The sequence below is a fragment of the Lissotriton helveticus genome, chromosome 6, assembly GCF_964261635.1.
Source record: "Lissotriton helveticus chromosome 6, aLisHel1.1, whole genome shotgun sequence".
Lineage (NCBI taxonomy): Eukaryota > Metazoa > Chordata > Amphibia > Caudata > Salamandridae > Lissotriton > Lissotriton helveticus.
This window is the reverse complement of record NC_136067.1, coordinates 372648727-372937084: the sequence shown is the minus strand read 5'-3', so window position 1 is coordinate 372937084 and position 288358 is coordinate 372648727.

Sequence of the window (288358 nt, the reverse complement as noted above, 5' to 3'; positions counted from 1 at the left end):
TTCAATCCAACTACTCTATGTAAAAAAAGTAATTGGGCCCCCTAATGTTAAAATATATTTTTACAATTACTGTAGACAGTTGGCAATGTTTAAATACACTTAACCATATTTGAATATTGCAGTTATGTTCCATTATCCCTTTTAAAAATGCTGTGACCATGTAGGCACTTTGGTGCACCTGTTGTGGGAGTGTGAACATATCCAGCCTTATTGGACTCAGGTGTTAGACAAAGTAGACAAACACTTCAATATGGAAATTCCACGTTTCCCAGCATATACCCTTTTGGGTCTTCCAAATCCCCTAACTTATCCACTGCGATACCGTATAGGCCGGCAGATGGCAATTGCGCTAGGTTCGGCGATGCAAAATATACTCACACACTGGCATACCCCAATATCTCAACCTTCACAGGCTGGCTACATCGCCTGTGGCATGTTCTCAGAATGGAGAAGCTGACACTGACAATGGCAGGGGAGGGGCCAAAGTATGTTGAATTGTGGCAACCCTTTCTGTCCCTCTTACCTCTGAATTCCAGGAGGTCACCTGTCCCTGATACCTTTGATTACTGCGCCTAGCTGATACACAACAGACGGAGAAATGTTAAGGTCATGTACGGTTTTAGACAGCTTAGGTAGTGGACATGGAACACGGGGGTGGGGGAGGAAGGGTGGGGGTGGGAGGTGTTTGCCACTGTTCCCTTTTCCCCTTTAATTTCTACTCTATGTAGAGTTTTCTTGCTTTGATACGCGCCCACTGTTATGCTTGCGTTCCTGGCCTGACATCGTAAGTCATATACTACGCAATGTTAGTGGTCTGACAGCTCAACCTGCATGGTTAGATTTGTGTGTGTTGAAATTTCAATAAAAGAGTTTTAACCATAAAAATGCAATCAACTACAAGGTTGCCTACATGCTGTGGGCAGTCTGGTCATACTAAAGTGGGAAACTATTCCCAGTGTGATTGCATATCTGAAATGAGAGGTGGGGGGGAGAAGGTTAAGGATTATTTGGAGGCCCTCCCCCTTTGACACCCACTCCCAGCAAGGCTATGAATGACAAAAGATGTTAGTGATGGCACATTGCAGACTGGCTTATTGCAGCTCCGCCATTTTTTAAGAGCAGAGTGATTCTCTTGGCTGGTGTCTGGCGCCATCCCTGGGACCACTTGAGCCCCACACGGTGGGTGCCCCCAATTTGAAGAGCTCTGCGATTAGAGATATGTTAGTAAACACAAGTCGGACTAAAGTACATAGACACCCAGTGAGTACCACACTTTGGGGGTTCCCACCAGTCATAGAATACTTCCCCCGAAACAGATGCAGTGTTTGCCCCTATAGGAGTCCAACAAACAAAATTGTTTTAGGACATGGTAAGACCTGGTAACTTAGATCACACACTAATTACAACACTGCTAACAATGTATATATGATCATCTTCATCGGCATAACAATACATACATTGCATATAAGGATTAGTGAGCACAGGAGTCATATTAGATGTCAGGTCAGCAACACACATATGACTAGTCATTAACCTATGCAATGGCGTAATGGAAATATTTTAACATTGGCAGTGCATGAAAAACATAGCTGAAGTGAGTGCATGACAAAACAACAGCAACTCTTTATAAAGGTGCAGAGATGGGTCTATAAGCTACAGTTTTACTGGGTTGACTGATAATAATACAAGGATCCAGTCTGGACCTCAATGAACTCACTGATTACTCTTTATTCATAACATGTATTTACACATACTGAGATCCATCGGTGGTTGTTTATTGCATGATGAACGTGAGTGTTACACATAACACTACCAGCATAGAAGGAAACGTAGCTCACATTCCATCATCTATAATACCAACCTTAATAAGGTTGAAGGTAATTTCCTCAGTCAGAGGCATGCACTACAATGCATAAGTGTTTTTTTGTAAAACAAAATGCGTTTCTGATCTCCTGAGCTTTTTTATGATGCAATGAAAACAATATTTTTAAACTGCTGATGTGCCATGTGTAAACATGTGTAAACATTGTACAAGGCCTGCAATCACTTTCCTTAACGGATATGAAATTCAATTTCTTCCTCAACTTTCATATCAAAACATGAGGATTGCGATTAAAATTATTGCTCAATTTATTCCATTTGATTTCAAACAAATTAATAGCGCGATTATTTCCAAAAGTTGGTAATAGAAGTTAGCAATGTTAGCGACTGTTTCCAGTCGCTAACATCTTGGCATGCCCACCTTGCATGTCATTAGCGATATATATCGCTGACATGCAAAGTGGGCCCCCAGAAGCTCGCTATCTCCTACTAGCTGTCGCTAACTGGTGTTAATAGGGCGATTAAATTATCGCCGCTTTAGCGGGAAAAATTCCAGCTAAAGCGGCGATAAGGCCCTTGGTAATATGCCCCGTAGTTTTTTCTCAAAGTCCAAAATATTCCTTAGAGTGGTTACGTTCAGAGTAGAAAAAGGTCATGCTTATCCTTAAAGTCCACACACTCCCCCAAACGGGTTAGGTTTGGCGTGCAAATTGTAAATAGGAGCCACCCAAAATCCATGATTTTCCCCAATGTGGTTATGTGTCAAGAAGAAATAGTAAATCCAAAACTACCATAGTCAAACACTTACTCTAATGTGTTTAAGTTTGGAGGGGGAATAGTAAATCCAACACTCCTTAAGTCCGACTCTTTCCCCAATGTTGTTGAGTTTGGAGTGGGAATGGTAAATCTACCACCGTTCCTCCAAAGTCTAACACATTTCTTAATGTGTTTACATTTGGAGTGAGAATAGTTAATCTGTTCCTGCCTCCCTCCCCTGAAGTGCAAAATGTTTCTCAATGTGGTTAGGTTTGCAGTCAAACTACTTTATCTAAATCACATAATTTGTGTTATGTTTGAGTATGGTTCATTTCGGAGCTAATACTGTTTAACATTTCGTCATGATATAAATGATATCATATCTTCACCAGTTTGCTATTTATATTCATCTTTTCACACAAACAAATGATGTAGTTTATTGTACGAATTTTTATTGAAGTTAGCACATATTCTATTTTAAGTACACTTTTGTAATAAAAAATCAACATATACTTTTTGCACATATATGTTGTAAGCCTTTTATAAACATTCACATTTATATTGTGTTTAATATTTTTAACACAGAAAGTGTTAACATGTCTGCATTTATGTTTTAATTTTTAATGTATTCAAATACTGTAACTGAATTAATTTGCAATTTTATGCAGTATTTTTTAAGATATGTGGCCTGCACAAGTATTGGGCCCACATTTGCCCTCCACTGGGGACCAAACCTCCCATTGTAGGGCTTGACTCTCTCAGGCTAGTGAAGCAGAGTAGTCCAAGGCATACTCAAAGGAGGTGGTGTGGGCTTGTAATCACCATCTGCTGGCACTCAATAATGACACTCAATCAATAATTGTCCAGCCGGTGCTTTTCTTTTGAAAAAGGAAAAGTGCATTTATTACCCACACACTACTCAATACCATGCAGTAATTTACAAATGTACACAAGGTTGGTGGAAATACCTTTGGTAACAGTAACTTGTATCGCCAAAGTGTCAATGTTGCCACATTCCAAGATTAGGATCACTTATTAAGGTAACATCTCATGACATCACTGACTCCGGTATTTATTATCCCTCTGCATCTAATATGAATAGTCAAGCTTTGCAAGTATGTGCCCACATTATCAGCAATAAAGAATGACATCCTGGCTTTTCCAACTGTAAATATGATATCCCCTTATGCGTTTATCACTGAATAATCAAGCATTGCAAAAATGTGCTCACATCATCATTTTCTTAACTTGTCTTCTATTCAAGATTGCTTAGGTATCACATTACATGTTGGCCCATCAAGTGGCGAAACAATGAAAAGAGAATCATGTTACCTTACACACCAGGTAGGTAATACAGGATATTAGAGCGGCCTCAATGTTCATTCATGTGCTCAGCTCCCAAGCGACAACTCCCATAGAAAGGAATGATGCACAAAAGAAAAACAAATGTAACAATTAAAAAGCATAATAAGAACTTGGCAGCAATAGGCAGTCTTACCAAAAAAAGGAAAAATAATAGATCCTCGAGCAAAGAACAAGTATGGACGTATGGAAAGCCTCCCAGTCTCCTAGAGGCATATAATCTGAGTTGGGGGCAAGCAAATTTCTGCATGGGGTAGCGATGAAAAGCAGCTTAATCTGCTGAGAGCAATATATAATTCAGCTATTCCATAACAATTTGGGGTGTGTGTAGGGAACCGGCCCACTTCCAATCCCCCAAGCTCAACCTCCGGGTCCTGGCCTATACAGCAGTCTGCTCAATCCCCAGCACTCCTTCCAGCGCAGTGCACACAGTCATAGACTGTAAACCAACTCAGTCAGCCAGGCAAGGATTCATCCTCTGAGGTCAGCGCTGGAGTAGCAAGGTACACTGTCTGTAGAGAGGCCACAGCCCCCTCACCCGGTACCACATCCACCAGTAGGCCCTCCAAAATATCTACTACCTACACTTCTGAATACTCGTATCACACGCAGTACCTCTCGCCAATAAGCCTGAAGTTGTGCACAATCCCAGGTCATATACTGAAATGTGGCAGGACCATACCACACAGGGGGCCCCGGAAGGACGCACCTGATCAAACCTTGACAATATCTGGGAAGTTGGATATGTTCGATGGAAGTAAAAGAACTGCATGATATTAAAATGTGTGTTACTAGCCACCTCCGAGACCTGTGTAAACGCCCATTTCCATTCACCCTCAGTGAGCAGCGATGGTAGGGCAGCCATTCTTCTGTCCTGGATTTTTGACACATCAACCCTGCGATCCGACTTCCGGGTCTTTTATAGCAGGAGCTCAGTCTCCTAGAAGAGTCCAGATTGAGCAGCAGCGCCAAGGTTTGTATCTCAGGTTCGTCAGGGAACATGGTCCATATCTCGTAAGCTGTGTGCGATAATTTCGCATACTGTAGGAAATGACCATCCATCACATAAAAGGACTCCTTTGCCTCCTTAAAATAGAGGAAAGTTCCATTGAGGTACAAGTCCTCAGCATTCGTGCATCTCCATTCATACCACCTCATGAGGTTCATGACAGACTGTATTTGATTGAAACCCTGGATCCATCAGAGGGGGAGCAACTGAATGTAGGGGGCCCTAGGCATGAACAGGGTAACAGCCCCTTCCCAGGCCCCGCGACCTGACAGACGACAAACAGACAATTTGAGGGAGTCAGGGAGCCCATCATGAGGTATCTCAGGGGCTCTGCCTCCACACCCCAGTCCACCAACAGTTTCTTCTCTACATTGGGATCCTCAGGGCACCACCGCACAGCATATTGCTGCAGCCCTGCAAGATAATAGAGACCAAAGTTTGGGAAACACAGGCATCCCCGAAATTATATCCATTTTGAGCACCTCCAGTTTCTCCCTGCCCCACACCAAGGAGATCAGGAAACTATTTCAGGGATCGAAGGCAGATTCCGAGATACAACATAAGGAGTTCTGGAAATCATAAAGGCAACAGGGAAGCATTACAATCCTCACCAAGGACACTCGTCACATGACTGAGAGGTGCAGGGGGTTCCAGAACCAAATAGACGCCTCCAGGCCCGTGATGACTGCTCCCATATTCAAGGTGCGCACATCATCATTAATAAAAACATTGCATCCTTTCAGGAATATGGATCACTGTTTGCATCAATAAAGCATGGTAACTCATGAAGCAGAACACTTTGAAAACTTTCAAGAAGAACATCTCATAATAAAGCATTTTCATTATTAAGCCATATCTCTGGGCCTTCCTTACCACCTTTAGGCCACAAAATTAGCAGCCACAACCTTGACCCCTAAAGGTTGCTGCAATCCCAGCTGTACGGCACATGCTTCAGTCTGAGGAGTGCTTGAAATACATGGAGATGCGACGATCCTACAACTCCCCTACACTCTTTTTGGGTAATTGATGGTGGCTCTGCCATCTTGGGGCCACCACAAGCAGCAGAAACAGTTTGGTCAATTTCAGCCCGCATGGACTTCTGGCACGCTCCTCCGGGAGGCCTTGACTATCCTGTTGGAGTTTTTATTTTTATATAGCACAAACTCGACCCAAAGGTATTGGCGAGCTTTACATGAGCACCAGTTGTGTTACAGATGGACACATTCATTTTGTTAGGCACAGGGAGATTAAGTGATTTGCCAGGATAACAGGATGTTGAGCGTCCCCGCCAAGACTCAAACCTGGTTCCCCAGGTTTGAGGTCAACTGCTCTAGCCGTTAGGCCACATCCTCCTATTAGTGACTCTGGGTGCTTCCTTTGTTGCACCATGCAGTGTTTCCATTTTCCCTGTACAATGTTTGTTTTGAGGGTGCTTGGTCCCACCCAAGCACCTGTGCATGGGAACTCACCACTGGCTGCTACGGGCTGGCTCCTGCCACTGGCAGCACTCCTCTGCACTGCCAAGGGAGCCAGCAGGGAGGAACTCCTTCTGGTGGTTGCTGCCCACTCCCGCCAAACACAGGTACGGTGAGCGAGGCAGGCTGACCATGGATGGAGGAAGTGCAGTCTTCTTCTCCTGATCTGAGCCCTGGAGTTGGGGATCCCTGGCCCGCCTCTTTCTCTCTGTCTCAGTGCTTAATTTGTAAAAAAAGAAGTGCAGGTGCGGTAAATATTGCCAAGGAGGCCACAGCTCACTTCTTCCTCGGGTGAGCCCCACTTTCAACACTCTCACTGCCTCTGTCTCTATATTCTAACCTTGATCTATTGTCTATCCCTTAAATCTTTTCTCTAAGAGACTATCCTCTCACCTCTAATTGTTTTCAATCATCTTTGTCACACCTGGTGGGTTACCCTATTCCCTGTATTTCTTATTTGCCCTCTATTCATTCTAGCCCTGCCCCTTTTCCTCTTCACTTGTATCCATGCTCTGCTCTCTCTCCCCTCGATCTTGGTTCTTTACTATCACTCTCCCAACAGTGATTAGCTGTGTCTCTGTTTTATCATTTGTCTGCTTTTTTCCTCTGTCCAGTCCTCTACATCCTTCCATTCTATCTTCTCTCTTCTTAATGCTTTCTTCTTCACATGATGGGTGCTTTCTCTTAGCATCTGATTTGCTCTCCTTTTCTTCTACTTAGTTCCGTCTTATCTCTCTCTTCTCCTGTTGTTTCTTTCTCCTCTTTACTCCTGCTCTCTCTCTCTCATCTATAACACTGCTGCTGCCTATGACCCCTGTCGTCAGCCTGTACATGTCCCTGCTTTTTTTAACTCTGCGTTTTCCTGTTGCCATTCCTAAAGAAGTGGAAGATGGTGCGTTTTACTTTCTTACCTACACCGAATGCAAAAACAAAATGTACACCTAATAAAAATGCTTTTTTTGCATATATATAAATCAGTGCGGTATGACTGGGTTTGTTGCGGACAGACGGCTGCTCGAGCATAGCAGGTGATGTTAGTGCTAGTGCTGCCTGTAATTAGTAGGTCCAGGGATGGCGATGGCATCAGCATCCACTGCTCAGCTTGCTGTGACCCTGCCTGCTACAGCACAGGCATTGTCCCCAGCCGTAATGCTGCCAGTGCCGGTAAGTATGGCTGTGGTGTCTACTGGACTCACGCACGCTCAGCAATTACCATGCTGGGGTGCAGCACACAGATTATACAGGTGACGCCATGGCACACAAAAGTTGTGTTGGGCCACAACCGCATTGAACACGTTGAGGATAGCAGCAATGCAGGGCTGCATGATATGCTACTCTGGCTAAGCAGCAAGTGGAAAGTCCACGCTTACTTTTGTTAATTCTTCCTCAAGAGCCCTCACTCCCAAGTTCCAAATGCGCTCTTGCAGCTTCCTTGCCTCAACTCCGTCATGAGCCAGCCCCCAGCTACAATTATCCAATGAGAGGCTTAGGCTCAGGCAGTGGCAGGGTGCAGTAGACTCGGGGAATAGAATGCAAGCCATAGTTTGTCGATGACTTCTTGGATTTGTGATCGGCTTGATGGCATCATCACTCACGTGGTGATGGCCTTTCTATGACCATTTACCAGCCAGTCACCATGCAATGTATGTTATTATTTTCATTTTGAATTTGAACAATTAATATTGAGACCACCACCTGCAGGGTCAGAAATTGTAGCCCCAGCCCTGTGAAAGAAGTGCCGGTGCTGAACACCTGAAATCACCTTCTCAAATTAAGCATTGCTCTGTCTCGGGGGGTTGAAACAGCACTACCCATACTTCGCTTCATTGGGGGCCAAAAGCTGAGGGTCCCAGATGCTCGATCCATAAACTGGCGTCAAGGTTGGGGTACCTAGACCTCCTGAGCTTGGGGGTGGGGCGATAGACAACACCCTCCCAGGGCCACACACGCCCCCTCCCAGGACTTGAAAATCTAAAAGTACTACTTGCAGCAACACCCGCACACTGGTCCACCACGGGGGTGCGAATTTCTCCAGCAGCGATGCGCCAAGCACTCCAGCCTTGCAGGTAGGGGACAACGATCTAATCTTTCTTCTGCATATATCACCGGCCCCGGTGAGAAATTTTGCTCCATCTTGGCCTCATTTTGTTCCTGGTGGGGAGCCTTAGCCGCCTTGTGTCTAAGGCAATTAACTGTGCAATGAGCCTGTCCCACTGGCTCCCTGTGCCATACTTTCTCATTTTTCCTCCTGTTGGGCTTCTTACCTCCTTGGTGTAGAAGTCCATTTATTTCCCCCAGCTATTCCTTGGGGGCATAAGGGGACAAGTTTCCCTGGTTCTGGGGCGAGCCCCCCTGGTCCTGGGGGTGACTGTAGTCAGAGTCCTTAGTCCAGATGGATATCAGGAGGTTCCTCCTTCCAGCTGTCCATGGCTTCCACCTCCAGTACCAGTGTCCAACAGAAAATCACTACCAAGAGAGAGATTTGTCCACCTTGCGCAACACCTCTTAAGTGAGGATGGAAGGTTCTAAAAGCAATGGCCCTCTGGCCTATCCTTGGGTGCCACATCATCTCTCTGCCAATGTCCCCACCCTCCTTCACAGGGTTCCGGGACATTCCAAAAGGGCGTCACCCAGAAGTCACTTGTCGTATCTCCTCTGGTAGCCTCAGCTCTGCCCCCGCCAACATCACTACTACGGCCTTTCTCACTAAGACTTCAGAGGTAAACCTCTTAACGGGTTGGCTATAGTTGTCAGAGATTACTCCTTTGTTCAGTGGGCTTGGGCTGGCCCATCCCTGATATAGTTTGATAGCTGATTAATTGATGCATATCATTCATCCCCACCCCTTTCCTCCTCAAGAGCTGAGTCAAGCACTGTTTATGGCTCACTATGCGTGGAGTGGCATTTGTTTCTGCTGCTGGAGAGAAATGTACTTAATTTGGCACAGCAGGGTGGCTAAAGGCCGGGGATCTGATCCTGAGCTGAGTCTGAGAAATATGAAAATGCTTGATGACCCATAAGCTGTCAAATATATTTTTGGAACTCTCATATTTGGGTTTGGCATGCAGATTCTGACCTGGTTCGATATGTCAACTGTCTCTGTAGGCCATAGGAAGGTGGAGCTGCACTCTAAGGCAGTCATCCCCCTAGGTGTACAATGTAGTGTCACAGCAGACAAGACAGTAAACCTCACTGACTTTTCCTGTGAGTGTACACTAACATCATGAGGTCTACCCAGGTCAATATCCAATCCTGCACATTTCCTTTTGCGTCAGTCTACCTGTGTGTAGTTACTAGGCTGGGCACGATAGAAGCCTTTGACGTGCAGCCATCACCCATGTGCACACACATGTGCATATGTGTTCATGTATAACCAGCCAAGTGCTCTTTACCATTGCTGCATCTCAGCAGCCTTATCTTAAAAGGCGGACACTGGTAATAAACGTGTACAGTCCATTTACAATGAGTTGACCCTGGGTGCGTCACCGTTTGTGAGGCTCATCCATAGCAAAAAAAGTAAATAACCACAAAGCAAAAATCCTGATGGATATAATGGACAGAACCCCTTCACATATATTAACATTTTCCAAGTATTTTCTGCAGTTTTTCAAACTGAAACATATTATTTGCATTTATTTAATCCATTGGTTTTCATAGTAACAAAGTATATTTTTCATTAATTTTTTCTGCCATTGTTTTTTACCACTTGCTTTATTTTGCAGTCTGCTTTGTCATTTCTGGACACCAGTAGCTGTGCTAGTTAGCGGCACCTCATTGCTATTCTTCGATAAATGTAAGTATTGATCTTATTCTATACTCTGTACTTAATATGTCTTAGGGAGGTGGTATATTGTACATTAGGTTCGTATTTGTTTAATGATATATTTTTTCAGCTTACATCCAACCTCCATTCATTCAGAAACTGTACCCCCCGATTGCAAGTCCTGCCAGCTGAATTAGGATGCGACCGCTACCACCACGGCAGTCGCAATGTCAATATTTTGTATTGCGGTTGGTGCTGAGGTCTGCAGCACACGCCGCTGTACAAAAAGTGGACATTACACATATCTCTGCACTATGTGGCTGGCACCATGCGGTGCCTGCCACATGGTGCTGGGATATGTAGGGGGTATGGTGTCCCCCTTACCACAAAACTGACGGCGAGGTGGAAGGGGGGTCTGCTACCAGCCCCCAATGTCCCTTTCCACCAGCCTTTTCATGACAGGTAGACCACCATGAAACAGCTAGTAGGGAGGGACATTATAATCCCTACGGCGGTGCACCATTGCAGTGATTGATGGTCCGACAGAATCCTTAAGCCTGTTGGATCAGTAATGGTCAGTGTCTTTGACTGCAACCCATCCATCCGCCATCCTAGCGGACTGTCAGTGGCGGTCTCACCATCATCATAATCAGGCCCTTAGGGCCCGATTCACAGAACTAACTTAAGACAAAATCCTAAACTTACTACTTTTGGTATTCACAGAATGCACTTACTACTTTTGGTATTCACAGAATGGATTTACGACTACTAACTTTACGTCCGCGCTCGGGCCGGAAATTCCAGCCTGGAGGCGGAGCTTGCGGCCCTGAGGTGGAAATTTCAGCCATGGCTAAATCCCCACCTCCGAGCCAGAAGCCCCGCCTCCAAGCCGGAAGCTCCGCCTCTGGGCCGCAAACTCCACCTCTTGGCCGGAAGCTCTGCCTCCGGGCCGGAATTTCCGGCCCAAGTGCGGACGTACAGTTAGTAGTCGTAAGTCCATTCTGTGAATACCAAAAGTAGTAAGTGCATTCTGTGAATACCAAAAGTAGTAAGTGCATTCTGTGAATACCAAAAGTAGTAAGCTTAGGATTTTGTCTTAAATTAGTTCTGTGAATCGGGCCCTTAGTATTTATTTGGGGTATATGGTGGGATTTTCTGTGGTTTGTTTTACAGGTTTTGTATTAGAAGATGAGATTCTCTTTTTGGATGTTAGTTGTATTTTTATTGTTTATTTTTTCAAAAGGAAAAATTGTTTTTTAACCTACTGTCTATTTTATTTTTTATATTTTTTTATTTTTTTCCTTGAACGCTTTTTATACTTAGAATGTTTTTCAGGTTTTAGATGGCTTATCTAGATTATAATTGGGTATAAATGAGACTGAACATTTTTTAAATTGTGTTACTGCACTTTTTGGTCTAAATATTTTGCAAACATTTCGGTGAATTATATTTTGAATGGATGTTTTATTGTAACAGAAGAACTTTTTTTTAAGTTAAAGATAGGTTTATTAGAGAAAATTAATAAAGTAATAATAACAATACTGCGTACAAGTAATTAGTCACCATTGCATAAGTACAAGGGAAAGAAGTAAATAAGAACATTGGTGTGCAATGGACTTGAATAATATAAAGAACAGAATAAGTAATATGATACAGTTGAAATACATAAAATCGGCCACAATAATCTTAAAATAGTAGTACCAGTTAAAAATGTATATTCTAAAACATATTACTAAAGTATTATATTAAAACAGAGTCATAGTCAAACATTAGGAAGTCAAGGAGGCTTAGAAACTTACTGTGGTAAGGCTAAAGGTAATGAAAATTTCTTTGCGTTGTCGTCTAAGAAGTGTTTGACAGGACACCAAACGTGTAAACGTTTTTTTGCGCGAGATATAAGATATACAAGTGCTGTATCCAAGCGATGATTATGACAAACAGCATACCACCATGCTAGATATGACAATTTGGAAGCGTCCTTCCAATTATTTGTTATCTGCTGTAGGGCCACAGCTATTAGCAGATCAATAAGTAGCAACTAGGATTGTCTCCCCCCCGGTCTGGTGCCAAACTTCCTAAGAAAAGATTTATAAAAGAAAGGGGGGCTGTAGTGTTAAAAATTGTATTGATTTGAAGCCAGACCTGTTCCCAAAATTTAAAAACATGTGGACATGTAAATAACATTTGTTTGAGATCGGCATTGTCGTGAGAGCAGGTCCAACAAGTACTGGGTCTTGGGTTATGTATCTTGTGTCGATGAGCAGGGGTGAAAAATAATCTGTTATATGTTAAAAACAAATTGTGTTGTGTTAGGTGCTCTAGATGATTTTTTGATTTAATCCAAATTCTGTTCCATAGGGAAATAGGCCAATCCACTTCCAAATCCGCTTCCCAGGAAAGTTCCTATTTCGTTTTATCTCAATTTTCTGGGGGAGCCATTACATGAGAGTAGATGGTGGAAGCTTTAGGGTTTATGCGTGAGAAGGAACACCACAGAAAAGGAGGTTGGGGAGGTGGAAAAGGTGTACTTGAAAGTTTAGTATATACATCAAATACTGCGTTTCTTAAAACTGAAAATTTATGTTGAAAGGAAGAAGGTAAATGATATAGGGACTGTAGCTGTGTAAATTGAATAGGTGAACCTTTATCAAATAATTGATTAACCAAAAGTAGAGCTTTATTTCTCCAAAATCTCCAGTATATAGATTTCTTGTTGATGAGGACTAGTTTATTGTGCCAGATTGTGGACTTGAGAAAGGTATCCAAGTCACCGACAACTAAATGAGGAGTGGCAACTAATAATTTACAGGAATTACTGGGGTAGATAACTGTTGTGGCTTCCGAGTGAAGAAAAGATATTCTTGAAATGAAAAAGGGGCTATAAATGAAGTCTCTATGTAAAACCATAAAGGTGTATCAGTTGGTTGATCAGTAACCCAATTCGAGAGTTGTTTTAATTGAAAGGCTCTATGATAATTAGAGAAATGAAGAAAGTTGACGCCACCTTCGGATTTTGGCCTTGTTAATTTCTGCAACGCCATTCTTGTTTTTTTAGCATTCCATAAAAAGGATGCCAAAATTGTGTTAATCTCATGACAAAATTTAGCCGGGATGGATTTTGGTATATTGAATATGATGTATAAAATTATAGGAGTAAGCATCATTTTAATTGTGTCTAAGCGACCCCACCAAGAAAGATGAAGGGGGTGCCATTTTGCAATCAATATTTTAAGTTTTATAATATACAAATCGAATGCGAACTTCAAAGCTCAAGCCGCTGGATTCCTGCACCGAGAATGCGGGGCCTATCCTAGCCTGTTGAGAATTCAAATATAACTGTTTCACACAAGATACTCTAAAGGCTACATATACCTCTGAATATCGAACTATGGAATGAGGAGATCTAACAGGGGTAAGCACATTTTGGAACTTGTCCTTTGGGCTTTGGAAAACTTACTATATGCACAAAACTTGACACACAAATATACACAGGATCTACGGTACACATTTTCGGAACTACTTGTTAGGTAGATTTCCGGATTTCTAACTTGTGAGATAGGCAGACATCGCCTTTTACTTGTTAGGTAGATTTCTGGATTTCTAACTTGTGAGATAGGCAGACATTGCCTTTTAACTGGGAAAATACCAGTCGTATCGGGGATATGTCCGCCAAATTAGTTTGAAGAAATAAGATGTTTTTAGTCACAGAAAACAATACTTTTTATAAGCCTTGAGGAAGTCACTTGATGTGACAAAACACGTGTCGGCTGTTGCGCATTTGGAACAAGACTGTAAAGCCACGAACACCCTTTACAAATAGTCTCCTCATTGTCATGCTTGTTTAGGGAAAAGGGGTCTTTCTGGTTTTGTTTGAATATTGTGATGTCTTATACAATGTCTTTTTAAAACTAAAAAGAACATCTTTTGAATGAATCCATCTTTGTTTGTCGCCAGTGATATATTGACACAATTGAATGTAGTTTGCGTATAAAGGGTATATATAGGAAAAGGGTATCACTTTTGAGTGCTGGGTATTTGTATATTATACTGCTTTACATAGTGACTGTTTGCAGGATCTATGTATCTATACACCTAAGGTAGTAAGGTGCATTTTTTACCACGAGTGGCACCACAATCAATTGCTTCTTGCCATTTGTGATCAAGGAAATTAAGAATATTATTTCGACTGCCCAGTCTGATTATACACTGTTTTCTGAGGTGCGATCCGCTATACATTACTGCTGCTCTCTTGTACTTCGAGTATTTTAAGTTTATCAGTACATTTGTCTATATTTAGAGAAATAGATGACTTTATAGAAGTAGAAAACCATAGACCAAGGTATTTGATGTGCTTGGGGTTCCAAATGAAATTAGATATCTTAAAATCGACCTTGAAAGTATATTTGGTTAACGGTAGTATCTCACACTTTCTGTCGTTTAGTTTCCAGACACCAACCCATAAGCTTCAACCTCTCCCATAAATGTTGTGAGTGATGACTGTGGATGAGAGAGAAATACTAAAATCTCACTAGAGTATGCTGCTAATGTAATCTGCTGGGAACCCAAAACAAACCCCATTTTACCATGATTCTGTCAAATTCTAGACAGAAAAGGTTCTAAAGCTAAGTTGAAAAGAAAAGGAGATAAAGGGCAACCCTGGCGTACCCCATGTTGGTGATTAAAGTAAGAGGAAATGAGGCCATTTGTAGATATAGGTGCCTTGGATTCAGAATAAAGTAAAGCAATTAAAGAGGTAATTTTTGGACTGAATCCAAACCAATTGAGGGCATGGAACGTATATGGCCAAAACACCCTGTCAAATTGTGGAAAATGACAATGTATATGTACATAAGCGGCGTTCATTTGTGTTCACCCTCGCCACTGTTGAAGGTAAAGCGAAAGTCACGGCACAGTGGCCCCGCCATCTTGTCCCCTTTTTAGGCCCCATCGCGAACATAGATAGTAGCCATTTTGTGTGTCATGACCTCTCTGCCACTGCCAATAGCCTCTCTCCCTCTCTCTCTCCCCCCAGCCTCGCAAGTATACCCCCCCGCGCCCCGACAGCCCCCGGTCTCTCCTGTTCGGGCCATAAACGCACCACTAAACACGACCCTGTCTCCGTGCTGAACCCCTGCCCCCTCGCTCTTTCATCCTACCCATAGAACAGGCCCCTTTTGGTAACCTCTTCCTCCCTGCCCGAGTGCCCGGCCTGATCCCAGGCCATCACCTAGTCCAACAGATGCAGTTTATTGCTCCCTACAGTAGGACCTCGCCTCACATCAGAGGAGCGGTAATTAATCAAGGCCTTCACACCCCTAGATCTGACCAACACCCCTGCATTCCTCCCAGGAACACCCTTCCTCTCTTCTGATGACCCCCCCCCCGGCTACACCTGGCCTCTCGACCCAGTCCCATATCATAAAACTAGGTCTCGTGGATGTACCCCCTCCGGCCCCGCATAGCGAAACGTGATCTTATCGCCTGCCCAATCTTAGATCTGACCACCCCCTCTTGCCCTCGTGTCCTGTCGGGACGTCCGGCTGCAGATTACAATCACATGTTACATTTGGGAGGGGAAAACAACATCAGAGCGACCGGTATGGGAATAGGCCTGAAGCTGGGATTCCAAACATGCCTTTTCGTACTTCAAAGTGTCTTTATTACAATAAGGAATGTTTGTACATCATAAACCTGTGTATAAAAGACGGAGCCGTAGAGAAACTTGTTAGAGCACCTCGAGAAGATACCCTGTTGTCTGATTTGACGTGTTCTGTTCCGTCGGAAATAAACTCCTGTTTCCTGCCTTCCAGTCTCCAGCGCCTGCCTCTTTATTTGGTAATCGTGAGTTGGGTGAGAAGCGGCTAACGCCGGGCAAACCTAGAAAAGGGGTATAATGACCTGATCTGCCTGAACCCTTTTTCATCAATTGGCGTCCCAAACGTGGGGCCCATCAGCGACACGTGGATCCAGTGAGAGAGGTCCCAACGACAGAGTGAACGACTGCAACGATCGGGAAGAGCTCCTGCCTGATAGACCCTTGTCTGGCAGCCGATCATCCGAACTTCACTGGTTCTGAACAGACCTCTCTCGAGTGATCTACGGTCCTGACTGGGAACCATCAGGAGTGCCACAGCAATTACGGAGAATAGAGGACGATCGGGCGCTGGAAACGGAAGACGAGAAACTGTCCATACGGTCCGGGTAAGGTAGTGTAAACACGACAAATTGCGAATTGATTGTTTGATTGTCATTGGAAAATACTAGTATTACGCATTTGATTGTTTTGTCCTGAGAGATTCTCTGTCTACAAACGGGGAAGGATAGGAGTATTCTCCCTTTGCAGATAGTGAAGGGTGGGTAGCGCAGGCTTTTGCCCCCGTTGTAACCCGTCGCGCCTACTTCCCTCTCCATTTGATTGATTGTTATCCAAGCATTTATTGTTTTGGAATTGGTTCTCTTTGGATCATTCTCTATTTGCAAACAAGCACAGAGTCGCCATACTCTTAGTCTTTGCAGATAGTGAAGGATAGGTAACGCAGGCCTTTGCCCCCGTTGTAATCCGTCGTGCCTATTTTTATCCCCCACTGATTGATTGTTTGACCGAACATTGATCGTTCGGAATTGGTTCTCGGAAAGGATCTTCTCTGCCTACAAACAGAGAGGAACAGGAAGATCTCTCTCTTTACAGATAGTGAAGGGTAGGTAGCGCAGGCTTTTGCCCCCGTTGTAACCCGTCGCGCCTATTTTATTCCTCATTTGATTGATTGATTGTTAGTCCGAACTTGACTGTTTGGAATTGGTTCTCTCTTTGGGTATTCCCTATTTGCGAATACTGTAGAATAGAAATATTCTACCTAGTCTCCGCAAAGTAGTGAAGGATAGGTAGTGCTGACTTTTGTCCCCGTTGTAACCCGTCATGCCTATCTCCCCCCCATTGCTCAGTAGTTGGTTCAGCCCGGACCATTTATTAGAGGTAGACCATCTGGCTCCACCGGAGGACACCCCTAATAAAAAGGACATATATAAAGAAAATGCGGATTAGCCGCTGTATCGTGCTAGCAAATAAAAGAACATAAAAATCGTTAGGGAAAACAAAAGGAATCGAGTAAAATCAGTAGGCCACTGATGAGATCTCTTTTCAACCTCACTGAAATGGAAGCATTAGGAACAACCCCTCAGTAAATATGAAACTAGTGAGGAAAGCCGAACTCAACGCCATGATGAATGCGAGACAGCTCGGCTCCACCGACCACCCCGCCCAATTGACGACAAACCCTAGGCAAATATTAGAAATATACAACACTATAGCAAAGTAACAGGTTAAGCGTTTTTATTTGAATAAAAATATATTAAACAACTATTTACATAGCAAACGGCTGCAACAACAGACCCACAATGCATTTCGCCGTCTGCTTGACGCCGTTCCTGTCCCTCCTTCCCCAAAGTAGCAATGTCGGGCTACCTTGGGCTACTTTCTAGTAGGTTTTTGGGCGTCAGAAAGTGTACAAAAGCCGTCGGCGGCGGCCTGGGGTGGAGAACCATTACGCGAATAGTCCGGAGGCGACACCACGCGCCAAGGCCTGTCCCCAGGATGAACCAAGGGACCCGTTCCTGGGGCCGTGGCAAAGAGCGGCCGGCCGCCATCGGCCGAAGAAGGCATGGGCCCGACCCGGAATGTACTGGTCCTCCCATTCCCTTCTTCTCCCGGCGCCTTGCAGGCCACGGGGGGGGATGTCTTGCATATGCCTCCGACCCCCCCCTCTTCTTCATCGCCTGGTCCGGCCATAACAAATGTCAGCGAGACGCCGTGGGGTGCACTGGGAGGGAGAGGCGGCGCGGACGAGCCTCTCCCGCCTCCCCAGGTGGAGGCCCCTCAGCTGCACCCCCAACGCTCCACGCACCCGGCAAAGGGTTCGTCCACTCTTGCGGTGCAGGAACGCTCCACGCACCCGGCAAAGGGTTCGTCCACTCTTGCGGTATAGCGACGCTCCACTCACCCAGCAGGGTCTCGTCCACTGTGGCGGTGCTACGACACCTCGCCCAGCAGGCTGGAGTCCGTCTGCTCATTTGACCCAGTGACTTCCGGTAGCTGCAGAACTCCTAAAAAGGCCGGTCGACTTTGCAGGAATAGGCCTGGTGTGAAAAGTTGGCCTGGTCGCCTGTCAACCAGGAAATGGGCCCCTGTCCAGAAGGCGTTCTCCTCAGCTTTGAAGAATCTACGAGAACTGCGGAGGGCCCTCGACCTCCGCGGGCCCCCGTCTGCCCCCCGATGGGAAATTACTGCCATGATCGCCCGCAGAACAACCAAGACATAGCCACGAGACGTTGGCGCTCTCATGCTGACGCCAGCCTCAGTTTGAATGACCAAAAATCCTGCAGACTACTGATTTGATCAGTTCCGGTGGAACACCAGTATGACCCGGTAGGAAAGATTGTTGCCCCCTCCCTTTTCTTTGATTAATGGTTCATGTCACCGGTCCCTTCTGTCGCCCCTTAGCGGAACTTCTGGACTGCCGAAAGAGATTCTGGTCCAACCCCGAGTTGGTGGAAACATTTTGACTATACTTGGACCCGCCTGACCCCACCCAAAATGGCGCCGGTACAAACGAAACTCGCATTTCCCCGTTGTGTTCCGGATGCTCAGACTTGATATCATGAGATATGTATGCAGTTTTTGAAGCACATGGCGGGAGGGGATGAGTATTGCTTGAACATTCGGACAATGAATTGATATTAAGTTCTGACGCATCATTGATTACAGTATTATTGAAAGTTCGGATTTTTTTTACACTGATGGTACTTGCCCACAATGAATTTTCGATATGATTTTATTGCACTTATCGTACCTTGATGAAATAAAACGACCACCGACTCAGTTATGTTTTCCTCAGATAAATATGCCCTCATGTACAGTTCCAGTCTGCTCCGTGGCTGGCCCACGTGGTTGTAGGCCTGCATTTGTACGTCAACATTTTTTAAATAAAGATTTTGTGAAAAACAAATATAGTCGTAGCTCTTGGATTGGTAAGTTCGAATACATAGCCATTGTTTCCGATCTACGTAAAATACAGGCGAAATAAAGCAAGTCGATTACTAAAAGGTTAAAAAGCAAAAAGTGCCCAGGAATATTGAAAATGTGAATGGTCCAAGTTTGTTGCGTGTGTGTTTTTTTTTTACTTTTGTGCAACATAAGGCAATCGATAAAGGTCCCGGTGTTCTGTTTTACTTTGTATGCCACAAATCTCAGGGAAATTGTTTCAGATGCCCCTAAACCAGACCCGGTACCACTGTAGACCACCCCGCCTCCTCGAAGGAGACCACGAGTTCACCCCCACTTTACACTGACTGCCCTTTTGTTTTGACCCCCCCCACACAAGATCCGCAATACCACACGTGGGCGATCTATGCAATGTGCAGTTCATCAATGATTATGCCTCCCACACTACCAGTCCCTCTGGGCAAAAACGCCGAGATGGAAGGGCCTGCACCCCGCGGAGATAGGTCAAATACGTGGTAAGTAAAAGCCTTTTGGGTTTATGCGCGCGGATGTGTCTTAAAACACTGCCCCCACCCCTTCTTTTTCCCCTTCTTTCTGCAGGTCACATTGGAACATCGACTAAAGTATGGAGAAGACCTAAGCAACGCGCCATGGTTCCGCGGGGACAAATGATACATTATCCATGGGGACTGCCCCTGAGGACATGACGACTTTGGGTGATATGAATGCACGCGTGTATGACCGGATGTGTATAACTCGACTGGATATACGTTGCACGCGTTGACTTGATAAGAGAGATGTTTTTGTACGACTTGAGTGATGATCGAACGACCGATGGAATGGGGAAAAAGAGGGTCTGAGCATGGTGCCTATACACGACGAGCAAACATAGATATAACACACCCTTACTTAGAAACGACCCTCTCCCTCTCCCTGAACTCAATGACTGGAAGGGGGGGGAGGGGGCCGAAACAGAAACTTGACGGGTTATTGCAGTATGACAAAAATATGACTCCAACCGGCCCCCGAATAATGCAACCAAGAATGACGTGCACCTACGAGTAGGTTCATACGACAACTAAATAGGGGAAGGTTCAGGGCTATTCCAGGGTGAGGTTCACCCAAGTACCCTCCTCCTGGAAGACTAAGAATATTGTCAATGTTTAAGATTCACCACCTCCTTCTTGCACCCTCATGGACATGAAACTCGAAGCTGCCCATTGTTCCCCCGACTGACACCCTCTGTTGCCTCAGCCGGGATACCCATTCGCTAATAACGATTCAAAGATCCCACCGTAAGTACTAGCCCGACCAGGTTAGTTCCCGAACAATTGACGAAAGTGTAAGTATTTGCAACCGAGGCCAACATCAAAAGACAGCCAAGCAAATTAAATAGGATACTAAGGATGCGCAGCATGCAGGAGGAAATATCTTTGGCCAAGTACTGTTCTATGTGTTGTCTTGAGTTCTGTATATAATACATGTACCCCCCCCCGCCTGAATTCATGTTTACGTAGTATATGGATTTATGTTTTTCCTCAGTCTGTGTTTCTATATAACATGACCCCTACTGTTTTGTGTTGTGTGCGCATTAAATGGCCTATTATTGTACACGTTTCCCTCTCACTCTCTCTCTTTTTCTCTCTCTTCATGTTGTACGTGTACCGAATAGTTCATTTAAAATGCGGACGACCCCTGCTCCCTCTTCCTTTGTGTGGTAACGTTGTGCCCCGCCGGCACAAGCCTAATTGGTTTTCGAACACAAAGGTGTTCGGCAAATTGACAGAAACTAAAACAATTGTAATTTGCCATATTACTACCTCTCCTTTCTGTAAAATTATGGAACTTGAATTGGCTATGAAGGAAAGGACAGGTTAGACGACTGAAGTCCCCTAATCTGGCCTTCTTACAGGAGGACTATATGTCAGTGGCTTTCTGTTCTCAGCTCGTTAGAAACAATGCCCAGATTGCCCCACCCCTCTGCACCCAAGTACGGATGTCCAAAACGTCCCCGTTTTCTCCCGATTGGCCCCAGCTCCATAACACGAAGTATAACTGATGACCCCGATTAACTGTTGCCCCCCGAAAAGAATGTTTAGCCACTATCCCTCTCTCTCACGTTGATAGAAGACTGCCGGGGCTAGGGTCAGAAAGCCACATACGTCATGAATGAACGCCAAATAGACTTAGTACAAACTCAGTAGACATGCCTGTATACATGCTCCACAGTGATAACTCCTGACCGTGACCGATGAAACGTACCCCCAACTACCTAGATCTGGGACGGAATTGGAATGTATAAATGCCTTCTCTTGCCAGTTCGCTAAAACCTGTTTTGTACCCATTCAAGGATACACAGTCACCGGAGGAGAGGGGCTGGACGTGACGCACAGCCTGGCCACAGATCATGAGGCGCGTGTGACCTCGACCTAAGATGGAGCCGCAGAGCAACGGGACGCGGGACGATGCACCACTCTCAAACGCAGAAAACAAAGGAATGGAGGGCTGCCTTGAAGCCCTCTACTTGTTGACCCACGCGTGCCTGTAGTCCCTGCCCCTTTGAGCCCGATTGATCGACCTGCCTGCGCATCACCCTTTTGCTCCCTTGGTCCGTCTCAACGATCCGGTCCCACTCCGCCCTCTCCTCCCTCGATTATCCGACAAAACCCCTTCTATCCTTTCCACGTGGATTTTGACCCCGAGAAAGAAATGCAGGTGCCCAGCATGAGGCACCCTTAAAAGAGATTAGTTAGGAAACAGGACTGTGGCCTAACGGCAAAGGACACATCACACCCTGCGACGTGTAAAGAAGGACCCGAGCTGGACCTATAGCTCCACCGCCGGTGCTCAACAGCGCCAACGGAAGAAAACGAACTACCAGAGCCTACCAGTGATGGCTCGCTACAAAAAAGGGGGACACCGTAACGAAGACCCCCTTTTTGGAACTTTCTACACCCCCTTGACTAATTGCTTGTATTGGACTAAATTCCTCCCTCAACCACTTTTTGCCTGTAAAATGTTTCATCGGTCACTTTTTTTAAATACGACAAATGTAAATTTATATGTATTCCACCTCGTATGTCGCATCAACTGCACACGGTTATATGCAAATCCACCAGTATTGACAAACGCTATTCCATTGACAACACACGACTATATGTACACCCCGTCAGCTATGATAAACACGCAAATGACCTAACTTATGTTAAAAAGCGGCGACTGTGGAAAATGACAATGTATATGTACATAAGCGGCGTTCATTTGTGTTCACCCTCGCCACTGTTGAAGGTAAAGCGAAAGTCACGGCACAGTGGCCCCGCCATCTTGTCCCCTTTTTAGGCCCCATCGCGAACATAGATAGTAGCCATTTTGTGTGTCATGACCTCTCTGCCCACTGCCAATAGCCTCTCTCCCTCTCTCTCTCCCCCCAGCCTCGCAAGTATACCCCCCGCGCCCCGACAGCCCCTGGTTTCTCCTGTTCGGGCCATAAACGCACCACTAAACACGACCCTGTCTCCGTGCTGAACCCCTGCCCCCTCGCTCTTTCATCCTACCCATAGAACAGGCCCCTTTTGGTAACCTCTTCCTCCCTGCCCGAGTGCCCGGCCTGATCCCAGGCCATCACCTAGTCCAACAGATGCAGTTTATTGCTCCCTACAGTAGGACCTCGCCTCACATCAGAGGAGCGGTAATTAATCAAGGCCTTCACACCCCTAGATCTGACCAACACCCCTGCATTCCTCCCAGGAACACCCTTCCTCTCTTCTGATGACCCCCCCCCCAGCTACACCTGGCCTCTCGACCCAGTCCCATATCATAAAACTAGGTCTCGTGGATGTACCCCCTCCGGCCCCGCATAGCGAAACGTGATCTTATCGCCTGCCCAACCTTAGATCTGACCACCCCCTCTTGCCCTCGTGTCCTGTCGGGACGTCCGGCTGCAGATTACAATCACATGTTACATTTGGGAGGGGAAAACAACATCAGAGCGACCGGTATGGGAATAGGCCTGAAGCTGGGATTCCAAACATGCCTTTTCGTACTTCAAAGTGTCTTTATTACAATAAGGAATGTTTGTACATCATAAACCTGTGTATAAAAGACGGAGCCGTAGAGAAACTTGTTAGAGCACCTCGAGAAAATACCCTGTTGTCTGATTTGACGTGTTCTGTTCCGTCGGAAATAAACTCCTGTTTCCTGCCTTCCAGTCTCCAGCGCCTGCCTCTTTATTTGGTAATCGTGAGTTGGGTGAGAAGCGGCTAACGCCGGGCAAACCTAGAAAAGGGGTATAATGACCTGATCTGCCTGAACCCTTTTTCATCAATATGCTTTTTCTGCATCCAAAGCAATTGCTGCCGGTGAGTCCGGAAAATGTGTTGATTTAGACAGGATGTCAAAGAATAAGCATGTGTTGTCCGTGATGTTACAGCCTTTGACAAAGCCTGATTGTTCTTTGCCAAGTAGTAGCGGAAGATGGGGTTCTAATCTTAGGGCTAGAGCTTTTGAAAAGAAAAAAATTAATCCACATTTACTAGAGATATAGGTCTATAATTCTTACAGAATCGTGAGTCCTTATCATCTTTTGGTATCAAACATATCAGTGCTTCGGAAAAAGTGCCCATAGAGTTACTGGAGGTAATGAATTAAGAAACAAGAGTGTATAAATGTGGAAGGAGTAAGTGAGCAAAGTGTAAGTAGAATTCTACTGTAAAGCCATCTTGGCCTGTGGCTTTATCTGAATATGGAGAGCATTTAGCAATTCTGTCTGCGTACTATCACTTTCTAAAAGATCAAAATATAGGGGCTGATTAGGATTGCGGTTTTTCCGCATCCTCCGGGCCAGCGGAAGTGTCCGCCGGCCCGGAGGATGCGGAAAAACCGCTGCGGAGCCTTCAAAGACCCCCCGCCAGATTAGGATGGCTGGGGGGTCAGGAACACCGTCCGCCACTTTTCCGCCACGGTCGCCTTCCGACCGCAGCAGAAAAGCACTAACATGGCTGGCGGTGTCTATCAGACACCGCCAGCCATATTACGATAGCTGGGGTCATATGCCTTTCCACGGCGGCATTTCCGCCGTGGAAAGGCATACAGTGTTGTCTTCGGGGGCCCGTTGCGGGCCCCCAGGGGTGAAGAGGGGGTGGGGGGTGCACATGGGGGGTACCTATGGTACCCCCCTGCCTTTGCGTGCACGAAGCGGCAGGCACCACGCGGTAAACATGCATTTTTAACATTGCGGCGTGTGCTGCTTCACGCAGCACCCGCCGCAATGTTAAGAATAGAGGGTGTGACCGCCAGGGTGTCACATTCTAATTGCACTGGAGGGAACGCCACAGCCCCTGCGGACGTTCCCTCCACCTCGGGGGTCGTGGACGGACGCAGGTCCGTCCGCGATCCTAATCGGCCCCTAATTTGGGAATTGGTTTGTTTCTGGATTGTAGGGAAATACTGGGATATATCCTCATTTGAAGGTACATTGTCTGGTGTGTAGAGAGAATTATAGAAGTTTACAAATTCTAGGAGTATCTCGGGGTCCTTGTCATGTGGTTGTTGATTATCATCTATAATCGAATCAATATGAAGTTTATGTTGTTTAATCTTAAGATAATTAGCTAGTAGTTTGCCTGACTTGTTTTGGCCGCCATAGTACTTAGCAGAGGATTTTAATGAGTATAGAGAGGCCTGTTCAGTAGAAGTTTTATTAAAGGCAATCTTAGCATTAATAAGATCCTTAAGACATTCTTTTGACTTGGTGGTATAAAAGAAATGCTCAAGTTTCTTAATCTTAGTGAGAAGCCCTTTATTTTGTGTATGTGATGTTTTGCGTTTATTTAACACAAATCGAATGAGCCGAAGCCTTGAAGGCATCCCAAACTGTCTGAAAGGAAACATCAGCTGTTTGATTTATACGAAAGTAATCATGGAAGAAAGAAGTAAAAGAAGTATTGAAATTAGGATCAATAAGTAACAGAGGGACTTTACTGATAAAATTGTTAGCATTCTGTTATTTATTTATTTCTTTGTTAGATGGGTTGTTTTAATGGCATTGTGTAGGCTAATATTTTGATATTCTGTAATTATGTGTAATGTTACTTTTTACATGTTGTAGTGATTGAGCCATTTTTATGGAAACGGCTCGATTATGACCGTTGCCCACTACCATCTCAGTATATTTTGCTCTAATATAGTGCTGTGTAAGCCTACATAATATGAATTAGCTGCAAAGTAAGGCTTCATAATGTCTTTTCAGTGTCCAACTGTATCTTGCTTGTAGGCAGGGCTTACCTATTGGCTTTGCATGCTAATTCGGGCTTTTTGCGAGAGTAGTGGCCTATGCTTAAGCGACTCCATTTTCTAAGCTGTCGCCATCTTCTGAGCTTTTCTGGGTGAGGAGTCATGTTTTGCTTCTCACTTGTTTTCTGCACTTCGTATGCTGGTAGGAACCGGTTCTTGTCGGAGGAATGTGTCCGCTCTGCCCCGGAGTCTTAACAGACGCCTAGCTAGCTGATGCTGTGGTCTTGGCTTAGAGTGGTACGCAATCTGATGGGAACAGGGGGCGAGGCTTGCTAGAAGCTTCGACCAATGTTTCCACTTGTACTAAAGGGGGTGTTCGGGTCTCGGCCACTGGTAGTTTATCACAGTGCAGACGTGTAGCTGTGACGGTGGAGCAGAGAATCCTGATTCGGCTGGAGAAACGGACTCCCCTCTGGCGAAGTGGAAGCAGAATGTGTAGAAACTTGGTGAGGTGTTCCACTAACTCTTACATTCTAACTGTTCTTATCTAACTATCGTCTCCTATTCTCAGGTTCCATACATTTATTTACATATATGTTTTGTATATGTATGTATTGATTGCATTTAGTAATTGCTTAGGTACTGGTTTGAAGAAGGCCTATCGTGACATAGTAGTGATTTCTTTCTTTTGTCCTTCTATCATTGTGTAATAAAGAAAACCCAGAGTATATAATTATTTGTCTGTGTTCCTTGGGATGGGAGGTCAGGGCCCTTCTGACCCAAATGCTGTAGCATCGGAAGGACGGTAAGTTTCCCTTCCTGCAGGTAATTGTAGAACGAGGGATGTCCCGCTCTCATCCAGGGAAGCCCAAAATACCAAGTATTCCACCCGAGGCATTGTTAGGAGGAGTATGTGTTGATTATACAGTCCCACCGGGGTGGGCTTTGTTGCGTTGTTATACCCAGTGGCCCCTTGTTTGCCTTGTCGTACCCTGTAATGCTTTATTTGCGTTGTTGTCGCCACTGGTACTGTTCTTGTGTTGCTGTTGCTGTTTGGGAGCTCCTCGGCAATAGCCATATATTCCAGGTAATTATTAGTATTATTGCTTTCTTGGGTAAGTATTGTGAAGTGTTGTGTCCTTTTGGGTCCCAAGAGGGGATAGGGTCAGTATTCCCTGGTGATTGGCAGAATTATCAGGTCATTACATCTTGGCATTGTGACTCACAGGATCAAGGAGGTGGATTATAGGGGAAAAAGAAGATTATGTTTTCTAGGAAAACAAAGGTTGACTCTCAATTGTCAATAGAAATTCCTGGATGGGAATTGTTCCTATATGCAGTATTGGCTCATGAATTGGTTAAATCTGCAGGTTTGAGTGAAAACTGGAATGCTTGTATGTTCGAAGCCGAACCGGCTCAGCTGGTTTCATGTTTGCAAAAAGTGCCGGTAACAAGAGGAGAAGAGCTTCCTATATTAGGACGGAGAGGATGGGTTTTATTAAATGCCTACAGAATGATACATGAGAAATATGTGAAGTTGCAGAGTGAGTGTAAGGAATTGGAAGAACAGTATGTTGAAGCAAAGAATGCCACTACGTTGTTTTTTTTTGTTGAAAATTTGTTTATTTGCATATCAAGTAGAACATTGATGTGTTACAGTCTACATAAAAGCAATCTCATAATGGCATGCTCCTTGCGGTACAATAATAACAGTTGCGGTGTAAATTTTCTATTTTGTTGCATCGTAGTTAACTCAACAAAACCCCCATGAACCTTCCACCCACCACCCCTACTGTCCCCACCCTTAGCACTCATACTTTGTAATTGCAGTTATCAAGTGGTATTTGGCTACTACGATACATAGCTCCTTCCTAATACATTGTCCTATACGATCAGCCAGAGATATAAACAACAAAATGCATGGGTTTCCCCGTTGTCACAGTTCAAGGTGCACCAGTCAGTATCGTGGCAAGTTGTGGTGCAAAGAGGGTGGTTCACAGGTCAAGCTGCAGATAACGAGACATTAGATCCCTCCTCCCCTTCCGCCTCAAAGGCTCCTAGTATGGTGAACCAGTCCAGCGATATCAGTGTCTTCCTGTGACCCCTACGCTCTGCCCCATCGTATAACCTCCGCTTTCCACATGTCAGGGTCCGGTGGTTTGGGTGATTTCCATCGCATGGTTATCGCGCGTTTCGCAAGTAGTAAGGCCAAATCAGTGAAGCGTGTCGGCGCATTTCTTTTACGCGCGCCTGGCCCCAGCCCTAGTATTGTGTGTTCTAAGGTGCGGGGTTTTAAGGAAATTCCTGCTCTGGTAAGTGAGTCATGTATGTTTGTCCAATAATAGCCTAATTTCGGGCAGTCCCACAGCATGTGTATTAATGAAGCATCGTCTGCCCTGCATCTGGGGCAGGTGTCAGCAGCGTCAGGGAACATAGCACGTATACGGCGTGGCGTGAGGTAAGCCCGATGCAGGACCATCAGTTGAATGAACTTAAACTTCGGGCTTCTGGCCACTCTTTTGGGAAATTGCAGGATTCGCTCCCATTCTTTCTCCTCAAGTGATCGTCCTATATCGCCTTCCCACTTGACCTTAAGAGGCAGTAAGGAGGTCGCTCTACCGGTTCTGATTCCCGCAGTAAGCCATCTGGTCAGGTGGCTTCCCGTTCCCATGAGGTATTGCATCGACAGTAGTGGGTTTGTGGGCGGCTCTACGCCCTCTCCAGCCCACTTTTCCGTCACGTAGTGACGTATACTAGCATGTAGGAGGAACGAGCCTCCTGGGACGTTATGTGTGGCCCTGAAGTCCTCAAAGGACAACATGCGTCCATCTGCGAATAGGTCTCCAATGTGCACGACCCCTGCGTCATGCCATGGGGCTAGCTTGTGAGTTGTGAGCGGACCCAACTCCAGTGGGATACCAAGTAGTGGGGTCGTAGGAGCGTATGAAGTCGTGGGAGATGTGTATTTCACTGCTTTCCGCCAATATTGAATGGCAAGGCGGAGAAGAGGGGGAGCGTCCCCAGGTAGCTCCGAACGGGGCAGAAGTAAGACATGGAGTTTCCCCTTGGACCGGTCTTCCTCCGTCATGTCAATCTCATGGAGGTTCCTGCCCACCAGCCAGTAAGCCAGCCATTGTAACTGACAGGCGTAGTTATAGGCCCTGAAGTCCGGCGCTCCCATGCCCCCAGAGGTAAGTTGTAATTTAGCCAGGCCGATGCGTCTCCGCCCCGACCCCCATATAAGCTCCGTTAGTAATGTGTCAAGTGCCGTGAAAGTTGAGGCTGGAATCAGGAATGGCAGGTTAGTGAAATAGTAAATAAGTCGGGAAAGCACCACCATCTTGGAGACTGCCACTCTACCTGCGACTGACAACGGCAGTGGCAGCCAGAATTGTACCTGTGATTTGAGTGCTCTCATCGCCCTGCCCAAATTGCCTTCTATCATTTCCTCCGCTCCTCTGTAGATTTGGATCCCGAGGTAGCGGAAAGTGGTGTCCGCCAGTTGGAAAGTGTACGGCGGGAAAGGTAGTGGTGTAGATGGTTCAGTGTCATTAAAGCAGTAACCATACGACTTGGGCTCGCTTATCGTGAGGCCCGATAGCAACCTGTAGTCCTCGAAAAGAGTGGGTATAGGGTGTAGGTCACCCCTCAGATCATGGAGGTACAGGATGATATCATCCGCATAGGCAGACACCACATGTGTCGTCCTACCTCTCTGAATGCCACGGTGAGAAGCCTCCTTCCGGAGCTTACAAAGCAACGGTTCGAGCGCCAGGATAAATAAGAGTGGGGAGAGTGGGCACCCTTGTCTGGTACCCTTTGCAATGGTCAATGGCTAAGAAATGCACCTGGACGTTCGAACTCGCGCCGTGGGGTGGGTATAGAGCAGTCTAACCCATGCAACATACTCCGGGGGCAACCCGAATTTCTCAAACGTAGCAAACATGAAATCCCATCTGAGGGAGTCGAAGGCTTGTTTCAGATCTAGTGTGATACAGCCCTCAGTGCTTCCAGTCGCCCGGTCTCGTAACATCAGCTGGGCTAGCCTACGGAAGTTCAGGGCCGTGCTCCTACCAGGTACAAACCCGCACTGGTCTGGATGGATCAGTTGGGGGATGTATTGCGTCAGTCTAGTTGCCAGTACCTTGCTCATTATTTTGTAATCAGTATTAAGGAGGGACAAGGGTCTGTAGTTAGCTAAGTGCATTCCGTCCCTGCCCGGTTTCAATAGGGAAGTTATCAAGGCCTGCAGGGAGGATTGTGGCAGGGAATTGGTCTGTAGTGCTTCGTGATAGATGATTTGTAATCGCGGGGCGAGAAGGTCAATAAACGTCTCGTAAAATTCTACAGGTAAGCCGTCCGTCCCAGGAGTTTTATTCTTCGGGAGGGCGCGTATCGCCTGTTTAATCTCTGCCGTGGTGATAGTACGTTTCAGATCATCTCACTGTCTATCAGTGAGCCGTGGTAGAACCAGGCCCTCCATGAAATTCTCGAGTGCCGTATGCGAGATGTGTTGGTGCGGGCCATATAGTGTGGTGTAGTAATCCTTGAACGCATTGTTGACTCCTAATTGAGTCGAAACTATTGAACCTTCCTGGTCTGTAATTTCCAAGATTGGGAGGTGTGTTGGGGCGTCCCGTATTATGTGGGCTAACAGCGGGCCTGACCGGTCAGCTTGAGTGTGCTGTCTATTAGTGTATTCGCGGTAGTCCAGTAACCTCAAGTCTTCTAAGAGCTCAGCATGCCTTATGTGCGCTTCTTGTAGTGGTGTAAAGTATAGGTGCGTGCCCACTGCTTCGTTTTCTAGCATGGCCAGTTTACCCTCTATTTCCTTAAGGCCATCCAGTACCGCCCTCTTCATGCCCACCCGGGTGGCCCTCGCCTCCCCCCTGATGTAGACTTTGAACGTGTCCCACTCCAGTCGTCTGGAGCTAGTGGTCCAGTGTTCGTGGTAAAGTAAGCCTCAATGGTGTCCGCCATGGACGATTTGGAGACAATGTCTTCCAACAGGTCCGTGGGCAACCTCCAAGTTGGTATCAGTGTCAGGAGCCTACCCCATTGTATTGTCAGTTCGACAGGGTTATGGTCCGAGAGTGTCTTACCCATGTGATGTGCAGTGAGAATCGCTCCCAGTAGAGAGCGGGTGCAGAACACACGGTCGATTCTGGTGTGCAGTTGGTGCGGTGGGGAGAAAAAGGTGTATTCCTTGTCAAGCAAGTGTTTACTGCGCCACGCATCTGCCAGGTCCCACCCGTCTGCCCACTGTGTTAGTGCAGTCGCCTGTTTTCTGCTGTCGGTGGCGTGTAATGGTGGGTGCGACCTGTCCATCGTGATGTCCAGTACAGCATTAAAATCCCCTCCAACAACCCATTGATAACCTGCCCAGTCCACTAAGACACCATTAAGTCTAGCTAAAAAGACCGATTGGCCCGAATTCGGGGCATACACACATCCAAGCACAACAGTGGTACCATCCAGATTGCCCCTTACAAATACATATCGCCCCTCTTTGTCAATTCTCTGCTCAACTGGCTTGAAGGGCACAGAATTTCGAACCCATATAGCCGCCCCTCTTGAGAATGCAGAGTAGGACGTAGCGAAGAGCTGACCTCTCCATTTCTTTGACAGTTTCAAGTTCTCGGCACCGTTCAGATGTGTCTCCTGCAGACAAGCTATCATGACCCCTCTGCGGTTAAGTTGGGCCAGTATTCTGTGTCGTTTGTGAATCAAACCCATGCCCCGCACGTTCCAGGTGCACAAGTTGTATACATTAAGTGACCCCATGACTGTTCGCATAATGAGGAAGCGTTGAGCTCGTAGGTGAGCAAGCCAAGTTTACTCTGCGCTGGTAAGAGAGTGCCATTTGAATTGTCAACCCCTGAACTTTGAGGTCCCCAGGGAAACGGACCCGGGGTCCAAACCATGATACCCAACATGGGTAACAGTCAAACTCAAGATACGTTTTTTAGAGTCAGGACGCACACCTGTTATATTCCAATCATAAACATAATTTTTGTCCAACCTTTATCTTTGCATGCGTGCGATTTGCTGTAGTGCCCCGCCCAAGGGCACCGGGTACTAACATCATCAGAAGTGGGACTGCATCCAGTCCCCAGCGGAATGCACAGCGTTGTAGCCAAATTTGGCTTTTCTTTTATCCAACTTATTATCATCTCAATCCATTTTATCCATTTTTATCATATTTTTTCACTTTTCTGAAGACGGGACCACACGCTCCGTGTACATGTAATTTTCAGTTTTCTACTGCTCAAATGGTGTCCTTAGGACTTAAACCAAGAACATGATTGACACATGAATTCTTCCAAAGCAGTGTTTATTCAAATAAAATCACCCAATGCATTTCGGGCTGTCATGCCCTTCTTCGGGGGTTACTGTAAATAATCATAGAACAATACAATTACCAAACTGTACACACAAAACTTTCACGTTTCTCAATGTAATCTACTATTTAAAAAACATATCTTGTCCATTGTTCAAAGTTCATAACCGTGTTGTCATTTATCTAGTGAACCAACCCAATATACCTTTCCTACTAACTCTCCCTTTCAAGATCGACTCTTCCCGACCTAAGAATTGTGCTATGCCGCCCCATGTTCGTTGATATTCTTTACCATCGCGTTACCGTGTAGCTTTCAAATTCTATGCGTCAACAACAACATTCTGCCCCAAGAATCACGAATAACTATTAATCCATTCCCCTGGTAGTCTACACGGAAACCCCATGCAGTAGTACGTTTAATTTACTCGTTTTTCTACTTGCGGTCTAAAACCTTCCATACTATTCCCGTGGTGCCGAACATTCGTTACACCCACCGCCCTCCATTTATACTGATCCCTCGAGTATCACATACCTGTCATTAACGTTTAAAATCGAACACACTGAATCATCTTTGCGTCCACCACCAAACTTGTCGCATCCCACAATCCCTCCCTATATTTCAACCCCAAACTCATGTCCCTGATTGGTTCAAGAATTATTTGAAAAAAATGCTTCTCTCGCCCGTTTCAACATTGATTCCACCTGTTATATGTCACTCGACAACTCCATTTCCCATACTGCACTATCATGGAATCAAACGCGCTAAAACTCTCTGAAATGACACACCGAAATTAACCCCAATGTCTCAATAAACATAAAAACAAATCCAACGTGCTTGTGTGATCAAGTCATAAAAAACAGTCTTTCAGTGTTCTTTTGTTTCACTGCCTTCATCCGAACCACGTTGATATTTCCTGCATGTGGCCTCGATAATTCCTACAAATTCGTTTTCTTTTCTTTTTTGGGTGCAGCCCTGGGTTTTGGGCAAAAGTTAAGATACGTTTTTTAGAGTCAGGACGCACACCTGTTATATTCCAATCATAAACATAATTTTTGTCCAACCTTTACCTTTGCATGCGTGCGATTTGCTGTAGTGCCCCGCCCAAGGGCACCGGGTACTAACATCATCAGAAGTGGGACTGCATCCAGTCCCCAGCGGAATGCACAGCGTTGTAGCCAAATTTGGCTTTTCTTTTATCCAACTTATTATCATCTCAATCCATTTTATCCATTTTTATCATTTTTTTCACTTTTCTGAAGACGGGACCACACGCTCCGTGTACATGTAATTTTCAGTTTTCTACTGCTCAAATGGTGTCCTTAGGACTTTAACCAAGAACATGATTGACACATGAATTCTTCACAAGCAGTGTTTATTCAAATAAAATCACCCAATGCATTTCGGGCTGTCATGCCCTTCTTCGGGGGTTACTGTAAATAATCATAGAACAATACAATTACCAAACTGTACACACAAAACTTTCACGTTTCTCAATGTAATCTACTATTTAAAAAACATATCTTGTCCATTGTTCAAAGTTCATAACCGTGTTGTCATTTATCTAGTGAACCAACCCAATATACCCTTCCTACTAACTCTCCCTTTCAAGATCGACTCTTCCCGACCTAAGAATTGTGCTATGCCGCCCCATGTTCGTTGATATTCTTTACCATCGCGTTACCGTGTAGCTTTCAAATTCTATGCGTCAACAACAACATTCTGCCCCAAGAATCACGAATAACTATTAATCCATTCCCCTGGTAGTCTACACGGAAACCCCATGCAGTAGTACGTTTAATTTACTCGTTTTTCTACTTGCGGTCTAAAACCTTCCATACTATTCCCGTGGTGCCGAACATTCGTTACACCCACCGCCCTCCATTTATACTGATCCCTCGAGTATCACATACCTGCCATTAACGTTTAAAATCGAACACACTGAATCATCTTTGCGTCCACCACCAAACTTGTCGCATCCCACAATCCCTCCCTATATTTCAACCCCAAACTCATGTCCCTGATTGGTTCAAGAATTATTTGAAAAAAATGCTTCTCTCGCCCGTTTCAACATTGATTCCACCTGTTATATGTCACTCGACAACTCCATTTCCCATACTGCACTATCATGGAATCAAACGCGCTAAAACTCTCTGAAATGACACACCGAAATTAACCCCAATGTCTCAATAAACATAAAAACAAATCCAACGTGCTTGTGTGATCAAGTCATAAAAAACAGTCTTTCAGTGTTCTTTTGTTTCACGTTGATATTTCCTGCATGTGGCCTCGATAATTCCTACAAATTCGTTTTCTTTTCTTTTTTGGGTGCAGCTACAACGCTGTGCATTCCGCTGGGGACTGGATGCAGTCCCACTTCTGATGATGTTAGTACCCGGTGCCCTTGGGCGGGGCACTACAGCAAATCGCACGCATGCAAAGATAAAGGTTGGACAAAAATTATGTTTATGATTAGAATATAACAGGTGTGCGTCCTGACTCTAAAAAACGTATCTTAACTTTTGCCCAAAACCCAGGGCTGCACCCAAAAAAGAAAAGAAAACGAATTTGTAGGAATTATCGAGGCCACATGCAGGAAATATCAACGTGGTTCTGATGAAGGCAGTGAAACAAAAGAACACTGAAAGACTGTTTTTTATGACTTGATCACACAAGCACGTTGGATTTGTTTTTATGTTTATTGAGACATTGGGGTTAATTTCGGTGTGTCATTTCAGAGAGTTTTAGCGCGTTTGATTCCATGATAGTGCAGTATGGGAAATGGAGTTGTCGAGTGACATATAACAGGTGGAATCAATGTTGAAACGGGCGAGAGAAGCATTTTTTTCAAATAATTCTTGAACCAATCAGGGACATGAGTTTGGGGTTGAAATATAGGGAGGGATTGTGGGATGCGACAAGTTTGGTGGTGGACGCAAAGATGATTCAGTGTGTTCGATTTTAAACGTTAATGGCAGGTATGTGATACTCGAGGGATCAGTATAAATGGAGGGCGGTGGGTGTAACGAATGTTCGGCACCACGGGAATAGTATGGAAGGTTTTAGACCGCAAGTAGAAAAACGAGTAAATTAAATGTACTACTGCATGGGGTTTCCGTGTAGACTACCAGGGGAATGGATTAATAGTTATTCGTGATTCTTGGGGCAGAATGTTGTTGTTGACGCATAGAATTTGAAAGCTACACGGTAACGCGATGGTAAAGAATATCAACGAACATGGGGCGGCATAGCACAATTCTTAGGTCGGGAAGAGTCGATCTTGAAAGGGAGAGTTAGTAGGAAGGGTATATTGGGTTGGTTCACTAGATAAATGACAACACGGTTATGAACTTTGAACAATGGACAAGATATGTTTTTTAAATAGTAGATAACATTGAGAAACGTGAAAGTTTTGTGTGTACAGTTTGGTAATTGTATTGTTCTATGATTATTTACAGCAACCCCCGAAGAAGGGCATGACAGCCCGAAATGCATTGGGTGATTTTATTTGAATAAACACTGCTTTGGAAGAATTCATGTGTCAATCATGTTCTTGGTTAAAGTCCTAAGGACACCATTTGAGCAGTAGAAAACTGAAAATTACATGTACACGGAGCGTGTGGTCCCGTCTTCAGAAAAGTGAAAAAATATGATAAAAATGGATAAAATGGATTGAGATGATAATAAGTTGGATAAAAGAAAAGCCAAATTTGGCTACAACGCTGTGCATTCCGCTGGGGACTGGATGCAGTCCCACTTCTGATGATGTTAGTACCCGGTGCCCTTGGGCGGGGCACTACAGCAAATCGCACGCATGCAAAGATAAAGGTTGGACAAAAATTATGTTTATGATTGGAATATAACAGGTGTGCGTCCTGACTCTAAAAAACGTATCTTAACATTTGCCCAAAACCCAGGGCTGCACCCAAAAAAGAAAAGAAAGCGAATTTGTAGGAATTATCGAGGCCACATGCAGGAAATATCAACGTGGTTCGGATGAAGGCAGTGAAACAAAAGAACACTGAAAGACTGTTTTTTATGACTTGATCACACAAGCACGTTGGATTTGTTTTTATGTTTATTGAGACATTGGGGTTAATTTCGGTGTGTCATTTCAGAGAGTTTTAGCGCGTTTGATTCCATGATAGTGCAGTATGGGAAATGGAGTTGTCGAGTGACATATAACAGGTGGAATCAATGTTGAAACGGGCGAGAGAAGCATTTTTTTCAAATAATTCTTGAACCAATCAGGGACATGAGTTTGGGGTTGAAATATAGGGAGGGATTGTGGGATGCGACAAGTTTGGTGGTGGACGCAAAGATGATTCAGTGTGTTCGATTTTAAACGTTAATGGCAGGTATGTGATACTCGAGGGATCAGTATAAATGGAGGGCGGTGGGTGTAACGAATGTTCGGCACCACGGGAATAGTATGGAAGGTTTTAGACCGCAAGTAGAAAAACGAGTAAATTAAACGTACTACTGCATGGGGTTTCCGTGTAGACTACCAGGGGAATGGATTAATAGTTATTCGTGATTCTTGGGGCAGAATGTTGTTGTTGACGCATAGAATTTGAAAGCTACATGGTAACGCGATGGTAAAGAATATCAACGAACATGGGGCGGCATAGCACAATTCTTAGGTCGGGAAGAGTCGATCTTGAAAGGGAGAGTTAGTAGGAAGGGTATATTGGGTTGGTTCACTAGATAAATGACAACACGGTTATGAACTTTGAACAATGGACAAGATATGTTTTTTAAATAGTAGATTACATTGAGAAACGTGAAAGTTTTGTGTGTACAGTTTGGTAATTGTATTGTTCTATGATTATTTACAGTAACCCCCGAAGAAGGGCATGACAGCCCGAAATGCATTGGGTGATTTTATTTGAATAAACACTGCTTTGGAAGAATTCATGTGTCAATCATGTTCTTGTTTAAAGTCCTAAGGACACCATTTGAGCAGTAGAAAACTGAAAATTACATGTACACGGAGCGTGTGGTCCCGTCTTCAGAAAAGTGAAAAAATATGATAAAAATGGATAAAATGGATTGAGATGATAATAAGTTGGATAAAAGAAAAGCCAAATTTGGCTACAACGCTGTGCATTCCGCTGGGGACTGGATGCAGTCCCACTTCTGATGATAACAGTCAAACTCAACCATGTTCATACGATGGAGGGTGCAGTCTATTCGTGCTGACCTGCGGTGACCTAGCAAGCCCTTAGCACGTACAACCCCCATGTCACCCACCTGCGTGTGGCCATTCATGCTGTTCATACATTACCACTCGTGCATCGTTCAAGGCACCGTCGTTAAAATTCTGCAGCCATTTGCGCCGTGATCTTGGGGAAGAGCTGTAAGCTGTCCGCCGACCCCGACACCTCTGTACGCGTGTCCGAGTTGCTGGCCACTTCTCTCGCTGTGACTGCATCGTGAGCGGCTAGTGCTGCCTCTGTCAGCTGTGCCACCTCCGCCTGTTCCTCCGAGCGGTTCGTCGCATCTTGTCCTGTCGGTGAGGTCTGTGTCGAGGGTCCTTGGCCAGTATCAGGGGCATGGCGACGTCGGTCCGGCTGGCTCCGGCGGCCATTGCTTTTACCTTCGGCAAATGGGTCTTGTGATGTCGGTGGGGTGAGGGTCACATCCATCCACTCCTCCGCTTCTTCCGGGGAATCAAAAAAGTGTGATCTGTTGCCATGTAGAATCTTGAGGCGGGCTGGGAATAGGAGGGCATATTTCAGTTCTCGTTCACGCAATTTGCGTTTAACCCCCAAGAAGGTGGACCTAGCTCGTTGCACCGCTGGCGTGAAGTCTGGGTACACAGATATAGTCTTATCTTCGTACCGGAGGGGCGCTTTCTCCCTTGCTGCGCGCAGCACTGTGTCACGATCTTTGTAGTGAAGGAGACGTGCGATCAAAGGGCGTGGCGGCGCTCCTGGTTGTGGCGGTTTCGAGGGCATCCTATGAGCCCTCTCCACGCTGTATAGGGCAGTCAGATGCTCCGGGCCTACCATCTGTTTGAGCCAGTCTTCCACGAATTGAGTGGGATTCCTCCCTTCACTTCGCTCTGGAATGCCCAAAATGCGGACGTTGTTGCGGCGGGCCCGTCCTTCCTCGTCGTCCACTTTGTCCCAGAGCTGTTGGAGTTGTTTTTCCATGCCTTCCAGCTTTGTGGAGTGTTCTGTCTGCTGGGGGATTAGATCATTGAGTGCGAGTTTCTGCTCCGACACTCTCTCAGCCAGTTTGTTGTGATCCGCCCGGAGCAAGGAGAGGCCCGTCGCCATGTTATCTATACGTGATTCGAGCGCTTCTCTTGTTGCCCGTATTTCATTCAGAATGAGGTCCAGTTTGGCGTCCTGTGTCCCTTTCCCCGTCGGCGGGATAACATCCATATTGGAGGAGGCCAGAGGGTCTTCTGAGCCAGTGGACTGCATGTCTGCTGTTGCACCCTGGTCCTGGGCCTTACCCCGGTGTCTCCCCATGGATCTAGTGTGCAGGGCGACGCTGCGTTGAACACGTGCCCCTTTCGCAGGCTCCACTGTGTAGTGGTCCACAACGTTCTGTGTCCTGGCAAGTGTTGTAAAATATAATCCGGGAGGAGAAAGGGTTTCAGTGGCACAGTGATCCACGAGGGGCCAGGGGGATCCGCCGGTACAATGTCTCACTTAGCGCCTGTGATGGATGCGGTAGCGCTATAAGCAACGTTCTCAGCAGGGCACTTTTGTGTGCTCGGGCGGGGGTGGTAGGAGTTGACTGCTGTTTGGCACAAGAGGTTCCACAAAGGGGGGTCAGAAGCACCGCATGGTAGCCCCAAGTAGGAGTAGGAATATTCCCAGGGGTATTGTCGCCGCCCCCCTACCTCAGCCCACGAGGGCGACGGGATCCGTCTCTCGCAAAGGTGCGAGCGGGGCCTCCGCCAGTGTCTCGCCGTGCCCCCTGTGTTCTGGGTCCGTGGTCGTGGTGTAGGACTCCGGCGGGTATGATTCACTGTGTGGTGAGCTTGGCGTCCCCTGTAGACCTGCAGAGGAGGCAAAATGGCGGCCGCCGATATTGCCGCAGTATCTATCCGCGTCATGCAGCCAGCTCCTGTCCCTGTGTGGGGTGGCGGTCCGCTGGTGACCTCCGCAATGGTCAGGGCTCCGCTGTGCGTTTGCAGCGCTCAGGTGCTTAGATGCGTGCGGGCTGCGGTGGTGGAGCCTCAAGCGGGAGTCCTTCCCGTGTGCGCCGCCGGTCTGGATTGCGGTCGGGAGGGCAGGGCTGGACTCACAGCGTGTTCCGGGGGGGATGCACCCGGGCTGGAGTGGCAGGGTAGGGGGTTATGTGCGCGATCGCGCTCAGTGTTCAAGTGTACCTCTGGTGCCCCCGCAGGGTCCCGCCGTCAGCAGGCAGTATGCGGGGCCGTCCGCCAAATCGAGGCCGCGGCTTCACACGAGGCTGCAGGCCTCAGCGGGCTCTGTGGCTTTACCTCTGTTCCAGACAGTGTCGGGGGACGGCAGGACCTCGTCGCCGCTTCTCCTTCCCTTGACGAGACTCCGGGTAACAATTTCAGGTGGGTGATGTTATTGGGGAGCAGGATATGCAGCTGGTATTGTGGGCCAAGGACTGAGCTCAGAGACTACGCGTCCGCCATTGTCGGCTCGTAGCCACGCCCCCCCATGCCACTACGTTGTTAACATGTCAAAATAAATTATTATTGGACAAGATAGAAACTTATCTGATTGTAGCGGAAAGGGCTGCAGTGCGCATTGCAAAGTACAAATACAGGAACCAGCGAGTGAGTGTTAATAAGAGGAAAGTACACTTAGTCATTGCAAAAGCAGGGCTTGATTGGGATCCGCAGAAGTGGGATGGAAATATTTGGAATTCTTCAGAGTTTTCAGGTTCGAGTGAGGAAGAGGACAAGAAAACAGAGCCTATTAGGACTGAGACCGAAAATAAATCAGAAGAGCATAGAGAAGTGCTTGCACAGCCGATACATCGGAGAAAGTTGCAGGGTGGTCCACAATACCCCCAGGGACTAGCACTAGATAGATTGGAAGATTTTACGCAACAAGAGATTAATGACATTTTGGACAGGTTTCGGCAGAGACCTGGCGAGAACTTGGCTGGTCTGCATCTATGACTTGGGTGCTGCAGGTGTAATGTTAGACCAAGGAGATGCACTGAAATTTTGCCCGATAAGCACAGACCCGACAATTCAGGAACATTTCAGAAACTATGGGCTTAATAACCAGATTAGCCTATTACAATTGGATGTGGCCGGATGCAGTCATAAATACCCGACTGAATCAGATTGACCAGTAAATGAAAAGCCATGGTATACGTTGAGAGATGCGACACAGAGATTAAAGGAAGAGGTAATAAAAACCTCTATTTTCCCAGATACTGCACACAGACTAATGGAAGGACTACTTAACACTTCTCTAAGAAATAAGATCATTCGTACTGCTCCTCCTGCTTATCAGCAGGTAATGATGACATTGTTAATAAATCAAACAGGAAACACTTTAGCGCAGGTGATTGAGGCAGTTCATGAGTTGGGCGAACTGGGAGATTGAATGAAGACAGAAAGACCATCTAGGTCTGAGATCCATACAGATAATAACAGATTAACTAGACGAGACTTGTTTACACCTCTAATGAAGGACGGGGTGAGAATAGAAGAAATAGATGGGGAACCTACTCCGAAGTTATGGACCATATTTCGAAAAAGAGGTTTGGACAGAAAAGAAGGGACCAGGAGAGTTAATAAACAGGATCATGATCAGAGACATTCAGGTGGAAGTGGTCACGAGTAATATCGAGGGAGAAGGGAAGGATCTCCAACATATAAAACACGACACAAGAGGGAAGAATCTCCAGATCGTAGAGTGCGAAATGAAAGAGGTAGATCTCCAGAACTGAGAAGGAGAAATGAAAGAGGTAGATCCCCCTATCGAAAATCACAGAGTGACAGAAATATGAGAAATTCATATTATGAAGAGAGAGTGTACGACGAAGATGTACTTCCTAAACGAGATGAGAGTCTTTACCCTGATTTGTCCTGGGCACAAGACAGGAACAAAAACGACTAGGAAATAGGTCAAGCTCCGGTACAGAATTGGGCTCGCAAAGATCATAGATCCTATGTAGATATAGAAATTGTTTTGGAGGCATCGTAATATGCAACGGGCCCGAGCCTTAGTAGACAGGAGCGGAGGCCACTTTGATATATGGAATTCCTAAGAAATTTAGAGGACAGTATTTTACAATCACAGGATTGGGTGGTAAAGAGACCCCAGCCGTACAAGCTAATCTCCAATTAAGAATAGGAAAAATACCGAAAAGAGAATATAGTGTACTAGTTGTGCCCCTTTCTGAATATATAATTGGAATTGACATTTAAAAAGGAATGACATTATGTTTAGATGATGGGACTATCATTTTGGAACGCTGTGAGATTAGGTCGCTTGAAAATTCCTCCTGTAAAGGTGCCTCAGGCGACTAAAGTGATTTCGATGAAATAATACAGAATTCCAGGTGGGCATGATGAGATCAGTGCTACTATTCAAGATTTAATGGACGCCGGGGTTGTGGTTCCGATTAACACTGCATGGAACAATCCCGTGTGGCCGGTGCGCAACAGTGATAATTCATGGCACATGACAGTGGATTACCGCGAACTGAATAAACATACACCATCTTTGACTGTTGCTGTCCCTGACACTGTTACACTGATTGAGAGAATTCAGAAACATTCAGGGACTTGGTATGCGACTATCGATATTGCCAATGCTTTCTTTTCTATTCCTATAGCTCCCGAATGCCAGTAACAATTCAGTTTTTCATGGGGTGGCAGACAAATGACATTTCGAAGTCTGTCTCAAGGCTATTTGCATAGTCCAACGATATGTCACCAGCTGGTGGCAGAGCATTTAGATGAGGTACCGATAATTTCTGGAGTACACATTTGTCATTACATTGATGACACATTGATTCAAGGCGAGACACAAGAGCAAGTCCAAACTCAGTTAGATCAAATTGTAACTTATTTGCAAAGCAGTGGATGGGAGATCAATCCTGATAAATTGCAGGGTCCAACGCAAAGTGTAAAATTCATAGGTATTCAGTGGCATCAGGGAAATCGAGTAGTGGCCCCAAAAGTGAGACAGAAAATTAAAGAATTTGCAGTACCCCGAAATAGGAAAGAAGCTCAGAGATTTATTGGTTTGTTTGGATTTTGGAGACAGCACATTCCCCATCTAAGTCAAATTTTGGCCCCTTTATATGAGGTAACTCGAAAGAAAAATGCATTTGAGGGGGGTGAACCGCAGCAGACTGCGTTTGAACTGGCGAAAGAGGCTATTCAGCATGCTTTGGATTTGTGGCCAGTGCGAGATGGTGATGTTGATTTGAATGTGACTGTACAGGGTCCATATGCAAATTGGAGTTTATGGCAAAAACAAGGTAAGACAAACGTACTGCTGGGATTTTGGGTGAAGAAATTGCCTGACGCTGGCGAGCGTATACACCTTTTGAGAAACAGTTACTTGCTTGTTATTGGGCTTTGGTAGATACAGAACAATTGACTTTGGGACATGATGCAATTTTGAGACCTGAGATTCCGATCATGCAATGGGTTATGAGCTCCCCAACAACTCATAGAATTGGCCATGCACAGGAAGCTAGTGTGATCAAGTGGAAGTGGTACATACAGGACAGGGCTCGAGTGGGTCCTAAGGGTACAGCGATGTTACATGAGCAGGAGGCGCAGGCGCCAATAGACGAGACGATGTGGAGTACAACGTACCTATAGTACAGGAATATCCTGTCAAATGGGGTAAGCCATTAATCGATCTCTCTGTGGAGGATAGAAAGCATGTGTGGTTTACGGATGGTTCAGCCAGGTATGTTGGAGCAAAGAGGCAATGGAAAGCAGTATCCTACAACCCTGTTACCCAGAAATTGTTAAGCACAACTGGTGAAGGAAATAACAGTCAGTTTGCAGAACTTTATGCTGTTTATCAGGCTTTGAAACTAGAATTACCGGGGGTTTGCCTTATTTATAACGACTCCTGGTCGACTGCTAATGGATTTGCGACATGGCTTCCCACATGGCACGCACATAATAAGTTAATAAATTTGAAAGAATTATGGGGAAAGAAATTGTGGAAAGAGGTGTGGGATATGCTTTCTCAAAGTATTTTATCCGTGTTCCATGTAGATTCTCATTGTGCTATTGATTCACTTGATAGGTGGTTTAAGCTCATTGCAGACAAAAATGCTAAGATCTCTGAGGCAGAGGTGGAAACGCAGAATTCTGACCTGGTTGGATTGGCAAGGAGGGCACATCAAAAGTGTTCACACTTTGGAGAAAAGATTACTAGCAGGTGGGCAGCAGATAGAGGGATATATCTCCCCAATGATGTGATTAAAACCGTAATTTTACAGCGCCCCATTTGCCAGCATTCCCGACAACGAGAGGTATCACAGATAGTGAGAGGTCAGTTACATCAAGGTAAGTCACCAGCACAGATTTGGCAGACAGACTACATAGGTCCCTTACCAACCTGTGGAGGCTGTCAATATGTATGTACAGTTGTAGACACATATTCAGGATATTTGGTTGCATCCCCTTATAAACGTGCTACTCAGATAAATACACTGAAAACTTTAGATTTGATCGCGCTTTATTACGGAGTACCATTACAAATTCAATCGGACAATGCTACATACTTTAAATGGAGAATGGTACAAGAATATTGTGCTCAACACAATATCGAGTGTATTTTTCATATTCCTTATTACCCACAGGCAGTAGGACTGATCGAGCGTATGAATGGCCTTTTGAAAGATAAATTGGGAAAACTGTCTGATGGTTCATTACGTAACTGGAGAAACCATTTAGTGCCCTACAAATTCTCAACAATCATCCTTTAAATAATTCTGATACACCCATTATGCGAATGTTGTCCCCGTCTGTAAATGTGCAACCCCATACGGCAGTGGCTACAATTCTTTACTGGGATATTACTCCCGGAGCCTTGGCTCCCAACAGAGCGACCCCTGAAGCTGCTGGCTTAGATTTGCATACCTTGAAACAGCATGTGTTAAAACAAAGAGATATTGTGCTCATTGAAACTGGAATTGGTGTCTAAATACCAGCAGGACACTTTGGTCTGATCGTCCCACGCTCTGGACTAGCGCTAAAAGGCATCCAGGTGCTGGGCGGCGCAATTGATTCTGATTATCAAGGTGAAATCAAAATTATTCTGTTGAACAGTGGTGATCTGGATTTAACAGTCCAGCCTGGTGATCGAGTTGCCCAATTGGTTATAATGCCAGTCTTTGGAGGTGTGGTAAGAAAAGGGACTGCCCCGATCCTCCTAACTGTACGTGGAGAAGGAGATTTTGGCTCAACTGATAAAAATCCAGGAGCCAAAGTGTGGGTACAGTTGCCTAATCAACCCCCTGAACTGGCTGAAATAATTGTCATGGGCAATGATAACAAGGTACTGGTCATGAAACCTGGACAGGAAATGTGGGACCATGTCCCAGCTGACAAATGTTATCTTCGAGAATGATTAATGCCTGTTTTCGACTTGTTTTCTTTAGGTCACTGTATGGATTGTCGCTGCGGAATGTGTCGTTGTTGGACTCCTTTCGGCATGGTACGCTTGGGGCCAAGGTGGGCCGTGGAGAATAAAAAGCAAGACGTTCATCCAAGAACGCAGAACGAACTCGATCCTGACCGATAAACTGAACGTTTGGAAGAATTTGGCACGGAGAATTCTCAATAATTCCGATTTCTGCATGTCGAACATGAGAAGCGTCCCTGATATTCCGTCTGCATTCCTTGTCTCGGTTCCAACTCCGATGGTTTTTCTAATTGATGCTTTCAACATTACAAACATCGACAAAAGTGTTGGCATTGAAACTGTGAAAAGTCGACTGTCAGTGTATGATTACTGTGCCTTCTGCCCAGCATTAACTTAACCTCGATGCGCTTCAGACTTTCGCTGTCACCACTTATAACATCACAGAAGGTGATGACTGCTTCGATTTTACATGTGACCCACGATTAATTGGCAAATGTATTCAAACTAAATTAGAAAATGTTTCCACGCTTCTCCAACATGTACAGATGTTGTGTTATAGTCGTAAGCCCTACATGTGCTCTTCAGTTCGTAATTCTATGTCCTGTAGAAAAACTGTTCTTTCCGTTAGTTATTACAAAAATGTCTTACTGCCAACAGGATGGCTCTTTTCTTGTGGAAACATTTCTCGGTCCTTTATTCCAGTGAACATTTCCGGTGGACCGTATGCCTTAGCTAGACTTAGCCTGGCTATGTTCTCTCTGTTTCCCTCTATGCATACTCAAATTGTACTTGAGGCACCTCCCTTGGATGAACATTGTGAATCTAATCTGAATTTACTTTCCAAATCAGAATTTATTAGTCTAGCTGCTTCATATGTAGGTATTCCTGGGCTATCGAGTTACAATTCCATAGCCATTAGTAAACTGGCTTGTCTTATGGTCAAATCTATCAATCACACTTCAACTGCTTTGTCAGAATTTTTATTAAATGCACAGGGTGAGCGCTGAGCTATTTTACAAAATAGGGCTGCTATTGACTATCTCTTATTGAAGCATGATCATGATTTTGAGGGTCTATGTTGTTTTAATCTTTCCGACTATTTGGAATCTATTCAATCCCACGTTAATGCCTTGCACAATCTATCTTTAGAAGTTCGTCAAAATTTGGATCAAGGGTGGTTTAATTGGCTTTTTGGGTGGCTGCCTGATTTTAGTTTGCTTCGTTCTATTCTGGGTGGTGCACTCTTGGTCATTTGTTTTCTCATCGCTATTTGTTGTTGCATTCAATGTGTACCAAATCTTTTGAATATGTTTCGACCAGGTACTATGACTAGATCTGTTAGTTATGTTTCCTATTATTCTAGAAATGATTTACAGTCTGTCTGATGTTTATATACATTCGATGGTATTGGACAATGGTCATAAGTGGAATGTAGTGATTGAGCCTTTTTTATTGAAACGGCTCGATTATGACCGTTGCCCACTACCATCTCAGTATATTTTACTCTAATATAATGCTGTTCAGGCCTACATAATATGAATTAGCTGCAAAGTAAGGCTCGATAATGTCTTTTCTATGTCCAACTGTATCTTAAAGGCACGGCTTACCTATTGGCTTTCGTATAATCTAATGCCACCTTGCATACTAATTCGGGCTCTTTGAGGGAGTAGTGGCCTATGCTTAAGCGACTCCATTTTCCAAGCTGTCGCCATCTTCTGAGTTTTTCTGGGTGAGGAGTCATGTTTTGCTTCTCACTTGTTTTCTGCACTTCGTATGCAGGTAGGAACCAGTTCTTGTCGGAGGAATGTGTCAGTTTCTGCCCCGGAATCCGATGGGAACAGGGGGCGAGGCTTGCTAGAAGCTTTGACCAACATTTCCACTTGTAGTAAAGGGGGTGTTCTGGTCTCGGCTACTGGTAGCTCATCACAGTGCAGACGTGTAGCTGTGACGGTAGAGCAGAGAATCCTGATTTGGCTGGAGAAACGGACTCCCCTCTGGCGAAGTGGAAGCAGGATGTGTAGAAACTTGGGGGCATATTATCAAGGGGGTTTATCTCCGCTTTTTTGGCTTTAAAAGCCAAGAAAGTGGAGATAAAATTATCTCCCTATTACCTAGCTGTCGCTAACACCAGTTAGCGACAGCTAGTAGGAGATAGCGACCATCTTGGGCCCCACTTTGCATGTCAGTGATATTTATCACTAATGACATGCAAAGTTGGCGTGCCAAGATGTTAGCGACTGGAAACAGTCGCTAACATCGCTATCTCCTATTACCAACTTATGGAGATATTCGCGTTAAGCGCGAATATCTCCAAAAGCTAACACCTGCCCTGAGCAGTTCTTAGCCATGTTATCCAATGGGAGGTGGATAACATGGCTAAGAGCATTAGCTCGGTAATGCATGAATATCGCGGACTTTTCAGCGATATTCATGCATTGCGGCCGATTTTTATCGCATTTGCGATAAACCTTGGTAATACCAACGTTTATTTGCGATAAAAATCGCCGCACCTCTGCGGTAACATTTTGTCTCTAACCAAGCAATAGCGATAACGCTATTGCTTGGTAATATGCCCCTTGGTGAGGTGTTCCACTAACTCTTACATTCTAATTGTTCTTATCTAATTATCGTCTCCTATTTTCAGGTTCCATACATTTATTTACATATAAGTTCTGTATATGTATGTATTGATTGCATTTAGCAATTGCTTAGGTACTGGTTTGAAGAAGGCCTATCGTGACATAGTAGTGATTTCTTTCTTTTGTCCTTCTATCATTGTGTAATAAAGAAACCCCGGAGTATATAATTATGTGTCTGTGTTCCTTGGGATGGGAGGTCAGGGCCCTTCTGACCCAAATGATGTAGCATCGGAAGGACGGTAAGTTTCCCTTCCTGCAGGTAATTGTAGAACGAGGGACTTCCCGCTCTCATCCAGGGAAGCCCAAAATACCAATTATTCCACCCGAGGCATTGTTAGGAGGCGTATGTATGGATTATACAGTCCCACCTGGGTGGGCTTTGTTGCATTGTTATACCGAGTGGCCCCTTGTTTGCGTAGTCGTACGCCGGGATGCGTTGTTTGCGTTGTTGTCGCCACTGGTACTGTTCTTGCGTTGTTGTTGCTGTTTGCAAGCTCCTCGGCAATAGCCATATATTCTAGGTAATTATTAGTATTATTCCTTTCTTGGGCAAGTATTGTGAAGTGTTGTGTCCTTTTGGGTCCCAAGAGGGGATAGCGTCAGTATGCCCTGGTGATTGGCAGAATTATCAGGTCATTACACATATACAGTTTTCCATTTCTGTGTGGTTTATTTTATTGTTTGGTACTTGTTTTACTTGGATGCATTTTTGTAAGTAATAATTATTGTCTTTGTTTATCATTCTGAAGTTATGTTTCATTCTTTTTTTTTTATTTATTCAGAATGATAATCGTTATTTATTATTATAAAATTATTAAGATTTCTGTTGTTTAATTCATTTAAGTCAGGTTTCAATATGTTTTATTTAATGGTGATTTTTTTAAAGTAGTGTTCTGGCTATAATTTCAAAGTATCTTAGAAATTGGTTGTTAGTAAATAGTCACACTTTGCTTAGTTTTACTTCTGTTAGGAATTGTCATAGTGTTAGTTCTTGGTAGTCTTGTTCTTGTTTCAGTATTTCTAGGCATTGGTAAAGTGTTATGTGTTGTCTTTCAAGCATTTTCTGAAAGGAATTGTGCCACCTTTTTATTGTGTTGTTCGTTTTTTGTTTCTTGATAGATCGTGCTGTTATATACATCACACCAGGGGATGTGAAATTTGGGTTTGGCCTGTGTCCTTATTGGTGCAGGCTGCCTACCAGTGGCAGCTGCTCCCATGAATTGGTAGTAGGGCGGGGAGCTGGGAGTTGGGAGGGGTTAGGAAAGGTGTAAAAAAAATAGGATCACGTGCCTGCCATCCAGCTAGCCAGCCACCTCCCTCCTCTTCATCCTCTCTTTGCCTGGCTTTTATGCCAACAGGAAGCAGCCATGCAGACAGGGTATTGCTCGGCCACTGACAGTCCCTTCAGGCATGCTTGGCCACTCTCATTAAAGATAAGAGAAGCTGCCTGCATTGAAAGGCTGGAGGCCAATTTGGTCTCTCCCCAGCACCATGGGTTCATTACCGGGAGAGACACAACTGCCCATGTTAATACTGCAATAGCTGCCTTTGATGCTGCAGGGAAATTACAAATTCAACTAGGCATGATATTATTGGATGCAGAGAAAGCTGTTGACCGGGTGGCCTGGGATTATCTTTGGGCGCTTGGGATTAAAGAGAACTTTTGGAAACTGATAGCTGCTATGTATAGGGACCCGAAAGCCAAATTACTCTTTTCTAATATTCAAACCACCCCTTTTTCTATTAGGCGCGGTACGAGGCAGGGCTGTCCCCCGTCATCTCTTTTATTTGCTCTTTACATAGAGTAATTTATTCTGACACTTTTGGCTAATAATGCGATCTTCCCGTTGAATATTGAGCAGCTCTCCCTTAAGCTGACAGCATATGCCGATGATATAGCTATTTTTACTGTGAAACCAAAGGAGTCTATAGAACATATAGATAGAGAGGCAAAACAGTTTGGGCGTTTCTCCTGGTACAAGCTAAATCAGAATAAAACTCAAGTTCTGTTAAATTTTCAGCCAGAGGATGTAGTCGAGGGTGTTTGTGATAAGGCTACAAATTTGGGGGTACAAATCTCTTCCAAAATGGAGCTAATATATTCTCTAAATTTTGTTTTTTTATTGAATAAAGTTGAAAAACAATTAAAGGCATGGCATAAACTTCCACTGAGTGTCTTGAGCAGATGCAATGTCATTAAAATGAAGATACTCCCCAAATTTCTTTATCTTTTTAGGTCTATTCCTTTGCGAATGTTTTTTTAGAAAATTAGACTGCATTCTTAGTAGCTTTACGTGGGATTATCGGAAAGCCAGAAGTGCCGTAGGATTAATAAAACTTCCATATAATCAGGGAGGGCTACACCTACCCGATTTTAAACTCTATTTTGTTCGGCTTTTGTAGGCCATTTGCGGAGCATCCTGAATCCTGAGCTAAAGGAGGCCTGGCAGTGGCTGATTTTGGGTGCTGAGAGTAAGCTGTTTCTCTATCGCATTAATGACCCCAACTACTTTAAACGCATACAGTTTAAGACCATACGGGACTCTGTTTATATATGGAAACATATCGAGACCAGACTCTCTCTCCCCTTAATGCATAGTAAACTTCCTATATGGGGTAATCCAATGCTGCCCGGCATCTATCAAGATAACACAGCCCTTCAATAGACCAAATATGGGGTTCACTTTTTGGGACAACTGTTTGATAGCAATGGCATGAAGACATTTGAGGACCTCTCTGTAACATTTAATATTCCACAATGCCTTTTTAAAAAATATTTACAGGTCAGGGACAATTTGGTTAGGAGGTTAGAAATACGGATGGTTAGTGGGGCTAGTATGTGGGAATTTATCTATGGTCAGAATCCCCAAGCAACTATTAGCAAGGCATATCAAATGTTGTGTCAGAACAGGGCAGATGGGTGTGAAAAACTGGCACTTAAATGTAGTGAGAATTTGGGAGAGGCTATTACTATTGACAAGATGAAGATAGCTTTTGATAATATTTCTCGATTTGTACATTCAACTAATCTACACCTGCAGCAATTTCGGACACTGTGCTGTCTCTATTATACACCAGAAAACATTGCTCGATGGTGTCAAGCTGGGAATGTATGGGGTGGGCCTCAGGGAGGGGCCCGTCAGAACTGTCCAAAATGCGGGCAACATGCACCAGACATTGTGCACATGTTTGTGTCTGTCCTTTGTTGAAGGGGTTCTGGGATAAGATCCTGGTTGTAGTGTAGTTCCTATTATCCCAATAGGCTCTGCGCATTGGAATAATACCTTCAATAGTATAGGCCTAGACCAGACGTTAACTAGGTCTACTACTGTCGATATTAGACTTAAAGTTTTGGGTTTGCCAGCTAGCTCAGAGTTCACTAGAAACTTTCTCGAATAGGCAAGGAGGAGTTGAACCTCCCTGGATAGACAAGAAGGGATTTAGTTTCTGACAACCATAGAACATGACAACTTTGCTCTCCCCTAATCAAGAGTGTATCTCGAGAGTCGTGTGAACAAAAGGCAATTTATTTTACTCAGTCAGTACGTGCATTCTTAGTCTCATCAGATTGTAGAGAAAAGGAAGAGACGGGCGTGTTCAATAAAAGATGTTATTTATTGATCAGTCTCTTTTCTCATACAAGAGAAATGGATCGATATTATTGCAATACTTATGGTTAAGTAAAGTGCATACATTAAAAGCAGAAGTATAAAATAATACTGTAAAAACATTGATATGGTTTCTAAGCCATATGAAGGTTTAAAATGAATAAGATATATTACATACACATATACATTTGACTAATCGTACTCAACTGGTGTTTCTAACTAAGCCTACCCCGTGTACCTGACCTAAGTCTAATGCGTGGGCGGGAATAGAAAGTTACAGTTTAAGTTAAGTTTGTTTTGCCAAGTGACTGACTAAAGAATTCTCTGTGAGGGGTTATTCAGTTCTGTACCTGGAATCTAGGATGGATGAGGGATGGTATCTCTCGTCTCTGGTCTCGATATTCCAGGCGGCCTGCGAGGGCTACCCGGAAGCGCCGGAGCTGGATTTTCTCGGCAGGAGAAAAGCAGCGTCTCGTTCTCAGCGCGTCAGGAAGGCGGGGCTGCGCCAGCGGGGTCTGCTCTGCTCTGGGCTTCGGCAAGTCTGGCTGCTCCGATCTCGTCACCACCGCGTGTGTTTGCATAGGGCAATATCGGTAATATTTATACCTTTAAGGTGCCGAGATTGACGTAAGGATGGACATAGATACGTCAATAAGGATGTCATACGACCAGGTCGTTAGCACATTCTTTTGCTGAAGTTCTCGGTGAAATCAAAACAATGGCCGCAGGGTTTTTTCCAGGTTGTCATAGGTTTGATTTGTTTTGAGAACTCCGTATGCCTTATCAGGGGCTGGAGGAATATCGCTTGTCTAATTAGATGGCAAGCGTTATGACCTAATCAGATAACACGTTCCTGTGCCGTAGTGTGGCTTTATCAGATAACGGTTCCTGCATCATGGGGGGTTTCTGCCTCATGGGATGGCTGCTAGTTAACTTGTTAGTTTGTTAACCAGAATAGGGTCAGGAATAGGGGGATCGATACAGAACCTATAGGAATACATCACACCCACTCCACGCTAACTATGGACATATTTACTAATCTATGCATAGTAAAACATACTGTAGAGTATCGTGTATACCTTACCACCCCAAAATACATAAACGCATTTTGAAATTATCAAATATACGGAAAAAAAACATTTACATGTATTGTATGCACTCAAGCTGTGAAATAATGCTAAAGTAATCACGCATTTGTATACATTATTGCTAAATGGTATACGAGAATTTACACATGAAATGGCTCTTAATACAGAAAAAAGTTCGAGACCATTCCATCACAGAATAAAATAATTATGAACATACCAGCGGGCAGCTAATGTCTATAAGCTATCTAAAAGTAGAAATCTTAGTTCTCTAAGAATAGTTCTTACTTTAAGCAGAAGATAGTGTCCCGAAAAATATGCAAAAATATTTTGGGGCTGCTGAAAAAATTGCTGTCCGTGAACTGGAGGGAAAAAATGTTCATGGTATTTTGCTTTTCTAGTTGAAGGCCAAATTCAGGGAACGCCGTGTACGAGCTTGCTCAAAAGTCTCTATTTCTGCTCTGGTGAGAACATCATATCATTTAGACTCTCGAAAAAGTTGTCAACAGCTTCCTGGGAGAGTTCCACTAACTCGGAAATAGGTGTAACCATGCATTCGTGCGCATGATTGTCTCCATTGACATTCTGATTTGGATTGCTCACAGAAGGTTGTACCTGATCGATGCTGCTTTCATCTTGAACTTCACTACCCCTTAAACGTAGTGGTGAAGCTTCCACGAATGCCGTCATCAGGATTGGTAGCCGTTGAGGGCAGCACAAAGCATGAGCCTTTGTTGGACTCAACAATGTTTCTGCATCCATTGGCGCATCCGATTGTAGCGTCAGACAGGTGTCTAACACGCATTCTTCTCCACACAGCAGGCACCTTAATACAGGTAAAACACATCGATGCCACATTGGTCGAAATGAAAGAAACCAAGTCATGTTCAGGTCTCTAAGCCGGGATAGTCCCAGGATTTTTGATATCCGGTCCCGGTATCCAATGGCTAGGATTGTTTCTTCCCTTGTCGCAGGTGTTTTGTCTGTGACATGGTTTGCCATAACGAAATATAAGAACTAAGAATAGGATTCCTGCAATTAGTCCTAAAATGAGGGGAAGTCCGCCAAAAATCGAATGGACGAAATCTGGAAAAATACCCAGTATGGCTTTGAATGGGGTTAATGCCATCGAAAATACTGTCTTAAATACTTTTGAGACTCCACTGGTATCAGAAATATTTAAGATTTCATTCAGGATTTCTGCAAAATGTATGGGGGAATTAGTCGATAACAATGAATGTATCTCTGCAGTCGTCCTTGCGACTAGGAGATCATACGTTTCTTTTGATGACGTGAGCCTTGTCGGCGTCTGAAGAAGCACTGTTTTCATTCTGCTTAAAGTATCTATTCGAATAGAAGTAATTTTCAAGTTGGGCCATGCCCTTGCCTCCCTGTCTGGAAAGGAGCTGGGGAACAATAAGCGTCCACAGCACTTGACCTTCGCAGTCGTAGTTACAAGATAAGGAGTCCCGGGCATAAGACTACAGCATCTGCGGTCCACAATTAGAATGTAACTCCCATTATAGAGTCTTTGAAAGAATGGTTCTATCTCTGTAGCAGGTGTGCCTAGCTGGTGACATGAAAGGTTATTTGAGTTCCCTTCACAGGCTCCATGCAAACTAATTCCGTTACACAGAAGTGTACCGCTTAGTGACATCGCACAATTATTGCCACTAAGAAACACTTTCTGTCCTTTATTACTGACACATGCATGTGAATAGGGCAGGTTCCATGTTGTTTTAATGTACCCTTTTCCCAATTTTTCATACATGCCAGCCTGTATATATTTTTGGCAGTATTGAAACCTGAAGGTTGATATTGGAATATTAATTATCCCATGTATTATCCATTCACTGACAGGTCGTTCTGACATTGTCACTGGTAATCTTTCGAGTTTCTCAATGCTCAGGATTGTATAATCAGCACCCTTCTGGGCCATACTGATTTGTTTATCAGTAAGGTTAAAGATATTGAAAAGTGACGTTGTGTTGATTAAACGCCAAGGCACATAGCCTGAACGCAGATTTTGTAACGTCCAGCCAAGCTGTACAATAGAACGCAATTGAGACTGACCGTGTTGTAACAACAGTAAGTCTTGCGATATTATGTCGATTGCTGAAGACACAATGCTGTCCAGAGAAAAAATTCTGGAGGACAGAGTCATTAACCCATTGTCCACTACAGAAAGTGATTTTTCCAAATTAATACGGTCAATTTCCCGTATCCTCTCTGCTGTCTCAATTTGAGTAACCTTCCAGGCCTCATTGTATGCTGCATATACAGAGGCTGCTATGAAATGCTTTTGACGCTGTTTGCGCGGTCCCATAATGAAATCACGCAAGTCAGCACCATCAGTAAGTAAAGTTAGGTGTCGCTTAATTTCTGCCAGTGTGGAAGTTTGTAGCCATTGAAAGCATAATTTGCCCACACTGTAGGTGGTTATTATCCCTGGGTGTTGTCTTTGGGGATATCTAGGGTCTGGCCTGGTCATTTTGAACCCCTGTGTTTTGTTCAGGAATCTGTCTTGACAGTTATTAGTATCTGTGGGCCAGATCAACCACTGTTTCCAATCTGGATGTGTTCTGTTTTGGTTTAATACATAGTTTATGGCTATCTCCTCATCTGTAGAGCTATTGCTGTTCATTGTTGGTTTTGGAATAGATGGTTTATTTAAGTCTTTGATTTTGGCTAAGCCAAGACAGGTAGTTTGTTGAACAGTGTCATTTAAAAATATAATTTGTTCTGGGATCATGCAGGCTCTAAACAAAGATTCTATACCCTGTACTTGCCATTCTTTTGTGCCCCAAACACTTTTCAATTCAACATTTTTGTCCCAATAATCAAAACCAAAAGTATTCATTTGTTCAAAGAATGAGTCTGAATATATCAATTTTGTGTTGGTTATCATGGTCTTTGTCCCTGTCTTATTTGACAATTTGAAATAAAATGTTTCAGCATTACTTATGTTAAAACCTGAAAAGTATGAATATTTGTCATAAACGGTTCTTGAGCTTCCTTTTGGAGGGGTTGCACAATGTTCCCATTGATTATAATTTAAAACATTTCTAGGTTGTGCAGATCTATGTAAAAAATGGTTACCATAGTGGTTGTAGCAATACATACTATCATAATTTGTAGAACCCTGCAAATAATCATGTTTGGTAAATTTAGCAGACATCACTAAGTCAGACATCATATTGTTTATACTTTCAAAGTCCCAATCATCAGCAAATGTGCTTGGTTTTATGAAGTCACTCAATGAGATTTTAATTTGGTGTGGATATTTCAGGATTTCAACCGGACCATAGATTTCGTAGTCAGTGTTGTCCCATGCTACCCCACCCGGTATAGGATTGGCTGTGAAGTTGACTGAAGAAAGTTCTCTTTTCTCGACGTGTGAAGATGTGTGTGGTTTGAGGATCAAGTTGATTTTCTGACTTGCTGTGTCCATTTTAGCATATTTTCCCTCAATGAAGCGTCCCAAAGTTAGTATCATGATGAGCCAAAGTATGAGGATAAATGCACCAAAACCCACCCAAAATTCAATCCATGGAGAAATCAGATATGTTTCTTTCAGTTGTTTCAAAAGTTCTTTAGCTTTATCTTTAAAGGTTTTTGATGATGGCTGTGTTTTTGATTCAGTGAAGCCTTCGGAGGAATCATCGAAGTTTATGAAGTAGCCCGATGCAGTTCTGTCAATTGTTCCAATTGCTTCAGGATGACTGTTTCTTGCATAGTCGTTTGTTACTTCATTATAGGTTGGTGTGTCTCTGCTAAATGTTTTTATTTGGGTGTTCAGAGGTCTAAGTTCCATTGCATTGTTGCATAGTCCTTGTCGTTCTTCTGTAGGCGTTTCGAATGTGATTAGCCTCTTTGTTAGGACCTCTGTACTGGTAGCGAACCTTGGTGTTCTGCTACTCATGGGGAGTCCACTTGGCCTACTATTTGTTATCGGCCACATGATTGTGGTTTTACCAGGTCGATGGATACAACTCGGTTCTCCTTTTTACCAGCAAGCGGCGGTAGTACTACTGATCTTGTCCCGTTGACAGACAAGACAGGAACTGCTTTTCTGTAAGAAGGCCCAAATTCCTTCTTTACCGCGATCTTTTCTCTGACTAGATCCCCGACTTTTGGAATCCAGACAGGTCTTGCTGGGACAGGTGGTGGTTCTTCAGTGGTTGTTGGCTGCTGTTTCAACTTTATGTTGCTCAGGTCTTTTCTTGTTTCGTTTAAGTCCTGTAAAATAGCCAAACGATCTTTGATATCAAAGCTTTTTTCCTTTACCACTGAAGTCTGACTGTCAAGGTCAGAGATTAACATCCTAGTTCCAAATAATAATTCGTACGGACTGAATCCCTTCAGAGAATTTCTTGGCAGGTTATTTAGACTACGTTGGACACTTATTAGATGTTTGACCCACCCAGCTCCCGAACCTAATATCCTTTCCGTTATAGATTGCTTTATGCCTTGGTTTTTTCTTTACACCATCCCGTATCCCTCAGGAAGGAAGTGAGAAGATTCCCGCTGTGCTATGCTCATTTGGCCATGTTTCCTCTCAGGCTGGAGGGCTAGAGTGAAAACAATGGTCAAACGTAGCATGCTCTTAGCGTATATGCCATTTAGACTCGCAAATCTTTGTATAACAGTCCAGACGTCAGCCGAGTGCTGGTGATCTACATTATAAGTGGAAACTAGCCTGTATATGTTAATCGCAAGCCTTGCTTTTTACTGTTGATTTTTTCTGGAGTGAAACGACACGGTATTACACCGTTTCTCTCACCACTGCGATTCCTGTTGCAGTTGGGGCACTTTTTTACAAACATGGTGTGATGCAGGCTCATGCCCGGCCACCAGTACCTTGATTGTAATTCTTCCAGAGAATCTTTTAGTTTGAGGTGTCTGAGACCCTCGCCCATATGTGCGTCTGCGATTAACAAGTTTCTCCTGTCCATGTTTGGAATTACTCTATCCCCCACTCCAGGGATTCGAGCAAAAGGGACGGAGTTTGCATCGATTATGTATGTATAATTGAGTGGATAGTTGATCGGTAGCGCTGAGCAGTCACCTTTTGATGACGTTTTCACTGCCAGCACTGTTTCACCGTCAATATACTTCACTGTACGCTTTTTTCGAACTACGGAAGCCGATTTAGTTGCTACCGCTGTGGCTGTCTCAGCCAATGAATTCCCTGCAACGTGAACGCCATCACGCTGATGACTCAGTGAGTGTGTCACGTGAGTCTTTGGTAGTTCTTTTTGTAAAAGAGCTATTTGTTCCCAAAGCAGTTTTTGCTTTATTGTTGCACCTGTGTCATCTTTGTAACCGTTTAGAATCCATGTCTGCAAATCGTTGTTATATGATTTGACGCAGTAATATGAATCGGACACTATAAGTGTCGGGAATTCGCGATCCGCATTATCTAGCGCCATTTTCAATGCTAGTATTTCAGTCTGTTGTTCTGAATTAGTTTCTACTGAGTGTGTTTTTGTTAATAGAGGTCTTAGTTTACCTCCGCGCCACACTTCTTTTGTAATCTCACATGTTGGGTTGTATGCTTGTTCTCCCCAAACGGAGGGTTGAGCATGTCCGTCTGTATAGATTACACAAGCGTATTGTCGTAAGGGCAGAATGTCGATTGGCAGAGGGAATGTTCTTTCATATTCCAGATTTTTTAGTTCCTCTAGTTCTGGATCAAAGTAGTAGTGTACTTTGTCCGTTGTAATGGAATTCACCCATTGTATCCATTCCGGATCCAATGTTGTTGTTGGTAAATTACACGGTGTTGTTAATGCCTCAAAGGCTGATTCTGCTGTTCTGACTGTGATACGTCTACCGTCAGCTTGATCTTTTTCTCTAGCTATTGCGGTTTGAACTGCATGAACAATTTTTTCTTTGATGCTGAATTTCTGTTCAGCTTCTGTGTACAAGTGTGATTTGAATACAATTGGTACCTTTTCTCCCTCATTAGAGGTCAGGTATGTGAATCCGCATCTTCCTGGGATGACTCGAATCACAAGATTGCGTGTGTTATCACGTGTTTCTAATTTTGTTTTAATTAGCATGTCTGTTTGTAAGGATCTCAGAATTTCTGTGTGTATTTGAGTCCAATTGGTTCTTTTAAAATCTGGTTTTATTAGATCATAAAGGGGTTTGACCCTTTCTGCGTAATTTGCAATGTATGTTCTTCCGAAATTTAGGAAGCCTAGAATTGACTGTAGATTTTTTAGTGTTCTAGGTGCTTGGAGTACGGCACATTTCTCTAGGAAATTGTCAGCCAGGCTTTTGCCTTCACTTGATAATTCATATCCTAAGAACAGGACTGTCAGATGGGCAATTCTGGATTTTTTAAAGTTGAATTTGTAACCCTCTGCTGCGAACCCAAGTATTATGGTGTTCACTCTCTTCAAGTGAGTCTCCAAGTCATCATCTGTTAAGTATATGTCGTCGACATACGATAATGCTTCATCGTCATATGTTTGTAGTAATTCTGTTACTCTCGCTGAGAATACTCCCGGGCTGTTCTTGTACCCCTGGGCTAACCGACATAATTGTTTTTGAGTGCCATTTATTGAGAATGCAGACAAGTATCTGCTCTCTGGTGCTATGTTTTGACAAAAGAATCCATTAGAGATGTCTAATGTTGTTTTGTATTTTTTGCGCACTATGTTATTCATTAGTGCAGCACTATGCGAGTTTTGCACTGCAAAAGTTTTGCAACATGAGTTAAGGTGTCGGTAATCCAAAACTAGACGATATGAATTGTCTGGTTTGGAGACCGGAAACAAAGGGTTGTTCATTTGTGAGGTGCAAGTTTCAATCACCCCCTGGTAGTCTAGCTGATCTAGGATTTCTTTTACCTGATTTTTAGCTTCTTGCTTAATTGGGTACTGCCTCTGTGCAGTAGGTTGTGATTTTAACTGGATTTTGTGAGGAGGAGAGTCCTCATCCCATCCTACGTGATTTTTATATAAAGCAGGAGCTAGGGCTACTGCCCACTTTCTAGCAAGTGTGTATTTTTTATGAATTGGGATGTGATTTGAGAAGGCAGGCATAATTATTTCTTCGCCATGAGGGCAATCCCTGACAAACTCTGGTGGCCAGTCTTTTTCAGCTAGAAGGATGTCATAGCCCTTGGAGAGATTATCCCAAAATAGTCCCCTTATTTTTCTAGTCTTATCCCCCTCTATACGTAAAGTTATTTCATATATTTTGTGAGGTTTGCTAACTCTGGTGTCTGCAGTTTCCACTTGAAGATATTCATTCGTGTCCACTGTCTCCAGATGATTCATAAGGACTTTGCGAGCTATGCTCACTTCTGCTGCGCTGTCTAGCATTGTCTGAGCCCATTCTCCGTTTGTCAGTTGTGTCCTCAGTATTCTCGGCATTGTTAACTACCTTGATACTGGCTACCTTCTTTTTTGGAAATTGTAATTTCTTTTTAAGCTGAGCAGGTTCCTTGTCTTTGGACTTGGCGTGCTCTTCTTTTTGTTCTGATCGTCCTCTTCTTTCCGATTTCTGCGAGGAAGTCTGAAAAGATTGAGAGGGACGTGTATCAATGTCTTGATATCTATCAGGCTTCTTTATATTATCCCTATTTCTAAGGTTATATCTTTTCCCAGAGGGGTCACTCTGGGGTGACCTGTGTCTTTGGTTCGGAGATTTTTCTCTTCGCCTAGGAGACCTTCCTCTGGACTGGAATTTCTTTTCTTTAGGATTGGATTGTTTGTTTCCATCCCAGCTCTTTTTTTGTGATGTTGAGTTATTATTAAAAAATATTTTTTCAGGACTTTCAATCAGTTGTGGTTTTACTGGTATTCCACCTAAACTATCTCTACCTAGTTCCTCATAGGATTTTTCTATGATTCTGGCAATTTCAGCTGGTTGGTCTGCTATATCTGTCTCTTTTAGCCTCTGGCGGATCGCCACGTTTGCTGCTTCTCCCTTTATGTTGGCTAATAATATAGCCGAGACCTGCTTGAAGTCTTTCAGTAATTTCATACCAAGAGTTAAAGCGGGTTCTGGACCATATTCGTCTTGAATTTGTTTTAGCACATCTGGTATTACCGAATTGGATGGAACACCGTGCGTTTTTGTGTAGATGGAAGCAAAGACTGTACCCCAAGTGTCACAGTCCTCAATGTGTGGTGCGATTCCCATTGGAAGACAGATAGTCAGAATCCTGTGTTTTTCTAACGGGGTCGTGTCTGGAAACACAGCCTCTATTTGGGTGATTTTTTGTGCTAACCAGAATGGTATTTGTTCCCGTTTAGCTGGTACTTTACCTAGGCAGGATTGTATGTTCTGTGGTGTAATTTTATTTGTGTTCCCCTGGTGAGGGGTCAGCTGTGGAATTTTAATTGCTGGCTGAATTGTTGAAGTCCGCATCACATATTGGACTAATTGTCTATGTATCTTTATTAATTGTTTTAGTTGTACTAAAAGATCTGCTGCAGGCATTCTTTCGAACTCTGGATGTGGTGTGTATCCGGCTAGGACCGGCCACGTTGCTCCTGGTCTACCTAAAGGACCGAGCCTGGTGATGTGATTATTGTGTTTTAGGGCGCCATTAAATAAGAGCAGGTGCTCTTGAAATTTAAGTGGTACTTCCACCTCCTCGAAAGGAGTGTACTCATTAGGAGGTTCCTCTGTTTTGTAATAGTGGAAGTACTTTGTTACAGCATTTGCTGCTGGAAAATGTATCCATGAATAGTATACCTCTGTCTGCCGATATTCGTGTGCCTCAATCACGAATATGACTGTGCCACCTCTAGGTGTCAGTCCATTTTCTATAAGTTTTAAGGTTATAGATTTCCTTTTGATGACCGGGATGAGTATTATATCCTGGTCTGCTTCTTGCAGTGCAGTATCATCTGCTGCGAGTTCAGTTGCTAATCTAACTGCCTCTCTTTCATCATCACTGTCTACCATTTTACCGACAGGATGGTTACTTTGTTTGTTTGCAGATCAGGTTTCTTATGGGAACAAAGATTAGATGCACAATATTTTGGAACGGTTTATCCTTCAACGTTGACTATACCAAGTACCATACATAGGAGTTTCCTCCTGCGAGGTTTGGCGGATATTACCTTTCACCCACTCCAGACGTCTTTGGAGTATTATGGGAAAAGGGGTCTGAGTGAGAAAGCACGACTGAGTTTCTCTAAATGTCTTACGTTAGTTTTATCGCCCTTCCAAACGCGTTGGGCGCCATGTAGTGTAGTTCCTATTATCCCAATAGGCTCTGCGCATTGGAATAATACCTTCAATAGTATAGGCCTAGACCAGACGTTAACTAGGTCTACTACTGTCGATATTAGACTTAAAGTTTTGGGTTTGCCAGCTAGCTCAGAGTTCACTAGAAACTTTTTCGAATAGGCAAGGAGGAGTTGAACCTCCCTGGATAGACAAGAAGGGATTTAGTTTCTGACAACCATAGAACATGACAACTTTGCTCTCCCCTAATCAAGAGTGTATCTCGAGAGTCGTGTGAACAAAAGGCAATTTATTTTACTCAGTCAGTACGTGCATTCTTAGTCTCATCAGATTGTAGAGAAAAGGAAGAGACGGGCGTGTTCAATAAAAGATGTTATTTATTGATCAGTCTCTTTTCTCATACAAGAGAAATGGATCGATATTATTGCAATACTTATGGTTAAGTAAAGTGCATACATTAAAAGCAGAAGTATAAAATAATACTGTAAAAACATTGATATGGTTTCTAAGCCATATGAAGGTTTAAAATGAATAAGATATATTACATACACATATACATTTGACTAATCGTACTCAACTGGTGTTTCTAACTACGCCTACCCCGTGTACCTGACCTAAGTCTAATGCGTGGGCGGGAATAGAAAGTTACAGTTTAAGTTAAGTTTGTTTTGCCAAGTGACTGACTGAAGAATTCTCTGTGAGGGGTTATTCAGTTCTGTACCTGGAATCTAGGATGGATGAGGGATGGTATCTCTCGTCTCTGGTCTCGATATTCCAGGCGGCCTGCGAGGGCTACCCGGAAGCGCCGGAGCTGGATTTTCTTGGCAGGAGAAAAGCAGCGTCTCGTTCTCAGCGCGTCAGGAAGGCGGGGCTGCGCCAGCGGGGTCTGCTCTGCTCTGGGCTTCGGCAAGTCTGGCTGCTCCGATCTCGTCACCACCGCGTGTGTTTGCATAGGGCAATATCGGTAATATTTATACCTTTAAGGTGCCGAGATTGACGTAAGGATGGACATAGATACGTCAATAAGGATGTCATACGACCAGGTCGTTAGCACATTCTTTTGCTGAAGTTCTCGGTGAAATCAAAACAATGGCCGCAGGGTTTTTTCCAGGTTGTCATAGGTTTGATTTGTTTTGAGAACTCCGTATGCCTTATCAGGGGCTGGAGGAATATCGCTTGTATAATTAGATGGCAAGCGTTATGACCTAATCAGATAACACGTTCCTGTGCCGTAGTGTGGCTTTATCAGATAACGGTTCCTGCATCATGGGGGTTTTCTGCCTCATGGGATAGCTGCTAGTTAACTTGTTAGTTTGTTAACCAGAATAGGGTCAGGAATAGGGGGATCGATACAGAACCTATAGGAATACATCACATGGTAACTATCTCAAATAGATTAGGTGGGGATTTTAGGTTGTCAATAACAGAGAGGTTGTAAGGATATAGAGAAGATGCTAGGCAGAAGGGTCCTATATTGTCAAGAATGATTGTTGCTGCACGACTAGCGATAGCTAGAGCATGGACTTCTCCTAAACCCCCTACGGAGATGGAATGGTGGTTAATTCTTAAAGAAATTGGAGAAAGAGAGAAGGCTCTGGCTAAAGTTAGGGGAGTTCAGGCTTTTCGGAAATATAGATCTGTCTGGGGGGGGTCTTAGAGTAGGAGAGTTTTAAGATATCTTGCTCTCAAGCAAAGACATTACATAAATTAATGTATTACCTAGAAAAGAAGATCAGCAAGGAATGCTATTGCGGAATTTTGCATATACGCCTGTGCCAATTTTTGCTATTTATGCTATACTAGCAGCCCGCCCGACCTTGTCCGGGAGCAATCAGGCTTCCCCGACCCCCGCCCGCCCGACATAGCAGCCCGTCCCGAAATGAGTGTTCAGAGCCCCCGCCCGCCCCGGCCCCCGCCCGCCATGAGTGTTCAGGGCCCCCGCCCGCCCCGTCCCCCGCCTGCCCTGACCCCCGCCTGCCCCGACATTGTCCGTGGGTCCCCCGGAGCCTTACCGCAGCCGCCGCTCCTCCCCCGCGCTCCTCAGTTCACCGCTCCGCCGACTCCTCACCGCTTGTCACCGCTCCTCCCCGCCTGTCCGCCGCTCCTCACCGCTCCTCCCCGCTTGTCCGCCGCTCCTCCTCGCGCTCATGGACGCCGCTCCTGACGTCAGCACGCAGGTCGCGGCCGGCGCTTCGTCCACGGGACTACTTTTTTTTCCGCAAATTTTTTTAAATAACGTATATTTTTTAACTTTATATAGCCTACGTCCATCTGCACACCCTGACGATTACAACGATGTATCGGGTATGTGGATTTGCGCTGTGGTTCCCGAGTTTACCCGCCTCAAAGGTTCAAAGTTCTTCCTTTATAATAGTAGTATAGATATGAGTATGCTATATGATTTAAATCGAATGTCTCTCTTTTTTTAATATTTTTTTCCTCTTTCGGATTATATGTATTTTACTTGAATGTATGATTACAATATCTCCTCTTTTTGACAAATAAAAAAGTTTAAATTATTATTTTTTTTTTAATTAAAGGCTGGAGCCGAGTACACTGCAACACACCCCTCTCACCCTTGCACAGCTTAACTACCAAGAATTTGCAATAATGTCAGCAGCATGCCTTATGACCCCCCCTGCTCACTTTACCATCGGCACTTCGTGCACCTGGGCACATGCGTGCGCAGGACACACAGCAGACTTACCTGCTCAGTGACTACCAGTAAACATCAAGCCCATGACAAGGGTGTACAGGCAATTGGAGATCATCTAGCAGTGACCTACTAAGCTTAGAGTCCTACATCATATTTAATATACGAGGGAATTTCAGAGAAACACATCTTGTGAAAAAACCCAGATGAAAGGTCATTTGGGTCAGTGCTCTTATCAGCCTGCATCTAAGAGAAGTCTTTGGAAAGCTCAGTTTCCTTTAGGTGAAGTTATGTATTTCCCTGTACTCATCTGATAACCTCTGATGTGGGAGGTCACGTATCAGGGATACAGTTGTTCAATTTCAAGTGTGAGAGGGCTTCCTACAGCATACTGTAGCACTCAGCAAAGTCCTCTGATGTCTCAAGTCTGTCCATTTTCAACATCCTGGCTGCACCACACATATCGTGGACCATTCTAGAGGCGTCTGTGTCAATCAGGATAGCAATTTACCTGTCATGCCTCATTTCAAACACACTGCCTTGGGTAGCTATCCATTTAAGTCTTTTGGGGGCAGATTTATGAGGCCCTTGCGCCACGTTTACGCCGCTGTTGCGTCACGCAAGGCGGCGTAAACGTGGCGCATCCCTACGACCGATTTACAACGTGACGCATCTAGGCAGATGCGTCACGTTGTAAAGCCCTGCGCCGCTTGTGGGCGTTCCGGCGCAGGGTGGGCGTTCCGGGGCAGGTGCGCCTCGCAAAAGTGGCTGAGTGAAATCTATAAGATTTCACACAGTCACTTTCAGGCCAATGCTGCGTCAAAACCCTGCGCCTGCTTGAAGCAGGCGTAGGTCTTGACGCAGCATTGCAAAGATGAGGAACCCCCGAGCCTTGCTGGAGCTGCGTCGCGCTTGCGACGCAACTCCAGCAATGCACCACCTTAACGGCACAGATGCGTGACGCATCTGTGCTGCTTTTGCCCCATGGTGCGGCGCACCATGGGTGGCGGAGCAGTGGCGCAAGATAACTGGCGCATCCCTGGGGATGCGCCAGTTATCATAAATCTGCCCCTAAGTGTTTATGATAAGTTGTCAAAATGATTCCCTCGAGTCCTTCAATTGTGTTAATACCAGGGAATCACTATTAAAACAGCTGTCTATCTCCAGTTTAAGAATACTGTTTTCCAAACCCATACATTTTGCTTCTTTCACTTTATTTTTAAGTGTGAGCAACTATACGTTGTCTTTTCCCCGAATTACTTTTTTAGGCGCACCCCCTAACGTAAAGCTGGATGAGACGCACCCAGTATTATTAACTGAAAAGTGATTGGATTTAAGCTCTAAGGTAGTCAGTAAAATCAGTGTGCATTCACTTTGATGCCAAGAGTGCAAAATATCACAAAACCTAAAGGAGGATGTCGAAATCCAGCAAAGCTGAGCCATGATGGGGCCCAGCTGCAGCAGTGCTAAATTTGAGCCGGTAGTTGCCAGTGGGGTCCTCTGGATTTCATCTTTGTGGACCGGCACTTATTTTTCTGCATTAGACTTTTAACAAGAGCAAGTGAGGGGAAAGAAACAAAGCTTCCCGAACGCTTGTGGTACCCCACGTGCTTACGAATCGGTGCAGACCACAGTACTAGAATTTACACCAATCTCAAGTCTGCCATCAAGTATGCTAAATCATTAGAAAAAACGTTGTCGAGACACAGTAACTGATCATGATGATGAGGAGCCATTGAATTGAATTGAATTGAATTGAATGAATTGAAATTAAATTTGTAGAGCGCAACTAAACCCATAGGCATCAAGGCGCTTAAGGTGGTACAACTGTTTGATCAGAGGAGGACTGGGAGCGGATTACAGGTAGGCTTCTTGAGAGATCCTTTGAATAAGACTACAAACCCACCCCTCACCCTGACCATCTACCAAAATGTTGCTAAAGGACCAAATTGAATTTCTCTGGAAAGCCCTGTATCCTCTTCTTCCATTTCAGTATCTAGGTATACTCCCTCCAGCTGCAGCAATGTCAGCAATACACTTCAACTGTCTGGAAGAAACAGCTTCACCTCCATCATTGGCAGAGAAACAGGCCAGGAGCATTCAACATGGAACTCAAAGGCCTACATTACTCTTGCTAACTCAGACCCGCAATGCATATATATTGGAAAATGACCCTCTCTGGAGGGCAAATCCAAACATTTTGCCTTCCTCCTCCTCTTTGTGCTCGACTCTTTTTATTGGCCTAGGACTCTGAACACTTTACCACTGCTAACCAGTGCTAAAGTGCATGTGCCTCTCCCCTAAACATGATGATATTTGTGTATACCTAATTGGCATATTTATTGTACTGGTAAGTCCCTTGTAAAGTGATATGCCATATACCCAGAGCCTGTACTTCAAATGCTACTAGTGGGCAGCAGCACTGATTGTGCCACCCTCAGAAGAAGCCTTTCATACCCGTCTCAGGTCTGCCACTGTAGTGCCTGTGTGTGCAGTTTACTGCCACTTTGACATGGCTTTTAAAACTACTTACGAAGCCCGAAATTCTCCTTTTATTACATATCGCATAGCAAGAATCTTAGCCCATGACCGTGTGGCCCCGTCTGCCGTCCATGACGCATGGCCAACTCTTTGCGCCCGCAGGATGATCATTAGTGATGCTCTACTTGCTTCCGCATACAGTCTCCTCTGCGATAGAGACTCTTAGCTCAGCTTGAGAAGGTAAAACCTCAGCGGGACCTGTTTGGAACTGTATCGAACTGCGCTCGATCGGGGTTAGCTTGAACTTTTGATTTACCCTGGTCTAGCACGATCTAAAGTAGCCTTTTAATGCTATTGACCTCTAAGCACTGTTTTTGGTTTCTTCTTTAAAAATTCATAACTCAGGTTCTACTTATTAGATTTTTTTCGTTTTTGGTCTTGTGTTATTCATAAAAATATAATCTATATTCATAAACCTCTGTGGAGTCTTTTTGTGGTGTAATCATTGTGTTACTATATGTGTGTGTGTTGCACAAATGCTTTACACATTGCCTTTGCACATAAGCATGACTGCTCTGTGCCAAGCTACCAGAGGGTGAGCACAAGTTATCTTATCCTATATCTAGCTTACCCTGACTAGAGTGGTGGTTTCTGCCTGGCCTGGTTGCATACCTCAGGCAACCAGGAATCTCATTTCTAACAATATAGAACATGGGCCACATACCCAAAAGACATGCAAGATATATTCAGGACGTTAGCGTAGGATCGGGCTAAGCACATAGAAGTGGAAATCACATGACAGGTCCAATAGGCCTCCACTTCAGTGACCCAGCTTAAAAAGGTCTGGTCACAGCTATACATTCACAAAACACAGTATAATGCTACCAACACTCTCCATGTTAAAGCCATGACAAGGCCAGTAGTCCACTGTCAGTAAAACAAGGATGTGTGCTTTGTGTGCACCTTTCATTTGCACTTTTATCAAGTCACTTTCAATGTATTTCACTACAGATACCAGAGTGTACATCCAACCTAATGTTCCTGGGGCTCGTTAACACCTAATACATGCTTCACATATTGTTCTATTCTTGATACCAGATAAGCAAAGCTTCTCAACTGTTTTAATTCTCTAGTATTTCAGGATACAAAATTATTAGGGGCAAGGCAGAAGGGATTTTGGTGAAGGGTGTTTAACTTAATCGCAGGATATGGCTTCTACCATTCAGTTCATTGACCACAGGTGAGCGGCCAAGTATTCTCCATGTATCAACTTAATTATGTTTGAGTTCTAAAGAAGTTTAAGGAATATTTCTCCTTATATTCTCCTCTCATTAGTGGACAGCATGAGCCTATTTAAGATAATGACCATGCTACATGGATCTTTTTATTTCTATGTCTTCCATTCATATAAGATGTCTAATTTTCTCTTTTATTTGAGCAAGAAATTCTTTGAGGATTGCCAGAAGGAAGTTGTGTTTCCCATTAAAGAAGGGTAGCAGGATGTTACCCGAGATATAATTTTACTTTTTCCTAATTTCCCAATTTTTTCTGCAGTGAGTGATAATTTCATTATCTGCTAATTCATTCTTCAAAATGACACAGAGGGGCAAGGTGTGACAGGATTTACTTGTAAGTTTCAAAGCCAACTATCCTTCAAATGGCAAAATTCAAGACTTATCAGGCTCTCTGTTGTTGTGGTGAACTTTGTTTTGGCAAGACCTAGAGAATGAAATTACATATCTTTTCCCCTGCATGTAAAAAGAAAAATATAGGGGCATATTATCAAGGGGGTTTATCTCCGCTTTTTTGGCTTTAAAAGCCAAGAAAGTGGAGATAAAATTATCTCCCTATTACCTAGCTGTCGCTAACACCAGTTAGCGACAGCTAGTAGGAGATACCGACCATCTTGGGCCTCACTTTGCATGTCAGTGATATTTATCACTAATGACATGCAAAGTGGGCGTGCCAAGATGTTAGCGACTGGAAACAGTCGCTAACATCGCTATCTCCTATTACCAACTTTTGGAGATATTTGCGCTAAGCCCGAATATCTCCAGAAGCTAACACCTGCCTTGAGCAGTTCTTAGCCATGTTATCCAATGGGAGGTGGATAACATGGCTAGGAGCATTAGCTCGGTAATGCATGAATATCGCTGACTTTTCAGCGATATTCATGCATAGCGGCTGTTTTTTATCGCATTTTCGATAAACCTTGGTAATACCAAGGTTTATTTGCGATAAAAATCGCCGCAGCTCAGCGGTAAAATTTTGTCTCTAAACAAGCAATAGCGATAATTATCGCTATTGCTTGGTAATATGCCCCATAGATTCTTGTATGTTCAATTACATTTTATATCACCATCTCCAAAAGGACTTTACCTCATTGCTATATATCTTTTTACAGAGCATTATCCCCTCACACTATTCCAAGGTGAAAATTATTTGGCAGAAAGACCTAGAATATCCACTTAACTGAGGCAGACTTGGATAATCTGAATTTATTTTCTTTTGTCCCTTTTTCCCGTTAATTTGAACGTTTGTCGCATCCAATATTTTTCTGTCCAGAGATTATTTTACACTCTGGAATGATTTCATAAAATATCCTCCGAAAATAGTGATGTATGTAACTGCTGTAATGGAAAAGTAGTTTAGTACTGATGCATACACATTACTGTTAATATTAAATATATTACTGTGATAATTATTTGTTTACGCTCTATTACACATTTTTTTAAACTTTTTAACATTTTTTTTAAAAACATTTTCATAAAGATTTTGCAAACAAAACAACAATGTCTTTAATCAATTACTGAGAGGACAATTAAATATACAGTTTTTTTAATCATTTTGTCTAGAAAAGTTGTACTCCTAGCACAGTCATTTGAAAATTCCATAATATATGAAATTACTAATCACTGATCATGTAAAGTCCAACTGGCAGTGCTTCCACAATGTCCCTCAATTTTTTGTAATTATTATGGTAACCTTTACCTAAATTTCAAGTTTTGAGTAAGAGTCCATACCTCAACTATGATCTATAAAGCAGGGAGTTTCTGATCTCCAATGTCTAGTGATGTCCCATTTTTCAAATAGCGCACCTATCCCCACAAGTGCCTTCTCTTCTCTTCTCTTCTCTTGGCCACTTACATCCTCCATAGTTCCCAGTAGGCATACCTGAAGGGAGGGGTCTTTGTACATCTGAAATACCTTCTGTTCTGGGGCATGACCATATCATATGCATCCAGTCGCCAGCTCCCTAGTGGCATCTAGTACATGTTATTGACTGAGTTCTGCCTTCCTTCAAGAGGCACTCTGGGGTACGGTACAAATTACTACTTTATATTACTGGTAGTTTTGATGGTATAGCAAGTTCCCTTGGTGCACATAAGATATCTCTCCAATTTGCCTCCTTCCACTTCGAATTGGTGCACAATGTGACCTAGCAGACTAGGATATTTGTATTGATGGCATGATAAATTCTGTAGGTGGCACCTTTTTCCAAAGTTAGCTATACCTCTAAGGATTGAACTCCGGCAGGGCTGATTCTTATAACAGCTGGTGTCCAATGCATGGTGGAGCTGACAATATCTAAAAACATTGGGGCAGATTTCACTCAGTCACTACAAGATTTCACTAAGTCACTTTTGAGCCCATGCTGCGTCAAAACCCTACGCCTGCTGAAGCAGGCGTAAGGATTTGACGCAGCATTGTAAAGATAGGGCACCTCAGAGCCTTGCTGGAGCTGCGTTGCGCTTGCGACGCAACTCCAGTAATGCGTCGGCACAGATGCGTCACGCATCTGTCCGTGTTTGCCCCATGGTGCGCCGCATAGTAAATGCGGCGCATCCATGGTGGCGGAGCCGTGACGCACAATAACTGGCGCATCCCTGCTGACATGCAGGGATGCGCCAGTTATTGTAAATCTGCCCCATTGTGCTGTGTGAAGTTCGTATTTGCTCTGTGGAGTTGCAAAAGAGTTCATACATGTACACTCCCACTCATCTTGTAACAATGACATGCCAATGGTGTTCCATGATTTAAAGCCCTAAAGATCACTTGTTTGTTTTAGGTACATGCATGGCCAAAGAGCTTCCTGCCATCTTTTAATCACAGTCACCAAATGGGGGAAAGGTCCCAGAGGGTCTTAGGAGCTGAACCGGTGATTCAATAAGAATTGTTCTTCCAGAGGGATCCGCTCAGTACGAAATACCGGTTTGCCTGTTTCCAAACAGCCAATCATTAATGAAAGTCAACTGAAATGCCTAATGATATCTGTGTATATCGGCCACTCCCATTTCCCCTCTTTAAACTGAGCTGGTAGATTTATTAGATGCAATCTTTGGGTGTTTATTAACTAAGACATAGCTGTTTGCATTCTATCTGACATGGCTGAAATACTGTTTAGGAATTCATTAGGAGGAATTCTGGATTATATTGAGGAGTTTAGGGAGTGCCACCATTTTATACAGAGCAACGCTCACAAGTATGATAATAGGCAACTTGCTTCGGTTTTGTGTGTCTTTGAAAGTTCTCTCCCTGAAGGATGCCCCCTTAAGCTTGAAGATGTGAATAAATTATGTACTGCTGCCTCAATGCTAGGTGGTTTGTCTCCTCGCAGAGCAAGTTGTCCCATGTTCACATGGAGTCCTGACCCCTGACCATAAAAGTCCGGCATATTTATTAGTATTTGTCCGCCCTTCAAAGGAATTGCATTATAATGTAATCAGCATAGATCGAATTATCATCTTCAATCTTTCTTTTCTGTTAAAATTCCTGAACTAGGCCATCCGCTCGCATCCACTAAAGTTCAATGGTCAAACGTAAAAGTAAGGAAGAGGAGAGGCAAATGTGTGTGATTCCCCTTCCGACACTGACGGGGGAGGATAAGGCACCATTTACTCTGACTCATGCCTTAGAATGGCAGTAAAATAAATTAATGTAGGAGATAAAGCAAGGTCCAATATATCGACAGAAAAAGACCTGCCTTAGAAGACTCAACCCAGCTCATAGAACGCCTCCTCAAAATCAGTAAGCATTAACATGCATGGATCGGAGAATCCTTTATTTGCGCCATTGCCGTTTGCAACTGTCTAATAAAATGTCTGGTTCCTGTTCTGAGCATGAATCCATTTTGATATTGGTACATTAAGACGGCTATTCCCCCTAGCAGTCTATTAATATTTGTTTTAGCAAGCAAATTAGTCTCAGCATTGACCAGTCATGTTGGCCTGTATGATTGACACTGATCTGACTGGTTACCCCGCTTATGCAAGACGATAACTATGGCCACTTGGAGATAGTCTAGCAGGGATATAGTCAGCTTGGGGTCCTCCATCATATTTAATATATGAGAGAATTGCAGGAAAACAAATCTTGTGCAAAAATCCAGCTGAATAGTAATTTGGGCCAGTGGTTTTACCAGCCTGCATCTAAGAGGAAAGCTCAGCTTCAGTGAGAGGAAGTTGTGTATTTCCACTATACTCATCTGATAACCTCTAATGTGGAGGTCAGGTGTCAGGGAGACGGTTGTTCAACTTCAAGTGTGAGAGGGCTTCCTACAGCGTACCGTAGCACTCAGCCAAGTTATCCGCTGTCTCAAGTGTGTCCGTTTCCAGCATCCTGGCTGCACCACGCATATCGGCGACATTCTAGAGGCGTCTGTGTTAACCAGGATAGCAATTTACTGTCATGCCTCATTTTATACACACTGCCTTGGGTAGCTATCCATATAAGTCTTTCTGTGTTTAGGGTAAGTTGTCAAAAAGATTCCCTCGAGACCTTCAATTGTGTTAATAGCAGGGTATCACTATTTAAATAGCTGTCTGTCTCCAGTCTAACAATAACGTTTTCCAAACCCATACATTTAGGGCCCGATGTAGGTCGGTCGGTAACGGCCGAAAATCGGTATTTTCGGCCGTTACCGACCGGTATTTGAGAAATGGTATGTAGGGCCCTGTATTTTACAGAATCGGTAAATTTACCGATCGGTAAATTTACCGATTCTGTAAAATACCGAATCGGTATTTGTACCTATTCGGTAAAATTGAAATGTAGGTGGGACTCTTCTGTGTCCCACAAGCATTACAGAATCGGTATTTTACTATCAAATTCAATTTGATGGTAAAATACCGATTCCGGTGTGCATGCACATGGGTGCATGCACACCTGTGCCATATGACAGGCACACCTGCCCTTAGGGCAGGTATGCCTGCCACATGGCACCCGAACCTGTTTTGGGGGTGCTAGAGGGTGTCAAAGTGACACCCCCTGCACCCTTGTGAAATTCGGTATTTACCGATTCGGTAAATACCGAATCGGTAATGCCCATTCATTCCAATGGGCTTCAAAGCCCAAAGGAATGAATGGGCATTACCGGTCGGTATTTACCGAATCGGTAAATACAGATTTTTACCGATTCGGTAAAACAAACATCTGGATGGTCCTACATGTCCCCCCTTCATATTTACAAATTCTTAATTACCGAATCGGTAAAATTCGGTAATTAAGAATCGGTAAATGAATCCTACCTACATCTGGCCCTTAGCTTCTTTTAGTTTATTTTTAAGTGGGAGCTATTTTACTTTGTCTTTCCCCCAAATTACTTTTTTAATGCGCTCCTTTAATGTAAAGCTGGATGAGACGAAGCCAGTATTATCGGAAAGAAGCGATTGGATTTCAGATCTAAGGTAGTCAGTAAAATCAGTGTCCATTCACTTTGATGCCAAGAGTTCAAAATATCACATAACCTAAAAGAGGCGGTCAAATCCAGAAAAGTTTAGCTATGTTGGGGCCCAGCTGCAGCAGTGCCTAATTTGAGGCAATAGTTGCAAGTGGGGGCCACCGACACTCATCTTTGTGGACCAGCATTTATTTTTCCGCATTAGAATTTTAGCAAAAGCAAGTGAGGGGAAAACAAACAAAGTAGAAAGAGGAAGAAAGAGAGAGACTGGGAAACCACCATCAAAGGAGGAGGCAGGAACCTACAAGAGTGGCATAAAGGGGCAGGGAGTGTCTGGTAGTGGATTAAAGATGCATGAGGTGGGTTTAAAACTAGTTGCCTCCGTATTGGTCTCGCTATCATTTAATAGGATTCGGTGTGGGCTTCTTCGCAGAGCTTTGGGCACTGGCACTAATTAAGCAATACCTGCTCAGGTCCAAACACTTCTTACACATTAAACTGTCTAAAATAAATATAATACACACCTCTCCTTTGTACTACTAGGGGCAGATTTACAAGAAACTGGTGCATCTTTAGAGATGCATCAGTTTCCCGACGCCAGCCTGCGATACTCTTGTGGCACCATGGCGCAAGGATTGACAGATGCATCAGGTATTCTGACGCATCTGTTGGCCCATTGCTGGAGTTGAGTCGCAAGAACGACGCAACTCCAGCAATCCATGTTGAGGCCTATACTTATTGTAGTGCGTCACTCCTTACACCTACTTCAAGCAGGCGTAAGGATTTGACGCAGTGGCACCCTGGAAGTGGCACAGTAAAAATGTGTCAATTTCACTATCACTTTTACGAGGCTTTCCTGCGTAGGAACGCCCACCCTGCATACATTATGCCTGATGCAGGAGTAATGTGATGCAGAGCTTTACAACGTGACACATCTCATCTCCCTAGATGTGTCACATTGTACACTGGCCACATTGTTCACGCCACCACTGCGTCACAAAAGTGTCAGAATGGCGGCGCAAAAGTGTTGCAAAGGGCTTGTAAATCTGCCCCTAATAGATTAATCACACACTAAACCAAGGGAAAACATGCGAGAGAGGATGATTTTAGTGACCACTTTTGCTAAGTGTCCAAGCATTTCTGAATAGTTATGATTTCTATTTAGCTAGAACTAATGTGACAGAAAAGTGCTATATTCTAAGATAAATATGTTTTGCACTGCTCACTTTAATATAAGGCATGCTCAGCAACATTTATATAATATTCTACTCAATTGCTAGGGAAGCGAAAATATTTGAACATTTGGTAGAAATGAGTTCCAATGAAACAAACAAAACCATAAAATACAATAATATTGTGTGTGATTCACAGTGCACTGGGATATGGTACAGGCATAAGCCGTTTCAGTCATCCAGGGAGAACAAAGATCAGATTATTATGGACTCATTAACTTTCCATGCTAGGAATAAAACGAGATCGCCAGCAAACATACACGCAGAAAACCGAACCATTGCATCACTGACCACAACAGGCTTGTTTGCTAAAGCACGGTTGCTTGGAGATGTGGCTTCTCTAAATTATGTCAGTGCGACAAATGACAGAGGTATCTAGGAAAGGCTCCCCAGCATTGCAAAGCAGAACTCCCTGCCAACATTATGAAATATATTTGAATACTCAGGTGATTGTGTGCTGCACAACGCACTGTCTTGAATAAATTAGGATTTTTTCTTGCTCTGAGTGAGTGAATACAAAACAGCTATCACAATTATATCGTGCGATCAGCAACGTTTTTTTTTTAAACAAATTTAACAGAAATGTTTTAATCGCAGAAGCAACTGCTAGTAGCGCGGGTGTTGCATTATGGTGTCCAGCATCTACCGCTTCAATATTAACAGTAACGTGTATCCATCAGTACTCACTAATGGGCCTACTTTTCCATTACACCAGTTAATACATCACTGTTTTCTGAGGATATTTTATTAAATCATTCTAGAGTGTAAAATATTCTCTGGACTGAAAAATATTGGATACAACAAAAATTCAAATTAACTGGAAAAAGGTACAAAAGAAAATAAATTCAGATTATCCCAGTCTGCCTCAGTCAAGAGGATATTCTTGGTCTTGCTGCCACAGAATTTTCACCTTGGAATAGTGTGAGGGGATAATACTCTGTAAAAAGATATATAGCAATGAGGTAAAGTCCTTTTGGAGATGGTGATATAAAATGTAATTGAACATACAATAATCTATATTTTTCTCTTTACATGCTGGGAAAAACTGCATGTAATCATCGGTTCAGCTCCTAAGACCCTCTGGGACTGGCAGGAAGCTTGTGGATGGGGGCAATCGGAAGGTAAACCTACTTTGCAGACCACTCTTTGGCCATGCATGTACCTAAAACAAACAAGTGGTCTTTAGGGCTTTAAATCATGGAACACCATTGGCATGTCATTGTTACACGATGAGTGGGAGTGTAAATGTATGAACTCTTTTGCAACTCCACAGAGCAAATACGAACTTCACACAGCAAAATGTTTTTAGATATTGTCAGCTCCACCATGCATTGGACACCAGCTGTCATAAGAATCAGCCCTGCCGGAGTTCAATCCTTTAGAGGTATAGCTAACTTTGGAAAAAGGTGCCATCTACAGAATTTATCATGCCATTGATCCAGCGGGCTATAGAAAATATATCATAAACTACGCTACCCAACTTCATAACCTATAAACAAAATTCTATACTAAATATGGACCCATTTATGAACCTGATATATTTTGGGCCTACTGAATCAGGTGGTCAGAATAAATCTATATACACATTATCTACATACTATATACATATTTATACATTTGCAGAAAGAATATTGTCATTTGAATAAAACCCAACCATTTAAATGACCACCATAGGTGACGTGATCTAACTAATGGTAACCTATACTTCTAAATAATCAAGACCAGCTTGTTTGTCAAAAGTAAGATTTTATTTTCTAAATTATGGTATATATGTTGTAAGTTTTATAAATGAAATTTATTTGCAATAAAGCAAGCATGATGGTAAGAAATAAGAGGAAAATACAATTTAAGCAATTGAATCAAATTTAAAGAAATTATATAAAGTTTAACATTTCTAAAACTATTTCCCTAACTGAGCTAAATAGACAGAAATTAAAGTAAAGATCTTTGAGGATTCTTACGTGCTCCACGCAAAGTCCAGCAGCACATCACCCTCATCGGAAAGTCAGAAAGCAGCAGCCAGCCCAACCCTAAGGGCATGACTTTTTATACCTTTCTACGCTAACTAAACTAGCAAAGGAAAGTTTTCAGAAATCTACGACGTCCCATTGGTTGAGAGTGACAAGTGACATGTCACCCGATTCTTAAAAAGTTCCACAAAATCATGTCTTACAAAGACCATTGTCTCTTCCACGTGAAGCCAGAAGCTTCCTGCGATTGCAACTATGTATTAAGTCATCCTCGCAGCTTCCATAGTCTTTCAGTACAACTTCCGCGGATGCCAAGTTAAGGACTGACAAAAAGTTCACTTTCGACCTTGGCCATGTCCGACAGCATGATGTCAGCTCATCAGTTTTTTGCTTTGTGAATGCAGCTTCAATAATCGTTTTAATTCAGAATGGGCGTCTCGTGACATTCTGCAGAATTATAGATCAGCTCTTTTTTTCTGCGGCTCAAATAACTAGGCCCAAAAGTAGGCAACTTATGTTTTCTAGTATAAAACAAACACAAGAAAAGTATTAATGTAAGAAATAAAGTATATTCTGTATCCACCCCATGGTTTACTAATTAATTAACCCACCCGATTAATCAAAATGTTACCTAGCTAATGCAAACAAATAAAGCAGCGTTTATATTTACCAGTCTCCGTTTTTCTATGAGACCCATATGCACCTAGAATAGTAGAAATGACATCACACAGACAAGGAAAAGCAAAACAAGCACATGCTTCTTTTAAGTTTGCAGCAGTTAGTAATGACAAAAACGAAAACAATAAATTATTTTATTATTTTGCACGAACAAAAAGATGCAACATTTATGCACGTTTATGAGCACACATGTTAGTCCCCCCACGTGTAAAGTTTAATCTAAGTTGTATTAGCATGACATATCACAAATCATTAATAATTTTATTCACGTTATGGAAATGTGACTTTGCGAGTTTAAACAAAATTTTGTTTTCTATCTCGCTCCATCAACTCCCTCATCTGGTGATTAACAAATCACCACACCAGCACTCAAAATTTTGGTAAATTAAATTTTTAAGAAATCGATTCAAATTCATTTGTATTAGTAAACCTAAAAATCTGTTTCAGCATAATCTTTGCAATTAACATGACGCTCTCTATGTAACTCCTGCAACTCGATCTCCCTTTCCTCTTCTTTTCTGAGTTTATAGATTCTCTTCTTTTCCTTCAACTGTTTCTTTCTTTTATGTAACAAACAACCTACTTTAGTCAAAATAAAAATGAATACTATTATAATCAAAGGTGCCAGAATCTTGCCAAGAATTGAACTTCCGATATTATGAAACCAGTTTTTAATTGCTTGAAACCTTTTTGAAAGTTTCCCTGTAAAATCTTCTTCTTCTAAAGGAATTATCTCTGAATGCATTTGTGTAATATTCTTAATATACATTTCAATATTCTTACTTTCATCCGGTATATATGTACAGCAATGTTGGACATGTAAAATGCCACAGACTCCTCCCTCTTTTGCTAAGAGTATGTCTAAAGCAAGACGATCTTGAATTACCATGGATCTAATTGCAATAACTTCAACATTCACTAATTGAAACCCATCAGCAGTGTCAGTTGATAATCTATCAACTATAGTGGACAATTTTCTGATTCTCCCTGCATTTAGGGTTATACCAACAAAAGGTATTACAGCTTGGAAAATATCTCCCAGAACTTCAGTAAAAGTTTCTCTTTTAGCTCTATTTACATAATTATGAATTTTAAACAATCCTTCTGAATCTCTGTCAACATGAAACACTTTAGGAAAAACAATTCCCACATAACAAGTTCCATACCAATGGTCTGGAAGGTTATAGTAAGCTTTGTCACCACAAACAAAATAAATTCCAGGGAAGATAGGATCCTTTCCACCTTTAAATCCCCAACCTCCCATAATCTGATAAGTATCTTCACAGTTGCTTGCACCTACAAAATAATTATCAAAAAGTGTATTATCTCTTCTAATGCAAAGCTTTCCACTAACAGGTTTGTCTATGTGAATTGCAATATTTTCAAGCATTTTGCCATTTAATTTCTCATCCTCTTTTTGCCAGAAGGATGACTTAGTCTGTTTGACTAATTCATTTCTCTTATAAATTGCTCTTCTCTCCTCAACCATATTCAAAAATTTCTTTCCTTCAGCACTTAATTTACATGTTAGATTATTCTTATAAGCATACTCATAAGTGAGTTCGTTAGTAACAAGGAAATATTCTCTCAATTGTTTTGCTTTCTTATGCTTATTTAAAGCATTATCAATCTTAACATTAGCAAAAATCTCATCATAATTTGAATAGTAATATTCTAAACGTCCAGTTTGATAAAATAAACTAGTTAATACACTGCATGTTACAGCATAAGTGAGAGGAAGCATATTATAAGTTACTCCCTCAGAAACAGAAGCAGGTAACTTAACACAGACATAACAGTCCTTTGCATCCATTACCTTTACATATTCACTCAATAGCTTTGTGAATGTATTGCTTGAAAAATCACCTATTGATTTATCTTGATGAATGTTAGGCTGATGATCAATAACTTTTGCAGATGCACTATGTTTAGTTTGGCTAATCAGAGCTTTGCTTGTTAAGTTAACTTTGTGTAATTCTCTATTCATTTCTAAAGGTATAATCACAGCTAGCACCAACCAGAGCAGAACTAAAATGAGCAGACATACCAGAGTCATCTTACAGCATCTTTTAAAAACAGAACATTTTGAAGTGCTCTCCTTAATGTAAGGCATTTTTAGGTTAGTTTTAGCCTCAAAAATAAAAATAAAGATAAATTTAAAATTTATATACACCCCCCTTTTAAAATATATTTTTATTTTATAACCCTAAACAAGATTTCTTCGACCTTATGTCATACATAAGTTTTCTTGTACTAAACAGTTTTTCTTCGACCTTGTGTCAACTAACAGGATTTCTTCAGCCTTTTGCCAAATTAATAATTTTGTACTTCAATCATTGTCACTAATTTCTTGGATTTCGTTTTCTTCTTCACTACTATCATATATGTCAATAACAGGTGGAATTACTAAGTAAGTCCACTCAGGAGACTTGTATTTCTGGTTTGGTCTAATTATTCTCTTCCCTTTTCTCGATATCACTTCAATTTTTCTTCCAACTCCAACTTCTTTTCCTGGACTCTTTTGACTACTTATTTCTTCAACTTGTTCTATTGGCTTTTTGATCAATCTGACTCTCAATCTTCCACCAGGCCAGTAGTCTGCTTTTCTCACGTACTTCTTCTTTGGTTCAGAATTATTTGATTCTGACTTCCAAGTCCTTTTCTTTCCGTTTTCACTTCCACCTTCCACGTCACTTTCTTCAGTTTCGTAGTCTGAAATTTCAATTGACTCAGGAACTTCTCTATTCGGCAATTTCACTCCTTCAGGAACTTCACTTTGTCTTCCATCACTGGTACTCGGTAATTCGTTCTCTTCTTCTTCTTCAATTACCTCTAGCTTCCCAGATTTCGGATTTTTGTTCCTTACTTCAGAGCTTGTTCTCTGCCTTTCGGTACTCTCCTGGTCTGAAACTTCTTTTGGTTCAGCTTCTTTGTCTTCAATAGAGACAACCGAATCCTCAGTTATCTTTCCTTTTAACAGATTCTCTTCACCTTCAGAATCTATTTCAATTATTTCTAAGTCTTTTCTTGTCAGATTTCCATTCACTGGTACAGTTTCCAGATGTCGACTTTCTTGTCGATCTTCAGAATCTGGAATTACTTCACCTTCTGTTCTATCTTCTGCTTCAGAATCAGAATCATCTGTGGTATCACTTTCAACATCAGAACTCTCAGGAGTTGGTACTGGAATAGTATGACTTGGATGAATCCAGCGCTTCAATCCTCTGCACTTTACAGCATTAGTAGTGATCAAGATTACCTGCCTAGGTTTCTGCCATCTAGGAGATAGACAATTCCTCCTCCGATGTACTTTCGTTCTGACCCAATCGCCAGGTCTCAGATCATGAGTCAAAACTTTTTCATTTGATTGAGCTTCAGTTCCCACCTGATTAGACACAGAAGTTACCATATCAGATAACCTTTTACAGTAATCCAAAATTGCACTGTCATTTATGCTCAACAGTTTACCTACAGGTACAAAAGCTTGCCTCATAACTCTTCCCATTAAAATTTCATGAGGACTCAGACCTGTCTTTTTATCTGGTGTACTTCTTAATGACATCAAAACAAGTGGAAGAGCATCAGTCCACTTAACACCTGTCTCTAGACACATTTTTCCAATTCTGTTTTTGATAGTTCCATTTATTTGTTCAACTACACCTGATGCCTCTGGTCTGTATGCACAGTGTATTTTCTGCTCAATGCTCAAAGCTTCACAAATTAACTTCAACAGTTTGTTATCAAAATGGCTTCCTCCATCACTCTCAATAGTGACTGGAAAACCGTACCTTGGGATGATTTCTCTGAGCATTAGTTTTGCTACTGTAATTGAATCACAATGTCGTGTAGGGAAAGCCTCTACCCATCTTGAGAATAAGCATACAATTACAAGTACATATTTCAAACAGTTGTGTAAGGGCATTTCAATGAAATCTATTTGTAACCTGGTAAAGGGACCACCTTCTCGACCAATTATTCCTGTCCCCACCACTGATTTTCTGTTTGGATTCATTTGTTGGCATGATAAACACCTTTGACAAAAAGATTCTGCAATGGTTCTAAATTTTGTATTGAACCATGTTTCTCTAAAAAGTCTGACCATAGAATCTCTTCCTAAATGTGCAGGACCATGATATAATCTGGCCATGTCAGAAATCAAGCAATTTGGTAAGACTATTCTGCCATCTTTGTAAACCCACACTCCATCTTCTTCACGTGGTCTACAATCAGATCTTAACCATAGGTCTTTTTCTTCATCATCTGCTTCGTTTTGTAAATCTCTAATCTCATGCCATGTTTCTACAACAGTTGTTAGCATTAACGAATTTGAATCAGTTTCTTTACTCCTCTCCCGATTGTATGAATAATTTTTCCTTGCGCAGTACTTTGCTGTTTCGTCTGCGAAGGCATTTCCCTTGGAAATATAATCAGTTCCTCTAGTGTGCGCTGCACACTTGACTATGGCAATTTCTTTTGGCAATTGTATTGCTTCAATTAATCTTCTAATGAAAACTGCATTTTTAATTGGTGATCCTGTTGATGTCATGTATCCTCTCTGTGACCAGAGTTGTCCATAATCATGCACAACTCCGTACCCATACTGACTATCAGTAATGATGGTAACTCTTATATCTTTTGATATTTCACATGCACGAATTAAAGCAATCAATTCAGCCACTTGTGCTGAACGAACTCCTTCAAGACATGATGCTTCTTCAACATCTACAACTGTACAAACTGAGTATGAAGCTTTCAAGACACCTCCTTCGGATCTTAAGCATGAGCCATCTACAAAGTAGACAAAATCCGATTCAGACAAAGGTCTGTCTTTGATGTCTTTTCTTGGTTTTGTGCAGAATTCCATGACATCTAAACATTCATGTTCAGTTTCAATATCATCAACAATTTCAGAATCAGGCAGTAATGTAGAAGGATTCAGATTCAAACATCTTGAAATCGAAACATTATCTGCTCCCAGTATTATTTTCTCATACTTTGTCAATCTGCTACTTGTTAAATGTTGAGTCTTACCTCTTGTCAGTAATATTTCAACTGAATGAGGCACAAAAACTTTCACAGGAAATCCCATAATGATTCCTTCACTTTGTTCGAGGGTGATACTTGTAGCTGCAACTGCTTTCAAACAACCTGGTAATGCTTTTGCAATTGGATCAAGAACTGCGGAGAAGTATGCAATAGGTTTCTTTAGATTTCCATGTCTCTGTATTAATACAGATAATGCACATCCTTCTCTCTCACTGCAATACAGTTCAAAATCTTTCTCATAATTTGGCATACCCAAAGCAGGAGCTTGGCATAAGCTCTTTTTCAGGTTCTCAAAAGATTCCATCTCAGCATCATTGAGAATAATTGGATCTTTTACATCTGATTTGGTCAATCTTTGTAGTGGTTTTGCAATTACTGAAAATCCACTTATCCATTGTCGACAGTAACCTACCATTCCCAGGAACATTCTGACCTGTCTTTGTGTTCTTGGCGGTAACATTGCTTGAATCATTTTTATTCTCTCTATTGTTACTTGTCTTTTTCCTTTTCCAATTCTGTGACCAAGATATTTTACTTCTTGTTTGCAAAACTGTAGTTTTGCTGGGGACACTTTATGTCCTTCTTCTGCAAGGCGATTTAACAGAATTATTGTGTCTGTTACACAATTTTCTCTTGTCTTTGCAGCTATTAACAAATCATCGATATACTGCACCAGCGTAGACCTACCTGGTAAGTCTAAATCTTCTAGTGATCTTTTTAACAATTCATTAAAGATTGAAGGACTTTCTGTATAGCCCTGAGGGATTCTTGTCCATCCAAGGGTCTTACCTTGGAATCTGAAAGCAAAAATTTCATAACTGTCTGGGTGTAAGGGAACAGTAAAGAATGCATTGCAAAGGTCAATAACTGTGTACCATTCAGCATCATGTGGAATCTGAAATAGAATTACTGCTGGATTTGGAACCACAGGACAACATGGAATGACAATTTGATTAACCTTTCTCAAATCTTGTACGATCCTAAATGTTCCGTTAGACTTTTTAACTCCCATAATTGGTGAATTACAAGAGCTACTCTTCATTTCCTTTAATACACCTTGCTTGATTAACTTTTCAATTATAGGTGTAATACCTTCAATTGTCTCTATTTTCATTTTATACTGTGGAGTGTTTGGAAATTCTATCCCCTGTTTTAATGCTATTTTTACAGGATCTACATTTTTCATCAGACCCATCTCATTCCCAGTAAAATCCCATATTTCCGATTTCACTGTTTCTTTTAGCTCTTCAGGTAAATCCTTTTCTTCAAATGCAGGAAACAATTTTGTTTCTTCTGCTTCCATCATCATCATTGTCATTCTGTACAAACCATCTTCCTCCATTGTTTGTAATTCAACTCCTTCAGGAGAACAATATATTCTGCAATTCATTTTACATAGGATGTCTCTACCTAATAGATTTACTGGACTACTGTTACAAACCACAAATCTGTGTTTGTCTCTGTAATTTCCAATTTCAACTGGTACTGGATCAGTTAAGTCTGTTTTAATTTGCTGATTACTTACTCCCACAACTTGGATGGTATCCCCAGAGAGAGGTAGGTTTTCAATTTCCACTGATCTAACAGTAGAACGGGTAGCACCAGTGTCCACTAGAAAAGTGATGTCTACATCATTAACTTTCCCGTTTACATAAGGACCAGACTGGTCAACCTCAAGAGTGGCTCCAACAACACACTCTTCCTCCTCTCTCGGGCACCGTCAGCAATAATCATCAGAATCACTGTCTTGACTTTCTGTTAATAAAAATTGTTGTGAAGCATTTTGCATTTGAACCTTTTGCTGCTTTTGCTGTTTTTGTGGTTTTATTACCTGTTCACATCCCTGAAATCCCACGTTTGGATTATATTTTTGAACTCCCCCACAATTCGGAAAAGGTGGTTGTGGCAATTGGTCTTGACGATTATTCACCTGTTGTTGTTGCTGTTGTTGTAACTGTCGCTGAATATTACATTCATTTAACCCCTGTTGCATCTGTAGCTGTTGCTGCAGGTTAACACCATTCTGCATCTGTGGATTCAATAAGGGATTCTTTGAGTTTCTAGGAGGATGAGGACACTCGTCCCTCCAATGTCCAATTTCGCCACAATTAAAACAAGGTAATCTTTGTTTCAGCTCTTCTATCTTTGGGCTAAATTTCTTTGGGAAATTATTATTACCTTTAAACTTTCCTTGTATCTGGTTTGTATTTCCAGTTTGAACAAAATTAGTGTTCTTATTTCCCATGCTGGCAATCTGTTGCTCAGGCTTTCTCCTTCAGCTTCTTCTGTTTTACTTCTAATTCATCGCTACAATATTTTGCTTTTCTTAGAATATCATCTACAGATAGTGCTTGCCATCCGACAATACTAGTTCTGATCATTTCTCCAATTTCAGGTTTTAGTCCATAAACAAATCTATAGATAAAATGACTCATGTCTTTTTCATCTAATTTTTCATAACCACTGTATTGTTTAAAGATTAACAATAGTCTTTCATAAAAAGAATGAACTGATTCTTTTGTTTCCTGTTCTGTTCTTTCTATTTTAACCCAATCAACTTCTTTGGGTGGAATTTTGTTTTTCATCCAAACAATTACTTTCTCATAGAAATCCATTACAAGTGGATTTGGGGCACCTGTTTCTTTGATTCGTTCAGGTTCTGCTTTTGGCCAACTAATAGATATTTTACATTCTGTCCAAAGATCAGATGGGACTACAATGTCAAAAAATCCATCTAAATCAATCCACAGAACTTTTGACACTTTGATAAATCTATCGACTTGCCTGTACCACTCAACTGGTTTCTCCCTCAATTTTGGAAAGTCATTTGTGAATAACAGAATGTCTTGTCTTGACCATGGGACATGAACATATCCTCCACCTGCAACTTCCCTCATTGGAAATTGTTTTGACAATTTTTCCAATCTTTCATCTTCCTTCCTTTTGGTCCATTTCACTCTCCATTTGTTCAGTTCTCCTAGCTTTTTGATATAGACAATCAAATCTTTAATGTGAACTATTCTTCCCATTGAGTTCAAACTCTCAATGTCACTTTCTGAAAAATCTAATCTGTAATGCTTTGCAAAATTCTTTTGTTTACTTACATCGATTTCAAGTTCTGCAGCTAGATCCTCTAATTGATCATATTTATTTTTCGTTTTCCACTGAATACTTTTGCAAATGAATAGTAGTTCATCATCCCGATAGTAATTTAAACTATCTGGGCCAATTGTTCCAATTATTAATTCTTCAATATTAGCTTTTAATTTGGCCACATCAAGTTTTGGTGTGGTTACCCTAACTTCAGGACTTCCTACATCTGACATAGCACCCATTGGTGTTTTTGGAGATAAATCCTCATTAAAGGTTAAATCAGGCATTCTCGATCTAGAAGTGTTTAATTCAGTTAAGTCTGAATAAAATTTTTCAGTAACCTTTTGAGTTTCTGTATTTAAAGGAATAGTTAATCCATTTTTGTTTGTATCTCTTTGATCAAATACAGGCTGAACAGGACCTATTGTTACTGGAACTGTGACAGCTTCCATGCCTTTTGTCATTCTTTTAATTAATTCTTCTTTAGACCTTAAATATTCATTATAATCAACATCCTCAACATTTCTTGTCTCTCTTGCATAATCTTTTGGAGGTTCCCTTGCTCTTGGAGTCATTGAAAAATGTCTACCTTCATTTCGAGCATTCTCGAATTCTGATCTTCTAGGAGTTTCAGTGATTTCACTATTATTTGGATAAAGTTTATGAGCTTCACTAATTGGAGGTGCACTCGGTGAAGTTTCAGTAGAAACCACCGGAGTAGACCATGATCTAGGAGGTCTCAAAGGCTGATTAGGCTGTTTCTTTCTAGCAGTTGTATATATTTCTTCCATAACTGCATCCTCAGATTCACTTTCCATAGATTTCCCTGTAGGAGAACCCATTACCATTTCATGAATTAAATATAATCCTTCACTCATGTTTCCCTGTCTCCACATTCGCAATCTATCTTCATGAGTTTCTCTTTTCCATGATGGATTTTTAGAAGGTCTTTTAATTCCACTAGCTTCTCTTTGTAACTGATACATCTCGTCTTCCCACTCAACTAAAGCTTCAAATTGAGTTGGTCTCGGTTTTGGAACAAGAGCATTCATTTTCTCTCGTAAGTTTCTTAAAACTCTTACATTAAATGAACCATCATCAGGCCAAGCTAAAACACCGTCGTTTTTAGTATAACGTTTCCAACTGTCGAACCATAAGACAGTATGATATCCGTATTCACCTTCCATGTACGCTGCAGGTGTTTTATACTTATGAAGTAGTTTACCACCTCGCGTTTCGATTTTCTTGTCAGGTGAAAATAAATTCTTAAATTTCTGAAATAATGTTGTCTTTTTCTCAACATGTTTAAAATGATAACTCATTTTTAAGAGTTAAATTTAATTCACAAAATCGTTCGTAAAATATTTCCGGGATGTTCCGCAAAACAACCAATCCGTGCGCGAAACACACCAACAGGCCAATGGCAGTTGAGCTGCGTCACTTTTCAGCTCGACCAATAAATTTGGAGATTTTCCGAAGGACCAATCAGCTCACAGGCTGTCAGAGACTCAGGAGCCAATCAGAATACAGCTTGTGACGTAGGTCACCCAATCCCAGCGCGGCTCTGTGACGTACACAGCAGCTGCGGTTTCTCGCTTCTCACTCCTGGCGCTTACCCCTCCTTCACAAAATCTTTTCACAGCGCCATTTTAAGGACACTTTTCAGTGTAAATTAATTCTTAACAATGACTATAAAGACAACATCTGTTCGTTTCACTATTTAGGATAGTTTACATACATTCAAGTATCCACACTTCGGAATAGACGGCGCTATTCACACTAAGGATAATATTCAATTGTCAGTAGAGTAACCTTACCCCACCCTTCTAACACGTATAATTATGAACTCGCTTTGCTCTGAACCCACCGCGAAGTGAAAGTTCTAAGAGTTCCACTTGAACATAAAATACAATTCAAACTCGCACTTTTACACGGAAAATTCCCTAAATTCAAACACACATGAAATCCGTACAGGACTCTCACCTGTTTATAGAATTCATGCACCGTTAGCAAAATAACGACGTTATCCGTACAGGGCTCTCACCTGTTTATAGATATGAAACATGTACCCGTACAGGACTCTAACCTGTTTATAGATAATCATGTACCGACGTTAATTTTACCCTTCACTCAAGCTCGGATATAACTAATACTCTCATCACAGTGAGTTTTATGGAAGGCGCTTTGTCCCTATTCTCATGCTGCTTTGATTTCTTAGAAAATCCTCACTATACAAGATTCAGACCTAGCCCTAAAACTGTGCTGCTCGGCGACAACACTATGGTACACGGCGATACCTCTTGTGATACTCGGCGATATCACTACAAACTGAACAGATGGCTTGCGTGACTAATTTCTCGCCACACAATCTATACCGGTATAGCTTACAGATAGGCACGAAAAAACGAACTTAACAAGTGTTAAAACATCGATCCTATTTCCATACCATGACGCAACCCTTAGCAACCAACATATTACCTTGGTTACCTCTTAGCAACCATCCTCTGCTACCAGAGAATTGATCCAGCGGGCTATAGAAAATATATCATAAACTACGCTACCCAACTTCATAACCTATAAACAAAATTCTATACTAAATATGGACCCATTTATGAACCTGATATATTTTGGGCCTACTGAATCAGGTGGTCAGAATAAATCTATATACACATTATCTACATACTATATACATATTTATACATTTGCAGAAAGAATATTGTCATTTGAATAAAACCCAACCATTTAAATGACCACCATAGGTGACGTGATCTAACTAATGGTAACCTATACTTCTAAATAATCAAGACCAGCTTGTTTGTCAAAAGTAAGATTTTATTTTCTAAATTATGGTATATATGTTGTAAGTTTTATAAATGAAATTTATTTGCAATAAAGCAAGCATGATGGTAAGAAATAAGAGGAAAATACAATTTAAGCAATTGAATCAAATTTAAAGAAATTATATAAAGTTTAACATTTCTAAAACTATTTCCCTAACTGAGCTAAATAGACAGAAATTAAAGTAAAGATCTTTGAGGATTCTTACGTGCTCCACGCAAAGTCCAGCAGCACATCACCCTCATCGGAAAGTCAGAAAGCAGCAGCCAGCCCAACCCTAAGGGCATGACTTTTTATACCTTTCTACGCTAACTAAACTAGCAAAGGAAAGTTTTCAGAAATCTACGACGTCCCATTGGTTGAGAGTGACAAGTGACATGTCACCCGATTCTTAAAAAGTTCCACAAAATCATGTCTTACAAAGACCATTGTCTCTTCCACGTGAAGCCAGAAGCTTCCTGCGATTGCAACTATGTATTAAGTCATCCTCGCAGCTTCCATAGTCTTTCAGTACAACTTCCGCGGATGCCAAGTTAAGGACTGACAAAAAGTTCACTTTCGACCTTGGCCATGTCCGACAGCATGATGTCAGCTCATCAGTTTTTGCTTTGTGAATGCAGCTTCAATAATCGTTTTAATTCAGAATGGGCGTCTCGTGACATTCTGCAGAATTATAGATCAGCTCTTTTTTTCTGCGGCTCAAATAACTAGGCCCAAAAGTAGGCAACTTATGTTTTCTAGTATAAAACAAACACAAGAAAAGTATTAATGTAAGAAATAAAGTATATTCTGTATCCACCCCATGGTTTACTAATTAATTAACCCACCCGATTAATCAAAATGTTACCTAGCTAATGCAAACAAATAAAGCAGCGTTTATATTTACCAGTCTCCGTTTTTCTATGAGACCCATATGCACCTAGAATAGTAGAAATGACATCACACAGACAAGGAAAAGCAAAACAAGCACATGCTTCTTTTAAGTTTGCAGCAGTTAGTAATGACAAAAACGAAAACAATAAATTATTTTATTATTTTGCACGAACAAAAAGATGCAACATTTATGCACGTTTATGAGCACACATGTTAGTCCCCCCACGTGTAAAGTTTAATCTAAGTTGTATTAGCATGACATATCACAAATCATTAATAATTTTATTCACGTTATGGAAATGTGACTTTGCGAGTTTAAACAAAATTTTGTTTTCTATCTCGCTCCATCACCATCAATACAAATATCCTAGTCTGCTAGATCACATTGTGCACCAATTCGAAGTGGAAGGAGGCACATTGGAGAGATATCTTCTGTGCACCAAGGGAACTTGCTATATCATCAAAACTACCAGTAATATAAATTAGTATTTTGTACCGTACCCCAGAGTGCCTCTTGAAGGAAGGCAGAACTCAGTCAATAACATGTACTAGATGCCACTAGGGAACTGGTGACTGGATGCATATGATATGGTCATGCCCCAGAACATAAGGAGGCCTTAAATAAAAGAACTCAGGTATTTCAGATGTACAAAGACCCCTCCCTTCAGGTATGCCTACTGGGAACTATGGAGGATGTAAGTGGCCAAGAGAAGAGAAGAGAAGAGAAGGCACTTGTGGGGATAGGTGCGCTATTGGAAAAATGGGACATCACTAGACATTGGAGATCAGAAACTCCCTGCTTTATAGATCATAGTTGAGGTATGGACTCTTACTCAAAACTTGAAATTTAGGTAAAGGTTACCATAATAATTACAAAAAATTGAGGGTCATTGTGGAAGCACTGCCAGTTGGACTTGACATGATCAGTGATTTGTAATTTCATATATTATGGAATTTTCAAATGACAGTGCTCGGAGTATAACCTTTCTAGACAAAATGATTCAAAATAATGTATATTTAATTGTCCTCTCAGTAGTTGATTAAAGACATTTTTTTTTTGTTTGCAAAATCTTTATGAAAATGTTTTCAAAAAAATATGTTAAAAAGTTAAAAAAAATAAATGTATAATAGAGCGTAAACAAATAATTATCACAGTAATATATTTAATATTAACAGTAATGTGTATCCATCAGTACTAAACTACTTTCCCATTACAGCAGTTACATACATCACTATTTTTGGAGGATATTTTATGAAATCATTCCAGAGTCTAATAGGTTCTCTGGACGGAAAAATATTGGATGCGACAAACGTTCAAATTAACGGGAAAAAGTGTCAAAAGAAAATAAATTCAGATTATCCAAGTCTGCCTTGGTTAAGTGGATATTCTAGGTCTTTCTGCCAAATAATTTTCACCTTGGAATAGTGTGAGGGGATAATGCTCTGTAAAAAGATATATAGCAATGAGGTAAAGTCCTTTTGGAGATGGTGATTTAAAATGTAATTGAACGTACAATAATCTACATTTTTCTCTTTACATGTAGGGAAAAAGATATGTAGTTTCATTATCCTAAATTTTTATTTTTACAATTTTGCAAACTACATAGCTATTTCTTGGAGTATAAAATGAAAACTATAAATTCTTGTATGTTTAATTAATAAAAATACTGCAACAGTTTCTGACATTATGCAATGCTAGGGGGCAGATCTACAAGGAAGTGCCGTAGCGTGACACCGCAAGCACTTTGGCTGTGACACACTGCGGCACTTCCGAAGCATGGAGATGCAACATATTTACAAGAATATGTTGCATCTCTGGGCTTCCCCCTGCACTGGCACACAAACTGCGGCCATGCGCTGGGGAAGGCACCCTTGCACCATGGTGCAAGGATGACTGCTTTGTGGGGAGATTGTTTTGTGCAGGAAGGGGCTCCTTTCTGCACAAAAACAATCACTATAGGCAATTTCCTCTTTCAATATGTGCTGTAGAATACAGCATGCATTGAAAGAGGAAAAAACAAGGAGAAATGAAAATATTTCTCCTCGTTGCGCCTCGCTAAGCCACCTCTAGGGTGGTGTAGCATTCAAACGCATCTCCAGATTTACGATTTCTCGTTAATTTAGAGATGTGTCTTGTTCCATTGGTGTTGCGTGGGAACACCCACAGCAACACCCATGGAACACCCCTTCAACGCAAAGTGCTGAGTGTGAAGGGGCCGTATTTACAAGGAGAGGAAAAGTCAAGCAGGGTGGCTTTTCCTGTCCTTGTAAATATGGAGGAGCTGCCTGCGCCACCAGTACGTCACGAAAAGTGACGTACTGGTGGCGCAGGGGCTTGTAAATCTGCCCCTTGGAGTTTACCAAAGGAAATAAAGACCCCTATATCCATCCACCAACTGGCCTAGCTCCTACAACTCTGTTGCGTTATTCGCATGCTGTCTCAGTCATTTACTGTAGTAGACATGGACAATTTCATAGGTGCCAACCGTACTTCTTTATCCACTGATAATTTATTTAATATATTTTCTGTAATCTAAATAGCAAAACTTTTTTTCCATTATCCTCGCCTAACACAGTTGAATACTTTCTTGGGGCATTGTGTTTTTTTCTATTGGGAGATAGGCCTTCTTCATTTACACTTCCAGGATCTGAAACAAAATCTACATTGCCTTCAAAAGTACTGGAAACTTGAAACAAATGTACGACATAACAAGGAAACTCTGCCAGATATAGCCAAGCCAGAAAGACCTGTTAAAGACAAAGCTAGGAAGACATTCATGGGTAACGAAAGCCAATACCGAAGATGGGTGGAGCACCTTGAAGACCTGCTGAACCTGCCTGTGCTGCAGTCTCCTCCAGAAATACAGTCAATTGAGAAGGACTTGCCAATCGATTGCAGCAGACCAACATGGAAGAAATATGGCAAGCCACCAAACATCTGAGAAATGGGAAGTCAGTCGGACCTGACAATATTCCTTTAGAGGCATTGAAGGCAGACATTGAAACATCAGTAGACATGCTCTACTTCATGTTTGGAAGGATCTGGGAAGAGGAAAAGATCCCATCAGACTGGAAGGAGGGATATCTGATCAAGATCCCCATGAAAGATAACCTGAGTAACTGAGCACACTGCAGATAAACAACTCTTCTATCAGCCTGTTAGAGTTCAAGCAACAGGCCGGGTGACTCTAGAGGTGAAGGGGCTGCCTGTCCAGCATGCCTTTGAGCAAGAGGCAAGATCCAGCCTGAGTCAGGGAAGATGGCGGAAGACAGCGAGTGTGGGATCCACCCGCCCTGCACCACGGCCTGAGAAGCACGGGCCAGTTGTCTCTGTGGCCCACCCCGCTGCCTGACGAAGGACTGGGAGATCCAGTGTCCTTTTAGGCGACAATGATAGCTGCCGCAGCAGTGGAAGGTGGGCATGGTAGTCAAATTGTACTGTCCGCCAACACAAGCAAGAAATTGGAGAGGATGGCCGGAGGTGGAGGTGTTCTCCTTTCCCTAAGGGACCCTGTATGGATTGGACCCCACAGGCTGAGGCCCAGGCCTGAGCTGAACTAGGCCCTGAAGCTATGAGGCCTTGGATTGCAGGAGTAGCTCAATGTGGCCTGCTTGGGTGTGGCCCTATTGTGTCTGGTGAGTGAGCATTGGTGGGATATGGGAGGGAGGCTGCAAACGGCGCACTTTGTGGCTGGCCTGAGCCCTGTGATAGCACAGACCCACCTTCCCCTCTGCTGTAAGGACAGCCTGGCTGAGCTTACAGGGTCCACTCAGACTGAGCAGTACACCAGCGTAGTCGGGGGCCCTGAGCCTTGCCTAGTATACACAGCCGTAAGGACTTGGACTGCACACAGCTTGCTATCGTATGAGAGAGGTACCTGCCGGCTGCAGTTTTTGATCAATGGAGGAAGCGGTGTGCTGCTGACTCATGCCGCACTGCAGGGGAGACTACATCTCCCATCATCCCCTACTCCTGCTTCTGCCAAATGCGCATAAAAGCACGCCACTCTCTTCTGTGGATCCATCCACGCCCCACGGAGCCTGAAAGAGGCTAGGCTGGACCACCCTCTAATGTTTACATATCGAGCATCAAAACAAAATGGGAATGAAAAAGGTGACTGAGACTGCTGCAGAGGAGGTAACTTCAACATCTCTTGACTCCTTCCTGGCAAAAGCGACCCCAGCAATAACTAAGGAGATTGCCCTCACAGAAAGGAGGCTCTCTTTGGGACCCCTGGGCAGTTGAAAAAGGGGCATTATCATCTACTGGGTTTGAGCCAGAATCATCTCCGAATTTAGAGGTTCCCTTTAAGGCCTCCGCACCCGAGGCGTCTGTTCCTTCTCAGCCTATCTCCGGTCACTTTACTGACTCAATCGGCAAAAGGAGAAGAGGTCCATCCACAGATCTTCCACCCAGAATCAATAAACTACCCAGAAAGGGCAAGCCTACCTCAATAACATTGAACATCCTAGTATACCCACAGGGTGCTGCGATGATGACTCTGAACTGGGCTGATTTGCTTAACAAATTATCATTGCTATTCCAACCTATTTTAGCACTTTTAGGCGCCATTGATCTTGCAGTTAAACAACTGATAGCTCACAACTTACTGCTGCTGAGAGAAGTGGGTTCCGATACAAACTCCCATCCCATAGTTAATGTATCTCACGTCCCTACTGTTGTTGAACAAAATAATGGACAACAAAAAAGTTCTGTATTACTCTCTCCGACACAAGGGCTACACAATGGGCAGCCATCACTTGCTCTAGCACCAGGGTCTTCTGATCATAGTATAAATCACAAATTGCAGGGGTAGTGTCCAGTAAATAATCCACTGCTAAGCGGTTCAAATAAACTCAACAAACAACAACCCCAAACTATGATTTCCGGGAAGGAAAAAAACAAACACATTATTTGAAATTACCACCAGCAATGTACCATATGTCATGACACTGGAAAATGTCCCAGTATTAAGAATAAATCAACAAGAATCCAAGTCTCAATTGATGGGCAAAGCTTGGCACTGGTTAACGAAATTTGCCAGAGCAGGTGGTCTTATAGGAAACCATTTGATCATGGCTAGAGGAATCCCCTGGGTTGGACCAGTCCCTAAGACAAACTGTAAACAATTGTATAGTACTGAATTTTGATAATTTAAGACTGGTTGGGGACTTGCTAACAAAATTACCAGCAGCTCCCTTGCCGTCTTTGCAAATATATGTTGTGCCAATGGGTTTCTGAAATATAAATTGTATGACTAGGAGGGAAAATCTAGGTATACTTCGAACAGGTTCTCTTCATTGGAGAACATGGAGGGTTGTGATTGACTCCCTCCCTCTAGCAAGATATTATACCCTTTAAATAACACAGACGGCGAAGAAATAATACAGCAAATAACTTAGCAGGAACAATCGTAGAAGATCCCATAATAGAGTGTGTTGACAAATTACGGGGTGAACTGGCTGGGATTTTAGCCAAGGGAAAGTTTACCGACAACAAGCGATGATAAATATACACTCATCTCAGCAGGCTATAAGAATAAAAATAATAAGGCTGATTGGAATAGGGAGCTGTTAAACTGTGAAATTGTATGTATGCAAGAAACTTGGGAGGTGGGCCCTATTCACCTAAACGGCTATTGCTCTTTTATAACCCCAGCACTTCACTCTAGAATGGGTAGAGCTAGAGGAGGGATTTTAACACTGTTAGCTAACACCATTGTATTTGAGAAGGTATCCTTACTAAATAGTTGTCCCTACTTTCACATTTTAGTTGTAAAGGGACGCAACCTGGAAGATTTGATCATGATAAACTATTGTAATAATAATTTTAATAATTTTGATGAGTAGAAGACTTAGGTAGAACTATGGAAGATGTTTTTTGGGTAGGCGATTTTAACACATTTAGATGCCTGAAAACTGACACACGTGTATGCGGAGTAACTGACTACAAAGGAGACCAAACCATTCATTTTAATCACCTAATTTATGGTGGTGCTCCGAACACCTTATTGATGTCCTGGGAGTTAGAAATTATAAATACAATAAACATCTCAAAGGGCCCAATGGAACCCACTTTTTATCGGGCTGGAACCTCTTAGACTATTGACTACATAATCACGTCCAATAAACTTATCAGTAGCCACAAGAAGTTTAAGGTTAAGATAACCGAGTGAGACTGCTATAATTTTATATACTTTTGAGTGGAATGTTCCTGAGAAAATGTATGATAAATGTGCCCCCAAACCGATCCTAGCTAGGAAAAATGGATATGTCTTAAAATGAGAGAAAACTGACCCAAACATATCACTCACAGAGATTGTGTCTTCCAACTATTTAGAGTTTTGTCTATGCTTAGATCCACAAACTAATGATAAGAAGGTAACCAAGTCATTTGGTAAGATCTTATCTGCTACGAGGTGCCAATTAATTCACCCAATGTCAATGAACAGTCCCCATACCATTCGTTGCTTTGAGAGAAATTGTACCCAAACCTGAGCTAACCTCCGTAAAGCATTAAAAAAGCAACCTTGAGATTAAGACCGTATTAGAAAACTTAGGGCCATATATAAAACAACTAGGGAACTTAGGAAAAGGCAGCTTCAAGCGGGGGCCTGGGAGAAGCTTAAACAAGCCTCAATTAGCAATAATAGTAAGGCCTTCTGGAAAGTGGTAAACTCTCCGTTCCTTCAGGAGGAGAAACTACTGCCCAATAGCCCTAATAGACCTTAGTCAAAAGAGAATCTCCTTTGGGCAACTGTAATTCACCAAACCATTATACATTTAAACATAAAAACATATCACCAGAACATAACACCACCACCATCAAAAGCCAAGTACTAGAAAAATACAAATATTTTATTAAAAATAACGAAACACATCGAAATGTATTCATTAAGTATTAAAAAAAAAAATTTAAATAGACAGTTTGCGACAATTTATACAGATTAGAATCAATACATTAGGGGGAGTACCTGTGAGAAAAGTTGTTTCTTATCATGTAAAAAAGGAAAATACAGCAGACCAAAATCATTTGTCAGACACTTGGGGCCTCATTTATGAGGCCGTGCGTGCCTTTTACGCCGCCGGTGCGTCACTTTTTGTGACGCACCAGCAGCGTAAAAAATGTGCCTTGTTGCACCAGATCTACAAAGTGACGCATCTAGGTAGATGCGTCACTTTGTAAACCCTTGCGCTACATTATACCTACGCCAGGTATAATGTATGCAAGGGGGGCATATTGACGCAAGGAAGGGTCGTAGAAGTGACGCAGTGAAATCTATGAGATTTCACTGCGTCACTTTTAGGATGCCGTTGCGTCAAAATCTTGCGCCTGCCTCACAGCAGGTGTAAGACTGACGCAGGCCCTTTCACATGGGGCTTGCCCCATGTGAAAGGACGCATTGCTGGAGTTGCGTCACTTTTGTGACACACTCCAGCAATGCGTCACTTTTGCACTTACAGATACGTCAGAAATACTGACGTATATGTAACTCCTTGCGACATGATGAGTCATACATTAAATATGACGCATCAGGATTGTCGCAAGGAGTGCGTAGTTAAAAGTTACGCATCGCTGTTTTCACGCAGCGATGCGTCACTTTTCATAAATGAGGCCCTAGATTCTTTGTGTACAGAAATTAATGGCTAATGTCACCATAGTCTCTAGTATGCCTTTAAATAAAACAGCATTGATTTGGTAGGTATATCGGCTTGGACACCACCTTCTTCAGTACAAGAGCTGATATCTCCCAAATCACACTATGGATCTGTTATGGATCCAAGGTATTTGTCCAATGAAAATTGTAGAAATATCCATAAAATCACGTCACCGGGGATACCACAATCTCCATCTTAGTAGGCTATCCGTATCGTATTAAAGGATTCTTCTCCAACCTTCATGTTTCTTGCACACCACGGTTGGAAGAAGTGACTGATAAGTACCTTTTTACAATGAATTCCTGGGCTCACACATAGAGCAACTTCCTGTGTCTCTCAATATATAGTATCTTATTTTTTTTAAATCTTCTTTACTTTCTGTGGTTCCCACGGTTCAATTCCGTCGTTCTTGCTTTAAATGGGGTGAAAACGGTTCCGTAACCAGGAATTGCCTTAATAGACAATACAGCAAAATGAATGTGCAGATTATTAAATAACAGGATGAAGGAATGGGCAATGGAAAATATTATTCTCACAGAGGCACTATATGGCTTCAGAAGGGGAGGGGCACACTGGATCAGTGTCTCAATCTAGCCCTAATAACAGCCAAATATGTCATCGCTAAGAAAGGCCAATATTACATGGCCTTCATGGATCTGTCAGCGGTCTTTGATTGTCCTACAGTAAACTATGTACTATTTTGGAGACAATGGGTGTGGATCCCGCGATAATTAAATTCATTAGACAGCTTAATTCGGAGGCAGGGGTGGTGATCTGCTATGGGAAAGAAGGGAAGTGCACAAAACCATTCAAAATAGAAAAGGGTGTTAGACTGGGCTGCATCCGTGCCTCCTTCTTATTCTCATTATATACCAATAATCTCAATGAGATCTTCACCGAAAAATGAAAAGACATACCATTTGCCATTGCAAAACTTCTGCCTATTATGCTTTAAGCAGACGATGTAGTGTTATTGGCCAGAATTTCATTGGCCCTCAATCAGCACCGAAGACACCCTCAATAACCGCCAAACACCTGCACTTACATGTCCACAATGACCCCAACACCACCTTCAGAGGAACACTCTTCTGCAGAACCCCAAACTCCGGCCTCAGTTCAGCGACTCCATCGACGACGTCCTCAGCACGCACACCCTTGTCTCCACAGACTACATCCTCCTCAGAGACCTGAACTTCCACCTTGAGAACAACAACAACATCAACTCCACCACCCTGATTGACAATCTCGACAACCTCGGACTCAGACAGCTCGTCACAACGGCCACCCACTCCGCCGGCCACACACTTGACCCAATCTTCACCTTCAACCACACCACTGAACTCCACTGGACTGACCATCGCTGCATCCACTTCACCTTCCGGAAACCCACCACGCACCACCGCACTCAAAAGATACCCCGCTGCAGCTGGAGCAAAGTCACCGAAGATCAGCTAAACACCACCCTCGCCCGAAGCCCACCTGCCGACCCCACCGACCCCACCGACTCCGACACCGCCGCCTGCAAACTCAGGCGATGGATCGACGACTGCACCAACACTCTCGCCCTGATCAAGAAACCCTCCAACAGATGCACTAACAAGAAAGCCAGCTGGTTCACTGCGGACCTTCAGGCCTCCAAGCAAACCTGCCGAAAACTAGAGAAGAAATGGCACCGTGAACAGACACCGGACAGCCAGGCAACCCACAAGAACGCCATCTGCAGATACTATCACCTCATCAGGTCCGCCAAAAGGGCCTCCTTCAAGAACCCCCTCAACAACAACGTGTACAACAGCAAAGAGCTCTTCAACATTGTGAAGGAACTCTCCAGTCCCAGCTCCAACACCAAAGACATCTCACCATCGCAAGACCTGTGCGACTCCCTTGCCGCCTTCTTCCATCGCAAGATCGCAGACATCCATGACAGCTTCAACAACCGGGCCGCCACGACTGCCACCGACACCTCAGACCCCAGGGCCACCACCCTCATTGATCCCCTGCTCACCTGGACCAACATAAACGATGATGAAACCATCAAAATCATGAACACCATCCACTCCGGCACTCTGTCAGACCCATGCCCACAAAACATCTTCAACAAAGCTAGCACCACAATCGCACCCCATCTCTGCAAGGCCATCAACATCTCCTTCAAGACTGCAACCTTCCCGGAAAGCTGGAAGCACGCCGAGATCAACGCCTCACTCAAGAAACCCAAGACGGATCCGAAGGACCTCAAGAACTTCCGGCCCATCTCTCGGCTCCCATTCCCGCCGAAGGTCATCGAGAAAACCGTCAACAGACAACTGACAATTTACCTCAAGGAGAACAACATCCTCGACCCATCCTAGTACGGGTTCCGCAGCAACCACAGTACTGAAACTGCCCTCATCGCTGCCACCGATACCACCGATGACATCAGGGTCCTGCTACACAATGGCGAAACCGCGGCCCTCATCCTCCTGGACCTATCAGCCGCCTTCGACACTGTCTGCCACCGCACCCTATGCACACGCCTCCACAAACCAGGGATCTGAGACAAGGCTCTGGAATGGACCACCTCCTTCCTCTAATGCAGAACCCAGAGCGTTCACATCCCCCCTTTCCGGTCCGCAGCCTCCGAGATCATCTGTGGCGTACCCCTAGGATCATCCCTCAGCCCAACATTGTTCAATATCTACATGGCACTGCTCGCCCACGTCACCCGACTGCACGACTTCAACATCATCTCTTACGCCGACGACACCCAGCTGATCCTCTCCCTCACTAAGGACCCCCTCACCGCCAAAACCAACCTCCAGGAAGGAATTAAGGCCATCGCTGAGTGGATGAAGAACAGCAGTCTGAAGCTGAACTCGGCCAAGACGGAGGTCCTCATCCTCGGCTCCACCACCTCAGCCGGGACGACTCCTTGTGGCCGACCGCACTGGGAGCAGCACCGACACCCACCAACCACGCACGCAACCTAGGATTCATCCTCGACTCATCACTCTCCATGACCAAGCAAGTCAATGCCGTTTAAGTCTCCTGCATCAACACCCTCCACAGGCTCCAGAAGATCTACAGGTGGATTCCCACCGGAACAAGAAGAACGGTCACCCAGGCCCTCGTCAGCAGCAGGCTGGACTACGGAAGAGCCCTCTACGCAGAAGCCTTGGCCAAACTTCTGAAACGACTTCAACGCATACAGAACACCTCTGCACGCCTGATCCTTGACATCCATATCCACAGTCATATCAGACCCCACCTGAGAGACCTGCACTGGCTTCCCGTCAACAAGAAAATCACCTTGAGGCTCCTCACCCATGCTCACAAGGCACTCCACAACACCGGACCAGCATACCTCAACAGATGACTCACCTTGTACACCCCGAACCGCCAGCTCCGCACCGCCGACCTAGCCCACCAGCGGCAGATCGTTCTCCCACATCTCTGCCAAGACCTGGAACACCCTCCCCACCCTCCTAAGGCAGACCCAGAAGTTACTAACCTTCATTCGAGCAGTAGGAGCACCCCCCCAGCGCCTTGAGACCCTCACAGGTGAGTTGTGTGCTTTTCAAATGTTCTGATTGATTGATTGATGTAATTGATGGTGAAAAAAGTCCCACCACTATTAAAGCGATGCTCAGGAAGTAACGCCAGAAGACCAAAATAAAGCTGGCCAAAATCTCACATGAAACAAATAGAAAGTATTACAAACAAAAACCTGCCAGTCTGAAAGAGTACACGTAAACTGTAAAAAGGCACCATATGCTATGGACACCTGGATGAGGGGCGCCATTCTAGAGTCAGGCCAAAAAGTATACACTAACTCGCATGAGCGATGATCGAGGCTCGATCACGTGCGCCATCTTGGAGCATGTAACCAGAAATGGATAAAAGTCCAAAAACTATGGTGCAGCATAATTATTAAGTGATGCATCTAGGTAGATGTGTCTCTTTGTAAACCCTGGGCCACATTATAACTGCGCCAGGTGGGCGTTCCGACTCAAGTAAGCCTCGTAGAAAGGATGCAGTGAAATCTATGAGATTTCTCTGCTCCACTTCTAGGATGTAAATGCGTCAGTATCTTACGCCTGCCTCACAGCAGGTGTAAGACTGACGCAGGCACATTGAAATGGGACTTGGCCATGTTAAATGACCCATTGCTGAAGTTGCATTACTTTTGTGACACTCTCCAGCAATGCGCCATTTTTTCACCCTTCAGATACGTCAGAAATACTGACGTATCTGTACCTCTTTGCGACATGATGCGTCATATTGTAAATTTGACGCATCCAGCATGTCTCAAGGAGGGTGCAATATAAAGTGATGCATCACTGTTTTCACGCATGGATGCATCACTTTTCATAATTGAGGCCCAAAGTCTTTTGTTATGGCTGTGGGTAGCATGAATCAAAAATCACCAAGGTTCCAAATTGATGGAAGAAAGTTGGAAAGAGTAGATCATTTTATGTATCAGGGTGTGCTTTTTGACACTAAGGTAAATTGGAATGAGATGGTATGAAATAGAGCTAACCACGTGTCTAAAAGTATAGCTGCTGTTTTTAAGTTTGCTGAAAACCTGGGAAGTAAAGCAATTCAAGAAATGTTAAAACTCTAAGTAGCAAAACAATCACCATGACTACCTATGGGGCAATGGGCGTGGCTTGGACGCCGATCGGGATGGCGGCGTGATCCCACAGCTCCGTGCCTGATCCCTCAATAATCCTGTAATCCCTCGCTTCTGGGCGAAGCAAAGCCCAGGAATCGAGATCTGGTCGCCGGACACACCACGGGTGACGATCGTGGGTCAGCAGGTGGCCGTGGACGGTGTGGGGAGCGAGGAACGGATTGCGGTGCCCCGGGACAGAGGACAAAGAGCCCAAGATGGCGGTAGTGCCAAGCGGCAGAGCCTGAGCGGCGGGGCACTGGGGGTCGCGGCTGCGGAGCGGGGTGGGCGGCGGCCCGAGGAGGCAAGCGGGCGCAGCCCAGCCTAGTTGGCAGGAGAGGAGAGACCGCGGGGGAAGTGCGGAGCGGGTGACCCCCAGCAAGGACTCGCGGACAGGGAGCCCATCCCCCCACTGCTGGCGCCGGCGGCCATAGTGCCGGGGAAACGACATCTGCGGTGCTCTGGACTCTGAGCAGGCGCTGAGGAGCTGGAGGCATTGTGGAGGCGGACCCGGACCTTGAGGGGTGAGGAGCGGACGGAGGGGAGAGAGCACGACCTGGCCGGCCGACCGCGACTGGTTGCAGGGAGGGTACGGACTGGCGCAATTGGTGTGGAGCCGGCATGGGGAGCTGGACTTAGACAGCGGAGGGGGTCCGCTGAGCTGCACCGTTGGGAAGACGCACCCGAGCCCAGTGGGGGAGAGCCTGAGGGGGCGCGGTGACCTATTGGCCCCAGCGCTTGTCGGGTCCTGGTGAGGAGGAGAGGCGCGGGCTGACGGAGCCCTTGAGTGGAGTGGAACTGGTTGGGGCGGGCTCGCCAGGAGACCCAGGGACAGGATCGCCCTGAACGTGGGGGTACCTTCTTGGGCGGGGAGCGAGCCCTCTGGAGGGGGCAGCCAAACTCGGGCCGGACGCTTGGGCCTGTGGAGTGCGAGAAAGGCTCAAGGGGCGGACGCCCGGCAGTGGGTCCTTTGGAATAGCCAGACACTCAGGGGCTACCCAACGTCGATACACGCGGATACCCAGATGGCCGCCACCGGCAGTACTGGGAGTGCGGTCGGGGGTGGCGGATCGCCGGCCATGCCGAACGCGGACGGGGGGTCTCCAGCAGCGCAGGATGCGTCAGCGCAGGAACTCCGACTGAACGCGCGGCTAGATGGCATACTGGATGCAATCACGGCAACCAAAGAATCTCTACACCAGGACATTGCTCAGGTGGCCACTGGATTGGGCCTGCTGAGGGCGGATCACGCAAAATTGTCCGACAAAGTTAAGGATAATGAACAACTGCTCCTAGAACTGAAACCTGCGGTGGTCACTGTAGAACGCAAATTGTCTGATGTCATGGAGAGGCTGGCGACGCTGGAGAGACGGGCGGAGGACTCCGAAAGCCGCAACAGGAGGAAAAACATACGGGTGGTGGGCCTGCCAGAAAAAATTGAGGGTGATGATGCGGTGGCCTATATGGAGGGCTGGTTGAAAACGGTTGTGGCCCCGGAGGGCTTGTCTCCGTTCTTCTCCCTGGAGCGAGCACACAGGGTCCCGACTCGCCCACCCTTGCAGGGGCGCCCCCCACGGCCGATGGTGATCAGACTTTTGCACTTCAAGGACCGGGACTACCTGATACAAAGAGCACGCTCGGTGGGCCCCTTCAAAGTGGATGACAGTTCGGTCACGATCTTTCCAGACTATACGCAAGAGGTTCAGAGGAATAGGGCATCGTTTCTGGCCGTGAAGAAAGAGCTGAGAAATGAGGGTATTCAGTATTCCCTACTCTTCCCGGCCAAACTGCGAGTAATCCTGGATGGGGCGACCCAATTCTTCCAGACCCCTGATGAGGCGTGGTCTTGGCTGGAGTTGTACCGCGCTGGCACGGATCGCCAACAAAAAGGCGACCGGGAACGACAGCAGCCGGTGCGAATCCGGAAGTCCCAGCGCATTCGCAAGAAGAACAAACTTAAACAGGCACAGCGAGCTGCCGAGATGGCGGAGGACAGAAAGGGGGCGCTGGTAGCGACGGCGTTCATCACGGGTTCGCAGCAGGAGAAAGAACTGGGAGACTCGGACTCAGAAGTGGAGAGCAGAAAGTCTGGGGAGGAACTGTCCGAGGCAGATAACGCTGTGGGACCGGAGGTCACCCCACAGACGGCGGATGGGCTGTTCAACGAGTGACAATAGCTGAGTGGGCCTACACTGCGGCTGCTGCTGGAGCGGACTATCTGGGGTGTCTGGCGGACCGGCAGGTACTCTGATGTGACAGTCATAAGGGATCCAGGGCTTGGAGCGGGGACACAGTCTGCCCCGGGTCGGCCCGGGCCTCCCCTCATCGCCCTTAAGGCCTTCTGTGGTGACGACCACAGTATAGTGGACTGTGTGTGATGTTTTTGGTTTGGATGGGGGCTGATGCTTTGTTATTGGGTCCTGTTCTGGGGAGAAGCAGGGTGCATGCTTACTTGGTGAGGCGGGGCATTCAGATTGCATTATTGCAGGAGACCCACCTGACCAAGCAGGAATGTGCGGCGTTGCAAAAGAGATGGCGAGGTCAGGTGTTTGGTACAACATATTCGGCGTTTGCTAGAGGGGTACTGATATGGGTGAGAGCGGGAGTCCCATTTCAGGTTACGAACCAACTAGTGGACCCTGAGGGCCGATTTGTGGTAGTGGAGGGCAGGCTGTATGGTCGGGAGGTGGTGCTGAGCAGTGTCTATGTCCCTAATGTGGACCAGGCCCGTTTCTTTGACAGACTCTCCGGATTAATGGCACACTTCCTGGCGGGCCCCATTATAGTGGGTGGAGACTTTAATTCCATCACGGACGTGGCACGGGATAGATCACACCCGCCGCTGGCCGACTCTCCGGTATGGAGGTTGGCCGCGCACAGGAAAGATTGGCAGGAGAGGTGGGGCCTAGTGGATGTGTGGAGGGAGCAACACCCTGAGGTTAGGGACTACTCCTTCTTTTCAGCACTGCATGCATTACATGTTAGAATAGACTCTATCCTTTGTAGCGGTAGTATGGCAGCACTGATGACACATACGAAGTACCTGGCCAGGACCATCTCTGACCATAACCCCTTACTGATGACAGTACAATGGCAGCGGGTGAGGTCTGTAGTACCGACGTGGAGGTTGGGCCCTGACACATTAGAGGATCCAGTGTTTAGCGCCACAGTCCAGCAGGGCATCGAGCAGTATTTTGAGGTGAATGCGGGTACGACCACCGCGAGATCGGTGGAATGGGATGCGATGAAGGTGGTGGTGAGAGGAGTATGTATGGGCAGGTTTGCGAATGTCAGAACGACGGTAGTGGCGGATCTGGAGAAGGCAGAAAGTGCGCTAAGGGACCTAGAGCGGCGCAGGCCAGAGCGACCGGAGCTACAGGGCAGGCTACTAGAGGCGAAAGAAGTAGTGGCAAGGGAAACGGAAAGACTGAGATGCTATGATTACAAGTTGTACCTTACCAAGGTGCACGGGGAGAGAGATAAGGTGGGCACGTTACTTGCCAAACTCGCCAACCCAGAACCTAGAGGCAACCCGATCATGAGCATTAAAACGGGGACCGGGGAAGTGGTCTATACCCAGTCTGCGGTCTTGAATCGCTTCCAATCTTACTATACGACTCTATATGAGAGCCAGTTGGGCGGGGAGGGAGTTAGGATAGATGAATACCTGGATGCTGCTCAGCTCCCGACATTAGATGATGAGACTGCGAAGGGATTGGGCAGCCCGATAACTCTATCGGAAATTCGGGTGGCCATTAAACAGATGGCTAGGAATAAGACACCGGGGGTGGACGGCCTGCCGGTTGAATTTTATGCGAAATTCGTAGATATTTTGGCTCCGAGACTTTTGGTGGTATATTCAGAAGCCCAGACCTTGGGATGTCTCCCCCACTCGATGAGGGAAGCCTTAGTGGTGCCGTTGCTGAAACCAGGGAAAGATGCCACAGAAGTGACTTCATATAGGCCCCTGTCTATGCTGACAGTTGATTACAAGATCGTAAGCCGTATTCTGGTGACTAGATTGCTGCCACACATGACCACATTGGTCCATGAGGACCAAGCGGGGTTTATCCCCACAAGAAATACGTCCCTCAATATCCACCGCCTGATTCGTATACTGGATGGCGCCCAGGCCCTGGACGGTAGATCCGCAGTGTTATCAGTGGATATAGAGAAAGCCTTTGATAGCCTAGAATGGCTATATCTTGATAAGGTCCTGGAGAAGTTTGGCCTCGGGGGTGGCTTTGGCCGCTGGACGAGGGTCCTCTATGCTGATGCAACGGCCAGGGTCAGACTAGGACAGGCAATTTCTCCTGCATATCCGGTGCGTAGAGGGACGAGGCAGGGCTGCTCGTTGTCCCCCCTCCTGTTTGCTTTGGCGATGGAACCATTGGCGGCGCAGGCGCGAACGGGAGTACTGTATCCAGGAGTCTGGAGCAACGGGGGACTCCATCACATCTCGCTGTATGCGGATGATCTGCTGCTATACTTGGAGGACACGGAAGGCGCCCTTGGTGGGGCGACGGAAATGCTCTCCCGGTTTGGCAGGATGTCGGGCCTTAGGGTAAACGGGAGTAAAACCTGCATTTTCCCGCTGAAGGGGAACGTGTCGTACCCCCCTCTGACAATGGATGTGGTCTGGGCGGGCTCCTGCTTCACCTACCTGGGGGTCCGGGTTTATCATGAGGCTGCTGACCTATTGGAGGGAAACGTAGGCCGTTGCATACGGGGGCTGCGGGGCTGCATGACTTTTTGGGCCTCTCTCCCCTTGTCGGTGCAGGGCAGGGTAGCGCTGCTGAAAATGGTGGCACTGCCGCTGTTGCTTTATTATTTCCGCACCTTGCCGGTATGGATCCCTCTGAGGATTTTTAGAGAGTTGCGATCGATGGTAGTTGCCTTCCTTTGGGGCCACGGCAGACGCAGAGTGGCGTTGCATACTTTGCATAGACCCAAGCTTGAGGGGGGGATGGCGGTTCCCGATTTCGAGTTGTACTACCTAGCGGCCCAGCTCCAGATTTTGACGCAGAACGTCGCGAGAGAGTTCAGGGGCCCCAACCAGGGACGAGGGAAGGGTATTCAGCGGCACATCCTGTCCTACATTGTACTGCAGCAGAAGCTGAGATTGGGCGATCTCACGATTGAAGAGAAAACCCTCAGGTTATGCTGGCTTAGGAGCCTGAAGCGAGCGGGTTCTGCTCGCCCATATGCTCCAGAGATCCCCATAGGAATGCTGACGGCACTGCCTCATGGAGGAGATTGGTCACCGTTGGCGGAATGGGAAGACCTGGGATTGCAGATGGTGGGAGATCTTTATGCGGAAGGGGTGCTAGTACCCTATCGGGTGCTGCAGGACCAATTAGGGCTTGCGGATGGGAGCTACCTCTTGCATGCCGCAGTGACTACAGCGATACAAAAACACTGGCACGGGGGACTGGGCGAACCAGAAACGACTATGGCCTGCCAGTACGTTGTGATGGCTGCGGGTACGGTAAAGGCGGTGACCTGTCTTCATTCGAGAATGCTGAACGAGGGTCTTGCACCGTTGGCCGAGCTGAAGGGGAAATGGGAGGATAGCATAGGTAAGCCTATACCAGACCCGGTTTGGGGCCACATTTGGAAGAGAACATGGAAGGGTTGTAGGAACGCTCGCTTCCAACAGGTCCATTTCTTCATATTACATAGAGCATACCTGACGCCGGGGAAAATCAGACGGCACTTTCAGGTACAGGATGCAGCGTGTCCGAGATGCTTAGTACCTGCAGTCGAGTTAGACCATATGCTGTGGGGTTGCCCGCGGTTGGGGACGTACTGGGCAGAGGTGGGAGAGCTTTTGAATACTGTCACGGAAAGGGAGGTGGACTTCGACATGGCCGCATGCATATTGCTATGGTTCCCACACACGGCGAAAACCAAAAACACGAGCAACTTTATCGACCTAGGACTTATTCTGGCGCAAAGTGAGATTACCTGGCACTGGAAATCCAGGGAGGGCCCGCCTGTTCGGAGATGGTCGAATGAGCTGCGCAAATGGTCCCAATGTGAGAGTGTGATCAGAATGCGGCAGGCTACGCGGACCGGTAATGAGAAGAGCTTAGAGCTTGCGAGAGCGTGGGAAATGATTGTGCAGGCCCTGAACGACTACTTGACCAGGAATGAAGAGGAGGGAAGCCTGGGCGGGGAGGTTCCATGAGGCTAGGAAGGCCACAGCTTGACCCCGATGGGCACTTTGACATAATTTTTTTGGGGACCCACTGATACCACCCACATCTATGGCGGCAGGGGGGGGGGCCGGGGGGGAATGGATACTGGGACACTGCTGACACACCGAAGGGGGCTTCCGAGATAGGGGACCCCACCAGTTCACCAGCAGTCGGTGGTAGGGAGACACGTAGGGGTCGATGAGGAATGAATGGTATTAGACGCGATCGGACGACTGCTTTAGTAGAGAATTAAGGTAGACCTGACGGGGTGGATACTGGGGTCCCGGACATAGCATAAAAGAAAGTGTGAGAAGTATCGGCGATGGGGGGGGAGTTTGTTAGGTACTAAAAAGCAGATACATGATCGTGCTGTTGACCGGATGTCCTTTTGGCCACTATGTGGAACAGACTGATAGAGATTGTTGGTACGCCGCCCAGCCTCCGGGATGTGGGCTAAATGGCTGTGTACTATTTTGCCACAATATGGAGCCTCGCGTTGTAAGAGGATGACTGGTCGTTTGACCTTGAAGATTGTTTATAATTCTGCAATAAAAACAAATTTAAAAAAAAAAAAAATGACTACCTATGGGGCAGGAATTTAGGGCATAGCACATGTTGAGTCACTACAAATTATTGAAGATACATTTGCAAAAAGATTATTGTCTATTCCCGGGTCATGCTCCAATTTCATCACTCACAAAGAACTAGCCTTGCCTTATCTCACGGACACCACGGACACCATTATAATGGACCCTCTGCTAGTATGGATACCGATATGGAAAAGGAACTCGGTCCAATTAAACCAGCTTGTCATTAAAGAGATCATGTCCCCTGAACGTGGATCTCTATGAATCCCCTCCCCATTGTTTAACGTTCCCTAAATCTAGATTTAAAGATCTATTTATAGCTAAAGCTAGCCTAGACAGATGAATAAAAACAAAGCAAAAGGTTCAGTAATACCATACCAGGTGTTGCCCCCTCTGCTGTCCGGTCATTCTTCTTATCTTTCTTTTATAGATAACACCCACCACCAATTTTTATTGAGAAGATTCTATTTCAATATTATCCCTTTAATGTTGGGTAATCCATCTAATGTATATTCATCAAATCAGCTTTCCCGATGTCCGTGTGATGATATCTCAATTCGAACTCTCTCTCATATTTTTTTTTTCTGAACCCTCTATAAAATAGAGAGGAAAAGGTTAATTGTTCCAATACTGCAAAAATTAACTATACATTGTCACAGATTAGCTCTTTCAGTACTGCAACAACTGGAATTGCCATTCTAGTGCTGTATGATTGCATCATTTTTACAGGCTGCTTTAAAATACAGAAGGGCTGCTCCTGTCACAATAGCTCAATGATACATTGTTAAATCACAGCTCATGGACATATGTGTAGGTAATTTTTATTTTATTAGGCATATAATGTGATGAAATTAGATTGTTACAAATGTCTTTGTACTTACACGATTTAGATAGCATAACCCTCTCACATTGTTAAGGTGCATACTGGGCATTACATTTAACTTTACTTGCTATTTGGCTATCTCATATGTATATATGTGTATATATGTGTGTGTGTGTCATGCTGCCAGTAAAGGAGGAATAAAGCACTTTTCACTTTGAATTGCACTCAAGTGGTATGTACCTGTTGTCCGTGAACTTCTTCACTTCAGGGTCCTGGATTTCATATATATATATATATATATATATATATATATATATATATATATATATATATATATATATATATCAACAACACGAAGGGTAGCCCTGATGAAAGGAAGCCTCAGGCAGTTATAATAAATCCATTTTATTAGAGGCTCGACTTGCCAGCAAAGTTCAACGTGAACAAGGAACTTCCAAGTGTCTCTTATCCCTCTTGCCAAACGCGTTTCAGGAACAACGGTTCCCTTTCTCAATGGCTTGGAACTGCATCAAGTTCGTAATGCTGCCTCGCACTATTTTATCTTCACGGGCCCTGCTCCAGTGGGCGTGACCAAGGGCTTTTGGCCCGAAACGCGTCACTGGTTCTGTTGTTTTAAATAAATACCATCTTGCTGACTCTGCTGGTCCGGTCCTTATTCTTTGCTGGCGTGGAGGCGGTGTCTGCGAGCGCAGAGCAAGCTGAGGAGGGGTTTCCTTTTCATATATATATATATATATATATATATATATATATATATATATATATATATATATATATATATATATATATATATATATATATGTATATATATATTCACTGAAAAAACCATAGGTTATAGACCATATATAGTTAGGAATTAGCATTTAGAAAACCTTATTTTACTCACACAAAACCATTGAAATTCCATATATAGTTAGTTGCACTAACTATATATCGCGCACCCGCAATCCACTGCTGATGATGTCACATATTACATCATTCATGACATGGTCAGTGACATCACTGATGACATCTCAAATGACATCACTGATGACATCACTGATGACATCTCATTTGACATCAATGACCACATCACTGATGATATCATTCATGTGACAATACAATGCATCTCCTCACATTTTAATATAACCTCTGTTTCACCCAGTGTTAAAAAGAGAGTATAATTTTTGAAACCATTGACACACCAATACTAGTTACTACATACGCACTCACTGATTGCTACGTCTACACACACCTTCACTCATTCACCCATACAATCATTCATACATACAATCACTCATCTTTACAACACTATCATATGCACTCATACACCTATACAGACACTCACAGTCTGCCACTCATCCATGGAGTTACTCACACACCTAGTCAGTCCTGTAAAGAATCAATGACACTTCCATTTTCTTGTCTATACAGTTAAACATAGAGCACCTTACATTTTCAAACATATACTAACACATACTTACCTTCTTATACAATCATTGATACAAGTACAGATTGATCTGCACAGAGTCACACACCTCCCAGCTAGCCACACACACACTCAGTCTCCCATACAAATACTTGGGCAATCAATCAATAACCCATATAGTTACTCATATAGCTACTGATCAACACATGCAGCAGTTTACAGAACAACAGACATAATGATGCACAAATTAAGACAGTTTAGTCACTAACCCATGCAGTCAGTGAGACACATTTAATCACTCACTCATACAGTCAGTCATGCACCTACTAAATCCTTCGTCCAGACACTTACACATCCACTCATTCTTCAATATGTAAGACACATTTAAACTTTATAGAAACAAAAAATCACTGGATGTTGTTATCAGTGATGTCATCAGTGATGTCATTTGAGATGTCATCAGTGATGTCATCAGTGATGTCACTGACCATGTCATGAATGATGTAATATGTGACATCATCAGCAGTGGATTGCGGGTGCGCGATATATAGTTAGTGCAACTAACTATATATGGAATTTCAATGGTTTTGTGTGAGTAAAATAAGGTTTTCTAAATGCTAATTCCTAACTATATATGGTCTATAACCTATGGTTTTTTCAGTGAATTTTCAAGGTTTTGTAAATGCTAATTCCTAACTATATATGGTCTATAACCTATGGTTTTTTCAGTGAATTTCATAGGTTTTTTAATAGCAAATCTTTATAAAAATAATACATTTTAAATCTAATTTTATATTTTATAATTTTTTTATTTTTTTTTAATATTATCGCGGACAGGTGAACGCACGGGTAAGCGCAATCTTGCGGCGCGCCCCGGGGCGCGTACTATTGCGCGTCCCGGAAGCGCTATTGCCGAGAACGAAAACAACATCGTGACGTATCGCGTAGCCGCCACGCCTTGCGTCATAAGACACGTATCGCGTAGCCGCGAGATGCGTCTTATGACGCACCGCGTAAGCGCACCCGGAAGCGCATACGATCGCGCAACGTAAGCGCCCCGATGCGCTTACGATACACGCCCGGGACGCGCCCCGGGGCGCGTAGCGTAAGCGCGTCAAACCATGTGACTTTAAAATAACACTTTTCATTGGTTCAGAACTTTTTTCTTTCCAAATTGTGTGAAACCCACCCATTTCTCTCACTATTGCTTTGTACTTGGAGAGAGCAAGAGCTGTTGTGTCTACTCTATCTCCTACTTTTCTGATCTCCAGCAATGGCTGCAAGAGAATCATCCAGCAGTGATTCAGAGGGATTTTTAGATGAGGACCCTCCTCAGCAAAAGAAAAAAACCCATTTCATCTGGAAATTTTACGAAATCCCAGAAGGACAGAAAAAAGTCAACGCTCCCAAAGTAACATGCAAAATATGTGGGAGTAGTTTATCCAGAGGCAATCCTCTGAAAAAATATAGTTTTGGGAATGCTAATTTGATCCGGCATGTGAAAAGAAGACACCCTAACAACTTTGCCAGGGAGAGTGTCAGAGAGCTGGCACGGAATGTACCCACAGATGGCGGCAGCACCTCCACTGGTGGAGCAACACCTTCGGGACCACCCCGTGGAAGAATGGTTCCTAACATTCAGCCGGTGTTTGCGGGCATCAAATTTTTGTGCAAAGAGTGTGACGAACTGCTCTGCTATGGGGAGCAGAGTGTTGAACTGATTGCCCTAAAGAAACAGCAACACCGCTGCTCTTCCAGTCCCTAAATTTTCAATTTTTTTTGCTCCTGTTGAGCAGTTTTGGAATCCTTGTTTTTGTTTTTCCCTTGAAAAAAATCCAAAAAAAAGATAAAATTGTTTTAAAAAGTCTAAAAAAATATAAAACAACAAAAAAAAAAAAAATATATAAAACAACAAAATCAAAAAAAAAGTTCTTTTCAGAACTACCTCCAATTTTTTAAAAGAAGCTTTATTTTTTTAAAAGTCTGTCATTTTTAATCTCCATGGTACGCTCCCCCGTACGCTCCCCGGTGCGCGTACCGGGCGCTCACCCCCGCGAAAATCGAATTTTTTTTAAATTTTTTTTTTCACCCGCGGGAGCCTTTTATGGCCCCCACATGAAACCTAGGGGGTCAGGGGGTGTGTACCCTGCCCCCTCTTGCTCATTTCCCCCTTTGATTTTTGCCACCTCTTGTGTCTCAATCCTACCGAGACACAAGATGGCGGCCGCTGCGGACTGTTTCGAATGTTTACAGACACCCGAGAACCAATCAGCTTGCCGTGCGCAAGTCGCGTGGCGCGCCTGAAGCGCTCCCCGGTACGCGTACCGGGGAGCGCTCCAGGCGCGGCTCTAGATATATATCTTTTTTTGAACGTTAATTTCTCAAAATCCACTGTAGCACATATATTGAGACCTACAAAAGGCACATCGGGCTACCAGTCCCTACAATTTTGCCAAGTTTCGTGCAAATCCATTCAGCCGTTCGGGCTAAAAGTGAGGCCAACCGCCCTATGGAAAACTCAATGTTAAAAACACGTTTTGGGACCCCCCTTTTTTCTCGGCCCCCCCTGGACGAACACCCCCCAAATTTTCAGGGGCTGCTCAGAAACAAAATGTTCCATTTTCCAGAAAATTTCATCCAATTCCGTCCACAAACGCCAAAGTTATTAGACATAGAATTTTCAAAAATCCCATAGGGAAAAAATCCTAACTATATATACCTACTGGCGACCGCCAGTAGGTAATATATATATATATATATATATATATATATATATATTTATTTATATATATATTACCTACTGGTGATAGCCAGTAGGTATATATAGTTAGGACCTAGCTACCATAGGAAACCCGCAACATTCTATTGGGAATAACTTTGGCGCAGGTTGGAATTTGCGTGTAATTTTGCAAAATTTAGGCCAGCTCTGCTCTGCTTCTTCCCTGGAAGTTTCGGGGGGATTCATCATGCGGGGGCCGAGAAAAAAGGGGGGTCCCAAAACGTGTTTTCCCCATGTTTATTTCCATAGGACGAATAGACAAGGCTACAGCCCGAACCGCTGAATGGAATTACACCAAACTTTGCAAAATTTTAGGGACTGGTACGCAGAAGTGCCTTTTCTATATTTGGTGAAAATTGATCCAGTGGTTTTTATGAAAATTAACTTCAAAAACACATATATATCTATATAAGCTTACTGTAAGCTTACTGTACTCTGTACCTTCCCGAGTACGAGCTGCATTCTGATTGGCTGCCAATGTCTGTCAGCACTCCAAAACAGAAATTATTGGCAGCCATCTTGTACCTCGGTAGACTGAGGCACAGGAAAGCTGAAAGCCAAACGTGTAGAACTCAAAAAGGGGGCAGGGTAGAAGCACCATGACCCCCTAGGCCTGCTCATGTGGTCCCACAAGGACCCTCAAGGCAAAAAAAAAAATTGTTTTCAAAATTCAAATTCTTCATCCAAGAAGTGTTGACAGCCATCGTGGGCCCAAAATACATGATAGCACCTCATTAAAAAGCATTGCAGTTAATAGAAGGTTTTAGGACTTTAATGACATTATAAATCATTTGTTGATGGTACCATACTCATATTAGGAATTGTGGTGTGTTCTAAGGTGATTTTACCACATGAAAAAGCCTTCTGCTGGGATATCATGAATCATGTTTAAAAGAAAACTATTATCTCATGCTTCTCCCACAGTGGTTTGGAAGGGGATCTATAAGCTAAACTGAAAGCATATTTTCTGTAAATTCACATTATCTTTCTCAGTCATGTGAGAATGAAGTCTGACATTCTCAGTAAAACATGTACATCCAACAAGGACAGAGACTGTCAGTTGATTCCTTTGTGTTCTACTGCAGCTTCCCAGAGTGTTCTAAAGAACAACTAGAGCGCTAACAGTCCTACTTATTACAAAGGTATGGCACACCTGAAGCCATCTTGATTGGAATGAAGTGGTAACTCTTAAAACATTTAATTTAAAAAGGAACAAAATGAGGGGGTATATTTTGCCATAGAAAGTATGATTAGTGCTGCAGAAAGAAAAATTAGGGCACATTTTGAGTGACTTCTCAAATCCTCTTCTATTTCATTAAAAAATTCTGACATGCAGTCTCCCAAGATGGCCACCAGAGACAAAAGAGCCCAAATGTAGCCCAAATATCACCCAGATGTAGCTCAAGTATAGCCCAATGACAGAATGTCCCAGAGTGTTCTAAAGAACAACTAGAGCGCTAACAGTCTTACTTATGACAAAAGTATGGCACACCAGAAGCCATCTTGATTGGAATGAAGTGGTAAGTCTGAAAACATTTAACTTAAAAAGGAACAAAATGAGGGGGTTCATTTTGCCATAGAAAGTATGATTAGTGTTTCAGAAAGAAAAAGTAGGGCACATTTTGAGTGACTTCTCAAATCCTCTTCTATTTCATTAAAAAATTCTGACATGCAGTCTCCCAAGATGGCCACCAGAGACAAAAGAGCCCAAATGTAGCCCAAATATCACCCAGATGTAGCTCAAGTATAGCCCAATGACAGAATGTCCCAGAGTGTTCTAAAGAACAACTAGAGCGCTAACAGTCTTACTTATGACAAAAGTATGGCACACCAGAAGCCATCTTGATTGGAATGAAGTGGTAAGTCTGAAAACATTTAACTTAAAAAGGAACAAAATGAGGGGGTTCATTTTGCCATAGAAAGTATGATTAGTGTTTCAGAAAGAAAAAGTAGGGCACATTTTGAGTGACTTCTCAAATCCTCTTCTATTTCATTAAAAAATTCTGACATGCAGTCTCCCAAGATGGCCACCAGAGACAAAAGAGCCCAAATGTAGCCCAAATAGCACCCAGATGTAGCCCAAGTTTAGCCCAATGACAGAATGTCCCAGAGTGTTCTAAAGAACAACTAGAGCGCTAACAGTCTTACTTATGACAAAAGTATGGCACACCAGAAGCCATGTTGATTGGAATGAAGTGGTAACTCTTAAAACATTTAATTTAAAAAGGAACAAAATGAGGGGGTATATTTTGCCATAGAAAGTATGATTAGTGCTGCAGAAAGAAAAATTAGGGCACATTTTGAGTGACTTCTCAAATCCTCTTCTATTTCATTAACCGCATCGCTGCTAGAGCGATTCCCCTGCTGTGCTGGACAGCAATAAAAATGGGTGTGGTCATGACGAGCTCAGCTCGTCATGAGCACAGGAGCACTGTACTGCATGACGAGCTGAGCTCGTCATGAGCATGGAAGGGGTTAAAAAAATTCTGACTTGCAGACTGAAATATGCACTTTGAATACCAGCAGCAGACTTCCCTGGTGAGCAGTAGCTTTACTACAGTGATATAATGAGCAACTAGAGTGCTAACATTCAGACTTTATGGCAAATGTGTGACACATCTGAATGCCTTCTTGATGGAACCAAAGTAAACAAGCATTGAAAATGCAATAGATCTCGCCCTTGTTTAAGTTAAAGCCATTCTGTTTGTAATGAGGTGACTTTTTAGCTTTGCTTTTAATGGTGTTTTTCAAACTTTCATGAAAATAACATGCATATGTATGCATATATGTATATGTATGCATGCATTTATATTTGTATTTATATAGATATGCAGATTATATATGTATGTATATATATATACACATACATATATATAAATGCATATATATGCATATATATATATTTGTATATGTGTGCGTGTAGATAGACCGAGGCACAAGAAAGCAGAAAAACAAACGTGAAGAACACAAAAAGGGGGCAGGGTAGATACACCCTGACCCCCTAGGTCTGCCCAGGTGGTCCCACAAGGACAAAAAGGCCCACATTTAAAAAAAAAACCTGGTCTGTTTTTTTAAAAATTACCCCCCGGGGGACCAAATCGCGGCGGCATAGTGATAAAGAAGTGTGGGGGGTCCACAATCCCCCCCACACTGCCCCGGGGACCGCCGCCACCGGGGCAATGCAACGCAGCCCCTTGGCGCATACTGGAGGCTCCTGGTGGGCTACTTGGCCCCCAGGGACCCCCAGTATGCAAGTGGAATTAGTTCCTATTCAGCATACACGCCAGGGGTTGCACTGCAGAGAGGTGTAAAAAAGGGTGTGGCCTCATTACACCTCTCTGCAATGCAGTCCCCTGGCGCATACTGCAGGTTCCAGGTGGGCTAGTTGGCCCCCAGGGACCCGCAGTATGCAAGGGGAATTAGTTCCCCCTCCGCAAACATTGCTCGGGTGCTGCGTTGCAGAGAGGTGTAAAAAAGGGTGTAGCCTCATTACACCTCTCTGTAATGCAGCTCCCTGGCTTATACTGTAGGCTCCTGGTGGGCTAGTTGCCCCCCAGGAACCCCCAGTATGCAAGAGGAATTAGTTCCTCCTCTGCAAACGCGACAGGGGCTGCGCTGCAGAACGTTGAAAAAAGGGGGCGTGCCCTCTGAACACCTGCCTGCAAAAATGTAGTAAATCAGTATAAAAAAACAACAATTAATACATTTAAAAATTGTCATTTAAAAAACCTTCGAAATTCAATGAAAATACCATAGGTTTCAGGCCTTATATAGTTAGGAATTAGCATTTAAAAAACCTTGCAAATTCACTTAAAAAAACATAGGTTTCAGGCCTTATATAGTTAGGAATTAGCATTTAAAAAACCTTGCAAATTCACTGACAAAACCATAGGTTTCAGGCCTTATATAGTTAGGAATTAGCATTTAAAAAACCTTGCAAATTCACTTAAAAAACCATTGGTTTCAGGCCTTATATAGTTAGGAATTAGCATTTAAAAAACCTTGCAAATTCACTGAAAAATCCATAGGTTTCAGGCCTTATATAGTTAGGAATAAGCATTTAAAAAACCTTTGAAATTCACTGAAAAAACCATAGGTTTCAGGCCTTATATAGTTAGGAATTAGCTTTTAAAAAACCTTTGAAATTCACTCAAAAAACTATACGTTTTAGGGGTGTTATAGTTAGCTGTTATATATATATATATTCATTGAAAAAACCATAGGTTTCACACGTTATAGTTCGCTGAACATTTCTCTCATACAAAACCTCTGTTATAGTTAGCTCAGCTAACTTTAACTTGCGCGCCCGCAATGCACTGCTGATGTCGTCACATATTACATCACTCATGACATGGTCAGTGACATCACTCATGACATCACTGATGACATCTCAAATGACATCACTGATGACATCATCCAGTGAATGTGTGTCTTTCTGAAAAAAATGATTTTTTATATATGTATATCTAAAGGTCGATGGAAGAATAAATGAGTAAATAAGTGTCGAAATGGATGTTTTTTTGTAAAATTGATTGTATAACTGACTTATTAAGTATATCTTAGTGAATAGGTGTACTAGCGAGTAATCTTTAAATATTTTAATATCTGTATCAGTGTCTCACTTTGTATATAAGTGGCTGCATGGGTTGGTGAGTAGCTACATGAGTGTGTATATGGGTTATTAGTTGGTTTTTTGAGTACCAAAATGAGTGTTTGTACGGTTCGGTGGGGAGTATTACTTAGCGCACAGATGCATGAATGACTGACTCACTGTTTGTATGTGTTTTGAAGACAGTATGTATGCAGGGCTGTATGGGTGGATGAGTGTGTGTATTGGTGTGTTAGTGAGTGAATTACTGTTTCAATAGTATCTTTATGAGTAACAAAATATGTTTTAAACTAGTATATGTGAGTATTGAAGTATATAAGTGAGAATATCGGAGCGCAAGAGATTCTAAGACTTCCTGTATAAATGAGTATGTGTTTCTATAAGTGATTATTTAAGAGAGTAAGTATGTCTACGATTCTGTAGAAGTTAATATAGTGGTGGGTGTATAGCTGTATATGCAAGTAAATGGATATATGATAGTTTATTTGCATGTGTGAGTATGTGTGTGAGTAACTCTATAGATGAGTGTAGGTGTATAACAGGATATATAGGTGTATGAGTACATATGAAGAGTGAGTACATGGATGAGTGACTATATAGAACTGTTGGTGAATGAGTGGATGTGTATGTAGATTTTGGGATTACTCAATAGGTTGTTTTAACTGGAATTGGTATCTCCATTTTTTTGAAAATTTAGTTTCTATTTTTGATTGTATGTATCAAAGGTTATATTACAGTAAGAGGAGGTCTGCCACGAGGATGATGTCATCAGTGATGTCATCAGGGATGTCATTTGAGATGTCATCAGTGATGTCATGAGTGATGTCACTGACCATGTCATGAGTGATGTAATATGTGACATCATCAGCAGTGCATTGCGGGCGCGCAAGTTATAGTTAGCTGAGCTAACTGTAACGGAGGAATTTCAAAGGTTTTGTATGAGAGAAATATTCAGCTAACTATAACATGTGAAACCTATGTTTTTTTCAATGAATTTGCATAGTTTTTTAAATGCTAATTCCTAACTATCACGTGTGTGAAACCTATGGTTTTTTCAATGAATTTGCACGTTTTTTTAAATGCTAATTCCTAACTATAACGTGTGTGAAACCTATCTTTTTTCAGTGAATTTCAAAGGTTTTTAAATGATAATTTATAAATGTATTAATTATTATGTCTTTCTTTTTATACTGATTTCTTATATTTTTAATATAAATATTTATATATTTTTTATTTTCAAGATTGTATTTCATATTCTTATTATTAAATAATAACAAAACCAAATTGCAAAGTAATTTTTGGATGGATTATTGCTTGGCGTCAGTTGCAAGTATAACACAGCTCCAGCAATTCTCTTGGGGCCCTATGCTCACAATGCTGTATCAATCCTTACACCTGCTTCAAGCACATGCAAGGTTTTGACGCAGCATAAGCTCAAAACTCATTGAATAAAATGTTATACATTTCACTCAGTCACTTTTACGAGGCCTTGCTGCACCCTCTTCTGCACAAGAAAGCCTCTTCTGGCGCAACGCTTTACAATGTAATACACCCTCCAGATGCATCACATTGTTAATAGCACACACACTTCTACGCTCCCAAACGCCACCTCCGATCAGCCAACCACGCCCTCGCCGCCGTCCCCCGCATCCGAAGAGCGACTACAGGAAGAAGGTCCTTCTCCTACCTGGCCGCCAAGACCTGGAACTCCCTCCCGACCGACCTGCGCCTGACCCAAGACCACCTCTCCTTCAGGAAGAAGCTGAAGACCTGGCTGTTCGAGCAGTAGCGGCACCCCCCCCCCCCCAGCGCCTTGAGACCCTACGGGTATGTAGCGCGCTCTATAAGTGTCATTGATTGATTGATTGATTGATTGGCACATCTCTTGCACCACCGCCATGTCACAAAAGTGATGCAACGACTGTGTAAAAGAGACACAGGGGGATTGTAAATCCGCCCCTAACACATACAAATTCACCCAGGCACTTTCACCAGCAGCGCAAATTGAAGCATACACTTGTAACATATTTATGTACATATGATACATTCAATTGCTTCGGACATACTACAGTATACTATAGATAAACACCTTATAGATTTATGCTGTAGCAGTTCCTTATAGTTCTGCACTTTCACATTCTCCATACACTAGTAACATATTCATTCATTCATTCATTTATGAACTACACATTCATTCTAACAAACTTTTACACACTACCATAGAAATATAGTTATTTCTTTGACCAGTGAAGGTAGTAATGTCAAGGACAGCAATAATCCTGCATCCTGCGTTTCATCAAGTCTATAGACTGTTCCCCATAACACAAAAGTTTATCGCAATAAATGCATAACATTTTAACTTTAGCAAAGTCAGAATCAATTTGTGGGTGTTGGCTGCTTGCTGAAAATGCTGATGCCGCAGTTGATGTGCTTGGTGCAGTAGCAGGTGGATTCTCGTGCAACCTCCGTCTTGCTGCTCGAGCTAAGTTCTTGGGGTGCAAGTTCTTCACGTGTCGCACCATATTTGCTGTGCCAAAGGAGTATTTTTTACATGGATCACCCTTGAAAGAGTTGTTTGGCAAATTTTACAGGTTACGTTAGGAGCATTAACCTTTTTTTGACCTTCTGGAAAAGTGAAAAACGTCCAAATTAAATCTCTACTTTTAAAGTCACATGGCTTTGCGTACGCTTATGATGCGCTTGTGTAGTTCTTTCAATACGAGTTTGCATGATGTTCTACCGCGATTTGTGTAATTCTTTTCAAAAGTAATATATGATTGTTACAAGTATTAAAAAAATTCATAGTTATCCCAAATGTCTGCCCTTAGTATGTACATTAAATACATACATGTTTTAAACCAAGTAGAAACATTGCCCCCTATCGCGTACAGAACGCCGTACATGACGTCACACCGAAGCTTTAACGCGACGCGTAACGTCAAAGCATATTTGTACCGTATGCGTGGGTACACACTGAGTATGATAAGCAGTACAAACTATGGTGCGATCTCCCTCTCAGTGACAAATCAGAGCTCAGGGCGCGCTAAGGAGAATGATTAGAAGTGCTGACTCATTGCAGATCCTATTCTGGGCCTGCCTCTGCGCACATGATAACACCGCCCCATCTCTCTCTGTTGTTAATTGTTAGTGCACACACTCATACTTGCACATGCGCGGTGCACGCCCTCCCACACTACCCACATGCCACCACCTAGCATGCTTGCTATCATTTAGCCAGCAAACCAATACATTACCCAATGGCATGTCCCCCAGGACTATCATTCTTACAGACCGAGAAAACACTACCAATGACGGCCTTGGCCTTGGTGTGGTCAGCCCCTGCGGTTCCCATATAATGCGGGCACTGATGTGAGCATGCTCTCTTTTGCCTGCCTGTGCTGCGGTGACAGACAGACTGTCGAAAACACCCCAGACTTTCAAGACACGACAAAAGACGACAGAAGCAAAGGTAAGAGAAGACGTCACAACATCAGCCTCCACTGTAAATTGTATATGCATAATGCTATTTTTTTTATCCTTCATATGGCTTTCCTACCCTTCAATGGTTTTAAATCGTACTTACATAATTGAAATATTTCTTTATAAGTAACAAGGTCCTATACACATCTAATCTTAAAAATTGTACGTGCATAAATTTCTGTGTCGTATTTCTGTACTACGCCAAGTGCTTAGGCCTCTATTATTATTAATTGTGCGTCCATGATAGTATTTTTTTTTCTGCGTCACAAGGCCGTACCAGGCCTCTAGTAACTTATTCATCTTCCTTTGTTTGCTGGAGCTGCAACAGTCTAACTACGAAATATTAAGAACCCACATTAAAATTCACTTTTGATAGTAGTTACGCAACTCAGTTTACGATGACTAATCAAAACGTCCTTTTGTTTCCTTCAGCAAACATCCTTCAGAAGCAACCACGGCCTATCGAGCAACAGCAATGGAATTCTCTGCAACCTATTGAATATACTTTGACATATAGAAGCAGAGTTCAAGTCGAATGGTGAACTCCGGTGGCCGCACTCTTTATAAAAGGTAAGCACAGCAGCCTAGATCTACAAAGCCTTCATAGCAATGCATTAGAAATCAGTCGCCATAACGGGCGTCAGTAACGCAGTAGGCACTTCCAAATAGACACCACTTGAACGCGGCACTATAACAACTGAAATATACCAGGCACACTGCACTCGTAAAACTGTTGTGTAACTTTTATTTATGATAGTAGAGAGGACCATATTATCAAACCTTGGCAACAAAATTATCGCCACTTTATCGGCAGCAAACTGCCGCTAAAGTGGCCATAATAGGTTTGATAATATGCTCTATTGATTTCCAATCGAAGCTCATGTTAGATGTGAAGGACATTTAACATGCGCTTCGATTGGAATTCCATAGAGCATATTATCAAACCCATTATCACCACTTTAGCGACACTTTCCTGCCAATAAAGTGGCGATAATTTTGTCGCCCAGGCTTGATATTATGGCCCGGAGTGCGTAGTGTACAGCAGCTTCTCTGTAAAATAAATAATTACCTCCGAGCAGTGACAACAGATACGTTACAACAGTCTGACAAACAGATCCACAACCTTATTACGCCTCTTTTGAGTCACTTTTAACATGGATAAAGTGATGCAAGGAGCTAGTAAATATACATCTGACTTTTCAAGAAGAAATCTCAACTCCAGACTCTACGACACAGTTTTAATGTTGTTTTCTCTTTCTTTCTCTCTCTCACTCTCTGTGACATCATTTCTCTTTCTCTCTTAAACTTAGACACTGCTGTCTGCGTCGACGTGTAGAAGAACAGCTCCAGTGAAGTTGTGAAGTCTACTTCCTGATGTGTTTGGCCGCAAGGTTTATACAACGGTAAGCACAGAGGCCTAGATCTACAAATCATCCATAGGAATGCATTAGAAATAATTTGGCATAACGGGTGTTAGTAACGCAGTAGGCACTTCCATATAGACACCACTTGAATGCGACACTATAACAAGTAAAATGTACCAGGTACAGTGCACTCGTAAAACTGTTGTGTAACTTTTATTTATGATAGTAGAGAGGACCATATTATCAAACCTTGGCAACAAAATTATCACCACTTTATCGGCAGCAAACTGTCGCTAAAGTGGCCATAATACGTTTGATAATATGCTCTATTAAATTCCAATTGAAGCTCATGTTAGATGTGAATGACATCTAACATGAGCTTCGATTGGAATTCCATAGAGCATATTATCAAACCCATTATAGCCACTTTAGCGACACTTTCCTGCCGATAAAGTGGCGATAATTTTGTCACCCAGGCTTGATATTATGGCCCAGAGTGTGTAGTGTACAGCAGCTACACTGTAAAATCTATAATTACCTCCAAGCAGTGACAACAGATACGTTACAACAGTCTGAAAAACAGATCCACAACCTTATTACGCCCCTTTTGAGTCACTTTTAACATGGATAAAGTGATGCAAGGAACTAGTAAATTTACATCTAACTTTTCAAGAAAAAATCTCAACTCCAGACTCTACGACACAGTTTTAATGTTGTTTTCTCTCTCTTTCTCTCTCTCACTCTCTGTGACATCAATTCTCTTTCTCTCTTAAACTTAGACACTGCAGGCCATTTTCTTGGAGAAATTCAAGAAGATTCGTCCACCGGCTCCAAAGTTATTCCAAATAGAATGTTGTGGATTTCCTATGGAAACTAGGTCCTAACTATAACTACCTACTGGAGACCGCCAGTAGGTAATATATCTATATATACTTACATATATATAAATGAGTATTGTTTTAAGATTTTAGAGATTTATAGTGTTTTTCAGAAATTGTATTGTTAGTGAATTAATGCAATAATGTTTTTGGAGAATGAAATGTATATACTTTTTTGTACTTTTAACGCAAAATAAAGCTGTTGATTGATTGATTGAACTCTTCTATCAAACCCCAGGCAAAGTGTTCAACAAAGTCATCCTAAACAGAATGAAGATTCAAGTCAAGAGGCATGCTGGCTTCCACAAAGATAAACCCTTCACAGACCAGCTTGCAACACAGCGCATCATCATTGAGCAGTCGATGGAATGGAACTTCCCCCTCTATGCTAACTTCATCCATCAACTATGATAAGGCATTCAACAGCATGGCTCAGGAGACCCTTTGGAAATTCCTCTGCCACTAAGGTTTGCCAGATAAACTGGCAGGAATCATCAGGAACTCGTAAAAGACAGTGACCTGCAAGATAGTCCATGTACAACAACCCACAGAAGCATTCGAAGTGAGGACCAGAGTCTGCCAGCCTTATTTGCTCCTGCCTTTTTTCCTTCCTGCTGGCCATAGAACAGATCATGAAGATATCCACAGCAGGGAAAAGAAATGGGATCCAGTTGACACCTTGGACGCAGCTCCACGTACTGGACTTTGAAGATAACCTGGCCCTACTCTCCCATACCCATCTGCAGATGCAAAAACAGACTGCCAAAGTAGCAGCCACATCAGCATAACTTGGCCTCAACATCCCATGGGGAACATCCATTATCCTACAGGCTAACACGGTGAGCACAATGCAGTCACTCTTGCAGGCAATGCACTGGAGGAGGTTTAGACCTTCACCTACCATGGCAGTGTCATAGACACATAGAGGAGCAACTCAAAGCATTAAACAAGCCCTTCCACAACTGCAAGACCATGGACGTAGACGGTCTGACCCGCTCCTCCTTTGTCTGTCCCACCTGCCCCTTCATGATTAGGGAACATTCCTACTCACGGACCCTTTCAGATTATGATAAAAACAAAGCCCCTATAACTGTCCGAGCAGCTCTCATCAATGTAAGGTCATTGCCTAAACACAAATATGAAATTGCCCACATCATTGATAGCTGGAAGCTAGATATCCTTTTCTTAACGGAAACCTGGGGAGACCCTTCATGTGGTCCAGATTTTGCCACTGCATCTCCTGAGGGCTTTTCTAATATTAGGCTCGACAGATCCCCTAAAAAAGGAGGAGATCTCGCCATTATCCATTGTAACAACCTCAGACTGTTTTATATTTGGATATAACCATCCAGGCGTGTTTTCTTGTGCTGAAGGTGGTTTTGTCAGTTAAAAGTGAATGGAATATTGCTGACTTATTTATGGCTTGCTTGAAGGCCGGGTAAGGCAGATTGGTTTCCCAGAGATTTCTTGTGCATGTGTCTGTTAAGGCTTTGTCCAGAAATTGATTATATGGGGACTTTGCATCTGTTTTTATTTTGTCCCACAGTGCTTTGTGCAATTCTGAAGCTGCTATATTCTGTTTCAAGCTATACCAGTGCTTGATAGTTGCATACTTCCTTCCCAGTGTTTCGTTTAGTACTCTAAATTTAATCTGGTCTGTGCTGGTGAGGCACCCCAGTTTATTTGGAAGGTTGATTTGTAGATAGCCATCTGTACTTTGTTCAGCAGGTCCGCATCTTTCCCATGGAGGGCTATGCTGCCGTACGACAGCGCCAGGAGCACCTTAGCTTTTATTGTTGCCAGTAGAGGTTTATATGATGGCCCCTTGAGATTTTTTGCTAGAGACCTGAAGGCAAACGTTTGCAAACGTTTGCTCTCTGGACAATGTAGGTTTTTTGCTGCTGGTGATTATGTCGATTATCAAAGTAAAAGCCCAAGAACTTATAGTTAGGCACAGCTTCTATCTTTTTTCCCTCCAGTTGGGCGTGTTGATTGACTGTTCGTCGTCTGGTAATGAGCATTGTTTTGCTTTTTGTTGTGTTTATCTCCAGGTTGTTGATGGTTATAAATTCCGCCAATCCCTCAAGTGACCTTTGAAGGCCGATCTTAGTTAAGCTCATCAGTACGACGTCGTCCGCATAGGATAAATGAGTTAGAGGTAAGGAGCCTAGTTTGGGTGGTTGGGATGAGATCTTGTTAAGGCGTGATGCCAGGTCTGCCATAAAAAGATTGAAGAGATGCGGGGCCAGAACACAGCCTTGCTGGTATTGATTTTTCTTGAGAGCTGTGTTCCGTTCCCCAGTTTTACTTCCATCCATGTGTTGGAATAAAGGAGTAAGATTCCTCTGAGCGTTTTTTCCGGAATTTTCCAACTGCGCAGTTTCCTCCATAGGATAATGCGATCTACGCTATCAAAGGCCGCCTGTAGGTCAATGAAACAGAGATGGAGCTGCTGTTTCCTTCGTAGGTATTTGTCTGCTAGCACTGAGAGTCATAGGATGTTTGTCATTGTCCCGCTCGCCTTCCTGAAGCCTGTTTGATTTGCCGGGATTCCCTTTGTGGCGTCAGACCAGCTGATCAGTAGGGATGCATAGTACTTCACGTCCACATCCAGGAGAGCGATCAGTCTATAATGTGCTGGAGATGTTCTGTCTCCTCCTTTAAAGATAGGTGAGATTATTGAACCTTGCCAGCTTGATGGAATTTGATTTTCAGTTTCTACCTCATCGAATAGTTTTTTTAAACTTCCACTCCAGAAGTCAGGGTCAGCTTTAAAAACTATTTGGGGAATGCCGTTCGGGCCTGGAGCTCCACTGCCCTCGGCTCTTCCTAAGTATTCTTCTTATGTCGTCCTCGCAGAAGCCTGGATGTCTAAGCGTGTCTGCTGTCTCGTTGTTTTCCAAAGACTGTGCATCATCTCGACGGGACATTGATGACGATTGATCCCCATCTGGTGGTGAGTTGCACTGCATTCTTCCTTCAGGTATGCTGCATTTGTACAGGGGGTTATATGTTTGCCACTAGCTATGGAGCTCATTGTTCTTTGTGTGACCTTTTTGTTGTTGTTTTGTTGTTCTGCGCATGTGTTAGGCAGATTTTGTGTTACATCTGAGAATCTCTGTATTAATAGCGCAGCCCAGTCCGCTTCTTGGACATTTGATGTTGTTGGGTTTGCAGGATGGTTTAAGCCATTGATGATTCTCCAGAATGCACTTGAATTGGTGTTTTTTGCGGTGCAGAGTAATTTTGCCCAGAAGTCTTCCTTCAGAGATCTTTTATATTCCCACATTTTCTTTTTATACTTTTTCTTAAGATTCTGTCTATGGGCCCAGTCTTTTGATGACGTAATTGTCTTTTTTAATGCTCTTGCGTTTCTCCTTATTTCTATTTTGAGTTTTACCAGGTTTTTTGGAAGCGGGATATTGTGAGTTGAGGGCCGTGATTTTTTTTTTTGAGATGTGGACATAATTGTTGTTAGGTCTCCCATGAAGTTCTCCCATTTTTGTATCTGGTTACCTATAGTTGTCTCACTCCCCGTTTTTATTCTCTGTACTTTTACCTGAAGATCTTCAATGTTGGCCGTTGTTTAATTTAATCGTTTCAGATTAGTAGAGAAGAAACGTTCTGCAACGTCTTGGTGTTACGTAGTTTGGTAAGTTTTAAGTTGAAATAGGTATGCTGGTATGAATGGTCACTTTTTGATGTAATTTCAATTGAAAATTGCTGAACAAAGGGTAGTAGTGGAAGTGAGACTGCTGTGTAGTCGAGTCTTGAAGTGGTCGAGGTTCCTAGATTAGTATGCTGTGGCGGATTGTCACCTGGAGTTCTCCCGTTAAGGAACCGTAGGCCAAGATATTCCAAAGTTGTTACCAGTTGTTGACCAGCGGGATCGTGGCGCTCTGTTTTAAGATGCTTTTGTGGTGTCACGTTCCAGAATTCATTGTCTGCAGCTAGCTTTTCGTCCTCCTCTGGTGTATGAATTAGATTTGAGTTGAAGTCACCTGTTAAGATGACTTCCCAGTTGGGGTTGTTGTTTCGAATGTCACTAATTGTATTTACTAACTGATTTAGCTGGGCTTGTTTCTCTTTCACATAAGGAGGTACATAGGAATTCACAAGCAATACAGGGGTCCCTCGGCCAGGAAGGAAACAGTTTTATTAATTGCATGTTTGGCCCATGCGGGGCTATTTGCTCTGATCTGATATTGATGTCCGTCGAAATGTAGACTGATAGCCCCCCTTTTGGGTGACCATATTTGCTGTTTCTTCCTGCTGGAGTGCTAAAGTGTGTGTATCCAACGAGCCCCTCTAGTGCCCATGTTTCTTGAAGGGTGATGATGTCGCATGATGCCCAATTGTAGAGGGGCAAAGCGTCTTCCAGCCATTTCCTGGCACCGGCTATGTTCCATGATAGTAAATGGAACATGTCTTGACTCTTATCCATTGATGGTTTTTGGCATGGTCAGTTGTCTTTCTGTTTGTTCAGTGTACCAGTTAGCCAGCGCAAGTAATCGGCGTCGTCTTTGGTGTTTGCTTGTTTTCCTAAGTTGGTCAAAGGATGATTTGCCGGTGGTGGACTATTCCCTCTTGCGTTCCGTAGTACTGAGTGAGCCTGCTCTTTTTTATCTAGCGAATGTTTCCTTTTGCCCTTCATTGCCAATGGGTCCTCGAATGGGCCTGGATAGCGTGGTTTTGCTGGTCTTGAGAGCCTTACGCCCCATGAATCAAACCTTTCCATTAAGGATAATATTGACTGCGCGATCTCCTCTGTTCGCCATGTTGTAAGTGTTTGTTCCAGTGTGTTATTGTTTTCTTGCTTGCGGAATTCGACTGAAAGTAGGTCCGCTGTGGTTAGGTGTTGTAACCCTTGAATGTTGGCGTAAAGTTTAAATATGTTGCCCCTGTTGAGAATATCATGCTTCCCCTGTGTTTCATATTCTCGAGTGAAAATCAGCTGTTTAAGATGTTGTTCGTCTTTGCTAGTCCTATTCCCGGCTCCTTTTCCAGGTTCAGGTCTGTTGGAAATGGGATCCCTGGCTGGCCAGGGCTTTCGCCAAAGTCAGTCAGAGACCACCACTCCCAAGTCAGGGCAAGGGAGTTACACGCCAAGTTAACCCCTGCTCACCCTCTAGGTAACGTGGCGCGAGCAGCAAGGCTAAACTTGGAGGCGATGTAAGTTAAGTATTTGCGCACGCACCCCAGCAACAACACCCAGGCCCACCACAAAGGAAACTCCACACAAGGTTATATAAAAATAGCCTTTGTATTACACCAAACATACATTAGATAAAACACACACTTTACAATGTGCCAGAGGCACGGGCAGAATTTACAGGGGATATTACAAGACAGGGCCACCTGGACCACTGTCAGGAATCAGAAGTAACACTTTCAGAAATAGCACTTTGAATGTAACATTACTTTAGCACAAAAATGTAACACAACCAGTAATCACTGGTAACCAGGACCTCACTAGCACCACCTGTACTAGGGAGATAACAACCACCTACACATCACAATACCTGTGGGGGTGGAAGCACATAACACATGATGCAATGCATAACATACATTCAGAGGTGCAGAAAAAGTACAGTTGCGCCAAACTCACGTAAGTCACCACCTGTGACTGTCCCTAGGCCAACTGGCCTCTCTGGGACAGTCTCTCTTTTGGGTGACCATATTTGCTGTTTCTTCCTGCTGGAGTGCTAAAGTGTGTGTATCCAACGAGCCCCTCTAGTGCCCATGTTTCTTGAAGGGCGATGATGTCGCATGATGCCCAATTGTAGAGGGGCAAACCGTCTTCCAGCCATTTCCTGGCACCGGCTATGTTCCATGATAGTAAATGGAACATGTCTTGACTCTTATCCATTGATGGTTTTTGGCATGGTCAGTTGTCTTTCTGTTTGTTCAGTGTACCAGTTAGCCAGCGCAAGTAATCGGCGTCGTCTTTGGTGTTTGCTTGTTTTCCTAAGTTGGTCAAAGGATGATTTGCCGGTGGTGGACTATTCCCTCTTGCGTTCCGTAGTACTGAGTGAGCCTGCTCTTTTTTATCTAGCGAATGTTTCCTTTTGCCCTTCATTGCCAATGGGTCCTCGAATGGGCCTGGATAGCGTGGTTTTGCTGGTCTTGAGAGCCTTACGCCCCATGAATCAAACCTTTCCATTAAGGATAATATTGACTGCGCGATCTCCTCTGTTCGCCATGTTGTAAGTGTTTGTTCCAGTGTGTTATTGTTTTCTTGCTTGCGGAATTCGACTGAAAGTAGGTCCGCTGTGGTTAGGTGTTGTAACCCTTGAATGTTGGCGTAAAGTTTAAATATGTTGCCCCTGTTGAGAATATCATGCTTCCCCTGTGTTTCATATTCTCGAGTGAAAATCAGCTGTTTAAGATGTTGTTCGTCTTTGCTAGTCCTATTCCCGGCTCCTTTTCCAGGTTCAGGTCTGTTGGAAATGGGATCCCTGGCTGGCCAGGGCTTTCGCCAAAGTCAGTCAGAGACCACCACTCCCAAGTCAGGGCAAGGGAGTTACACGCCAAGTTAACCCCTGCTCACCCTCTAGGTAACGTGGCGCGAGCAGCAAGGCTAAACTTGGAGGCGATGTAAGTTAAGTATTTGCGCACGCACCCCAGCAACAACACCCAGGCCCACCACAAAGGAAACTCCACACAAGGTTATATAAAAATAGCCTTTGTATTACACCAAACATACATTAGATAAAACACACACTTTACAATGTGCCAGAGGCACGGGCAGAATTTACAGGGGATATTACAAGACAGGGCCACCTGGACCACTGTCAGGAATCAGAAGTAACACTTTCAGAAATAGCACTTTGAATGTAACATTACTTTAGCACAAAAATGTAACACAACCAGTAATCACTGGTAACCAGGACCTCACTAGCACCACCTGTACTAGGGAGATAACAACCACCTACACATCACAATACCTGTGGGGGTGGAAGCACATAACACATGATGCAATGCATAACATACATTCAGAGGTGCAGAAAAAGTACAGTTGCGCCAAACTCACGTAAGTCACCAACTGTGACTGTCCCTAGGCCAACTGGCCTCTCTGGGGCTAGGACGCCCTGTGTCCAATGTCAGGGGGGGCCTAAACGTAGCAGTTGCCCACAAAGTGCTGGGCAACTGGTGCAACAATGTTTGAGCCTGCCAGGGCTCAAGAACAACAGTGGGGCCAATGGGGGGAGCCTCTCTGGGCTCTTCAACACAACTTTGGTGCCTGGAGCCTCTCTCCGGGCCCTAAGAAATGACTGTGGCCCTCCAGAGCCTCACTGGGCTCTAAGAACAAATGGACTGCCCCTGAGCCTCTCTGGGCTCCTTAACACTGGGGCGCCTTGAGCCTCTCAGGGCTCGTGAAATAATTGGCCCCTTTGAGCCTCGGGGCTCGCAACCAGAAAATGCCCCCGAGCCTCTCCGGGCTCAAAGCAACAATGGCCCTCCCAGAGCCTCTCAGGGCTCAAAGAAGGAATGCCCCCGGGGCCCCACTCACCGGCTTCCTGTGGCGGGGGGTGGGTCTCCTCCTCTTCACTGGGGACACACGAGAGCTCCCGCTCCTCGGGGCTCTCTCCTTGCACTTCGCTTGGACTCCTCTGAGTCCAGGGTGTCCCTCGAGGCGGCGGTCTCCTTCACCAGAGCTCCCGCTCCTCGGGGCTCTCTCTGCACACTTCTCCCTTCTCTCCTGGGCTCTCCCTCGCTTTGGGAGCCTGGGGGGGGACAAGGAAAGACGCCGGCTTCTCCCCTTACCGGAGCACGGGGTGGCCTCCCGTCTGCTTCCGGTTGCCTCTCTGTCCTGCCCCCGGCCTGCCTGACTTCCGGGTCGCGGCTGTGGGGGCGGGACTTCCATCGGGCCGCTCACTGGTTGGCCAGCTGGCAAACCACATCCGGGTCGTCGCGGGCAGCGCGGCAGCCCGTCTCCGGCACTTCTAGGCGGGGGCTCAATTAACCGAGGGCTCCCTCGAGTTTAAAAATAGCAGCAAATCACCGGGGCAATGCCGGGTGGGCACCGGCTGAAACAATAAAAGCGCCCCGAGGCGCTTGCAGGAAATAGGGCGCGCTCTCAGCGCTAGGGGGCAAATCTAGCGCCGCAAATCAAGGGAAGCGCTCCCAGGCGCTCGGAGGGAAATCCTCAGCGCTCCTAGCGCTAGCAATAATCCCAGAGATCCAGGTGCCCTCAGCAGGGCAGGATCACAGGGAAAGTTCCTTGTGGAATGTAGGGGGGGCAAGGCTGGGCCCAGAGCCAGCACACTGGGTCTCCAGGCAGGGAGAAACTCCAAGTGGCGGTCCTCTGGCCCAGCAGCAGCAGCAACAGCCCCCTCAGGATCCTGGAAGAGAACAAATTCTGTGGGGACACAGCCCCATTTTTATACACCATATTCCTTTGTCTGAAGGTGCAGGGTGGGGGCGGAACCAGTCGCAGCTGGTTCTTGAGTACTCTGTTTACCTCAACCACCCTCTCTATTCACTGGCAGGGCTTGGGTCGTTAGACACACCACAGGGGGGCGGAGCCAGCATTGTGTGGGGAAAACCCAGCCCATCCAGGACACAGGTACACTCCTCCCACACATCACTCATGCTAATCTCACACTCACCACCGGGCAGACCCATCCAGACTTCCTGGAGCCTGGCATGCCAGCCAGCTCCAGCCAATCACACGCCAGGCATATTTTACACTAATATGCCAACTCCTGGAAATGGCATTTCTACATATGACACACTCATGCAACACACACCATTGCGAAGCATTCACTCTCACGAGTTCACACATACCAGACTCAAGCCTGTACACCCCACGCATCAGGAACTACCAGGGACACATACATTCCCCATGCATTCCTATGGGCGGGCAGGCCTAGCTTAGCACATGCACTCAGAGTGTGCACGCACTTTCCACTGGGACACAGTGAAAGTGCGCAGAATCCAAAAATCACCATCACCAGGTCACCATTTGACGGCAAAAAGTCCAGGGGTGAACCTGCCCTAAGGGCCAAGTCCAACAAGGTCTGCAGTCCGTTCTGATTCCATAGTGAGGCCCTATCGAGGCGGACGTTTGTGTTACGTGCGTACCGCTTGCCTGTTTGTCACTTGATTCTGCACGTTGGGATGTCGGTGGCCTTGTGGGGAGATTACTCTCTTTCCCCAGTCCCCCGTTTGTGTCAAAGTTGGTCCGGGAGGCTCTGGTACAGTCCGCCTCTGCCCCTTCCTCAGGGTTGGCGTCCTCCTCAATATTTATATTTACACTTCGGCCTCCATGATGTAATAGGATCTTTATGTCGGCGGTAGGGGGTAAGCTCTTTTCTCCCCCTACCTGGAGTATCAGATTTGCAGTGCCTTTAATGGTTTTGGATAATTCTTCTTGGTTGTTACTTACATTTTCAAGCTGGCCTTGCTTGTTGGTCCCACATGCCGAGCCTTGAATTTTGTTTTGTTTAGGGCTTGGTTCTTCTTTGCTTTGTATGGAACATTTAATCCCTTCGGGCCACTTTTCCAGATCAACCTTGAATTTAGGCCCAGTTGGTATAGATTTTTTGTTTTCTTTTTGTTGTGGAGTTGTCTCCGAGTTGCATGGGGGTCCTGTGAGTCCACTTGTTTGGGGCAAGCTCGGGCTACCTTTGCGGGTACTTTTTGCCGCAGCGCCATTTGTCTGTGCGGCGTAGCCCGAGCTCGACCTCAGGCTTACGTCTCTGACGCTTATGTCACCTGTGGGCTCTGCTGCATTGCGCGTAGAAAGGTGGCTTTTCCCCTTTGCAAGTAGGTCCTCCCTTCCTTTTTTGGTTGAAGCTATTGTCTTGGTGATTTCGGCATTTGGTCCGTCAGATCATCAGATAGTCTTGTCATATTTGGTGTTTGCCCCTTTCTTTAAGCTGTGGTGAATACAGGGAATATTCTCACCCCTTCCTCCGTGTTCCCTGCTATTTTTTTGTTCCTTGCTTTCCTTTCCTGTTTTTTTTTACGTCTAGTTAATGTAGTTTGTTTATTTGGAACTAATATATTTGACGTCAGATTTGCTTCTCCAAAGTTCTTCCCTTTATGTATTTCTTTATCTACTTTTTTTGCGGGATAATGATGTGTGTTGTTCTCGGCTGATTTAACTTTGGAGGGAAGCAAGCCTAATTCTTTAAGAGCCAATATTTGTTCTATAAGATTTGGAAGAAGGCTCAGTTTGTCTTTGATTGGGCAACAGGAGCAGGGGCTTTGTTCCAGTGTATACTTTGATTGGGCTGTTGTTATCAAATTATTCAACTTGTCAAGTTTGGTGTCAATCCCCGTAATGTAGTGAGGTATGGTATTCATTAGATCGATTTGAATATCCATTTTATCGAATTGCCAGTTTAGTGCCTTTGCTGATGACTGAAGGGTTTCTCTTACTGAGAGAAGCAGCCCCGGATGGGTTGTGCTGGCGCTATGTTCGAGCTTTTGGTAGGATGAGAAGTCCGCGTATTCTTGGTGAAGCGAGATGTTACTCGAAGTTGGAGTTGAGGTTATTCCTGCTCTGGTTTTTTTCTGATATTTTTTCCTGGCTCCTCGACTGGATGAGTTGCCCTTCTCTGTTTGATCTGCAAGGGTTTTTTTCCGCGTTTTTTTTTTCTTTATAGTTAGTTTTGCTTGTGTCTTGTAGCAGTTCTTTGTTTGCTATTGGACACGATGTAGAGCTTAGGAGCTTCAGCCATGAAGTTTCGGAGACATTCTGATTGTTTTATTGTCTTTTGTTCTCTGTGTATCTGTGCTTCAGATCTCCCTGTCTCTTTGCCAAATGATTCATGTATTTGTGGCTTTGTTACGGGGCTCGGTGATTTGGATTTTAAGAATTTTGTAAAGAAAGTTAGTGCTGTGGTAGGTGTTGCGTTGCTCACTTTGCCCATGGAGTCAAGCAAGCCCGGCTGAAGACGGCTCTAATGCCAGAAACCGGTCCTGGGAATCTTGATTCTGGTGCAGGGAAGACATGGCTTGGCAATTCGGGCTGGACTGTTCCCATGAGGCACAGGGTCAGACTGATTTGCATATGGCCATGTCTGAACTGGGGTGGCGAAGTGAGCTAAAGAACGGTGATGAATTAAACCCAGATCAGTTGACTAGGGGTGAGTGTTTGTATTGTCAACGCTCCGTCCATCACCACCTTTGGTTTTTCCAGGTGTTGCGCTAGGTTCTGATCTTTCTCCATGCATCTGTTCTTCCTTTATCCTTTTGCCATCTAAGGCGACCTTGATTGTTGCTCCTATCGTCTGGGTTTTGCCCTGTGTGGTATATAAATAAATAATACCGGATCTATTTTTGGATGAATGAATGAATAACAGATAGCTCAATAAAATAAGAGTCAAGATTCGAGGTAGTAGGAGTTTCTGCAGGTTTATTACAGCATAAGGACAGGATCAGGACAACCTGCATAGGATGACCCAGCAGCTGCTGGGGCTTGGTCTGGGATGAGCGCGCTAACTTTTAATAACAATACATTGACTTATATACATAGCGCAAACACATAGCATTACATTGCAGTAGGCGTAACAGTGGGTGGAGCAGAAGGCGTGACGCGTAGCAGTCGCGAAAGATAACAGTAAAAAGAGGTGTAACTGGGAGTATACATAGACATGTGATGCAAACGTAACAGAATATGTCATGAATGGGCGGAAACCTTGGAGGGGGCTACCTAAGGAGCCGGTACCTCTAACCTAATGGTGCGCGGAAACTGGCAATGACGTGTTACTAGGAGAAGCTGGGGGCTACGAACTCTGTGCTAGGAGCAGAGACTAGAGTCTGGAGGGTCGGAGCGACATGTACCTAAACCCTATCTGGTATCTGATGTTTAGGGAACATGTTGATATAAACTAGAAGTCATGAGGGGAAAAGCTAACTCGATTCTAAGACTGGACCATACATTATTCTACATGTAGTGCGTGATGAAGAATATTAAATGACCATTAATACAGTATTTCTCTAACATGGAGACGAGAAGGCTAGACAATGACGGAAACTATTGATGCAGTTCAGTAGCTTAGGAATGCAGAAGAGGAGGACTGAACTGATAACTGGAACTATAACATACTTTTGGCAGACTCAGAGGCAGAACCGGGCTGCACCGGGCACTGCGAGGCAGGAAGTAAGTGAAGGGTCGAGGATACAGGTGGGGGCTGTATCGCTCCTCAGCGAGGCTTTCAGGAAACAGGAGCTGAATCTAGGGTCCGGGCCCTTTTGAGGCCTGGAAACGGGGACTTTATAATGGAATAACGTGCACACTGGGAAACGTGGCAACATAACTTTACATAGGCCTGATATTCGTAGTATTCACGAGGACTGGAAAATGACATACCAGAGGTGGACACAACTGTAATTGCGTCATTAATCAGGCATGGGGAATAACATATGCATATTGGTCATGCACACATAACATATGATGGATGAGGCGTAGGGACACAGAACATGGCAAAATTTACTTTTCCACATTCCCTCCTTGTCACTACGTTTCCATCAGGAAACATCAATTTTCATGATACCGTCTATCATTTCATACAGTACCATTTGCTCGTCTCGAATTGTCTTGGAACGGGATTTAGAACGGGGCTTGGGACTAGGAATACAAGAGGTAGCACAAATGCCGCAAATCGCAGGGCCACATTGTATACAGAGGCAGCAGCTAAATATGATCGCTACTGCAACACCTAGAAAGGACAGGACTCTCCATCCCCATGCGGAAATTATATTCCAGAACCAACCGGACCATGTCCAGGTGCCTGGATCTTGATGTAACAGATGGGCAATTTTATGGAGTCTGGTTATAGCTGAATAAACAGACGGCGCGTTATTTGGAATGAAAATGCAGCAACTAGATCCGATGACTCTACAGGCCCCGCCCCTATCGGCCAGTATGACGTCAAGGACGAGACGATTTTGCAAAACGACAAATCTCATAGCAGATTGTTCTTCGGTTAGGTTACCTAGAGCAGAGGCAGTCTCATTTACTACAGCTTCAAGGGTTCTTGTTAACCTACGGATCAGTTTACTATTCTGGACAGGTCCTACGAAGAAGAAGAAACCTTTATTGAAATCTGTATACTGTTCTAGAGTAGTTTCAGTATAATCGACAATTGGGGACTCCCTTCTATGTCTAATGTGTACTAGATGTGTGTTTCTGTGATAATCAGATGGGGCTAGGAAAACAGGTGGCAGTAGGAAGGCAATGTAACAGGTTCCCTCCCAATCGAGGGGCAGACGGACATATGCGGTCTGACCACAAATAAAATAAGAATGACGTGAAGCTTTGAAAACAGATTTCCCACTGTCACTATACTGGATAACAGTAGTACATTCACTATGACCTACATGCACAGAACCATAATTACGGACACATAATTCGCCTTTGACTGGTAGTACTGAAATAGCAGGTAAGTCTGGAGTAGTATCAGACTGAACATTCAGGACCATGAAATTCGACGAATAATTACCTAAATTATATACTTCATTTTCTAGATCTAAACCTGTTCTGTGGGGAAAACCTTGCTTGTCTGGAAAACATGTACTGTTAAGAAAAGACATATCTGTTGAGGATGACGTTAACGTGGACCATGCTCCACATGAACCATTGTGTGAGAATGGATAAGGAAAGAGTGGCAGAACTCCCTTTGATGTCTGGAAAGGGGGGAGTCGACCACACACCCAACAATTAGTGGCATTGCTGGTCTGGTGTGAATAATGTAACATACGGATAAATGTGTTGTTGCGCATAGCGAGGCGGTAAGAATATTCGTGAGGAGGCAGATCACTAAACGTGTGCTCTACTGTAGCATTAGCAGACATATTTACATGAGGAACTGGTAAATACAGATAGAACGCATAGCTGGTGCAGGAAATCAAAATGCTGATGAATAATATGAAACTCAGAAAAACGATACATTGAAGTGAACTTCGACTGACTCTCTCACTATGGGGGTCTATTTTATACATGTCAGAAACAATCTAACCGTTTCACCTAGGGGAGGACTTATACAATCAAACTGACTGACTTATTTTACTAGACCTGAGCTTTAACTTATACTCCTGCTGCGGAGTTTTCTCTAACAAGGGAGGGGTTGTAATAATGTCTTGTGCGGGACAGTCCTTAAGAGCAATATTCTGGCAGTCCTTTGAATCCTGGGAATCCTTGGAAATGTTTTTAGAAGCTGGTTTCAATCCTTTGAAAAGTTTTACATGAGAAAGGTGGACCCACCCCTTCCTGCCTTCCAACTTGACGGCAGTACGGGTGGTCAAGAGGACCTGGCGTGGCTCCTTCCAACGTGGTTCCAGCGGACTTGATCTGTCGAAATTCCGGACCATCACAAGGGAGCCTGGAACGATCTCGTGCGGTGCCACCTCGGTATTGTCTGGAAATGCGGCGGCAACCTGTGAACGACATGAGTTGAGGGCAGACATCAAGGAAGCTAGGTAATCTGTCAGCATATTACATGAAACATCGGTAATACTTCGGGGTCTAGGAGTACCCCACATGTTAGGGGGGCGGCCGAATACGACCTCATATGGGGACAGACCTGATCTGGAATGTGCGACCATGCGCATATAAAATAAAGCGACTGGCAGAGCTACTAGCCAGTCTACACCTTTGTCCTTACAGACTTTTGCAATGCGGATTTTCAGAGTCTGATTATGTCTCTCTACGAGACCGGCTGCTTCAGGATGGCGTACACAATGAAACTTCCACTGGTACCCTAACAAAAGGGAAACGTGCTTCATGAGTTCAGATGAGAATGGCTGGCCGTTATCAGAATATACGACTCTAGGGAGTCCATATCTAGGGAAAAATTCACGAACCAACTGCTTGGCAGTGGTCGCGGCTGTGTAATCTGGGACTGGATATGCTTCTGTCCACCTGGACAAAGCGCATACAACTACAAGGACATACTTGAAACCTCGACATCGCTCCATCTGAATATAATCCATCTGGAGGACCTCAAAAGGGTGGTCAGGGGGCTGGAAACCACCTTGTTCCACCGGGACACTTTTACCTGGATTGAACTGACAACATATCATACAGGTGCGGACTTTCTGCTTGGCTGCAGCTCGTAAATGCTTGTTGAACCAAATGTTCTGGATACTGTCTAACATAGCTCTTTCTCCTAAATGTGCTGGACTATGTGCGGTATTGATAATGACTTGAACCATAGAATCGGGGAGAAACCATGTGGCTCTACCCTTCGTTAACCATCCTTGATCTGTCTGGACCCCTCCTTGTTCAGACCATTTCTTGATTTCATCGGGGGTAGCATGTAACTGAATATCTATGACATCTTGTGTAGGGTCTTTAACTGTCATGCATGTAATCGGATCTGGAGTATGTGTCTGATTAACTGGAATGTCTGGAGTCTGTGCTGTAAGCTTGGCTGTGCGGTCTGCTAGATCATTACCTTGGGAAATAATGTCTGTAACTTTCGTATGTGCTTTGCATTTCATGATAGCAATGGATGTCGGTAAATGTATGGCATCTAACAGGGCTTGAATAAGGAGACCATGCTGAATCTTGGTTCCATGAGAAGTCATAAAACCTCTCTCCTGCCAGAGCACTCCGAAGTCGTGTACAACTCCGAATGCGTAACGTGAATCTGTGTAAACATTAACTTTCAGGTTCTTGGCGTGTATACAGGCTTGTGTCAGAGCGACTAGCTCTGCTGCTTGAGCGGACAGGGTGTCAATACGGTGTGTTTCAATAACTTCAGTGTCAGTAGTCACTGCATACGCAGCGACTAGTTCTCCTGTACTAGTTCTCATACATGAACCATCCACATAAAGTGTCAGGTCGGGATCTGGTAACGGAATATCTGTCAGGTCTTGTCTTGGCTTTGTCGTAATGTTAACTACTTCCACACAATCATGTGGGTCTGGATTTGAATTAACTGATGGTAACAGTGTAGCAGGATTCAGAACGTTGCAGCGTCTGATTTCTATGTGTGGCTGGAACAGTGTCAATTCATAACCTGTTAAACGTGCAATTGTCAAGTGCTGAGTTTGTGTTCGGTTTAAAAGAACTTCCACGGAATGTGGAACTTGTACTGTCAGAGAATGTCCTAAAACTATGGAATCACTTTGTCTGATAGCTAGTGCTGTGGCTGCAACTGACTTGAGGCACGCAGGCAACGCCTGGGCGACTGGATCTAATGTGCTAGAAAAATAAGCACAGGGCTTGTATTGTCCTGCTTGATCTTGTGTGAGAACAGATAATGCTGTACCTTCGCGTTCAGTAACAAAAAGTGTAAAAGGCTTACTGTAGTTCGGTGTAGCTAGAACTGGAGCTTGACATAGGGCTTTCTTTAACTCGTTGAAACTAAGTGTATGTTCAGATGTCCAAGGGAGGACAGTCGATACGGCTGCCTCCTGTGTCGTTAACTGTATCAGTGGCTTGGCTAGAAATGCATACTGGGGAATCCATTGTCTACAATAAGAAGTAAGGCCGATAAAGGCACGTACCTCCTTCTGGGTTCTGGGCTGGGGAAGACTCGCTATTAACTGGATACGGTCTGGTGTCAACTGCCTACCCCTCTTGGACAGCAAGTGTCCTAAGTATACCACTTGCTGAACACAGAATTGAAGCTTCGAAGGTGACACCTTGTGCCCCATTTCGGCTAGAAAATACAGAACTGTAAGTGATGCTCGCTCGCAAGCACGTTCAGAACGGGCTGTGATCAGTAGATCATCAACATACTGGAGCAGGGCAGTGTCAGTTGGCATGTGAATGTTGTCTAGTTGTCTCTTGAGTGCTTGACTGTAAATACTAGGGCTTTCTGTGAAACCTTGAGGAGCGCGTGTGAACATATAGCTCCTTCCATTTAAACAAAATCCGAAAAGAAACTGGCTGTCTGGATGAATTGGAACACTAAAAAATGCATTCTTAAGGTCTATAACAGTGAAGAACGTGGCTTCGGAATCAATGGCTGTTAACAGGGAAGAAATATCTGGGACAACTGGGTACTGAGGAATAATACATTTATTAAGCTCTCGTAAATCAATCACTAATCGATATACTGGGGGTGCATTCGGATCAGTACGTTTCATGACTGGAATGATCGGAGAATTGCATACATTGGAGTCAGTTTCTACAACTACTCCTTGAGCCATGAGCTCGTCAATAATTTTGGATAAGGCTGCTACAGCCTCAGGTGGCAATCTGTACTGTCTGATTCGGGGTAACACTACACCTGGCTTGAGAGTCACACGATGGGGTGTGATTTGCATGTAACCTACATCAGTTGGACCTTGCGCCCATAAGTGCTGCGGAACATTAGACAATCTTGAATCAAAATCTCGTAATACATAGTGACCCTTAAAGTCACGTAGGAACAGACGTATTCCCTCTGGGGAACAGCAAATGACTGCACCTAATTCTTTCAGTGTCTTAATACCTAGTAGGTTTTCTGGACATGACTTAGTAAGTAACAGATCAGTAGTACGGGACAATGGACCTACTTCTAGAGTGACTGGCTTTGATATCTCGTTAACGATGGGTTTTCCTGAAAATCCGAGGGAAACATTTCTTGAGCCTGAGAGCGGAGCCCCTGGAACTTCGGCGTGACTAATTGTGGTCCTACTTGCCCCTGTATCGATCAAAAACTTTCTGTCTTTCCCTAATACTTGACTGTGAACATAAGGACCTTCTTGATCTACAGGTATCTCGATGAGAGGCAAGCCTACCTCCCTCTCTAGGCTGTTTCATGAATATGGCTGGTACTCAGGATACTCAGACTGTGCATACTGGTACATCTGCGATGTGACATGCTGTGTTGCAGCTATAGGCTGCGGTGCTGTAACTATCTGTTGTGCATTCTGTGACTGCGGAATCTGTGAAACTTGTTCTTGTCTAGGCGGACGTGGTCTTTCTTTAGTCTTACCAGTGGCTATGTTGTGTTTCAGAACTGCACACTCGTTTATAAAATGACCTGGCTGTTTACAATAATTGCAGTTCCCTTTAACGGGAGCTGCAGGATGACTGGCTTGATTCGGACCCCTCTTCTGACTGTCTTGAGGAACAGATTGTGCAACTAGCACTTTCATTTTCGTGTCTTTCATACGTTTTCTTTCGTGTTCTTGCTCTTCCCTGATTCTATTCTGGTGGTACTGGAGCATCTGGAGCATCTGGGACGGAGTATTTGCTTGCCAGGTGCTTTCGACTTTCAAGACTCGATTTTTAATTTGTGGACTTGAATTCTCGACTAATTTAGTAACGAAAAGATGAGGGTATGACTCACTACTTGTCTTGAGACCACTGTTAATACTGAAACATTTTTCAAATCTAGAATAAAAGTCACTAATATCTTCATCTTGTTTCTGTTTACAGGCTGAGATTGCATCCCAGTCTTCTTTCCTAGTTGTCAATAATCTGGGTAAAACTTGAATCAATAATTCTGGTAATTCTTTACATTTATCTCCAAGACCGGTACCTGGTACTCGTGCCTTGTCTTCAGCTTCTAGAGCTGCCCAATCGATCTTTTTCTCTCCCACCTCCCATTCCTTTTCTTTTAATTTTTCATATACCCCTGCGGGTAACAGGACCTTTAACATTTTAATGATATCGGGGTAAGTGTATTCTCCCATACGGAGCATGTCTTTTAATTCTCTATGGAACCCTGCTGGATCTTTGTCATGACAGGGAATTAATTTCTTCATTTCAAGAAGTTCCATCTTTGAAATCGGAGTGTATACAAACACTCGTTGCATTACGCCACCCGCCCCTTGGACTGGGTGGACTTCTCGTAACGGATTCTGTCTGTCTATGTAAAATGATTTACTTTCTGGGGGTGAGACATGAACAAAATGTGGGTTCAGGAACGTTCTATATTTGTGACGCTGTTCTAGAATGACACTAATTAAATCGGTACCTAGACCTCTCCATTTATACTGGAGTAACTCGTTCAGGATATCGTGTAACGGGCCTGGATCAGAATGTTGACCCTCATACAGAGTAATGAGGTGCTGGATCATATACATACCCACCAGTCGTTGCTCGGCTGGGGGCAGTTTCAGAAACATTTGTGCCACTATTTCGTCTGGAAAAGTGGTAGAATCAGTAATCCATCGGACTGCTGATCGGGCTAGTTCTTGTTCATGCATGGTACTTAATTCACTGTAACCGATTCGTGATTTCAGAATGTGATCGGTAGCTTGAAATACTTGTTCTAGGGAACCTTGTTCTGGCGCTGTATGATGAAAAATAGACTTGTATTCTAGGCGTAAATGGCGATCTGGAAATCTAGATTTTCCTACATACGCTATTCTGGCGGGATTCTCGTCTTCCTCTTCAGGATCAGAGATACTTTCTTTCTCGCTTACTTGTGCTGCTTTACGCTGTTCGTGTAACCTTATTATTTCTTTACGAATTTTCTTGTACATACTCTCCATGGCACTGACGGTCTTGTGCTTACCCTCGGCTATATTATCACTCCACCTTGTCAGGATTCTCATTTCGGCGGGATCTTTAGACGGGTAATCTTGTTCTCTTATTAGACAATTGATCAGGAACTTTAATATCATGAGCTGAATCTCGGCTTTCCTTTGAGACATAATCTCGCCAATACTTTCTGGATCATCCCCTGTACGGATGAAACGATATATTCTGTCTAGATCTTCTTTCATATTCGGTAAGGTGACTAGATACTCGGTCACCCTCCTTACACGTACGGAATATAAAACCATATTATACTCGCCTGGGACTGCGTCATAGACACATTCGTTAAGGGCTTGTCTGATTTCTGTGACAGACTTATTACTTTTAGGAGTACGCTGTGATGCTTGAGCATGTAATTCGAGTGCTGATAAACGCTTGTGTGGCGGCGGGGTTTGAGGAAGACCTCCCCCTGCGGCCCCTAGACTAGAATCGTCAACTGACATTCTTCGTCCTGGCAGGGTCGGTAATTGTACTTGTATGGCGGACTGGGCCGGGGGAGCTGTTAAGGGCACCCCGGTGTCTGGAGGAGCATGAATTACCTGGTTTACAGGGACTGGCGGAGCGCGGACAGGATTTGCATATTCGGGGACTGTGTCGTCCAGATAGGACGAAATAAAAATATCAGCTGCGGTCGGTTTGTGACGTAGCTTGGTCGGAACTAATGGTGGCGGGAAATTACTAGATGCCTCTGGGGTCGCTTTTGGCACTCCTCCGGCAAGAAGAGGATACATACCCTTAATAAGGGCATGCCTCTGTCTGTCTGACTGTTCGGCTTTGACTTGTTCACCTATCTCGATTAATTCTCTTTCTTGGGCTCGTTCTTGGGATTCTCTATTCAACTCTGACTTTCTGACTTCCTTTTCCGTTCTTCTATGCGCTTCTTTACGCCATAACTCGATGGCATCTTTCTGTGACTGTCTAGCTTTCTTTTTCCATAATGCTTCTTCTACTCGCATGATACATTCGGCATCCCATGTACCCGATACGGGCCATCTATACTTTTCTTCTAACTGTTTGGTATACTCTACCCATAAATCTAGATACATTATGGCGCTTATGCCATGTTTCTGATACATAAAGTGACCTGGACTGTCCCTAGGCGGAACAGGAACCGCTTCCTCTAACAAACCCTTTCTAGTTTTTAACTGACGTAACTTGGAGAATATAGGCATGACTGAACTGTAATCTGGACAAAATACAATACACAATAAAAACACGAAATCACATCGCACTCATACCACAACAGTAAAATACATGAAGAACATTTATAAATAACAGTTCGAACAGAATATTACCTGGAATACTGAGAACAGAAATAGAACAGAATTTCTCGAGAACGGAACAGACTAGAATTACTGGATGCACTGCTGTAACAGTACGGAACATACCGGTCCCATAAAGGAACGGATCAAGACCCGTATCCACCTAGGTGAACACTTCGTTTGTGGGTCTGGGCACCACCAACCCACGGACCAGGAGTCAATTTAGATTGGTCCTGTCTAGATACTACCCCAGCAATGGTACTCACCGGGCAGCACGGAACGGAAGGCCTCGGACTGGACTGGACGACGAACTTCGGACTTCGGACTTCAGTTACAGGTGGGCCTCCGGATACCTCGGACCTTGGACTCTCGGCTTGGGCTCTGGTCGGGACTCGCCGCGTTCCTCCACCGTCTCGTTTGGATGCTGGACCGCCTCCTCCGTCTCCTCCGTGGGCCTGAGGGATACTTGGAGCAGAAATATCTGCCAGTGCACGGTATGGTTCCGTCACGACTGCAGAGGGTCAGGGGGTCGGCGTGGCTTCACCGACGCGTGGGGAAAGGGCAAGTCCCTGTTCGGGCGCCATTATGTGGTATATAAATAAATAATACCGGATCTATTTTTGGATGAATGAATGAATAACAGATAGCTCAATAAAATAAGAGTCAAGATTCGAGGTAGTAGGAGTTTCTGCAGGTTTATTACAGCATAAGGACAGGATCAGGACAACCTGCATAGGATGACCCAGCAGCTGCTGGGGCTTGGTCTGGGATGAGCGCGCTAACTTTTAATAACAATACATTGACTTATATACATAGCGCAAACACATAGCATTACATTGCAGTAGGCGTAACAGTGGGTGGAGCAGAAGGCGTGACGCGTAGCAGTCGCGAAAGATAACAGTAAAAAGAGGTGTAACTGGGAGTATACATAGACATGTGATGCAAACGTAACAGAATATGTCATGAATGGGCGGAAACCTTGGAGGGGGCTACCTAAGGAGCCGGGACCTCTAACCTAATGGTGCGCGGAAACTGGCAATGACGTGTTACTAGGAGAAGCTGGGGGCTACGAACTCTGTGCTAGGAGCAGAGACTAGAGTCTGGAGGGTCGGAGCGACATGTACCTAAACCCTATCTGGTATCTGATGTTTAGGGAACATGTTGATATAAACTAGAAGTCATGAGGGGAAAAGCTAACTCGATTCTAAGACTGGACCATACATTATTCTACATGTAGTGCGTGATGAAGAATATTAAATGACCATTAATACAGTATTTCTCTAACATGGAGACGAGAAGGCTAGACAATGACGGAAACTATTGATGCAGTTCAGTAGCTTAGGAATGCAGAAGAGGAGGACTGAACTGATAACTGGAACTATAACATACTTTTGGCAGACTCAGAGGCAGAACCGGGCTGCACCGGGCACTGCGAGGCAGGAAGTAAGTGAAGGGTCGAGGATACAGGTGGGGGCTGTATCGCTCCTCAGCGAGGCTTTCAGGAAACAGGAGCTGAATCTAGGGTCCGGGCCCTTTTGAGGCCTGGAAACGGGGACTTTATAATGGAATAACGTGCACACTGGGAAACGTGGCAACATAACTTTACATAGGCCTGATATTCGTAGTATTCACGAGGACTGGAAAATGACATACCAGAGGTGGACACAACTGTAATTGCGTCATTAATCAGGCATGGGGAATAACATATGCATATTGGTCATGCACACATAACATATGATGGATGAGGCGTAGGGACACAGAACATGGCAAAATTTACTTTTCCACACCTGGCCCAGAGTAGAGATTTCTCCTATACTCAGCATTTGCGGGGAGGTGACTCCAATGGAGTCTCTCGCCAGTTTCCTTCTGCAGTTGGTTAATTGCTGTTGTCTCGTCCTGGTGTGGACTTTGGCCGACTGAAGTAATTTGGTTTGCCCGAGTTAGATTAGGGGTTGATGCACTGAGTGTAGTTGTTAGGCCTTTGTTGCAGACTGCCTTCTCTGGAGTTAGAGGGGCGGGCAGGCCTGGCAAGGCTTGTGGGGTCATGAGGAGGGTGGCTCCTGGGTTTTTCAGGAAAAAGAAAGCCTTGTTTATCCCTAGTCTCTCTCCCCCGTCCCGCTTTTTATTCTTGGTCATAGTTGTGATTGGGGAGATTAGTGGACTATGTAGAGCTGTTGGTGGTCCTTTTTTTGTTCGCATAGAGTTGGATACCTTTTTATTTTGTTTTGTTTTCCCGTGATCGACGATTGGAGATTTCTTTGCCTTTAGGGTTTTTTGAGGCTGTTTCGGTGTCTGCCTGACCCTGCCTGATCTCATCCTTTGAGGGCAGGTGGCTAAGTTATAGTAGTTTATTTAACATTTTAAGGGCCTTTTTTTTTATTTTAATTTTCTTGTTAAGATTCAACACACCGAGTTCTGAAGACCACTCTAGAACACTCTAACTCACTCCACCCCCACAGTCTCTAGCCCAACAAGCTTGCGAGGGGGATGCTGGAAAAGCACGGGCTGTGAGCAGATCTTCCATTCAGCTGTTCAACAGCAGCAGTGTTTGTCTTCACTGGGGGGATGAAGCCGCAGTGATAGAAGCAGCGGTTGACCACTGCCGGACCACCCCAACAAGCTGTGCGTTTCCCTCCGCTTCAACTGCTTGGTTTGCTGTTTCCTCCTCTCTGCCGTGCACTGTTACCTGCCTACTGCGGCACGCTATTACCTATTGCCTGGGCTTGCCCCCACCCTCGGCCCGCAGCCCACGGCCTTGCTTGCAACCCTGTTTGTCTAACAGATGTGCCACTCTCCTGCCGCTCTCCTTCTCTCCAGCGGTCCACAGCAGGAGCGGGAGCAGCAGATCCGGCCACTCAGAGGTACTCTGGGGACTCAGGGGGGGCTCAGGGGAATTCCAGGGCACTCCGGGGCACTCCGGGGCACTCCGGGGCGAGAGGCAAGACTTAGCCGCACTTGATAGCAGCACAGGCCCCACTTGCCCGAGCCCCGTGGCAGGGTCTGGAAGGATCTGGCAGGGGCTGGGCTGGGGCTAGGGGCTAGGAGCAGTGAAGTAGATTGACAAGCTCCCAGAGCGCGGAAGCCAGGAGCCGGGAGCTGGGAGCAGGGAGCAGGGAGCGGAGGCCACTGGGCAGCAATTCTCAACCTCTTCTATGTGTCCTTGTCCCTGTTGTGCTCTCTTGCCGCAATTCCGCCACTGAAGTCCGTCGTTGGAGGCTGTGGCCAGATCACGGGTCGCAGATCAAAGGTGAGGCAGAGGTCGGCTCAGCGGTAGCTCAATGTCCGTCGAGCTGAGCACCAAGGGGGAGCCAAAACCCAACGTTCCCAACGTTCCGAAACCCAACGTTCGCCCGCCCTGCAGCCGGTCAGCACACCCGGCGAAAAGCCAAAAATCCAAAATCGGCGGGAGCCGGGAGCTCAGCCAAAGCACCTCTTCGTCCTCGGCGTCCCGCTCACACACTGCCGGCGGTCGGAATAAAGACGTGGCAACTGGATTCAGTGAAACGCAAGTTCCAAAAGGTAAGCTCCTGTTCCACATCAGCGAGGATGACCTAATTAGAAGAACCAAGCTGGAGTCTCCAAGTGCAACAAAGTGTATATTTGATGAGTTGAGGATCTCAGTGAGTGGTTCCATGAATAGGTTGAACAGTGTAGGTGAGAGGGAGGAACCCTGCGGGACTCCTAATGTGACTGGGATGGTCCTGGACAGGGATTGGTTGACCTTGATCCTTTGGGATCTGTTTTGGAGGAAAGAGATAAACCAATTTAGAACTGACCCTGATAAGCCCATTCTGTGTTGCAGGAGGTTTAGTAGATTATCATGTTTGACGGTGTCAAATTCCGACGATAAGTCAAGTAGGATAAGTAGACAGGCTTTGTTCTGATCTAGGATTTTTAGTGCGTCACCTAATATGTGGGTCATGTCTGACTACGTACTATGCCCTGCCCGGAAGCCACATTGAAATTTATTGAGTAGGTGGAAGTTGGTGATGTGATTGTCTAACTGGCTGTGAACACATTTTTCAAGGAGTTTCGCCCGAGTTTGGATGTTGGAAATTGATCTGTAGTTATTCAGGTCCACGGGGTCTGCCATCGTTTTTTTCAAGATGTGGGAAACTTGTCGCCATTTGAGAATATCTGGAATAACACCTTGGACTAAGGAAGCATTGATTGGGGGTTCAAGGACGGGAGCGCTTTTAGGATTGTTTCTGCACTGTAGATTGTAAAGGAGGCCCAGGAGGCGTTGTTTTTGAGGGCGAGCTTGGTTGTGCAGGTGCTTGGGGTTATTAGCGTGTGAGATGGCGTGTCCTTCTGAATGTCGATCTGAGCTAATCAAGCCTTATGGAGATCTGTTTTCAGGAGTTCTGTTTTTCTGGTTGTGCTGAGCGTAGTTTAACTGATGCCTTGATGGAGAAGGTGATGGAATGATGATCAGACCAATCACAGGGGAGGATTGTGTTAAGCTGAATGGCCTCTGGGTTGGCAATCACCAAGTCAAGGGTTGAGCCTTTGACATGTGTGTGGCTATTGCAGATTTGGGTGAGGTCAAGGTCGGAAAGGAATATTTTGAGGTTATTTCCTGCCGGGTCCTTAGGGTCGTTCCAATGAAGATTGAAATTACTGAGGAATATTTGGATATTTTGTTGACTCGTATGTGTGGTCACAATATCCATTAATTTCTCGATGAATGTGAGGTTATCGCCTGGCGGGTGGTAAAAAGTGTGCAGTAAACAAATTGGTTTGTTATTACTTGTGATATCTGAGCAAAGATATTCACATGAGGAAAGAGCCGGTGAGGGTGAGCGGTTCACTGCAAGGCTGTTTTGGTCTATGCAGGCAATACCGCCTTCTGGTCTAATAGGTCTGTCTAGTCTAGTGATGTCATAAATAGGGGGGACCAGTATGTCAAGGATCGGGTTGGGTGATTCATTTAGCCATGTTTCGGTAAGGATTAGGAGGTCAGGTTAGTGTGTGAATATAAGGTCAGCAATGTCAGCTGCGTGTGCTGAGGCTGATCTGCAGTTTAGTAGAATGCATTTGAGACAAAGCTTGGAGGTCGTTGGAGGTTCCAGTGTTAATGTAACTTGCATTAGATTCTCCAGGATTATACCTCTGGTGTTGTGATTAGGGGGTCTGTGTGTACTGAGATGGATGGTTTCGATTAGGGAGGGTGGCTTTGGCATGTTCGGGACAACTGCGTACTGGTTGGGTTGGGGGGGAACGTAGGAGAGGAGGAGGGAAAGTATATCCTTGGCGGACAAGGTATTCTTCCTGCGGATCGGATGGGTTGTGGAATTGCTGTTAGGAACTGTTTTCCATCTTGGGGACGGCTGATTAAGGGATAGACATTGCGACTGGTGCTGGGTTGTGGGGCTGTTGCTGTGGGGGATCCTGCTCTTATCACCTGTATGTCGTCTGATCTTAGGCTGCTGCCTAAACAGGTTCCATAGCTTGTGGAGGTCATCTTTGATATATTGTAGTGAAAGTAGGATTTTATCGAGCCTAGGTTCCGGTGTGGGCGGCATGATAATTGTGTTGTCTAGGAGAATGGAGGGGTCGAAGGGTTTAGGATATGGATTGGAGGGTAGCAGTGGTCTGCATCTGTGTAGTGAAAACTACCAGTCAGGTTGTCCGGTGATGGGGAAGTAGAAAAAGGGGGGAGGTATGTATCAGAGGGGTGTGCATCGAGATTATGGACATCTGAGGGTTCCTAATGTTCGGGGGACTATTATAAGGGATGTTACTTGTTTGGATCCTAGGTGAGGGGAGGTGATGTTGGCGTTGTTGGAGTGGTTCCCAGAAGCTAGGATATCTCCAGGTGGGAGTATGAAAGGATGGGTTCGAAGGTGATTGCACAGGGGGGGATGTCGGCGTGGACATGGGGGGCGTTAGGGAGTTAGGAGTGTCTGTGGCGGAGGGAGAGGAAGTAAGGACTTTATCTTTGATGAGGAGGAAGATGTTGTTGAGTAAGATTAAATTTTGGTCAGAAGATTGCAAGAGAATGATCCCCGTATGATAAATGGCGATTGTAGCTGATGCCCTGTGAAGCGGGGAGGGGATGATAGAGATTTTGAGCCGTGTGCTGTTTTCCTGGACGAGGAAACTGAGAACAGGGCATAGACTGCTATCCTCCATTGGGCTCTTCTCTTAGTGTAAAAAATGTTCTTGTTGGTTAAAGGGCCCTTGTTTATACAGTGGTAGGTGTCTGATATTGGGGTCTCGGGTATGTTTTTAGCAGCAAATGTATAAAAGTTTGGCTGCTTTTTTTGAGAGGTTAGGGGGGTACTTGATGGTGTATGTATGTTAACCTGATCGCTCCATCCTGTTATATACATTGTTCTAAAGTGACATTTGCAGCCATCAGTGTCAATTCTTAATGCGTTAATCTGGCATTTGTCAAATGTTGCATTTTTGTTTTGTTTTGAGAGGTTAGGGGGGTACGTGATGGTGTATGTATGTTGACCTGATCGCTCCATCCTGTTATATACATTGTTCTAAAGTGACATTTGCAGCCATCAGTGTCAATTCTTAATGCGTTAATCTGGCATTTGTCAAATGTTGCATTTTTGTTTTGTTTTGAGAGGTTAGGGGGGTACTTGATGGTGTATGTATGTTGACCTGATCGCTCCATCCTGTTATATACATTGTTCTAAAGTGACATTTGCAGCCATCAGTGCCATTTCTTAATGCGTTAATCTGGCATTTGTCAAATGTTGCATTTTTGTTTTGTTTTGAGAGGTTAGGGGGGTACTTGAGGGTGTATGTATGTTGACCTGATCGCTCCATCCTGTTATATACATTGTTCTAAAGTGACATTTGCAGCCATCAGTGTCAATTCTTAATGCGTTAATCTGGCATTTGTCAAATGTTGCATTTTTGTTTTGTTTAATAAGATGTCCATAAAATGAGGTATGTATATAGTAACCTCATGGCCAAGAATACATGAATCTGCCAATTTTAGTACCACTGCCACCATGCGGGTACAATGGTGAGTAAAAATAAGCACAATGTCTATTCTTCTCTCTTTTTTTCTATGTGAAGACAGCCAAATCACAACCATCTTTTTCATGCACGAATAAAACAGGTTCATTACATAAACCATGTTTTAATGTTGCAAACCTCTCTAGGTGCTCAGGATACCAGGAAACTGGGCCGCTGATGTCCTTATATGTTAAAGACAACAAATGTTTCGCTATAAGGGAAAAATTTGGTATCCATTGTCTGCAAAATGAAACCATGCCTAAAAAGGCATGTACATCCTTCAGAATCTTTGGTTGAGGTATGTTTTGCACAGCTTTAATTCCATCTGGTAATAATTTCCTCTATCTATTTGTTGATAGTCTCCTCCCCTCTTTTGACAGGAGGTGGCCTAAGTAGGTAACCTCCTATTGAGAATATTGTAATTCATATAGTGAGACTATGTATTCATGTGTATCCTGGGGGTGCCTTACAAAATACATAGGGCCTCATTTATGAAAAGTGACGCATCGCTGCGTGAAAACAGCGATGCGTCACTTTTCACTGCGCCCTCCTTGCGACACCAATGATGCGTCATATTTACAGTATGACGCATCATGTCGCAAGGAGTTACCGATACGTCAGTATTTCTGACGTATCTGTATGGCGCAAAAGTGACGCATTGCTGGAGTGTGTCACAAAAGTGACGCAACTCCAGCAATGTGTCCTTTCACATGGGGCCTGTCCCATGTGAAAGGGCCTGCGTCAGTCTTACGCCTGCTGTGAGGCAGGCATAAGATATTGACACATTTGCGTCCTAGAAGTGGCGCAGTGAAATCTTATAGATTTCACTGCGTCACTTCTTCAACCCTTACTTGCGTCAATACGCCCCCCTTGCATACATTATACCTGGTGCAGGTATAATGTAGTGCCGGGGTTTACAAAGTGACGCATATACCTAGATGCGTCACTTTGTAAATATGGTGCAACAAGGCACATTTTTTAAGCTGCTGGTGCGTCACAAAAAGTGACGCACCGGCAGCGTAAAAGTGACGCACAGCCTCATAAATGAGGCCCATAAAACTTACTTTGAAAACTAAAGCCAAAGAGATACTGCTTATCTGCGTGAATTGGAATACTAAAGAAAGAATTATTTAAATCAATCACCGTAAACCATTTAGCATTAGTGGGGTGGAAGGAAACATATTTATTATACCTAAGACCACGGGGCACTGATGTTCCACTATTTTATTAATTGCTCTGAAATCAACCACCATTCAATATTTCACTTCTGTATCATCTCTTTTAACCACAGATAAAATCAGACTTTTACATACATTGCCAGAGACTGTGCATATTCTTTTGTTGGTCTAATAAATCCAGGATTACTTCTTTGAAACCATGCTCTCCTTCTTTGGATATTTTATATTGTGGTATTCTAGGCAATATGGCATTTTGTTTAATTCTAAACATCACAGGCTCTATTGGCATACAACCAGTGTCATTTAGACCTCACGCCCATAAGTTAGGATCAATATTTAACAATTTGCCTTGCATATCTGGTCCTTTAACCATAAAACGTTTACCAAATGTATCCTTTCTACATGTGAAATAAACACCATCTGGAGTACAGTATATTGTTGCATGCATCATTCATTCTCGCCTGAGCGAACGCGCATGCGCTGCTCTGCGAGCCATTTAGTAAGGGCTTTTAAACCCTGAACACAAGCTCGTGTGTGTGTTTATTTTTTTATCACCCACAATTGGCCTTTGCATGCATCTTTCTAAGAAAGACAGCACGCAATTGGTCCAAGGCAGGTGATTGCTCCGCCTTCTTTGTGCTCGGGAGTGAGCATTGATGCCATCTGTTTCCAATTATCGCGTTAATTGGAAACAGATGGGCCTCGCATTTTTTCCTTGTTTTCCTTAAGAATAAATATTGTTTCTTTATTCCACTTTAATATCTGGATACAGCCAAAAAACCCTGACACATCGCACACCTCAAGGGCAACTCCCCGCCCACCAACACTGTTTGTTGCATTAAATCTTTTGTTTTTAAATTGCTCATATTTTGATCCTTTTTACTCCTTTTCGCATTTCTTTTGTTTTCATTATAGTCTGCCATTGTCAGTAAGTAAGCAGTAAGCAGGCCTCAGGCTCACATGCATCCAAATCAGCCCAAAACAACATCCCCCAATTCCATCCCCAAAGACAAACAAACAGTTGTCCTGCCTGATGTGACGCTTGTGTCTGCAAATTGTCTGCAGAAACAGCTCTCTAAGGCAGATTCAACAACAACCTCAACTCCCACCCACACCCCTGTGAAGCTGGGACAGGAGAGCAATGTGGGGGGTTCACCTGGTCAACAGTGGATGAGGGGAAAAGGCAAGGACAGGCCAAGTGTACCACCAGATCCAGCAAATCCCCACAGGAAGGGCCACCACCTGCACCTGATACACCTTTGGTGGAGAGTGAGGTTGTTGTACCTGCCCCACTTCCCATTCCTACCAAGACAATTCTTGGCTATCAAATCCCCAGGAAGTGGAGAGGCAGCCCTCCACATTCACGCTCACACACTGTATCTCACAGCAGCATGTCTCTGCCTCCCTGTGCCACCATGCCGCCCGGTCTAAGCAGCCTCTGGCTCCCAAAGCCACTGATGACTCTACCTCAGCTGGCCCTCTCTCTCCCAGGTCCAGTCCTCCCACTGGCCCGACAATCAGCCACCTCCCGGTTCAATTGACAGGCAAGTCAGAGGCTAAGTCCCCCTCCCAAATCCATCTCTCCCACAGCAGTGCCTGGAATGCCCATTTGTATCCCCAGAGATGTGGCGATTCCCATGGCAGTGTACAGTGATACCCATTCCCTGTGCAGGTTCTCATGCAAACATGTACATACTTTGAACTATGGACCGGGCAATGGCCTTGCTGTTTGTCACGTTGGATGCCCATTCCCTGTGCAGGTTCTCATGCACACATGTACATACTTTGAACTATGGACTGGCTAATGGCCTTGCTGTTTGTTACTTTGGATGCCCATTCCCTGTGCAGGTTCTCATGCACACATGTACATACTTTGAACTATGAACTGGCCAATGGTCTTGCTGTTTGTCACTTTGGATGCCCATTCCCTATGCAGGTTCACATGCACACATGTAGATACCTTGAACTATGGCCTGGCTAATGGCCTTGCTGTTTTCTACTTTTGATGCCTATCTGGGTGATATGAAATAAATACAGTTATTCCTGTTGTCTGCTTTGTCAGTGTTCTTGCTAAATAAAATGTTTTCTGTATGGGTATGGTTGCATGTGACAAATACTCTGTATGCCACTTTAACATTGCCAATTGATTGTTTTACTTTTCCAGAGTTGGCCAGAGGAGACAGGCACTTTAGTTCTTCTTGTCTCTGAGTCTTGAGGGTACAATGATGGTTTTTTGTGTTGATCTACTGTTATCCTAATCATCATATGGTCATGTTTGCTAAATTGTACACATGTCATGTTATGATTCAATACCACAGCAGAGGTGATTTCTATCCACAGGATTACTTGCGTGGTGACCAGGGTCCATCATATATGTGTGATCTTTCGAAATGTGTGTACAGCAGTGTTTATATGTGGTCATTTCATGTAGGCCTGTCATCTTAGTCACATGGGTACATTAGGATATGTGAACTTGAGTGGTCATACTGTGTGACTGGGCTGTCAGTTTAGTTCAAAAGCTTTTATTCGGTTGGCATAACACAACCATATAAGCAAACAAAAAAATATATCAACATCATTAATTCTTCCATATTAGATACTTCAGAGCTCTTTAGCTATACAATCATTAAAAACACACCTTCAATAACAGTCTCATGTTGAATTAATCTAAGCTACATTTTATGCAGTTTTTGCTGTTACATACACACACCACTATTATTTACACTTTTTAATACAATCTTCACAAAATGCCATAGGCCATATGATTTATCAAGATCACAATAATTGAAAGGAACATTACAGTATTCTTATGGCTCAAAATACAAAGGGTCCCCTTGTTGTTTGTGAATATTGTATTAAAAAGTGTAAATATAAATGTAAGTATAAATGTAAATAGTGGTGTGTGTATGTATGCGAGAGATAGTATGACTGAGAGCTGAAGCTACTGTGAGTATTTTTATGAATGAATAGAGGGGATTGTTTTAGAAATGGATTAATGTTTTTGTATGTTTTTGTATATTGCTTTTGAAATATGAAATTGGTGAAAAAATAACCAAAATGATGAAAAAATTCAAATGAAAATAAAATAGATTTATTCACATAATAAATTGTGATCACACATATTGTTCTAATCGTATGTGTAGTTGAATCAGTAAAAGAAATAAGGAATACAGCATTGGCGTTTTTTTGTGTGTAATATAAGGCAGTGGCTTGGCCTTGCTGTTGGGAGCCCATACCCAGTGGTGGTTTTTCACAACTCAATGTCGGCAGCACTTAATTTGCTCTGATGCCACTTAAAGTGTAACAATAGTCCAGGGGAACTGTGCAAAATTAGCAATAAAGTGCTAGCAGGCTAAATTACCAAATGTGCAAAGTCGCGATTTAGCAGCTACAATACATAATTGGCAGTTATTACATATTGTATATGGTAGATGGTCCGAAAGGGACTGTGCAAACTTAGCAATAAAGTGTCATATGCCAATAGTCATGTAAACTTTATATGAAAAAGGTATCATGTACTAAAATATTAGACAAACTTATTTTTCAGACCTAATAAAACAGTCAACCTATGTAAAGCAAACCAGAAACTCAAAAGAGGAACTTCATAGTATTATCGATTTTCTGGCCGCTATGCACTTTAAAATATATGTTGCTACATGAAAGCAAATGTCTGGGCTTTCCAATGAACAAATTAATTTCATTGCATTTGTAGTGGATCGGATACTATACTTTAAAAGGATAGGTTTCAGATAAAATGTTCTTAAAAAAGTATAACATTTACAAAATAGTAAGAAATGGCAGCTACTTTGTTTGGAATTATTGTCACATGGGCACTTTACTTTGGAGCTTTTATTCATGGTTGGAAAAGTTACAAGGTGATGTGCAATCCCTAACCTAAGACGCGTCAACACAAAATAGTGAGAACGTCTAGACACTTCCACCAGGTAAGCCTGAAAGCCTCTAGTAAGATCCAATTGCTGATAAAACACCAGTGTTGGTTGGGTCCCAATCGATTTTCTGCGGACCTCTCCTTTGTGGGCCAGGAAAGTACTTTTTATCTCTTTTTTAGATATTTGGATTACATATTCAGGCTCCTCGTAAATATTAAAATTGAATAGAAGATTAAACCAATGGTTAATATAACTTAACCATGGAATACGGTGGTCCAACTTTATACAGTCCTTGATTATGGACTGTGTAAACTCAGTTTCGCGTTTGGACCAGATAGAGCGCCATAAGAGTAGGGGACGTAGAGCTGCCAAGTCAGATATGTAATTGATGCCCACCTCCCGATGAATCAATTCATTAGAGGCTGAAGTTGGTACACTCAACAGCCACTTAAGAAAAGTATTTTCATCTTGCTGAGTTAATTTAGCTGGGCAGTGACCCCATACTCCAGCTCCGTACAGGGCAGAAGTAACACATCTGGCATTGTATATAGTTACCATATCCTTCAATCTACGGTCCCCAAGTTTGGTCGCAAATCTAAATATACTGTTGGTATTCCTGGCCATCTTATAACGTACATTTTCGTGTTCACTGGTCCAATTACCATTTCCTGCAAATGTAATACCTAGATAGCAAAATTACTTAACTGCTTGTATTTTAGTGCCTTCTAGGTAAAAGGACCTTGCTAGGTTAGTTTTCTTGCCACATGACATTGTGAATGTTTTCTGTTTATTAATTTAAAGTTTTCTGCCTATAATGAATTCAGTAAAATTATTGATATGCCAATGAAGGTCTATCGGGGTACGTGAAATTAAAATGGCGTCATCAGCGTATAACAACACAGGTACAGCCTTTCTATCTATTATCGGGGCATCCGCTGGGATCTGACTTAAAACCTTATCAATTCGATTAATAAATAACGAAAATAAAAGGGGGGCTAAAACACATCCCTGACGAATGCCCCTTCTTACATCAAAAAATGGGGTTCGTACACTGCAAGATAATCTCTCGTAAACTCGTGCCAGGAAGTATACAATCTCTCTTGGGGCCCCTGATCCGAGCAGTGTGGGCCATAAAAGAGAATGGTCCTCATGATTGAACGCACTGCTCAAATCTGCAAAGCATAGAAACAAGTTGCCCCCCTTCACTGTTGTGTATTTACTAATGAGCAGGTCAAGGTTCACACATTGTTCTAATGTTCCTAGGCCCTTCCTGAATCCATATTGTACAGGGGATAAAATCGTATTATCAGAGGCCCAGGTTTCCAACCTTTTTAAGAGAATCCTGCTCATAACCTTTATGGATGAGTCCAGCAAGGATATTGGGCGATAATTACAGGCTTCAGAGCGAGAACCCTTTTTGTATAGGGGAATAATTAATGACTGACCCCAGGATATTGGGAAGTCCGCTGATGCTGCCACATTAAAAATCCTTGCTAAGATTGGGGCCCACAAGTCCATTTTGTTTTTATATAAGTCAATCGGGACCCCATCAGGCCCTGGCGCCTTTCCCCCCTTGCTTTTGGCTAGCCCCCCCTGTACTTCTTCTATGCTAATTAACAAAGGTAGTGTGGGCCAAGTAAAATCGTCATTCAACGTTAAATTTAAATTTAAAACCAGCCTATCCGGATTAAAAATATTAGAAAAGTGTTCGATCCATGCAGTACAATTACCGTGTGAAGTCAGTTTGGGGGAGTTATCATTTTGTAAAAAGGGACTATTTACAATTTCCCAGAACAATTTACTATTCTTTGTATCAGCAGCCATACTTAATTTGTTCCATGCTTCCGCTTGAAGCTCTCTCTTCCGGGCCACAATTGTTTGCCTGTATATGATTCGTAACTCATGGATATACTGTTGGTTTCGGGGTATAGTACTTAGAGCAAGTTTCAGATTTCGGAGTGCCTGGTTACATTTTTTGTCAAACAATCCTACCTTTTCCTGTTTGGGACCTTTAATGTTCCTAGTTAGTATATTTTTGATTGTTTTGTTTATCTCTGTAAACATATTAAGCAATATATGGGGGTAGGTTTCTTCACAAAGACAATGTTCAATTTCTTTACGGCATTTTGTACCCACCTCCCTTTGAATCTTTGCTGGTTCCACTCCATCCCATTTAATTCTCATGCCATTTGGCCTTATAGGGATTATATCGGAGATGCGCAAATCAGTAATGATTACTTTGTTTCCCCAATTTAACAGTGAGATGGAGAAACGGCTGTGATCACTAACCACCTGTTCGTTATCCATAAATTTGAGTAAGGGCTATTGCTTGAGATCAGGATATGATCTATATTGCTATCCGCACCCCGACCTGTAAAGGTTGGGCATTTGATATTGCCCCTTTTCATAGAACAATTAAGTAATTCAAGGTCGAATTTCGATATCATCAGATTAAGGGCTACACCATAGTCACAGTGGGGAAAATGTAGATAATTTTCAATATTATCATTGATGATGTTATGAACCTTCCTAAACCCACATGACTTAGTCTGTGCCGACGAACAGACTTGAATATTAAAATCGCCGGCCCAAAGAATAATAGCCAATTTACTAGAGAGCGCCAATACCCTATCAATCTCCTTTTCTAAAGCATATAGTATTGTTCCCCTATCACTACTAAAGATATTATTATAATAATTAATTAAAACGAGGTCCTTGCCTTTGTTAAACTCAAGCCTCATCACCTGGCAGTGGTTATCTATTGATGAATAACTTTTAATTTTACACCCCACTATTTTATTAGATACAAGTAGCAGGAGGCCGCCCTTTGCTCTTCCTGCTGTGGAGGTAGCCGCACTTAGCCAATGCGATGTATAACCTTCAACAAAAATCGGGTCTTTACACCAGGTTTCCTGCAGGCAGATAAAATCATTGCCTGAGGAGATAAAATCACTCCAAAAAGGGGTATCTAACTTCTTACCAAGACCTGCGATATTCCAAGTAATGAGGGAATAACCCTCATCTAATATAACATTTGTTGGTATCCCTGGGCCAATATCATTGCTCCTGCTCCCAACTGGAGCCTCAGACTCCACAGTAGGTATTAACTTGTTGTTAAATTCCCCTCCTGGGCATTTATGATATTGTACCCTGTTCCCAGTAGTGGCCATACCTGTGTCCATCTGCCTGTAATCATAATCAGGAGCCAGCACTTTAATCATTCCGTTATCTGATATCCTCAGCTCTAGCCTTCGTCCTGGGGTGTCCTTCGAGGTTATATCCTCATATCCCTGGTGTCAATCATTATCCTCTAAAGGACTTAGGGGCAGATTTACAAGCCCCTTGCAACACTTTTACGCCGCCGTTGCGTCCCTTTTGTGACGCAGCGGCGGCGTAAAACATTCGCCACGTTGCAACTTATTTACAATGTGACGCATCTAGGCAGATGCGCCATGTTGTAAAGCCCTGCGCCACATGAAACCTGCGTCAGGTTTCATGTGGGCATTCTGTCGCAGGGTGGGCGTTCCCTCGCAGGAAAGCCCCGTAAAACTGACGCAGTGAAATCTACAAGATTTCACTGAGTCAATTTTACGACGCTGCTGCGTCAAATCCTTACGCCTGCTTGAAGCAGGCTTAAGCAGTGAGGCACCATGTTGAGTATGGGCAGCCCCGTGCATTGCAGTAGTTGCATCGCTTTTGTGACACGACTCCAGCAATGCGCCGCCTGTGCGCCTCAAGATGCGTCAAGCATCAGCCCCTCCTTGCACCATGGTGCACCGCATTGGGAATGCGACGCATCTGTGGTGGCGCAAGGGGGGGATTACGTGATGCGCTGTTCTGGCGCATCCCTGCTGATTTGCAGAGATGCGCCAGAAGACGTAAATATGCCCCTTAATACCATAAATCTGTTATAGAGTGGAATTGTAAAAGTGGGGGTTGGGTTGTTGGCAGTGTCACTTTATTGGCATTAAAATAGTAGAAGTTTGGACTAGCAACATTATTTCTCTCCCTCAGGTGTCTGTAAATGTAGCCCAGGGGCAAAAGTGTTGTGTTATAATCCCAGCACGAGGGGGGGTGCATTTGATGAGTATTCTGCGCCCATCCTGGGGATCTAAAGTTGATGATTATACAGTCTCCCTCAAACCTTTTAACTAAGGGGCCTATCCAACCCACCCTTTGGGTTAGTATTATCTGATCAGCCCCTGTTAGTGGAAAACCGCAGTTTTTGGATAACCAGTAGAGAGTTTTATTTTTAAGTGTATCGGGAGTTTCTATTACATCCACCCGTAGTTTGGGTACATTTGTAAGAACTGCTACGTATGCGCCGCATTCAGGTGGCAGATTGATAAATGCTGGTATATTATTTACATGTGCGTTAGCTGTTCGACAGTCCTCTGATCTCATATTAATATTATCTACTACGTGTGACCTTTTTGCCTGTTCTGTAGACTCTCCCCTTGGATTCACTTTATTATTTGATATCATTCCTGTCGCTGCCCTACTTGGCGCGGTAATTCCCTTTGATGTTGTACTATGGTCTGTTTTGTCAGCTAGCATTTTTCCTATTCCGTGTCCAGTCATCGTGCTAGTTATCAAAAGGGGTCCGCTTTCATTTATATCCGGGTTATTGGGATCGTTATCCGTAATTGGTTTAACAGATTCCCTTAGCTTTACTATTTGGTCCCTCAGGCAAAGCTTGTCGAAGTGCCCACTTAGTTTATGCACTTCCCTTGCTAGATTATCGACTTTCTCATGCAGTGGCCTGATTAGCTCCATTATCTTCTCAAAAATAGCCTCCATGTTAGAAATACCCCTATTTTCCTCGGGGCCTCCACCATCTTTCTGATATGCCAGGGCCCCCGTGTGATGACTTGTTTGTCCTTATTAGTTCTTCTATTTCCCTGGCCAAAAGTTTTCCTTTTACAGTTTTCCTTTTACATCCTTTTGTTGGTTTTGTAGAGGCAGGGGATGGGACTAGATTGGATAGTTTTGGTGTAACCGAGATCTACATCGGTTAATATTATATCATCTATCACATCTGTTGTATCAGGGATTATTTCTGGGGTAGTCAGACTTTCCTCGCTAGTTGGGGGATGTTCTTCACTTAAGCTAACGTGCTCACCAAACATAATGCTGAAACCCATTGATAAACATCTTTCTGTGCGGTCGATTTCTACTGACAAGACACTGAGGGGCATATTACCAACAACTAGCGATAATTATCGCTATGTTGGCTTAGCGGCAATATTTTTATCGCCGAGCTGCGGCGATTTTTATCGCTTAGGAACCTTGCTATTATCAAGGTTTATCTCCTAAGCGATAAAAATCGGCCGAAATGCATGAATATCGCTGAAAAGTCAGCGATATTCATGCATTACTGAGCTAATGCTCTTAGCCATGTTATCCACCTACCATTGGATAACATGGCTAAGAACTACTCAGGGGCAGGTGTTAGCTTTTGGAGATATTCGCGCTTAGCGCGAATATCTCCAAAAGTTGGTAATAGGAGATAGCGATGTTAGCGACTGTTTCCAGTCGCTAACATCTTGGCACGCCCACTTTGCATGTCATTAGTGATAAATTTCACTGACATGCAAAGTGGGGCCCAAGATGGTTGCTATCTCCTACTAGCTGTCGCTAACTGGTGTTAGCGACAGCTAGGTAATAGTGAGATAATTTTATCTCTGCTTTCTTGGCTTTTAAAGCCAAAAAAGCGGAGATAAACCCCCTTGATAATATGCCCCTGACTGCTTTGGTCAAATAGCTATCTCTTTTAGAACGCGTTTTCTCCAATAGGGGCTTTGCTCGTCGTCTTCCCATACTCATAGAATATATATCCCTGTTCAAAATAACTTGTACCAACAATTGATGTGGCTACACCCAATGATTGATAACCTCAGTACATTCATTTACAAATAACTATAATACTATCAACAACCTCCCATTGTGTCTTTAAGACCTTTAATTTTGAGGTATAAAGTTCTGTCTTACTCGAGTCCAGGGTGTTAGAGGGGTGGCCCAGCCCATCCACTTTCGGCCTCGGATGGCCACAGACGGCCCGCCCTTTGCCCGGGCTTAGCTCGACACCCGCGCGCGTCCCGCGGGCTCTGGGGATCTTTTATGTGCCACAGGGCGCAGATTTGGCGTATGCTGCGTCCGGCCACAAGGACTCCTGGGGGCTGTAGTCCCCCCCCCCTCGGCGGCCGTGCACTGATGACACGGGAGGCAGCAGCAGCGGGGGAGACCGGCGTCAGAAGCAGGGGGCCAGCAGCAGCAACAATCAGTCCCGGTAGGTTTCCGCCCAAGCTGAAGAGAGTCATTTAAAAGCAGATCTCTTAGCTATGGGTGCTACCAAGACTTCTTTTAACCAACATAAACGATATTTTTTTATCTACCACCAGCCTCCGGATCATTCAGAATATTCTAACGGAGCCGCTTTCTCTGCCCCGCCACGTTACAAGGAACGCTTGCACTGCACCCCCAATCGGCCATCTTCTGCTGCCCATCAATGACTGAGCTGTCATTGTGAGCAGTGTTGTTGTGTGTGTGCCACTGAAACCCCAACTGCACACATGTGTGATCCATCTAATGTGTGCCTGTTGGTTTATATTGTCTGCCATGTGCTTCAGATTGTGGGCACATGTAGGATTTGGTAGGTTGGTCAGTTAGACCTGGCATTTCTTGGCGTAATTACCCCTGACTTTTGCCTCTACCTCCACTATTTTAGATGCTTTGAGCACGTTGCCACTGCTGATCAGTGTCAAAGTGCAAGTGCTCCCTCTGTAAAGTGGAATGGTAATTGGTTGTCCATGATTGGTATGTTTGCCTTACTATTAAAGTCCCTAGTAAAGTGCACTATGTGTGCCAGGGCAGGTAAAGCAAATACTACTAGTGGGCCTGCAGCACTATTTGTGCAATCCACACCAGTACCCTTAAAGAGAGAACTCAGGCATGCCACTGCGGTGCCTGAGCGCAGTTTGTTAAACTGCCTTGTTGTCCTGACAAGTGCACCCACTTGCCAGGCCTTACCCTTCCCTTTTTATGCACATCGGACACCCCTATGGTATGTCCAGGGTACCCCCCTGGGAAGGGTGCAGTGTATGTGAAAGTTAGGACATATACTGAGGTGTGTACCATGTCCTGACAGTGAAATACTCTCCATTTTGTTTTTCACTGTTGAAAGGCCATCTTACCCATATGAGAGAATGGGGAAGCTGTGTAATATGTTTCCAGCCTATCTTCCCATAGGCTTAAGATGGAGAGGTGAGGTTTAGTGTGCCTGAACTCACAACTTAATAACACATCTTTTTATGAAGGTGGTTTTTGCATTGTGTGTTTTGAAAATACACTTTTAGAAGTGGCTGGTTTTTTTGAGTTCTAACAATTCCTGGTTGGGGATTGACTGTCTGGATTTGAATGTGATAGGTTCTGGGGAATGTCTTGACCCTGGGGAGGAGGTGAGACAGCAACAGGCTGACCTGCATCTGGAGTGTAGGGAAAGGAGTAGCCCATAGAGGTGAAGAGGCCTGGGCTGCCGCCATAAAACAATGGATCCATATCCTGCTGAGTGATTAAGGATCCTGAACCCCACTATCAAAGGAAGAAGGTGTCACTGCTAGGGTGACACCCATAACTGGTTTGAACAGGGGTCAGTGGCCCCCTGAACACAAAGATTTCAAAGACATTTAGGGGTATAACCATGAGAGCTGAACCCCCTGGACTTTGGACTGTTCACGACTGAAAAGGATTGAAACTACTTTGTGGTCAAGAGGAACCTCTGCCAAGGAAGAAAGAGTTGAAGAGACTGAAGGAAAGGACTGACCCTCGCTGTGTGTTCTGGGACTGGCCTGCAGCTTGCGGCTTTAACCAAGGAGAGGCTAAGGGACTTTGCTGTGTGCTGTGTCCCTCTGCTTGAAAGGACTTTGCTGTGTGCTGTGTCCCGAAGTAACTTGTCCCCAAGGGCCTGAGGAGAGCTGGCTCCCTGTTTTGGAAACTCAGGAACATAAACGTTTCCAGGTGTGTCTCAGCGACGCTGTGTGCGTGTGCTTTGCGCAGCCTGAGACCTAATGTGAGGATTGTCCTGTGATCGTGTGCACCCAGAATCCAAGTGAGTCTCAGCGACGCTGTTTGCTTTTTGCAGCCTGAGACCCTTGTAAGAATTGCCCTGTGATCGTGGGCACCAGGAGTCCAAGTGGGTCTCAGCGACGCTGTGTGCGTGTGCTTTTTGCAGCCTGAGACCCTTGTAAGAATTGCCCTGTGATCGTGGGCACCAGGAGTCCAAGTGAGTCTCAGCGACGCTGTGTGCGTGTGCTTTTTGCAGCCGAAAACCCTCGCAAGAATTGCCCTGTGATTGTGGGCACCAGGAGTCCAAGTGAGTCTCAGCGACGCTGTGTGCGTGGGCTTTGTGCAGCCTGAGACCTTTGTGAGGATTTCCCTCTGATCGTGTGCACCCGGATCTCAAGGAGACTCAGCGACGCTGGGTGCGTGTGCTTCGTGCAGCCTGAGACCTTTGTGTGGATTACCCTGTGACCGTGCACACCCGGAGCTCAAGTGAGTCGCAGCGACGCTGTGTGCGTGTGCCCTGTTGCAGCCTGAGATCTTCGTCATTGCCATCGGCCTGGACCGGCATCCCCAGAGGAGCTGTGCCACCGGTCCGAGCCGGTCTTTGCCAAGGACGGACCTCGAACCATCCCTGTGTGGGGGTGGGGCCTGTTTTCCACTGCCCAAGATCAACGAAGTCGCATCGGAGGCTCAAGTCGCGAGGAGAGAAGAGGAGAGTGACATCGCACCCCCAAGTAACGCTCAGCGAGAATGCGTGTGTCACGCCTGGGGCCGGGTGCGGGCTATGAGAGAAATGCTCTCGGCCTTTCCTCCCTTTGCTGCGCAAGCCTCCGCTGAAGTCCGTGTTGCGGCCTGTACTTGCTGAGGAGTGGCTATACCGGAGCCGGAGTGTGGAGCTACACTTTGTTTTACACAATACCCATGTTGGTGCATATTTTGGCAGAAGCTGACCGAGAGTCAGCCGGAGTGGCAGAGAGACCATCCCGAGCACCGTGATCGGTGCCGGAGGACAGTATTTTGGCATTATGAACTGCCTGATTGTTGCATTACTTAGTACTTCATTTTGGTATTATGAACTGCCTGATTGTTACATTATGCATTGCATTATTTCTGCATAACAAACTGCCTGATTGTTGCATTATGCATTGCATTATTTCTGCATGAAGAACGGCATTATTTTTACATCACGAAGTGCCTGATTTTTGCCTTACGAAGTGCATTACGTCTGCATAATGAACTGCCTGATTGTTGCATTACGCATTGCATTATTTCTGCATAACGAACTACCTGATTGTTGCATTATGCATTTCTTTAGTTCTGCATATCGATCTGCCTGATTGTTGCATTACGAAGTGCCTGATTTTTGCATTACGAACTGCATAGCATTGCATTAGGATTGCACTGGATCATCTAGGATTGCTCATTAATACTGCAAGAACCTACAAGGGATTGCTGGCCTAATAACCGGCGAGGTGAAATATTGCAAATATGCGTATGTTGGATACATGAGTGTAAGGTTGGTGTGAGGAGGAGGGTTGTCCAGCAACTGAGCTTCTGTGCAGGTTGTTCGTCTTCACCACCACCTTCCCAGTCAATCTCCCTTGTCCTTTGATGTGTGAGATGCAAAGTCTGGCTAAACCAGGCAGATTAATTGTGCAGGGGGGCACAGGAGGAGCAGACAGAATGTTCTCAAATGGGTGTAGGAAGCGTAGTGTGGGAAGGGTGAAGGTGGAGCCCTGTGAAACTTGGTGGACTGCCCATGCCTGGCGCAGGCCCTGCCTACTACATTGTGCGCAGGTTTTTCCGCGTCTTCACCGCTGCGGTGATGTGACCGGGACATTGCAGTGATTTTGCTGTTGATGGTTGACCCGGATGCGGAAGGGTGAGTTTCTGACAGGTAGAACATGTGTGGGTACACTATATGTTCTTGTCCTCACCAGAGTGTCTGATGTAGACAGGAACCGTATGTTAGCACAGGAGTTGTGTGTTGTGGTTGTGTGCAGAGTTGTGTATTAGCGTACCTGCGGCGTTGTCCACAACAGTGGAGAGGACAGGGAGTCAGGTTTTGCGCTCCGCTGTCGTGCTTCCGCTGTCTCAGGGTGGGTGGATTCTCCACTGCAGTGTGATGGGCTGTTTGCGACATCGTGATTTGTACGGCAGACGGGATGTCATTCCGCACGGCGGTGTGTCTCGATTGGCTCCCTCCGCCGCGGTGGCAGGTGCAAAAATCTGGTGGTTCACGAAACTCCGCAGCAGACCATAAATGGGCTATGTTTGCCCATCGTAAGTTGGCAGACGCGAGGACCTAGATAGTTGCCGCTCTCTGAAGATATTGAAAAAATACTACCCAAACATATTGATGATAAAAAGGTAAATTGAAACTAATAATGGGCTAAAGATACATTGTGCAGAATTGTACTACCTATGTAAATATGAAAATTAACTGAAATTAATTTTCCTTTTTGTTGCTAGGCATTTAAATAATGTTACTTCCAAATAATAAAATAAAATATATGTTTTATTTTTAACTCCCAGAAGGTATAACATACTATGTTATAATGACAAGAATGCATTGCTTAAATATTCTTGGTAACATGAATTAGAATTAAAAAATATATATTGTACAGAAATATTTTTTAAATAATGTGTTAAACGTTCTATAATTTACTAAAGAGTGAATATAAATGGTTCTGTTTAATGAAATAAAGTATTGTTATAGTTCATATAAGTACATGTCCAAATAACGTATTAATCTTTATTGTGTAATGTTTGAATACAAATCAAAACATTTAATATTATTAAAGATTTTTTAAACATTGTAAATATTTCTTATGTATTTTTTTAATATAAAATGTATAATTATTACACAGTTAAAAAACTATGGTACACTAGGGGGCAGATTTATGAGGCACTTGCGCCACGTTTACGCTGCTGTTGCGTCACGCAAGGCGGCGTAAACGTGGCGCATCCCTACGAACGATTTACAACGTGACGCATCTAGGCAGATGCGTCACGTTGTAAAGCCCTGCGCCGCTTGTGGGCGTTCCGGCGCAGGGTGGGCGTTCCGGGGCAGGTGCGCCTCGCAAAAGTGGCTGAGTGAAATCTATAAGATTTCACTCAGTCACTTTCAGGCCAATGCTGCGTCAAAAGCCTGCGCCTGCTTGAAGCAGGCGTAGGTCTTGACGCAGCATTGTGGAGATGGGGCACCCCCGAGCCTTGCTGGAGCTGCATCGCGCTTGCGACGCAACTCCAGCAATGCGTCACCTTTACGGCACAGATGCGTCACGCATCTGTGCCGTTTTTGCCCCATGGTGCGCCGCATCATAAATGCGGCGCACCATGGGTGGCGGAGCTGTGGCACACTGTGGCGCATGTTAACTGGCGCATCCCTGGGGATGCGCCAGTTAACATAAATCTGCCCCTAGGTTTTTAAAATATTAAAATGTTTATTACAAACCCAACACTATCTTAATCCCATAAAATAAGGATGTGTTAAAATGATATGTGAGTTTCTCTATGGTATTTAATGTGTTGTAAAACTATATTATGGTAAGTGGATTACATTTACTCTTTTGAATATATTCCCATGTACATTAAGTTAAATGTATTTATTTAGATGCATCATATTTATTATTCCAACTCTATTTTCACAGACATTTTGGAAATTGTACATATTTGATGAAGTAAACAGAGAATGTGGATATAAAACTTGGGGGTGCTTGGAGGACAGAATGTCAGACTTACTATTCTGATTCCAATACCACATAAATTGATAAAAGTGTATGCATTTGCAGTGGAATGGGGTTACATTGACTATATTAACTACAGTCCCAGAAACATAGGGAAAGTTCATATATTTTGGGGAGGGTTACATTTACTATTCTTTCAGAAAGAAAACCAATAATTAAAGATTAAATATAAAATACATATTTCAATTCAATTAAAACAGTTCTCACCAAATACAGAAAAAGTCCACACAATCATTTAAAATTAATATGTAATAAAAAATATAATTGTAAAAAAAACAATACCATTAACATTATATCCGCAAAAAATGGAAAATATGACACATGGAAAAAATATTAGAAAGCATAAATATTTTGGAAAACAATATTGAAAACGTCAATAATATTGTTTAAAAATATATATAGTTACCCTCAAAATGTTCAACTCCGATATTGCTATGACCATGGCATTTTGGCCATGATATTATGTAAACAATATTGTGTAGAGACATACTCAGTGGATGCAGCCAGTCCAACATTCAAAACCCCATCACATTCCAGACCTGTTGTTGTGCATAATGCCTGCTTTACGAACAAAGCCATTTTAGGTCTTGCATGTGACTGAGTATTAAAATGCAACACAACTTGCTTTCATTTACAACCATTTTGAATTTGTGACTACTCTGAAAACAAGTGCAATCAAGGCCTCAAAGAAAGGCAGCTGCAGTGTTTTGTGTGTGGGGATTAGTGCCATGGAAGAAAGAGACATGCACGCCAGCCTTAAATGTGCTGCAACAAGTATCATGTTGCATTCCCCATACATTTCTGAATCGAGCGTTTTTCAAAAAAATAAGGAGAAACATCATGGATGAGTCACCTGGAGCACAAGCAGAGTGCACTAGCAAGGTTATTTCAACAGAGTGAATGATTAAACTGTGTAAAGGGAACTTATAAGTTTACTTGAGCAGATTTTGTAGAATTTACTTGAGACACAGCTTTAGTAAAGCATTCTCCCAAATCCACACTTTTGTGAAACAACTGGTTTGGCATGCTCAGTAAGGTTTTTGCAGTTGATCACCTGTAAGCATTCCTTGCTGAAAGGAAATTTGCATTACTTTATCATTCTTTGGCGATGAAGGGCTAGAAGGGATTCCATCACTTATTTTTGTTTGTCGCTGATGATAACCAGACAATACATTAAGAGGTTTTTATAGAAGTGGTCACGTGACTACAGAACCACTTTAATATTTGTACCTCACATAGGGGCATATTATCAAGAACGGTGTTTAAATTATCACTGCTTTAGCGGCAGAAAACTGCCCCTAAAGCGGCGATAATGGGCTTGATAATATCCCCTTGTAAATTCCCATAGAAGCCCAGGTTCACACCAGAACATGGCCTTCTATGGGAATTCACAAGGGCATACTATCAAGCCCATTATCGCCACTTTAGCGGCAGTTTTGTGCCGCTAAAGCGGCGATAATTTTAACGCCGTTCTTGATAATATGCCCCTATTTGAGGTACAAATATTAAAGTGGTTCTGTAGTCATACGACCACTATATTGTAAAAAAACTTCATCAGGTTAGATGAAAATATTTAACTATTTGCAGACCACCTACTAAGCAGGTAGAAATGCAATAACCAGGTTGGATTCCTTAATTGTAAAGGTCTGGTGTGTAGTCATAAGCACTGAGTGAAAAACGCTGAGGCAAGGGCCATATTGGACCTAGTATCTATATTTGGGATCAAATGCCCACATGCATCATTGTGAATTGCATTCGCAAACGGTGCGAAACGCAATTTTCGGCCGTTTGCGAATGCAATTGACAAATTTTGGATGCATCATGTTTTTCGCAATTTTAGGAATTGCAATCATGTTGGGATTTCTAAAATTACGATTGCATTTAAGAAATCGCAATTTTAGATTTCTTAAATGCAATGCATGAACATTTTTAATTTGCGAATTCGCAAATAGCGAGAGGTAAATTACCATGAAGTTGACCTTCATGGTAATTTGCAAAATCTTTCAAAAATGCACAAAAGTGCATTTTTAAAAGTTTCATTTTACACACACACATGCCCTTGGGGCATGTGTGTGTGAAAAATGCACTTAAAGTTATATTTCAGGGGTGCAGGGGGGGTTCTTTGGACCCCCCCTGCACCCTTGAAATTGCATTTTCAATTTGCGATTCGCAAATTGCTAATCGCAAATTGAAAATGACTTCCCATTCATTCCTATGGGCCTCTAGGCCCATAGGAATCAATGGGAAGGGATTCCTTAATTGCAATTCGCAAATTGTGAATCGCAATTAAGGAAAAATAAGAAATCACACAAAAAATTGCGATTTCTTGATGCATTGTCGTTTGCAATTTCTTAATTACGATTCCTAAATTTTCGCAATTAAGAAATCGCAAACGGGAACAATGATGCATGTGGCCGAAAGAGTTTTGACACAATTTCAGGCGCTCCAGTTCACCTGCGAACTTCAGTTAAATGCTGCTACATGCAGTAAAAACTAATTTCTGCAGCTGTGGTTTGAAATCAGTTTCGTTTGGCTGACTTTCAAGGCGAGTCTCAGTTTGAAATATGGTTTAAAGTTCGGGTTAAGGCAGATTTCCCAATACCAAGCAAAAGTGATCCTATCTAAGTGGGAAAACTGTGCAGGGGAACCTTGTCAACAGGATGTCAATTAACCCCACACAAAACGTTATAGTCCACTTTAGGATTTCATATTTCAGATCAATCTAGAATCAGCTTTGGTTGTCTGCCAGGGTACATGTGATCAGTAAATAATACATATAGGGCCCGATTCACAGAATGAACTTAAGACTAAATCCTAAACTTACTACTATTTGATATTCACAGAATGCACTTACTACTTTCGGGATTCACAGAGTGAACTTACTACTTTCGGGATTCACAGAATAAACTTACTACTTTCGGTATTCACAGAATAGATTTAAGACTACTAACTCTAAGTCCGAAATCGGGGAGTAAATTCCGGCCCGGAGGCGGAGCTTATGGCCCGGAGGCGGAGCTTACGGCCCGGAGGCGGAGCTTCCGGCTCGGAGGTGGGGATTTTTGCCATGCTGAAATCTCCAACTCTGGGCCGCAAGCTCTGACTCCGTGCCGTAAGCTCCGCCTCCGGGCCGTAAGCTCCGCCTCCGAGCCGTAATCTCCGCCTCCGGCCCGTAAGCTCCGCCTCCGGGCCGGAATTTACTCCCCGATTTCGGACTTAGAGTTAGTAGTCTTAAATCTATTCTGTGAATACCGAAAGTAGTAAGTTTATTCTGTGAATCCCGAAAGTAGTAAGTTCACTCTGTGAATCCCGAAAGTATTAAGTGCATTCTATGAATACCAAATAGTAGTAAGTTTAGCATTTAGTCTTAAGTTCATTCTGTGAATCGGGCCCATAGAGAGAAGCTCGTGCTTAGTCCCATATATCCATTCATTTGTTTCTGTCATCTGCCTTCAGCAATCATTTGAAGAAACTGTAATTCCCATTTTTGATCAGCGCAGATGATTATTTCATCTTTTCGGCGGGGGTGCCCTTACTCCTTTGTTGTCTACGTGCTGTATGCTTTTGCTCATGATAAGTGAACTGTGAGTGTATCTACCTATGTAACTTCTGTGCAAAGAGTCAAGCATATTTCAGATGGTCCCTAACGCACTGGATGGTGAACCCTCAGTCTGTTCTACTGCTTATGGCTCAAATGTTTATCTCCGCTGTGCTGCTGTGTATCTAAGACAGAGAAAATGGACTGAAAACGCAAGGAATCTCATAAAGTTTTTATAATTAAAATCAAAGGGGCATATTACCAAGCAGGGCGATAATTCTATCGCTCTATTAACAAGCTGTCGCTAACAGCAGTTAGTGACAGCTTTAGGCGATAGCGAGCAGTTTGGGTCCCGCTTTGCATGTCAGCGATATTTATCGCTAATGACATGCAAAGTGGGAGTACCCAACCTGTTAGCGACTGAAAGCAGTCGCTAACGTCGCTATCGCCTATTAGCAAGGCAAGCGTAGCGATGGAAATATTCCTGCTATCGCCAAAAACTAACGCCTGCTCTGACCAATTCTTAGCCATGTTATCCAATGGGAGGTGAATAACATAGCTAAGAGCATTTTGTCGCTAATGTGTGAATATCGCTGTATTCTCAGCGATATTCACGCTATCGCCAGAAAATGTATCGCTTTGGAGATAAACGTTGCTAATAGCACGTTATCTCAGCGATAATTTTCGGCGATGCTTAGCGATAAAAAATTCGTTGCTAAGCATAGTTAGCGATAAATATCGCTAATCATTGGTAATATGCCCCAAAGAGTGTTGACAGAAAAAATAAAATACAAAGTAAGGTCATGATATCCCCTTTAGGTAGTACCTCCAAAAGTATCTAGATGGAGCTGCTGGGTCCTGATTCCCTCCCTCCTGTAGTGACCTGTCCGGCCACTGCATCAATATGTTGTGACTTGCAGCCTGTGGGCCGGGCTCGACACAGAGGTAATGACGAAAGGTGCAGTCGCAGCTCGTGGCCAGTGCAGGTACTATGAAACATGTGTGTTGTGTCATTGTTAGTTTGTGTGTGTACACGTGGTAGGCCCCACTACTGCCCCCAACCAGTGAAGTGTGTTGTTCCTTTACACTAGCCAAGAGGGGCCTACCCTGCTGCAAGGTGGTGCCTGGCTAGCAGTGGTGAACAGAAAGGATGAGCAAACAATCAACAGAAGAGTGATTCAGACAAATAGCTTGCATGAGGAGTCACACCTGTTTTCTAGAAGAACCCTCACTCACCAACCTGGTTGGTGACATGCTTTATCATTGGGCACCCATCTGAGAGGTCGAGTGCCTCTCTGGTGTGCTATGACGCCTGATTACAGCAGAGCGTGTTTTTTGTTTATTTGCATGGAAGTGAAATCAGTGAAATTGCAAAAAAGTTAAAATTGCCTTTACTTATCCTGAAAGGTTTTTTAGCGGTGAAGTAAGGCAAGCTAAACATGTAGTGTGGTAGACGTACAAACTGTTTAGATTGACCAGTCACATCCCTATGTGGCAGTGAAAATAATGGTCTACATGAAAAGATAAGCAGCGTGGCTACCTGGTGTGGTTTCTGCACCCGTAATGGGAGTCGGCCGCTGCAGTCTGCGCAGTCGGCGGCGATCCTGGTTGGAGGTGAAGAGAGTCCTGAGCTGTGGGGCTTGCCCTGCTGAGAGCTGGAACATCGTATCTGCTGTCGGAGGTGAACATTGACGTGACTCTCAAGCAGAAAATCTGCTGCAGGTAGGTGGCCTTCAGTGGAGCCGTGAGTGGCACAGCAGGGAGCTCTCCAGGTCTGGTGCTTGTGTGAGAAGAGGCCACCTGCTCTCTCAGTGAGATACTGGTGACTGCAGGGAAAAGAAGCCCACCCCGTATGGCTAGTGGTGTCATCTCAAGACACTTTACTGGTGCAAGTGGAGTGCAAGGCGTTGTGAGCACATGGGTATGTTACTGTTGGAGGAGGCCTCCACAGAACATTGAATCTCCTGCTCCCATTGCTACATAATTCCCTGATTGAGTGAAATGGTGAGAGAGCATGACATTTAAGGTGAGTGGTATCCCAGGGGCCCAGAGGTGGCAATATTGATAAACTTTGAAAGGCCAAACCCCATAACTTGGCTGGGAGAGATGTCAGTCCAAAGCATGAGGGGGCAGGGCCTACGCCTGAAAGCTGCTCACACTCTGCACTTGCGGCACTACCACCCTTTCGCCAACTGGCAGACCCTTCCATGACACAGCCCAGATGGAGGAAATGAATTGGGCGTCTGGAACATTAGTTTCACACCACGCGCAAAACGGACAGCGCTGTTAAGCGATCAACAATGTTTCATATGGGCGGGGATAAACTGTATAAACTATTGCAAGACTTACCGAATACTGGGGATGACGTTGATTTTGACCTGGTGTTAAGGGCACCAAATAGGCATTTTGACCCTCAATTATATCTTGATCACAAACATTTCAAGTTGAAGCAAGCCCATCAACAGGAAGGTGAATCTGTTGACATGTTTTTTGTGTGATTGCGCCAATTGGCTAGCACACGCAGTGGTATAGGCAAGCAAGTGGAAATAAGAGCAAAGCTCATACAGAGTTGTCGCTCTGCCAACCTAAGAAAGCTGACTCTGAAGCAGACTGGAATCTCGTTGGATAACATCCTCATTGGGATGATCTCATGAGTTAGTGGATGCAAGGGCCGGTGAAATGGAGTCCACACCAGCTCGAGCCATGGCGTCTCCGTCCCCTTCAGGACTGGTGAGAGTCAAGGAGGAATGCATAGAAGCTATAACGAGATGGCCAGTCAAAGAACGGGGGACAAGGGGAGAAGTCCTGTAATAACTGTGGACTCATCAGTCATCCCCCCAGATGCTAGCAGGTGAAAGGAAAACCATGTCTAAAGTGTGGGAGGTCAAACCAGTTTTGTGAAGGTATGCCCGCGTGCAAGCTGACCTTCAGGTGAAGGCGTGATGAGTAAGAAATATGGCATTGTAAAACTCCTATTGAAGAAGGGGAGGAGCAGGACCCAACACAGGTGGCGTATCAGCAGATGCAGCTGTTCGCAGAGGACAATGAAGACAAAGAGGAGGCGTTCACAATCTCGTTCAATGGCTGAAACAACCAAAAGAGGAGGCAACTGACCAAGTGCCACATAGATATCAGCAGAGTACCTATAACAGCCCTCACTAATACAGGGGCGTTGGTTACCGTCCTCGATGATGAACAATACCTTCTATTAGAACCACGCCCGAGATTCATGACCACTAAGAAGATATACATGTACAGGGGTAAGACACTCATTCCCCTGCAACGTGTGATAGAGGTTGATGTCAAGTATGAAAAGGTGGCCTCACAGACCAGATTCCATGTCATGCAAGAGAGTTCGGGCACCCTGTTAGGCTTTCACATAGTGGATGACTTAGGTCTCATGTTTGCCAAACAAGTCCACAAGTTGCATGTGGAGGAAATAATGGCAGAATTTCCAGAGCTATTTGAAGGATTGGGGTGTTTGAAAAACTTCACAATGACCGGACTGTTAAGCCAGTAGCTCTGCACCACTGACAGGTCCCTTTTCATCTTTACCCACTAGTGGAGGCAGAGCTAAAAAACCTGTAATAAGCAGACACGATAGAAAAAGTGTCTGGTCCCACTCCTTGGGTATCGTCTTTGGTAATTGGCCCAAAACCCAAAGAGCCGGGGGCTATAAGACCGTGTGTAGACATGAGGCTGCCAAATAAGGCGATACGAAGAAAAAGGCACCTCACCCCAACAATTGACGAAATAGTGGCAGACATAAATGGAGCAAAATGGTTCTCCAAAGTGGATCTCAATTCAGGATACCACCAGTAGATGCTAGATGAGTCAAGTCAATGCATAGCAACCTTTTCTAGACATGTGGGGTTGAGACGATTCAAGAAACTCAGCTTTGGAATGTCCTATGCAATGGTGGTGCTCCAGGATGTACATCATCATTGTCAGCAATGCCGTTTTGATTTTCTTGCACACATTTGAGGAGTTGAGGGCAACCATGCAGCAGCTAATTGAGCAAGGACTAACGTCACACAAAAGCCAAATGCTCATTTTACACCACCAAAGTGGAATTCTTCAGATATCTGTTTTCCAAAGAAGGTCTCCGAGTGGACCCATTGAGATACTTGGAGCGTCGAGGCCATTAGAGCCACTGCCATTCCCCAGAATCCTACTGAGATGCGCAGTTTTCAGGGGATGGCGAACTATTGTGGGAGATTCATTCCACAGCTGGCGACCATTTCAGAGTCAGTGGGGGCACTCACAAAGAAGGACACTCCATGAGAGTGGTCATGCGTAGCTTCCTAGGCGTTCAAGGAAGTCAAGAGAGCACTATTGCAAGGAGCCACAATGTCGTATTTCAGCCCTACAAGTGAAACTGAACTAATTGTGGACGCTAGCTGCATGGGGCTTGGCTTACTGCAGCTGAATACACTTGGAGAATGAGTGCCCATCGCGTATGCCAGCCAAGCACTAACTGCAGTGGAAACCAGGTACGCCCAAATTGAAAGGGAGGCCCTAGCTATCCGTTGGGCATGCCAGCATTGTTATCTACCTGTGTGGTCACAAGTTTCAGGTCATCACCGATCACAACCCATTGGTACCATTGGAGGGATGGCACAAAATCGACGCCCTCAGATAAAGCTTTGGGCGGTCCAGCTACAACAATATAACTTTGACATGGAATACCGCCCCAGGGTTATCAACCCTGCGGACTATCTGTTGTGTCACCCCATTGTAGTTGATCCTAGGACTCAGCAGGAGACAGACAATGGGACAGAATGTTTCATCAGGCTGATCACCAAGCTGGCATGGCCCGAGCACTGTCTCTAAAGGAGAATGTAGAGGCAACTAAAGACGAGGGCTGTATCCCAAAAACCAAAGAAGCGCTGAAGGAGCATGGGTGGAAAAACTTTCTGGATGGTGTCAGCTGTCTCACAGACGAGGTGCAAGAGGCTAGAGTGTGTATGTGGAGAAGCCGAGATGAATTGAGTGAAAGTTCAGAGGGGCTCCTATTGAGAAGCCAGCAGATTGTAATCCCTCAGAGACTCTGGAGACGCACACTCGAGTTAGCTTATCAAGGCCACCAAGGGTTGGCTAATACAAAAGCACACCTGCGACGTAAGGTGTGGTTTCCTGGAATGGATTAATTGGTGGAGGAGGTTGTGAGAAGCAGCCATTCATGTCTGATCACTAGTGGAGAGCACCTGACAACACATGTGATCACTGAAAAACCCTGTACCAAACATTGGTCATCAGTGAGCGTGTATTTTGTGAGCTTTCCAGACAATCGCATCATGCTGATTATTGTGGACACCAAGTTTACGGCCATAGAGCTCATCCGCTCAACTGTGTTCAAGTGCGTTAAACCAGCTTTAGAAAATATTTTTGTAATGCTGGGACTGCCCTATGAAATAAAAACTGATAATGGTGTGCCCTTTGAAGGCCAAGAATTTTGAGAATATCTTCACCACCTCAACATTAAGCACCATTGGGTAACCTCCCCCCCCCCAGCGACCCAAGCCAATGGGGAAGTGGAAAGATTTTTGAGGACACTCACTTAGGCTCTTCGGATAGGCGTAGGTCAATGGGTGGAACTGGAAGGATGCTTACATCAGTTGCTGAGGGTCTATGGACAGATGCCTCATAGCACCACTGGGTGCGTGCCAAGTGAGCTTCTCATGAAAAGGCCTGTGAGGGGTCTCTTCCCGGTAAGCTCAAAATGGGAACCGGGAACATTGAATGTGACAGCAGCACAAGGTAAAAGAAGGATGAGCAATGACAGGGCCAGCTGGAAAAGGAAGCCCAAGAACCAGAGATTTGAATAGAAGACCAGGTTATCATCAAAGATAGATGCCTGGGATCGAATTCCGCAGATCCTTTACAAGTTGAGAGGTTGTCAAGGTGCAACGGAGGATGATAACAGCCAGAAGTGGAGAAGTGGTAATTTCAGGAAATGTGTCCTGGTTTAGAAATGCTCCTGGAATCCAGACTAGGGAGAAGGAAGAGGAGAATGAGGTGTCCTTGCCGGACCAGAATCCCATGGCATCTTTACCATCTGAGAGCCAATCCCCGGCGCAGCCAAAAACTGAGGGACGTTGTGTGTTAAGCAGTCTTCTGAATGCCTAACATCTATTCCCACAGTACACAATTGTATTCTGTCTCTGTTTGTGGTATTTTATTATTTTGATTAAAGGTTAGGAGGGATGTAGTGAGCCATCCTGTCACTGCATCAATATGTTACGACTTGCACCCTGTGGGCCGGGCTCGACCCAGAGGTAATAAAGAAAGTGTGCTGTGTCATAATTAGTTTGTCTATGTACATGTGGTAGGCCCCATTACGGCCCCCAACCAGCGAAGGGTGTTGGCCCTTTACTCCTCCTTCATGACATGTACAACACTACTTCCCTCAAGCAGGTTGCGTTACAGTTCTGCATAGCACCACCCATATTTGTGTTTAACAGCGTATGCAGCACATGAGTGTGTTTAAGAGTGGGAGAAAGTATCTGATGAGTCATATAGTTTGGTAAGTGCGTCCTGTAAGGGGGTGCTGTATTCGTGTTACACGTACATCCCCTCCCGAGCTGTTTCCCCAAAGAACTGACAGAAACACCCAAATACATGTAGTCAATAGATTGGCATTTGTGCCTCTCCCTACTAGAGCATAGGGAAGGGGTGTGAATTTGGTGCAAAACAGTATAGCCTGTGTTTCTGTTCACCGTGCCAAGAAGGCCCACACCCTCTTAGCAAAATGTTCTTTCAATCAAGACTGCACTCTTGACTCTTCCTCCCACGTGGACATAAGTTCTGTACACAGAGAAGGGGAGTAAAAAACACAAAAAACAGGGAAACATCAACAAAATCAGGGGGTAAACAGTAGGCTTTCCTGGAGGAGCCGGCGCAGTTTCTCCACAGCAAGAGGCAGAATATCTGCTCAGTCATAGGAATTAAACATTGGGGGCATATTTACAAGCCCCTTGCGCCACCTGAGCCACATCTTTTTTAGCTTCTGATGGCGCAGTGTGCTCACCCATATTTACAAGGACACCCAAAGCGACCCTTGCGTGGCTTTTCATGGCCTTGTAATAATTGCTCCCTTTAACGCATTACTTTGCATGCAAGGGGCATTATATGGGTGTTTCAATGCAACACCCATGAAATCTGACACATTCACAGATTTACAAGGGTTTTTAAACCCGGGAATGTCTCTGGTGTAAAAGTGGTGCAACAAGGAGAAATGCCTTTATTTCTCCTAGTTTTTTTCTTCTTTTATGTGCCCTGAATTCCGCAGCACACAGATAAGGAGGAAAACGCCATCAATGGTTATTTATGTGCAGGAAGATGTCCCTTCCTGCACATAAACTATCATCCCTGCAATGCGGGCACCCTTGCACCATGTTGCAAGGGTGCCTGCGTTAACGCTAGGCAGCCTATTGTGCGCTGGCGCAGAGGAAAGCACAGATATGCATCCCTTCACTTTCCTAGTGGTGCAGCGTGGCAAGCTGGCTTGCAGCTTCCCGTTGCGTCATTTTCCTGTAAATATTCCCCTTGGTGTGGGGGAGGGGTGGTCCTGCCAGGCTGTCCAGTTCAGCCAACCCCACTTGTCAGTCCTTTAACACACCTTGCTCCAGGATTCAAAAGCTGCCACATGTGTCTGGTAGGAATATGTATCTCCATTCTCTCTACACCTGGATAACTTCCCTGGTGTAGAGTTGCGCTCTAGTGTTTCTGTCATCACGTGACAAAGTACACTAGGAGCGCGGGCGGCCATCTTAGGCATTGGTAGCCCAGCCGCAGTACAGGCTGGAGCTTTTCCCCGCCACTTTCCAAGTATTAATAAATACTTAATTCCACATACCGTGTCCGCATCATTTGTAACCCCAATCACTCTCACTGGGCAATGGAAAGATTCCGCCAATTCCTGTGGGGCTCCAGATTCCTGCTCAGAACGGACTACTAGCAGTTAGTGAAGGTACTCACATCCAGTGGACATGCGACTGCCATGCCTCGCATAGCGAAGATGACCCTGCGGTTACTGAATTATGTGTATGATGTCCAATACATTCCAGGCGCCAAGAACAAAGTAGCTGACTTTCTCAGCAGGGCAGAGGGCGATGGAGGATGCACCGGCGCAAACGGAAGAGGATGACTACACCATAGCGTTCACGGAGGACCAAGAGGCAGACATAAGCGCACAAGAATGGAGAACGGCATACGAAGAGGCCATTAGTCTCACCGCAGTCAAACGGTTTATAGTCACAGGATGGCCAGAAAAGAAACATTGGGACACAGAACTGTGGAAATTCTATGAAGTACGAGAAGAGCTGTCAGTAGGAGACAACGAGATATTCGTGCTAAGAGGAGACAAAGTGGTGCCCCCAGGCCAACTGGTAAAACGGTTACTCACTATACAGCACAAAGGACATTTGGGAATAGTGAAACCAAACAGAGAATCAAACAAGCATACTGGTGGCCGGCACTGGACAGCCAGGTGGAGAGGCATGTCAGGGAATGTGTACAGTGCAGCAATCCAGACAAGACACGGACCACAATGCGACCCCCATTAGGGAAATTCACCAACCCAGTGAATCCATGGGATGAATTGTCAGTGGACATATTGGGTCCCATATCAGATGCGCACAGTGTACCCAAGTATGCTATCGTGCTCGTCGACCTGTATTCCAAGTGGCCAGAAATCGAGATATGTGAGACCGTGGACACTGACGCAGTACTGACCCTTACTTCCACATTTCTGAGAGAAGGGATTCCACAATTCATAACGTGCAACAAATGGACCCCAATTCACGTCTGACAAATGGAACGCATTCATGGAACGGAATGGAATACAAACTAAACACACCCCGGTATATCATCCAGCTGGGAACGGCCTAGCCGAATGATTTAATAGGATCATCATGGGGTCAATTCAAGCAGCCATCAATGCAGGGAAGAACTGGGAGGCAGTACTCAGTTGCACAGTATGGGCTTACCGAATCACTCCCACCAAGACTGGATACAGCCCATTCAAGATATTGAGGGGCCGTGACCCATTTACCAGGGGCAACGTGGCGTGAAAACAACATACAGTGAAAAGCAAATGGTCTCCGGCAGTGGTACGTAGCAACCTGGAAAACGCGCAAAAGATCTACACAGACCACTACAACAGGAGGCATGGTGTCAAAGAAACAGTGCTGGAGAAGGGGGAATGGGTCAGAGTGAAGCTCGCTCAGTTGAGAAGGAAAGGCGACAGCAAGTATAGTACACCCCTGCAAGTCAGAGAAATTTACGCCAGGTCAGCCCTATTGAGTGATGGGAAGATATGGTCCCAAGACAGGATGTCAAGGTGCAACAAAGTGATGAAGTGGACCAAGACAGAAGTGACACAAACAGAAGGGAGAAAGCAAGGGAATCTTGGAGAGGACGAAGATAACAGAGTCACAGAAACACCCAGCTGTGGCACCACGAGCACCAATAGAGAAGAGACGAACACCACCAGAACCCAGGAGAATTCAGAAGACACTGAGCGGCAGGTGCGACAAGAACACCAAGGTGCGAGTGGGTTAGACACCAGGGACCAACCACAGGAGACACCTAACGACGCCCCACCCAGTGGCAGCAGAGACATGAGGACTCGCACCCCATTGAGACATACCCAAACAGGCAGGACAGTGGTACTGCCAAAAAAGTATTGTGATGTCGACATGAAGACTTAACCATCCTTCAGCATGAACTACCCTTAGTTTCATACTATGTTGTTGTGCAATTCTTTGCAGTGTTGCTAAAGGGGGGAGATATGTAGATTTGCGCTCTAGTGTTTCTGTCATCACATGACAGAGTACACTAGGAGCGTGGGTGGCCATCTTAGGCATTGGTAGCCCAGCCGCAGTACAGGCTGGAGCTTTTCCCGGCGCTTTCCAAGTATTAATAATACTTAATTCCACATACCGTGTCCGCCTCATCTGTAAACCCAATCTCCTCACTACACCTGGGCTGGTTCTCCAAGGTTTGTTAGGGTTCATACTGACTACATTTTCACCCCTACTGGGAAAACCATTTTGGAATTCCGTTATTGCCACTCATAGCTGTGCATTGGCACTTCTGGCTGAATAGGTATTGACAGAAAGTAGACCTTGGGTGGCAAAGGGACTGCTATCTCTTTATTTGCTACTATTTGTGTGTGCATATCCTTCTTGCTTTGGCTGTTTTTATGCTTGGGCCTTGTGTGCTAGAGATGGCGTTCTGCAAGGAATGTTGGAATGAAAGGCTTGGGTTGCACATCGTCTACTTCTGTCTCCCATTTAGTTCACACAATCCCCACTCTTTGCCTGTCAGATTTTGCCAGTAACCTACACTTGCGAGCGTGAGTATTGTGTTGTTAAGGTGCTTGGCTATAGCTTAACTTCTTTTATATCTTATATAATATACTGTATAGATGGCCAAAGAGGGAACCGCAGTTAATGTGTTAATGATTAGGCATTTCTAGCCTTAATAATGAAGGCTTTCATATGACTATGATTCAGAGTGGTCCAAAAACCCTGTTTGCTCAGGGATTGAAATTCTGTGACTTGTGGGCACTTACACCCCCATATTCAATTTTCCTGTGATGAATTTTGTCATAGCAAACTTGACAAATTTGACTTCAAGCGTCTCACCAAAAGCAAAAACCAAGGGGCATATTACCAAGGGCCTTATCGGCTCTTTAGCAGCACTTTTTGCCGCTAAAGAGGCGATTTTTTCATCGCCCTATCAGCAAGCTGTCACTAACAGGCGTTAGCGACAGCTTTCTGCAACAGTGGCTGGTTTTCATGTCGCCTTGCATGCCAGCGATAATCGCTAATGACATGCAAGGTAGGCGTTCCCAACTAAAAGCGACTGAAAACAGTCGCTAACACAACTTCCCCCTATTAGCAACACAGGCGAAGCGATAAAAAAAGTTGCGCTAAGCGCGATTATCGCTATTTAACACCTGCTAAAAGTATGACTTACCTGTTTCTTCAATGGGAGGTGGATTGTCAGGCTAAGTCCACCATGGCGTTAATGCATGATTTCCAGCAATATTCATGCATTTAGCAGCTATCGCTGGATATTTTATCGCATTGGAGATAAATGTTGCTAATAGTGTGTTATCTCTGCGATAATATCCAGCAATATGCGGCGATAAAAAAAACGTACTAAGCCAGTTTTGCAATAATTATCGCACGTTGTTGCTAATATCGGCCCAAGTCCTTTACGCAACCCTTTCTACGCACATCGGAAGGCTGCACACTGTGAGGTTATGCTAAGGGAGGGTAATGGGCGGACACATGACCTGGATTCTGGCAAGACACGTCTGCCAACATCCACAATGCACCGAAACATTATAACAGCCCCCTGATAAATAGTAGCTCAAAATTTTTAGAGCAGAGGAAATAGTTTTACCAGAGGCATAATGTAATGTACAATTTTTGTTGTGGTCCAATTAGCTTATAAACTGCCTAATTTGCACAAACATATACATCTAACTATTGCCTAATTTGCTTAGCATTGAGAAGTTTGCACATTTTGGCTGAATTCAATTGATAAGAGGCCAAGAGACTAGCTGAGCTAGTCGGTTCATGAGACAGCTATTTCAATTTTACTACATTTAAAAATATTGAGTGCGGTCCTAATTTAGCACATACATGCAATGTCAGCTGATAAATAATTTTTAAAAACTTTTTATTATTAGCAAGCAATGCATGTTGGTAAATATGTTTTAAAGAGGTCACTGTTTACTTTTCTATTCTTAACCTTGTTTTACTTACTTTTTACCATGTATGTTGTTGCAATGGCTTTAATCTGTGGTAAATAAATAAATAATACCCTATTTTTGAATGCATAAATGAATAACAGATAGCTCAATAAATAAGAGTCAAGATTCGAGGTAGTAGGAGTTTTGCAGGTTTAATACAGCATAAGGACAGGAACAGGACGACCTGCACGGGAATAGGATGGCAGCTGCCGGGGACAGGATCGGGAATGACGGCGTAACTTTTAATAACAGTACATGAGCATATATACATAACGCAAACACATAGCATTACATTGCAATAGGCGTAGCAGTGGGTGGAGCAATAGGCGTGACGCGTAGCAGTCGCGAAAGATAAGGGTGAAAAGAGGTGTAACAGGGCGTATACACAGACATGTGATGCAAACGTAACAGAATATGTCATGAACGGGGCGGAAACCCATGGAGGGGGCTACCTAAGGAGCCGGGACCTCTAACCTGATGGTGCGCGCAAACTGGCAATGACGTATCACTAGGAGAAGCTGGGGGCTTCGAACTCTGTGCTAGGAGCAGAGACTGAAGTCTGGAGAGTCAGGGCGACATGTACCTAAACAGTATCTAGTATCTGATGTTTAGAGAACATGTTGATATAAACTAGAAGTCAGGAGGGGAAAGGCTAACAGACACTAAGACTGGACCATGCATTATTCTACATGTAGTGCGTGATGAAGAATATTAAATGACCATTAATACAGTATTTCTCTAACATGGGGCCGTAAAGGCTAGACTATGACGGTAACTATTGATGCAGTTCAGTAGCTTAGGAATGCAGAGAAGGAGGGCTGTACTGATAACTCGAATCATAACATACTCTTGGCAGACTCAGAGGCAGGGCCAAGCTGAACCGGGCACTGCGAGGCAGGAAGTAAGTGAAGGGTCGAGGATACAGGTGGGGGCTGTATCGCTCCTCCGCAAGGCTTCAGGAGACAGGAGACAGGAGCTGAATCTGGTGTCCAGGCCCTTTTGAGGCCTAGAAACGGGGACTTTACAATGGAATAACGTGCACACTGAGAAACGTGGCAACGTAGCTTTACATAGGCCTGATATTCGTAGTATTCACGAGAACTGGAAACTGCCATACTAGAGATGGACACAACTATAATTGCGTCTTTAATCAAACATGGGGAATAACATATGCATATTAATCATGCACATATAACATATGATGGAGGACGCGTAGGGACACAGAACATGGCAAAATTTACTTTTCCACATTCCCTCCTTGTCACTACGTTTCCTTCAGGAAACATCAATATTCATGATACCATCTATCATTTCATACAGTAACATTTGCTCGTCTCGAATTGTTTTGGAACGGGATTTAGAACGGGGCTTGGGACTAGGAATACAAGAGGTAGCACAAATGCCGCAAATCGCAGGGCCACATTGTATACAGAGGCAGCAGCTGAATATGATCGCTACTGCAATACCTAGAAAGGACAAGACTTTCCATCCCCAGGCGGAAATTATATTCCAGAACCAACCGGACCATGTCCAGGTGCCTGGATCTTGGTGTAACAGATGGGCAATTTTATGGAGTCTGGTTATAGCTGAATAGACAGACGGCGCGTTATTTGGAATGAAAATGCAGCAACTAGATCCGATGACTCTACAGGCCCCGCCCCTATCGGCCAGTATGACGTCAAGGACGAGACGATTTTGTAGCACGACAATTCTCATAAAGGATTGTTCTTCGGTTAAATTACTTAGAGCAGAAGTAGTCTCAATTACTACTGCTTCGAGGGTTCTGGTTAATCTACGTATCAGTTTACTATTCGCAACTGTACCTAAATAAGGGAAGACACCTTTATTGATATCTATATATTGTTCTAGAGCAGTTTCAGTATAATCGACAATCGGGAGGTTTCTCTTGTGTCTAGTATGTACTAGGTGGGAATTCCTATGGTAGTCGGGTGGGGCTAGAAAGACAGGTGGCAGTAGGAAGGCAATGTAACAGGTTCCCTCCCAATCGAGGGGCAGACGAACATATGCGGTCTGACCACAAATAAAATAAGAATGACGTGAAGCTTTGAAAATAGATTTCCTACTGTCACTATACTTGACAATAGTAGTACAATCACTATGTCCTACGTGTACGGAACCATTATTTCGGACACATAATTCGCCCTTGACTGGTAGTACTGAAATTGCAGGTAAGTCTGGAGTAGTATCAGACTGAACATTCAGGACCATGAAATTCGAAGAATAATTACCTAAATTGTAAACTTCATTTTCTAGATCTAACCCGGTTCTGTGGGGGAGACCTTGCTTGTCTGGAAAACATGTACTGTTAAGAAAAGACATATCTGTTGAGGATGACGTTAACGTGGACCATGCTCCACACGAACCATTATGTGAAAACGGATAAGGAAAGAGTGGCAGAACTCCCTTCGGTGTCTGGAAAGGGGGGAGTCGACCACATACCCAACAATTAGTGGCATTGCTGGTCTGGTGTGAGTAATGTAGCATGCGGATGAAAGAATTATTTCGCATAGCGAGGCGGTAAGAGAGTTCATGAGGAGATAGATCACTAAACGTGTGCTCTACTGTAACATTAGAAGACGTATTTACATGAGAAACTGTAAAATACAGGTAAAAGGCATAACTGGTGCAGGAAATCATAATGCTGAGAAATAATATGAAACATAGAAAAACGATACATCGGATTGAGTTTTGACTAACTCTCTCACTATGGGGGTCTATTTTATACATGTCAGAAACAGTCTAACCGTTTCACCTAGGGGAGGACTTAGACAATCAAACTGGCTGACTTATTTTACTAGACCGGAGTTTCAACTTATACTCCTGTTGCGGAGTTTTCTCTAACAGGGGAGGGTTTGTAGCAATGTCTTTTGCGGGACAGTCCTTAAGAACAATATTTTGGCATTCCTTCAAATCCTGGGAAATGTTCTTTGAGACGGGTTTCAGTCCATAAAACTTTTTCACGTGCGAAAGGTGCACCCAGCCTTTGCGACCTTCCAACTTCACGGCTGTACGGGTGGCGAGGAGGACCTGTCGGGGCTCCTTCCAGCGTGGCTCCAGCGGACTTGAGCGGTCAAAATTCCGGACAAGGACCATGGATCCTGGAACGATTTCATGCGGTGCCACCTCGGTGTTGTCTGGAAATGCGGCGGCAACCTGTGAACGACAAGAGTTGAGGGCAGACATCAAGGAAGCTAGGTAATCTGTCAGCATATTACTTGAAACATCGGTAATACTTCGGGGTCTAGGAGTACCCCACATGTTAGGGGGGCGGCCGAAAACGACCTCATACGGGGACAGACCTGATCTGGAATGTGCGACCATGCGCATATAAAACAAGGCAACTGGCAGAGCTACTAGCCAGTCCACACCTTTCTCTTTACATACTTTAGCGATGCGGATTTTCAGGGTCTGGTTATGTCTCTCTACGAGACCTGCTGCTTCAGGATGGCGTACACAATGGAACTTCCACTGGTACCCTAACAAAAGGGAAACGTGCTTCATTAACTCTGATGAGAATGGCTGGCCGTTATCAGAATATACGACCCTAGGGAGTCCATAACGGGGGAAGAACTCACGAACCAACTGCTTGGCAGTGGTCGCGGCTGTGTAATCTGGGACTGGATATGCTTCTGTCCACCTGGACAAGGCGCATACAACTACAAGGACATACTTGAAACCTCGACATCGCTCCATCTGAATATAATCCATCTGGAGGACTTCAAAAGGGTGGTCAGGAGGCTGGAATCCACCTTGTTCCACCGGGACACTTTTACCTGGATTAAACTGACAACATATCATACAGGTACGGACTTTCTGCTTGGCTGCAGCTCGTAAATGCTTGTTGAACCAAATATTCTGGATACTGTCTAACATAGCTTTTTCTCCTAAATGTGCTGGACTATGTGCGGTATTGATAATGACTTGAACCATAGAGTCGGGGAGAAACCATGTGGCTCTACCCTTCGTTAACCATCCTTGATCTGTCTGGACCCCTCCTTGTTCGGACCATTTCTTGATTTCTTCAGGAGTAGCATGTAACTGGATATCTATGACATCTTGTGTAGGGTCCTTAACTGTCATACATGGAGTCGGATCTGGAGTGTGTGTCATGTTAACTGGAATGTCTGGAGTCTGTGCTGTGAGCTTGGCTGTGCGATCTGCTAGATCGGTACCCTGGGAAATAATGTCAGTAACTTTCGTATGTGCTTTGCATTTCATGATAGCAATGGATGTCGGTAAATGTATGGCATCTAACAGAGCTTGAATAAGGAGACCATGCTGAATCTTGGTTCCATGAGAAGTCATGAAACCTCTCTCCTGCCAGAGCACTCCAAAGTCGTGTACGACTCCGAATGCGTAGCGTGAATCTGTGTAAACATTAACTTTCCGGTTCTTAGCGTGTATGCAGGCTTGTGTCAGAGCAACTAGCTCTGCTGCTTGAGCGGACAGGGTGTCAATACGGTGTGTTTTAATAACTTCGGTGTCGGTAGTCACTGCATATGCGGCGACTAGTTCTCCTGTCCTTGTTCTCATACATGAACCATCCACATAAAGTGTCAGGTCGGGATCTGGTAACGGAATATCTGTCAGATCTTGTCTTGGCTTTGTCGTAATGTTAACTACTTCCACACAGTCATGTGTGGCAGAATTCGAAGTAACTGATGGTAACAATGTAGCAGGATTTAAAACGTTGCAGCGTCTGATTTCTATGTGTGGCTGGAACAGTGTCAATTCATAACCTGTTAAACGTGCAATTGTCAAGTGCTGAGTCTGTGTTCGGTTTAAAAGAACTTCCACGGAGTGTGGAACTTGTACTGTCAGGGAGTGTCCTAAGACTATGGAATCACTTTGTCTGATAGCTAGTGCTGTGGCTGCAACTGACTTGAGGCACGCAGGCAGAGCCTGGGCTACAGGATCTAATGTGCTCGAAAAATAAGCACATGGCTTGTATTGTCCTGCTTGATCTTGTGTGAGAACAGATAATGCTGTACCTTCGCGTTCTGTGACGAAAAGTGTAAAAGGCTTACTGTAGTTTGGTGTGGCTAGAACTGGAGCTTGGCATAAAGCTTTCTTTAACTCATTGAAACTGAGTGTATGTTCAGATGTCCAAGGGAGGACAGTCGATACGGCTGCCTCCTGTGTCGTTAACTGTATCAGTGGTTTGGCTAGAAATGCATACTGAGGAATCCATTGTCGGCAATAAGAAGTGAGGCCGATAAAAGCACGTACCTCCTTCTGGGTCTTGGGCTGAGGAAGACTCGCTATTAACTGGATACGGTCTGGTGTCAACTGCCTACCCCTCTTGGACAGTAAGTGTCCCAAGTTGACCACTTGCTGGACACAGAATTGAAGCTTAGAAGGGGACACCTTGTGCCCCATCTCGGCTAGGAAATACAAGACTGTAAGGGATGCTCGCTCGCAAGCACGTTCAGAACGGGCTGTGATCAGTAGATCATCGACATACTGGAGCAGGGCAGTGTCAGTTGGCATGTGAATGTTGTCTAGTTGTCTCTTGAGTGCTTGACTGTAAATATTAGGACTTTCTGTGAAACCTTGAGGAGCTCGTGTGAACATATAGCTCCTTCCATTTAAACAGAATCCGAAAAGAAACTGGCTGTCTGGATGAATGGGAACACTGAAAAATGCATTCTTGAGATCTATGACAGTGAAAAATGAGGCTTCGGAATCAATGGCTGTCAACAGGGAAGAGATATCTGGGACAACTGGATACTGGGGAATAATACATTTGTTAAGTTCTCGTAGGTCAATCACTAATCGATATACTGGGGGTGCATTTGGATCAGTACGTTTCATGACTGGAATGATCGGAGAATTGCATACATTGGAGTCAGTTTCTACAACTACTCCTTGAGCGATGAGCTCGTCAATAATTTTGGATAAGGCTGCTACAGCCTCAGGTGGCAATCTGTACTGTCTGATTCGTGGTAATACTACACCTGGCTTGAGAGTCACACGATGGGGTGTGATTTGCATGTAACCTACATCAGTTGGACCTTGCGCCCATAAATGCTGCGGAACATTAGACAATCTGGGATCAAAATCTCGTAATACATAGTGACCCTTGAAGTCACGTAGGAACAGACGTATTCCCTCTGGGGAACAGCATATAACTGCACCTAATTCTTTCAGTGTTTTAATGCCTAATAGATTCTCTGGACATGACTTAGTAAGTAACAGGTCAGTAGTACGGGACAATGGACCTACTTCTAGAGTAACTGGCTTTGATATTTCATTTACGATGGGTTTTCCTGAAAATCCAAGGGAAACATTTCTTGAGCCTGAGAGCGGAGCCCCTGGAACTTCGGCATGGCTAATTGTGGTCCTACTTGCCCCTGTATCAATCAAAAACTTTCTATCTTTCCCTAGTACTTGACTGTGAACATAGGGACCTTCTTGATCTACAGGTATCTCGATGAGAGGCAAGCCTACCTCCCTCTCTAGGCTGTTTCATGAATACGGTTGGTACTCTGGATACTCGGACTGTGCATACTGGTACATCTGCTGTGTAACATGCTGTGTTGCAGCGATGGGCTGCGGTGCTGTAACTGTCTGCGGTGCATTCTGTGGCTGAGGAATCTGTAAAACTTGTTCTTGTCTAGGCGGACGTGGTCTTTCTTTAGTCTTACCGGTAGCTATGTTATGTTTCAGAACTGCACACTCATTTATAAAATGACCTGGCTGTTTACAATAATTGCAGTTCCCTTTAACGGGAGCTGCAGGATGACTGGCTTGATTTGGACCCCTCTTCTGACTGTCTTGAGGAACAGATTGTGCAACTAGTACTTTCATTTTCGTGTCTTTCATACGCTTCCTCTCGTGTTCTTGCTCTTCCCTGATTCTATTCTGGTGGTATTGGAGCATCTGTAACATCTGGGACGGGGTATTAGCTTGCCAGGTACTTTCGACTTTCAAAACTCGATTTTTAATTTGTGGACTTGAATTCTCGACTAATTTAGTAACAAAAAGATGAGGGTATGACTCACTACTTGTCTTGAGGCCACTGTTGATGCTAAAACATTTCTCAAATCTAGAATAAAAATCACTAATGTCTTCATCTTGTTTCTGTTTACAGGCTGAGATTGCATCCCAATCTTCTTTTCTAGTTGTCAATAATCTGGGTAAAACTTGTATTAATAATTCCGGTAATTCTTTACATTTCGCTCCAAGACCGGTACCTGGTACTCGTGCCTTATCTTCAGCTTCTAGAACTGCCCAATCGATCTTTTTCTCTCCCACCTCCCATTCTTTTTCCTTGAGCTTTTCATACAACCCTGCGGGCAGCAGAACCTTTAACATTTTAATTATATCTGGATACGTGTATTCTCCCATACGGAGCATGTCTTTTAATTCTCGGTGGAACCCTGCTGGATCTTTATCATGACAGGGAATTAATTTCTTCATCTCTAGGAGTTCCATCTTTGTAATCGGAGTGTAAACAAACACTCGTTCTAGTTCGCCACCCGTTCCTCTAACTGGGTGGACTTCTCGTAACGGATTCTGTCTCTCCATGTAAAATGGTTTACTTTCTGGGGGTGAGACATGAACAAAATGCGGGTTCAAAAACGTTCTATATTTGTGACGCTGTTCTAGAACGACACTAATTAAATCGGTACCTAAACCTTTCCATCTATACTGGAGTAACTCGTTCAGGATATCATGTAACGGGCCTGGATCAGAGTGCTGACCCTCATACAATGTAATGAGGTGCTGAATCATATACATACCCGCCAGTCGTTGCTCGGCTGGGGGCATTTTCAGAAACATTTGTGCCACTATTTCGTCTGGAAAAGTGGTAGAATCAGTAATCCATCGGACTGCTGATCGGACTAGTTCTTGTTCATGCATGGTACTCAACTCACTGTAACCGATTCGTGATTTCAGAATGTGATCGGTAGCTTGGAATACTTGTTCTAGAGAACCTTGTTCTGGTGCTGGATGATGGAAAGTAGACTTGTGTTCTAGGCGTAAATGGCGATCTGGAAATCTAGATTTTCCTACATACGCTATTCTGTCGGGATTCTCGTCCTCTACCTCTTCAGTATCAGAGTTACTTTCTTTCTCGCTTACTTGTGCTGCTTTACGTTGATCGTGTAACCTTATTATTTCTTTACGAATTTTCTTGTACATACTTTCCATAGCACTGATGGTTCTGTGCTTACCCTCGGCTATATTATCACTCCACTTTGTCAGGGTTCTCATTTCGGCTTGATCTTTGGACGGGTAATCTTGTTCTCTTATTAGACAATTGATCAGAAACTTTAATATCATGAGCTGGGTCTCAGCTTTCCTTTGAGACATGGCCTCGCCAATACTTTCTGGATCATCCCCTGTACGGATGAAACGATATATTCTGTCTAGGTCTTCTTTCATATTCGGTAGGGTGACTAGATACTCGGCCACCCTTCTTACACGTAATGAATATAAAACCATATTATCCTCTCCTGGGACTGGATCATAGCCGCATTCATTAAGGGCTTTTCTTATTTCTGCTACAGACTGATGTCTGGGCGTACGCTGTGACGCTTGCATATGTAATTCGGCTGTCGTTAAACGCTTATGTGGCGGCGGGGTCTGAGGAGGACCTCCTCCTGCGGCCCCTAAACTAGAATCGTCGACTGATCCTCTTCGTACTAGTGTGGCAGGAAATTGAAATGCGGGCTGAACTGGTATGGCGGGCTGGACCGGGGGTACCGTAACAGGTACTCCGGTGTCTGGAGGAGCGGGAAGTGCCTGATTTACAGGGACTGGCGAAGCGCGAACAGGATTTGCATATTCTGGGACTGTGTCGTCCAAATAGGACGAAATAAAAATATCAGCTGCGGTCGGTTTGTGACGTAGCTTGGTCGGAACTAATGGTGGCGGAAAGTTACTGGATGCCTCCGGGGTCGCTTTTGGCAGGCCCTCGGCAAGAAGAGGATACATACCCTTAATAAGGGCATTCCTCTGTCTCTCTGACTGTTCGGTTTTAACTTGTTCACCAATCTCGACCAATTCCCTTTCTTGGGCTCGTTCTAAGGATTCTCTACTTAATTCTGACTTTCTGATTTCTTTTTCGGTTCTTTTATGAGCTTCTTTGCGCCATAACTCGATGGCATCTTTCTGTGACTGTCTGGCTTTCTTTTTCCATAATGCTTCTTCTACTCTCATGATGCACTCGGCATCCCATGTACCCGATACGGGCCATCTATACTTTTCTTCTAACTGTTTGGTATACTCTACCCATAAATCTAGATACAATATGGCGCTTATGCCATGCTTCTGATACATAAAATGACCTGGACTGTCCCTAGGCGGAACTGGAACTGCTGCTTCCAGCAGACCCTTTCTAGTTTTTAACTGACGTAATCTCGAAAAGAGAGACATTGTAAACTTGAATCGGAACACAATACAATAGACGAGGAACAATAACAATTGGGAGAACAATTCAGGCATACCACGACATTGGAAATACATTGAACAACATCATAACATAACAGTTCGGACAGAATATTACCTGGAATACTGAGAACAGAAACACAAGAATTTCTCGAGAACGGAACAGACTAGAGTTACTGGATGCACTGCTGAAACAGTACGGAACATACCGGTCCCATAAAGGGACGCATCAAGACCCGTATCCACCTAGGTGAACACTTCGTTTGTGGGTCTGTGTACCACCAACCCACGGACCAGAGTCAATTTAGATTGACCCTGTCTAGATACTACCCCAGCGACGGTACTCACCGGGCAGCAAGAACGGAAGGCCTCGGATCGGACTGGACTGCTACGACGACGGACGACGAACTTCGGACTTCAGTTACGGGTGGACCTCCGGATACCTCGGACCTTGGACTCTCGGCTTGGGCTCTGGTCGGGACTCGCCGCGTTCCTCCACCGTCTCGTCTGGATGCTGGACCGCCTCCTCCGTCTCCTCCGTGGGCCTGAGGGATACTTGAAGCAGAAATATCTGCCGGTGCGCAGAAGAGTTCCGTCACGACTGCAGAGGGTCAGGGGGTCGGCGTGGCTTCACCGACGCGTGGGGAAAGGGCAAGTCCCTATTCGGGCGCCATTATGTGGTAAATAAATAAATAATACCCTATTTTTGAATGCATAAATGAATAACAGATAGCTCAATAAATAAGAGTCAAGATTCGAGGTAGTAGGAGTTTTGCAGGTTTAATACAGCATAAGGACAGGAACAGGACGACCTGCACGGGAATAGGATGGCAGCTGCCGGGGACAGGATCGGGAATGACGGCGTAACTTTTAATAACAGTACATGAGCATATATACATAACGCAAACACATAGCATTACATTGCAATAGGCGTAGCAGTGGGTGGAGCAATAGGCGTGACGCGTAGCAGTCGCGAAAGATAAGGGTGAAAAGAGGTGTAACAGGGCGTATACACAGACATGTGATGCAAACGTAACAGAATATGTCATGAACGGGGCGGAAACCCATGGAGGGGGCTACCTAAGGAGCCGGGACCTCTAACCTGATGGTGCGCGCAAACTGGCAATGACGTATCACTAGGAGAAGCTGGGGGCTTCGAACTCTGTGCTAGGAGCAGAGACTGAAGTCTGGAGAGTCAGGGCGACATGTACCTAAACAGTATCTAGTATCTGATGTTTAGAGAACATGTTGATATAAACTAGAAGTCAGGAGGGGAAAGGCTAACAGACACTAAGACTGGACCATGCATTATTCTACATGTAGTGCGTGATGAAGAATATTAAATGACCATTAATACAGTATTTCTCTAACATGGGGCCGTAAAGGCTAGACTATGACGGTAACTATTGATGCAGTTCAGTAGCTTAGGAATGCAGAGAAGGAGGGCTGTACTGATAACTCGAATCATAACATACTCTTGGCAGACTCAGAGGCAGGGCCAAGCTGAACCGGGCACTGCGAGGCAGGAAGTAAGTGAAGGGTCGAGGATACAGGTGGGAGCTGTATCGCTCCTCCGCGAGGCTTCAGGAGACAGGAGACAGGAGCTGAATCTGGTGTCCGGGCCCTTTTGAGGCCTAGAAACGGGGACTTTACAATGGAATAACGTGCACACTGAGAAACGTGGCAACGTAGCTTTACATAGGCCTGATATTCGTAGTATTCACGAGAACTGGAAACTGCCATACTAGAGATGGACACAACTATAATTGCGTCTTTAATCAAACATGGGGAATAACATATGCATATTAATCATGCACATATAACATATGATGGAGGACGCGTAGGGACACAGAACATGGCAAAATTTACTTTTCCACAAATCAATCATGGAAATAAACGTACTCACTTACTTACATTGCACGGAAACAGGCCATGCGCATTTGGGGGTTAACTGACGACAGGAGGTAGAGCACAGGGTTCTTATGCAGTGTAGGATAACAAATGGCAGAGGGTCAGCCTGGCCTGTGGCCTGTATTCTTGAACATGGCAATGCACTGCCAAAGAGGGTGAGAATTTGCACCTGGTTATAGGCCAGGCACTTTGCCCATTCCTTGTTTACCCCATACAAAGTGGGATGTAGCTGACAGCAGACAGTAGAGCTGCTGAAGCGGAAGCAGTTTTTCTGCTATGGGTTCAATACTAATTATTTTTAACAACAATCAGTATAATTTCTCTCAGAGGCTTTGGTCCTCCAATGGATCTTTTAGCTCATAATGAGGGGTAAGAAGTAAGGTGCCAAGCTGTTGGCAATCTAATGAGGACCAATTAATTGATGGCCAACTCACAAATTAGTGACCAAATTCAAATACACCACCTTCAGGACCATACTTTAAAAGTAGAGGATGGTGACAAGAAGACCAAACCGTCAGAAAAAGTTCAGTCTAATGAGAATCATACAGACTAGAAGTTCCTCAACTGCTACGCAAAACAGAACCTGATGCTCTGAAAACAATCTACGATTATCTCTAGAATGCATTAGAAACTAAATCTTGAAAGCACAGTTTCCATGGAAACAACATTTAGACACAATTAATAAAAGACTCAGACAAATATGAAGATTTTGGTTCTTGTATTAATGATCCAAAATCAAAGCAATAAAGTAACAATTTAAGCATTTTTGTCTTGAGTCTCACAAAGCGTAATATAAAATCACACATTTTGTTAGAATTAATGTATAGCTCAATACATGAATCCCTAAGAGGATGGTTTGAAATAGCGTGTCCTACCACTGATAAAGGCAGGAGGATGGTTTTCTTCAACGTTCTTTAAGTATGGCAAAAGGGAATCACATTTAAAGTCCACTAGGGAAAGGTCCTTGTGCATGGGCAAGGGGAATTAGGCAATAATTAGGTAATTCAGGTCTGGTCTTTCACCAAACTGCTACAAATTGTCCAAATGTCAACTTCAGCAGCAGAATGGCATCAGTAGAAGGGGTACGACAGAGGCTCTGCAGTAGAGTCCATAAGCAATCGAGAATCAATAGCCAGAACCATAGAGCAAGAAGCCTGTCTCCTCCCAGGGAATCACTTTTTTAGCTCCGTTAGTCCAACTGTGACATTTGTTGTCCTAAAATCATGGTCTGATCGCAGTGTGACTCCTCTTCTGATCACAAGTTACAAATTGGTAAAATTCAACGTTCTTCTCACATGAAGCTGCTGCCTGCAGCTGAACACAGACAAGACAGAAGTACTGATCTTTGGCAACAACAGCAGCACATGGAATGGCTACTGTTGGCCATTAGACCTAGGACCCACACTGTTGGACTTGGGCCTTAGGGCAGGTTCACCCCTAATCTTTTTGCTTTTATTTGTGACCCAGTGTTAGTGATTTTTGGGTCTTGGCGCACCTTTTCCCTGTGTCCCAGACTAAAGTGCGTGCGTGTAGTATGCCTGGCCTGCTCTCCCATAGGAATGCATGGGGAATGTGTGTGTCCATGTTAGTTCCTGATGCGTGGGGAGTGCAGGCTCGAGTTTGGTATGTATGAACTCGTGAGAATGAATGCTGCGCAATGGTATGTGCGGCTTGTATGTGTCTAGAAGGGAAGTGCTACTTCTGGACATTGATGTATGTGTGCAGTGAGGATACTGGAGTGTGATTGGCTGGAGCTGGCTGGCATGCCAGGCTCCAGGAAGTCTGGATGGGTCTGCCCGGTGGTGAGTGTGAGATCAGCATGAGTGATGTGTGGGAGGAGTGCACCTGGGTCCTTGATGGGCTGGGGTTTTCCCCACACAATGCTGGCTCCGCCCCCCTGTGGTTTGTCTAACGACCCAAGCCTCCCCAGTGAATGAAAGGGGTGGTTGGGCCATCAAGGGTACTCCCAAGCCAGCTGCAACTGGTTTCCCCCCACCCTGCACCCTGAAACAAAGGATTTCTCTGTATAAAAATGGGGCTGTGTCCCCACAGAAGTTGTTCTGCTTTTGGATCCTGCCAGAGGGGGCTGTTGCTGCTGCTGGGGCCAGGAGGACCGCCACTTGGGGTGTCTCCCTGCCTGGAGACCCAGTGTGCTGGCTCTGGCCCAGCCTTGCCCCCTGCCTGCCTTCAGCCCTTGCTGGAGCCTTGTCCTGTCCTCCAGTGCTGGGGAGCACTGAGGACTCCTTGCCTGCAGCCCTGAGAGCGCTGCTCTCTGCCCTTCAGCGCTGGGGAGCGCTGAAGTTTCCTGCCTAGCGCTTGAAAGCGCTTTATTCTGGCCGTAGCGCTGTGAGCGCTGTATTTTGTCCCCTGGCGCTTGGGAGCTCCTGTCCTTCGCTGAGTAGCACTGCTAGCGCTTTGAGTACCTTCGCCGGTGCCCACCCGGCATCCTTTCACCCCGTGAGGTGACCGAGCGGCGCGGGTGCCACCCCGCTCATTTGCCGCCTTTACTTTGCCCGTTTTTATGATTTAATCACGAGGGAGCCCACCCCTCGTGAAAACCCCGAGATCACCGCCGCAGCACCGGGCCGAGCAGAAGGAGCTGCCGCGTCATAGACCGGCCGCGCTGGGATTGGCCCAGGCGGTCGAGCCTCCCGCCGCGTCATCGGGGGAGGAGAAGAGAACCAGGAAGCGAGGCTCCCCGAGTGGAGAGGAGCCCGGCGGCGGAAGGTGCAGGCGGGGCTCCGTTGTGATCGAGGAGCCCGCGCCACCCAAGAGAAGAGAAGCCGGCCGTGTATCCCGCCTCCCGCAGCACCAGTGAAGTCCCGGTGAGTGTGGGGGCGGGTTCTTTTTTTGTTCTTCGAGCGGCCCCGTTGGGAGAGGGCCGCTCCAACGAGAGGGGCCAGTTCTTTGTTCGCGAGCCAGAGAGGCTCGAGGGGCCTATGTTAATTTGAGAGCCCCGAGGCTCTGAGGGGCCATTCTGTTTGTGAGCCTGCGAGGCTCAGACCCAGCCCCATCGTTCTCTGAGCCCCGAGAGGCTCAAGGCATTTCCTTCCATGACGAGTCCCGAGGCTCCCGCCCACAGTTAATTTACGAGCCTGCGAGGCTCAAGGAAGGCATTCCTTTGTTCTTGAGCCCAGAGAGGCTCTGAGGGTGCCCCTTCCTTGCTTTGCGAGCCCAGAGAGGCTCGAGTGCCCATTCTTGTTCGAGGGCCCAGAGAGGCTCAGGGCGCCATTTCTTGCCTAGAGCCCAGAGAGGTTCAGCAGTGCCACAGTGGTGGTTCTTGTGCCCACGAGGCTCCAACGTTGGTTCACCATTGATTTACAACTGTCCAGCACTTAGTGGACAGTTGCTACGTTTAGGCTTTGTGTGCTGTGCTGCCTGCGCAGCCTTCCCTGACTTTGAGACTCAGGGCATTTCAGCCCTTGCGGGGCCAGTTGGCCTGGGGGACAATTCTAGTGTTGTGCTACATGCACCCTGCGCAATTTATGAGTTACTGCTTATGTGATTCCTGCGCAAATGTTCTACCTGCACCTCTGAATGTGTTTTAATGTTTCATGTGCAATTGTTTGTTATTACCTTTGCTAAAAGTGACCTGCTTAGGTGATTCTTTATGTGTTATTCCCCTTTGCTAAAAGTGACCTGCTTAGAGGAATGTTTGTTATTACCTTTGCTAAAAGTGACCTGCTTAGGTGATTATTTTAGGTTTCCTTCCCTTTGCTAAATGTGACTTGCTTAGGTGATAGGTTTTCCTTCCATAGGTCCTGATGATAAGGTCCTAGTTCCCTGCGTGATTTCCCTACAGTGTTTAAGGTGGCGTAGGAGGTATTTTCCCTTTACCAGTAGTTACTGGTTGTATGCTACATTTACTATTTCTGTGTTACAGTCATTATATGTTTATGTGCTAAGTGTTATACCTACAAGTATTATTTCTAAAAAGTGCATACCCCTGACAGTGGTCCAGGTGGCCCTGTCCTGTACATAATCCCTTGTAAATCTTGCCCGTGCCTGTTGGCACATTGTAAAGTGTGTGTGTTATCTAATGTGTTTTTATTATTATAATACAAAGGCTATTTTTTATATAACCTTGTGTGGAGTTTCCTTTGTGGTGGGCCTAGGGTGTTGTCGCTGGGGTGCGCGCGCAAACGCTTTACACATCGCCTCTGAGATTAGCCTTGCTGCTCGCGTCACGTTACCTAGAGGGTGAGCAGGGGTTATCTTGGTGTGTAACTCCCTTGCCCTGACCTTAGAAATGGTGATCCCTGACTGACCTTGGCGTGAGCGTTGGCCGGCCGGGGGTCCCGTTTCTAACATTGGTGGCTAGCGGTGCGGATTGGACTTGCGTTTGCGCTGTACCACAGTGGCGACAGGCCACACTACAAAACTCTGCAATTTTAGATAACCACATTTTGGGGATTATTGTTTTTGGTGAAATTCCATTGTTTCTTCTCCTGAAGAGTGTCATTTTATAATTGTGTTCAGTACATTTGTCCCCCGCCCTGCTTCCAGAGTTTGGTACCTGTGTCACTTTTGGTCAGGTTGAGAAGTCAGGGGTGGTAGAAACTGCCTTACCGATCCGAGGGGAGGGTGTGTGTGGATGAATGGTGTGTTTTCCTGGACGCATGAGTATGAGTTCTCTTTGATAAGGAGATTGTTGAAGTTTTGGAATTGTGTACTCCTGTGTAAGCTCAGACCCCCAGGTTCCCTGTGTCAAACTTTTCTTGAGAACGTCCGCCAAAATGGAGCCTACTTTTGATCTCTGGGATCTTTTGAGATACAGTATGTTGGAGTTGGTAAGGTTCTGTGAAGAGAGAGACATAGGGGTGGATGAGTCAGATACTCAGTCCAAACTTAAGAGCAGCCTGATCCTATGGCAAAAGAGTCAATGGGATCTTGAGCGCAGTGAGAGAGAGAGGGCCCGGGCCGCATGCCATGAGGGTGGTGAGATTGTGGAGAGCCCTGAAGAATGTGAGTTGTATGATGATGACAGTGGATGGATATCAGCAGATAGTGAGGACCCCATAGATAGGGAGTCCCTTGCTGGGTCCAGTGTCAGTACCAGCGCCCCATCCCTTGTCCTGTCCCCAGAGGAGTGGTTAGATAGGAGGGAAGAGTGGGAGCATCAGCTAGCGATGGAACAGCTCAGGTTGGAGCATGCCAAGCTAGAGGCTGAAAGGGCCTTGTTCAGGGAGAAGGTAACCCTAGAGAGTAGGTTATCCCCTGAGTGCAATTTTGATTTTCTGGATTCCCCAGGGAGGGTTGAGTCCAGTGGTGGCAGCTATTTAAATATTTGTGTAGACAGTCCCACTCCCAGTTTCCCGAGTCTGGTACCTGTTCCCCCAGAGGAGGAGTGTCGGTTGAAGTTCAGGAACCTTAGGAAACTGCCTCACCAGGATTGGGAGGATTATGCCGATGATTGTCATGATGCAGTGATTGATTGGTTAAAGGTTCACGGGGAATCTGAGTTAGATGGACTGCTCAACGTAGTTATCAGGGAGCAACTGCTCAGTGTTGTGTGTCCAGAGTTGCGCCAGCACCTGCTGGAGTTGAAATGTTTTTGTCCTTGGGACCTTGCAAAGGAAGCAGAGCGCTGGGACAGTGCGAGAGGTTCTTTAGAGTCACTAGTGAGGGATTCCAACAATAGTGGGTCAGGTGTCCTCCAGCCCAGCGTGGTGGAGGAGGGTGAGAGTAGCCCAGCTAGGTCCCAGGTTAGTGAGGAGGGTGTAGGGGCTGACTGCCTGTCTCAGTGGAGCAGGAGTGAGTGTGTGACCGAGAGTCCCCAGACGCCCGAAGCCCTGTCACAGAGCCTGGATGGTTTCTTTAGGGAACACCAGGATGGGAACCTAGACTTGCCTGTTAGTTCACTTGAGGGAGATCTCCTAGTGTGTAGAGGACCTGGAGCATCTGTAAGCGGAGCTTCTATGGTTCTAGAGTCTGGCAGTACCGCTCCAGTAGGGAGGGTACAGGAGTCCAGCGAAAGGAGTGATTGGGGGATAGTATGTGAGTCCCCAGAAGTCCTGGAGTGCCAGGCATTGGTTCCACCAAAGGTTCTAGACCAGAGGTTGGAAGGCCAGGTTCAGGATCCGCCTGACCTGAAGGGTGGGACTACTGTAATCAGTGTCCTGACCAGTTCTTTTTCCAGAGGTACCGCCCCGGTTGGGAGGGAGCAGGACTCTGGAAGGGGGTGCAGAGGGTGGGAGAGCCCACCTCTGACCCCGGTGCAACCTGAGGGGTTAAACCCTAGGTTGGGAGAATGTTGTTTAGAGGGAACCCCTCGCAGGAGGAGGAGGAACCCTAGAAGAAGAGGTAGGGGGAGGAGAGCCTTCCCTGAGACTCCTGGTCCACCTAAGGTTGTAGACCCTAGGCTGGAGAACCAGTGGCAGTCTAGCCCTGTCTTGCAGACAGGAAGGGTGGAGAGTGGCTATTATGTGCCAGGGGTTACTACCCCCCACTTTGTGAGTAGGCAGGATCCAGTGGCACCTGGGTGGCCTAGGGCCTGGTCCTGGCCAAGGGCAGCTGGAGAGTATTAGTGGGGTACCCCAGTTAGTCCCTACAGTAGTTTTAGAAGGAACCCTAGGGGTTCACCGTGGCGTAAAACAGGAGGGTGTCCCTGCAGTTGTGGGCCCGCGTCCGTGTTTTATCGCACCAAGCAGGGAAGTCCATCACGGTGGTGATTGGTCTGCCCTGCGTTTTGGCTGGAAGGGGGTTGTGTTGGACTTGGGCCTTAGGGCAGGTTCACCCCTAATCTTTTTGCTTTTATTTGTGACCCAGTGTTAGTGATTTTTGGGTCTTGGCGCACTTTTTCCCTGTGTCCCAGAGTAAAGTGCGTGCGTGTAGTATGCCTGGCCTGCTCTCCCATAGGAATGCATGGGGAATGTGTGTGTCCATGTTAGTTCCTGATGCGTGGGGAGTGCAGGCTCGAGTTTGGTATGTATGAACTCGTGAGAATGAATGCTGCGCAATGGTATGTGCGGCTTGTATGTGTCTAGAAGGGAAGTGCTACTTCTGGACATTGATGTATGTGTGCAGTGAGGATACTGGAGTGTGATTGGCTGGAGCTGGCTGGCATGCCAGGCTCCAGGAAGTCTGGATGGGTCTGCCCGGTGGTGAGTGTGAGATCAGCATGAGTGATGTGTGGGAGGAGTGCACCTGGGTCCTTGATGGGCTGGGGTTTTCCCCACACAATGCTGGCTCCGCCCCCCTGTGGTTTGTCTAACGACCCAAGCCTCCCCAGTGAATGAAAGGGGTGGTTGGGCCATCAAGGGTACTCCCAAGCCAGCTGCAACTGGTTTCCCCCCACCCTGCACCCTGAAACAAAGGATTTCTCTGTATAAAAATGGGGCTGTGTCCCCACAGAAGTTGTTGTGCTTTTGGATCCTGCCAGAGGGGGCTGTTGCTGCTGCTGGGGCCAGGAGGACCGCCACTTGGGGTGTCTCCCTGCCTGGAGACCCAGTGTGCTGGCTCTGGCCCAGCCTTGCCCCCTGCCTGCCTTCAGCCCTTGCTGGAGCCTTGTCCTGTCCTCCAGTGCTGGGGAGCACTGAGGACTCCTTGCCTGCAGCCCTGAGAGCGCTGCTCTCTGCCCTTCAGCGCTGGGGAGCGCTGAAATTTCCTGCCTAGCGCTTGAAAGCGCTTTATTCTGGCCGTAGCGCTGTGAGCGCTGTATTTTGTCCCCTGGCGCTTGGGAGCGCCTGTCCTTCGCTGAGTAGCACTGCTAGCGCTTTGAGTACCTTCGCCGGTGCCCACCCGGCATCCTTTCACCCCGTGAGGTGACCGAGCGGCGCGGGTGCCACCCCGCTCATTTGCCGCGTTTACTTTGCCCGTTTTTATGATTTAATCACGGAGGGAGCCCACCCCTCGTGAAAACCCCGAGATCACCGCCGCAGCACCGGGCCGAGCAGAAGGAGCTGCCGCGTCATAGACCGGCCGCGCTGGGATTGGCCCAGGCGGTCGAGCCTCCCGCCGCGTCATCGGGGGAGGAGAAGAGAACCAGGAAGCGAGGCTCCCCGAGTGGAGAGGAGCCCGGCGGCGGAAGGTGCAGGCGGGGCTCCGTTGTGATCGAGGAGCCCGCGCCACCCAAGAGAAGAGAAGCCGGCTGTGTATCCCGCCTCCCGCAGCACCAGTGAAGTCCCGGTGAGTGCGGGGGCGGGTTCTTTGTTTGTTCTTCGAGCGGCCCCGTTGGGAGAGGGCCGCTCCAACGAGAGGGGCCAGTTCTTTGTTCACGAGCCAGAGAGGCTCGAGGGGCCTATGTTAATTTGAGAGCCCCGAGGCTCTGAGGGGCCATTCTGTTTGTGAGCCTGCGAGGCTCAGACCCAGCCCCATCGTTCTCTGAGCCCCGAGAGGCTCAAGGCATTTCCTTCCATGACGAGTCCCGAGGCTCCCGCCCACAGTTAATTTACGAGCCTGCGAGGCTCAAGGAAGGCATTCCTTTGTTCTTGAGCCCAGAGAGGCTCTGAGGGTGCCCCTTCCTTGCTTTGCGAGCCCAGAGAGGCTCGAGTGCCCATTCTTGTTCGAGGGCCCAGTGAGGCTCAGGGCGCCATTTCTTGCCTAGAGCCCAGAGAGGTTCAGCAGTGCCACAGTGGTGGTTCTTGAGCCCACGAGGCTCCAACGTTGGTTCACCATTGATTTACAACTGTCCAGCACTTAGTGGACAGTTGCTACGTTTAGGCTTTGTGTGCTGTGCTGCCTGCGCAGCCTTCCCTGACTTTGAGACTCAGGGCATTTCAGCCCTTGCGGGGCCAGTTGGCCTGGGGGACAATTCTAGTGTTGTGCTACATGCACCCTGCGCAATTTATGAGTTACTGCTTATGTGATTCCTGCGCAAATGTTCTACCTGCACCTCTGAATGTGTTTTAATGTTTCATGTGCAATTGTTTGTTATTACCTTTGCTAAAAGTGACCTGCTTAGGTGATTCTTTATGTGTTATTCCCCTTTGCTAAAAGTGACCTGCTTAGAGGAATGTTTGTTATTACCTTTGCTAAAAGTGACCTGCTTAGGTGATTCTTTATGTGTTATTCCCCTTTGCTAAAAGTGACCTGCTTAGAGGAATGTTTGTTATTACCTTTGCTAAAAGTGACCTGCTTAGGTGATTCTTTATGTGTTATTCCCCTTTGCTAAAAGTGACCTGCTTAGAGGAATGTTTGTTATTACCTTTGCTAAAAGTGACCTGCTTAGGTGATTATTTTAGGTTTCCTTCCCTTTGCTAAATGTGACTTGCTTAGGTGATAGGTTTTCCTTCCATAGGTCCTGATGATAAGGTCCTAGTTCCCTGCGTGATTTCCCTATAGTGTTTAGGGTGGCGTAGGAGGTATTTTCCCTTTACCAGTAGTTACTGGTTGTATGCTACATTTACTATTTCTGTGTTACAGTCATTATATGTTTATGTGCTAAGTGTTATACCTACAAGTATTATTTCTAAAAAGTGCATACCCCTGACAGTGGTCCAGGTGGCCCTGTCCTGTACATAATCCCTTGTAAATCTTGCCCGTGCCTGTTGGCACATTGTAAAGTGTGTGTGTTATCTAATGTGTTTTTATTATTATAATACAAAGGCTATTTTTGATATAACCTTGTGTGGAGTTTCCTTTGTGGTGGGCCTAGGGTGTTGTCGCTGGGGTGCGCGCGCAAACGCTTTACACATCGCCTCTGAGATTAGCCTTGCTGCTCGCGTCACGTTACCTAGAGGGTGAGCAGGGGTTATCTTGGTGTGTAACTCCCTTGCCCTGACCTTAGAAATGGTGATCCCTGACTGACCTTTGCGTGAGCGTTGGCCGGCCGGGGGTCCCGTTTCTAACACACACCCACACCAGAAACCTCAGAATTATCATTGACAACAAGCTCATTATGAAATCACAGATCAACGCCATCTCCTCTGCCAGATTCCTCACTCTGCGTGTGCTATGTAAGATCTTCAATTGGCTACCCCTACACAGGAGACACACCATGGCACAAGCCCTCATCACCAGCCAACTGGATTATGCTGAGGAATTGCCAAATGACCATACAGAACACCTGCGCTAGACTCATCCTTGGCCTTCCCTGATGAACACATATCACACCCCACCTCATGAAACACCACTGGCTCCCCATACAGATGAGATGCCAATTCAAGCTGATGCCTCACGCACACAAGGCTCTAAACAATCAAGGACCCACCTACATTAACCACTGCCTAAACTTCTACCAACCATAGAGAAGATTAAGCTCTACCTCCCTTTCACTTACCGATACTCCCTGCATCTACCAAAGCATAGTTGGAGGACGCTCCACAGCAAAGGTCTGTAACAGCCTCCCCACGCACCTCCTGATCCTCACCTCACTTCCCGAATTCCAAATGGCTGTCAAGACCTGTCTGTTCGAATAAGCCTCTGGAACTGCAAGCGCTTGCATTCCCTAGCGGGTGATTAGCCGCGCTTTATAAATCCAGATGGATTGATTGATATGTCATAGGAAACGAGTGTCCATTCCATCCACACAGGTGAGTTGACACAGAATTTATTTTCTTTGTTGGTCTTCATGTGTTAACGTAAGACAATGAGTTCTCATGCTTTTACTCAAAAAGGTATGAAAAGTAGCTTATTCATTTGGGAATGCGGTAGGAAGAAAACAGATAAAGCAACATTTAAAGAAACGCAGCAAAAGTCCATCTACTATGAAAAACGCAAACCAAAGGGAAAAAGGCAATTTAATGCATTTAAAGTCAGTATTTCTTATTTAGCAAAAGTACCTCATAATTAAGTCCAAGCATAATGAAATGTAATGAACATATAATATGGTTAAAAGAAGTATAACCTTTATCAACAATTATTGGATAGGAATGTTCAATTCTAAGTATGGCCTACTACAAAAATGTTAAAATTGCGTACATGTAAAATCTTCTCAAAAGTTAACAGAAAATTCTTGTTTTAATAAATCCAAGACCCTAATAATATTAAGTATCATTGTTGAAATGTTCATTTATATATGACATTTCATATTAGTTGTGCACTACTTTCTTTTCTCTGTGGTGCATTACAATTGAGAAGCTAAAGATGCTAGGGTTCATCATTCGGAATAGCACATTTGCATGTGAGAATCATTTACAATAATAATTATTTTATATTTTAATTATGGCAAATATTTTAATTTCTAACTTTTTATTATGATCTTATTAATGTAATTTTGTAATCTTAGCAAATATTGTTTAATTCTTTTATTTCTACAAATCCAAGCACACTTTTGCGGTGTTGGTACTTCAACTTTTCTCAGTTTTGAAGTAGTTTTTTTAGACGTGTGCAAAGAGCACATTAGTTTTTGTTTGTCATAACCAGTTTCATGTTGTGTAAAGATTAACCCCCTTTTACGCTGTTACAGGGCAAACCCTGGTTTTTGATAGCAGTAAGTAGAGCAGTGGACCTGACCACCTAACTCCAAATGCGCAAAATCAAAGGCCATGCTCTGCAGAGATTGGATAATAGCAGTGGTGACTGGTGTTGTGGGTATATCCACAGGCCCTGCAGCCAACTATCTCTGCTCACATCCGAAGGCTATTAGCTGAGGAGGGCGGCTACTCATAGAAGGGTGGATGCATGGCCTAGCGGCAGGCCTGACTCTACAGTCAACCTCTCCTACACACAGTCAAAGAACATGCACAGTGAGGGTGGAAAGTAAGTACTTCTTAAGAAAGACAATGAAATTCACTGATAAAAACACAGTTAAAAATAGGGTTATGGCTCTGTTTCAAAGGAGACAAAGCACTGAAATTTGCCAGTTATGGTTACCCATACACACAGCACATGACATAACTTGCACAAACCGCCATGCACAAAACACCCCTGTGCAAGCAGTCCAGAAACAAAGCAAAGAACAAAAATAGTAAAGGCATGTTAATTCATTGGGGCAGATTTACAAGAAACTGAGGCATCTTTGTGTCAGAGCAGAGATGCGTCAGTTTCCCTGCATCTGAGTGCAAAACCCTTGTGTCACCATGGATGCGTCATATTTGCAATAAGGAGCACCATGGCGCAAGGATTGACAGATGCGTCAGAAATTCTGTTGGCACAAAAGTCATGCATTGCTGAGGTTGTGTCATAAGCACAGCACAACTCTAGCAATGCATAGGGAGGCCTATACTTATTGTGCTGTGTCGCTCCTTAAGCCTGCTCCAAGCAGGCGAAAGGTTTTGATGCAGTGGCGTCCTTGAAGTGGGGCGGTAAAATCTTGTAGATTTCACTACATAACTTCTACAAGACTTTCCTGTGTGGGAATGCCCACCCTGCATACATTATACCAGACGCAGGCATAATGTGGCGAGAGGCTTTACAACATGACGCATCTCCCTAGATGCGTCTTGTTGTAAATGGACCGCAATGTGCTGCATTGTTTACGCTGCAGCTGCGTCACAAAAAGTGATGCAATGGCAGCGCAAAAGTGGTGCAAGGGGCTTGGAAATCTGCCCCATTGTGCTGCGTCACTCCATGCGCCTGCTCCAAGCAGGTGTAAGGGTTTGACGCAGTGGCGTCCTAGAAGCAGCGCAGAGAAATTTTGTAGATTTCACTGTGTCACTTTTATGAGGCTTTCCTGCATGCACACCCACCCTGCATACATTATGTAATGTGACACAGGGCTTTACAACGTGATGCATCTCCCTAGATTAGTCACGTTGTAAGTGGGCCGCAACAAGGCACAAAAAGTGATGCAAGGGCAGCGCAAAAGTGATGCAAGGGGCTTGCAAATCTGACCCATGGTGTGGTTATTCAAGGGCTATGCGTATAGCCCATTCAGTGTTTAATTTGTAGACAAATAACTGCTGGTGGCGAAAGGCCTGTTCAGAAGCGTCAATACCAAAGCTGCATAGTCTGGAATCCACCTTGTGCTTCTTTGCTCGACTACAAGACTCTACATGCCCTTTTATATCACTCTTGTAGGTTGCTGCTTTCTCCCTATGTGACGTTTTTTCTTCTTTCTCTTCTGTTGCTGTCCTCTTTGAGACTTTTTCCCTTTCTTGCTCGCAGGATATGTATGATGGGGACAAAAATATGCAGGTACCTAAAAATTAGTGCAGGCGCCCTGCAACGGCAACCACCTGCTCAAATTAAGTACTGAGAACATGCGAAAGGGCTGGGCAATGGGCAGTATTTTTGATGCTGCTCTGTTTAGGAGTCAGCAATAGGTTGTAGAACAGAGAAAGAAGTTTGATATTACTGTGGCCAAAAGAGGAACAGCTAACTGTTGCATTTGCTAGCAACCTGCAGTACCAAATATGAAGCCTGCCTGAAGATAGGAAAAAAGCCAAGAATGAGTGCTACTGCCACTACTCAGAACCAAATTAAAGAGTGTATCTCCAAATCTCTGTCACCGTTTACCTGTCAAAAGAGACTGCCACTGCTGAAACCCAGACAGGGGAAAGTGAAGGAACAGCATCTGGGATCATTTGGCAGATTGCTGTGATGTTTTCCCTTCATTGCTGCCTTTTTTGGTCTCACCTGGTGGTAGCAGCGCGCATGCCCTGCTCTCGCCATGCGAGGGGTTTTTGGAATCTCTATGGATTCTAGATGTGCACACAGACGTTCAGAATATGGGCACACGTGCGCTCTTGGCCCCGCCCACCGGGACTGGATCGTTTACTCGCGGCGTGACACAAGCACTTTTTTCTTCCCTTCGTTGTGCGCTCTTATGTAATGTCGGCTGGCCCGAAAAAGAATGCTTAGTATGCCTGTTCAACAAGAAATCTAATTTGCATGTACCCTCAAAAACGCCATCTGTGTGTCTGTACTCTGTTTTTGCCTGAGATTCCTTGGCTGAGGTGGGGACTGAGCATGGGGACTGAGCACGTATGCGCCTAGCGAATCCATGTCTGCCTCCACGTGAACGTCTTGCATGGCCACTTGAACTCGTCCTCTTGTCAGGTCAGTGATTACAAAATAATTTTCATCTGCTACAACAGAATACCGCTATGCCATCCTCTATTTTTCAACAGACTCAAGTTGCATATTACCGTTGAATTTGTAATACATTTGCATGTAACCTCAAAACCGGCATCTACATGTCCGTACTCTATGTTTTTGCATGAGTTTCGTTGGCCAGCGGTGGGGACTGAGCACGCATGCGCCAAGCGAATCCATGGCTGCCTCCACATGAACATCTTCTTTAAAGCTGCTACCGCGACTTGCGATGGGGAAGATCCGGAGCCTCAAGTTCCGCAACAGGGCTGGCATATCACCCCTGGAAGCGATTGGAGCATTAGTAGTGGTGCGGGACGAGGTGAGTGACTCCAACGGAAAGCTGGCAGTGGAGGGGAAGGCTCAGAATCTATTGTAGTGGACAACAATTGAAGTACATTATAAACAAGCGTTTTCCGGAGCCAATAGATCTGCCCTATTATGACTGATACAACCTCTCAGTGACTTTAACACATACATGTATCACCGCTTTTTAAACACCGTCGAATACACATTGCTTTTACACACACAAACACGGCAAAATGTGGCAATAATGCTGGTGACTGTTGTAGTGTTGCTTGAAGTAGTAGTGGTCTTGGGGTGGCACTCGTATTAGGGATGATAATGTTAGCAGGAGTACCACTGAGTTGTGTAACAATAAACATTCCTTGACCAGCTGTACCTATATTATAGTGGTGATGGGGCCATGATGCTGGTGGTACTGGTGTTGGTAATGGCAGAGATGATAGTGTGGTGTTTGTGGTAATGGTTATACTGGTGGGAATAGTGCTACTGATAATGGTGGTGGTAGTCATAGTGGTGGTAATTATATTGTGATAATAGTGTAGGTGACGTTGCCCTTGAAAGTGTTGGTAATGCTGGTGATAGTTATGATGTTGAGAGGTTATAATGGTGGTGGTGATAGTGGGGCAATAGTGATATCGGTGATGCTGATATTTGCAATGCTGGTGTTGGTAGCAGTAATGGTAGTGGAGATAATGGCAGTGGGGGAAATGATTGTGGTGATAACTACTGCAGGTCCCCATACATGGAGCAGTGCATCAACTAAGTTGTGCTTGAACTGCTATCATTGGAGCGTACTCCCAAGTAAAAGCTGCAGAGATACGTTTGTGCAACCATAACTGCAAAGTTTTAGTGCTTGGTCATGTTTGAAAAAGAACCATGTCTCAGTTTTAATGAAGATAGATGGATAGATAGATAGATAGCTAGATAGACAGGCAGGCAGGCAGCCGGACAGACTAAGGGGCAGATTTATGTCGGACTTGCGCCACGTTTACGCCGCCGTTGCGTGACGCAAAGGCGCGGAAACGTGGCGCATCCCTGCGACCTATTTACAACGTGACGCATCTAGGCAGATGCGTCACATTGTAAAGCCCTGCGCCACATGGAACCTGCGTCAGGGTTCATGTGGGCGTTCTGTCGCAGGGTGGGCGTTCCCTCGTAGGAAAGCCCAGTAAAACTGACGCAGTGAAATCTACAAGATTTCACTGAGTCAGTTTTACGACGCTGCTGCGTCAAATCCTTACGCCTGCTTGAAGCAGGCGTAAGGAGTGACGCACCACGTTATGTATGGGTGGCCTCTGTACATTACAGGAGTTGCGTTGCACTTGCGACGCTACTCCAGCAATGCGCCGCCCGTACACCACAAGATGCGTCACGCATCTGCCCTTCCTTGCACCATGGTGCGCCGCATTGTAAATGCGGCGCATCTGTGGTGTCGCAAGGAGGGAATTGCGTGACGCATCAGTTCTGGCGCATCCCTGCTGATTTGCAGAGATGCGCCAGAACTCATAAATCTGCCCCTAAGAGTCCCCCCACTAAGACCTGATGGGCAGGAGATGCTCACCCTACCCCCTTATGTGGCCTTTAACCTTTTTGGGGTGATAAAGTGACTGTGCCCCACATCCTGAAATGATAGCCTCAAAAGAATAGTTTTCTGATGTGGGTAGTCACATACAGCACAAGGATCCAAAAGGGAAGAAGACAAAAAAGTCTCCCACACCCAATCGTATGATTTTTAAATTTGAGTTTTGCAGACTTGCGGATATCCATGATCATATGTGCAAATGCTCAAACTGACAAGATGTACAAAATGGTTAACCTTTTAAAACCTGCACTACAACATTTTGAAACCGTTATAACTCCAAAACTTCCAAATGGATTTACACCAAAACAATCAAAGCAAGCTATACTGTCATGGCTAGGTTGGTGTAATTAGTTCAGCTGTTTTTGGTTGTAGGTGTGAGTAAATTTGGAAAAACACATCTTTTTCAGCTCCTTGACTTTTTTCTCACTTGGCTTTCAAAATGACATACCTGACCTTATTTGACTACTTCAAGCGACTACCAAATTTGGGGGTCCATTAGGATGGTGTACGGGGATCCGTCCGCCATCCTTGCCCGTCCGCCACCATTTTCCCCCCCGCCATATTACAATGGCGGAGGGACCGTGGCGGACGGGAAGACCGTCCGCCCCTTTTCCGCCGCGGTCGCCTTGCAACCGCAGCGGAAAAGGCCTGATATGGTGGCGGTGTCTATCAGACACGGCCAGCCATATGAGGATGGCCTGAGGGGAATGCCTTTCCATGGCGGCAATGCCGCCACGAAAAGGCATACGGTTCCTGCTTTGGGCCCCCATTGCGGGCCCCCAGGGTGAAGGGGGGTTGCGGGGTGCACTGTCATGTTGTGCTGTGAAATGCACAACATGCTTTTTTCACATTGCGTCGGCCGGTGCTTTAAGCACCGTCCGCCGCAATGTTAAAAATGCGGGACGCACCCGCCACTGTGGCGGGTGCATCCTAATTGGGGGCACGGTGCTTGTGGCGGACGGTACCTGACCCGACAGGATGGCAGACGGACTTTGTCCATCAGCCATCCTAATGGACCCCTTGGTGCGGATCCTTGTGTGCGTGTGTGTGTGTGTGTGTCTGTTCGTGAGATGGAATTGATCAATCACCCATGATAAGTGATTTACCTGGAAGGGAGAAAGAAGGCTGAAAAGCAATAACCAGGTCAGATCTGTCACCCTGAATTCCTGACGCTTAACATTTGAGAGAACATTTTTTGGGAAAATCATATAGAGCCAAGTCAGCATTTGCTACATCCGAGGTATGACCAGAGGTCATCCACAACGGACAATTTGGACAAGATATTGGCAGACACATCAACAACTACTGTCATTGCAAGTATTCCTCTCTTTACACTTACACCCTTCATACTATTTACTCAACCACGTCTCCAGCAGCAAATGCCACCTGTTCCCAAGCATTACAAATTTCTTTATTAAAGCCATCAATCACGAGGACAGCTTGCCTTTATTTATTTTCTGAATTTCTCAGTACAACAAAATCTATAATTTGCTGCCTAACCTTGCTTCTGAAATGCCGCTGTTTTGTTTGTAATATAAAAGGTCTTAGCAGGATGATCTTTGCAAAAGCAGATGTTGTTTTCAAACTTCTGCTTTGATGCTTGCGAATGCTTTGATCTTATGCCTCAGTGCCAAGTGGAGTTTTTCTGGTATTTCTATTTTGTACCTATAATTATGAACTTAGAAGGCCGCGTCGTCTGTGTAGTCTGCATTTGATAATTTGTGTAGATGCAAATATTAATTACACTGTTCAGTATAGGTCTTACTATAAATAACGTGTACCAATGAGTCATAATTATGTGTTTGTTGCCATGAAAACTGATAATTGTGCTATTTAACTGAATTTCCGTGGCATGGATTCTTCCGACATTTCTGCCCAAGTGGTTGTTGGACAACGAATAATAATTCGCATTTTCTCCTGGTATAATATACCTTGATGTAGAAGAGGACAATTCACACTGGTAAAACTCTAGACCCAGTTTCTTAGATTTATGACTGCTGCTATCATTAACACATGTCATATGTGCATGTGTTAGTTCCATCTGAGTTTTAGAACTCATAACTGGAAATGCATGACACCTTTGAAAACGTCCACTATTCACCTATATTTCAGCTTATGCACGTTTTCCCTAACACCATGTAGAGTATCTTTATTGAGGTTCATTCAGTTTTAGGTTTGGAAGCTAAATTACTGTGAGGAAAGCATCTTAAATATTTAGGAATAATTTCCCACGTCCTTGTTTTAATGCATGCGCACAGCCATATATTAGTATGTGTAGCAGAATGTATTATTTGATACTATGCTGTATGCTTGGGTTTTTGAACCTGTGTACATTATGGGCGCGTTATTTATGTGTCCATGTCCAGGTCAAAAGAACTGTTTGCAGAAATGTCATGAGGGCAGCAAGAATGTGGAAGAAAAGGTGGAAGCAATGGAAAGCTCTACATATTGTTTAGACGAGCTACTGATGGTGAGGTTAAACTTGAAACAATTGGTGGGTTTCTCATGGTTTGACTTCCTGCCCAGGAGGATGTGTGAGTTTACTAAGTGAAAGGGAGTACCATAGGCATTGTGTGAACTTCAACGCATTTACATTTTTGCTGATGACGTGCTCGTGGTCCTCCCGTATAATTTTAGATCGCATTCTCAAGGCTGCTGACCTCAGAGCATGATGCTATAGAGCTGGATTCTGCATTTTCAGGTCTAGCTTGATAGCACAGATGATTCCAAGACATATACGTTCCTTCAATTCTTTATCTCCACAAAGAGGTATTGCTATTTGGTGAATTATTTTTTAAAGTAAGTGCTTTCATTGCAAAGCATGAGGGACGATTTTACATCAGAAAAGTTCACTTATACATCACGCTGTTTGTCATATTCACTTCTTTGGGTCCGATTCATCAACTGCACTTTGTAGTCTGTAAATTAGTACTACAGTAGTGGCCAGTGATCTCCTCCTCTGCCTTTCCTATCTTTTCTTTGTGGCCATTTCCATCAAGTGTGCAGAGATGTCTTCATTTGTATGTACACTCTTTCAAATAGAAATGTTTAATATTTTTTACGGTTTATACCTACATAACAAAACACATAACTTTGATCAATTCCCAGGTGGTTGCTATCACTCCACTATAATTTACACATTAGTTAATATAATATCACATTTTGGTTGATTGCTTCTCTCACATTTTTGACTTTTCAGGAACTTATGGGCATATAATCTAGAACAGGCGATAATGATCGCCAGCGAAAGTCATCCGCAGGGGCGTAACACAGGCCCACGCAGGCCCCGCTGTGCGGGGGGGGGGGTCTAGCTCCAAGGGGCCCCCTCAGCACTGCACTGTGGCCGGAGAGCTCCTGATTGAGCCCAGAGGGGGCCCCTCTAAGTACCGTGCAGGGAGGCCCCCTCACTTTTCGTTACGCCAGTGGTCATCCGCATTTTATTTATCACTTCCTTTCCTGGACACCTATCGCATTTTTATCGACGTATTATTAAGACGTCGATAACATGCAATGGTGTACGGGAAAGGAGGTGAAAACACCCACTAACACGCGATAGACAAACATGCGATAGCATGTAGTCTGCGCGTTAGAGGTGCGTTAGCGGGGATTATATTGCAGCTAACGTACAATGCCGCCTGAAAACCTCCTGTTTGACAGGCGCCTCGCACTCGGCTGCATGAAAGTTGACAAACTATACATTGCTTATAGTGAATGCTAACATCAAACGTATAAAATACAACTATTCATTGCTAATTTATGATCAATATTCTTAATGTTAGGTGACAGGCCAGATGATGATGTGATGCACTGCAATGTACCCCCTTTACAAGACAACGGCACCTCTGTATATGGCAAGGGCTAATAATGCAGCATGAGGTCTACCTCTTTGCTGTCTGTGGCGGAGATCAGGGCTAGTCTCCCTTGTATGACCATGTTTAGTCAGCTTTTTATCAGGTGTTAAAAACCTGCGTACATCGGGGCTTAGAGCAAATTTTGTTGTCGCTGGTCATCTTTGATAATACAGCGAAGTGCTGTTAGCGATTCTTTCCGTGAGATTTAGGTAAGTTACGCCTACCTTGCATGTCACTAGTGATTCATTTCGCTGGCATGCAAGGCGATAAAAAAATGGCAGCTAACGCCCGAAAGCTTGCGCTAATGCATGTTAGCGCAGGCTTGCTAAAAGGGCGATAAAAATATCGCCGCTTTATTGTCAAAAAGTTCCGCTAAAGCGGTGATAATGTCCTTGATAATATGCCCCTTTATCTTGATATTTGGAGATGATCCCCCAATGGCTCTATAATTTATGGTGTTTATGTGGGCACCCCCAGACTTTTTAGATTGTTACTTTTATTAGCTAACACTGTATCATTCCTTTCAACCGCTCCTGCTTGGTTAGTACTCTTTCTGATATTCAGTTGGTAAGCAGACATAATATTGAATTTTTTATATCGATGTGACAGAATATCGAAGTTTATATATCGATGGTAAAGTATATCGAATAATAAAATATCGATTGCAAAAATATCGTTTAAAGTATGTGTCATTTTATATCGGAAGCAAAAATATAGTAAGGGTAAATATTGTTGTATTAAAATATCGTTAAATAGTAATAATTTGTAAAAATTGTTTTTATTTTTTAGAAATGTTTAGTGTTTATTAATAATTAGTAATTTCAATGTGTTATTTAAATGTTTTTTTTAAAAAATAATATATAATTTTAGGAGCGGGATGTGTTTTAAAAATTTAAATTTTTGAAATAATATTTGTTTTAAAAATTTTAAAAAATGTTAAAATTTAAATTAGGATGTAAAAAAAAAATGTTAGTAGCGGGATGTTGGGTTTATAGGGGATAAGGGTGGGGAGTGTTTTAAAAATTTAAATTTTTGGAGTAATATTTTTTTTTCAATTTTTAAAAAATGTAAAAATTTTAAATAAAATTAAAAACAAAAAAAATTTGTAGCGGGATGTTGGGTTTATAGGGGATAAGGGTGGGGAGTTTTTTAAAATTTTAAATATTAGGAGTAATATTTGTTTACAAAATTAAAACAAATTTACATTTTTTAAATGAAATAAGAAAAATATACTCTTTAGTAGCGGGATGTTGGGTTTATCGGGGATAAGGGTGGGGAGTGCTTAACATTTTTCAAATATTTGAAGTAATATTTGTTAATACATTTGTAAAAAATGTAACAATGTAAAATAAAATAAAAAAAAATTTTAGTAGCGGGATGTTGGGTTTATAGGGGATAAGGGTTGGGAGTGTTTAAAAATGTTAAATATTTGAAATCATATTTTATAAAAAATTGTAATTTTTTTTAAAATTTTAAAATAAAATTAAAATTAACAAAAATGTAGTAGTGGGATGTTGGGTTTATAGGGGATAAGGGTGTGGAGTGTTTTAAAATTTTAAATATTTGAAGTAATCTTTGTTAAAAAATTAAAAAATAAATACAAATAAAATAAAATATTATTTAGTAGCGGGATGTTGGGTTTATAGGGGATAAGTGTGGGGAAAGTATTAAAATATTAAAGTTTTTTAATTAATATTTGTTACATTTAAAAAAAAAATTAAAATAAAAATATTAATTAAAAAAATAAAACAAATTATTAGTGGGATGTTGGGTTTATAGGGGATAAGGGTGGGGAGTGTTTTAAAAATTTAAATTTTTTGAAAATAATTGTTTAAAAACTGTAATAAAATAAAATTTAAAAATTATGAAATTAAAAAATAATAAAATTAGTAGCGGGATGTTGGGTTTGTAGGGGATAATGGTGGGGAGTGTTTTAAAAAAATATATAAATCAATAAATATTTATAAATAATTAAATAAAAAATAAAATACATTAAAAAAAATCTTTTTTTTATATTTTATAAAATATTTAAATTGTATTCACAAATAATATTTTTGTAATATTAAAAAAATGGCGCATAGATTTTAAAATTTTAAAATAATATTTATGTTTAGAAATCATATATTATATTGCAATAATTTTTAATTTGTTTCTATAAATGTTGTTTGATGTATTATAAATATTTTATTGGTTTACAGCTAATACTCAAATTTAATATAGAATGGAGTGGGAATAGTAAATTATAATTAATTAGTGTCCAGCACCTAACCCAATTTAATGTAGACTGGAGTGGGAATAGTAAATTATAATTAATTAGTGTCCAGCACATACCCCAATTTAATGTAGACGGGAGTGGGAATAGTAAATTATAATTAATTGGTGTCCAGCACCTACCCCAATTTAATGTAGACTGGAGTGGGAATGGTAAATTAGATTTAATTAGTGTCCAGCACCTACCCCAATTTTATGTAGAATGGAGTGGGAATAGTAAATTATATTTAATTAGTGTCAAGCACCTACCACAATTTAATGTAGAATGGAGTGGGAATAGTAAATTAAAATTAATTAGTTTCCAGTACCTACCCCAATTTAATGTAGACTGGAGTGGGAATAGTAAATTATAATTAATTAGTGTCCAGCACCTACCCCAATGTAATGTAGACTGGAGTGGGAATAGTAAAATATATTTAATTAGTGTCCAGCACCTACCCTAATTTAATGTAGACTGCAGTGGGAATAGGAAATCATATTTAATTAGTGTCCAGCACCTACCACAATTTTATGTAGAATGGAGTGGGAATAGTAAATTATATTTAATTAGTGTCAAGCACCTACCACAATTTAATGTAGAATGGAGTGGGAATAGTAAATCAAAATTAATCAGTTTCCAGTACCTACCCCAATTTAATATAGACTGGAGTGGGAATAGTAAATTATAATTAATTAGTGTCCAGCATTTACCCCAATTTAATGTAGACTGGAGTGGGAATAGTAAATTATAATTAATTAGTGTCCAGCACCTATCCCAATTTAATGTAGACTGCAGTGGGAATAGGAAATCATATTTAATTAGTGTCCAGCACATACCCCAATTTAATGTAGACGGGAGTGGGAATAGTAAATTATAATTAATTGGTGTCCAGCACCTACCCCAATTTAATGTAGACTGGAGTGGGAATGGTAAATTAGATTTAATTAGTGTCCAGCACCTACCCCAATTTTATGTAGAATGGAGTGGGAATAGTAAATTATATTTAATTAGTGTCAAGCACCTACCACAATTTAATGTAGAATGGAGTGGGAATAGTAAATTAAAATTAATTAGTTTCCAGTACCTACCCCAATTTAATGTAGACTGGAGTGGGAATAGTAAATTATAATTAATTAGTGTCCAGCACCTACCCCAATGTAATGTAGACTGGAGTGGGAATAGTAAAATATATTTAATTAGTGTCCAGCACCTACCCTAATTTAATGTAGACTGCAGTGGGAATAGGAAATCATATTTAATTAGTGTCCAGCACCTACCACAATTTTATGTAGAATGGAGTGGGAATAGTAAATTATATTTAATTAGTGTCAAGCACCTACCACAATTTAATGTAGAATGGAGTGGGAATAGTAAATCAAAATTAATCAGTTTCCAGTACCTACCCCAATTTAATGTAGACTGGAGTGGGAATAGTAAATTATAATTAATTAGTGTCCAGCATTTACCCCAATTTAATGTAGACTGGAGTGGGAATAGTAAATTATAATTAATTAGTGTCCAGCACCTATCCCAACTTAATGTAGACTGCAGTGGGAATAGGAAATCATATTTAATTAGTGTCCAGCACCTACCACAATTTTATGTAGACTGGAGTGGGAATAGTAAATTAAAATTAATTAGTGTCCAGCACCTACCCCAATTTAATGTAGACTGGAGTTGGAATAGTAAATTATAATTAATTAGTGTCCAGCACCTACCCCAATTTAATGTAGACTGGAGTGGGAATAGTAAATTAGATTTAATTAGTGTCCAGCACCTACCCCAATTTTATGTAGAATGGAGTGGGAATAGTAAATTATATTTAATTAGTGTCAAGCACCTACCACACTTTAATGTAGAATGGAGTGGGAATAGTAAATTAAAATTAATTAGTTTCCAGTACCTACCCCAATTTAATGTAGACAGGAGTGGGAATAGTAAATTATAATTAATTAGTGTCCAGCACCTACCCCAATTTAATGTAGACTGGAGTGGGAATAGTAAATTAGATTTAATTAGTGTCCAGCACCTACCCCAATTTTATGTAGAATGGAGTGGGAATAGTAAATTATATTTAATTAGTGTCAAGCACCTACCACACTTTAATGTAGAATGGAGTGGGAATAGTAAATTAAAATTAATTAGTTTCCAGTACCTACCCCAATTTAATGTAGACTGGAGTGGGAATAGTAAATTATAATTAATTAGTGTCCAGCACCTACCCCAATGTAATGTAGACTGGAGTGGGAATAGTAAAATATATTTAATTAGTGTCCAGCACCTACCCTAATTTAATGTAGATTGGAGTGGGAATAGTAAATTATAATTAATTAGTGTCCAGCATTTACCCCAATTTAATGTAGACTGGAGTGGGAATAGTAAATTATAATTAATTAGTGTCCAGCACCTACCCCAATGTAATGTAGACTGTAGTGGGAATAGTAAAATATATTTAATTAGTGTCCAGCACCTACCCTAATTTAATGTAGAGTGCAGTGGGAATAGGAAATCATATTTAATTAGTGTCCAGCACCTACCACAATTTTATGTAGAATGGAGTGGGAATAGTAAATTATATTTAATTAGTGTCAAGCACCTACCACAATTTAATGTAGAATGGAGTGGGAATAGTAAATCAAAATTAATCAGTTTCCAGTACCTACCCCAATTTAATGTAGACTGGAGTGGGAATAGTAAATTATAATTAATTAGTGTCCAGCATTTACCCCAATTTAATGTAGACTGGAGTGGGAATAGTAAATTATAATTAATTAGTGTCCAGCACCTATCCCAACTTAATGTAGACTGCAGTGGGAATAGGAAATCATATTTAATTAGTGTCCAGCACCTACCACAATTTTATGTAGACTGGAGTGGGAATAGTAAATTAAAATTAATTAGTGTCCAGCACCTACCCCAATTTAATGTAGACTGGAGTGGGAATAGTAAATTATATTTAATTAGTGTCAAGCACCTACCACACTTTAATGTAGAATGGAGTGGGAATAGTAAATTAGATTTAATTAGTGTCCAGCACCTACCCCAATTTTATGTAGAATGGAGTGGGAATAGTAAATTATATTTAATTAGTGTCAAGCACCTACCACACTTTAATGTAGAATGGAGTGGGAATGGTAAATTAAAATTAATTAGTTTCCAGTACCTACCCCAATTTAATGTAGACTGGAGTGGGAATAGTAAATTATAATTAATTAGTGTCCAGCACCTACCCCAATGTAATGTAGACTGGAGTGGGAATAGTAAAATATATTTAATTAGTGTCCAGCACCTACCCTAATTTAATGTAGATTGGAGTGGGAATAGTAAATTATAATTAATTAGTGTCCAGCATTTACCCCAATTTAATGTAGACTGGAGTGGGAATAGTAAATTATAATTAATTAGTGCCCAGCACCTACCTCAATTTAATGTAGACTGCAGTGGGAATAGTACATTATATTTAATTAGTGTCCAGCACCTACCACAATTTAATGTAGACTGGAGTGGGAATAGTAAATTAAAATTAATTAGTGTCCAACACCTACCCCAATGTAATGTAGACTGGAGTGGGAATAGTAAATTAAAATTACTTAGTGTCCAGCACCTACCCCAATTCAATGCAGGCTGGAGTGGGAATAGTAAATTATTATTAATTAGTGTCCAGCACCTACCCCAATTCAATGTAGACTGGAGTGGGAATAGTAAATTATATTTAATTAGTGTCAAGCACCTACCACAATTCAATGTAGGCTGGAGTGGGAATAGTAAATTAAAATTAATTAGTGTCCAGCACCTACCCCAATTTAATGTAGACTGGAGTGGGAATAGTAAATTATAATTAATTAGTGTCCAGCACCTACCCCAATTTATTGTAGACTGGAGTGGGAATAGTAAATTATAATTAATTAGTGTCCAGCATGTACCCCAATTTAATGTAGACTGGCGTGGGAATAGTAAATTATATTTAATTAGTGTCCTGCATCTACCCCTATTTAGGGGTCGATTCCGATTTGGAAAAACCGCTCCGAATAGCCGTTCGGAGCGTTTTTCCCGTACGAATCGTACCATGTAACGTCTCCCGTACGTACGACGAAGTACGATTCGTACCAGGAGCCGTACTCCGTACGAGTCGTACAAGACACCGTACGACTCTAATCTCCGTACGATTCTCCCTCGGAACCCGCTGTACGCGACATCTGTACGGTTCGCGGCTGGTTTTTACGACCCAGCAAGTACGATACGTGTCGGGTACGCACCGTACGACCCTTTTTCTACGGGAGCTGATAACAGCCGTAAAAGCAGAGTTCGTGCCGAAACAGGTACGGAACGGCCCCCCGGGTACGGTGCGTACCTCCCATGATCGCAGGGGTACGCACCGTACCCCTGCGATAATGGGGTGTATGAGCCGTACCCCCACTGTACGATCTGTGTACAAGCCGTACCCCCATTGTACGATCGGTGTACGAACCGTACCCCATGTACGATGGGGTACGGCTCGTACACCCACCGTACATGGGGTACGGCTCGTACACCGATCGTACAATGGGGGTACGGCTCGTACACCCATCATACATGGGGTACAGCTCGTACACCGATCGTACAATGGGGGTACGGCTAGTACACCCCATGATTGCAGGGGTACGGTGCGTACCCCTGCGATCATGGGGGGTACGGACCGTATGGTGTGTATGCGTTTGTGTGCTTTTCCATACAACTCGCCTTTACCTGACGTGGACTGTACAAATCGCGTCCTCATACCCCGGTCCGGATCGTACTCGGGTCGTACGGCATGTGTACGAGTCATGCGGTCTGTGTACGAGTTGTATGGTTCACGGTCTCAGCCTTGCAATATGTACGGATCGCGACGATTCGGACAGATTCACGGAATACGGATCGTACTTCGCGACTCGGACGGACGTGTACGATTCGTATGGAGAGGGCTCCAGATACAAATCGTACGGACGTTTTTTTTCCCGAATCGGAATCGACCCCTTAATGTAGACTGGAGTGGGAATAGTAAATTGTATTTAATTAGTGTCCAGCACCTACCTCAATTTAATGTATAATGGAGTGGGAATAGTACATTATTTATGACTATAAATAAATGTATACAATTTTTGTGTAAATGGAATCTTTTATTTTTTTAATAACATTGAAAAAAATACAGGAAACATTAGAATTACATTTTTATTTCATACTAATTAATTTTGTTACATATATTTGAGAAAAAATTTAATGTTCAATTTACATTTTTAATTTTTTTTCAAATTGTATGTTTCATTAATTTTTTTTAATACAGATGTAAGTATGGTTTAAAATGATAACAAAAAAGTAAAATTTTGTCACATAATATCTAACATTTTTATATTGTTATATATGTTGGTTGTACATATAGGGGCTCATTAGGATGGCGGGCGGACTTTGTCCGCCCGCCACCCTAACGGAGAACGGGACCGCCCGCCATAAGGGCGGGGGTCCCGTAGGGGGAATTAGGATGTGCCCGCCACAGGCGACCACGGCGGTAAAGTGGCGGACAGTCTTTCCGTCCGCCTCTGTCCCCACCGCCCTCCTAATCTGGCGGGGGGGAATGCAGGCATGGATGTTGGGCAGATTGCCTCCACCAGGGTGGCGGTGGCAACTGCCACCCTGGCGGAGGCAATCCGCCCGACATCCTAGTGGGCCCTTTAGTTTTTTAATTAATATTAATATTAAAAGTATTAATATTAATTTTTTTAAACAATATATTGAAATGAAATAAATATTTTACCACAGGTATATTTACATACAAAATCAAAATTTGGATGACAAATTATGTAACAATTTTTCCATGTTTTAATAATTATAATGATAAATATTATGTATTTTATAATATTTATTTTTATAATTTTACTCAATATATACATTTTGTTAAGTATTTTAATACAAATTTCAAAAACTGATTTTTTTTTCACATTGTATTTATTTTTAATTTAGTAAAGGAATATTTTAGAAAATTAAATTATATGTTTGCAAGGTTAATCTATTTTATTAGTTTTGGGTGTTTTATTTTGTAACCGCTTTAGGTCGTTTTGTGTCATTTGGATGAAGACTAGCTCGCGGTTGGGAGACACTTCACGTCGCTAAAGGTAAGGTTTGTTTTATATGTTTTAAGTGTGTTTTAAAGTAATTTTGATAGTAGTGTGGTACTATTTAGTGTTGTTAGAAGTAAATTAGTTATATTAAACTGTTTTATATGTTGTATTTACGTATGGTGGATGTACGTATTTTTAGCTTGTTCTAGGCTTGTTTGTATGGTTAGTATTTCAATTTTAAAAGTACATTTAGGTGAAATATAATGTTACTAGTGATGTTAGTATATGTTTATGTGTTGTTTTATGTGGGTGGGAATGTATGTTTTATATATTTTTGTTGCAGGTGTTCGTGATATCGGAAGCAGTCATTTTTTTTTTTTTAAAGAAGTGTTTGTTAGTTTTATTAGCTAATGGATTTTGAACACTTCTTTAAATGTTTCGGGTTTCCTGGAGCGTTTGTTTTATATTTTAAAAAATTTCGGGATTTTTATGGTTATTTGAAGGATATTAGTTGAATGGATTATTCAGTTTTGGGACAGTTGTTTTTTTTTATTTTTTTTGGCAAACTTTTTCCTAACTGGATTGTTTTGGTGAAGATGGAGTCTACAGTACTTGGAATATGGATGGTAAGTTTTTTAACTTTTATTTATTGTGGGTGGGTAATGTTATTATTATAATTGTTATGTTTTATTTATTTCAAATTTAATTAATATGTATATATATATTTAATAACATTTTACATATATTGCACACATTAATTTTGTATGAAATAAAATATATTATTCTTATTTATATTGTATTGGTTTTATTTTTTAGGACTGGTTTGTTCTTCTCAGTAATTTAGAGTAGTGTTTTGGCTATTATGTTGAGGTATTCAATGCCTTTTGTGCTAGGGTACAATTTTACTTGTTGTTCTAGGTATTTGTGCATTTGTTTTGTTTGTTTAGATGTTTTTGGAGTTAGTTCAGTAATGGATTGTTCCATTCTGAACACTTGATAGCTTTGTTCTTTTTGTAGGCATTTTATGAATTTATCTAAACTTGGTTTAGTTCGGCCAGTTGATTGTAGGAAAGCATTGTGCCAGCCTTCAACAGCCTTGTTTGTTTTTGATTCACCATTTATGGTGCTTCGGTAAACGTTCCACCAGGGTATTAGGAATTTAGGATTTCTTCTGTGGCCGGATCTGTGGAGTCTGCCTACCCAGGTATCTTCAAAGTAGTCTAAAAGTTGACTTAATTTAGCTTCATTTTGTTTATAATAGGTGCTATCAATTAAAAGGTTGTAGAGTTCTACTACGTCTGTTTCTGGAACGTCAGCCATTGCTGTGAGTTTTTTTATTTGATATGCAAAAGATGAGTTTGTTGCATATTCTATACTTAAAGTTGTCTTTTGTAAATTTCGCCATAGACACTGGTTAAAATGATAATAGCAGCCTTGAATACAGGTATGGGGGTGTATTTTTAAAATACTTGAAAGCATTGCTTGTTCAAAATCAAGTATTCTTTTTTCAGGGGAATAGTCATTAGTTTTTTGTTTGATTGTGTTTATTAATTCCATATATGTGGAATTAGTTTTATTTGGTAGTAGTGCATAAAGTAGAGGTATGTTGCAGTTTTTATATAGGCTATGTATTGTATATAATTGGAAAAAAGGTTTGGGACAGATGTTAAAAGTCCCCTCCATCATCTAATATTGGCTTTGCTGAAGTTTTATGAGGTTTATATTTGTGCCAAAAATTATGAGTCTTTTATCATTGCTTTCATTGTCGTAAATTACAAATGGTTGTTTGTTTAAAGTTATAGTTTGGTTAGGATTTAAATTTATATCGCTATATGTTCTAGGAGGTGGAGTGGTAGTAGTAGTTGTTCTTTTTGTTCGGGCTATTGTTCTTTTTAGGGAAATAATATTTGGCATTTGAGTAGTTGCAATTTGAGGTATTTTGGGAATTTGTTCTTTTAAGATGGCGCTTGTTGCTTTTTGGGAACCTGTGCTTGCTTCTTTTATGTTTTCCAATGCTGTTCTAACTTCTATTTCTGTTACGTTTGGTGGGTGATTGTGTTCCCTAGTATAAAGTACTGTTGCTTCTCTAGTTGTTGCCCTTCCGTAACATTTGTTGGAGTAATATTTGCAACATTTCCAATTAACTTTCATCCCAAATTGGTTTTCTTGGGTATAAGTGTAACCCATGTAGCAGAGTAATAGTTTTCCTTTCTGGCTGGTAACAAATTCTGCTCCTTCACTCATTTTGTTGTTTGTTGTTCTACAAGAAATATATTTTGTAGTTATTAAAAAAAGAATGTCTGTATTTTAAGTTAATTAAAAAAAAATTATATAGTATATACTTACATTTTTAGAAATTCTGTGTTTAATTTTGATGTACTTGACTGTCCCCCTATTTGGCGACGAGAGTGGCATAAAGTCACTGCCAATAAAATCCAGGAATTCTGGACAAATCCGGAAATTTCAGCAACTGACACCGCTGATATGGCCTTAACTAAGCTCAATGTCTCAATCAAGCAAGCTATTGACATTGCAGCCCCATTAAAAAAACACAAGCAGTATCCAGTGCTTAAACAAGATAGCTGGTATACCCATGAATTGAGGGTAGCTAAGCAAAACTGCAGACGAGCTGAGAAAGCTTGGAGAAAAAGGGAAGACCGAGAGCAGTAGAGTAGCTTTCTTAGACCCCCAATCCAAGTATTACAAAAACATCAAGCAAGCCAGGAAGCAACATCTAACGCAGCAGATCGCACAGGCTGGCAACTGCTCTAAGGAGCTTTTTAACATTCTGCAGAATTTTATTAAGCCGACTGCTTGTGACAGCTCTGAGGACTTCTCACAAAACTTATGTGATGAAGTCTCGAGATATTTTGAGGATAAAATAAAGAACATCTATGAAAAAATAGTAGCAGCCAATGACGCTATAAAAATTTCTACTACAGGCCACCCCCATCCTCAAATATCGGTATCTAGCAACAAATCCACCCTTTCATCTTTTCCTCCGATTACCAACACAGAGCTCCTTTCCTCCTGCAGCCACATTAAATCTGGGTCGCCTAATGACCTTATTCCAACTAAAATGGTCGGCCCCATGATTTCTATTTTGGGCCCGCACATGTTGGATGTGATTAACATCTCCCTAACAAAAGGCCAGGTCCCTGCAGATTGGAAAAGGGCGGTGGTGAACCCGATTAGAAAAAAGGCATCTTCTCCTTGGACAGACCTCTCCAATTTACGACCTATCTCCCTCTTGCCTCACCTGGGCAAGGTTACAGAGAGGCACGTGAACACCTATCTTTCTCAACATCTGGAAGCGACGGATGGCCTGGACTACTCACAATCTGGTTTCAGGCCAAACCACAGCACAGAATCAGCCCTTCAGACAGTGACCAATAACATCAGAATGGCACTGGATGAGGGCAGCTCCTTGATTCTGGTGCTGTTGGACCTTTCCGCCGCTTTCGATACGGTGTCTCACACGGTGCTTCTTGACCGCCTAGGTGAGGTGGGTGTGGAGGGAGAGGCTCTGACATGGATGAAGAGCTTTTTGACTGGTCGTGTCCAAGAAGTTAGGCTGGGCTCCCACAAATCCACGCTAAGGGAGCTCAATAAGGGAGTGCCACAAGGCTCATGCCTTAGCCCTACACTTTTCAATGTGTATGTGGCACCCCTAGCCAACTTAGCTAGATCTTTCGGGTTCACCCCGGTGTCGTATGCTGACGACACCCAACTCCTTTTCCCTTTTAAAACTCTCACATCTGCAATAAAAAGATCTTTTGCAGATGGTATGAGAGCCATTGCAGACTGGATGTCAACTAACTGTCTGCAGTGTAATGTGGGGAAAACGGAGGTCATGTGTTTTGGACAAGCGGCAACATATTGGTCATCTGACTGGTGGCCCGTGGAGCTAGGCCCTGTCCCCACCCCCAAGAGTTCTGTTAGGAACCTGGGAGTGCTCTTTGATCAGCAACTTACTTTTAAGGGACATGTTAATCAGGTTGCTGGTACCTGCTTCCGGGCTATTGGGATGTTGAGACGAGTCTTCCCCTATATACCAGACCATCACAGAAAAACGCTCGTGCAGGCTTTGGTCATCAGCAGGGTGGATTACTGCAATGGGCTGCTCCTCGGAGCTAACGAGGAGCAGCTCAGTAAATTGCAAGTAATCCAAAATACAGCAGCAAGGATTGTCCTGAATGTTCCAGCAAGGACTCCTTCCAGTCCCCTGCTGATGAGACTCCACTGGCTTCCAGTGAGGAAGCGAGTCCAATTCAAGACTTTATGCACTATTCACAAGAGCATGATAGGGGAGGGCCCGAAATACATGACTAAGATCTTTCAGTCCTACATCCCTGGGCGACTTCTGCGCTCCAGTCATCAGCAGCTCCTGCAGATACCAAGAGTAAAAAAGGCCAGACAAGGTGGCCGTGCATTAGCTTATGCCGGCCCAGCACTCTGGAATTCTTTGCCTCCAGAACTCAGATCAATCCCTAGTCATCTGAGTTTCCGGAAGACTTTAAAAACGTATTTGTATCCTGATAAATAAATTACTTTCCAGCTTTTGCACCCTATATCAGACACACTCTCGTAACTAGCACACTCTCGTGGTACAGCAATAGCGCGGAGATACCCCTTCGGGAGTCTAGTCTGGCGCTTTATAAGAATATAAAATAAATAAATAAATAAATAGTTGTGGTCTTTATTTTCTGTGTTTTCTTGATCTGTTAGGAAAAAATGCATTTATTTGTGTTAATTGTACAGAGATATTTTTTAGGTTGCAATTACAGTTTTTTCGAAACATTTAGCTTAAACTTAATTTATGTGTTTCAGAAAATGTTAGAATATACTTACTTAGTTTTATCTTGGTTTTCAGGATTTTGTTCTCTGTTCTTTGTCAGTAGAGTATTCTGTAGTGGTAGGAGAAAATAAAAAGTAGATATGTTTTAGTAATTTGAGCATGTTTGTATTTTTTAACATTTTAGCAGTTAGTTTAATGTTTGAATATACTTACTTTGTTAGTTGTATCTTGGTTTTCAGAATTCTGTTCTCTGTTCTTTGTCAGTAGAGTATTCTGTAGTGGTAGGGGAAAATAAAAAGTAGATATGTTTTAGTAATTTGAGCATGTTTGTAATTTTTAACATTTTAGCAGTTAGTTTAATGTTTGAATATACTTACTTTGTTAGTTGTATCTTGGTTTTCAGAATTCTGTTCTCTGTTCTTTGTCAGTAGAGTATTCTGTAGTGGTAGGGGAAAATAAAAAGTAGATATGTTTTAGTAATTTGAGCATGTTTGTAATTTTTAACATTTTAGCAGTTAGTTTAATGTTTGAATATACTTACTTTGTTAGTTGTATCTTGGTTTTCAGAATTCTGTTCTCTGTTCTTTGTTAGTAAAGTATTCTGTAGTGGTAGTAGAAAATAAAAAGTAGATATGCATTAGTAATTTTATCATGTTTGTAATTAATCACATTTTAGCAGTTACTTTTATTTAGTTTATTTTAGATACGTACTTGTAATCCATAGAATTTTCGGTTCAATCTTGATTTTTTGTAGGTTTAGTCGAATTTATCCAATGTATTTTCTCCTGTCTTTTTTTTCTTCAGGTGGTTTGTGTTTAGTGTGTAATTGTTTATATAGTGGTTTGGAGTTACTAATTAGTTTGCTATTGGTTAATTTATATTTTCAGTGTTTTCATTGGTCAGTTTATATTTTTGAATATATGTTAGTTTTTTTTATATATAAGGCAAACGTAAAATAATAATTTAGCGTCTTAATTTTATATAATTTAATTAAGAACTTTTATAAAAATGTGTACATTTATTAGATGTTTAATACATTTGAAATGTAAATATATTTATAGTTTGTTATGAGAGATGTGTATTTCGGTGTTAATTTAATTATAATATGTTGGAAAGTATTGTTATATACATATAAATAATTTCGATATATATAAAATAACGATAATATTGTTGTCGATAAATGTGTTTACGATATTTTTGACTTAGGGTATACATTTTAATGTAGTCGATATTTAAAACTTTCGATATGTATGTTGTCGATTTTAGTGAGATCGATGTTTATGTAGGTCGATATTGTGTATCTGATATTTTTGTATGGTTTTAGTTATGTATAGGATGTCGATATTATAGTGTTCGATATTTTTGTGACGATATTTTTGTAGGACGATATTGTGTCTATCGATAATATGTCAGTGATTCATTCAGTTAATTGCCTCTAAGCTACCTCAGTCACCCCATTATTCGTCCAATATTCAGAATATTAACTTTTTCGATTGGGCTCAATTTGTATGATAAACCTTCAGTATTTTGCAAAGAAAAGTCATTTTCAAATAACAGCAAAAAAATCACCTCACTCTAGTTTGTATCTATCGTAGGTGGCCTGCTTGATCCTTACCATATTACAAAGCCTGGTTGAAAATTCTTTGTACGTTATAAAGCAGATTCAGCTGCAGCCCTGTCAATAATGCTAATTCCCATGGGTCCATTACGACCTCCCTCCAACCGGCCTCATCCGAACGTTCTCCCATTTGACCTTCAGTTCCCTTCAGGTGTATGGAGGATTACATATCAGCGTTTTAAATATACTAGAAATAGTGCCCTTTTTGGTTGTCCTATTGTGCTTTTGGACTATGAGGGATTGAATTATAATATTTTGTTAATGTAATAATGAACCTAATTAAAAAAATTGTACTAAACTTTTAATTTTACAAAAAGATTTTAAATTAATTAAATATTTATCTTGTAATCAAGTTTACTAAGTAGTAAGTAGAAAGGAAAATGTTCTAGAGGGTGAGTAATTTATTTGTTAAATGATTGGTTAAACATTAGATTTTATAAATGCGATGAATATATTCAAATAATCTGAGAAGTTAATGTGTTGAAAAATATTATGTTGTTATTTACAAGTTAAAAATACATATTTTACCTTTATGTATATTTTTATTATAATTACAATATTTTTCTTTCTTAAAAAAACCAAAAAAAAAACTTTGTTCAATTCTCTATACTGAAATCTCCATCTTTGTGGTGAAAGTCTCCGCCTGGGGTGGACATGTCCATCAGCTAGGTACAGGATAAAATATGATTATATATTTCTTGTATTCCATTTATGGTTGTAAATACAATAGCAGGAGGCTTTGCCCCCCTCATTTGAGATGGTGGAGATATGTAAGTAAATACCTAAGTGTACATTTTCATTGAGAAATGTAAGTTAGCAAAAAGTAGAGAGATATACCTTGGTATAGGATTAAATATTACTTGTGTATATTTACTTTAGTGAATTGGGCCCACAATGGCCTTTGTGCGTTCTTTACAGAAAGCAATCCTTTTTGATAGTTTATTCCCAGTGTTGGCAAAACCAATAGGAAAGGCTTTCATTTGATACACAATATTTGTCCATGCAATGCATATGAAACAGCATTTATTAATGCCTGTGTTCACATTTATTGGCACATTAAAGTCAACCCTCTATGGATTCAAAGGAAATCCCTTGCTTAAATTCAACCCCTGCTTGCACAAAAGAGAGCAAGCATATTAATTGAATGAGGATTGTGAGCGCTATCTCTCAAGTAATCTGCATGATAGTTATAGCACCTATTTTGTGATCAGGGATGGTGTTGTCCTCAAGAACTGATGAGGCAATATGTCCCTATTGAAAAATTTCAAACCACCATTTAAAAATACAGTCAATTATAAACAATTGCCTCAAAAAGGAAGTTCAAGCTTAGAAATTTAGTAAAAACTTGAAGGTTTATTAAAATATTGAAGAGCAATACAGAAAGGTAGAAATACGGCAGTCTCTACGATGGATGCTTTACGCGAGTGAAGCTATGGATTGCATATCTCCCATGGTGCCAGGATTATCCTGAGATTTGCAAATACTATCTTCAACTATCACACCAATACTTCCTTGTGGTTCAGAGCATCCTTGATACACAAGATACATAGGTGGTGAAGCCAATCCCATGTTGCTTGAGTTTTGGAAACTTTCCAGATTCTCATTATCTTTGGAAGGTGATGAAAGTCTGAGGTGGATACAGACATGCATTCTAGGCCACAGTTGAGATAAAGGATGTAAACGTATATTTGTACACTATTTTCAGGAGTACTCCATTGAGGATTGTAAAGTGTTATATTTGCACTTTTTGTTTCCACAAGAGGAGTAAAAAGGATCCTAATCTATGCATAGATTTTGCCATAGCCATCCCGGACGGCTACAAGATCTCTCGCAGAGACCACACCAACGGGATGGGAGGAGGGATAGCCATCGTCCACAAGTCCACCCTCCAGGTCCACACCTTCGCAGATGACTCCCTCAACTCCGCCGAACACCTTTACTTCCAAATCCACACCGACCCCATCACCACCCTCAGAGGAACACTCATCTACAGACCTCCTGGACCCCGGGCCCTCTTCAGCGACTCCATCGCCGACCTCGCCAGCACCCACGCACTAGCCTCCACGGACTACATCCTCCTCGGGGACCTGAACATCCACCTCCAGAACAACAACGACGCCAACTCAGCCACCCTGATTGACAACCTCACCAACCTCGGCCTCCGACAACTCGTCACTAAACCCATCCACGCCGCGGGCCACACGCTCCACCCCGTCTTCTCCACAAGCACCCACGTCGCCTTCAACCACACCACTGAACTCCACTGGACCGACTACCGATGCATCCACTTCACCTTCAAGAAACCTACCACGCACCACCACACCCAACAGCTGCCTTGCCTCTGCTGGAGCAAAGTCACCGAAGACCAGCTGACCTCCACTCTCGCCCAGAAACCACCCACCGATCCCACCGACACAGACGCCTCAGCCCGAAACTTCAGACAGTGGATCGACGACTGCGCCAACACCCTCGCCCCGAAACCCTCCCTCAACCACCCCAGCAGGAAAGCAGCCTGGTTCACCGAAGAACTCCAGACCTCCAAACGTACATGCTGGAAGCTGGAGAGGAAATGGGCGCACTCCAGATAGCCACGCAATCCACAAGGGCGCCATCCACAGACATCACCACCTCATCAGAACAACCAAGAGATCGTCCTTCAAAACCCGACTGGACAACAACGCACACAGCAAAGAACTTTTCAACATAGTTAAGGAACTCTCCAACCCCAGCACCAACACCAATGACATCCCGCCCTCGCAAGAACTCTGCGACTCGCTGGCCACCTTCTTCCACTGTAAGATCGCCGACATCCACGACAGCCTCAACTCCTCCTCCCCCCGACCGCAATAGACCCCACCCCAAACAGCACCTGCACCAACCAGCTGACCTCCTAGTCCCACGTTAATGATAAAGAGACACGCAAGGTCATGAACTCCATCCACTCAGGATCCCCGGCAGACCCCTGCCCACACCACGTTTTCAACAAATCTGACGCAACAATTGCGCCCCAACTACGGAAGGTCATCAACATCTCCTTCAACACAGTGACATTCCCGGAGATCTGGAAGCACGCCAAAATCAACGCCCTCCTCAAGAAACCCAAGGCGGACCCCAAAGACCTCAAGAACTTCCGGCCCATCTCCCTGCTCCCCTTCCTGGCAAAAATCATCGAGAAAATCGTCAACATGCAGCTGACCCGCCACCTTGAGGACAACAACATCCTAGACCCATCCCAGTCCGGTTTCAGATGCAACCACAGCACTGAGTCTGCCCTCATCGCAGCCACGGGACAACATCAGGCGCCAGCTAGACAACGGCGAAACTTCAGCCCTCATCCTCCTGGACCTGTCAGCCGCTTTCGACACTGTCTGCCACCACGCACTAAGAACACGCCTCCAAGAAGCCAGAATCCAGGAGAAAGCTCTGGACTGGACCACGTCCTTCCTCTCCAGAAGAACCCAGAGAGTCCGCCTCCCACCCTTCCGATCCAGAGCCACCGACATCATCTGCGGCGTACCCCAGGGCTCATCCCTCAGCCCGACCCTGTTTAACGTCTACATTGCCCCCTCGAACAAGTGGCCTGCCAGCACGACCTGAACATCATCTCCTACACCGACGACACCCAGCTCATTTTCTCCCTCACCAAGGACCCACAAACCGTCAAAACCAACCTCCACGACGGAATGAGCCCGTCGCTGAGTGGATGAGGAGCAGCCGCCTGAAACTGAACTCGGACAAGACAGAGGTCCTCATCCTAGGCCCCACCCCCTCTGCATAGGACGACTCCTGGTGGCCGACAACACTGGGAACAGCTCCAACACCCACAGACCACGCACGCAACCAAGGATTCATCCTCAACTCCTCCCTCTCCATGTCAAATCAGGTCAACGCCATCTTCTCCTCCTGCTACAACACCCTCCGCATGCTTCGCAGGATCTACAAGTGGATCCCGACTGAAACAAGAACAGTGACCCAAGCCCTCGTCAGCAGCAGGCTGGACTACGGCAACGCACTCTACGCAGGAATCCCGGCCAAACACCTGCTACGACTACAACGCATCCAAAACACCTCCGCCCGACTGATACTCAATGTCCCCCTCCGTAGCCACATCACCTCCCACCTAAGAAACCTGCACTGGCTCCCCGTCAACAAGAGGATCACATTCAAGCTCCTCACCCATGCACACAAAGCACTCCACAACACCGGACCAGCCTCCCTGAACAACAGACTCCCCCGCCCGCCAGCTCCGCTCCGCCAGCCTCGCCCTTGCCGCCGTCCCGTGAATCTAACAAACAACTTCTGGCGGCAGATCCTTCTCCTTCCTCGCCGCCAAGACCTGGAACACCCTCCCCACCCATCTGCGGCAGACCCAAGACCTGCTCACCTTCAGGAGGCTCCTCAAGACCTGGCTGTTCGAGCAATAGCAGGACCCCCCTCCCCCTTAGCGCCTTGAGACCCTCACGGGTAAGTACTGCGCTTTACAAGTTCCTTGATTGATTGATTGATAGATTTTGAAAATGTTTCTGAAAGAAATACATATGGTATTAGGGTATCAACTTAGATGGGGAAGTTGGGGAAGTGAATACATGTTGGGTGATCTCTGTAATACTAAGGTGCAGTTCATATGTGGCAGCTTATAAATCTGTCACGTTGAAAGTAATTGAAACGTCAGAACATATCCGTATAGTACTGAGGCAGTTGTCTATTTTAATAAATGGATAAAAGCTCAGGATACTTGTGACATATGTTACAACATTTTAAATTGGGAGGCTGTCGGAAGACAGAGTTTCACCAGACCATAGTGAGTCGGAGATTGTCAAAGTGTATATTATGTCCATCACTAAATGTTTCTTATTGTGTTTATATGTCCCTAAGACACACATTAAGAGTCTTGGGGTCTGGCTGGACTGTAAATTGAATCTTAAAGCCCAGGCAGGCAAGGTGGCCACAAATTGTTATGGCCTACTCAGGATGATGCGGAAGATTCTTCCCCTTTTGCTATTTGACGCCAGGCGCATGCTGGTTCAATCCCTGGTTTTATCACAGTTGGACTACGCAAATGTAGTCTACCTGGGTGTGCCACTTGGAACTATCGGGAAACTTCAGATAGCACAGAATTGTGCGGCTAGTCTCTTGATGGGTATCCCTAGGCATAAGTCAGTTAAGCTGGCACTTAGACAACTGCATTGGCTTCCTGTTGCAGATAGGTTCAGGTTCAAGGCAATGTGCATTGTCCATAAGTGCATCTCGGGGAAGGTCCAGCCTTGTTGCAGCCCCTGGTGCATTTATATGACACCAAGAGGACTTTGAGATCTTGCAATAAACAACTGCTGCTAGGCCCAAAGGTTAAACAGTCTCGGATCGGAGGACTGCTGTTCTCCTATAACGCGGCCAAGCTTTGGAATAAGCTTCCTGAATCCATCCGCCTTGAAGTTGACCATCTTAGGTTCAGGAAACAGTTGAAGACCTTTGTTTTTGCCTGATTACTGTTGAATGATTGGGGTTACTTTATGCGCTGGGATGCCCTATGGGTAGCCATGCGCTATATAAGCGCGTATGCATTCATTCATATCAATGCCGTGCATTTCAACGTGTGCCCAGATGCACTACCTTGCAAAGTGATGATATGTAGTGGCTGTTTCTCTCTCTTATCCAATTCTACTTTCCTCGGATCTTCTTCTATCCAACAAATGTGACATTTCTTGATGGCAGGGGGCAAGGAGAAGTGTGGATGCACTCATCATTCCTGTTGGATCCGGATTGCAAGGTTAAAGCTTTCTGACACATCTCGAATTACAGGGACTTTTTTTATTGTAGCTTTGAGAACCATTATTAAAGTAATACATTCAGCCATCTCAAATAGATGGCTGAAAACACTATTTTCTGGGGAACTTATGTTTCTGACAAGAGTGCGAATGCTGGTTTCTCGAAAATACAAAGTGACCTTGCAGCTACTCTAGTATTTCTGCCTTCAGTTTTCAGGTATGTGGCAAATGCTGTGCACTAATATTAATGAAAATATTTTAGCACTTATCACAAAAAGTCAGGATTTCGTTGGGAAGGAAATTATGTAAGTATAGTTCATCTGTGTTCATGTTTAAACTTTGTTCATTTATAATCACTACACTTCTGTTACAATTACATACGATTTGCATGAGATTGATTTCAAATCAATCCTTACAAAATGATGCTACTTGTTTATTGTGTGTGCTCATTTTGAAGAAAGGGTGGAGGAGGCCTATTTAAAATCCAGTCTCTAACAAGTATTATTTTTGCATTCAAGAGGTGAACTTTCTCTGGGGAAGTTCATTAGAGAATTTTGGAACTCCATCTGTGCCTTTCTCCACTTTAAATTAAAGTACCCAGGACCACTGGAATTCTGCAATTCTGCAGCTGTGGCATTTTCCGGATAACTATGGATTCACTACATTCGCCAAATAACCCTTAATCTGGAGCATAATCTGAAGAGTTAAACAACAAAACAAATTGTTTCTAGCTCTAGCAGAACAAAAGAAACTAAAAGTGTGTCAAAATGGACAGCATTATGCTGCATTGTTAGACATGGGGTCTCTAGTTGGCTGAGATAGGTACCTTAGGCCAAATATGGACCCTTGCTTCTAAGTCAGGGAAAGGATGGACACCTTCTCAGATAGCCCCTGCTCACCCCCTCGGTAGCTTGGCACGAGCAGCCAGGCTTATCTACAAGCCAAATGTGTAAAGTATTTGCAACCATGCTCTCAGCAATCCAATGATGACACCACAAATGGACTCCAAATGAGTTCCATAAAAACAAGTATATGTTTATATAAAAAATATACAATGAGAGCACACAATACAAATCCAACATATGCGTATGTGTAATATTTCACACGGCCTGTTATTAGGCCAGCCAGCCCTTTTAGTATTATTGAGCAATTCTCTATGATCCAATGCAGTTCTAATGCAATCTTATGCAGTTCGTAATGCAAGAATCAGGCACTTTGTAATTTTAAAACAATGCAGTTCGTGTAATGCAACAATCCGGCAGTCCATTATGCAAAAATAATGCAATGCGTAATGCACAATCAGGCAGTTTGTAATACCAAAATGATGTAATGTGTAATGCAACAATCAGGTAGTTTGTTATGCAGAAATAATGCAATGCGTAATGCAACAATCAGGCAGTTCGTAATACCAAAAATTATTTAATGCATAATGCAACAATCAGGTAGTTCGTAATACCAAAATAATGTACTCCATAATGCCTCAATATGCCCCCAACACGGGTATGGTGTAAACAAAGTGTAGCTCAACACTCTGGCCTCTGTACTGCCACCCCGTGGCAAGTACGGGCCACGAGATGAGCTTGAGCGGAGGCTCGCGCTGCGAGAATGGGAAAAGCCGAGAGCGTTCCACATATTTTAGTACGCCCTGTCACATATTTCCAGTCGCCCTGAGTATACCATTTGCCTAAGGGATAGAGATATTTTCCAGGTGTGGCCAGGATTGACCAATGACATGCAACAAAAGAGTAACTAACTACTTTGATGTATGTGGAGGGCCATGATAAATGCTAAATCACTCTAAAGATTCTTGTGCAAGAACTGTGGAAATGCTTGAAAACACAAGATGCATTATTGACAGTTCATTTGCTGATATCTTACACAGAGGCAGGATGACGCGTCGCAGAAAGTAGAGGAGGTCAGGCACAATTTGTTTGCTCTTTTGCCTTATGTCGTTTGACAATGTTTTGTATGCTGGTTTGCCTGTTAAGTACCTAAGGATTTTTACTTACTATAATAGAGTGTAATTGTAGCTAGGTCTCATGTGTGTGCATTTTCATATATGTGTATGTGTGTGTGTGTCTGTGTGTGGGTGTGTATGTGCATGTGCCATGCTGTGAGGACCAGATCGGTCCTCATAGCATGTGTAAACCCTGACAGAATCGGACAAACAATATCTTTGTGAGGACCGGTGTATTAAGACAACCGGTCCCTGTAATGTGTTTAGGTACTTTCGAGCAAGTGCATCACAAAACCAAAAGTGCAGTTATATTAGCTTCGGTCCACTTTATAACCTATCCTACTATCAAAACCTGCATGGAGTTAGAATAGTAAATACACATTTAATTATGGTCAATCGCCAGTCCTCATAATAATAGGTATGTTGTGTGTGTGTGCTTGAGTGTGTTTGCAAGGTTCAGAATAGTACCAATGTGTGAACTGCGAGGATGCAATACTATGTGTTATCCAAACCTGTTGTTGAACTTCCGAGTCTGGCTAGTCCAGTGGGATTGATGCTGTAGAACTGAGGAACTGGAACTGATGGGTGCTGGGAGGAAGAGGAAGAGCCTCAAGACCTAGAGCTGCGACTGTGCCTGCCTGCCTGTGAACGCCATTGCACCGGAGGTTGCCGTCTTGTCCACCCACCCGCCTACACCAACCGTTTGTTGCTTGTTCTGCCTTGGGCGCATGGCAGGAGTCGTTGAGCAGTAGGCGGCTGTGGAGAACTTCTGGCTGCCCGCGGTGGGGCTGCAACCAATCCTGTAGTTATGGAGGGAGCCATTCGGGAGGCAACCCAGAGTCTGTCTCGCACAGGCTGGCCCTCGCTTGCTTAGCTGTCGACAGCTGTCTGCCTCATGCTCAGCAAGCATAGTGGAGCAGCACTGGTGGGGGCAGAGGAGTGGCAGAGGAGGCAGCAGAGCCAGCAGAGGGTAGGAATAGATTGCAGTCTCTCTCCCAGGCCTTAGATTTATACTGGTTATGGTCTGTCCAGCATTATTAAGAAATAACAAGGAACAGCAACAGGCAGCAGGTAGCCTGGCTCTCAGAAGCGGCGACCCAGCCGGTCACAGTGTGACCACACAGTGCCTATCCTGACCCAGGGTGGGACTTCCATTATAATTATTGCCCTAAAAAGCACAAAACAAACAACATTTCTATGTTGAGACACCAGAGACACCGGAGACACGCACCACCTCAACATCGAAGATATGTTCAGACAAACAGTGGGCTTATAAACATTCATGGCAAACAGCTTGCTTGTGCCTCTCCCTTTACTCAGAGGTGTGGCCGCACCCAGCAATTCTACCCAGATGGGAGGTAAGGCAGTGCTATTTCATATTGCCACACTCATCGCCCACTCTCCTGTCTTTACTTTTCCTTATCTATTGTGATATTATTATAAGCTTCATGAGGCAAATCTCTTCATCACAGCACCACAGCACTTTTCTCTGGATCTGAACAAGGACTGGTGTTCGCCCCCTTAACGCACCTTGGCAAAAAAGAGAACTCTGGATTGGAAAAAGCAGGCAGACCCCTCAGATGACTACCTCACTCCATTCCAAGAGACTTATCCACAGGACCTTAGTGCCTCTAATGGCAGCAGCATTGCTCTTGAAGCTGAGGATCAAGGGGCTGATGATATTAAGCAACTAGACAATATTGGGCCTGCAACAACATCAACCAAGCACGATCAAAGAAAACTCCGGGAACCTTCGCCGCCTTGAAAAGGTTTCAGGATGATAAACTGCAACCTTCTGCTCGAGGTTTGATCATAGAATATTTCTCAAATGCGCTCTCTAATGCCTCCCTCTCTTCCAGGTCCCCAATAAGCCCCATCGAGCACAACAAGCGGTCACAATCCACACCCAAGGTAGGTTCAAAGGACTCATGCACATTAGGGAAAAAGCTTAGGGGCATACGTACAAGGAGTTAACACCACCAGAGCGTCCATTTTTACACGTTACGGCGGCATTTTTTATTGCCATATTTATAAGATGCCGCTAATTGCGGTTAGCAAGAGTTTACCGGTGAAATTGTCAGTTTTTCCGATTGTCACATCTGTTAGTGATAGTTAACGAAAATGAGATGCAAGGTAGGCGTTTCCGTGCAAAAACATCCGCTAACGCCACTTCGCGATATTTACAGTGATCGCCCTGGTCCGATGATATGTTCCAAAAACAGCCCCTAGCCCCGTTAGCTGCTGGTTTTTAAGACCAGAAAAAAGGTGGTCTTAAAAATGGAGATAAAAAACAGGACATAACAAAGACTAGCCCAGAGCCACATTTGCAAACCTACTGATGCCATGGAAGTACTACTCATGCAGCTTGGAGCACCAAGAAGACCACAACAACCACCTCCACCACCCCCAGGACCACAATGAAGGGAGTGCTAAAGAAGACAGCATCACCCTGATAGACCTAATGCTGGAGGATATGATAGCCAACTACAGGCTGAAAAGGTCCTCCATCCTTCGCATACTGACCCAGATAGCTGCAACACCAACATCCCACCTGGTAGGTCGCTCCCCCACCGCACAGCGCCACCTGTGTCTGCCACTGCTGCTGCTGAGTAAGTTGGTCACTGCATTGTCTGTGTTATGATCCAGCTCCTCAGGGTCGGTGTGATGCTGAAATGGTTCCACTTCCAGATCTTTCCGAACTCAATTCGTAGAACTCTGAGTTCAGGTCAGATCAGGCAGGGGATATAGGACGGGAAGGGACAGCAGAGACAAAGGATCTGGAATACATAAGAAAACACATTAGTAAACACAACCCTTCCTAAAGTCTACTCTCATTAGGTCTCACTAAACGTTTGATTACCTTGTATAGTCAGATCCTGTAACTTATAACCAAACCTGAAGACTCAACAGCCTCCAGTAACCATGAACAATCATGTCTTGGTCCATCTCTGATTGCTTCATCAGAGCCAAAGAATAATACTGACCCCTTCCCTAAAATCCAATGATAAGCGTCTTCTCAAAAGCTAAACAGCCCTGTGCACTAACACCACAATGTCTGGCTTCCACGGTGTAACAACCGCCGCCTTTACAATACCCGAAGCAGCGCTCCCCCTCACCCGGGGATCAACACGCTGTCTGCAGTTACAAAGAAAGGCAACCAAATCCGAGTTCACAACGTTCCTTCTCACCGGGAGATAAACGCTCTGAGAAATGAATACCGTGTCATGCAAGCTGACACTCGGGGCAGCGGGACTGTTCCGTTCTGTCACGGGGTCCCTACCCGGTTCAAGGGTTTACTGTTAACAAAGTTTTGAAGGTAGCAGTGTTGAGAGACGGAGTTGAGCCCAACTCCTCTCTCCCTACCTTTCTTTCGAACAGCTTCCGAACCTGGGGAAGGCACGGGTGAATCCTCTCCCCACCAATGTTTCACTCAACGCTCGGAGCACAGCAGTTCCGACTCTGCGTTTTCCAACGCGATACAGCGGGTGAATCCTCTCCCCACCAATGTTCCACTCTCCGCTCGGAGCACAGCAGTTCCGACTCGGCGTTTACCAACGTGGGCCGAATTCAATATCCTGAATTACGCACATGCGGAAGTGCGCCCGTCCCCTATTTAATGGCTCCTCCTCCTTGAGACTTCTGGGACATGTAGTCCGTTCTTCTGCCTGCTTCCTACATACACGGCAGGCGCATCAAATTGAACCGCATCAGCTAGATCCGGACAGTCTGTACTGCCTGATCTTTGTTGTGCCCTTAACTATTTTTTCTCCGTCCTCCCCCGCCGCCTGTACTTGCTCGGTGCCTGTCTTTTGCCTCTGTTCTCCCCACTGCCCCGCGTTTCTGTGCCTGCTCTCGCCTCTATTCCCCTCGCTGCCCCGCACCTCTATTTCTGCCTGCCTTACCTTTTGAAGATTCTTTGCCCCCCTCACCTGTGCCTCTTTGCCTTCCGTACCCCTCGTCGTCCCACTCCGCTCACGCCGCTGCCTCCCCTGCGGCCCCGCTCCCCTGACTGCCCATTCGCTGCACCACCTCCCACCTCGCACCTCCCAGCTGCTCCACCTCCCCATATATGCCGGCTGCTGCGCGGTGAGGAGAGCGACCCTTGACCAACCTGGTAGGACGCTCCCCCACTGCACAGCGCCACCTGTGTGTCTGCCGCTGCTGCTGCTGAGTAAGTTGGTCACTGCATTGTCTGTACTGCCTGATCTTTGTTGTGCCCGTAACAGTTTTTTCTCTGTCCTCCCCCGCCGCCTGTACATGCTCTGTGCCTGTCTTTTGCCTCTGTTCCCCTCACTGCCCGCGTCTTGTGCCTATTTTCGCCTCTGTCCCCCTAGCTGCCTTGTCTCTGTGCCCGTTCTCGTGTCTGTTCTCCCCGCTGCCCCGCTTTTCTGTGCCCGCTCTCGCCTCTGTTCCCCTTGCTGCCCCGCACCTCCATTTCTGCCTGCCTTGCCTTCTGAAGCTTCGTTGCCCCCCCACCTGTGCCTCTTTGCTTTCCGTACCCCTCGTTGTCCCACTCTGCTCATGGCGCTGCCTCCCCTGCGGCCCAGCCCCCCTGATTGCCCATTCGCTGCCCCACCTCCCAGCTGCTCCTCCCTCCCACTTCCTCTTCTTATGGTGGCCACTGTGCGGCCACGCGCAGAGGGCACACCGCTGGCATGCCAAAGGCAAGCCCGTCTGTGCCCGTCCGTGCCTGGACCGCACCCAGCGCCAGAACCCCTGGACCCCGAAGCCACCACAACACCAGACTGCACTACGACTCCAGCACCCAACACGCACTCAACCCCGGACGAGATCACTCCTGCTACCGGGCCACCCTGAAGCGCACCAAAGGACCCTTCACCTGCCGGAACTGCAGCTTCACCAGCATCCGGCCCGCCAAACCATCAACCAGAGAACACAACCACCTCCGGTGCATCCTCCTCCACACCCGCTCCGCTCGCAAGCACGCCATCGAACTCTGGGACCTCCTAGACTCAACCACCCCTGACGGAGACCTGGCTGAACACCACCTCGGCACCAGACATCGCCATAGCCATCCCAGAAGGCTACAAGATCTCTGGCAGAGACTGCCCCAACGAAGTGGGAGGGGGAATCGCCATCTTCCACAAGGATGCCCTCAGAGTCTCGACCAACTCCGACGACACCCTCACCACCGCTGAGCACATGCACTTCCAGATCCACACCGACCCTAACACCACCCTCAGAGGAACACTCGTCTACAGACCAGCCTGACCCCAACCACAGTTCAGTGACTCCATCGCCGACCTCATCAGCACCCACGCCCTCGCCTCCACGGACTACATCCTCCTCGGGAACCTGAACTTCCACCTCAAGAACAACAACGATGCCAACTCCACCGCCCTGATCGACAACCTCGACAACCTCAGACTCAAACAGCTTGTGACGACAACCACGCACGCCGCTGGACACACACTGGACCCCATCTTCTCCGCAAATCCCCATGTCTCCTTCAACCACACCACCGAACCCCACTGGACAGACCAGAGATGCGTCGACTTCACCTTCAGGAAACCCATCACACACCACCGCACCCAACAGATGCCACGACGCTGCTGGGGCAAGGTCACCGAGGACCAACTGACCACCACCCTCACCCTGGGACCACCCGCCGACCCCACCAACCCCGACAACACCGCCATCCACCTCAAACAGTGGATCAACGACTGCCCCGACACCCTCGCCCCGCTCAAGACCTCCGCCACCAATCACACCAACAAGAAAGTCGCATGGTTCACCGAAGACCTCCGGACATCCAAGCGCACCTGTCGGAAGATGGAAAAGAGCTGGCTCCGTGACCGAACACCAGACAGCTACACAGCCCACAAGAACGCCACCCGCAGACACCATCAACTCATCAGGACCGCCAAGTGGACCACCTTCAAGGACCGCCTAGACAGCACCGCACACAACAGCAAATAACTCTTCAACATCGTGAAAGAACTCTCCAATCCCAGCTCCAACACCAACAACACTCCACCATCACAAGACCTGTGCAACTCACTGGCCACCTTCTTTCACCGCAAGGTCACCGACATCCACAACAGCTTCAACACCGCCACCCCCACATCCACCTCCGAGACCACCACCCCTGCGACCACCACCCGCACCAGACGCCTGACCGCCTGGTCCAACGTCAGCAACGAAGACACCATCAAGACCATGAACTCCATCCACTCCCGATCCCCATCTGACCCATGCCCTCACCACATTTTTAACAAAGCCATCACAGCCATCGCACCCCATCTCCGGAAAACAATCAACATCTCCTTCGAGACAGCAACCTTCCCAGAGAGCTGGAAGCACGCCTCGATCAACGCCCTACTGAAGAAACCCAAGGCGGACCCCAACAATCTCAAGAACTTCCGGCCCATCTCCCTGCTCCCTTTCCCGGCAAAAGTCACGGAGAAGATCGTCAACAGACACCTGACTCGCAACCTCGAAGACAACAACATCCTGGACCCATCCCAGTCCGGCTTTCGCAGCAACCACAGCACCGAGACCACCCTCATCACCGCCACCGACGACATCAGGATTCATATGGACAAAGGAGAAACAGCCGCCCTCATCCTTCTGGACCTATTAGCAGCCTTCGACACGGTCTGCCACCGCACCCTAACAGCACGCCTCCACGATGCCGGAATCCAAGAGAAGGCCCTGGCCTGGACCACATCCTTCCTCTCCGGCAGAACCCAGAGTGTCCGCCTCCCACCCTTCCGCTCCAAGACCACCAAGATCACCTGCGGCGTTCCACAGGGATCTTCCCTCAGCCCGACGCTGTTCAATATCTACATGGCACCACTCGCCCGTGTAGCATGACAACATAGCCTCAACATCATCTCCTACTCCGATGACACCCAACTGATCATATGCCTCACCGAAGACCCCCACACTGCCAAAGCCAACCTCCCCAGAGGAATGAAGTCCGTCGCCAAATGAATGACAGACAGCAGGCTGAAGCTGAATTCAGACAAGACGGAGGTCCTCATCCTCGGCCCCACCCCCTCAGCCTGGGACGACTCCTGGTGGCCAACATCTCTAGGAACCGCACCAGAACCCACCGACCACGCACGCAACCTGGGGGTCATCCTCAACTCCGCCCTCTCCATGACCAAGCAGGTCAACGCCGTCTCAGCTTCCTGCTTCAACACCCTCCGCATGCTCCGCAGGATCTTCAAATGGATCCCCTCCGACACGAGAAAAACCGTCACCCAGGCCCTCGTCACCAGCAGACTGGACTAAGGGAACGCCCTCTACGCAGGAACAACAACCAAGCTCCCTAGATGGTTGCAACGCATCCAGAACGCCTCCGCACGACTGATCCTCGACGTCCCCCGACGCAGCCACATCACACTCCACCTGAGAGACCTGCATTGGCTCCCCGTCAACAACAGGATCACCTTCAAACTCCTCATCCACGCACACAAAGCCCTACACAACTCCGGACCAGCATACCTCAACGACCGACTTAGCTTCTACACCCCCACCCGCAGCCTCCAACCTCGCCTTCGCCACAGGTCCACGCATCCGTAAAACCACCGCCGGCGGTAGATCCTTCTCCTACCTCGCTGCCAAGACCTGGAACACTCTCCCTACCGGCCTACGACAGACCCAGGGCCTGCAGGCCTTCAGAAGACTTCTCAAGACCTGGCTTTTCGATCAGCAGCAGCCCCCCATTCCCCCCCAGCGCCTTGAGACCCTCGCGGGTATGTAGCGCGCTTTACAAATGAAATGATTGATTGATTGATCCCTCTGCAGACACAGCTACTAGCAGTGCTGCACATGTTGGCCTCTGGTACCTTCCAACCAACCACTGCCAGAGTTGGGGGAGTCTCCCAGTCATCCTTTTCAAGGTTCCTCCCAACTGTCTTGGATGCATAATCAGCCTGTCACCACAGCACCTACGCTTTCCCAACACTGCACAAGAACAGCTTGACACCAAGCAAAGCTTCTATGCCATTGCTGGCTGTCCGCATGTGTTGGGGGCAATTGACTGCACCCATGTCCTACTTGTGCCTCCTGCGGACATTGCACACATCTACCGGAACAGGTAGCACACACACTCCATGAACATGCAGGCAATCATGGACCACCGGGACATGTCGCCAGAGGAGGCCCACGTGCTCCAGGTCAGGAAGGACCGGTATCTTCAAATACACAGGGTGTCCAAGGTATACCGCAAACATTGCAAGGAGGCATCGAGCTGACCGGGCAGCTGGGAGGTGGAAGTCGGTGCCTGATGTAGTCCTCCGATGCAGGCAGAGTGACACACAGGCCATACCTAGCCCTTCTGGTAACAGGCGTGGGTCCCGACATTGACCGGGATCTGCACATCCCCCCCGAGACACCACACAGACAAGCTGCTACCTCAGGACCCTGCACACAATCTGGTGCCCCCTCACAGTCCCACGGACAAGGGACAATGCCAGCTGCAGCATCCGATCAGGTAGTGCCATTTACCACGCGGAACCGTCGCACAATCATGGACATGAACATCTGAGTGGCACAAATAGAACGTGAAATGGCGGAGCATACCACCCCCCTGCAGGACATTAAAGCTGCCCTGGGTCTCCCATTTTGAGCTTTCCGATAGAGACCCATCCCACTTTTCTCCATTCCCCCAATGTTATTTAATATTATTAGTTAGTGATAGGTAAGTTTTTTAAGTGTTAGGTAGTGTAGTTGTAGTATAGGAATAGGTGATATTAGATTTTAACATATTTTTTGTTATTTATTCTCTTGTAGTATTTGGAGATAAGTTTCCTTTTCCTTTGGGTGGGGGTTGATGGATTAGTTGTTAATAAAAAAAATATATATATATATTTATATATATATATATTCCCTGAAAAACCATAGGTTATAGACCATATATAGTTAGGAATTAGCATTTACAAAACCTTGAAAATTCACTGAAAAAACCATAGGTTATAGACCATATATCGTTAGGAATTAGCATTTAAAAAACCTTATTTTACTCACACAAAACCATTGAAATTCCATATATAGTTAGTTGCACTAACTATATATCGCGCACCCGCAATCCACTGCTGATGATGTCACATATTACATCATTCATGACATGGTCAGTGACATCACTGATGACATCACTGATGACATCTCAAATGACATCACTGATGACATCACTGATGACATCATCCATTGACTGTGTGTTTCTGTAAAGTTTAAATATGTTTTACATATTGAAGAATGAGTAGATGTATAAGTATCTGGATGAAGGATTTAGGTGCGTGACTGACTGTATGAGTGAGTGATTAAATGTGTCTCACTAAGTGCATGGGTTAGTGACTAAACTGTCTTAATTTGTGCATCATTATGTCTGTTGTTCTGTAAACTGCTGCATGTGTTGATCAGTAGCTATATGAGTAACTATATGGGTTATTGATTGATTGTCCAAGTATTTGTATGGGAGACTGAGTGTGTGTGTGGCTGGCTGGGAGATGTGTGACTCCGTGCAGATCAATGTCTACTTGTATCAATGATTGTATAAGAGAGTAAGTATGTGTTAGTATATGTTTGAAAATGTAAGGTACTCTATGTTTAAATGGAAAATGGAAAAAATAGAAAATGGAAGTGTGATTGATTCTTTACAGGACTGACTAGGTGTGTGAGTAACTCCATGGATGAGTGGCAGAGTGTGAGTGTCTGTATAGGTGTATGAGTGCATATGATAGTGTTGTAAAGATGAGTGATTGTATGTATGAATGATTGTATGGGTGAATGAGTGAATGTGTGTGTAGACGTAGGAATCAGTGAGTGCGTATGTAGTAACTAGTATTGGTGTGTCAATGGTTTCAAAAATTATACTCTGTATTTAACACTGGGTGTAACAGAGGTTATATTAAAGTGTGAGGAGATGCATTGTATTGTCACATGAATGATATCATCAGTGATGTGGTCATTGATGTCAAATGAGATGTCATCAGTGATGTCATCAGTGATGTCATTTGAGATGTCATCAGTGATGTCATCAGTGATGTCACTGACCATGTCATGAATGATGTAATATGTGACATCATCAGCAGTGGATTGCGGGTGCGCGATATATAGTTAGTGCAACTAACTATATATGGAATTTCAATGGTTTTGTGTGAGTAAAATAAGGTTTTTTAAATGCTAATTCCTAACGATATATGGTCTATAACCTATGGTTTTTTCAGTGAATTTTCAAGGTTTTGTAAATGCTAATTCCTAACTATATAAGGTCTATAACCTATGGTTTTTTCAGTGAATTTCAATGGTTTTTTAATAGCAAATATCATAAGCTGTCGAATGTCAAGTACGTGGTAAGTAAAAACATTTTCGTGTTTATGCACACTGATCTGCTTTGAATGCTCCCCCCCCCTCATTTCTATTAGGAGTACTCTCTCTTTGCAGATAGTGAAGGGTAGTTAACGCAGGCCTTTGCCCCCGTTGTAATCCGTCGTGCCTGCTTCTCTCTCCATTTGATTGATTGTTCTCTTTGGTTCATTCTCTTTTTACAAACAAGCACAGAGTCGCAATACTCTGTTTAGTCTTTGCAGATAGCGAAAAATCGTGTAAAAAAACAAAAGGAATCGAGCAAAATCAGTAGGCCACTAATGGGATCTCTTTTTGACCTCGCTAAAATAGAAACATTAAGAACAACCCCTCATGACAAATACGAAACTAGTGAGATGAACTGAACTCCACACCATGATGGCTGCAATACAGCTCGGCTCCGCCACCCACCCCGCCCAAAATAACGATAAAGAGCGGCTGCCATGATTGCTCGCGGAATGGCCACGACGGAGCTACGAAATGGTGGTGCTCTCATGCTAACGCCAGCTTCAGTCTGAAACATCCAGAAACACTGTAGACTACCAATTCGATCAGTTCAGGTAGCGCCCCAATGTAACCCGGTAGAGAAGAACTAGCCCTCCCCTCTTTGACTGATGGTTCTTGTTGCCTGTCCCTTCTGTTGTCATTTAACAGAACTATTTAGCCTGCTGAAAGGGGTTGTGTTCCGACCGCTGGTTGGTGGAGACATTTTGACTATATTCTGGACCTGCGTTGTCGCGTAATGCGTCATATGACGCGCCGCGTTAGCGCATCCGGAAGTCATCCGGGGCGCGACGCGCAGCGCGTAACGTAAGCATAACAGGTCATGTGACTTGTTAATAAAACTTTTCATTGGTTCATTTTACTTTTCTTATTTTAATGATGAAAGGCTTGGTCATATGACCTAAAAATTACGCTTTTTATTACTTCCGAACATTATTTTTTCTTAAATATATGTTATAATGTTCCAGGCTAATGTACTTTCCCGGAAAATTTACAACTGTCCTGCAAGTAAAATATATTCTTTTTTCGAGAAAAAGGGCGTTTCTTCGTCCCATGACGGAGCCGTTGAGCAAAAGAGGGTCGACCTGCTGTCTTAGTCGCCGATACGCCTGAATATGAGATTCTTATCGATCACTTTAAGTTGCAGGAGTAGAAAACACAACAGCCCTTGACCATTTATCTTTACTGCGTTCCTGCGTATTATACCTTTTACCCTTCATGTAATTGGTCTGCTTTATTTCACTTGCCTTTTAATGATTCTAAAACAGTGACTATTATTAAAAACTTTACCAATGTATATACTACTACCATGTTTTCTTTTAAAAACCTTTATTGTGAAAATTTCATTATACAAATACGAGCCTATAACCACGTGGGCCGGCCACGGAGCAAACTGTAATCGTATATGATGAGTAGACATTTACACTGTAGAGGAACGTAACGGGCGGGCCATTAGGTTGCAAGAACTAAGGTGTCTAACAGTTGCGGAATCGGTGGACGTACATTTTATAATTAAAATACGACAGGGCCAGTTACAATAAAATTATCTAGATATACATTTGCGAGCAAGTACCATGCGCGACGTTAATTCGAACTTTCAATAGTACAGTAATCAATAACACATCAGAACTTAATATCAATAGGGATGTCGAAATACTCAATCAATTCTCGTCCCCGCCCGCCATGTGCTTCAAAACTGCATACGTATCTCGTGATTTCAAGGTTCTGCAACCAGTACACAACAAGGAGTTACGAGTCCCATTTATTCCGGCGCCATTTTGGGCGAGGACGGGCAGGTCCAGGATATAGTCGAAATGTCTGTACCAACCATCGACTATGATGATGTTCATATGCTGTATTTATAGAGTAACACTCATCTGTCCACATGAAATTAATTTGCCACAATCTAAACATGTCATTTTAATCTTTCCAAAGTTCTTCTAAATATTTGGGACCGTTTCCCTTGCCTCTGATGCTGTCAGTGCCACTTCTTTGATGAATGTACTGGCAGGTCGGGGGTTCTCCTCCAAATCTCTCTTTTATGCAGCACTATAATTAATTGGTGCCACCTCTCCATATGACGATGCATGGTATAGTTACCATAACTATATTTTTTTTCGGTTCCTCTGGAGAGTACATCGTGGCAGATGAAGCATATAACGTACCGGGCATTTACCTTTTTTTGCATGTAGAGGAAAGGAAAAAAAAATCGAGCGTCCGAGTTCTAAGGTGTCCCAGGGCCATTTTAGTGGACCAGGCCCAAATCCAAAGAACAGGCCGCCATTTTGAGAGTCCTGTTGCAGCCGCCTGTCGCTGTAGCATCAAGAGCGGCCAAAACTCAGCTGAATGGCAACTGAAACGGTAAAGGGGCACCCCACTACAGCAGACGAGCCTCCACCTAGGAAGGCCCGTTCACGCCGCCTCCCCCCCCCCCTTCGGGCACCCCACGCCGTTATTCGGAGCAGTATTGTAGGATGGCCACACCAGTGCAGCAACTTGCTAGACACCACCTCGGTGGTAACCGAATCTCAGCGCCTTGTGGTGTCTTCTATTCAGAAAACATTGTTGTGCTGCCTTCGACCTATTCGCCGCAAGTGCGCACGCAACTCAGCTGCATAGCTTGCTAGACACCACCTCGGTGCTAACCGAATCTCAGCGCCTTGTGGTGTCTTCTATTCCAAAAATATTGTTGCGCTGCCTTTGGCCCCATTCGCACATCGGTCCGCTACTGCCGCCATCTCACAGGCCAACGGGGCGCCCCACGCCGACTTTCAGCATTGTAGGATAGCCACACCAGTGCACCTTACTAGACACCACCTCGGTGCCATCCGGATCTTGGAATCTCAGCGCCTTGTGGTGTCTTCTATTCAGAAAATATTGTTACGCTGCCTTTGGCCCCATTCGCACATCGGTACGCTACTGACGCCATCTCACAGGCTAATGGGGCGCCCCACGCCGAGTTTCAGCATTGTAGGATGGCCACACCAGTACAGCAACTTGCTAGACATCACCTCGGTGCCATCCGGATCTTGGCATCTCAGCGCCTTGTGGTGTCTTCTAGTCAGAAAATATTGTTGCGCTGCCTTTGGCCCCATTCGCACATCGGTCCGCTACTGACACCATCTCACAGGCCAACAGGGCGCCCCACGCCGACTTTCAGCATTGTAGGATAGCCACACCAGTGCACCTTACTAGACACCACCTCGGTGCCATCCGGATCTTGGAATCTCAGCGCCTTGTGGTGTCTTCTATTCAGAAAATATTGTTGCGCTGCCTTTGGCCCCATTCGCACATCGGTCCGCTACTGACGCCATCTCACAGGCTAATGGGGCGCCCCACGCCGAGTTTCAGCATTGTAGGATGGCCACACCAGTACAGCAACTTGCTAGACATCACCTCGGTGCCATCCGGATCTTGGCATCTCAGCGCCTTGTGGTGTCTTCTAGTCAGAAAATATTGTTGCGCTGCCTTTGGCCCCATTCGCACATCGGTCCGCTACTGACACCATCTCACAGGCCAACAGGGCGCCCCACGCCGACTTTTACCATTGTAGGATGGCCACACCAGTGCCACAACTTGCTAGACACCACCTCGGTGCCATCCGGATCTTGGCATCTCAGCGCCTTGTGGTGTCTTCTATTCCGAAAATATTGTTGCGCTGCCTTTGGCCCCATTCTCACATCGGTCCGCTACTGACGCCATCTCACAGGCCAACGGGGCGCCCCACGCCGACTTTCAACATTGTAGGATGGCCACACCAGTGCGGCAACTTACTAGACACCACCTCGGTGCCATCCGGATCTTGGCGCGTTGTGCTGCCTTCGGCCTATTCGCACATCGGTCCGCTACTGACGCGAACTCACAGGCCAACGGGGCGCCCCACGCCGACTTTCAGCATTGTAGGATGGCCACACCAGTGCTGCAACTTGCTGGACACCACCTCGGTGCCATCCGGATCTTGGCGCGTTGTGTTGCCTTCGGCCTATTCGCACATCGGTCCGCTACTGACGCCGCCTCACGTGCCAACGGATTTTCTACGCTTTTTATACCCTAGGTCATGTGACTTGTTTATAAAACTTTTCATTGGTTCATTTTACTTTTGGTTTCCTAATGATGGAAGGCTTGATCATATGACCTAAAAATAACACTTTTCATTGGATGAAAACTTTTTTTTTTCCCAAACGATGAAAGCCCCACCTTGTTTCTGGATGTTTCACACTGAAGCTGGCGTCACCATGAAAGCACCACCATCTCGTGGCTCCGTCGTGGTCATTCCGCGAGCAATCATGGCAGCCGCTCCCCACCAGAAGCCTGCAGGAGTCGGGGGCCCCCAAAACTTTTGTTGAATCCTCAAGGCGGAGGGGACGCTTTCGAGAATGGGATCCAAGACCTAGCAGACAAGCGTCCGATTTGCAAGGTGTCCCAGGGCCATTTCAGTGGACCAGGCCCAAAAAGAAAAGAGCCTGCCGCCATTTTGAGAGTCCTGTGGCAGCCGCCTATCGCTGCACCGCAAGAGTGGGCGCAACTCAGCTGAATTGCGGCTTTTGACACAGTGGACCAAAAGCGGACGGAATGGCAACTGAAACGGTAAAGGGGCGCCCCACTACAACAGACGAGACTCCACCTGGAGAGGCCCGTTCACGCCGCCTCCCCCCCCCCCCCGGGGCGCCCCACGCCGTTCTTCGGAGCAGCATTGTAGGATACCAAAACCAGTGCGGCAACTTACTGGACATCACCTTGGTGCCATCGTTCTGCTGCCTTGGAACTATTCGCACAACAGTTTGCTACTGATGACCCACCCCCCGCGACGCCCCACGCCGGATGCCGAAATCAGTGCGGCACCCAGGCAACATCACCTGGGTGCCGTCCAGAAATCTGGACGTTGTGCTGCGTTGGGACTATTCGCACAGCCGACCGCTACTTCGTTGTTTTTCCCTAAAAATGTTTATATGTTTTTACTGTTTTTGTTTTGTTGTATATATTTATAAGTTATTAAAGTTTTATAATCTTACTACTGTGTTGGAGTGCTATATATTTTTAATGTGACACATAATTGTAAAAACTTTGATGTACAAAGAGTCATCCCTGGAATCTTCCGCTTCAGGCTCGGTCCCCTCCCCAATCACAATACAGGATGGTTTTCAGATAGTAGGAACGCGTGTGCTGTGACGGATCTCATCGAGTGTGGGCCTTGATCTACTATAACTCCTTTGAAGAGGGGTGATTCTTTACAGCTGGGGCCATAAACTACATCTGCAGGGCTAGCTGATAGCCTAGGACCGGCCTGGACAATTGGACACAGAGGAAAAGGAGTGTCAGAGGGTGCGGTAGTGAATAGGGCGAAAGGGAGGTGTCAGCCGGGCACAGGGTGTGATTCTCAGGGAAGAGCAGCGCAGATGGGGGGAGGTTTATTACCCATGCATAAGACAGAGAACGAGGGTGACCAGTGCCTGGGGGAGATGCTTGCGAGGGTGGGGAGCCATGCTAAGGATCGACAGCGTGCAGAGAGTGGGTCTGGTCAAGTCATCTAAAATGGCTGCCGTGCACAACAAAAGTGTGGCATTTGAAAAAAGGCAAGATGGCGCAGACAATGTTTTTCAACACTTCCTGATTTCCTTCGAATCGAACGTTAACAGACGTTGGGGCATATTACCAAAGTTAAGCGATATTTATCCCTAACGATGCTTAGCAACGAATTTTTTACCGCTAAGCATCGTCAGAAATTATCGCAGATAAACCTTGCTATTATCAAGGTTTATCGCAAATGCCATAAAAAACGACCGCAATGCATTAATATCGCTGAAAACTCACCGATATTCATGCATTACCGAGCTAATGCTCTTAGCCATGTTATCCACCTCCCATTGGATAACATGGCTAAGAACTGCTCAGTGCAGGTGGTAGCTTTTGGAGATATTCGCGCTTAGCGCGAATATCTCCAAAAGTTGGTAATAGGAGATAGCGATGTTAGCGACTGTTTCCAGTCGCTAACATCTTGGCATGCCCACTTTGCATGTCATTAGTGATAAATATCACTGACATGCAAAGTGGGGCCCAAGATGGTCACTATCTCCTACTAGCGGTCGCTAACTGGTGTTAGCAACAGCTAGGTAATACAGAGATAATTTTATCTCCGCGAAGCGGAGCGCTGTTACAGATATATATCTTTTTTTGAACGTTAATTTCTCAAAATCCACTGAAGCACATATATTGAGACCTAGCAAAGGCACATCGAGCTACCAGTCCCTACAATTTTGCCAAGTTTCGTGCAAATCCATTCAGCCGTTCGATTATTATTATTATTTTTATTTTTTGCCCCGCGGGGCCCTTTTAAAACCTTCACATCAAACCTAGGGGGTCAGGGAGGATCTACTATGCCCCCTTATGGTCATTTTCCCCTTCGCTTTGGCCTCCTCTTGTCTCTCGATCCTACCGAGAGACAAGATGGCGGCCGCTACGGACTGTTTGGAATGTTTACAGACGCCGGAGAACCAATCAGCTTCGCAAAGCTCCGTTACGCGAAAAGTACGCGAAGCGGAGCGCTGTTACAGATATATATCTTTTTTTGAACGTTAATTTCTCAAAATCCACTGGAGCACATATATTGAGACCTAGCAAAGGCACATCGGGCTACCAGTCCCTACAATTTTGCCAAGTTTCGTGCAAATCCATTCAGCCGTTCGATTATTATTATTTTATTTTTTTTTGCCCCGCGGGGCCCTTTTAAAACCTCCACATCAAACCTAGAGGGTCAGGGAGGATCTACTATGCCCCCTTATGGTCATTTGCCCCTTCGCTTTGGCCTCCTCTTGTCTCTCGATCCTACCGAGAGACAAGATGGCGGCCGCTACGGACTGTTTGGAATGTTTACAGACGCCGGAGAACCAATCAGCTTCGCTTCACAAAGCTCCGTAACGCGTAAAGTCCGCGAACCGGAGCGCTGCCTGGTCCGCTGTTACAGATATATATCTTTTTTTGAACGTTAATTTCTCAAAATCCACTGGAGCACATATATTGAGACCTAGCAAAGGCACATCGGGCTACCAGTCCCTACAATTTTGCCAAGTTTCGTGCAAATCCATTCAGCCGTTCGGGCTAAAAGTGAGGCCAACCGCCCTATGGAAAACTCAATGTTAAAAACACGTTTTGGGACCCCCCTTTTTCCTCGGCTCCCCCTTGACGAACCCCCCCCAAATTTTCAGGGGCTGCTCAGGAACAAAATGTTCCATTTTCCTGAAAATTTCAGCCAATTCCGTCAACAAACGCCAAAGTTATTAGACATAGAATTTTCAAAAATCCCATAGAGAAAAAATCCTAACTATATATACCTACTGGCGACCGCCAGTAGGTAATATATATATATATATATATATATATATATATATATATATATATATATATATATATATATATATATATTCACTGAAAAAACCATAGGTTATAGATTATATATAGTTAGGAATTAGCATTTACAAAACCTTGAAAATTCACTGAAAAAACCATAGGTTATAGACCATATATAGTTAGGAATTAGCATTTAAAAAACCTTATTTTACTCACACAAAACCATTGAAATTCCATATATAGTTAGTTGCACTAACTATATATCGCGCACCCGCAATCCACTGCTGATGATGTCACATATTACATCATTCATGACATGGTCAGTGACATCACTGATGACATCACTGATGACATCTCAAATGACATCACTGATGATATCTCATTTGACATCAATGGTCACATCAATGATGATATCATTAATGTGACAATACAATGCATCTCCTCACACTTTAATATAACCTCTGTTACACCCAGTGTTAAATACAGAGTATAATTTTTGAAACCATTGGCACACCAATACTAGTTACTACATACGCACTCACTGATTCCTACGTCTACACACACATTCACTCATTCACCCATACAATCATTCATACATACAATCACTCATCTTTACAACACTATCATATGCACTCATACACCTATACAGACACTCACACTCTGCCACTCATCCATGGAGTTACTCACACACCTAGTCAGTCCTGTAAAGAATCAATCACACTTCCATTTTCTAATCTACACAGTTAAACATAGAGTACCTTACATTTTCAAACATATACTAACACATACTTACTCTCTTATAGAATCACTGATACAAGTACACATTGATCTGCACAGAGTCACACACCTCCCAGCCAGCCATACACACACTCAGTCTCCCATACAAATACTTGTGCAACCAATCAATAACCCATATAGCTACTTATATAGCTACTGATCAACACATGCAGCAGCTTGCACAACAACAGACATACTGATGCACACTTTCAGACAGTTTAGTCACTAACCCGTGCATTTAGTAAGACGCATTTAATCACTCACTCATACAGTCAATCACGCACCTACTAAAACCTTCATTCAGACACTTATACATCCACTCATTCTTCAATATGTAAAACATATTTAAACTTTACAGAAACACATAATCACTGGATGTTGTCATCAGTGATGTCATTTGAGATGTCATCAGTGATGTCATCAGTGATGTCACTGACCATGTCATGAATGATGTAATATGTGACATCATCAGCAGTGGATTGCGGGTGCGCGATATATAGTTAGTGCAATGGTTTTGTGTGAGTAAAATAAGGTTTTTTAAATGCTAATTCCTAACTATATATGGTCTATAACCTATGGTTTTTTCAGTGAATTTTCAAGGTTTTGTAAATGCTATGTCCTAACTATATATAATCTATAACCTATGGTTTTTTCAGTGAATTTCAATGGTTTTTTAATAGCAAATATCTGTAGCTGTAAAATGTATTCTTCTTTAAATCCCAAAATATATTTTATATGTTTATTAATAACTTTTTTTTTTTAATTTTTTTTTCTTCGTTCCCACTTCGCGAATCGGGAAGCTTCCCGTTAGCTGACCTTGATGCCGCGAAATAGACCGCGAGCCGGTAAACGTTTCTTTACCGCAACTGCCGCGTTAGAAAACAACATCGTGACGCCTCCCGTCCGCATGACGTTTCGCGTTGTCGCGTGATACGTCATATGACGTACTACGTTAGCGAACTGGTACGCTTACCGAGTCGCAAAGCACAGGTTTCTGGAAGCAAACCGGAAGGCCCTGCAAAGCGTGTAACGTAAACACAGCAGGTCATGTGACTTGGTAATAACACTTTTCATTGGTTCATTTCACTTTTGGTTTCCTAATGATGTAAGACTAGGTCATATGATCTAAAATGAACACTTTTCATTGGTTGAGAACTATTGTTTTTCCCAAATGATGAAAATCCCTCTTTCTTTCCTCACTCTGACTTTCATCATTGTGAGAGAAAGACCCTTTGTTACCAGTGAGCAATGGCTTCTTTAGTAGCTTCAGCTGGTGCTTCCCCACCACCTCCACCACATCCAAGGAAGAGTGGACCGATGTGTGAATGTGTTCACTGTATGCAACAACTTTGACACTTACAGAAGCCTCACCTTCTCCATGCCTCCTACACAGTTCTACATGTACATCATAAATGCAAACAGAACAGAATTAATTATACATGTTAAATGGTTTATTTTTGCTGTTCTCAGAATGTATCAAATTTCACTAAAAACAGTGACTTGAAGGTATTCATCATATAACAGCGGGGAAAAAAAAACACAATCAAAATGATTGTGTTTAAAAAACCCATACAACATAACAAATCAGAATTCAGAACTCCTTAAAGTTAACTTACTTTCCTTGACGGCCAAGGATGTCCTATGAACAGCTTACACTCTGTTGTGCTGTTATTACTTTCAACCCGCCACTTTCTGAAAGAAAACCTCCATCGTTTTCAAAAACATGTTACATACAATAAATGACGTCTTGCTCTCTACCACAAGTTTCCACAAGGCCAAATCTTGTCAGACCCATTTATAACTCTTGGATTTCTTGTAAGCCAATCCCGTCTTTTCGCATTTCCGCAACTTTCAGAATTAAAATGTTGAAGATCATTTACACAATCCTGGACTAGTAATATCTTCCCCTTCTTGCTCAATCATGTTCTACATTTCCTATCACACTGATACTGGTTACTATGAAGCAGACTTACACTACCTTTATGACTAGTACAATTATTTAATTCTCTACATCACTTTTAATCACAAGCAATGTAAAACAGTAGACAGCATTGCAGACTTACATTCCCTCTACTCCATGTTTTGATTGGCTGCTTCAATTAGCTTATAAAAAGAAATAGTTTTTCTGAACTCATTCAAAGTGCACGTATTTCTCAATGACGTCCAGTGTTATGGTAAAAAGTTATGTCTCTGTACTACACTTATCCTCAAGGCCAAATAGTGTAGGAGCCATGAGAACTTCTTGAAATTCCTCAGAGCACATCCCGAGATTCTTTCCCTAAAATTTTGGTTTTAAAAACACCAGGTAAGAGTTTTTAAGGTCATATGGCAATTTTTTTTTGAAAATTAAAACAGAATCATTGCAGAATGACCAGCCATTTCTACACTTTAAATAAGCTGTATAATGTCCTGATGTTATTGAAGGACCATCATGATATATAATTGCTACAGTTACAAAAGTCCTTCCTGATATTGACAACTGTGAAGCCACAAAATTTTTAATTAAAGTTGTCAATTTTGTTCCATCAGGCCTACATCGTTGGAACATTAAAATGACATACTGGCCATATGTTCGTATAAATAATGTGGACATCATTTCAGATTTACATTGGCTACACTCCATGTTGTGATCAGCTGCTTTTACTAGCTTATTAAAAGAGACTGATTTACTGTCTGGCAAAGTTAAATATATAAATCTTTCTGAGTCTACACTAGTAGTACTTGATACCCTACAGTTCTCGCAGTCATGCTGCCATTGATAAGAAAGCCCAAACAGGTGATCTACATCTACACCTTCATCATGCAATACATCAAGCATATACATTAAAAACTCCTGACAATCTTGCTGACTATTTTGAGAGAATTGTGTTTGGCCTGAACATCTGTCTAACAGATTTCGAATTTCAGACACACTTTCTATGTTTGTTCTATCAGTGCTACATTTCTCTAACACAGAATTTAACAAACTGCAAAATCTTTGATCAGAATTGACCACAATCTCTTCTTTTACATTTTCTAGAGAAAACAAAACATTAACCACTACATTAGCATAGCAGTTGACACCAGAACTGTTTTCAAATTGAAAACCAACAACATCTTCAACAGAATCCTTTTTGTTTCTGCTTATAATTTCAGGTTCATCGACTTTTCGTCTTTTTGCTACAACCTCCCCAGTATTGGTCACATTTCTTCGTTTCCGGCCTACCACACGTTTCTCAAACAAAGGATACTGAGGCAAATGTGGCGCATACTCTCTTCTCAACCTATTGTATTCCTTAACACAATCTAGATCCGCACAAATGTTTGTGACATCACACTCAATCAAGTACAATCCCGATAAAGTCCTAACTCGTGACAATGCCACATATGCCATACCCTCCTTGAACACAGAACTGCCAATATTCACCAATGCACAGTCTACACTTAAACCTTGCGATTTATGGATTGTCACCGCATATGCCAAGCAAACAGGAAACTGCTTACGACGAACATATAAGTCTTTTACAAGCAAAAATCTAGCAGAACAACGAGCAATTAGCTGTACTTCCTCAATGCCATCAAATTTAATTTTTAAAAATTCAATTCCATCTCTATTTCTGTATTTCACAAAATCAACAACATTACCCATTGATCCATTTACCAGACCTCTTTCAACATGTAAATTCCTTCTTAAAATTATACGGCAGTTCAAGCACACATTCAGAGTCTTTTCAAAACCCGCAGTTTTAGATATACTCTTCTCTAATGAATCCAATTTTGTTTTCAGATTCTCAGACAAAATAATTGTTGATCCCATATGCTCTACTCTGTCAATAGCTTCCAGTTTCACAATCTCTTGCTTTTCTAAATGCAACATTTTGTTGTTGAATTTGGCACATTCTGCAAGAGTTGGCATCAAACATATTCCAGATTTTTTCTCAGTAACATTCTGAAAAATATTCTCAGGCACAACATCTTCGTCTGGATATAAATTTGTCAGTAATCGTGCATGTAAAGCTTCTTTCCCATGCTCGGTCACTTTTCCAATTCTAACATCTTGTAGAATAGTCTTGTAAACTTCATCCTTTGCCTGACGCATATTTTCATGCAGTTCAGCATAATTGAAGTTTAACCATATATTGACGTTGCCAATGCTCCCTAAGCACTTCCTGGTATCTTCATGCGTGAGCATTTTGAACACAGGTTGCCCTTTCACTGGTGTCAGCTGCAGAAGATCTCCTAAAACAATGATGTGTTTGCCACCAAATAACACATCATACTCTGTTTTGAGAACTTCTTGCATTCTCAAATGCACAAAGGCAAGCATGACATTGGAAACCATGCTTACTTCGTCAATGATAAGAAGTTTCATTTTCCTCAAGACTCTTGAAACTTCAAAACAAGCATCTCCAGATAGCTTGTGATATTCTAATTTGTTGTCATGCTCCACTGGCAGCATCAGTAAACGATGTAAAGTAATCCCTTTAATGTTATGTGCTGCCAGTCCAGTTGGAGCGGTGACAACACAAGACAGCGATGACTCTGTCCTTTCCTGCAAATAACATGAAATTGCTTTAATAAGGAAACTTTTTCCAGTTCCCGCTTCTCCACTCACGTACAGTCGGACAGGCTTCAACGACGTACATGAGCACTCTTTCTTGTCATGACTTAATCCATGATCAATTTGCATGGTAAGTTCGTCATATATTTTCCTCTGCTCAACGTTGAGTTGTCTTTCCAACTCTTCTAAGTTAACCGCATCCTCCTGAGCATGTGCCATGGCTCTTTCCACTTCATTCATAGCAGTGGCAGCTTCATTTTCGATAAGAGGTCCTCCTAGTGGATCCTGACTCAATGAAGCAGAACTCTGACTGTCCTGAGAACTGTCTCTGGCAATCTCGGCTGCAATCGTTGCTTCCTGCTCAATTTCCACATTCAACATTTCTACATATTTGGGAAAAGCAGGACATTCTATGGTCTCCTTGGCAGCATTGAATGAGTCTTCGTAACAAAGGAAATCTCCAAGCAGTTCCTCTTCTGCACGCCAAGGCTTAAAAAGTTGCAAAAGTGCTAAATAGAAAAACTCCTTTTTTTCAGGAGATTCGCCACTCAATTTTCGATGGTTTATCAAGTGGCATTTTCTTTGCTTGACCAGACATCCCTCACTTCCTATTACAGCATACACTCCTTTCTCAGTATCTTCTTTGATGTTCCTCTTGAATATGTAATTTTGCAGAACCTCATACAGACAAACATTCTCGAGGTGACTGCTTCGATTTGGATAATATGTATCCAACATGTTGCTCTTCAAAATGTCGGTACTGTTTGGCTCCTTTTCCGCCAAATACTCAATTTCCCGCACAGGTTTCAGAACTCGATTACGCGCTGCAGCAAGACCAACACTCGCCCAAACGATACTCCTGGACTTGGCATAGAGACTTGCTGAAGACAACCGGTCAGAACATTCGTAAGCTCCGATTTCTCGATGCGACAACATCTTCAGACTGAAACTGTACAACTTCTTGCTGAGGCTCTTTTCATGGGAAATGTCCTCCCACATATCCTTCAATTCTGTCTTCTCTTTTTTGGTGATGTAAGATGTCACATACCGAGCCACAGCCATACAGTTATCAGCCACAAACTGTATATCCATGTTAGCATTCCACATGGACAAAATCACCGGGTTGTAGTCGTTGATGTACTTAGACTCTTCGTTCCTCTTCAAATTGTATGTGTTTTTAGGTGATTTCTTCATCACATTATGTCGCAGCGAAGACATCAAACTGTTCACTCTTCCTTTAGAAATCACCGATCGTGGAAAGCCGAAACGACATTTGGTGTAGAACTTGTCTTTGTTCCGGAATTTACGACGACAGTACTTTCCACATCGATGGCTTTGGAAACGTAGAACTTTTTCTCTTAGGCTTTTTTTCTCCTTTGCGTTTGGAACAGCACACGTAGAATACTGTTCTATGAAACTCATCACTGAGTCTTCTGCATCCGTTCCAAATTTAGGTGCATCCTTGATCCACAGCAACATATGTATATGAGGAGCACCTCTTGCTTGGTACTCCTTCCTCCAGAAGAAATCCAACACCTCTCCAAGAGGTGGATTCTTCTTATTCATGATGAAAGACATCATACCTTCAAATCTATGATTGAAGTACCTACATACATTGACTGGATCCAAAGAGCACAGTTCTCCGGGTGTCTTGAATTCGATGTTTTCTACGTTAGCATTTGCCTCTCGTAGAAATTCAAGTAAGTCTTCCCAGCCATACTCAGCACAGCTCAAAGTGAGGAACCATGTGGGAGTTCCTAAGTTCCTCAGCATACATTTTAAATCACCATGACGACGGTACCAGTACTCATTAGTACCACGCTGACACGCCATGAGATTAATCAGGTGAGAATCCAAAATACTGTCTTGGACATTGACTTTATCCATAAAGTCACTTGCCGAGATGTTTTGCATGTGTATACCACTTTTCAAGATGTGGTTCACTGCATATGACAGTCCAGACAGATCGCTTTCAAACAGGAGATGAAACAAATAAGGAATGCATTGTCGAAACCTAGGATCTCCTGCATACAATCGCAAAGTCCGGTATTCAGAAGCAGGAATTTGATGAGGTCGCTCATCATATCTTCCTCCCTGACCTGTTGGAAAAAGCTGTGGGAAACACCGAGCTTCCAAACTTTCCTCCCAAACACTAATGGGACTCCCTTTCGCTTGTTTCATTTGAAACAACTCAATAGCATTCCCCATGACTTCCTTGGAATGCAAAGGATGAACACTATAATGTTCATATATTTCTTCACTAGTACAGGGTTCTACTTTCTCAATTTGACCAGCACACAAATCGCTATCCTCTTCCTCACTTACTTCCTCTTCTGCAACATATACATTTTTATAGTATTTATTATTTTTTTTCAAATACAATGTTGCCCTTTTGACTTTCCTAACATCTACTAAATCTTGCCATATTTTCTTATTCTTTGTCGGAACCCCATTAACTAAGATAACAAGAGGTTCCTCTTCCACTTTTTCTACTCCAATTGTGTTAATGTTTTTCTTCAAATCTAGAGGCAAATAAACAACTCTTCCCTTTAATCCTCTCTGTAAATCTGATGGAGGCAATTTCCCTGTCTTTGGCTCCATTCTTACAATAGCCTGAAAGGGATGGATACTTTGAATCAAAATAGATTCATAAGTATTTAAATCCTTCAATTCAGAAGGAATCTCAACCAATTCCAGATTATTATGAACTGCTCTAGCAGGCATCTGGTTTTGATTTAATTTGTTACAACAATAAGTACACACACGTTGATCCAATCCCAAATCAAAACAATTTTCTACCATCAAGTATGTTGTAAAATCCTTCCATTCACTATTATTTTCCCTTTCACTTTTTCCATATAAATCCACTAACTTAGTCTGATTCTTATAATAAGTGCGTCGACAACACACACAAGTGAAATTTGGCCTCTCACTTGATTTCACCTCAAACGTCGCAATTTCCCTCTGGAAATTATCTGTACTGGAAACCTGTACACTATCTTCCACATTACTCTCTTCTTCTTGGTCAATTTCAACATTCTCCTCTTTACTTCCAAAGTAACAAAACTCAATTTCTTCACATATATTCTTCACATCTATTTCAGAACCATGCAAAAGAGCAGCGCATAATTGTTTAAGCATAATTGCTGGACTCTTAGCATAATACAACATTCTAACTAATTTCCTCACTTTATTATGATGCACTGCTAGCATCCTGAAATGATGAAAAACACTCTGGCATACTCTCCTGGAAAGACAAGCTAGTGAATGACCATGCAAACCTATCACTTCTCTCACTCTGCAAGGATCTAATTCTTGCAACAACTTCATTTTCTGCTTCAAACTTTTCTTATTAAATGACCGTATAAAATCACAAAGCAAATTGATGGAATCCTGTCGTACACTGCAAATACTACTACACTTCCAGGTGTACACAGGACCCTTAGGACGTCTCCCTAAAACCTCCTTACCTAACACCTCTTCTATCTCTGTTCTCACAAGTTTTTCTTTTTCAACTGGACAACCATCTTTCACTTCATAAGCTCGACCACTGGTGTCAACTGCATGCACCAAATCATTATCCTGGAAATAACTCTCCTCATTAAAAAATGCCTCAGAGCTTGAACTATGCATCCATTCTCCAGAAAAAACTTCACAAAAATTACTACGATTAACTATTCTCTTCCATCTACTATTTCTTTTGAAATCATAAATTGCCTTGTTTAGCTTCCTAATTCTATTGATTGTCAAAATAAATAACTTACGTTTAATTTCAAATGCCTGATCAATAACTTTCTCAACTATTTTTTTTCTCTTATAAAAAACCACTTTCTGTTGACCTTTCTTAATATTTTTTAACAAATTCCCAATTATCCTGTTGCGGAACATTCGTTTACGAATGTCCCTAAACTGTTGTTTCCTTCTACTTTCATGCATAGAGTTATCTCTTACTCTAGCAGTAACATTTCTCATTGGCCTTTCCTTACCATTTGAATTGTTTCTCCTTTTCTGGACTGAAACATTTTCTGTAGTAATATTTTTTTTACTAGACATATTTCTTATGACTGTTTTTGGACTCTTACCCGGTGCTTTCTTGGTGACTTCACAAATCTTTTTGTTAGAGGACTGCTGCATTATTCCATGGTCCTGCTGTCTTTGACGTTTTGCAGCCTTTCTCACTCTTTCTTTGCTTGGCATCCTAAAATCTTGAAATAATCTGCAGTTGAATCTGTGGTAAAATATAATAAAAATTTTTATTAACCACTATTACCCAACAGTAAATTAATAACAGTCATCAAAAACTTAACACACTACTTAAGTATATAATATACTGAAGCCTATCTCCAATTTTTCACTGAACAGGACTCATCTCTTCTTAACCTTGGATAAACCTCACCTACTCTGTGTCCCCTGCACATAATTAAATGTAAAGGGGCAGATTTATATTAACTAGCACATCCCCAGGGATGCACCAGTTAACGTGCACCGCTGCTCTGCCACCCACGGTGTGCCGCATTTACAATCAGATAGGACAAAGCTACATCAAAACCCTGCGCCTGCTTGAAGCAGGCATAGATCTTGACGCAGGTAGGCTGAAAGCTAAAGCAACAACTAAGTGTTGTGTGCAGAAGTTACAAAAAAGGAAAAATGGCGTTTAAACCAGTAATGAGCCCATGCTAACTTAACACAGAGTAAAAATATCCAGGATCTACATCAGTTTGGGGTTCACGAACCTGGCAGGTACAAGGCACTAAGGCTTTCCACCGTGCATGTCTCATCCCAAATCATATGCTGTTTGTGAATGAAACAATTTCCCAGACCAAATGCTTTGGATTGGCTACTTCTAAAAAATTAAACACCCCTACTATCCCGGAGTTAGAGGAATATGATAGTTGGAGTAATTTTACTCGTTGTCCATTAAAGATTTACAGGCCCTACTCCGTAATTCTTCCTTTAACATTTCCAGTATAAATCCAAAAGGTTGACTGCTTTGGCAACGTGCCTTATCCACGGTTTAATAACGCTGCCTTTTGCTTTATATAAGTTTTCAAATTGTATGAAATATATACCAATAGGTCGTTATTAACCTTTAGGTAGTGGTTTTCTTCATGAGTTCTGGTCGCTTCCATACACATACAGATTTTCAAAGATGATCAAGAAGTTTATCTGAATGGAGAGGAATGCACTGAGACGCCAGATCATTCACTAATGTGTAGGCACATACAGTTACACGGTTCATGCAACAAACACCGACCAAATATGGCTTGCGTGTTGCAAGGCACACCAGTTCCTGCTATCATCCCCACGTTCAAGTTCTTGGAAAATGGTAGTTATTTGATGCTCAATAATGAAGATTGTTCTGGGTTAATTAAAAGTATTCATTTTATCGTAACAGTTAATGAACGGGTTATTTGCTGCAGAAATGTTCTATTTCCTCCCACACATGAACATACGGAGTTTTCAATCTGGCCACAAATACCAACCTTGGGAGCACATTTCAACGGCATGACAAGAATAAGAGCTCTTTTGTCTCAGAGAGAGGTGGCCTTGACTTCGGCCCGTGAAACTTTCGTGCTTCACATAGCGAACACCCGTACAGAGTTGCAGACCCTTTTAAATACAGATTCGCCTTTCCATTTCAGCAAGATGGTTCGGACTATCTCTAACGCGTCCTCCACAAAGGGCCTGGCGCACTTTTTTAAAGTTGTTACCAGTGGTCTCGTGACTTCATTTGAGAAAATCTTTGGAGTCATCCCTACTTTCTTTCATTCTATTTTTTCCACTCTGCTTCGTGGATTCCGATTTTTACTTGCATTACCAGCGGACGCTCTTGTGCTTTTTTACATTTTTAAATATGGATGTCCCTCCTGTGCAAGCTCCCGCCCTGCAGCTGCTGACACTGTTCCGCAATCGCATGCTAGAATATTATGGCACAATGCCGTTGGCGATATTAAGCACAGCATATGGATTATCTTTTCGATTCTCCTACTTCACCTGTGTCCAGCCTGTATTTCACTGCCTGACCTGTGATTTCCATTGGGCCATTGATTTGTGTCTCTGCGGACCGGTTTCTCCTGACGTCGACTTTAATCAGCTGATGACTCCTATCATTACTCACGAGTTGGTTTGTCCTGGCGAAAGGATTATGGCTGTGGCATTGATGCATGGACTAATTGGTCCCTGGAATTTACTGGCGGCAACACAGTCTTTCTTGGAACAGAGCTTTCTTGAAAACCCACCGAGCTGTCCTCTGATGTTGATAGAGGATCCGGTGCTGGGAGAGCACGTATGTTCTTTTCCGCTTTTAAATTGGATGGCTGAACTCTTTTCGGATGAAGACGGTGACTTCCTATTGGAGGCTGTTGCAGCTTATTTTGCATACACAGTTATGTCATAGACCTTTTTCATGTTTGATATGCTGAGTACTAGCATTTCATTGACAATTCATTCACTTATTTGTCAAGTTTTTATTATTTAGCTTGCCTATTGGCTTAAGACTCGATAAAGTACTTGGCTGTTTTATTTTTCTTTAGCATTAAATTTTCCTAGTTTTTAATGTTTTACCTTGCGGACCGTCCACATATAAACTTGCAATCTGCTCTCATGAGATGGCACTTCTATTATCTTATTCACTTCGTTTCCGGATCATGGGGAGGTGTCATCTAGGTCCTGGATATCTTTACACCGTGTTAAGTTAGCATGGACTCATTACCGGTTTAAACGCCATTTTTTCCTTTTTTGCAACTTCTGCACACGACACTTAGTTGTTGCTTTAGCTTTCAACCTAATAGTTCATCGTGATTTACATGACAATAATATGTTATTGCTCTACTATCTGCTTTACTTGTTAAACTATATCTGTACAGCGAGTGCTGAAGTTTCAAGAACAACACGATACAGAATTGTTATGAGGTCTGATCTCCACGACTTCATACTCATAACATAAGTGCAGCTTCTGCCAATTCTGGGCATGAGGCGGGTTTTATATTGCTTTGCCGAACACACATACACAACACTTGATGCGGTTCACATGAAGAGAGAGCTGGTGTATGCTGATGTGATTCCTTCAAATCTAAGACACTAAAGTATCGGCACGCCCTAAACCAACACAAAGAGACCTTCTTAGCAAATAATATATTATGTGTATTAGGGAGGGTGAGATATAAGCAGCCGCGGGCCGTGGAGGGACTTACGGTGGGGCAGGGAGGCGGGGAGGGGAGGGGCAGGGTGGAGCCCTCTCCACCCTGCCCCTCCCCCTCCCCGCCTCCCTGCCCCACCGTAACTCCCTCCACGGCCCGCGGCTGCTTATAAGTGTTGCTAACTCTTATTCATTTACAGCATGTTAACATACTGTCACCATTCGCTTTTTATGTACTACTAACTATGCTGGTAATTTTGCTACTGATAATATGTGTACTTGTATAATCTAAGATACTACGCCTGAGAAGACGGCATTAGTAAATAAACATTTCAAATACACATGTGTTCTTCTTAACTCCATGTTCTGGTTTCTAAGAAATATATAACGACCGACTGTTCATGAGTTCCACGTATCCTGAGGTACTATAAGTTCATATTCTGGATTGTCTAAACATTGAGAGTTTGTTATATCCAATGTGACACTGTACCTAGCTTGCTAAGGGGTTTTGATTACTAAGGTGAGTTTTGGGACACCCTAATTCGCCGAGGTTCCAATCCTCTGTCCACAGTTCTGTCTGAGAACAGAAACCCTGCGACAGGGACACCCCTGAGCCTTGCTGGAGCTTCATCACACTTGCGATACAACTCCAGCAATGCGCCACCTTTACGGCACAGATACGTCACGCATCTCTGCTGTTTTTGCCCCATGATGCGCCGCATTGTAAATGCAGCACACCATAGGTGACGGAACAGCGGCACAGAATGACTAACACATCCCTGGTGATGCGCCAGTCATCATAAATCTATCCCTATGCTTCTTATCTTGTTAGAGATGAACTGCCATATGTATCATCAAAGTTTTTTGCATTTCCTAAATACCGAACTTTAAGGAATAAATAGCGATTCTTTACCATTCCTAGTTTGCGATGAGCTATTTGCTAATTACAAATTACCCATTCATTTCCATGCAGCAGGAGGCCCATAGGAATGAAGGTGCAATTTGCGATTAGCAATTACCTCATCGCAAATTACGAATTTTTCCGAGGGTGCAGGGGTGTCTCAAGAACACCCTGCTGCACCCCTGAAAAAGAAATTTGGGGGCATATGGCGCACATAAATTTTGAAAACATTCCTTTACCTCAAAAACGATTTTCAACTCATAATTTGAAAACACTGCACATGGGGAAATGACTTAAAATGTCCTTAAGACACATAAAAGCATTTTTTGATTGCCTTTGCAGCATGTTTCAGTCACCTTTAACATGCCTATGTAACGCAAACATTCAAAATGTAAATTTGCCATGCACAGGTGGGAGCATATTTACAAGCAATTTGCTCCACAGACAAACTTCTTACATTGAAATGGGAAAAATAACATCAGAGACTCTCAATTACCTTATAAAGAAGCAGACACCATTATGTCCTTCTCATCAATATTAAAACCATTGCTTTTTCTCAAAAACGATTTACAAGTCATAATTTGAAAACACTCCACAGCTCCTATGCACATAAAAGCCCTGTCAGTACTAATACTTCACATTTTCTCCAATTACAATTTCTCAAAGAAACAAAATCTATTTGTAAAACACTTGAGACAAAGCAACATTTGAAAAACACAACTTTCTTCATAATTTTCTCCTTAAAGCACACTATTTTCTATCTAAATTAAAGAAATCTTTTCTCACCTTAGCAAATACTTTGAGTTTCAAAACAGTCTCAGAAACACACCAATTTGTCTTCAGCAGAGCAAAAGGTATGCACTCCAGAGTCTGCAGCTATCAAAAGCACAGAAATGCTGTAATTCCTCACACATATCTCTCATGTCACCCAATCAAAACTCTTCCCTCACTTTTTTTCAAATGAAAACCCTTCCCCCTCTGCCATTTCATGCCTTTTCTGCATAGCAACCACCTCTTGCAAGACCTCTGGTGTTTGCAAGTTCACACAACAATGTTGCAATTGAACTCTGAACTCTCAGTGCACCTGCATATCCAGAGCATTCTTTCATTAAATGATTTTTTCTTCGCCACTCAAAATACATCTTTCAACGAACTCATCCATGCACACTAACGTTCTGTTTTCAGCAATCAAAATATACCAATCACTCTTACTGCTTCATTAACACAGAAACTCCTCAGTTTTTTTCATTTTACACTCTCATTTTTTCAACTGCCATTTCATTGCCACACTTCATCTGACTGCAGGAGAACCTTCTCTCGCCATGTTTTCTGTCTGGATTGTTGGACATAGTTATATCTATTGGGCTCAAAGGTACGCTGAAAACAGGAATTTACCTAACCTCAATTTACAAGATGTGGAAATTAAGTGGTTTGGCCACAGAGGATTAAAATGTCACCAATTGATACCATTGGTGAAAACCTTTATGCATTTGCCAAAACCTGACCTGTTAATTGTGCACTGTGGAGGTAATGATTTGGGCACTTTGACTGGGGTAGGTCTGGAAATGCTTTTAAAGGACACCTTTGAGCAATTGATGGCACTTTTTCCTCAGACTGCCTTGGTATATTCAAATATATGCCAAAGACAGAAATGGAGGTGGTCGAACCAATTTTGTCCACAAATTGAGAAATCGAGGAAGCATGTAAACAAATCTGTTTCAGCTTACATGAGAGACCATGGAATGGGCTCCCTGTACAACAATAACTTGCGTTACTACATGCAAGATATCTACAGAGGAGATGGAGTTCACTTCTCAGATGAGGGCAACAGAGTTTTCATTTTGAATTTAAGACTGTGCATTGGTACCTACTTATAAGTACCTAAATGTACCATAAACCCAAAAGCTCTTCTCAGAGCTACCCTACATCTGATCACTCACAATTATTATTTTACTCTAACTTTTTTCACTAATTTTCAAGAAAGTACGCTCCCCAGAACGCTTCCCGGTTCGCGAACCGGGCGCACTCCACGCAAAAAAACTAAAAAAACTGTATATTTTTTTTTTGCCCTGCGAGACCCTTTCAAAGCCTCCACATCAAACCTAGGGGGTCAGGGACGATCTACTATGCCCCCTTATGGTCATTTGCCCCTTTGCTTTGGCCTCCTCTTGTCTCTCGATCCTACCGAGAGACAAGATGGCGGCCGCTACGGACTGTTTGGAATGTTTACAGACGCCGAAGAACCAATCAGCTTCGCAAACCTTCGTAACGCGAAAAGTACGCGAAGCGGAGCGCTGTTACACATATATATCTTTTTTTGAACGTTAATTTCTCAAAATCCACTGGAGCACATATATTGAGACCTAGCAAAGGCACATCGGGCTACCAGTCCCTACAATTTTGCCAAGTTTCGTGCAAATCCATTCAGCCGTTCGATTATTATTATTTTTTTTTTTTTTGCCCCGCGGGGCCCTTTTAAAACCTCCACATCAAACCTAGGGGGTCAGCGACAATCTACTATGCCCCCTTATGATCATTTGCCCCTTCGCTTTGGCCTCCTCTTGTCTCTCGATCCTACCGAGAGACAAGATGGCGGCCGCTACAGACTGTTTGGAATGTTTACAGACGCCGGAGAACCAATCAGCTTCGCTTCACAAAGCTCCGTTGCGCGAAAAGTACGCGTACTGGAGCGCTGCCCGGTCCGCTGTTACAGATATATATCTTTTTTTAAACGTTAATTTCTCAAAATCCACTGGAGCACATATATTGAGACCTACAAAAGGCACATCGGGCTACCAGTCCCTACAATTTTGCCAAGTTTCGTGCAAATCCATTCAGCCGTTCGGGCTAAAAGTGAGGCCAACCGCCCTATGGAAATGAACATGGGAAAAACGCATTTTGGGACCCCCCTTTTTTCTCGGCCCCCCCTTGACGAACCCCCCCAAAATTTTCAGGGGCTGCTCAGAAACAAAATGTGCCATTTCCCTGAAAATTTCAGCCAATTCCGTCCACAAACGCCAAAGTTATTAGACATAGAATTTTCAAAAATCCCATAGAGAAAAAATCCTAACTATATATACCTACTGGCGACCGCCAGTAGGTAATATATATATATATATATGATTTATTTGTGTATGATATCTGTGTAGTTAGTTTATGTTTAGCTAAGATGTATTTGTCCTGACTTCTGATGTGCTTTAAGGGTGGAGAGTTGATGTCTTAGATATGTTGTGTGTTTAGGATTAGTTACTTTAGATAGTTTAGATTAGCTTTAACTTTGTTCAAGTTAGTTAAGATTAGGTTAGTTGTAGTAGTGCTCAGTGTTAGTTTAAGGTAGTTAATTGTGTTACATGATAATAAATGATTACTGTTTTTGAATTCTGGTTGCACTTATGTCTGAAGTGATTTGGTGGAGTGTTAGTTTTTACCTTGTATACAACTTATCACAGAACAATCAATTGAATGTGTATGTGCACATAGGCACACTTGCTGCGTAGTACAAGTGTGTCAGCATTATTGAAATTGGATGTTCCTGTGCATGAAGCTCACCCTCCTGCCCATGCAGAATGTTTTCATTTTGCGGATCAAATGTGCATGGCATATGGTAGAACACAGTTCTGATGCAAACAGGAGGGGAAATGTAGCATTGCTCCCTGTAGTGCCAGTGCCATACACACTTTTCCCAGCTGTAACTTTTGTCATTGTCTTATAGTGACGCCACCCTAGAAATGGTGGTACAGCATCTGACTATATGCTAATTGCAGTGCACTACACATACTTAGACACATTGCCCTCTCCTTTACCAGTGAGCCCAGCATGAGAGGGTTCCTTATTTCCAAGGCATTGTTAAGTCACGGGAAGGGGCTGACTATGGACATGCACTTTAGGATAAGTCCCTATTGCCAACACAACGTCACTGAAACGGACATTGTGGTTCAAATAGCGGGTGGTAGATATATGCCATTACAAATCTTCAGCTATGTGAATATGGGGTGTTCTATCTTGGAATGTGAGATGCAGTGACCCTCCATCACAACAAGCTTTGTCCACCCGATAGAGTGTGAGTAGATCTGCCAAGTGAGACTTGTTAGCAATGCTAAATGGAGACGCTACTTGTGACATGCAAATGACTTGGACATATTTCCACACATGCCTATTGCCATCATGTATGTAGGGCAATGTTGGAATCTTGCAAGAAGGTTGTATTTGAGCAATGAGGGCACGGCTAGTTCTCACTTGCCCGGTCATCTCACTGCCTATCTGGGACACAGTTAAACATGAACATTTATCTTATGTCCCTCGGTGTATGTTTTGATGAATTCGCTGGCCCAAATTTTTTACAGACTTCTATACCTGAATGGTCATGGGAAACACACATTGTGTAACTTAAATATTTTTATTTGCATGTGCATTGGCCTTGGTGAAGACTGGCCAAGTTCTTGGTCAAACAACCCCAACATGCCATAGATGCCCAGTGGAGGGCTTGATAGAGTCCTTTGGGGGGAACATGTCCAGAGGAAGGGGCAGAGTTCAGTCAGCAGGCTGCTTGCAGTGTCATTGGGAACAACACAAATTATGGCAGTCCATATTGAGGTCCAAGGTGAGTGTCGCAGTATGAAGCTGAGGACAGTAGAAGCATATGTCCCGGGTCATGAAGCTAAGCACAGATCCAAGGCAAAACAGTCTTTGGCATAGATGAACGCTACTGCTTTCTTCTTAGCAATAATGCAGAATCATCCATCTCTTCGTCCTCTGATGTGTCATATGCCTCCCTCGTGGGTGGTGGTAGATTGGCTGTGGCACTGTGAGGCACTGACACATCAGAGGGCTGAGATGTGGATTTTGAAGCAGCATTCATCTGTGCCAAACCATTGAGGCAGCACTGCTGTGATGAGCAGCTGCAAGGCATGAACGATTCCAGCAACATGTCTGTGGTGTGCAGCCGTGGCAGCCATTTGTGAAGCTTGCATTAGCTCCATGTTCTCCATGATCATTTGCATGTGACGTAACTCCTTGCTGACATCTCTGAAGCCATTCTGACTGGACAGTTGTTCTTGTCTTTCAGTCAGTACTCCAGCGATGTCAGCCATGGAATGCCTGTAGAGCATGGAGGGGACTGTGGGTGTCTGTGATGGTCCCGAATGGAACTAAGACACCCATGTACCGCATCTAATTTGGCCACCACCCTGTTAATCCCCAACAGCACCTGACCAGCCATCTCCTGCTGGACCTCTACTGCACAACTTCGAAATGTCAGAAGTGGGTCCTCAAGGTCCTGGTAGACAGCTGTGGTGGTATATGCTTGCTGCTGGGGGGTTTGTGCAGGTGGTGGAGTTTCCACGATGCTGCTTCCGGAGATGGGGTGCCAATGGAGTTAAACAGGTCTTGGAGGGTGTCCTATTCGATGGTTGCGAGCTCTTCATCTTCATCATTGAAGAGTGGAACAGGTTGCTGTCGAGGGGGTGATGTTTCACCCTCTGCCATGTAAAGGGGAGATGCAGTTGTATTTGTATTTCAAGTATGATCATGCATTGGATAAGTTTACGAGCAGACTGCATGACAATGTCCATTCAGGATGTTTAGGAGGAGATACCTATTACATGCCGGATAGTGATTCATTGTACAACATCACATAAGTGACTTGATGGTTGTATATTATCATCTCACAGTTTACAGGTATGCCAAATGTGAGTGAGCAATTTCTACACATATGTAGCAGCAGTTTTTTATTTTATTTTATTTATTTTAAAGGTGTTATATAGCGCTGGCTATCAGAGCGCTTTACATGAGCATCAGATCATAGTTACAGGTTACATCGTTACAAAGGTTACACAGTTATTAGAGCATGGCAACATAGTTACTTGTAAGGTCAAGATAAACAATAAGCACAAATACGCAAGAGGAAAAGCAGTCAAGGGGAAAGATTCAGGGGAGGGGGGAAGGAGCTGGGGAAGTAGACAGGTAATGAAGGCGGGAAAGAGGAAGGGAGGGTGAAGGACACCGCATGGAAAGAGGAGGGGAAGGGCGACGGGGACACAAACCGGTAGACAAGTCAAAGCAACGTCCAAAGTCCAGTAAGCTGTGATCCCAGGGGAAGTGATATTACTTCCCTATCTTTGTTACGGGAGGCTCCCTTTATGCAGTGAACTCTCTCAGATTGGTCTCTGAGACTCCAAGGCCTATATACTGAATCCTTCCCCAAAAAGGGGAGAGGGAGTGCTTTAGCAAGGGGTGCCATACCATACCTCAGCTGTGAGTGGCTACCTTAGCGCAGTGGACTCTCTCAGCGGGTATGTTGAGACTCCAGAGTATAAATATTGGATCTTTCCCCAACAAGGGGAGAAGGAGTGCTTAGTCAAAGGACAAAAAGGACAGGGGGCTAGGCAGACTAGCAGGCAAGGTGAGAGATTCTGGGGAGAGTGGATAGGAGCTTGGAGCTAGGAAGGTAAACAAAGAGAGAAAGAGTACTAAATGGGAACAAATTTAATTAATGAGTTATTATATAGCGCTGGCTACACCCAATGGAATCAGAGCGCTTTACATGAGGGACAATAATGTTGCAATTTACATCAGTTAAAAGTTACATAAGTATCAAGAAAGCATTTAAAGGAACATAGGGGACAAGGTGAATGGAGCAAGGAAGGGTAAGGGGATAGGGTAAAGGGGTAGGAGGAAGATAGGACGTGGAGACAAGGGAAAATCTGCCCAAGGTCCGGCTTGGTAGATGACGGCAGGGAGAGGGAGTCCACAACCCATCTCCTCTTAAGCTATATGGTAGCTCCACCGGGCATCAGCCAAATCGCTAGGTCTGCACAGTCTGGGGTAAGTTCTGCAGGTTCCAAGTCCTGATGTGTAGGCAGGTTAGGGGATAGGTTCACGGTCTGGTCAATGTCCAATTTTTGTCCCAGGGAAGTAAAACAACGTGTAGGGGACCACAATGGAAGCCATCTTGGGGTCAGGCAGGGGACTGTACCATACACTGGTACACTGGTGGCCATCCTAAGGTCAGGCATCTGGCAGTTAAAGTCAATATCCAGGACAGCGGCCACCAAAAAATAACAAATCCATTGTGCACACACCATCACACGCACAGACATGCACAAGCACACACCAATGTGAGCACACACTCTCATATGCGCACAGACGCACACAGACGTGTGTCCTCTGTTCAGTAGTGACAGTGGTGCAGGTTGTACTACATTGTTGTCAATGTTGATTAGCTCTGATTTATGTGTCTGTGCACTGCATTGTGGGAGAGTCACCCCTACTCAGTACACCCTGATCATTTTCAAGATTACTCATTTGTGGAGGGGTGGATTGCATGGTACCACAGCTTGCTGTTGGCTGTTGTGATTAGGGTTGAAGTAATGTGCCACATAATGTAGGCAGGGAGTTATGCTTGGTATGACAAGATACACACAGTGTGGATACTTGTTCATTTTGTTAAGTCAAAGGGAGTGGTGACATCTTAATGGAAGCATGTTGATCTGCAGGTATGGTACATCTTTGGTTTTACTGCCCCTTATCCCTTTCAGACAGTGACCCTTACACTTATGTGCATTTCCAATGGTGGGACGTTAAGTGCTTGAGGAAATATGGGGCTTGGTCACAGTTGGGACACGTGGGCATTGTTGGCCATCAGATGTCTTTATTACATCAGAGATTGCATGAACATGAAGAAGCTACAGAGTGTGACCTGCTCCTTCAAGGATGAACTCCATACTCAGCCACTTCAGTGACCGTGGCCTGCACCATGTTAACATGGTTATGGTGCAAGCATGCATTTCATCATGCACTGTCACTTGTCTTGTAAGTGTGGTACACAGACAGGCAACTTTCTGGGTAGTGCACATGTGCATGGGTTTGAGGCAAGAATGTTTATGTGTGGGGAGGGAGCCCTTCAGGCACATTGGCAATGATGGAGTAATTGATGTTTCTCTGTGTGCTGAACAATGCAGTACACATGTACATCCAAATAGCTTTGGCTATTGTGATTTCTCTTGTATGCATGTCATTGGTCAGTTATTTCCTTGCATGCATTGCTTACTGCCCTCCTGTTGGCTTAACCGTTGTGAGTATAGTGCAGCGTGACTTTCTATTGTCGATGCAGGCTGAACAGACAGTAACTTGTGTAATATATCAGGGACCCCCTGGAAAGGATAAAAATCCTGGGACAGGGAAATTGTTCAGTGCGAAAGTATATACCCAGGCCTACAATTGTAAGGACAACCAAGGCTATTTCAACAGCAAACTTAAAAAAGGGGTGAACACACAAAAAGAGTTTTTTTCTGATATTTAAGAATTTAATTCTAATGATAAAACAATTGATCAATAACATATAACAGAACAGATATATTCAATACACTTAATACAATATTTTCATTAATAAATTTCTTAAAAACAATATATGTACTGGTTAATGTGCAGGTTTACGGATAAGGTCTTCCCAGATATTGTTGGGGGGCTGTTTATTTCAACGCGTTTCGACACGTAGTTGTGTCTTCATCAGGAAATTATTTATACAGCCAATTTTCTAGACTTTCTTTTTCCGCTTTTTTAAAAATTTCAGAACGATGAGGGCGAAGAGTGAGGCACCTTTCTTTACCTTTGCAATCGAAATTGGTATGTGAAACCTGGGTTTAGCGGTTTCACTGCATACATCCCACTCTTCTGTTCGGACAATTAAAACATACTATGCTCTTTAAAAACAAGTATTCTTCTTTGGTTATTATGTCAGCGTTATGGATCCTTAGCGTTATAGATCTTTAGCGTCATAGATGTTTAGCCAACTAAAAGCGCCAGCATGGGACGTCGTGTGCAAGATAAAATCGTCTCTTTGGGTAACAGTAATTCTTTTTTTTTAAAAATGGGATTTAATCAATCCTGTCTGTTCAATTTCATGAGCAGATAGATGAATGAAGCAGCATTTTCATGTTCTATTATTTCCAAATTCTTCTAAAAACTTCTGATAGATAAGCGTGTTCTTATTAGAGTAGAAGTTTTTAGCGGTTAGGATGATGACAGACTTCTGTCTCACGACGCCTCGCCTGGTGCAGAAAAAAGGGGTACTTTCGCACTGAACAGACAGTAACAACACCCATTACCCTCAAGGTTGACACCACTTGTAGTGTGTAAGAGTGACTAGATTTAATGACTGGATTTCCAAAGGCCTTTTTAGTGGTGATCAGGCCCTATCACCCCCACCAACATCACATCAGGTGCGACTGACAGGGTGATGTGTGTTTGTCAAAATGCCTCGCAGATGGTCACATGGATGATACATGCAGTGCTGTTCCTGATTATTGGATGCCGTGGTTTGTGTGCGGATGATAACAGACATGACTGCATATGTGTTCACTGACACAGTTGACTATCCCAAAATACTTGTTTACATGCACATCAAGGTGTAATGGACAACTCACACCAGGACTGGTTTGGAATACTGTTTTCTGTATTGCACATGTGTACACTTTAGAGTACAGGAGTGCATTTTGACCTAAAGGGTGATGGTGCCTTTTAGCTATTTCACATTCTTTGGTGCTAAATTGCTATTCTTGCTTGGTGTCATACTTGACTTGTCATTTATGGTACACAGACAAGACATGTAGTAAAACATTATGGTGACACATTCCTGATATGCGTAGTCCATGCACTGAACTGTTGACGACATTTCCCCCCTGCTTATGGTATGACATCACATTTTGAGTCAACTGAGCTGCATGTGTGCATTGTGGGATATGCACTTTTTAGACAGTAGGCTGCCTGATCCCTATGTTGGGACAATGCATGTGTTCATGGTATGCAGACTCACTACATGCTTTCTTAGTTGGTGTACACAGGGCTGCATCTCATGAACAAGCAAAGGGTCACCTTGACTTGAGATGTATTTATTTATTTGAAAAGTTTTATATAGCGCTAGATAGACCCGGAGGTATCAGAGCGCTTTGCATGAGGTAGGACATCGGTTTCAGAACATCGTTACATAGTTACATCAGTTGCTAGAGCGTCACATGACATAGAAAGGGTATAACGTAGTTACATGAGTAACAAAAGCATAGCATAGCATTCGAAAAAAACCGGCAAGAGGGAAAATACTTCAGCGGACACAGAAAAGTCAGGCTGAAAAAGGTGAGGCAGACAGAGAGTCACAGAGGGAGGAGGCAGGGGAGGGAAAAGAAACACAATGGGGAGACGAGGAAAACAATATCCGATGTCTGGCTGGGTAGATGACAGCCGCGAGGTGAACCAGAGCGAACTCCTCTATAGCTGCTTAGGGCGGCTCCACCGGGCATCAATCAATCAATCAAAACATTTATAGAGCGCGCTACTCACCCGTAAGGGTCTCAAGGCGCTGACGGGGGGGGTGCTGCTGCTGCTCGAAAAGCCAGGTCTTGAGGTGTTTCCTGAAGGTGAGATGGTCCTGGGTCATTCGTAGGTGTGCGGGGAGGGAGTTCCATGTTTTGGCTGCCAGGTAGGAGAACGATCTTCCTCCGGCGGTGGTTCTGCGAATCCGTGGGACGGTGGCGAGGGCGAGGCTGGTGGAGCGGAGCTGGCGGGTTGGAGTGTAGAACGAGAGGCAGTTGTTGAGGTATTCGGGCCCATATCGAGGAGCGCTTTGTGTGCGTGAGTGAGGAACCTGAATGTGATCCTCTTCTTGACGGGGAGCCAGTGCAGGTTTCTCAGGTGGGCGGATGTGTAGCTGTGGCGAGGGATGTCGAGGATGAGTCTCGCAGAGGTGTTCTGTATGCGTTGTAGTCGTTTCCGAAGTCCGGCGGTGGTTCCGGCGTATACGTTTCCGTAGTCTAGTCGGCTGGTTACGAGGGCCTGGGTGACCGTCTTTCTGGTTTCGGTGGGGATCCACCGGAAGATCTTTCGGAGCATGTGCAGGGTGTTGAAACATGATGATGAGACGGCGTTGACCTGCCTGGACATCGTGTGGGAGGATTCCAGGATGAATCCCAGGTTGCGTGCGTGGTCCGAGGGTGTTGGCGCGGAGCCCAGTGCTGAGGGCCACCAGGAGTCATCCCAGGTGGATGGGGAATGTCCGAGGATGAGGACCTCCGTCTTTTCTGAGATTCATCCATTCTGCGACGTCTTTCATTCCTTCCTGCAGGTTGGTCCTGGTGGTGGCTGGGTCTTTGGTGAGGGAGAGTATCAGCTGGGTGTCGTTGGCGTAGGAGATGATGTTGATGTTGTGTTTGCGTGCGATGGCGGCGAGGGGGCTCATGTAGATATTAAAGAGGGTCGGGCTGAGCGAGGAGCCTTGGGGTACGCCGCAGATGATCTCGGTGGCTTCTGAGCGGAAGGGAGGGAGGCGGACTCTCTGGGTTCTGTCCGAGAGGAGCGAGGTGATCCAGTCCAGGGCCTTTCCTTGGATCCCAGTGTTGAAGAGGCGGGTTATTACAGTGCGATGGCACACGGTATCAAAGGCTGCGGAGAGGTCCAGGAGGATGAGGGCGGTTATTTCTCCGTTGTCCATCAGGGTCCTGATGTCGTCGGTGGCTGCGATGAGGGCAGTCTCGGTGCTGTGGTTGGCTCGAAACCCGGACTGGGATGGGTCGAGCGAGTTGTTTGCCTCGAGGAAAGCAGTCAGCTCTTTATTGATGGTCTTTTCGATGACTTTGGCTGGGAGATGGGGTGGAAGTTCTTGAGGTCTTTGGGGTCCACTGTGGGTTTCTTCAGTAGGGCGTTAATTTCTGCGTGCTTCCAGCTCTCAGGGAAGGTGGCTGACGTTCCGGAGATGGGGTGTGATGATGGTGTCGGCTTTGTTGAAGATATGATGGGGGCATGGGTCCAAGGGAGAGCCGGAGTGGATAGAGTTCATGACGTTGGTGGTGTCTTCAGTGCAGATGGGGGTCCAGGCTCTGAGGGTGGTGGTAGGGGTCATCGGTTTGGTGACTGGAGGCGGAGTCTGGGGTCCGAAGCTGTCGTGTATATCTGCGATCTTAGGGTGGAAGAACGTGGCAAGGGAGTTGCAGAGTTCTTGTGACGGTGTAATGTCGTTGTTGCTGGCGTTGGGATTGGAGAGCTCCTTGACAATGTTGAAGAGTTCCTTGCTGTTGTGGGTGTTGTTGTCTAATCGCTCTTTGAATAATGTCCTTTTGGTGGTGCGGATCAGCTGGTGGTGTTCGCGGGTGGCGATTTTGAGGGCTGTCATGTTTCTTGTAGTTCGTTCGTGGCGCCAGGTTTTTTCGAGGGTTCGACAGGATTTCTTTGATTCTTTGAGGGCGTCTGTGAACCATGAGTTTTTCCTGTTGGCGGACATGCCTGGGGGGTTCTTCAGTGGTGCGAGGTCGTCGGCGCAGTTGGTGATCCACTGTGGGAGGTTGTAGGCTGTGTCGTTGGTGTCAGCGGTGTGGGCTGGCGGGTTCTGGCTCAGCGATGAGAGGAGCTGGTCTGTGGTGATTTTGCTCCAGCATCTGCGGGGGATTTGTTGCGTGCGGTAGAGGGATGTAGTCTTTTTGAAGGTGAAGTGGATGCATCTGTCGTCGGTCCAGTGTAGTCCGAAGGAGTGGCTGAAGGAGACGTGGTTGCTGGCGGAGAAGATGGGGTCGAGCGTGTGACCAGCGATGTGGGTGGGGTGGTTCACCAGTTGCTTGAGTCCGAGGTTGGCGAGTTTGTCGATTAGGGTGGTGGTGTTGTTGTCGCTGTTTTTCTCCAGGTGGAACTTCAGGTCCCCAAGGAGGATGTATTCTGGTGAGGCTAGGGCATGCGGGCTGATGAAGTCGGCGATGGTTTCGCTGAATTGTGTGTGTGGGCCCGGGGGTCTGTAGATGAGCGTTCCTCTAAGGGTGGTTTTGGGGTCGGTGTGAATCTGGAAGTGTATGTGTTCGGCATACGGGGAGTGTGTCTTCGGTGATGGTCGTGATGTTGATGGTGTTTCTGTGGACGATGGCGATTCCTCCTCCGGTTTGGTTAACGCGGTCCTTCCGGGTGATCTTGTAGCCGTCCAGGATGGCTATGGCGATGTTGGGGGCCGAGGAGGCGTTCATCCAGGTTTCCGTGAGGAAGACGACGTCCGGTGCTGTTGTATCGAGGAGGTCCCATAGTTCGATGGCGTGCTTGTGAACGGAGCGTGTGTTGAGGCGGATGCACATTAGCGGTGGTTGTTGTTGCTGCGGGGTCCGGTAGGTGGTCTGCAGGATCGGAGGCAGGTGTATTTGCAGGCTTGGCAGGTAAAGGGTCCGCGGGTTCGCTTCGGGGTGGCTCGGTAGCAGGCGGGATTGCGTCCGGTGTTGAGTGCGTTGAGGGCGGCGGAGTTGTATCTCAGTTGGGTGCTCTGGGTGCGGCGGGGGCCAGGGGTCCTGGCGCTGGGCGCGGTCCAGACGCAGACGGGCGCAGACGGGCTTGCCGTAGGCGCTCCTTCGTTGCGCCAGTGGCGCGTCCGCTGCACAGTTGTTGCGAGGCCTCCATATGAGGGGCTGTGGGAGACACAGGGATATGCAGAGGAGAATACAGAAGATACAGCAAAACAGTCACAGTCACAAAGGCAGCAGGGCAGGGGACTCACGCAATCAGGCGGCGGAGCGAGGTGGCACCAAGAGCGGGGATGCACACAGCCCAGGGAGGACCGTGTGGCGGAAAGGGGGCGAGCTACCTGATGACAGAGTCAAGGGTCGCTCCCTCTACCAACGCACGGCCTCCATATGAGGAGCAGCTGGGAGGCGGGAGCGGGGTGGCGAATGGGAACGGCGGGGGGGCGGGCCGCAGGGAGCAGTAGCGGGAAAGAAACAGAGGGCTAGGACGGGGAAAACAACAAGGTAATATGCAGGAAAGGGGCACAAAATGTAAAGAAGGTAAAGGGGAGCCAGGGGACACAAAGGGCAGAAGACACAGGGATATGCAGAGGAGAATACAGCAGATACAGCAAAACAGTCACAGTCACAAAGGCAGCAGTGACGGGGACAAGACCTAAGGGCAGGGGACTCACGCAATCAGGCGGTGGAGCGAGGTGGCACCAAGAGCGGGGATGCACACAGCACAGGGAGGACCGTGTGGCGGCAAGGGTGGCGTCCTACCTGGTGACAGGGTCAAGGGTCGCCATAGGCCAAGGATGCTCAGGCACCGCGGTACGAACAGACGGTTATGAGGATAAGTGAGAAACAAGTTATAAATTACATCAGTTACAAGGGCATGTTACACAGATGTTACTACAGCATAGAATAGCACCAACACATAGAAAAAACAATCTTACACGGTCATATGAGTAAATAGGGTATTACATAACAGAGACACATATCCTAGGGGCATAGAAGGTAAGGGGGGAAAAAGGGATAAGGAATCCAGCTCGGGCCAGGCAGACCAGCAATGGGAGAGCCACTGTGATGGGAGGCAGCGACAGGAATAAGGAGGGCAGGAGATCGCAGATACTGTGTCCAATGTCCGGCTGGGTAGGTGATGTCCCAGGGGGTAAACCAGAGCCGATCTCCTCTATAGATGTCTTGGCAACTCCACCGGGCATCAGTCATGTTGCAGGTCTCATACATGCATGGAAATGTGGTTGTAGATATATATTTTTCTAGGCTTTCATTTGACTGCAATTTTGCAACTCACTTAGCGCTTGGGAATTCGGGTAACATTTCTAAGCCTGTGTATCCTTCCACTACTACCTGAGATTTGCGCTTTGGGATCGCCCTGGCTGGCTCCACGTGAGGGCAGAGTTACTTCAGTTACGTCAGTGCAGGAACAAAGACAAAGCGATGCTAAACATAGAAACAGTCCTGTGGAGCATAGAGGGTCAAGGGGGCCAGCGAGATAGGACTTTGGGGGACATTGCAAAGTCACAGTAAGCAAACAGTAGTACGGAACTACACCAATTACCAGGGCACAAAACAAAGCCTTGCATAGGCTACCAGGGAAAGAAGAAACAATGTGGCATGCACATGCACCATTGTGAAAGGGTGTCTGAGTTGATTTGAAGATTGTACATGTGCATGAATTGGGACCTTACTGCACATACACATGCTTGCACACAACTCAGACACCCTTGCACAATGGTGCATGTGTGCTGACATTAGTGGTGGCATGTTCACTTATGCACATAATCAGTCACCTTCACTGTGCATCCTCATTTTGTTGGCAAAGAGATGCAGCCCTGTGCAGACAAATTGTATATGCGTGGTGTTGAGGCAAGGGGGGCATTTTGACACCCTGTTACATCTCCAATCAATGTGCCCCTTGGCTCTTCCATGTTGCCCTTATTTTGTGGTCTGATATAAATCTTTGACTATATTTAGAATTCAATTTTCTGTGCAGCCTTTCAAGTCTGTGAGCCCACCAATATGTTGCTTGCAATATATTCATTGACTAGGATGATATGTGTCTATGGCTCCAGGGACAAGGGTATCTGGGACAAGATCTGCAGTCATTGTGGGTGTGCACTGAGAGATATTTAATAGTGCATGAGTGACATTGGGTCCATCCAGCACCGTCCCCCCAGTCCCTGGTTGTTACTCACCTTGTTGCTGAATTAAGTGGTCATGTTCAGCAGTATCCTGTCCCTGGTCTCAAATCACCGACTCCTCGCTGATGACTGCAGACACCTGTTCCTCCAACACATCCAGCTCCTCCTGTTGAGCTAGACTCCCACCTACGGTCTGCAGTGCTGCCTTGCAATTGGCCAACAGTTTCTCCTTGGTCTTCCGCTTAGCATCAGGCCAGCGCTTCTTGCAGTCATTCACTGTCCTTCTCGCCTCTCCAACAGCATTCACCTTGGCTGCGATGGACTGCCATTGTAGTCGTTTTTCCCACCTAATGTGAAAAAGTGACGTTATGCTAATTAGCGTGCAGTTCCTGCCCGCTGACTGCCCTGCCACCACTTTTTTTCACATTAGCGGCAATATTTTTATCGCCGCAACGCTGTTGTTAACGTTGACAATTTTCACTGCAATGAGAAACTATTGCCATGTAGCGATGGCTTGTGAATACACCGTTAACATGGCAATAGTTTTCAGTGGTACACAGTGGCAAGAAAACTGCCGCTAACTAGGGTTAGCGGTAGTAATCGCCACTCCTTGTACATATGGCCCTTAGGCGGTCAATCTCTTGCCAAGGGATACAACAGGAGTTGCAGCTTAAAGACACCCTTTCCTTTTCAAATCAGCATGCCAGCTTACAGATCATCCCAAACTCAGCTGCCCTAGTGACAACGAGGCACAACAACCTGAATGAAATGAGCACACATCAACATGGCTCAGGGGGCTCCTGGGAAAAAACTTGGTGTGACACTCACTCTAGTGAGAAACGGTCAGGAGCAGTCATAACAATTGCGCAAGTCCATGCAAATAGCAAAAAAAACCTCTCCCTGCCTTCCACCCCAGAATTTAATTTGCAAGCATAGAGAATAACCAGCCCTGAGTCAGCCATCCTTCAGTCACCTGCTAAGAAACTCAGGAGGTATAGCATATCCAACCAAGATCTTGGGAACTTTTCAGATGAATTTCTATCCAAACTAGAAGCTCAAATAGAACCCCAAATGGAAGCATCTCTGGTTAAAACACCACCATTCAGGAAAGAGCCCAACAAAAAGTCCACACACCCTACCCCCCCAGAGGTCTGCTCTCCAAAGAAACCTACAAGTCCCATTACACCATCTCTGGCTCCTTACCTTTAAACAGGGCACAATAGCCACTCTTCTCTGGCAATCCCAAAAGATGGAACCTCATGCAATACATTGCCTCAAGCCTAATGGACCTAGGGTTGATCTCACTATTCCCCCATAAATCCGGCAAATATCCAAAGCGGTACTAGGCAACGTGGAGATAAAACCACATAATGCTCTGCGGCCAGTGATACCACCGAGGGCTGAAATTCGGCCAAAATGGCAGATCGACAGGAGCAGTGTGTGCAGGCCCAGAAGCCAGAGCCGGCGTGACGAGGCTCTGGGCCATAATCCAGATGTCGAGGGGTGGGGCTGGCCCTGCTAGAGCTGCGGAATGCCTCGGAGGACCCCAACGATATGGGGGTGTAACCGGCCCGACAACATTCGATCAAAGAGGAGGGCAGAGACAAGGTCCCAACACCAGGTGGCACTCAAGACTGAATATCAGTGGCCTGTTAGCGCAAGAAATACAAAGAATGGATCCAGGGCAGTGTGCAGGAGACACCAGAATGCGCCCTGTGGGAGCAGTGCTCCATACCCAGCTGGTCACAGTGATCACACTGTGCCTCTCCTGACCCGGGGGGGACAGGACTCCCTCCCTCTTGAATCATATGGGGGCAGTCCCCAGGCAAACAAACAATCACAGCAAAGGGGGGCAGTCTTGAAGAACACCAGGAAAACTGGGCATGTCAACCTGGTGCTAAACCGAGTCAACTACATTGCAGAGAGAGGCTGGGCTGTAACCAGGTGATGGGAGAGGCCTGAGTTGGGTGGAGAGCAGCAAGGTGAAATTGCTGGTTGCCGGACTAGGTAGCAGCTGAAGAGATCGAGTGGGGGTGGTTCGGGAGCCCTGGAGCAAGAACTCCGACAGGCCGCCAGGAGAAGAGGAGCTACCTGGGAAGGCTGCGGTGACTATTGCTCACGGGGCCTTCTGATCTCCCCCTGAAGAGTGCTCCTGGACTGGTGATGCTAGACCTTGCAAGATCGGGGCGGCCAAGTCATGACAAGCAGCAAGGGGCCACAGAATATCCAACAAAACAAAATTGGACAAATATGCATTGCCCAGGGAATCGGTTGTGTGACCCTTAACGGAGGCAGATTGGATCCCGGATCACTGTCCCCCCACTGCTGCAGAGTAAACCTGGGTGGTGAACTATGCTCCGCGGAGTTTGCAGAGTTTCACGCACTCCATGTTACGCGGAGCTCGCGGAACTAAGAAAAACTCAGCTTTGCGCAGAGGAGCAGAGATTTTTTATCTCTCTCGCGTTCTTCAAAGTCAAGTTAGCGAGCGCGAGCGAGGAAAATCCACCTCCCTGTGAGATTTTTCTTCGTTCGCGATCGGCAACATCAAGTTGGAGAGCGCGAGCGGGGGGGTCAGGTTTCTCATTGCGAGATGTTGAGAAACTGCCTGTTCGCGTTGAGACAGCTGCTGCTCGAGCAAAAATCTACTTGAGCGGCAGAAAGGTAAGCTTGCACTGTGCAGGGTGCTGTTCGGAATGATTGCACAGTGCAGACAAGCATCCGGCACTGTGCAATCACCGCAAACTCTATTTTTCTACCATACTCCACCGCTTGCGGAGCCCCGCGTTGTACGACAGAGTTTTTTTTTCACTTCGCATAGCTCCGCATAGTGCACCTCTGCGAATCCGGCCCAGGGTTACTGCAAAGCCCACATTGCAAGATGTAATGCCAGCCCTGCAGGGGGTTTGGTTGGATGTGGCTGGGACGATTGACACAGAGACAATACAGGTTTCGCTGCTAAGAGCCGATCTGCGAAACATGGGCACCCGGGTGATGGAAGTGGAGGAGGACAAGAATAGCCTTGTGGTTTACATGAAGGCTCTCCAGAAAAAAGACCAAGATCTCACTATTACAATCAGGGCACTAGAGGCTAAGCTGGAAGATCAGGAAATCCATTCCTGCCAAAACAATATACGCATAATTAGAGTCCCGGAGAGGGCGGAGGGGCCATTGGTGGATCGTTATGTGGACAATCTCATACTGAAGTCGCTCCAGCCCAGGGGACTGTCCAAATATTTCTCCTTGGAGAGGGCCCAACCAGTCCCGGTTACCTGACCAAGGCCAGGGGTCCCACCACGCCCTATCTTAGCCTGAATTTGCAACTATCGTGACAGGGATGTGATTCTTCTGGCCGCCTGAAGTGCCCCACCACTCAAAGGTGACAATAATGTTATCATCTTCTATCCAGACTTTATCATAAAGGTGCAACAAGCACGTCAAACCTTCCTTGAAGTGAAAAAGGCCCGCTAGGCAAGGGAGATGAAGTACTCCATGTTTTTTCTGTCAACACTCAGGATAACAGCAGACAGTAAGGTGTGGGTGTTCTCTACCCCGGAAGTAGCCTGGAAATGGCTGGACGGCTAGAGGACGGTGGGAAGGCAATGGAACACAAACAGAGGCAGTGACACTGAAGCAGGAAATGCAATGGATGCGACAATTGGCAGTGACTGGGGGCCCTTTCATTGAAACAGCTCCCCAAAAGCCCAAGAGGACTGAAGAGGGCATCTGGAACACCACTAGACAGGATGGCGCCAGGAAGTGACTCACATAGTCCTGAGAATAATGAGAAAAGTCTCTGTACCTGGAGGCGGAACTTCAGGCTGACTCTGAACACACAGATAAGAATATGGATTAATTGTTCCTTTTCCTCTTGATGTTCCTTACCTCTTGCTGGATAGGCACACCCACATATGGCCTAAATCCACCCGATGTTTTGTAGTTTTGTTTTGAGGTGAAAGGCGCTCTGCAAATTGGGGGGTGGGAGGATCGTGCTCACTGTTCAGGGTAGCAGGGAGGGGGAAGTTATATGTTTTGGAGTTTGAAGGTCACATTTTAGGTGGCTTGTTCTTTTGTATATCTGTTTCTGCATGGCACACATTGGAAAATGGGACAGGGTGGTGGGAGAGGCCAAGGCAACACCTTAATTCAATACTGATAGGGTAACTGAAGTCCAAACAGTTTTTTTTCATAGCAGAGCCCAATGAACTCACTGATCTCTGACACACACCCTCTGTCGCCACTCCCTGTGCTCACCCCTAGGGGTCGAGATTTGAGAATCATGACTTGGAATGTAAATAGACTAGGCAATAAAATTAAACGAATAATGGTGATGCAATATCTCAGACGACATGCACCAGAAATAGTTCTGTTGTAGGAGACACACTTGAAAGGCAACACCTGTCAAGCATTAAATAGGTTCGGGTACAAATTACTGGCAAATTGGGGTTCACCACAGGATCACAGGGAGTGGGGATATTGGCCAGAACAACCCTCCCTCTTGCCTAAAGAGTATGGCATGATTGGATGGGCAGATATGTGGCTCTCAGGATCTCAATTGGTACTCAGTATATGTACTGTCAGGGATGCACACCTACACCCTACCCCAATTTAGTACACTGCTTCTGGAGCTCCCGCTTGGAGTACTAGTATTGTGTGGGGATTTGAATGCTGTTATGGAACCAGAAACAGACAGGGTGTTGAGCTCAGAAAGGGAGGTAGGGGCAAATGCCCTGAAGACATTTATGGAAGCATTAAGGCCAGTTGATCTCTGCCGCAAGCACAATCCCACGACTAGGCAATACACCTTCTATTCTGCACCACACGGGGATACTCCTCAGTGTACTACTTATTGATGCAATCTATGGATGCAGGCAGCTTTTGGGGGCAACACAAAGGGCACAGCTTTTGGTGGCAACACAAAGGGCAAGAGTTATGTATGACAATTCCCCATTGAGGTATGATTGCAGGGGTCCACCAGAACGAATACAATGCCACTCCGTATAGATCCGCGGCTCTTCAGGGACTAGCAGGTCAGGGACAAGATTTGAAAATGGCGGTACACTACATTTAGGTTTAAACCTCTTTATTAGTTTAACAACAAGCAAGGCAGTTTGCAGTGTAGAACATCAATTTGTGTCCTACACAGAGCCCGGGTTGGCTGTTGGTCTCGAAAAGCAAACTGAGGATACAGACAATAAAGGAAATGATAAAACTGCCCCTCTCCCCTGTCCACTACTAGTTAGGGAGCATGTTTGGGTGCGGAGCTTATCACTGTTGTTTCGTGTCTTGTTGAGTAGTCGTGTCAGGTGTGGTAAGAAATAGGAGCCATAGATACCTAGGGCATGCAAGTTCACAGAACTGTTGGTCAAGTAGAGTGAGGAATGGCTGCCAGAGATCCCCAAAGGTCGAACCGTTCCCTGCCAAGGTGAGCGATATCTTCTCCATCCCCAGAACGTGCCACAGACACTGGAACCAACCCGTGTGGGAGGGGATTCGAGAGGTCCTCCTGTGCAATAAGATATATTTAGTACCCATTCCTAAAGCTATGGCTATCTGCCGTCCTCATCTCGACTTGTGGGGATATGTCAGTGGGTTTGAGATTCCCAGAAGAACATACTCTGGAAGTCTGGGTAGGTCTGTGTCAAGATGTTCATCAACTTCATCTAGAATCTGAGACAAATATTGTTGTATATGCTCGCATTCCCATAGGAGATGGACCAACATAAATATTTCC